The sequence below is a fragment of the Rhea pennata genome, chromosome 8 (genome assembly GCF_028389875.1).
Source record: "Rhea pennata isolate bPtePen1 chromosome 8, bPtePen1.pri, whole genome shotgun sequence".
Taxonomy (NCBI): Eukaryota; Metazoa; Chordata; class Aves; order Rheiformes; family Rheidae; genus Rhea; species Rhea pennata.
Genome location: NC_084670.1, coordinates 25,817,501 through 26,105,858, shown reverse-complemented (window position 1 = coordinate 26,105,858; position 288,358 = coordinate 25,817,501). Strand labels below are relative to the sequence as shown.

Sequence of the window (288,358 nt, the reverse complement as noted above, 5' to 3'; positions counted from 1 at the left end):
GTTGCAGGTTGCAAAGATAAAATCTAAGTCATCAAATCCCACAAATGTACATCTTCCAGGCCAAATTTGTCTGCATCCTTACATGGAAATAATTTGCAGCTTGAAATTTTCCTCTTTTCTAAATTCTCTAAATTTAGTGCTATTCAAGCCTAACAATGTTAAAATGTTCAAGATGTAAACAAACTTCATTTTAAACCAAAAACATTGCATGTCTCATCAGTAAAAATCTGTCCATTTCTGAAATGTTTATTAATGATTTTTTCCACTTTTTTTTATTTGTGACGTATTTATTTAAAAAGAAGCACCCTTTTCTACATCTGATACTGTAATTAAGTTTCTCAATGCACAGAAGTATTTATCTCATTATTGCCTTTGAAGAATATCTGGTTGTCCACATTTTTCAAGTTGAGATAAAACCAGAAAAACAGCCTATAGCATTCTTTGCTGCAAATGTTTGTGATTATACAAAATTATATTTCCAAAAATAAAGTGCCATTATGCCATAAGTCTTGTTCCTGCCTTGCATTACAAGTAGCTGAATCCAACTAATATTGTGTTTCCACTGAGATTAGCAGTGGAAAAACATCTTCAGTTTGCTCCAGGTTTCTCCTTTCCATCCGGATCTGCTTGTGAAACAAAAATTGTTTCTCAAGCTACGAAGCGCCAGCTACTTAGAAGCAGAGACAGCATTTGTTTTCTTGGGGAATTTCTAACTTTGTGGAGGAGGCTGGGACCTGACCTGGCAAGTTGCCGCTATGGCAGCTTAACTTAAGGACTTGATTCTCTCCACACGGAGAGGATCCTAGAAAGGAGCAGGTAGTAAAAAGCTGGGTTTTTGCATGAGCTTGCATGTTAGGCATTGATAAAAGATTATAAACTTGAATATAGAGTCTGGAGGAATGAAGACTTAGGAGAGAGGGGAGATTGGCATAAACTGAGAGGTGTGATCCACCTCATAGTCTTGTTTTGTGTGATACACGTGAAGATGTACTGACTCCTGCAAATAGTTCTACAAAAAGCAATAATGAAACAGAACTATGTTATGTTGATTCAGAGTAGTTGCCTCTCTGTACAGGCATCCAACAAAAATGACATATTCTATAAAAATGAACTCCCTTTCCTTATAAATACCACATTTGTTTTGAGAAGGGGAAACTAGAGATTTACTGCACCTCAAAAGCAATATTTTTGGTAATCCAGATAGTCAGTAACACACTGTTACCAAATTCACCTTGAGCAAGCGATTTTACCAGGTCTGTTTTTCATGTGGTAAGCACTGCCTATGGCAGATTAGTTGTCTACATCACCTTGTTTGTTGCTAATCATGATACTAATTCCCCAATGTTACGTACAGTTAAAGTGATTTCCATTTTGAATGTAACTGTGGGGTCTTGAAAGCTCTGCAAATAGCTGGATATTGCATCACCTAAACATAACAAATTTGGTTCACTAACAAATACGGTCCTAATACTCTTGTTAAAGTCAATCTTTTCAGTCAGGGAAGATACACTTAAATTAAGGCTTTGATCAGTTTCTCGTAGCTGTATTTTCCAGACAAGTGCGTTTGCAATTTGAATTTGCTCTATGGGAAGATTACTGTTGTCATTTTGGGATTTCTTTTTCTAAATGTTTAAAGCATCACTGTAACGGTTATTGTGTCCTGAAAAAGCAGGGATGATTTCCATTAGTATTAAGGCCAGTTAATTGCTTGCCTTAAAGGAGTTCCTTTAGCTGCTTTAGCAGTGTGACCACTAATATGCAAAGGCTCACTGAACTTTAAATTGTAGAAGCAAAACCATTTCAATACATAGACTATATTCTAAATGCGTTCTGCCAATGTCCTATTCGTTTCTTTAGCTGCAGCTGGAGGTGGCCTTACTGGGCTGTCGTATCTCTGCATCGTTGCGGTCGCAGATGTTTGTCTGAAAGAAGAGCAGCATGCGAGCGATACTGTGAGCTGCAGCACATCTTGTTTCACTAAAATCAAGATTGTTGGGTGAATTTGCAAGTTTGCGCACAAACTAGAGAACAAACTGCAGAGTCTAAGCAATCTGATCGTGTGATTTTAGAAGTGAATATGTCTGCTTTATTACCAGAGTGTTATACTCGTATGTATGAGCGAAAAGGGATGATAAAATGTGGGCTTTTCAACAGAGCGATGTGGTTGTTATTACATTTAAATTTATGACATGCTGACTGACCTCCATAAGAGAACATCAGAGCCAAAGCTGAGTAATTAAGGGATCCCATCTGTCAGTCTGCATTTCTGAGTGAGTAAATGAGTTGTTTCTACTATAGAGGTTTATCACATGTAGAATTATCTCAAGGATGTCCTGGATTTCTTTCAGAAAGTTTTGCTGCCATAAGTTAACAAGAGCTCTGGAGAACCGCAGTTCGTGCTAGTAATCCTTCACTGAGTTATGTTTTCAGTTATACTTACGTCAACTGGTTTTAACTGCTTTTATATTTGTGCTGACAGCTGTCCATTCCGGTGCCTGGAAAACCCAGGATTTGCACTTCTTCACTCACTAATGTCCGTTTATGGCCTCGCATGTGTCATGATCCGGTGCCACAAGTACCAGAGGGTTCTAATTGTAAATTTTAACCAAGAAATAAAAGCCATTTTCTGCAAACTTATACACACACAAAGAAAAGAAAATGAACTTAGCCTAGTGATTTTTAAAAATCTTTTTTTTTTTTTTTTTTAATGGTACTCTATTTTCCAGCTTCCTTCAGCAAGCCTTAATCTGTTCACTCTCCTATATTTTTGTGTTTGTTCTCTGCCCTTCAGAATCGTGATCCTTCTTGGCACTCTCAATTGCTAGAGAAAGTGTCTCACACTAGGTGCAGTGCTGAAACCCTCCACGGCCTTCAGCAGCTTTCCTGGCTTGGAGCAGGACAGACTACCGTACTATAGCTTTGCTAGTTCAGTTAGGAGAGAAAACATTTATTATGGGAGACGGTACTGCCTGGTAAAACAGATCTTACCAAGTAAAGGGAGGTGGTGGTTTCCAGCAGGCATGCTGCATGACCCTTATCGCCCTGGGTTTTAAGTTTATCTCGTCGTTTTATCTTGTCTGGAGTTTGTAAGGTTTTTAAGTCAGTGGCTTAGCTGTGCAAGCCGGCAGACCCAAGGGTTCTGAGCAGGACCGAGAGCGGGGCTGTTCTGTGCACAGGGCTATCTGCCACGTGAAAAACAGAAAAAGAGTGTTCTTCATGCTCTAGATCACATTCAGACCATGAACTGTTAGCAGTGGACTTCTTTTATTCTGCTTTGGGTCTGTGTACATTATATTTGATAATAGCATATATATATCCATTGTAAATGTGGTTTCTAGTGCTTCTGGTAATGAAAGATGTTACATGGCAACTCATTCATCTTCAGCTTAGAGGAATGAAGGACTTCACAGCTTGGCTCCTAGAATATACTGAGTTAAATTGGCTATAGTAGTAAGTTCTTCATATTCACATCTGCTCTCCCCATTCTGCTAACGAAAGCTTCTCCTCTGAACTTCGATGTTCATCTTGCGAAGCTGTCATTGTTCTAAATTACGAAAGCATTTCAGGATGTTTTTTTTTACCTCTTGCTATTTGAACTGGATGCTTTGGGTGATGGGTTGATAAGCTTTCTCCCACCTTGGAGGCTGAAGCCTTAGTTATGTCTTTGCCTTGCAAAGCACTCGTGGCACTTTACTAGGAAGTTGCTACATCATGGTAACATTTTCTTGTCAACTTCTTATTCCAACCTATAGCACATCTGCCCTTTTCAGACTATCACTTTCATTCCACCATCTTTTAAAATAAAATGCATAGTTAGATTGTGAGGGCCTCCAGTCCATCACATGAGACAAAGTAGCATAGCACAGTGGCACATTTTCACTCTGCAATCTGATGTGGGTTTGTAATTATGCATTATACAATATGGTAAATTGTAGAAACTATACCTAAATATTGCATGATCCGATGAAAAAAATAGTTTCCTCATAGATTGTAGCACTTCCCAAGAATGGATTCTCAAACATTATTTTCATTTCAGCAGATTTAAACAGGCTCTGAGGGCAGAAGTAACCCACTGCAGATTTTTATTTGCCAGGGAAAATAATACTATTTCACTTCTACATTTTGTAATTATACATGATGTCTGAGTTAATTATATTGAAATAACTAATGATGTGGCATTATTTTACAGATTTTATGTTAACCAAATTCAATATGCCCTAGATAAGTATTGCAAAAATTGGCTTTACTGAATATAGTTTTAGTTTACATCGTCTCCTTAGTCACTGTGAATTTTTCATGAAAGTGTGAGCTGGAAAGTGTACACGAAAATCATAAGCACTGTCATAAACAATTAATACTGTATACATATGTGCCTTCATGAACTACTAAATATATCACAAAGTTTTTAACTGTTCACCTTTTTATGTAAAACAATTGGGTTTGTCGGAAATTTGTTTTTCATATGGAAAAAAAAGAAGAGTTCACACAAAAAGCTGATTTTAAAGTGCTACTTTTGAAACTACCCGGTAGAACAGCAAATAAGGGTAATTCATTTAGATTTCAGTGACCTGGAAAGTTAGGCATTGGTTTGTATTTAAAAAGTATTTCTAATCTAAAAATTACCTACTACAATTTTTGCCTTCATGCCAGGGCTCTGTTTTTCAAGCCAAATCATTTTCATTTCCTTCTCTGATAATAAAAGTGAAGGACTGTGTTTTTGCTGTGTTAGTGTAGCAAAGCCAGTTGCAGCTGGAAGCTGCAAAGCAGTTGGAAGAAAAGTGAACTGGGGTCACTTTGGCCTGTCCTCAAAGGCTTTTCAATACTAGATCAAGGTCTGAAGGAAGCCTTCATCTTCAGTGTCTTGGTTCTTCCTTGATGTTCTTCAATTTTGTGGGGACTGATAATAAACAGATGTGGCTACAGTGATGACTCGTGAGCACAACTTGCTTGAGACCATGTAAAGTTGCAGGGCACAGATAAGGTCTGTCTTTGTTCGTTAAATGAAAAGAACTGCAAATAGAAGGACGAACTTCAGTTTCCAGCTTTGAATTTAAAGCTTGCAAGAATAACTTCTTTATGATGATGAATATTTCTGGTTAATTTTTTATAATGTTGTCACAGACTGGGTAAAGTCCCACAACTCCTTAGCAAAGTAGCAGAGAGTGCAATTTTTCTGTATAACTAAGCATGTGTTGGAGACGAGCACTAGGAAGGATAAAGTGTCATTCTGATGAAATCTATGCTGTATTATTCAGATCTCACTTTTCCACATCCTTTCTGGACATGCCCCCTAATCTTAAATGAAATTAGTCGTTATTTGTAGCAGGTGAGAGGCTAATGTAAACTCTAAACCAGGTTATTCTCTCCTTTTTCTAAACCTTTAATGCCTTCTTTCAAATAGAAATGTGTTTACTTAAAATGATTTTGTCAGCTGTTCAGAATTGGAATCTGCAGCAAAGAGATGAAAAGTTTCTTTCCACATATTTTATAGTCAAATTCATAAAAGAAGAACTAATTGTTCTTTTCTAATCCAAATGGATTGTACACCATGAGGAAGTGGAAAAGGTTTATCATGACCCCACTAAACCTACTTCCTATTGCTGCTATGAGTTGCACATTTGTTAGCACCAGCTTCTTAATGACAATATTTCATTAGCAACTTTCATCTGTGGATCTTGAAGAGTTTTAATTGTTTAGTAATAATGCTACATTAAACCTTATTATATACCTTTGTGAAAGACCCAAAACGTTTTTAATCTTGGATAATGAGAAAAAGAATCAGAGAGACGTTAAGGCTTGTCTTGTAAAGTGCATGTGATAAACTCAAGTGTGGAGGCTTCAGATGACTGACCTGATTTTCATGGACGTTGAATATGTGAAATCTAAATTGACTGTCTGATAAAATGAACATTAGAGAAGGTTGTGCTTTAATGACAGAGCATGCTTTGCTATCATGTGAAAAATGTCTTTTGTTACCGTTAAGACTTTTCTGCCACCTGATAAGTAACTGATACTACCAAAAAATTCACCAGAAATCTATATTCATATAAGACAATTTAGCAATGTTTGGATGGAAAATCCAGTCTAACATGGCTCACATGAAACTGAATAGAAGCAGGGAATAAATATTTTAGAAGTTAAAAAGGAGAAAGTACAGCTCTGCAATGCCAGAAGAGACATTGCTGGAAAAGGATTGACCAGATTGCTGGAAGATTGTTGGAAAATAGTGGAGTTCTGTGGTGCATAGGATAACCAAGAGAAGGCAGACACTGGCAGTGGCCTGTTGGTGTAATCTATTGCAGATCTGTCTCAGTTAAAGTATAGGTGAATTTAGCTGAGGCTATTCAAGCCAAATCTGCTTTAGAATAAAATCACTGCCACCAGAGCTAATGATAAAAAACCTCCCTGAAGTCAATGTGCTCTCTGTTTTAGCTATATTTTTTTGCACAAGATAAAGAGAAAGTTATGAAAATAAAGAAAAACAGAATAACAGTCATCAAGGGATCGTATAATGCCAATCAGAGGGAAAAATTGAGAGCCTGTAATGGCAGTAAGTGCAGGCAAATGCTCTTTCAGTTGTTTGGTGTATTTTTGGACTCTAAAGAGAGACGGAGTCTACTTGTGAGTAGATGGAGTAACTTAAAAATAGGAGTCATGTCTTTTACAATTAGCTTTGGATTCCTGAAGAGATCTGGGGCTGGGCTATTTTAAGGAAGGAAGACCTTTAAGGATACCTAAAAAATAAATACTTTACTCCTGTAAAATATGATAGAAAATACAGTAGATGACATAAAGAACTTTGGTCAATAGTGGCCCTAGCTTTTTGGGGTTTTTTTTTTCCACAAAATTCCATTTGAGTGTTCTTTTTTTCTTTTTTTTTAAAGTGCACTCCATATTCAAGGCACTTTTAACATGTTACTTATTTTGCCTCGCTTAATGGAGAAACTCGTTTATTGCATCTTGTGAGAGGCTTTTCAATAATACATAATGAATTAGATAGGAGAAGGTTAACAAAACAGTATGTATCAACACATAAACCTTTTCCATTAAACACGAACTGCATGAATTAACCACCTTGCTTTTCTGTTGGAGATAAGAATAGATTCATTAAAGTAAATCTAAATATTTTATCACCTTTAATGTACTTGTATAGACAAGACTTTGCAGTACAGCCTTAGACATAATTCCTAAATGAGTTCTTTCCTTCATAAAATCACTCATTAATCTGTCTAGAAAAAGATACATGACTGTCTGCTCAATATAAGCATTGTCAAACCTGTGATATGTTGTTTTATGTGTAATAAAATAAAGTAGCCTAAACTACATAGACATAAGCATTGATGACATAAAATTATAATTCCTGAAACTAACTGAGCATCTATCTTGTTCCATATGGAAAACTATGAGTCTTGTTTTCCAAGGTGGTGAATTCCTCTCAGCATTAAAATGAGTGTCAATAGTGTGTGTTCATCACCCTTCTAAAATGACAAGAAAGAATAGAGTGCAGTTCTCCTCCCATGTGGTGTTCTGCTGCACCTCATCAAAGCTATTCTGCATTTACTCTTCACTCCAAGGATATAATCGATTAGCTGTTCTCTTTGGCGTGACTAAAAAGGTATACAGATCACAGGTGCTCCCTTGACAGCTAAGAGTTCTCTTCTTCCCCGTAGACTTTGCGGCTGTGTGGCATATTATGGGGCAAATCACTCTTAATCTGCAGAAAAAGAGTGCTGTAATTCTGTTTTCTGATGGAACTTGAGACTGAGGTGGCTGGAAGGGGTGAGCATCTTCCTGAGTGTCACTTACTTGAGCTAGGAAGACTAGCAGTGGAGATTGCCTCACATTAGTAGCACTTTGCACTTCCTCTTTAACAGTCAAATGTCCTTGGGGATTCAAGGGGTATGAATCTCAGCTGGCTTTGAATGTTGTGAATCCATTTTTTCAGGATTGCATGGGTTTAATATGGGGGTCAAGAATTTATCTCATCTGTTGAAAGTGTGAACTGATGAAAATGAGAGAGTTGGTCTGCTAAGGTGCATGTATGATCCAACATTTTCATGATATCAGAATGAATATTTCCAGTAGAAATTCAGAACTCTCCATTGTGGTGTGGATAAATACTAGCATTCCCCTTCCTTTATAGAGAGTGGCCAGTGGCAGGGACAGTATAGGTGACTCAGAGCAGCAAACTGAACTAAGCCTAAAATTCTAGTCTTTTCTGATTGATTTCTCTTATTTACACCTAACTGCAGTCTCATTTGGAAAGTCTTTTGGATCTCAGTGGGGTTTGGATTAAGCCTCTCAAATGTTTCTCATTCAAAATAACAAACTGATTCATCTAAAATGTTGGGAGAACATGGCTCCCTTGGTTTCATAAACTTCTTAGTATAAATCTCTTCATCTTGAAGGAAGAGTCTAGTCAGGGCAGAATGCAGCCAAAGTGATTAGGTCTAAATGTCAGAACATTATAAATACCCAGCTTGTTTTGAAGGGCAGATAAATTAAGTTCCACTTTTCTTCATTTCCTAGTCCTCCTCAATAAGCAAGACTGCCTTTTCATAGTCAGTACACCCATCTATCTTCTGTTCTGCCTGCTTATATTCACCTGATACCCAATTAACAAGATACTAATTTTTCACACCTGCAAAACCTTTATCCTCAGGGCAATGCAATGTAAATGTTAATCCAGTGCTTCCCCTAGGCAAAGCTGCCAGGTCAGTAAGAATCTAATAAATAACTGACTTAGGTCACAGGCTGACTTATTCGTCCACTGTGAAACTGGACCAAGGAAAGTAACGGACATTAAGAACAAGGAAAACACCATTTTTATTATACAGCTGAACTGGACAATTAAGTATTCCTTTGCACGAAGTATACAAACCAGCTTCACTGTGACACCAAGGTAGCTGAAATGAAGATGCAGCCCCAGCTTTTCTCTTATTTTCCACATATTCCTTACCACAAAGGGCTTGAATTCAATTCCATGCTTGGCTGTGCTAAGTCATAGGCTTGATAATTCCACCATCTAATGGCCCTCTGGTACTTACTGGACATTAAAATGTAAGAATATTACATTCTTAATTTGAACTGTATGCCTTTTAGGCTGCCAACGGAAAATATAACCAAGGTCAACCCCTACCAAAAAGCTGTAGGAACAGTACAGTAACTACTTGTTAGTTGTAAAGAATACAACGATCTCCATCTGAACCACTGTTTTTGAAAGCGTGTAGAGTTACATCTGTCTCTTGTTTGTGTGGTCTTTCAGTCAACTCTACTGATCAGTTGGTCATATCGTCTGCCCAACAAATGGTGGCTGATTTCCGACAAAATATGGGAACACCATAGAGGGAATTTTTGGAAGCCCTGTTTCAAAAGGACAGCAGGAAGCCCCATTTTGGTAATATGATTCCAAATCTATGGTGTACATGTTATAACAGAGAACTTGCGAAGATCGCAGGTAGCTCAGGCGTAATGGAAATCTGCAAGGCAGCAGCCGAATGAAAGAGCATCTCCCATTTCTGAAGTGCTAGGCAGGTGTATGAAGAAAGGCAGATGAACAGATGGAGTGTGTTAGGGAGAAATAGCAATTTTCATGAGAAAAATTATTTCACTTCACCTTGGAAGAGCAGCTGAACGTAGAGTGTGCTACCCTGTGAATAGAGGTTGATTTTCCTGTAGGCTATCTGTACAAGCAAAGGATGGACATTTTGCCTTCAATCTCAGACAGTTGCTTCTCTCTCATACATGCCTCTAGGGTATTGTGGATAAAAAGGTAAACCTCTACTACCATAGAAAGCTTTGCCTTCATAGGCACTCTATTCACAATGTCTTTAGTGACACCTTATAAATCACTATTTGATAAGAAGGGTAATGAAGGAAAGAAAACTTTTCTTGTTTTATAGCAAAGCACTTCCAAGTATGTAGTATTTCAGTGATGGGTATGGGGCCATGAGGATTTTGCTCTGAGAGGCAGCGCAGCTGGTACTGACCCTTTTGAGAAAGCTAAATAATTAAGCTAGGTTGCATGTCGGTAATCCATGCATGACCAAGAGAGCAATAAAGCTAGAAATAGACCTGAAGGAAGATGCTTGAATTGCTACCCACCAATCTTACAAAGGTATGATTTGGTGGATGGCATTCAGAGGACGGTGATCTGTGGAATATTCATGTAAGCAGGTTGCAGAGTTAGTGAGCGATTGCTGGAAAAAGAAGGATGCTTAATCTTCATTTGGAAAAAGTTCTGTTTTTGTTTTGCTCCAAATTCATAACATTAAATCTCTCTTTTTTATATATAATTCTAGAGTAAATAGATGTATCTGTTAATTCACATTGCATCTGTTTAGTTTTCCTACCTTGTTCAATAAGGACTTGGACTGGTATATTTATTTGTCTGTAGAGAAACATGATGTGTTGAAAACAGTCCTTTTTGCTGGAGCTAATGGCTTTACAGAAGGTTTACAAGCAAATTAAAAGATTACGATATACCTGAATGCGGTGGTAATGGAACACATCAAACATGACATTGTATGCTACACCACTACCTGATGTTCCCAAATACTGGCCAAAGAACCCAAGATTTGTGTTTTGAAGGGGTAATAATAGATATAATAAGTACTTTATAGACAGGGACAGTTAAGTTCCACAAAAAAGGCTTTCATATTCACATCAGGTTCATCTATTCTTATCTTTGTGGTGATAACACTTCTCTGTTAAGTCTAAATGGGAATATAGTGGAGGGGGGAAAACTTGATGTCACTCAGAAGAGTATGTAGCTGTGGTGTTTAAAGCATGAATGAGTTGGAGTATTTTCAAAAGGACAAGAGGCCAGGAAAAAATAATGTAAGAATAGGATTGCAGGGTGTGGAAGAGAAGAACATTTTACCTGCCACACTGGCTACTTTAAAGTTTACACAATGATACTAGAGAAATATTTAAGAATAGTGTGGGAGAAATTACAGTTCCTCCATTCACGATATGCCTACTGGGCAGGTCCTAGAGTTTGTCCAAAGTGAAAGCTGCTCCAGAGAGCCTGTGAGTTCTTGCAGGGTCTCTGAATTCAGTCCAGATTTAGCCAAGAGATCTAGCTTATAGCAGGTTAGGTCAGGATACACTCAGACTTCCTGCAGGAACACTAGAAACATCCTCATAAGCTGGCGAACAGCATAAAGGCCCCGCTGCTGTGGCCCCGTCTGTGCACAGCAACCGAGATTAGCCTATTCCTTCTGTGTTAAAAAAATCATGGGTAGGGATTCTAGTTGAGGTGGTGAGAAGAAATAATGTAGCTAATTCTGTGAGAATGTACTGCTCAAATTATATCAAATTCATTGATAAAACCAGTGGTTTTATCCTTAGAACTTTGTTTCAGAAGAAAACCAGGAAAAAGTTCTGGCAATTTCAGGATATTCCATTTTAAAACTTAGGACAGTTTCAGTATCTTTTTTGGAATTATTTTTCATTTTCTTTTTTTTTTTAAGTTTTGTATTATAATACTAAGGAAAAAGGAAGTTTAAAAGCAAAATTTTTTTGGCGAAATGTTTTGTGTCCAGGTAAATATTTTTCATTTATGCAGTATTTTGTCATCTTTTGGTTTAGAATCAGAGCAAATCCATATTCTGAAATCTCAGAATCTTAGTAAAGTGGAAATCTTGTTTTCCACACAGCTCTACATTTTAAAATTAAGCCTGAGGAAAATCCTGGAAATAGATAATACAAGCAGCATTTAGGATACAGCTCTTAATGTAATTGTGAGAAAAAGAGGGATGCTTCTCTGAAAAAAGACTTGAAAGTTGTTAGTTGTTAGCAGTTGAAACCTCTTCTTAACTAAAACTGTGGGTTTGTTTTTTGCTTTGTTCTATCTTTATGTTAATTTGAAACTCTTATGTTTTCTGGTTTATAAATGAATAAATAAATTATTATTATTTGCACATGTGCAAATAAGTTTTGCACATGCATTTGACAGAAATGGCTGTTCCAGGGGCATATTTAAGACTGTAAGTAGTCTCACTACTAACGGGAAGAAATGTGGTTTTTTCGTAGCTTTCATTTTTTCTTCAGACTTTTAATATTAGAAAAAAGAACCCTCCAGAATTCATTATAGTATCTTTCTAGTGGAGGAGGTGGCTTGAAAGGACAGGGAAATGATTGTAGTCACCGCTGTGGGGATATTTTGCTTCTGAACTGAGTATGTATTTGAATAAATTCAAGTAAGAGAGATCCATGGAGAGCCTCAAAGTTGTTGTCTGGGTGTATTCATGAAAATACAACTTGTTGTTTACTCCTTCATTTTCCATTGCTCAGATGACTGCTGTGATAAAACACCTGTAATATCTCAATAATCTTGTTCTCTTAAAGACTTGCATGCTGTGGCTGTTGTGTAAAGTACAATTGTGCTCCGTCTTTCTTATCTGTCACCCTAGTTGCCAAGAGAAGACAAAACAAATCTGCTCTTCGAACAGCTTTGGTTAGATATTGACCTCAGTGATGTTTTCAGCCAGGTTACCTAGACTATAAATTTATTATCAAAAATCACTCCTTGTGTTTAATTGTTCAAAAAGACCTTTACAGTTACAGATACGTTCATATATCTAAATTGCTGGAAAGTAGGGGGTACATGTGGTGCGAATCTAGACTAACTCTTTGCCTAAAGTGTGTGTTGACTAAACAAATGTAAAGTAAGTGGCATGGTATTGCCCCCCTAGGTTTTTAAGACTTACATTTTATTTTGATATCAGAAAAAGACTTTAATTCTTATTTCTTGTTGTTTTCTTTTTCTTTTCCAGAAACCCAAGATAAATTTAAATTAGGGGGGAAAAGTCTCTTTGACAAATACATAGTAGTGATTAAAACATGCTTATGTCTGTTATGTCTAAGTGAAAAATTTAGTTGCTTAGGTACCATTCAGCCAATCATTTTGTTTGGTGAGTCACTTTCGAAGCTTCAGATCTTAAAGTATTTTTTAAAAATTAAACATAGGGTTGTGCAGGTAATATTGATGGATTTTTAAGATTTCTTTCAATTTTACATCTGTTACCAAATGAGAGCAAGTTTTTTTTTTTACTGTAACAAAAGTAGAAAATAAAAATCATTCAACTAAAAGACATTCTCTTGCACCTGTAACTAGAGCAGGACGGCAGCACAAGTTCCTCTTCTTAGGACTACACTCTCTTTCTAAATATTTACATATGTTATGCAGGAATTAGTAGCTCCCAAGAAGAGTAACTTAACTCCTCATACCTCGTAACATAACAATGAAAAGACCTGCCTGAGAGGTGAAAGAGCTGATCTAAATCAGTAGTTTGGTCCAAGGAAATGGAAGAGTAGGAGGCGACAGCCGCAATCGGTATCAGCCTTGAGGTGGCATTAATGCAGGAGTCTTCAGAGTAGCAGCTATCAAGCTTTTGGCACAGTTTACATAGTGGTCACTCTTCCACAGACTGAATAAATGTAAACCAGGCACTTACCAATTGATGTTTGTTAGTAAAGTAGATTGAAATCTATTTTGTAGTCTGTAGCAGGCCATAGAAGACGTTCCAGTTTTAAAGGATTGCTTGAGGAAAGAGTCCAGACTGCACCCTTTTTTCCTTGGCTGTGTTTCTTACAGTCACAGCTAGAAGTTATTACAGCCAGAAGTACTACTGAACTTACTTCCAGGGAATATTCCTGCCATCATTTCCCATAGCAGCTGGCTTCTGCCTTGTTTGCAGTAAAAAGAAGCTCTAATGTGCTGGGGAGACAAAGCCATCAACTGTTATGAACAGCAGCAACTTGCTTTAGTTTATTACAAGAACTAGTTCAAATGTTTATCTGCAAAATTAATATAAGCAAATGCAAAATTATTCCAAAATTAGGTCTTTTTGTGGCTAATTAACACATTAATTCATTATTTACTGCAAAGGTTAGGCATGTAATAGCTAGTCTAGAGTGTATATACTAGATGTTCACGCTGTTTACTCTTAGAATATGTAGTTTATTACATGGGTCCAATGTCATCCTTTTCAATTTCTGACTGGAGTATTAATATATAGAATGTGTTTTTACTGAGTTAAAAATGTAAAACTTAAATACTAATTTATGTTCAAAGTGCCAAAGTATCAGGGACTTAAAATTTACACCCGCACTCAGTGGATTTCTGAGTGTGATGGAGTCTGTGCAGCTTTTCCTTGACACTTGAAGTCTGCTAGGGAAAAATCAGTGAACTGTAGCTTTAAGATGATAGATACCAAAAGAAAATTAACCATTGAGCTGTAAAGCAGTTGAGACAAAAAAGGGAATGTTAATGATGACCTTTAAGGTGACTAGTCAAAACCAGCAAGCATGATCTGCTGGAGACTAATGATGATTGCATAAAATTAGGGCAAGAAAACTGATGATATATCTGAGTGGACAATCAGTTAGACACAGGGCCCAGAGATGACCAATATAAGCACAAGTTGGGGCAGGTCGAGTTTGAGGAAGTTCCCTTAGCAACTCCAGAGGAGACCCATCAGTCCACTAATGGGAGTGAGGACGACCTTACCTCTGCAGGTCCTCTACCTCCATGACGTACCCAAGGCTGCTAAGCTGCACGTGTGGCCCCTGGCTGGAGGAGTTCCCTCAAGGTCAGGGACAGTTTCTGTCACCCTCAGCATGCCAGGTGGTGTAAGGGAGCATGATGTCCTAGGCGCTGCCATGCTGAGCTGCTGGCAGCTGGAAAGGTCCTGTAGTAATGCAGTCAGTTAGTGTGTGGATGAGCAAATGTGGTTTGTATGTGCTGTCCTTGTAAGTGCTAGGTTAGATTATTTTGTGCATAAGTGATTCATAAATAGTGGGATTAATAATAATAGCTGGAATATCATAGGATGAAGGATAGTAGAACTCCATATTCCTTTTGTCTCTCTCAGCAAATTGATCTTTTATGTTCCGGAGCTTAGTTGCCCTGTGATGTTGACTGTGCAGATAAAGAATATTATGATTCTATTTGTTATGAAAAGCATCAGACAGTATTTGCATTTGCAAAATAATTTTCATATTAGCTCAGCCTGCTTTATACATTCTAAAGAAATTTTTACAAATAATTTTGTCCATATAACAGGAGAGCACAGATTGATGTATCTGAAGATTCAAAACATAATTTACAAGGAAATCTTTGGAGGATATTTAAGAGGAAAATTGAGTTAGTTAAAAAACTGCCTATAGAGCAATAATCTGTTTCTGTGAAAAAATGTTGAGATTTCAAAATTTAGTGAAATGTTTTGAAATGAAAATGAGAGAGACTGTATCTAATGAACTGCCAAATAATTAAGACCCTCACCAGGTGCCTGGGGAACTTAGTTCAAAGTCTTTGCTCTGCTTGATTGAGAAGAGGAACTTAACCACTTGTCTCCATGGCTTCCTCAAATCGCTGGCCAAAGACTAGTCTGGGGAGGTCTTTCTCCTTCTCTTCCCCCAGGTTCATTCCTGAAAACTTCTTTGACAAAGCTTGATCAAAACTGAGGAATGTTACAATGAGGCATTTACTATAGGATAAAAAAGAGAAAGAAAAAGTTTTGAAGATTCTCATTAGGTCTGGTCAGATGCCATCTCCTTGGTGATTAAAATAACATTTGACTACTCTCCTGTCTTTTTTGGCTTTATGAAATTTTTTTCCCATACTTGTGGACTTCTGAAGATTCATAATGGGTTAAAGTGATAAATTTCTTTCTTTTAAACCAGTAGTGAAGAGATTCAGGGCTGAACATTTTGTGGGCATGAGTATTACTTGAAAAAATGACAATAAATACTATTTATAACATACTAGTGCCACCTACATACTGCTGTTGACGTGCCTGGAGGAGTGCACTGTCTTGAAATGCTGGACTCTTCCAGTTATTCTATTCTCAATTTCAGAATTTCTGATGAGTCATAAAAAACAGCAGTCTTTCTATCTTCCATACATTTAACCAGCAATTGCAAGGTTTTACACCTGGTGAGTAAGTCCAGTTTTATTTAGGCATGATTTGTAATCAAAATTTACTCACATTTGCTAAGGCTAATTCAGGCTGGTCCGTATGGTTTTCATTGCTTTCAGTGAAACAGTGCTGTCAGTAAGTTACAAGAATTACTTATGGCAGAAACAGTTACTTTTATATACTTTGAGTGGTCAAAGCCAGTTGTATTTCTTGGGAAATTCTAGACTGTGGCTTATCTTTTGTAGTCTATTTATGCTCTGCATAATAGCTGCAATAATAATCCCCAAATATCTTAATAATAAGTTATAATAAGTGCTAGATTACCTGCACATTTTTGCATACTTAAAGCAATGTGCTTAAAGCTGTCTCTAAGAGCACTTGATTTTCTGTGTGCGCTGAATGCCCAACATCTGGCTGTAAGATCCATTTCTGGATCTCAAGTGAGCAAGAGAGTACTGCTCAGCAGACTCATGCTTGGCTGTTGGCTTATCCGCCAGAACAAGGAAGGCAGCAATATTGACTTTTGGGGCTTTGGGGGCTAGCGGTTGTGCCAACTACTCCATGTTTATAGGGGACCCTCCCATGTGACAACGTATGAACTAAGACACTGCAACTGGTGTGCCATGGTGCACCTTAGCCTCTCTTTTCCCCTTTTCCTCCATTCCTCAGCTTGTCCCATCTCCCTTGCCTCCCCCCACCACCTATCTCAGCAAGGATGAGGTTGAACCACATGACACGATGTGGTTTGGTATGAGATGCTTCTTAAATCATTTGTTAGGCAGAGCTCTGCGTATTTACATGTTCCTCTGTTTCTGAATTTCTCTCCTCTTTAAAAAAGGGCGTTTAAAAAAAGGAAAAGAAAAAAGAAAGAAAGAAAAAGCCACACATTGTTGGAAGAATCTGGTTGGCCACTCACCCGCTCACCTTCTTGAGAGTGAGGCTAAATTCAGGCTTGTGATAGGTGAAAGCCTGTGCACAGATCCTGACCCCCAGTGTAGCTGCGAAGGATTCAAGGAATCAGTGAGGAGGTAGGCAGAGACTCACTGGTATCCACAGCCTCAGGGAGCAGAATCAGAAGCCCAAGCAGGCACTGTTCAGCCAGGCTTCTAAGTCCTCCACTCAGAAACCTCCCTGATCCGACTTCAGAGGGATTGCTTTGCTGCTGCTGCAAAACTTTGCAAGCAAGCATTTCTCAGGAATGAGAATAAGATGGTTTCTTTTTTCCTCATTCTTAATGAAGCAGTGATGAAATGCCTTGAGCTGTTTCTCTTACTAGTGGATCTTTAAAACAGTTTTGTGTTCCCAAACCCAGCATCTTACAGTGCGAATTACATTTAAGGATTAATGATTCTGTAACGGGATTCATCATTTTCTGTCTTGAGAACAGGGAAAAAAAAATAAAATAAAAAAAAAGTTCCTCACAGAGAAAGTTAATCTCTATGGATTTTTCAAGAAAAAGATTCCTGTTGCATGAAATCTTCATCAGAGTGTGTCATCAGATGGCCCAGTGTAATGCTGAACAGTCTATAACCTTCTGCTGCACTAAGTGATCAACTAGTTGCAGAATTTCAAATGTTTTGCATAATCATGACTCATAATGATTGCTTAGGATGGAAGAGGGAAGGGGGGAGAGATGTTTATATTCTTTTCATTTCCTCTTTGAAATAGTTTCATCTGACGTTTCCTAAGTGACCCTCAGATTAGGTTCCTAATAACCACTAATTAATATTTTTTGCATAATATTCTACATCATGAAATCTGATGTCTGAATTCTAATACCCAGCAATTATCATATCTCATCACAGCTGGTCTATGAACTCGACTTCAGCATTTTCTGTGAGGTCTTCTAAATTTACTTTTGTAGAAGGTGCTATGTATGTGCAAAATACCATTGTAGAAAAAAAGGAAGGTCTAAATTGATGTTAAGTTTACAGAGTGTATTAAAAATGCTCTTTGCTATGACAGTAAGATTAATTTTTAACAGGTTTTTGCTTAAAGAGTATTAAAGATTATTATGAGTGAGTTGCAGTGCAAAATCTTTAGGGACTTGTGATAAATCTCATGCTATCTTTCATCATTGGTGCATGTTAACTAACAAAATGCACATTTATATTGGCGAAGCATTTATAATTTATCAGTAGCAACACTGCTTATTGCACAGTGTTTTAAAACTTTGGGGTTATAATTTGGGGAATTTGGGGACATCTGAAGGTAGACAACTCTGTAATAGCAAATTTCTTTTTCAAGATTTCAGAAAGAGACAAAGTTATATCTGGTTACAAAATAGTCTCTTTTCTTGTAAATTAAAGAGCAGAAGATATACCTGGTAGTCTCTCTACATTTTGGGAATGGCTGAATGGCTTGTCATATGGAAACATACTTCTTGTGAGTATCTGCCAGAAATACTGTCATAGCCATATATCTAAAAAATGTAATTCTTAAGTGATAACATCAATATTGGAGATTCCTTTAGGTTTGATAGAACTGGTCACTATAAACAAATTCAGTTCCAAATGATAATAAAAATAGCAAGTTTTTAGTTAAAGCTGTTTACAACATGTAGCTAAGCAGGTCATTTGCAAAATCAAATTACAAGCAAGAGGTAAAAGAAGTGTTGTTGGCTGTGGCTTACAGAAAAGATTGCTGGTAAATCTGTGACATTTGAAGTCCTCAATTACTTACTAGAACCTAAATTTTCACTCCTGAATTTCTTTACTGAGCTTACTTAAGAACTTATATCACTCCCTCAGCTAAAGGTCACAGAGTTGTGCTATGTTATCTGGGTTTTTATTATTTCCTCATAAACTATGACATTTATAAAATGTCAGCATCTAAGGAAATCAGCCCTAGATGGACATGAAGGCAGAATAAAAACTTTTTACTTTGGTAATTTCAGAAGTGGGTAGTTCAGAGGAATGAAAGTAATCACAATGAATAATACAGTGTTATATATTGTTTACATTAGTATTAGTAATTGTTCTGGATTGACATGCGTGTTAGTATGCTTAAGAACAAAAATTAAGACGTACCAGTTTGTTTAGAATGAGCATGCCATATTCAGAGACTCCAGAAAGGCCTTGCATGTCAGATCTAACAATAAATCTGATTCTTCGGTTTTCCTCTTTCTAATCCTAACCTGGGCTGATCCTTGGACAGGTAACTCATTTTGGCAGAAGAGCTCAGAGAAAAACAGGTCTGCCACTGCTTGCTCTTACCCCAGACTCAGCAGCAAGTGAAGCTCTGCACCTCTCCTTTTTCCAAAGTCTAACCTTAGTTTTCATCAATTTTTACCTTGTTTTGAAAACGGGTAAGTTTACTAAGGGTTACCAAGACCCTGCCAGCATTAGTCTTCATTTCTCAGCAAGGCTTATAGTACCCAGAATTCATCCTTCTTCATCCTCCCCTCCTTTTCTCTTCCTGAGCTCCTGTTCCTTGATTTGGCTTTAATCATAGGTGAGTGACAAAACAGAACATGCAAGTAGGTCTGTGTTAACATCTACTCTTGCATTAGTAGATTTGACCACAGTTATTTGAATTATCCTTTCAAAAAGGATAACATGAATACCAAGAACAGAATCACTTATCTTATTTGGGTGATACTCTCCAGTAAGAAAACTAACCATTATTTGTTGGCTTTGCCTTCTGCCCTCGGGACAGCAGTGCTGAATTCTCAGCGTCCAATAGGTAACGGGAGCCTCTTAACTGTTATTTTCCTGAAGCTTAACCTGAAAGTCAACACAAGTTCTTTAGTCAGTTTTCACCCTAACTCTATTAGCAATGTGGAATCCAGAGGTAAATTTGCTTTTTCGCCATTTTTCCCCTGATTTCTAACTCTATTCCCAGTCTTAACTGTATTTGCAAGAAATATGGACATTGACCTTGCCGACTCTAGCCATCTTCAAATACCAGAGTCATGAAGAATTGAAGTTTTCAAACCTTCCCCCAAAGTGCAAGCACAACAGAAACATTAAGGCTAGCTTTTCCTATACTCCAATGGCCCACAGATTATTTTGGAGGGGGAAAAAGAAGGATGGTTTTGATGGCAGAGAGAGATCAGAAAGTAGTAGACATGTTAGATAACACAGAAGAGGTAGCAGAGGAGCTAGAGGAAGCAACATCAGTGGCTGAGGCAAGCTCCTTCCTCTTGCTACTGCCTCTCCCTGCTGCCCTATCAGTCTTGATTACCAGTGACCCTCTGCCTGAAATTGCCATCTACATCTCTGTGAAGTGAAAATAAAATTCTAGTGTTTTTTAATCTGTATGCACAGGCATTAAGTGACAACACTCTGTGCAACCAAAGAGGCACTGGGCACCTGAGACCACACTTTGTGCCTGCACATAGCAATGAAAGTCCACTATCTTCGGTTTTCTTTTTTGGTTGATATGCAGTAAGTTTGGGATCTGAGAGAGTAAACATCAGCTGTAAGTGCTTTTCCAGCTTTGGTTGGCTAAGGGGTAACTCTTGATGGGAAAGATTAAAGTCTTCCTCAAACCTTTTCTTTTCTTTTTTTTTTTTCTGTCGGAGTTAAGAGTTAAACTCAGCAGCCCCACTGTGAGTGCAGATATTCTTTCAGATGTTTTTTGTGGCAGGCAGAAGCAGAGAGAAATTTTTGGACATCTGATTGAAATTTTAGAGAAGAATTTCATAATCTGAGTAAGATTGAAAAAGTTTCTAGTGGCATTTAACAGAGAGAGAAGCAGGGTAGAAATTAGGTGGTGGAGTGAAAAAATAGGGGGAAAAAAAGGTGATGGAAAGGATGAAGTGAAGTGAAAATAGGGGATTATAGTAGGTATCTTGTGGGGTGTTGCGACAGCTGTCTCAAAAGGAGTCAAGCAGCAAAGGTAATACTTAAGAAGAGCAGGATAAGGCTTGAGAGGCCATCTGGAGTCCAGTCACCATAGGGGCTTCTGATGAAACGGGAGACAGATCTGCATTGTGAAACCTGCTGCAGCAGTCCAGTTCTCACAGAATGATTTTAATCAAGAGAATAATGTCATAGGTTGGAAAGAAGCTTGGGAATTACAGTATGCTTTCAAACAAGAGTTCTGTCTAAGCTGCGCTACTCTTCTTGTCACAATGATGCAAGTACTGTCATTACTCGAAACAACTCTGATGATAGGCTTATCCTTCTGTCAGGGTTTGATGGCGGCTTGTGACCCGAACTACACAAAATTTTTATAATAATGCAAGTTCCTTATTGTAATTAATGTGTATGTAAAGGGTTTTTCCCTCTCTACATTCCTGGTGTTGGGTATAGTTTTCTGGCAAAAAACAAAACCAAAAAAGCCCAAGTCATCATTCATCCATTCTGAGCTAAAATTAAATCAGTGCTCTATACACAGCAGTTTAAGTAATGCTTTAGTTGCATTAATTCAAATTAAGATCTCTGGAGACATCTTTGTCTGTTTAAGTTCGAATGTTTCTGTTACATGTAATTAAATGAGTTTTCTTTGTCATTAAATAAAAGATAAAAAATATATGATCTACATTCTAGGGATTTAGAGTGCTTTCTTCCTAACTGCTGATCTGTTGAAACTTTGTTAAAGTACAAATATAAGCATAACTAATAAATGTTATGTGATCACAGTGTAAAGGAATGCTGAGCATAATGAGAGAAAGGAAGGAGAATGAGTAAGTAATCAGTGAAGGCAGGGCTAGACGGGGATGGGATGTGGCTCAAAAAATGTCAGGAGTATGAGATACATTTGCCAACATTTGAACGTGTTCTCTAGAATCCCTTTATTGTCAGTGGAGAGAAATAGGGACAGAGATTCCTCTTTTGGTATCTGAATTTGTTATCATCAATTGGTATCTGAACTAGGTTGGGTGCTCTTTTTCAAAGTTTTTTCTAGTTGTTCATAGTAGGTCCTAGTTTTTCCATTAGCTAGTTCTAATTTTGATACTTAAATAGATAAAGCAGGTTCAGCTGTTTAGCTAATACACACATAGGCACATAAAATAAAGAGGATTCAGCACTGATTGCCAGTGAAAGCAGCTGAATATTCTCCAAGAAACATAAGCTTCATCCGTCTTCACACCTTGCTAATTTGACAGATTTGTGATTGTAATTTGATGCCGCTTAAATTGCATGTCACAGCTTTAGTCACTTCCGATTATTATTCTAGGGAGGGTGATTCTGATCTCATTGCCATCAGTGTAAAACTCACTGCAGTTTGAGTTGCACAAGTAAGAAAATAGTGTATCAGCAGTCAGTATTAGCAATTAAGAATTGGACTGAATACCCAGTTACAGTGTCATTGTAATGAGATAATGAAAAATAAAAGATTTGCCTTAATCTGTATGCTAGAATATTTATTGTTGCTAAAATGTCACTGCTGCTAGGCTGACATAGGGAGTGTATGTACGCACAATAGGAATGTGCAAATTATTTTGAAGTAGTTAATTTTTGCAAAGTGTGTGGATTATGTAGTTGATATATGCTGAGACAATAACCATATTATGCTTGCCACATTGTAGAACTGCACAGCAAACAGCATATGTATGCTAAAATGAAATGTCCTCAGAGAAACCAATCTACTTCATCCTTCACTAGTTCCTCTGGCTTATGCTTCATATGTCCTTCTTGTTCACCTTGTTCTTCTGTTGCACTGCACGATATCATTAAATATTTTAATTTCAAACTTTTCTTTAGCCTTTCTCTTCCAACTCATAAGACTGACAGGTCTTCTATTTGACACTGAAAATTTGATTCTGCAGCTTCCTTTGAATATGAAATTTTTGTTTAAAAGTGGTGGGTATATAGGTATGTTTGAATAGTTTTTTGTGGTGCCACTAAATGCATTAGTTCTAATTACTACAGCATTATTACACAGTATTCATTAAGTGATTAGGCAACTTGATGTTCAGAGGAAGCAGGTCCTGTTAAAAGAGGCTTTATTTTTGAACATTGATTTGTAGCTATTTTCTTGCATTAGGAAGTGTATATAGGAAAGGAAATAACTCATTATTTTCCATACAATATCAAAGATTAGAAAAATTGTACTTACTAGAACTATTGATCTTTAGAGATGAAAATATTTGATATCACTAGTATCTATGATCATTTCAAGCCTTTTGTGGTTAATAACTAGGTCAGATTGTTCTTGAACTTCCTGTTCCAGGATCCTTTTTACATACAGAGGTTATATGCGACACTTGGACACTACAGGATAAAGTGTTGACTTTGTGTTCTGTAATTGATCACATAAATCATACCATGCTGTTTCTGCTTTCTGCTTCAGAACTTTTAAAATCAGAAAATAACATAATATTCAGCAAGTCCTCAGTACTATAATCTAAAAAAAAATGAAAGATATGTTTAGTGTTCTGGAAATGTTAGGAATTTGAACATTTTCCTGGATACGAAGGTATCATTTATGTCGCCAGATTTAGAGAGTCCTAATTTGGTTCTGTGAATTGCAATTGAAAGATTGGCTCGCTGGGTCAGCACTGGTCCGATGTCCTTTGAAATAGTTCTGCTGATTTCTTTGTGAAAGTGGTATCTGCATGGGTGTTACACAACCCACTGAAAATCAAGGAGAGTCTCCTCAGAAAGGCAAGTGCTTGGGTTTCCACAGGGACCTGTGTTCTCCCTAGTCTGTGAGACATCTCGCTCAGGTTTGCAGTTATGTGGATATACCTACTATTTCATATTCTTCTCCTTACTGAAGTAGCATATCCCTCCTCCTGCCACAGTTAATCCTGACCACACTACAGGTGCACAGCACCTCGGGTGCCTTAGCCTTTGCTATTTGCTCTGTAACTGGCAGTTTTGTAGCCCATTTCTGACTTGCAGCTCTGTAGCCTCTCACCTGAGCTGTTGTGACAGGGTTCTGCCAGAGCCTCTGTGGCAAAATCCCTTCCCTGAAAGGGAAAACCGTATAATTACTACTGGAAAAGTAGTATAGAGGGACCAACTGCTTCCCTGGAGAGAACACCCAGAGATAGGAATGCTCCCCCAAGGACCTCAACACTTCTCTTCCTGGTTGACCACTGGGAAAAGTTTTCCTTTTCTCTGTTTTCTCTCTCTCTCTCTCTCTCTCATTACTGTTGCTTTTGTTTTTCCTCAGAAATAACTTTCACTTTTAGACTTGATGTATCCCAATGGTTGCAGACCCCACTAATAAGTCTTGTGCATGCAAACCTGTTTCAACACCTTTTGTGCAGCCCTAAGTTAGTATTCATCTTGACTGCACCCTCCAAATCCCTGTTCCTCATGAGGAGCCAGGGGAATGCACCAGAATCAAGTCATGCCTCAGGCTCTTCCCTCACTACTATTTGTAAACAGGGCTAAGCATGGGAGTCCTGTGGTCAGAATGGTTAACTTCTGTAATGCAGGAGAATTCAAGATCCCCTAACTAGTCCCACGTGAACTTGGTAACTGCAGTGTCAGGCCAGAGAGAGACACCAGAAGAGATCCAAACAGCAGTAAGAAGGTGACCTCTTACTGCTCCCTAACAATTAATGTTGCCTCTTAGCAAAGACAGCTAGCTCAGGCCAATGCCTTGCTGACAGAGCTGCACTGCTCTTGTTTCTGAAGCTGCCTCAATCAGCTCCAGCTGGGATCTCTTTCCACTGCTCAGGACAGACTTTACCACCGCCCTCTCCCCTCTTCAGTTTGAGTGACCAAGTTTGGATTCTGGTGGGTGTTCTCCTGTTTGAAGTGGGCATGGAGAAAGGTCATGTACTCACAAAACTGTCCTTAACTCTTTGGTGTATTGATGTTCCAAGCCTTGATACTAAGTGGGCAATAGACATGGAAAGAGGGAAGGGCAAGTAGTTTGTGAGAGCATGCGATACTGTTACCAGAGAAGAGGAACGAAGGTAGAAGAGGGCAGAACAAAATCACTGGAGAGGTGGTGCACATCCCTCAGGTGCCCTCCAAACAGCTAGCTGTCCTCAGAGGGGAACTCTAGACAGGCGGTGTAGGAGACTGGCCTCCCGGGGGTCTCCACGTGTACGTAGCTGAGCTACGGCGAGGAAGGAGAAGTTCATTGTTATTCCAGCAGACGCTCAGAAAGTTCTGTAAGAAGAACATGGCAGAATTTAATGTTCCCAGTGTGGGATATTTCTACTGACAAGATGAAGCAGGTCCCTATGGGCTTGAACCAACATCTTACAAATTAATAGAAACATTTCAATTGCTCTCCAAACTGTCAGGTGCCTAGCAAAGCATAGCAAGGGGTACTGACATAGAAGAATTTCTCTTCTCATATTGCTGCATGTTTTTACATATTATTCCTTCTGCCTGCAACTTTTCTATCTACTCTTTCCTCTGTCTCCATATTAGCTTTTTAAAACATTGGAATATTAATGAGTAAATATGCATAGTAAAAGCAATATATGTATTATTTTCACATAAATATTTATATACTTGCATGAATTTTAAATATAAAATACTTATACAAATTTATATACTTATTTATCTACTTATGTCTATATGTTTTGAATTATTTTTCTAAATTCTTCCAAATTCATGTATGTCCCTAATCTGACCGTCAACCAATATTTCTTTCTCCAGTTTTCTCGGTTTTCAGATATACTAGTTAAAATTCCCTGTGCTTTCTAATGTTACTCAGTTAAATGCATCTTAAGCAATTTGCAACATGGACAGTAGGAAGCTTTTTGAGTTAACGCCTGCATAGGTGTGAAACTTCATGCAGCCATAGTTTGAAAATTATAGCTTATAACTTTAATCACCAATAGTAAGAGTGCTAAAGTTACCTTAATTATATATTGGTTGGACTACCAGCAGAGAGAAAAACTGTAGGTATTACTTGCAAAACAACACCTACAAAACCTTGTGAATATTCTTCCAAGTAGGTTAAATAAATAGCTTTGTACCTTCCTTTGTATACTTTCTCCATTAATATTGTAGCAGGTGAATTTATGCAAGTAATGCAGCATATTGACAAAAAGCACACTTCTAACTGAATATTACAACATTTACTCCAGAAACCTGACTCTAAATGAAACACAAACGCACAAAGAATAGATGGTAGACCTGGACTACTTGAATGTTGACTGCATCAGTTTGAGTAGTTGGAAAAACTCTGAGACAGGAATTGGTCATTCAAAATATTTGATAAACATTTTCACCAAAAAATTCAGAGAAGTTTGTGTACAACCTGTGAACATAAAGAAGGAAAATATTCATTCGCTACAAACTGCTGGTAGAATTTCCCAAAAGAAGAAGGACAGTACATTGTCAGAGAATATTGGGATCTTTAGCTAAAACTTCTCAGATTTGGTGCTTTTAAATAAACACTTGCAAATGTTGAATTTGAAGATGTAATTAAATAGTCAAGATGTCCTTGACCTGCTTTTCATACAAACATGTTTGCTAGTTTGGGTTATATGTGATTTAATTTTATAATAATCAAGGTTACTATTTAAATAAATTGCATGGCATTATAAAGTCTACCAGAAGTAAAGGGTTACAACAGTAAAACCTTCATGGCCTCACTGAGTGAGAAAAGAATTAATACTGGTTCTGCTCCTCCGGCTGCACAACCCCCTTCGTTATGTGGGAGAGAAGTTGGCGTACCTGCCATCTGTCAGCGCCTTTTTGTCTGGGTCCCATTCTTGCTCGTGCTACTTCACCTGTGAGATGAATGCTCAGAAACACAGTCCTCTGCATGACAGGGATCCTATAAGCTCCTATAGCAGGAGCTTTCTGAAGCTGTCTAGCTTCTTAAAACATGCAACTGATTTTCAGCTGCTCCCACAGTTTGCCAGGTCCTCTGAAATATTCTGTTCCTTCTTTGACTTAGTTTGAAGTTGCTGTAATGTAATAAAATACAAAAAATATCCCAGATAAACACTATGCCATAAAAGACCTGAAAATGACAACAAAATTGGATTGAGGTAGTAAGAACAAACCGTTCTGGCATGTAAGCTATTATCATGGGCAGAACCATTTTCTGAAGATAAGGAACACGACTTGTAAAGTAACAAGAGAGGAAGCAAGTCAGTACAAATGAAAGTGAAGACTTGATACAGATCCTTTTGTGTGGTTTAGATCAATTACTAACACAATATAAACCACTCAGCAAATCATATGCCTGTGTGTATGAGAAATTAGTGGGAGCTCTGAATCTTTTCGCTGAAGAGAATAAATGAACCCAAGGAAAAAAAAATCCTTTTTTCTTCAAAAAAAAAAATGATGCTTTGAGTACTTGTGATAAGCTTTTTGTTTGTTTTAAGAGGGTCTAAAGAAACTAACCTTCAGAGATCATCAGATATGTTCCCCTGCTCTGAAGCATGTTATCTTTCCTGAGAGAAGTTTGTCTAATTTGTTCTTAAAGCTCTTCAGTGACAGAGAGCCCAAACCTTCCTGTACAATCCAGTCTAATGGCAATGCTTCATGCCTTTGCTGGTAGAAAGTTTTCATCAAGTCTGCCCTAAATCTCCATGTGTATTTAGAATTTATTTATGAATAAAATATTCTTGTCATCTTTGTAGCCACTTTTAACACATGTGAATCTCAGCCAGTTTACCTTAATATGTCAGGCAGGAAATTGTAATAGTGCTGGAGCTGATTCCTGAGCAGATGGGGTTGAGAAGGATTAGATGATAATGGCTTCAGCTATGCAATCGTGAGCAGCCATCCACTGTGATGTGCCAGCCAGAGCCCTCAGTCTGGCAACTACAGCACAGAGAAGAAACGAAAAATAAGCAGATGATGATAAAACAAGATGCTGAAAGAGAGAGAGAGGAAGGAGGGAAAGGAAGGGGAGGCTGGACTAGGTGATCTCTAGAGAGGTCCCTTCCAGCCTCAACCGTTCTGTCGTTCCGTGATTCTGTGAAGGGAAGAAAAGGAAAACAGGAGGGAACTTCTTTGTCACGGACATATTGCAAAGCAGTGTGGTAGCAGAAAGTGCCTGGCTACCGGGCAGTGGCTTTTGCCTCCGCTAGCCAGGAGCTCTGGAGGAAGGCAGAGCACCTGCTGTCTCAGGGGAGGCTGGGGGAGATGGTCAGGGCAGTCGCACCAGGCACTCTCATGTGCATCACACCTGCACGAGCAATGAATTCCGCAGCGGACTGAAGAGCTGTTCGGCGCAGCAGGTAGACTAAATAAAAGAAAATCTATTAAAATGTTCTGGGATCGATGCTAAGCCATGGCTTTTGCTTGACCAGCTGAGCAAATATTAAAGGCATCAAGATTACTTCCTTTGAGATGTGCTTGCTGTGTTCATATTCAATTTGAGGGAATGTCTGTGTACATAAAGTGAGTTTAGTCCTAGTGCAACACCCAGTACTAATCAGCTGTAATGCAGCATAGACAAAATATGAAACAAGGTGTTTCAGATGGGGAAACACCTCATCTCTCTAGGCACTTCATGTTGTCAATCTTTTACTTATAGAGCCAGTGGAGACAGGATGACCCCTTATAGCAAGGTACAGGATTGCCTTTATCTATGATTCAAATATTTTAGTATTCTGATGAATCACTGAATTAGAAGATCACTACACCTAGTGCTACCTGTTTCATGGAAAGGTAGTTGTACTAGTTAAGCAAAGTGAGATGAGAGAAAAGACAGTTGTAGTTACGAATAACTGATCTTCTGGGTTTTTTTCTGCTTTTTCAGTGGGAGATTGGGGGTTATTAGTAGAGAAATATATAGCTTTGTGAGCAGTTTGCTGTCTCATCCAAAACACAAAAGCTATAGGCTTTTGTCATGGGGATAAATATTTTCTTACCCCATCATGGTTGATAAGGAATTGAACCCATCAGACTTTGAAAAGAGAAACCTGAAATGTCATAAAAACTCTTTTATGTAAATGTTTGAGATGGCTTTATAGCATGCACTTTGGGATTGCTCCTTGTGGAACGTAGTAACAAAAATACCATAACAGCAAAATCAGTATGAATTTGTTTTCTCAACTACGAGGGGAAAAATGAATCTGATTAGCAATAGTTGTGCAGTGAGTGTTCTGTTGTATTTTGGCTTTCCATAACCATTTTTCCAAGGCAGCAACAAAGCTGCAGATTTAGTAGAAGCTCTGCATTTTACGTAGAAAATGAATTAATTTGACGATGTGCAAAAGGAGAGTTTGAAGTTTATTTGGTTATGCTGTTCTGCGTCTGGCCTTCTCTTCTTTCCCATTCCCCCTACATTTTAATAGCTAGGTTGAATGTAAGGATTAAAATGTGAAGTTTCCTTGTTCCTGAAAAGAAGAAGTATTTAGTTTTTCACAGGGAAATTTTACAACCTACGCTGTTTTTATGCAGTCTTTTCACAGACAAAAGCCTTATTCTGTCCAGCTGGATTTTGGAGAGAATCTATGGATCTAATGGGGAGGTAATTCAGGCAGCAGGAATAAAAGTCTCCCATTTAGGTCTCCTCTGTACTTTCAAAGAAGAGGAAAGAAAAATGAGTGAAGTCCAAACCCCCAAAAAAGAAAAAAAATCTTTAATTTTAAGGAATTTCAGGACTGCATAGCTGCCAGGAAATACACTTGAAAACTTTAACAGAGGCACTTTACACAGAAAACAGAAAAAAAGATACTTTAAAACACTTGAAAATATGAAAAGAACCTTCTCTACATTAGTGAATTTTGATTAATGCTAAAGAATGGAAAAGCAAAAAAATAAAAAGTGCAATTCTCACTTCCCCCTTTTATTGTACTTTCTGATAGAAATAGATGAGAAGAACCTGTGGGGAGTGGGATGTCTTACTCTTGTGAGTTTGGGGGGGTTTATTAGTTTAGTAGTTCTAAGTTTCACATAGTCGTCATTAAATGCCTACCAGTTTATTCCCAAGTGAATGTCCAAATGTGTGAGTGTGGTTTACAGGTTCTCATGGCGTCACCTAACCGTGTTGCGTTCTCCCTTTCTCCCTCTCTCCCAGCCCAAGTGATTGTGCAAAAGCTTTGCATCTGAAATAATACTGATAGTAAATCTTTAGAGACAGAACCTTCTCCAATTCAGGACTATCCCAGTGTAAATTAGTAGCCACAGAGGCAAGCTGCTTCATACTAATGGCAATTTCAGAATAATCTCTTTTGTTTAATAGGTTTTTTTTGCTAACTTTGATTTTCATGAATGCTGGAGGTCCCTTTAATACTTCCTGAGCATGGAGAGTCAAACTGACAAATGCTATTTTTTAAGGATAAAAGCAAAACCAATGAAGAAATCCTAGGCAGTAGGAATGGGGAGCATAAGCTATGATCATGATAACCCAGTTGAGAAAAAACAAATATTGATTGATTTAAACCAAAAGAGGATGAAACTAAGAAGATGAAACATACAGTTAATATAAGTTAATCTCCATATGGTTAGAAGGTTTCTCTAATATGCAGCTTTATAATGAAAATGAGACTTTGGAAAAGGAAGTAGTAAATTTTCCTTCAGGAAAAGGAACCTGAGCTCTTTCAGTCAGACTCTTTCTCCTGTAAGATCAGAAGTATGATATGATTTAAGAAACCAAACAATGAGGTTTGGTTTTGCACTTTGTGCAAAAAGAGGAAAGGTACAAAATGCTATATTTCTTGAATTGATTCTCACCCTTCTGTTCTGAACTGAAGCTTTTACACAGTCTTGGACTTCTCTTTTTCTGTGAAAAAAAGTACATTAGGAATATTTTGTAGTTGACAAAAACATCATTTGCCCATTATTTTTGATCAGCACAGCAAGGACATGGTCATTTGTACATGTTTAATCCATATCTGTAATAGATTTTATTCAGAATATTTCTAGAGTATGGGTCAAGAAAACCCAATGTTTATCCATGACTTACTTAGTTCTCCATCCTAAATTTATGTTGATTCTTGTTTTCCAGGATGCGACTTGAATCATCCTATCTGCCTTGCATCGGTCAAACAGTGTTACCACAAGCTCAGAAGAGGTGTGGAGGCAACAAGTCCAACTCAAGGTATTTATAAGCTTGAATGTTCTCTACTGTTCTGCTTCATCATTCTTTGCAGCTTACCCTAAATCAGCACTTCGGTTCTTAGGGCACAGCCGCAGAGACCGCAATCTTTGATTTATAACCCTGCTCTCAGCCTCTTTGTTGCCTGTTTATCACAATGTTTTATGAATGATTCCAAATATGCCTGACCCTGCCTCCTTTCCTTTCCCCAGCTCCTCAGACAGGGGCAACTAGAGTGGTTGTTTGGGACACTGAAATTCCTCTTGATATCATTTTTTAGCTATAATCATGTACTAGCTCTGATACCTATAAAGTTTGCCTTATCTTGCTGCACAGTTATAACTCTAAAAAAGAATAAATAACGGCATAACACTGTCCACTGTCTCCACAGCAAGGGAAAAGTAAACAGCTGGGACAGCTTCAAAACCATGGATGTGAGTTCTGCTGAAATTGTTTTAGAGCTTGTGATCCTTCTGTCCTTAGGTGTTCAGAGAGGGATGCCTTTGATATATAGCACTGATAAGAGGCTTATTTCCATTAAGCTGTAGTGATTCTAACTTTCATGCATCATTTGACAGAGAAAATGAGAATTTGTAGAAGTAATAGCTAATGTAAAGTATATTAGGCTGCAATGCAGTTAGACAGGTAGGAAATAAAGTTTATGAATGATGTTAAAGGAACATGCAGATGTTGTATGTGTACAAAAGAGCTCTTTTTCTGTTGTTTTCATATTAAATTCAACAAAATGCAAAGACCACTATTTCTGGAGAAGGCTGTATCCTCTGTATTTCTTAAGCGATGTTAGCATTTCAAATAAATATTCCTACACAAGTCATAAAGGTTAAATTGAAATTGGAAAAAGAAAAGGAAAGTGATAAGTAGAAGCAAGAAAAAAAAAAGCAGTTGACTCAAATAATGGTTTTACTACATAATACCTTCATACGTACAACCAAAGGCACAGCCTTAATGCTTAAAAATGCTTATGTAAAATTTGTTTCTGGGCTATTCCAAGAGCCTTATCTAAGTACTTCTCTCCCTGCTTCCTGAAGCTTACTTACCCTCAGGAGGGCTTTCTTCACTATATGCTTCTGTTTTTGAGGAGATGAAGGGAACATATTGTAAATACTAAGAAAGTGCATACAATTGAAACTTAATGAATATCTTTGATACCTGAGAAAAGACTGGTAATAGTTAAATAATTTGCTGCACTGTGAGTTGTGAAAGTGACTTACAGTGACAAAATATATTACAGTCTATTAAAGTACCCAAGCTTTTTGGACACATCATGAGCAGCAAAGTGATAGATATTTCATTCCTGCTGCATTTTAATGCATCTATAACTTGATGGCACTTGTAAGCAATAATTTGAATTGCCTATCAGAAGAAACATTTCCCATTATTTACCAAAAAAATAAAATAAAAAGGGGGGAAATAAATAACTTAGGATGTCACCATCTCTGTAAGGAAGTAAAATGAGTATGGCAACTTCTGTAATGAAGGAAAGTATTACAGTACTTGAAATCATGTTCTTCTCATGGCTGTGCATAGGAAGTTGGTATTCATGTAGTAGTTTAGTGATATCCCACAGTTCAGAATCATAGTCTGAAGAAATAGAAGGCCCAAACCTGCATTCCTTCATGCCATACCTTTAGAGGAAACTTGGTGTAACAGGATTTTATGAATAGACCTCAATTATTTTTGTTGATGCTGAGAGTTTCCTGGAAACCTTACCCACTTTCAGAAAATATTTGCAACAGCAGTGATAAATGGCCGAAGCCTTTTAAGGTTCTACAATGAAAATTTTCCCTTCTGCAGCCTCAAAATAGAAATTGCAAAATTCTAGTGTTGGAGCTTTTTGTGTGTGTTTCCCTTTTTAGATGACTCGATCATTTAAAGCTAGGAGAGACAGTCATAAAAAGAATAAAAAAACCTTTTGATCGTGAGGGAAACATACAATAAAGTACTGGTGTGAATACTGTGGTAAAGTCTATATGCAGTGTTAATGAATTTTGCTTTCCACTGCTTTTTCTGCTGACCGTAGCATCTTTTTACTACCACATACATGCTACTTCTATTTTTGTGAAAAAATAACTATGACAGTTCACAACTATGTTCTCTTTATATATGATTGATTTACTTGCAGTAATATTTTGAAGTGCTGAACTGAATTGTAGATCCAATAAAAATGCTATGAGAGCTCTCTATGTGTAGTAGCAGTTGGAAGAACGTGAAAACTCAGTGAAAAAATTTATGCATGCCTAAATGTTTCTTTCTACACCTTCCTTGAAGAGGTGATTCCCATTAAATATTTCAATTACATTTTTTACAACTGCTTCACATTTGTTACAACAAAAATCAGTAACAGGAAAAGAGAAAGTATAATTTTAAAAGAATGCAAATAATTGAAAAAGTAATAGGTTATCATCCATTTGATTTCCTAATTTTACATCATGAAGATGTTATTGACTCACTAGTTCTTCTGCTCATGAATAGGAAGTGGTTAAGAATGTGATAGTGAACAACGGCTTTGTTTGCAGTAACCATGAGAGAGTTTAGGATGGAAGTGGGGAAATGTAATTAGCAGAAGTTCCAGAGATTTTAAAAATTTGAGTGATAAGGTCTCTGAGGAGCCCAATCCAATTTTGAAGCTAACGCTGCTTTGATTAGATGACCTCTGGAGAACCCTCCAAAGTGAAATTTTAAGTGAGGACTTACTTCTGCATCACCAAATTCAGTTCAGCAGGATTTTATTCCAATTGTACCATAGGTTTCAGCTCAGTCTTTTACGATCTCAAGGTATTTTCATCCAACAGTTCCAAAGTACCTTTGAAAAGATGCTTCAATATTAAATGCTTGCAGTATTAAATCAAGCATCCTTTCCTAATCTTGTAAATAGTACAGAATGACTACATATGAAGCTGATGCATTTCTGTGAAAGTGCAACAGTGTAACTACAGGTATTTATTTCTCAGGGCAATGGACAAATTTGAAAATGTCTAAGCAAATTGTTGTTTCTTTTTTTAATAAATAGTTTACCTTAGTCTAGTTCAATATATACAACATGTTCATTTATACTAGCATTAAACTAGCTATTATGTTGTAAAGTATGGTTTCTTTTCTCTTCCTGTAAATGTAGTATGTTGATATGCCCATGAAAACTGAATACTGTACGTATAAACCCTTTCAGAATTCATTTTTCCACAAACTTACGATTACTTTAAGATTACGATTTTGAAGATTGCTAACATAAATATGATGTTTGATGAAGGTGCCAGATTAAAATGACAACTTCAATTTTATTTTTAAAAGAAATATTGTAGAAGATTTCTTATTTTATTACAGCAGTTTTTTAATATGATCTGTGCTAGGGAAAAGTAGTATGGGCATTGGGGCCAGGAAGAACGTAAGTAGGATGGTGTTTTTCTAACAAAACCTGAACTGGAACTACTAGCTCTTTTCTTGGAGAGTGATAATGCATGGATTTTATGACTAATTATTAATATAAGCTGAATATTGGACCGTGACACAAGAGAAAGTGCTCACACCCCGTTGCAGCTCCTTCCTGACATTGTTGGTGGTATTACACTACCATCTAGAGGCCCAGCTGAGATTAAAGTACTACAAATGAATTCCTATTAGACCTATAGAAATGTTAATTCCCCTTTGAACTGCAGTCACATACACCTCCCCAATACTTCCAGAACATTTCAGTGAAGCATTTCCACATGAAGGAGAAAGGTCTGCAGTTCCGTGCAAGCGGCGTATAGGTGCAGGTGCCAGAACGTGGCTCCTGCTTACGCTTGGCCGTTACACCTACCGTCATTAGGAGCACCCCGGGCCTGCAAGCTCCTCATCCCTCGGGCGTCAGCGTGTGGGTAGACTTATATGGGTTTTAGCCTAATGGAGAATTTAAGGCATCTTAATGCAAAATCATGTTTCTCCTTGAATTATAAAATTTAAATAAAAAATAGAAAGTCTTCCTTCCTGACATTTTTTAAATAAATTAAGTCAGAGGGTACGTGGTTTTTAAGATTCATTGCAAGAGGTTGCTGTTTCTAAGTACCTTTTACATACCCAAATTTTGCCCTTTTAAGCCCCTATTTGCTGAAAGTTGTCAAGGCCTGGCAACTCAGCTGCTTGCGTATGCTACGGCAACTTGCTGAAAATCTTAGCAATCCTTCTTGAGTATCAGAGTTGAGAATAACTCCCTGGGGTCTGGCGGAAAGCTGAAAGGGTAGACAGAAAAGGCATAAGATATTCTTACTCAGGAAAGCAAAATAGTTTGGGTTGGTTTTTTTTACCCCTGCATTTCAAAATTTTCATCTTTTTGCATCTTCTCTTTATTTTAGAACTAAAGTTCAATGTAGTGGGTTTGAAACAGTTATGTCGAAGGGTAGATCCCCTAGCATCTTGTTTTACAGATGTCATTGGCCAAGTTAGATGATGAACAGTAAGTAGATCACTGTGCTGGTATTTGCTTGGAACTGCCTAAAAATTAGGGTTTCATCTGAGTGGAATACATGGCATAATTTCCTAGGCAGAATAAAATTCTTTATACCAGCTTATTAAAAAAAAATAACTTAAATGAAGGTGATTTTTCTCCAAATTTTATGAGACTTACATGTAAAGGCTTAAAACAGAAACACAAACCTGAAAATCTAGGTTGTAAAACTCGTGCTTGGATCACATAGTTCCTGCTTAACAATCCTCAGAGCTCCAGTGGTAACATTATCATCTACATGAAATGCTATTTGGTTTTATATGGTGAAAGTATTTTATCAAACACAAAAGGACATGGACAGCCTGATGTGAAATTAAGGCGAAATTCAGGCAAAAATTTCGAAAAGGGCAAATCTCAACTACACTTCAGTCTACCCCCTGACAGCTCTGCCTAGTGCCTCTGGAGCCTGGACGTGGTCACTGTCTGGGAACGGCATCCAGCTCCCATCCATCTCACCTCTAAGCTCACCTCTATCTAGGTCATACTAACCAAATGGGATAATGCCACTTTTTTTTTTTTTTTTTTTTTTTTTTCCTGAAGATAAAACTCCTTACTTCTGAGATGAAGGTAGCACTATATGCCTTGATTCAGTTCCTGTCTCAGCTGGAAGGGGTTCCAGATCTCCTCTCCTGTGACTTTGCTTGCTTTGACGGGCCTGTGCAGGAAAGAGCAAAGGCGCTTCCCTGCTGCCGGCATGCCTTGGGAATGGGAACAGAAACACTCCTAACTTCCCGTACGTGTGTCCCCTTGTCACTATGGCCCTAGGAGCCTGGGCATGTTCTAGCAAATAATGAAGCTTTATAACTGGTGTTTTTAGCTGAGTTAAATGATGCAAGTTCAGGATTAACAAGGAGAAGGAGGAAAGACTGAATATTCTGCCAATTTTACAGGAATCTGCATAATAACGCACTGGGAGAGACTAAGTCTGCATGCCAGTTGTTTATGAACTACCCCCACACAAAACCCCGTAATTAAATTTGTGTCAGTTTTTGTTGCACTTGATCTGAATAACTTATTATTGTGAGGACTTCCAATTATAAAATATAATTTAACCAAGATGTCTCTAATGTAAATTACTGCTTTACTCTTAACAGCCACATACTTGGTTTTCATTCAAGAATATCAGTTAGATGGAAAAGGAAAAATCACTTCCATTTTCCTTTTTCCTGCCTCTTTTAAATAATAGTCCAAATGAAGTTACTTGCAGAATAGAAAATGGTCTTTTCATCATGCGTATTTTGAAGTATTTAACTCAAAAAAAAGTGTAGGGATTTATGGTTAGAAAAATGAAGCTTTTTAAGCACCTTGAATCTTATTCTCATTTTCTATCTCTTTTTTAGTTGAGTTTCAGCAGTTAATAAAGAAAATTAATGAAGATTTGGGTCATGTACCCATGGTAAATGTAGCTCAGGAATCCAGTCACAATCACAACAAACTAGTGGAAAACTTGCACACGTCGATGAAGTTTTAGGCTAATGTGCTGTTCCTGGCTTGTGTCTAAGGCTTGCATTTTGTGAATTGTCCTGATACGTTTAAGCAAATGCTTTGTGTATGTGTGTGAGTATTTGTAGTATAAAATATCTGTCTAATACATAATGGGGCTGCGACTGGGTGGAGGATGAATAGAGTAAATATGTTCTGCAAATGACTCCCATTAAGCTGCTGTTAGTATCAACTGTTGAAAAATTCAGCCTTTCTCAGCTGATTTCTGTTTTTTGATTGAATTCTTCATGCTCCCTGTCCCCTGTCTTTTTGTTACATACACCAGTGAATTCAGACACTGAGCTGCTTGTGAGTAGTGAAGTGCTATCCTCACTGAGGCCCTCTTTCCCTAATGTTAAGATGGTTTCTTTAAATCATAATGCAAACTCTTTATGAGATACTGTTTTTAAAGAAAATTCTGTTTTACTAAAAACTGAGCACTTTAAGAAGTCTGCCAGTTCCACATAGAAAAATATGTGGTTTGTTGTGCTCAGAAACCACAGGGGACCGTGTTTGGCATGTCTGTCTGGAGTATCTGTCGGAGTCCTAACCACCTTATGGAAACCTGACCATGGGGAAATAATTTTAGGTCAAGCAAAGAAATGGGACAAAAACTGGTACCACCTGCCTATGTTTTGATCCTAGCATTGTTCATTCACTAGCTGACTGAGCCTAAAAATACATGGGAAAAATGAAATATCACTGTATTTAGAGACAGTGTTGTTTTCAATATGATCATGAGATGGCGTCACTGCAAAACCCTTACTGTAAAGTAAATAGGAAAAACAATTCCATATGTAGATTTTTTATTATTATTTTACCATTGTTTAGGCATGTGAGAGTATAGGTTTAATGTAAGATCTGCTTTATTTTGAGTTACTACATGAAATGATGTGTTCATATACACGTTTAAAGTATCAAATACCTGCTGTGACATATTTCTCGGTGTGCAAATGAGAAATAAACATTTTTGCCTAGAAGGGTGGGCCGCTGCTCTGTGTATAGCTGCAGTGGCGGGCACGGTGATTGCACAGCCAGGCTCAGGGAAGGGCCTAACTGACCATCGCGGAAACCAGAACGCTTCTGTGATCTATATAAAAGCATTGGGAGCTTATTGAAGATATTCTTGCTTTGTCAGAAACAAGGAGCAGCTATGCTGGTATGCCGTTTTTGAATAAATAACCAAAGATCTAATTATGGGATGTTTGTCATAGAATAGGGTTGGTGAGTGGGACAGAATCAGTGAATAAGGAGCAGGTGAAACTACCTTGAGGTGACTGAAAAATGGCTTGGGAAGACAGACACAAGAGACAGGGGCCGCCGGTGGGCTGGAAGTCCTGCTCAGGTCTCCCGCTGCCCAGTTTTCTGTGGATGTCTCTGCACAGACAGTCTGAGATTCCAGAGGAGCCATAAAACACGATGTGAGAAAATCTATAAAACCGTGAGTTTCAGGCTGAGCGCTTTAGCTTTCTAAAACGGTGGAGTGAGAGCGTAAAGGCACGTGGCGGTGTGAGGTGGTAAAACACAGCCTTGAATACGGAGGGTATGGCTCGAGCACGCCTTGTCCCCGGGACCATTTGTCACAGAGCCTACGGGAGCAACCCGTCACCCACCCTCCCGGCCTGTCCTCGTAAAACGCTGAATGTGACGCAGGAAGGAAACAAAGTCAAATAGCTGTGGAAAGTTTCATTTTTACTCACAGAGGGTTTGTTGTTGGCTTGGCCTTGCGTTGTATTGCTCTCCACCTTTCCGCTTCCCTTAGCAGTAATATTTTGCTGGTATGGCACACTGCTTGTTGCTGTGCTTATGTTGCACTTTTTTCTATTTCTTATCTCTTTACATAGGCTTTTTCCCCATGGAAGGGACTTGCGCTGGGGTTTTTTTTGTTTATCTGTTTTTTCAAACAAGGCACTGTTCTATTTTAGTCACTGATGCAATATCAAAACAAATGCAAATATTATTCTACAAAAAATGTGTAGAGCAATCTTATTTTTCCTGTTCTTAGAATCAGGGGAACAGCTAAGTAAATAGCTTGTCATTTAATTGTCATGGTGCTGATGTACCTACTTGTACCTCCCTCTGAAGGACGAAAAGCAAGTACAATTAAACATCCTGTATGGGGCTACATTTTAGTCTTATGCTTTTTTAAGAAGACCTAATTATTTAACCCTTAAAATTATGCATTACATCTCACAGCACACGAGGTAGCTGAAGTAGCTTTGACTTATCAGTCTATCAGGGATTTGGGGGATTTTTTTTTTTTTTTTTTTTTTTTTTTTTTTTTTGAATCTCTTCTCATATGTATTGCTGTTTTATCCGAGAGTAAAAATGTCTCTCCTTGGGTTATCCCTGCTTAGCTGTTTACCAAGAAGACCTCACTGATTTTCCAGTGAAAGAAAGAATCCTGCTAAAGCATTTTTTCGGATTGCTGGCGAAACAATATTTTAAGATAGAGCTGAAAAGAAATATGGAAATTTATTGATGGTTGTTTATGTTTGCAGGTCAGAATTTCAGAGTTCATGCTAATCTTAGTACCTTCCAATGAAGTAATGGTGCTCACCTCTTCTAAATCAATGGCATACTGGCTATCTTCATTTTTTGACCATTTTCATCACAGCAGTGTTGAATTTTACTGGGTGAACCAGAGCAGGACAGACAGCAAAACTGCTGCAGTGTTAGCAAGATCTTTCTTCACACCGTGCTCCCAGGCACACTCGTACAAGGGTAAGGTGTGTGCTGTTCCCTTCTCCAGGTCAGGCGCGCAGCGCTGCAGCCTGGCCGAAGGGCTGCTGCTAGTGCCTGTAACCGGCCGCCGGCTCCGTGGGAGCTCCGCGTGCCTCAGGACAGCAGCTGGCCCAGTCTGCGTGGCCTGGCCCTGCCTGCCTGGAGCAGTCATTGCTTCATTGGACAGTTAAGATTTGTCAGGCTAACAAAAAAATCTTGGCTCCATGTATGAAGTGGGTTTTTGCCCATGACAAGTTTTTGCATGCAATAGTTGAACTGCACTTGGGTAAAAGCAGCGAACTGTTCTGTTTATGTATGGTTAGATATTAAGCATCCACCTTTCCTTGAGAATGTTAAGAGAAATTAAGATAACAGTAACTAGAGACAATCAAACCTTGGGATAGCTATTGCTGTTCAATTCACCTTTAAGACAGTATTTGAAATCGTAGAGTTCGTACGTAAAGAAAGAGATAACCCAGAATATCTGTAGCCTTTCACATATTCCTGATTTTAAATGTTTTGCAAATGTCCCAGTATAAAATAAGAAAGTATTGTTGCTATGCAGAAAGAACATATCGTGGAGATTAACTGAATCTAGCCACAATTTACATGCGAAAAGTGCAAATATCAAGATTTTCATTAATAAAATTCTACAGACCTTTAGAAATACTTTACATGGCTGTTAAATCCACTCACTAGGTACTATTAGGTGTTATTAACATAGTTTTTCAGTATTTATATTTAAAGTATTTATTTTCCTGTATAGAACCACTTGTTAATGAAATTGTTTTCATTATTGTGAGAGAAAGTGATTTTAAAGAGAATACCAAGGCATTAATGCAAATTAAAACTTCTTCCATCTTTTGAAATAACTAAATGCAGATCTTTCCAGCAACATATACCAAGAAATGAAAAATGTTTGGTATTTGTCAATTGCTGAGACATATTAGCTTTTTCCTACCTGCTTCCTTCTTCCCGCTGAAAAATACTGAAGAATTGATAGAATTTGGGTTGTTTTATTTTGCAGGTCTTTCAAAAATCTAGGATGAGATAAGATAGTTATCAAATCCATTGTTTTTTTTTTAAACAAATGATAACATAAACAGAGCAGGCAATAAAAAGTACCACAGTCATTTTCTCTATTTCTCTTATTCCTTTTCTGTTCTCTATTCCTTTTTATTCCTTTTTTATTACTTTAATAAGGCCTAACTCTGGCTTCTTTGAGCATATGTGACATAAGGTTAAACTCTCAATGGAGATAAAGGTATGTGTATGTGAAAACATACAGTGAACAGGTCTGGTGGTATGAGCAGAAAGTGTCAGAGAAATTGAAAAGCTTCAAAGACTTGATAGAAAGAGAAATAACACATTTATTGCTCCAGAAAGTTTGAATATTATGTTTTGAAATTTTAACAATTCAAAACTTAAGAAATAACTGATCTTAGGTAAAACCATGAACCTTTTGGACTCAGCTGTGAGTTGACTAAGTTAAAAAAAAGTCAAAGCAGCTGAGTGAAACGAGCACATTAAAAGACTTCGCTCTTGTTGTCTGTAATCGTACCAGTCTCTTGAACTTCTGATTCAGTTTACTAAGTGAATTTATTTTGGGTTTTATTAGGCAATATCTTCTCCTTGCAAAAGCTCCAGCCCAGCAAGGGTGGATTTGTGGAGAGAAACTGTTGGTGCTAATGGCCTGACGTCCGTGTAACAGGCATTTTAGGAGTCTTGTTTAAAACTAGCTCTAGCCAGGGCCAATGCCTAAGTGCTTATAAGAGACTGGAGTGCATTCAGGGTGCTCCTGCAACACATCTTCTGGTTTAGTTTCAGCTGAAAAGAACCAGTTTATTTGCTCAGAGATAAGCAGTGATAAGGTGGCCTTCAAAAGTGCACTCCTGATCGGGATTAAAACACTGAAGTATATCACCTTCGAAGTCACCTTGTTGGAAATTCTATATAAGTTGTTGTGAATCCACTGCCCAAGTAAATTCATGAAAGATAAAGGGTGTTAAATCCCCTAGTTTTCATTTTTCTTGCTGATCATAAAATGATTTGCGCAGCAGATTGATTCACTTCTTTATGTTTCCCTGTTTCTAAATATTCAAAGATCAGGCTTTACTTTCAATCTATTTTACTCCACATGTATTGCACAGTGAGTTCAAAAGTAAATGGGTACCTTGTATATTATTTTATAACATGAATAAATAAGCATTAAGATGTATACTAATAATTTAGAGATCTGCTTTTGTTTTTTAAAAATATATTTTTAAATACTTTATAATATAACTACTGGACAAATTTCTCTGTCCTCTGTAGTTATTGGATTCTGTGCGTCTACACTAATGTTGCCAGGATGAATATATTAGCATTTCTGCTGTTTCCATTCTTTCCTATATCTTACTTATCACTAAAAAGTATGCAAATACAAATGAGGCCCTGAATACTCAGTACTGCCTTCTCCTCTAGCTTTGCAGGGTTTCTGTAGTGATGGTGCACATCCAGTCTCATCGCTAATGGAACATATTACAGAGACTGGTCAAGCCTAGGCCTTATTTTTTGCCTCATTAAGTTTTCTGACATGTTTGTAATGCACTGATCCCGCTTATGCTAGGAGTCGTTATGTCGGGGCGTGTCTGTCCAGCGTATTACCCAGCCGTGCCTGCTAAGGTATGCCTCAAGAATAGCCCTTCTTGTCTGTCTTCATGATTTTGTATTTTTTGGGGAAATAATTTTGTTTCTTGCTGCCTTAAGATTCAAATTCGTTGCCTTTATTTGTTTTGTTTTGTTTTAAGAGCACAGCATATTTTCCTTTGCGCAATTACTCATTGCTTAGAACATAAAATTGAGAGACAGGAGTTCCAGGTTTTATTCTCAAAATTTTGTAGATGTATCTGGTCAAATTTAGTTTCTCCTTTTCTGCTACTGATTTGCAAAATGAAGTTCAGGTAATAACTATCTACTTTGTCAATTAAACAGATTTTGTAATTTAAAGTTAATCAGCCAGTGCTCCAAAGAGCTAGAGGTCTCAGGATGTTAAACAAATGGAAGCAGATGGAGTAGCTGGTGTGTCACTGAGGCACCTTGACGTACATGTTGCTGTTAGTCCAATTTTGCTACCTGTCCTTTTTCAGAAAAATAACCTCTGTGAATGCTAATCGTTTTGATTAATAGCGTAACTAATCTTTGTGGGTAGGAAACTTCTTGCCTTCAAAATGTGTTTTGTTTCTTTCCATTTCTTGAAGGGAAGAATTTTGATAGAAGAGAAGATGGCTATTCTGAGAGCTTCTTAGCATTTTAGAAGTCGTAAGTCAATTAAATGACATTTTTTTCATATATATATTGTGCCTGCTCTTCTGCAATATGAATTCTCTGCTTCTTTTAGTAACTTTATCAAACTTGCAACAACAAACATTTTAGCTGCCTGTTAGAAAAGTCGTCTTAGAATTTCCTGTTCTTTCTACAGTAGAACCAGGATTTTATTTAATAGAATTGTCTCAAATCAAAAGAGATTTTGACAAAGCATTTTTCACTTAATCAAGAAAATCACCATACTAAAATACCTAAATAATAATTGCTTTTTCCTCTCAGGAAATATATAAAGACATTAAAATGTTTGCTGTGTAAAATAATTTTTTTTTTGCAAAAATGCATAAGGCATTAAGTGATCTTTAAAAAGGAATGTGTAATGCATGTTTATAAACGTGGAGTTAGAAGGATATTCCCACAAGGTGCAGATGATAAAAAGATGTCTAGATACTTCATTGCAAACATTTTTCTATCTGCACTGTTTTCTAAGATAATTTGTTTCTTAAAGAAGGCAGGTAGCCTGTTACCTAGTTTTTGACTGTACTTACATTCACTTTCAGATTAATCAACATATGTTTTATCCAGATTAGATTATATCTGAGCCTAAGAGAATGTTAGGGATTACATTTCTATTACACGTTCTAAAAGGGCTAAATCTAATCTCATTCTTTAGAATGTCATTTCATTGCTACAAGTGACAGAAAGTAATTTTTCCCTTTCAGATACAGCCACAGTGAATGTCCTGGTGCATTTTCCTTTGTATTAAATTGTATTTCCTCTGTAAAAAAAATAAAAATAAAAGAACTCAGGGACCACCTAGTCCTCAAGTTCTCTGTGGGAAGAGTAGTCACATCCCTGACTCTTTCAATCTATTTAAAATACCATAGTTGTGAGACGCGGATGAATCTCCCCTTTCAAAGATGATGGTAAGAAGACCCTTCAAGTCACGTAAGCAAAAAGTATGCATATTGAAAGTCCCTAGCAGGAATATTAGAACTTTGGCCTAAAATATGCACAAGTATGTGTCCCATAATCCATCTTACATGTGGTCCGGGCTTCCCCTCTAGTAGAACAAGACATTAGCCATGCATTAGTCAAGAATGGGTCCTTCTTGCGTCTGCTGTTGGAGAGAATCTGTCCTTGTTACTGATCTTTGGCTGGTCCCGCTGGGTGACAGCCACGTGCAATTCCAGCCTGTGTGCAAACAGAACACACCAGTAGGTTTTCTGCTCAGCACTAATGTATCTCATCTAAATTATGCTTCTGCAGCTCACTTTGGAGTGTGTGTAGAGATGCCTTCCGAGCCTCATCTGAAAAAAGTGGTTCAATACAGGTAACGTGAACTTTTTACAAACTGCATTCTTGGCTGTTTGTGGTGTGTTGAAAAGTGATACATGCGATTATCTCCCCTGTCCCTGCAAACTCTGGTGCATCTCCAAGTCTTAGATAAATTTCTGTGTCATTTAGTTGAAGGAAGCCATAATTTGAAGCTGGCTATTGTGCTAATAACAGAGAATTACCCAAAGCTTTAAAAATAGCTACAGTGTTTCCATTGTGCCAGTACCTTTTACCTGACCTTGCTGTCTGTAAGGAGGGATTCAACTTATTCAGTTGCAGCCATTTAGTATGTGTGGATCTGGCCTAAGCTAGTTGTTTTAAATGCTCTGTACAGTCAGCGAAGAGAGGTAGGCACTGCCAAAGGGCGCTTCATCTCACCTAAGACACCTGTCTTTGGATGTCTGAGTTACCCTCTGGAAATGTTCTCCCTCTCTCTGCATTAACGTTTGACGTAACCTGGACAGCCTCTGTCAACTGTGCATCTAACTTTTAAATTGCTAAAGATACTTGCTGTGTAATTCACCACAGTAGTCCCTAAGGTTGTGAATCCATAATCAATAGTAGTCTTCCATTAGCTTTGAATTCATTCAATTATATTTTGAAGAACTTGCATAAAGTTAAGCCATTTCCCTCCTCCCCCACTTTGTTTTAGCCCAGGAGTGGTATAGCGATTGGAATAGCAGTTACTTTATTGTAGATGTGTATGTTTTAACATGTTTTAATAAATGTATACATTTGAAGTAAGATATAGATTCTACAATATGTTATATATCCTTTACTATTTGGGCTTCATTTTTCAAAAAAGAACAAACTTTTATTACTTCCATATAGCCACTATTTCATTCTATGTAGCAGTTTACATAACTATGTAAATTTTCTGTGATTAGTGAGTTGTGTGTCAGTTTTTATTCATTTTTGAAACATGAATAATGAGGTAGACTTTCTGTGTTAAGACATGACAATACTGCTTGGTTGCTTAACACATTTTAAAATCTTGTTTTAAATTCTAAAAAGAGGTCATATCATCTAGTTACACTGAAGAAAAAGTAGTAAAGGTGCAGTGAAACTGTTAATTTTTCATTAACAGGGAATAATAATTTAATGTATCAGTCTAAGTAATATTACATCTATTCATATGGCATTTCAATGTGTTTGAAGAGTAAAGCATATGAGGTGCCCTATGCTAGAGCACCAATAGTGATACAAATAGACATGAAAAATGGAAGTGGTTCTTTTTCAGAAAATCTAATATCATCAAGTTTTGGAGAATGTCTGTTAGTGCATGCAAATGACTACTCTCTGCAGTTAAATATATGAAGAACACTTCACACACAAGGCACTCACTCAGTTTTTATTATGGAGATAAAATAAACAAGAGAAAAATTAAAATACTGATAGAGTATTTTGACAACAAGGTATTGCATTCCATTAAATGGAATTCAACCATGTATAAAATTTCCTCATAGGTAAGTGAAAAAAAAGATGACACTTGCAAGATAACCTTGCAAGGTTGAAAAAAAAAAGAGTAAAAATGTCTGTGCAAGTAAGTTACTTTCCAAATTTCTCTCCAACCAAAAGTATGAGCTAGCTGCTAGTACCACAAAGAATTGAGACCTTCAAAATAATTATTGGGTAGGCCAACTAGCTAGGTTAATTGAATAACTAGAATACCTGTAACTTTGCAGGAAGCTTATCAGATGCATTTAGATGCAAAATGTCAATCACATAAATAGGAAATGCTTAAGTTGGAGCTGAAGTGAGAAAGTGAGAAGGCAAGATATAAATCCCCACTGTCGTTTTGATGTTTGACAGAGACACCTGAATGAATTATCAGTCTTCCTGTAGAGAAATAACTCTTTTGTGCCATTGCTCAGAAGAATGCAAAATGTGCTTTCTTTAGGAAATGTACCTCTAGAAATCAAGATTATGGATTGAGTTTCCTTTCATAGAATCATATCTTGGTGAGCAGTTTTGTTATTCGATGCATTCACTGAATCCAAAGATTTGAATCGTATAGAGAGAGTCAAAAGGAGAAAAACATGAATTACTGGAAGTCTTGATCAGTAATGAAATATGACCAACAGAGAAAGCCTAAAGAAACCAGAGGTCTTTTCTCTATTGCATCTTGTACTTTAAGACTGGGTTACACTAACATGTCGGCAATAGCTTAGGTGATCTGGCCTGGAATTGGGGGGATTAGGAATAGATTGGACTTTCCATCCCTACTTTTTAAGACTCTATGACTACTAATCTTTATCCACACAAATAATTTATTGTCATAACGGAAAAACATCAGATACAGCAGTGAGATCATCTTTGGAAAAGAAGTAAAAGTTGAATATACAAAGAGAGAGATCAGAATTGTCTGTATGAATTGCATGATTTACATACATGATTTCCTTGTTTTGTTGAGTGAAGTTATCCAAAAATAATTGAACTCAGAGGAAACCGATGTTTCTATCTGTAATACAGGAAGTTTTAAATTACTGCATTAAGATTTCTCAGGTTGTGTCTTTGCTAACTGCTATTGCTTGTTTTTTTATTAAGTTGTAAAGAAAAATTGCATGTTAGAGAACACTGTCATTTATTTCAGCAGAAAATGTGATACAGTCATGGAAAACTGCTGCTAAAAACTTTTATTATTATAAAATTGGACAGCTCTAGTCATCATATTTCTAGTAATATATGTTCAATGAGAAAACATTATACAAACTTGGTGGAAACCTCCCTTGGATGAAAAATTTTCACTTTTTTACTTTCAGAGATTTCAACACCTAGATTTACTATACATTTTCACACTTACAATTTAGTAAGAAGAAAAAATATAGTTGGAAGGGAAAAAGATTTGTGTTTCATGACAGGGAAATAAATGAAACCCAGTTATTGATAGATTTTTAGTACAAGGCAAAAAATGTGTTGCTAGAATACCCAGCAACGTATATCATACAGAGTTTCAGAAAAGTAAAAAATAATGGGCTCCTCAAAGTCTCTCATGAAAAGCTAAATCTTTGTACAACTTTATTCACATCAGCACATATGTTAGGAAAAGCCTTCTCCCTGTGCGTGTTCTGTAATACCAATTTCTGTGCTCGTGACCGTGGAGGGACCTATTGAACTTTCTCTTCTCTAAAAATGATTTTAAACTTTTTATGATCCATAAATAAATCCTGTATAATACGAGTTTTAAATGGAGGACCTTTGTATTCTGTAGTACATTCTCAAGTTAATACAGCCCAAGATGCTGTTGGCCATTTTTTCCTGCCAGGGCACATTACCGGCTCATGCTGTGTTTGCTGTCTGCTAAGACACCCGCATCCTTTTCTGCAGAATTGTTCCCCAGCCAGTTAATCCCCAGGTTATATTGAAGCACAGGGTTATTCTTTCTTAGACTTAGCATTTTTCTGTTGAATTTCATGAGGTTTCTCTTGGCCCATTCCTCCAGCCAGTCTAGGTCCTTCTGAACGGCAGCCCTGCCCTCAGCCATATCAACTGTTCCCCTGAATTTGGTGTAGTTTGCAAACCTTTTGAATTCTACTGCAGATAATGTGCAAGCCATTAACCACCATCCTCATCCAATCAATTTTTACCCATCTAGTTTTCCACCCATCTAGGCCATAATATCCTAATTTGAATACAAAAGCTGTGGGAGCAGTATTGAAAGCCTTATTAAAGTTGAAGTAAATGACTGTCTACTCTCCTCCCCTTCTAGAAATCCTGTCATTTTATCACAGCAGACAGTCAGGTTGGTCAGGTATCATATAATCTTGGCAAATCCATGCTGACTGGGGATGTCACCACCTTCTCCTTCATGTACTCAGAAATATGTTCCCAGGCACACCATGACTTTCGCAGGGACTCAAATGAGGCTAACCAACCTGTTTTCCTAAACTGTCCTTTTTTTGAAGAAGGGTGCAACATTTACCTCTCTCCACTCATTGGAGACCTCCTTCGATTAAAGGAAATAGATCAAGAATACAGACTCAGGCTCTTCCCCGTGCTGCGTCATGGGTGGACAAGACACGAAGGGCAGGGATTGAAAGAAGAGAGGCTCAGACTGGATATACAGAACAATTTTTTCCCCATATGAACAGTCAAGCAGTGGAGCAGGTTGCCCAGAGAGATTGTGCCATCTCCGTCCTTAGAGGCTTCCAAGACCTGACTGGATAAGGCCCTGAGCAAGCTGGTCTGAGCTCACAGCTGACCAAGCTTTGAGCAGGAGCTTGGGCTAGAGGCCTCCTGAGCTTCCTTCCTCTGAGTCTGTGACATGACATGAGAATAGGAACTTACCTAGAGCATGCTGAAATTCTGGGTGATTGTGGTGGCATTTAGACCAGAATGCAGGGTACACTCAAGTAATATATATATGTATATATATATATGTATGTATATATTTACTGAAAAAGGACTTGATTCAGGATGCTGTACTAGCACTGACAATATTTGCTGATGCAAATTTTCCAGTTAAGTCAAAAAAAGAGTGCTTATTTGGAGAAGTTTAATGAGTGTGTCAGACTGCGACCTGTAATATGACTACACATTTAGAATATTGTGGGCTGTGTATTGGGCACTAGAAATAGAGAACAAGCCATTAAATACTGCTTTGTTTCTGTAACTTTTTTTCTTAAGGCATTTCAAAACATTTTTGTTTTGAAAATAAACAATAAAGACTCCTTTAAAAAGGGAGTGAGATTTGATGTGCCATTAGTCATGGTACAAAAGCACTGGGAATATTTTTGTATATGTTGTTGTGCTTGTGGGAAATCTGTAAATTTTACTTTGCAAACGCAGTTGCTGGGTCCTGTGTAAGAGATGGTGCTGGCACTTTAAGGCTGGCTGTAGACACAGGTGACTCTCATGATCAGAGTGGTTTAGGTACAAGATGAGGGGCTGGGAGCAGGGAGTTGTGGAGATATTTTAAGTGTTGTAGAGGAGGTGAGGGGCTTGCTGGAAAGGAGTAAAGTTGTAGTAATAGTAGGACAGTGATAATTTGAAATCTGAAAGGGCTCGGGTTGCGTGGTAGAAGTTTGTGGGTGTGAGCTGGGGCTCTTTCAAAATGCTAATGGAAAGATTTATGAAGACATTTCCTGAGGAAGAGTTTTTTGGCTATTGGTGAGATAGGGTTGAGTCTCCTGTCTCCTTTAGAGCCTGGGCAGGAGATCAGGAGCTCCCCTTTGCCTGTAGGAGCTGCTTCAGGCACAGCAGGCTGGGCTGGATCTGGGGGCTAAAGGGAGAGCTACTGGTCCTGCTGGCTGCACCCAGGCTGTGCTCCCTGCAGTGGAGGCGAGAGCTGGGCAGCCCTTGCACCTCCAGAAGCCTTCCTTTACAGGAAAGCCTTAATTACATCAGATGTGCTCTTACTGCCGTGGTCAGAAGGATACTGGAAAAGTAACTTGCGGGCACTCAGCAAATAGGCTCCTGTGCTAAGGTAAGGCTAACTTCAGGAAATACAAAACCAAGAAGATTGTTTACTAATTCTGATGTTGGCTGGTAAAAATGTTATGTGTTTTGTTTCTTAAAAATAACTAAGAACTGAACTAATCCAAAAAAGCTAATCAGCAAATAGATTTGGTAATTGGTCTTATGGCTATTGACAGGTTGTTTACTACTCTGCTTGCTACTATACAGATCTAGAAAAAGTTGTCTCAGAGTTTGTTCCCTTGATCTTTATCTTAGGGATGTCTGTACCCTAGAAGCTATGGGAGGAGGCTATAAAACCTCAGATAAAATTTGATCTGGAATGAGGAAAATTCCCTTCCTCATTGCCTATTCAGTGCATTTTTTTTTTTTCTTATGGAGGTATTCATCCAAAGTATAGAAAGAATGACTAGTGTAATCCAGTTAAAAAAGTAATCTCTTGCCTCAGATATTATAATGATTTGCACTCATAATCAGGATTGTTTTCCAAGTATTTGCATACCATCTTAAGGTACATGGAGAGAACTCATTATTTTAGCTGTTTTTATGCTGCAATGCATTCCTCTTCTTTCTAGACATATCAATAAATTATTTGAAGAGGTCAGCCTTAAAACTGAAATTTCTTGATATAGAATAGTATTTTATATGCTACAAACATTGCCAGGGCATGTAAAAAGTGTCAAGTATGCATAACAGCTTAAAAGCCTGTGGGTTGTTCTAATCTTGGGTCACTGATTCCATTTAATTAAGAAGTTTACAGTTAGCTTATCATAGTTGTGTGGTCTTAAGCTGTATTGAACTTTTAGTTTTCATGTTATATAAATTCACAAATTTCTTAAATACTTCTGGGAAATGTTTATTGCTCCTACCATAATGTGATGGAGGCTTGGCTGCGGGTAGCTCCTTGGGTGACAATAATGAAAAGATATGCTGGGGTGCAAGTGGTGCATTACCTGTAGTACTCAAATCCAGCTGTGGGATTGTTGCTGACAAAGCTCTTAGAAGTGCTAAATCTGTAACAGGAGGAAAGGTAGAGGAGTGTCTGTGTATGTCTGTAGCTGTCATTTGTCCTTGGATTTAGTGGAGTGTTGTGCTTTTGTTCTTGGGGGAAGAGGTGTTGCTTTTCTTTAGGACAGTAAGGAAAAAGTTGCACATGGCGGCAGGGCTTCCCCGCAGGAAGAATCCCTGTTACAATCAGTTACAGGAGCATCAGTCTGAATAATGCGAAAACAAATTAAACCTTACACAAGCTCACACCTGTCTTATTTTCTGGTTTCAGTCTGCTGGGATGGGTGTGATGCTTCTCCCCATGCGGTTCAGCTGGGCTGGACTGGCCAGCTGAAAGTCCAGAAAGAATTTCATTAGCCTGTTAGTGGGAATGCTTAGCACCTGAGCTGAATTGACAGGACAGACTTTTTTTTTTTCTTTTTTTAAGAAAAAAGCTCCATAGCTTGATAGAGGGACATGTCAGAAGCAGTTGAAAATGCTGCATATTCTATGTATCTTTTGACTTCTGTTAGAATAGCATGTCTATTCTAGACATAGAGGGGGAGGATTGGGAGTGGGGCAAAGCTAAGGTAATTGGGCAGCATTGCACAAGTTGCTTCCGTATCAATCTGCTTAGCTTAGAAGTGGCTCCTTGCACACAGATACAGCATTTACTTCGAAAGGACCTGGAACATGTCCTCAGGTGAGCCACATGCCTGCTGGTATGCAGAAGTTCCCTCTGGTGACATCAAGTTCTTGGGGCTTCCAACTACCCTTCTCTGGAAAAGCTCCTACACTTTGTCCCATCTGCCTCCTTTGCTCTCCGTTTTATTACTCTGCTGTAACTATGCAGAGCTAGCTCTCTGCAACTTATATAAATATTTACTTTTTGAACTTTTAACAGATGCCCGTATCTCACTAAAAATCTATTGATGCCTTATTCATTATTTTCCAGAACCGTCATGGTCACAGACTGCACCTCACTACACAGACTAGTTAGAGTACAGTGTTGCAGTAGCTTCTGGAACTGCAATATGATCATGTGTGAAATATTCCCCTTTGCCCCTATTGTGCACGAAGCCCCAGTGTACTGAATGAGGCTGGCAATCCTCTTCTGATACTGTTAATGGTTGAAATTCCATACTTGGTAGAGGACCTTTCTTAGGAGCTGGCCTCAGCTGGATCAAATGACAAAGATGATTCTACAACTGACTAATGTCCAAAGTCTCATCTTCCCTAACAGAAATATACTGAATACACACCGACTCTAGTCTACATACTTTTTCTTTGGAAATAAGTTAAGAAAATAGGCACATGACTTATGCTAGGCATCCCTCTCCATGACTGAAGATTTTTCCCGCTGTGAATCTCCCCTTCACACTGTCTGTTCAGCCTGGTCCTGATACGTTTGGAGAGATAATCCTATTTCTGCTCCAAGTTCTCACCAGCCGTAAGGTTCAACTGTCAACTGAATTAGGAAGTAGAAACATTTTCAAATCTGTACACTTACTCATCTAGCATAAGGCCTAGAATTCAACTATTCTGCGTCTTAGGAGAGCAGCAAGACCTACCTCTTGAGTGTTGTCTCTAGCTGGCAGCTGAGATATCTTGTATAAAGAACTGGCTCAGGGAAGGCTCTGTCTCCTGCCTCTCTTACATCCAAGGTATTTGGATGCTCAGCTACAGGGTATTGGTTCTGGTTGCAATCAAAAAAATTTTCCAGACCGTCTCATACAAGGCCTCATCCTGCATGTGTGGTTGGAGAATAGGCCTTAAGGTAACCTGTGGGGAAGGGATAGGGGGAAATCACCTGCTATGAGACTCACATCTGAACTCTGGTGGAATTTAGGTTTCAAGCAGCTTTGAATTATTAAAATTGTAGTGATTGTGCATGCACACACTGTAGGAAGACTTCAGAGTCCTTAGTGTTGCTCTGGGCTCTGCTTGACTGACTTAAATAAAAGTCTTCTAATGTACATAAAATTAGCAAGTTTGGTTTTCCTGAAATGGAATTTACTTTTTTAGGCTGTAGTTGACTCTGAGTTTGGATACAAATAACTGGTTAAATTTCTGGCTAAAATAGTGAAGTATGGATATATTTTAAAAATAGGCAATCTGCTAAGGTTTATTATTGCAACCTGTCTTCATTAGTGGCCTAAGTGTAGGGAGCATCTATGAATAATTTATTTCTGTATAGGTGCCTCAGATAACAGACTAGTATAAATACCAAAGCATAAGCAATATGTGTTCTTGATTAAAGCATCTATCTAGAGAACAACCGTATGCCCAGTAATTCAGCAACTGAAATTGGTATTGGGGGAAAAATTGTTGCAGTAGACCTTTTTATGATTCAATTACATTTGCGAGAAGTCCCTTCATTGGCACTGAATTTTTCCATCTGTCTGACTGGCAAAAAATGAAGCACTAAAGACATGTTTCCTGTCCCTTTCCTGTCCCCAGACAGGACGTTAAGCTTGTAATTGTGCCCACTGATATAGAAGGTAGTAACTACAGTACTGAGAGTTATTATATCAGCTTAATCACATTTCTGCAATTGAAGAACACTGTCATAGATGAGAACAAACAAAAACCTTGACTTAAATACTTCATCTGAGTTAACTGATTTGTCTGAGTGAACTGCATCTGCCTGTAGATTCTTATACTGCATATGTATAGAAATGATGGGTGTGGCTTTCTGAGTAAGTTTCAGTACTGGAATAACTAGTATGTCCAACATCAGTTGCGTATGATACCTCATCCTTTTCTCCATTGAGTCTGTTGCTTGGGAATTAACTTGAACTCTCTCTAGTATTTTTATGAGAACTTTTAAAGATATCTCTTTGAAATTCAATCATTTTTCTGGTTTGTGATAGGATTTGGTTCTTAGAGTTGTCTTGGGACTGGCTCACCTCCTACACATGCATTCCATCCTGATGGTTGAGAGTTTTGCTGCAACTTTCCTTGCTCGTCATTAGTTGATGTTCCAAATACTCAAATCCAAGTCACTGAGTATCCTGCAGATAAGAATTAAAACCTGAAGCTCGAAGAAGCTGATGTAGATGTCATCGACTTGATATATATCTTAGATACTGTTATTGAGAAAATGCATTGACTTGTGTCATGTCTTGAGACAAATGGCACTTCTATGGCAAAAACCGTCTTGGGCTATGCTGCTTTGCGTTGTTGAGTTCATCCAATCAATGACAAAAGCTCCCAATAGACAATAATCTTCTGAATGCACTTTATTCCTTTCAATGTATTCCCTTTATTTGTGTTAGATAGGGAAGAGCTGCTGCTCAGGAGAAAAATGGCTCTTTTTGACGAGTACAAAGAAAATGACAATTTTCACGTTTTCATTGGTGAAAATGTAAAACAACTGTTGAATGAGCTTATGGGAAGAAGGGAGTGAAAATAAGTATCTTGACCCTTTACTTTTTGCCCAATGGGACATAAATCCAAAGAAACTTATTTACCCCATTTTACAGTGTTAAAAAAGTATATAGTCTAGCATTTATAGAACAAATGGAAAATTTTGTAGAAACCTCTAATGCTTGTCTTCTCTTTATGAAGTAGAAATATACTTATTTTTAAGCTTCTTTACAGAAGAGTAAAGGGAGTTTTTACTCGTGATGAATTACTGTTCCTGGCAACATTCTTATGTTAGATAGTCAGGCACTAATGAATCTGTAATAAAATCACCGTTAATATAATCACCATTAATATTTTCAATTAACTTCCCAAGGTGCCCATCAGTGAGGTCTTCATCATCCTTCATAACATAATATGAATTCATAACACTCTCCAGTCACTTTCCTATCTTCTGCACCAAGCAAATGGAACAGTGGACGAAAACTTGAAGTGCAGTATTTAGACATAAATTCAATACGTGCCTCTTCCAAAGAGGGGTGGGCTGTTCCCAATTTATAATATCAACTATATGCAATAATATTTTATGCACATATGACTTATTTTATAATTCAGCAATCATATCACTGTCTTGAAAAGGGATTTTCTATAACCGTGTACATTTGATGTCACTACATAGTGTTGCCTGTAGGTTTTCATTAATTCATTTCTGGATTGTAATGATCAAATTCCTTCTGATAGCAAGTGAAATTGAATGAAGCAAAACCTCATGCATCAGTGCTCCAAAATTACAAAACAGTTCAGTCAGTGCTAGCAGCCTACAAACTACAGAATTGTTTGTTACTGCCAGCACTTCGTATCATTTCAAATTTTCTCCACTGCTGAAACCCTCTATCCATTTGTTCTTTAACATTTTATTGGAGTAATGGTAAACAAAGACTTACAAAAATGTTTAGTAATATACTTGTGCACTTTATAGTTGTTAAAGAGTAATTATAGTAGGAAGCTATTTGTGAGGGAGCAGGTATGCTGGGAAATAGCTGTTCTTTTACTTTTCAAGTCAAAATGATGCAGGAATGCTATCTCGTTCTGCTGCTGATGCTGAAAATGCAAGCTGTATGCTTTCTACTTTGTACATAAAGACTTGCTTTATTTGAGTTAATATTTGTTCTGGAGCTGGAGTGAAATAGTTAAGGAAATGCACTATGTTCAACTGTAAAATTTTGTGTGCATTTTTTTAATTGCAGACCAGATAACACACTTCTATAGGTAAATCTCCCTTTTCTAGAGAATTCTCATGTTTGATACTCACTTAGAAGGAAGTAATTATCATCTGCTATCACTTTCTTCACTGGGATTGTGTCTCCCAGCAGCAAATTACTTGGCCTGTCTTACAGAAGCAGGGTGTTGTCAATTTATAGGTAGAAGTGGGTTAGGAGGAAAAAAAAAAAAAATATATATATATATATATATATATAATGTAGTTAAATACAGGTTTAATCAGACATTTTCTTTGCTAGAAATAAATAAATTAGGTTATCTGGCCATTTGATTCTTGACAAATAGTTTAGGATTAAATCTTTTGCTTTTGTCAGTGATCATAACTCTTAGTTTCTGCATCCACTGAGTGAACTATCACCAGACAAAACTCCTCTGTTCAATTGCTATTTGGGCACACTGACTCCAGAATTTCAGCATACTCTCTCCAGCATAGCCTGGAGAGAACTGTTCCTCAGTCCGATGTTCAGGCAAGCTAGTCACGTATTGTGCTTCTGATATCACGATCAGAAGAAAGCATGTTAATACAAGACTACCTGCGGTGTGACCCTCAAAGAATGTCCTTCCTGGCCACAAAAGGAATGCCTCACTCGGTGTGAATGTAGATGCTTAGGATGGTTCTTGAAGGTTTGAAGTCCTGCTGGTTTGGAGTCTGTTTGTGAAGATATGCCAGTGGAAACAGAGCTGTTCTTCTCTCAACATCAAAGGCGATGTTTTTTGAACTGTGGTTCTTCATGGGTTATTAGAACTGCTGCTTCAAAAGATTTGTTCTTAGTTTTATGGTCTTGCTTATCTTCTGGCGGACTTTGAAGAAAATTGAATGTTGTATCTTATTCAAAACATTGCCTTCTGCTAATTCTGGAGAAGACTGCAGTCTGTCTCCAGTTGTCTTCCTGTTTGCTTTGAGCAAATCTTCTGGGGCTAATGTGCAATTTTCAATTCATTAAGCATGGGGAAGTATCAGGTGACATTAGGTCACTGTAGCTGAGCTAGGTGGAAAGATGGATTTACCTAACTGCTTGTTTCTGCTGGTTTGTAGGCTGTTAAATGGCAGGCACTGAATCCTAGCTGTAGATCTTGTAGCAGAGAGTCTTTAAATCTGTGGTAGGTACCTTATCCAGTTTACAAGGACCACTGGATGCCTGTAGACAGTATGTGTGGATCGCACCGAAAGCAGTCAGTCTGGCTTGCCAGCTGAAGGGTACCCTGTTTCTGAAATTCTGTCTGCCTGCTGCTGACTCTGTCAGAACAAGCCATCAGTATGAAACAAAGGATTCTTCTAACATTTTGGAAAAAACATTTTTTTTAAGAGCTCAAATGAAATTCTTTTATTTTGAGAAATCAACTAGAATTGAATTTTCTCACTAAAGGAATTAAAAATAGGTATTTTTTTCAACATAGTCCCTTCTGGGATAGCCAGGTCTTGTACACAATTCTGTTCCATGTACTGATTTTTTTAACTATAGACTGGATTCCAAGCAGCTGTGTAAATTTTATTTTTTCTCATGGTGCACTGAAGGGATGTGATATTTGAAATATTTCATCTTCAACTGTGAGTAACTCGACTAAATGACGAGTGTGCACAAAAAAAACCCACTGAATAATGGACTCTTAAGGAGAACTATTGAAACTATTCTGAAACATAGTACTGTGTTAATATGCTGATACAAAAAAAGTGCTGAGAAACTATGCTTTTCAGCTACCTTTTTTTTTCCCTCAAAGCTTCAACTTTTACTCTTCTGATGATCATAATGTGATGACTTCAGTCCACTCTGAGAATGCTGTAGGGTTCTTTGGGTGGTTTATTTTGTTTTTAATAAATGTGGCTTTAGGATTTCTGACTTAATAAAAAGTAGTTAAGTTTTAAAAGAATTGGGAAGAAGGGAGAGAGTAATAACAGATTTGGTGTCATTTCTAATGTGAGTGTGACTGGTTTGAACATCCTTCTACTGCTGATAAGCATACTCAGATCCACAAGTTGTTCGTCAGGCAATTTGGCATTTTATATTTTAGAACAAAAATAACAATGTAGCTGCATTTCCAAATAAAATAGAATGATTTTCAGACTCAAATTCTGTACATGTAGGACATCAAGAGAGTTCAAATCAACTTTGCAACTGTAGACTGGCAAATTTCTTGGAGCAGATGTGTATATATAGATGGTTGTAACAGTAGGGCTTTAAGTGTACTCTTTCCTCCTTCTGTAACAAATGGCAAATGAAGAATGTAATTTTGGAAGACCAGGTATAGGCATGCTTATTCTATGTAAATTCTGACCAAAACTTGTGGCATTCTGGTATCTGTAGGCTGGAGATCTTGTAGCAGCTTCAGATGTTTGACATTCTAGTAGATGCTTGTGTGCTAAATGCAAAAGCTGAGCAATTGAAATGACTGTGCCTCTTCATGTAACTTAGTATTCTATCCATTTTATGGAACGCGCAATAGCTTTCTTTAATTTTCAACATGACACAACTTCACATGAAAATGTATCAAATTTGTGGTAACAAACTGGGTGTGTATGTGCTTTGCTGGACAGCACTGGTTCTCCCATCTTGAGGAAGATGGGAAGGATCCGTAGTATGAAGTGTTTCCTAGAGGCATGCTCTCACTTTTTCATAATCTATACAAGCTTCTCACCAACAAATCACTCAGATTACAAGGGTTATATTCTACCTGAGCTACCACCGCATATGCAGAAGAGCTGCATTTACAGAATTCCTATATCCTTACAAAAGGAAGTCCTGCTTCTGTTGCTCTACAAACTACTATCATTTGAAATGCCTGTGTGAGATGATGGGACGTTTCCTCCAACTAGGCTCCTCTAAGTTGCATTCTCAGTGGACGTGCCTCAGATCAGAAAGTCTACAGTATGACTAGGCTGTGTTGTGCAACCTGATCCGTGTCCACAAAATTAACACCCAAGTCCCAGAAGCTACAATGGGACTGCTACTAGATTGTTCTAACATAAATGGATGACAAGCTAAGCTTGAAAATTATCTGAAAGGCTGGATTCTTGACACACAAAGCCTCATTGGCACAGACAGATATTAACATAATATTTACTACTAAAAGTTGTGCATGGTCTTTCTACAGGCATCAAGTGGCTTCAGGATGTAGGTCAGGAGCTTAGTCACTGACATGTTATCAATTTGATAAATGTACTTAGATTCTAAGTGAAACTTATTATGGAATCTGTCACTTCTGAAATCATTTGTTCATATTGGTTAAACAGCAATAGGTTTCATAACTCTATTAAGGTAACAAAGTTTGTTTACTGTATTGAGCAGGCTACAAGTCTGACAGTTTCTAAGATCAGAGTTTCTAGAGGCCATGTTTCTAAAGTTGGTCACTTACCACTGTCACTTTCTCTGGTTCCCAAATCCGAATGAAATGTACCATTCAAAATAGTTTTCAAAATGGTTACTGAAAACAACATAAGCATATAAAACTGTCTCAATTTTGTGATGAGCTACGTATCAAAGTTGTGTTTCTTCCCTGGTGTCTTGTCCCACCGCGTTGCAGAAGCTGTCCTTTCGGCTGGGTGCAGTATTTGGAACGTAAGCCAATGGATCAGGTCGGATCAAGTATCTGTTTTTTTAAAAAAAACAAATTAAAAATTAACTCTTAAGAAGACTTGGCATGAGCAAAGACAAAGTAATTTTCTACTGTTCCTGCTGTAGAAAAGATTTGAGGAAGAACTTAAGCCTTATTTTTGAAGATGCTTAGTCTAGTTCCTATTGGGTAACTTGGGTATAAACAGCTTTTTTTATTATTATTATTTGACATGAGTGGTATATGTTTTATCCATCTAAACATCATCTGCATATACTGGCCACATCCAAATCTTAATCTTTGGCTCCTGATACTGTTCCTACCTGACTGAGAGCAACTTTGATCTTTTAGGTATGTCTGCTCCATTCCTGGACATTGACTGCAGTTGTTGAACTCACAGTTTTGCCGGTAACCGTATTCTCTTATATATCCCCTCTCTTCATTATGCCTTGAAGAGCAGACAAGTGCTCCACAGACTTATTTCAAGAAGGATTTTTGTAAAGAAACCAGGGATACTTCTTGACACTATGCTCAATAAATAAAAAACCACAATGTTGGTAAGCTTAGTGTGGGCTGACTGTGTGGAGATGGACCCTTACTTTGAGAAAGAACTCCGTATTATTAAGGAAAATGCCTCATGAGTTAAATTTAAGTTCCTCAGTGAGTATTTCAGATCACTTTCCTTAGGATAAGGACGGAAGAGCTTCCCATTAATTTGTAAGTGTAAACTCTACTGTCTTGTCAGCTGTCTCCATTGACAAACTAAATCTAAAAAGTTCTTGGCACTGACTCAGTAGCTGTTTTGTACTACTGTGGACTAATACATTTCAATCTTCTGAACTGTCAGCCTGTGCCTTCCAAAGCTACTATGTTCATAAAAAGAAGACAAGTGACTAGATTCGATCCTAGTATTTTAAATTTGGCCAAAGATGTGCAGTAACATTGAAGGCAGTGAAAACTTTATTTTCAAATCCTGTTTTTGATCAGTTTTTGCAAAGAAAGAAATGCAAGAAAACAAAATGCGAAAGAATCTTCTCTCTCACATCCTGGAAAATGTTGGTGCCACATATGTTTCTGTCCTCCTCAGCCAAATGAAACTCCTAGCATTGATAATGCACATACAGAATGTAATCTGCATACTTTCTGGTTCTACAGTGAATGAGAAATTTTTCTGATTATCTGTAGGCTATGATAGAGAAACTAGAAGTCCATGTAGTGCTTGCGAAGTTTTGAAGTATTTTTTTCAGTAGCTCTGGAGAAGCAGCCGTTTAAAAAAAAGGCTATGAACTTCTGCCGTTTGGTATCCAAAGGTATCCAGACTGATAATCAGAATATTTAGAAGAATCCTCAAAAAAAGTGAATTGGGAAATATTGATTAACTGAAACTAACGTGGTCTAAAAGCGTGTGAGCAACTGTTGCCATCCGTCCCACAGGGCTGCCTTATTTCACCAGCTCGCCTCGTAACAGTGCAGCAGGCTGTTAGTGGCTCCTCAAAGCACGGGCCTCCAAGTCCATGGGCTTTTCTTTTCGGTACCCACCATAAAGTCAATTCTCATCTCCATGACCATGATTTAGAAAGACTACCTACCTGTATTACCTTGATATTATTTCAGTTTTTCTTGACTAAAACAGTGTTTTCTCTCTATAGGGCTTGTTGCTACAATCAAATAGCCTCACCTTTTTGTATAAACAACAAAAAAAGGCAGTTGTCTAAATCATGCTCTCATGCCATCTATTTGCTTAATGACAAAGATTTAGTACTCTTGCTTTATAACCTTTGACATCTAAGTTTATTCCGATTTCCCTAGCACTACTTAAATGAAACTGGTAAACTTCTGTTTGTGGGCCAGAAGCAATGAAACTGAGGAGTCATGGAAAAGTCTGCTCTCTCCTGTAAAAATACTATCATCAGTAAGGTTGGAAGGGACCTCTGGAGATCATCTAGTCCAACCTTCCCTGCTCAGCAGGGTCACCTAGGGCACGTTAGACAGGGTTGCATCCAGGCGGGCCTTGAATATCTCCAGAGAAGGAGACTCCACAACCTCTCTGGGCAACCTGTGCCAGTGCTCCGTCCCTCTCACAGGGAAGAAATTCCCCCTCACGGTCAGGCAGAACTTCCTGTGCTTCAATTTCTGCCCACTGCCTCTTGTCCTTTTGCGTGGTGCTACTGAAAAGAGTCTGTCCCCGTCCCCTTGACACCCTCCCTTCAGGTACTCGTACACACTGATAAGATCCCCCCTCAGCCTTTTCTTCCCCAGGCTGAAGAGGCCCAGCTCTCACAGCCGTTCCTCATAGGGCAGGAGCTCTGGCCCTCTCATCATCCTTGTAACCCTGCGCTGGACTATCTCCAGCAGCTCCGTGTCTCTCTTGTACTGGGGAGCCCAGACCTGGATGCAGTCCTCGAGATGAGGCCTCCCCAGGGCTGAGTAGAGGGGCAGGATCACCTCCCTCGACCTGCTGGCCACACTCTTCCTAATGCAGCCCAGGAGACCATTGGCCTTCCTGGCCACAAGGGCACATTGCTGGCTCATGGTGAACCTGTCATCCACCAGCACTCCCAGGTCCTTCTCTGCAGAGCTGCTCTCCAGAAGGTCAGCCCCCAGCTTGTACTCCAAATTAAGAATATTCTAAATGCATGAAAAATCTTATTTTTTTCCATGATTAATATTATTATCCTTTCTAGTGTAGAGAGGCAGGATAGTGAAATCTCTCGCTGTGCTAGCAAGTGGGTAAGATGGGGAGTACCAGTGCAATGGCTTGATTTAGCTGAATATGAGAACAGATGACTCAAATATGGACTGTCATTCCTGGTTCACATTTATAGCTCATTTAATACTGAGTTAGATTCAGGCATAGCTGAATATATACGGCTGTTATATAGTCTGCATGTATCTTTACTCACTTAAGGCATTGGAGCAAGTTTAAGGAAAAAAATTTGAAGGCCTAAGAAACTAAATTTCATTTCTGTTATATTTTGTTTTGGAGAAATAGTTTTTCTTAGACTCTGGCAAAAATTCAGATTTTTTTTTATTATTATTTCTTATTTAGACTAAGCTAAACCAAGGATTTGGTTTAGTAATTTTTAGTCTTTTTTTACTTTTAAAATTCAGGAAAAAATTACTTTTTTTACTTCTAGAATTTAGAAAAAAGGAATTTAGGCTCTGAATCACAAGTAACTCTGTAATAGGTAATCCATAGAAGTGCACAGTATTACCTTAGTCATAAGCCTTAATGAAACTGTCGAAGTTTGTCTATTTTGGTCAACAGCTGCTAGAGCTCTGAAGGTTTATGACTGGATTTCTTACTGCTGCCAAATCTCTGTGATCATCTTTGTCCCCGTCCCTATCATTGACGATGACACTTCTTTATATTGTGCTAGTTCAAATCTGTATGTTATTTAATATAACTGCAATAAACTAGAAGTATAATATCATACTGAATGCTAAGGACTTGTAAAAGGCATATAGGTTTGAGAAATCAGAGAATGAAAGTTAAATTTACAGCACTTAAAGTACATGCTTGTTTTATTTTATTTTATTTTTTAAATCATCAATATGCACAGAAGTGTGATTCAGATGGGGTTAGGTCATGCTGACCTAAAAATGCACTCTTCTGACAAGTTAGATGAATGACTGGAAGAAATCTGGAAAATATACTATGAGGTGGGAGGAGGTATAGGCATAGTCTGGCAAATGTGCCAGCTTATCAGCAGGAAGGATAAAAAAAAACAAAAAGCCTTTTACTTGCTCAGGACTGTTGTGGTTAAGGGAAAAGCTCTGTGGAAAGCGAACAATCTTTTCTTTGCCTTTCCACTAATAATTCTCCACTGCATGAGGGTGAACTGGCTGCCTAGTTGAGAGAACTATGATCAAGCAAAGTAATTATCTGGATAACTGAAGTATTAACTATTATCCAGATACCAATACCACCTTTTCTGTGCCAGTTTAAAAAATAAAGAAGTCTCAGCCTGAACGCACCAGCTGTGAAGTCAAGTCTCCTTAAACATTAAGGAGTGAATACACATCAAGCTCAGGTAATAGTATGCACATTTACAGGTTATTTCTTAGTACACATCATACTAGGGAGTTCCATAGCAATGAAAATATTATTTCAAGGCATTTCAGCAGGTTTTATGACAACTTCCTTTATATTTGATATAGTTATTATTTTGCTATGCTTTTCAAATACCACAGTGCTACACAGCACTGCTTTCCCTCCTTCCCCCCACTCCTCCCCCTACTGTTACACTACTCAGGTCAAACAGTTTTCCTCCTTGTGAATAGGAAGCCTGACAGGTCAGCACTAGTGTGGAGGTGCAGCCCTTGGTACAAATGGGCTGTGTGGTTTCCTTCCCGTGGAGCAGGTAGGGTATGGTAATACAGCAATGCAGAGGCAGGAGATAGAAATTGTATTTATAGGTTTAACCCTATATCACGAGGGTCGAGCTGTCAGGGCCTGAACATTGCAGTCACATCAGACTTCAGTATGTGAGAATGCCTGATAATCATCTGAAAGGCTTGACTAGTTCAGACTTTGTGTTCACCTATTTCTTTTTCATACATTCTGCGAAATTCCTTTTAAGTAAGGGAAAAGAAACCTTTTCTGTGTTAAGGTCTTGCTTAACACAGGTCTTGCTGAATTATCTTAGGCTATTAATTGCGTGTAGGTCTCCCACCATCTTTGCTGAGAAGACTGCTCTTTACTTTAAAGGTCTTTGAATCCATAAAGGACAATCTTACTTAAAAACATAAATCTGAAGGGTTGATCTTTCTCTTAAGACTAGCTGGCTAAATTAAAAGCAAGAATATTAATTCTGTGAAGCTATCCAGCAGACTTGTTTATACTTTCTTTAATACATAAAGAGAAGGAATCACCAGAGAATATGGAGACAAAGGATTATCAGAAAGAAGTTGTGTGTGTGTATACATATAATCTATGTATATACACACACATTGTGTGTGTATACACATGTAAACAATATATAAAACAAATTTCTGTTTACATAAAACCTCCATCTTAATTTTTATTGTTTTGCAGGTGCAGTTTTCTTCTAGCAGGAAGGTATTAAAGTAAAATTGAGGCAAAAGTGCAAACTTTGCAGTTTGTTTTTTTTATGTATTAACTTACACTATGTCATTAAGTTCCAGTCTTGTATCTGGAGAGGGATTGATCAGGATGTAAGAGAGGGTGTTCTGATGATCATTCATTTCATCTAAAGGACAAAAAAAAAGATACCAGATTAATTATCTTGTTTACAAAGAAATTGTCAAGAGTATTATTTATGGCAAACTAATTCAATAAAAGATCATCCTTGGTTCATAGAGCTGTCAAAGATAGTGTCAGATGTCAGTCAAAGTGATCTGATAAGTTTCATGTATTTCTTTCAAATATACTCAGTCTGGAAGGGACCTCAGGGAGGGGGGTTCATCTCCTGCTCGAAGCAGGATCATGTGTGTTTGCTTTCTAAAACCTCAGTACAGGTTTCTATTGCTTCATGTTGCTCTTCACGCCAGAATCAGTGGCGGCAGATAAGTTCTATGGAACAAATACTTCTGCAGGTGAAGAACATATTATCCTTATTTCACAGCAATTTATCTGTGCGATCAGTATAAACGTTCTTCAACTACACTTTTCATCTCTCTTTATAAGAGCATGCTGTGCTTCAGCAGATAGTCCTATGGGTTTGAAGGAATAGGGAGACTAAAGTTTCTACCTCACACTTAACGTGCAGCAGAACTTGTAAGGAGACGCTCGTTGTGAAGGTGAGTTAGAGAAGGATGCTGCTGCTGACAGAGGGAGAAGGAGCCGTGACAGTGTGACAGTCCAAGACAGAAGCTGTGTGTGTAGAACTGTGATGTTTTGGGGATGTTTCTGGCATGTGCCAGAGCTTCAGTTCTTCAATTCTGGTTTTCTTGCCTTATCCTTGCCTCAAGAATAATGAAATAAGGAATTAACTTAATAAGGTATAATAGTTCATGAAATGTACTTTCTTTTTGACTGTTCTAAAAACTTTGTTTTGCATTTTTTGCACTCACAGCAACTTTTAATGCAACACAATTTCATTTTAAGGTCTATCATGTATCTTTGGTTGGTATTTGGGAAGTAGGGATTTTCATCTTCTGTTGGAATTAAGTCTGAGTGATAGCCAATGCTAAACACAGTTGCATGGCATTTCCGTCTGCTTTACAAATTTATCAATGTGTTTTTCCACTTTCCATGTGTATCAAGTGATGTTACCTTTTTCCTTTTATGACTCATGCCAATTGGTTAAAAGCAGAAAACTATATAAATATAAATTGATATTTCTTGTTATTTTTAACCATTCTCCTAATGATACATTGCAAATGAAGTAGATCTTGTCATTGGTGTGTTGAAGGGGTTAAGGTTTTGTCTAGTAGTGTCTTACTATACTGTTGTAGCTGATATTTTAGTATATTTGTTTAGCTTTCTTTTTGGTACATTCCCTGGAGTGTTGCAAGGAGATGATCTTAATTTGGTCAGCCTTTAAAAAAAAATAAAAATAAAAATAAGTGAGAGGAGGCATTTCTTCTTTGCTAATTTCTCTTCAGCATCTTAGGGAAAATCATTTGAAACAAAACAATTCTAACTTAATTTTTTATGTAATTGAAGCACTCTTGATATTCTCTCTGTAGGCTGAGAATTACTATATTGGGTGTTTTCTAGTATGTGTGGTTTTTATACATTCTTGTATCATGTATTTTTGCACCAGTGTAAGTACATCTGCCTAGAAAACAATCAGGTAAACTCATACAGACTCTTAGTACGGATGCAATTAATGCAGCTGAAGTAATGTTTCAGATTACAGCCTATTGCTTTAAGGTTAACCTGATGCAAAGTATTGTAACAAGTACAAGCACACGTACCACTACACTGGCCTAATTATGCCTCTACTAGAGGTTTGTACTGCCAACAACATATTGTGTCTGGTTTGAATTAAACGATTTTGGCATTAACTGAACTTAAATTGGAGATCTTGGGGGTTGTTAGGCTCAACATGAAGAGTGCTGAAGACCAGGAGATTGACTTTAGACATCATGCCAGTATGAGCAGGTACATAAGGGGATGTGGTTCTTTCCCTAATTGTTTTTTCATTGCTCCTGGCACTTGCTAAGAGAGAATACTAAGGAGCGTCTGCAGCTCCTGCAGGGAACTGGCCTGGTGCCTGCTGTTTTGAAAGAACAGGGAGATTAAAAAGCTTCTACTATGTGCTTAAAATGTAGTGGAATGAGTGAGGATTGAGCTAGCTCTAAAGGTGAGTGAAAAGCTGATGTGATTTCTCACTGAGTGTGAGGGGGGCAGAAGGATAGCCGTGGGAATGTGACGGCCCAGGGCTGCGACTGGCTGTGTAAAACCAATCCGTGTGCAGACTGCAGGTGTTGCTGTGTTGATCAAAATAGCAGCTTTCTCTACAATGAGACATATCTGTAAAAACAGGGAAGGGATAACGAAAATTTCTAAATGAGATACATTGCAGGTAAATATCATTGGGTGAAGCAAGCCTATCAAGCTTTGGCTGTTCTGTGGGTGTTGTAGAAGTGAATTGAATTTGAAAAATGAAATTTACTGTTGGATCTTAACTGGGATTTTAAGAGAAAAGCAGGGATCCACTGAAGTTTTCTTGTGACTTATTAATATGAAGCAAGTTTACAGTACTTTCCTGTGGCTGATCAAATGTTTTGGGGATCTATATGGCTTTTGGAAAACATTTAGCTGTGATTCTTCCTGCAGAGAGCCATATAGTGGGGTTAGTAAGTGGGAATAGTAATTATCCAGTTAGGGTGCAGGAAAAAGATTGTTATATAATGCCAATCTACTCTGAAAACAGGTTACACGTTTATTTCCATATTTCTCTTATTCAGTAGAGTTCTGCCTAGTTACTTGATTGAGCCCTGTGGAGGCTAATGAATCTAAAGTGAAAATTAGGTGGAACTGTGTTCTGGCATGCACAGTCAGTGACAACAACTTTAATTGCATTTTGATTTGACTAAGCTAGACAGAACTGGGATAACTCCCAGGCCACACAACAATAAAGCTGTGGAATAAACCTCCACAGATGCTAAGAGCTGTCACAGAACTTGCATCTTTGTCTCTTCCTTTTGCTTCATAAAGCCGTTTCAGTGTTATATACCCATCAAATAGATATAAATAAAAATAAAAAATTATGGTTTATTTGCTAAAATAATTTATGCACCTCTTCTGAAAGCATGAAAGAGCAGAAAACAACCCAGAGTAGTGTTTAGTTTAGTGTTTCTTAATGCATAACTTGAAAATGTTTGCATGCTACTGTGAGGATGGTGGAGTATCAACCCAAGAAATATGTAAATATGAATTCAAATTATTTAAGTGGAAGTTTTCCTTATGAGATGTTATCCAAATGTAAACCATCTTTTAGCTCACAGAAGTCTGTTATTTGTAAAAATCTTGTACTAGTAAATTGTTAGCAAGTTACTTTTAATTTTGTATTTGACTTCTTCAGTAAACCAGTATTGCAAGACTGTCCTTCGGTTATGAATCCAAAATGGATGAAGCAGGCTTCATTCAGCTGGTGTCTGCCAAGTCTAACTGAACATTTTTTTTTTTTTTTTAATTCCTCTAGGAGTAACTAAGCCTGGTGCAGACTTTGCAACTATGTTAAGAAAATCCAGGTAACGGGTAAAATAGAAACTCCTTTTGGAAAAAGGATGCAGAATTTCAGGCGATGGCAATTTTTTTTCCATTCCTTGATTCACTTGTCAAATAATTCTAGAGAAATAACTATTCTCTCTAAAACTTCACATTAAGGATGGCTAAGAAAAGATGGATATTGCCACCAGTTCTCCGAAAGTATGACTTATGACTAAACAACAGACATGATAGGTTAACTCATGGCTTTTTGTGCTTTCTAGACTTAACTCTTTTGATCCAGTTGCCAAGCAGCTATGTTTGCATATATTAATAAAGATGTCACAGAACTCTATCAATAGCTTTAAAAAGACAGCATTGGCTTTGTTGGAAAAGGAGTTGTTGGACACAAACAGCACATACAGACTTAGTGAAACACTCTTCAATGACTAATGTGACACCTTTTCACTTCTTTTAAAAAAAAAATTAGGAGGAAAAAAAATCCTCACGTATGAGTGAACTTCACAACAGTTCCCTCTCCATTTATATTTCAGTGTGTGTTCAGTTGTTCATTGATGGGGAATGTTTATATATTCAGGTTATACATATCATATATGCAAAATATAACTGACTGACATGCAGTCTTCTGAGTTTTTCATCTGAAAACAGAAATTGACCATAATAGAATTGATTTTTTTTTTTTAAAAAAAATCCATCAGGTTTTCCTCAGTAAAAAACATAACATTACCATAAACTTTGTATCATTTATGGCAGCCTTAGTTTGTAGAAGATTAAAAATAAGTATGTCTGGTATAATACCAATATTTATTAATAAAAGTATTATAGTAATTATACCGTATCCTGCTGGAGAAAGGCCCAAATGCTTCATTCTGTTTTTCACAAGTTCAGCAAGTTCCTGTCTTTCTGACCTCTTGTAAAGGTTCATCCGCTGCTGGCTTATCTTCTCCGCTGTTTTACCAGAGTGTCTTGGGACTTTCCTGCTCAGCCGTCGGGCCCACTGCATGCTTTTTCGTCGTAACAAGGGATGATCTGACTGATCACTGGATGTTGAGTTACGATGATTACTACGATAATGAACTTGTTCTTTAGTGTCTTCCCATTCTTCCACACTGATAGAGATTTGAGACTTGAAAGAAAAATGATAGGAGGGTCAGGGCTTTAAGAAATGGAAACAGAAAAAGACATTGTCTCCTCTTGTCAATATGGCATTTGAACATGTGTTTTGGTTGTGGTGGAGCTGAGGGAATTTAACTGTTGATGCTTAGCAAGCATCGCTGAATTGGGCATCCTGTACTAGAAACTTTGACCTGTTATGTAAAATACTCACTTATAATGTAAATATATTTCTCAGTTGCCAAATCAGTTACACATTATTTAGCGCTTGATCTTCTTGATTCTGAAAATAAGGATTCTAGCTGCATTGTACTGCATTTCCTAAATCTAGATATCTGTTCTGGATCAATTGTCTGCATTCTTCCAAGTCTTTGCATATTTTGAGAAATCCAAGTTATGTAACTGCTTTTTAGAAATATATTGTGGATTCATTAAGTAACAGTTCAACTTTGCAAAATTGAGTGCCCTGTTTAAGACCACAGGTGAAATGTGACTCAGCTATTTCTCAAATTCCCAAGCGTTTCTGACTTCCCAGCTCTTGATTTATGGAACACCTGTGTGGTTCCAGGATGCTCCTACAGAGCATTGATAAGTCCTTGATGTGGTAGAGGAGCCAACAAGGCAAGGGGTGCTGCTGGACCTTATACTAATGAACAAAGAAGGACTGGTTGGTTGGAGATGTGAAGGATAGGGGCAGCCTTGGCTGCAGTGATCATGAGTTCAGGATCCTGCAGGAAGGAAGCAGGGCAGTAAGCACTATCACAACCCTGGACTTCAGGAGAGCGGACTTCGGGCTCTTCAGGAACCTACTTAGAGGAATCCTGTGGGTTAGGAAGGGGGAGTCCAAGAGAGCTGATTAATATTCAAGCATCACTTTCTCCAAACTCAAGAGCTGTGCATCCCTATGAGTAAGAAGCCCAGCAAAGAGGGTGGAAGACCTACATGGATAAGCAAGGAGCTCCTGGCAAAACTTGGACAGAAGAAGAAAGTACACAGAATGTAGAAGAGGGGACAGGCCACTTGGGAGGAATATAGGGACACTGTCAGAGTATGCAGGGATGTGATGAGGAAGGCTAAGGCCCATTTGGAATTAAACCTGGCAAGGAATGTCAAGGACAACAAGAAGGACTTCTTCAAATACGTCAGTAGCAAAAGGAAGATTGGGGAAACTGTGGGCCTATTGCTGAATGGGGGTGAGTGCCCTGGTGACAAAGGATACAGAGAAGGCAGAGTTACTGAATGCCTCCTTTGCTTCAGTCTTCACTGCTAAGGCCAGCCTTCAGGAATTCCAGACCCTGGAGATGAGAGCAAAAGTCTGGAGAAAGGAAGACTTTCTCTTGGCTGAAGAGGATCAGGTTAGAAACCGTTGAGGCAAACTTGACACCCACAAATCCATGGGCCCTGATGGGATGCACCCATGAGTACTGAGGGAGCTGGTGGGATGTCTTTGCCACTCTCCATCATTTTTGAAAGGTCATGGAGAACTGGAGAGGTGCCTGAGGACTGGAAGAAATCCAGCGTCACTCCAGTCTTCAAAAAGGGCAAGAAAGAGGACCCAGGAAACTACAGGCCAGTCACCTCCATCGCTTCCATCCCTGGAAAGGTGATGGAACAGCTCATTCTGGATGTCATCTCCAGGCCTATGGAGGACAAGAGGGTGATCAGGAGTAGCCAGCATGGATTCACCATGGGAAATCCTGCTAATCAATGTGATCACCTTCTATGACAGAATGACTGGCTGGGTAGAGGAGTGGAGAGCAGTGGATGTTGTGTACCTTGACTTCAGCGAGGCTTTTGACACTGCTCCCATAACATCCTCCTAGAGAAGCTCAGGAAGCGTGGGTTAGACGAGTGGACAGTGAGGTGGATTAAGAACTGGCTGATTATAATCAGTGGCACAGTCTAGTTGGAGGCCTGTAGTTAGCAGTGTCCCTCAGGACTCAATACTGGGTCCACTCTTGTTCAGCTTACTCATTCATCAATGACCTGGATGAGGGTCATTGCACCTTCAGCAAGTTTGCTGATGATACCAAGCTGGGAGGAGTGGCTGACACACCTGAGGACTGTGCTGCCATTCAGAGAGACCTGGACAGCCTGGAGAGTTGGGCAGAGAGGAACCTCATGAGGTTCAACAAGGACAAGTGCAGAGCCCTGCACCTGGGGAAAACTAGCCCTAGGCACCAGTACAAGCTGGGGGCTGACCTTCTGGAGAGCAGCTCTGCAGAGAAGGGCCTGGGAGTGCTGGTGGATGACAAATCGACCACGAGCCAGCAATGTGCCCTTGTGGCCAGGAAGGCCAATGGTCTCCTGGGCTGCATTAGGAAGACTTTGCCAGCAGGTGGAGGGAGATGATCCTGCCCCTCTACTCAGCCCTGGGGAGGCCTCATCTCGAGGACTGTGTCCAGGTCTGGGCTCCTCAGTACGAGACATGGAGCTGCTGGAGAGAGTCCAGCGTAGGGCTACGAAGGTGATTAAGGGACTGGAGCCCTCTGAGGAACGGCTGTGAGAGCTGGGCCTCTTCAGCCTGGGGAAGAGAAGACTGAGGGAGGATCTTATCAATGTTGAAAAATACCTTAAGAGAGAGTGTCAAGAGGATGGGACCAGTCTCTCTTCAGTTGTCCCATGTGACAGGACAAGACGCAATAGGCACAAACTGAAACACAGGAAATTCCACCTGAATATGAGGAAGAGCTTCTTTACCATGAGAGTGACAGAGCACTGGCACAGGTTGCCCAGAGAGGTTGTGAAGTCTCCTTCTTTGGAATATATTCAAAACCTGTCTGGACATGAACTTGTGCAATGTGCTGTAGGTGACCATGCTTGACCAGGGGAGTTGGACTAGATGATCTCCAGAGGTCCCTTCCAACTTGAACCATTCTGTGATTCTGTGTGTCTGATGACAGGGAGGTATGCCACAGCTTTCAGCATGACTTGGGGCACCCCTTGCAAAGGAGGAAATCCATAGTTCCTACATGCAAGCAAAGTTATGTTGTTTTTTCACCATGGTAGTAAGAACAACAAAAAAGACTTAGAAGGGCCAGTATCTGGCCAATATCTATTGCTGTAGCTTCCTCATGGTACCCAGTGCCCAAGTATGATGAATAGCATGTTTGTACAAACACATACAAAGGTACTGAAATAAATCAATGGGCTACAGACGCAGTTGTAACATACACCAAAAGAACATAGGGAATGTAACAGAAAACATTTCAACAGACAACTTTAAAATTCTTTTAATTTCATTGTCAAATTTAATTTTTTTCCAGAACTATTTTATAATGCTGAACTATCATTGTGATCTTTGGAAAGTAAGTCTTTTACTGATATTGAAGTAATACAAAATAGTGGAGTCCTCATTGGAATCAGTGCAATCATATTAGCAAGTTACTGATGAGTGATTTCAGGAGGTTGAATGTGTATGTATGGGGAAACAAGCCTGAATAAAATTGTATAAAACAAAGCTTACCTAAAGTGAAAAGTAAAGCTGGCTCTGTTAATATGAATTGAAAGAACAGAAAGAGTTCCTACAAGTGATTTGTGAACAAAGCAATTTTCTCTGAAGAACTACTGATTTCTTGATCTCTGAGGTTCTAAGGGCCATTCCCCTTTCAAAAAATAAACAAAATTCTGAAGGCAAGATTCTGTTGTCCACATCAGTGTTGGATATAATCTTTCTGTAAGAGGTCCATTTCTTTCTCTGTCCCCCCCAATCTGTAGAGTTCCTGGAGTCTATAATTTATAGTTCAACTTGAGCAAGTCTGACGGTGTGAGGAAGACTACCCCCTCCCTTGCATTGACTAACTCTTATTTACAGCAGACTAAAGACAATCTGTTCCCTCTAGAATTCCATAGGGACATGCCACCTAGCTCCACAGGGCCTCTCTGAAAGTCCCAGTTTGTCAGCTTTCAGATATTTAAGATGTTTGTGTGAAGAACAATGATGCTTTGAGCTTTATTTAATCAAAGATGATCCATTGCATAGTTTCATTTCCTACAAGTGCTATTGAAAAATGAGTACGTTGCTGTGTATGTAAAAACAGGTGGGCACTAATCAAATATGCTGTCACAAAATGCCTATATTAATCCAATTCTGTTTTTTTAAAACTAGTAAGGATTTTGTTGCCTGGCTTAAGCTTGGAAACAGGCAGATGGTAAACAAGTACTTGTGAAGCCATTTCTCCTGACTGACAAAGGAAGAGGAAAAGGAAAAAAAAAAGACAATTTAAGCAGAAGTGAATCTAAAGGAGCAAATGCGGATGGCTCAACAGCAAGCACAGAAAAAAATTACACAGTAACGAGGAAGATTTCTTATCTCCTTTTTTTATGAAATGGAAATAGTTTGAATCATATGACCATATCATTAAGTGGCATGGTAGATGTGCCTTGTTATTTAGCAACTAGACCAGTGGAAACGTCCTTTCTTTTTTAAGGAATAATAGCTATCCTCTTAGACTGACAAGGGCTTCTGATTTGGCTAATTGAAGCTTTTTTTTTCTTCTTTTCTTTCTCTTTTTTTTTTTTTTTTTTTTTTTTTAAGGAGAGCCTCTACATAAAGCAATACTAATACTTGCATTTTTGTATTCTTACTTGAGTTATCCATTATCTGATAGCTTTGGGGAAACTATAGTAGTCCAGTACGAATGGTTTGCTATGTCTGTTTCAACTCAAACTGAAATACATTTTGGAGGTTTACTGAGTTTAAACTACAGTTTGAAGCAATTCATTCATGAGAAAAATTAGCAACTCATTTCTCTCTTTCTCCACTCTCATCCTACAATACTTTAAAGCTTTTTTTTTTCTGGCTTAATATATATTGAAAAGCTTTAGCTTTTAATAGTTCAAATGATCGCTCATGCTAATATTGTTTTACTAGTTAAACTAGTTGTAAGTTCCTCTATCGCTGGCAGAATTACTCTGCAGAAAGATTACAGCTTTCACCATATGCGGGATCTACCTATAAAGATACCAGAAGAAGAGCTAGGTGTGATGGTTTCATAAGTGCCCACCCCTAAAAGCAAGAAGCTGCTGAAACGTCTAGGTAGGAAAATATCACATTCACAACCTTGAACTTTCTTTTTTTCTTCCTCTCCTTTTAAAAAAAAGAAAGTTACCAAATCTTTTGGGCTTCAATTAATAAACAAAGACAGTTCCACTCTTCCCCCTTTAATCCAATTTGAAAATTTAACTAGAGATTTTTTTTTTAACTCCAATTCTTCCTCTGATTTAATTAAAACTCTGCCTTTCAAATTACCTGTGAAACCTGGTAATAAGTAACAGCTGGACTTCTTATCTATTTTGTTCCAGGCTGGTTTCAGTGTCTATTTGAATGTTTTAAGAAATTGCTTCTTTGTGAAAGATAATTATTAGTTATCTTGAAATAAATCTGGGCCTAGTCTAATCAGGTATTTCAACACTTGAGCAGCTACACAATTACGGGCTCCAGAGGTTCCCAGTGTTACGGTAAAATTGTGAATTTTCAGTTAAGCACCATTTAACTTTTACAGGTGCCTGATGGTCCCAGGCCTTGTTCTCAGAAAAGCAGTTGAAAGGTATTTGTTTAACCATTTTTTAACTGAAAAATAACAAGCTTTGCCTCAGAGAGCTATCTGAGTGTGAGTTTATGTCAAAAAAGAAAATCACACAGAAAAGATGACTGCTAATCTTATAGCTACCTCTCCTGTATAAATGCTGTGTGCCAGTTAGTAGAAATTTCTTAAGAATATCTGAAAGCATGAGAAAATACAGAGGGGAAGAAAAGCCACCAAATGGGTTCTTTGCAATAGATTGTAAGCTTGTTTCTCTGGCTTCTAGGAGCTGCAGCTGTGAGCATGAGGATAAAGCATTAATATTACTTCTTATTTTACTCCTCTACACTTACTGAATTCTTAATCTGGCTTGTGCTCTGCTTTGGTGAGAGCTGTAGCTTTTTTTTTCTTTTCTTTTTTTTTTTTTTTTTTTTTTTTATGTTAGTAGTGATGCCTATATTCTCCAAGGGATGGTTTTGATGGATTATGCTAGTGCTGCTATGTTGAAAAATATCATCTGCCAGTGCTGTAGTGGCACAGATGACTGGCTGAGCTGTACAAGCCACCTGGAGAGCTATGGGTGCTCTACAAAGACTATAGGGAACTTGGTGGAGTCGTGCATAGACTTTTGTAATCCTTATTTTTAAATAAACCTTAACTGAATGTCTGTACTTGCTTCAAAATAAAACTTACAGGTAGTGGCTTAATGTTTTATAATTAATGCTTACATAAACAAATGGCTTGTAGATGGGGGGGGGAGCAATATAAATCAAATGTAAAAATCAGTAGTATAGTACAAAAAAAAACCATAGTTATATATTTGCATTGTGAAAAATGTCTGGGCTCTCAACAGGTATATTAAGAAAGGCAGTCCCTCCCCCTCCCTTCTAGATAGGTGAAGAGTTTGAGAATAAAAAGAATATTTTCAGGTGCATTTAAACAAAACAAGAAAAAAGCAGAGAGAAGTTGAGCTAGCTCCTGTTATTTAAGTAATAGTTATTTTATAGCTGAAAGTGCACTATTTCATTCACTAACCTTTCCAGTACAACTGAAATATTTCTTACCTGTACTTTAAGAATAAAATTCTATAGAAAGGTAAGGGTGCTCTGCATTTCTAAGTTTAGGTATGCTATGAAAACAAGCAACTTTGTTTTCACATTCTTAAAGTTCTTCTGGATACAAAAGGCTTGTGCTGTTTTAATATCACATGTTGGAATAGTTAAATTCCTTGTTTTACTGTAATGTCACTGTCTACTCAGAATCCTAGGTTTAAAATACACACAGAGACCTGGATTCATAACCACTGCTGATCTGCACAGTGTGGTTTGGGCAAGTCAGTTGTCACAATTATTATGTAATGCAGCTCAGACATTTCATCTGCAGTCATTTTGGCACCAAGGTATAGAAGCTATATGTGCTGTAGTTTTAGTAAAATGGTTAAACAAACATCCTCAAAGTTCTGTGTGTCATTTTGGAGCGTAAATAATTAGGAGCACAGTCAGTGGGAACAACCATTGTGCAGCAGAGAGGAGTATTATCTCTCATACCACTGCATAAAAACATTTTAGACAGGTGGTCGTTTTAAAAAAACCTACTTGTAGTGAGAAAATCATATGGAACCTGAAGAATGATATCTCAGGTAGAACATCTAGAAGAACATACCATTACTGCAAATGAATAAATAGTAAAACAAATTTAAAATCAATCCCAAATTCTTGAATTTCCATTAGCATAGAGGGCTGGAAAATGGAAATATACTTTCATGACAGGTTTTGCTTCCAGCTTTTGTCACAAATGTTTGATTCGCTTTTATTATAAACCTGTTTAGGACATATAACAGGAACCTGTAAAGTGTGGAAATTACTGATAATGGGATGGTGCCTTTCTAAACTGGTATAATGTATGGGTGCAAAAATCTGTTCTAAGTAACAAACTGATTGAAATGGTCATGTTATAATGTTGTGTTATCCTAAATGTTGGCATGGGGTTAATCTGCATCATATTTTAAGTTTGAATGTCGCTGAGTCTGTCACTACTGGTTTGGGAAAAAAAAAAAAAAAAAAAGCTGAATGGAAGGTACTTAGTCAGTAGCTGAGTAGCAGCCACTCCTGAAAACTCTGAATGGCTTAGCACCTTGAAAAAGCCAACTTTCAGTGTTTATAAAGGAACTGAAACTTCTTATGCAGAGTCTGGTAACTGTCACACACCTTATCAGAATCACTAAAATGGGACAGAACATTCTCAGCTAGCAGCTCCACTAAGACTCCAAATATTTTCATGAGTTTGGGTTTACTTTAGTGTTGTTTTGCTACAGTTGTTTGGTTCTACATCTCTGAAATTAGGCTTTTAAAGCCTATTGTTCAGTAAAGCAATTATAACTAAGGAAATACATACATAATATTGTTCCTATAAAGATAAAGGGAACTCACTGTGTATGTTATTGTTAAGATAGAACTATAAAAGGAATTATTCAGTTTGTAAAATGAATGTATGGGACAACTAAATTCATGCATCTATATAGAGAAATGACCTATTTTTTCAAAAGTGCTTAGGGCAGTTCTCATTAATGTCCTACCTCAGGACCATTAAAAATCACTTTAGTCATTTTTGGAGCTCTATTTTTATTTGTATTTTTAATGTATTAAGTTCTTGTTTAAACAGTCAATTTTTTAACAATTCAGAATTAGGTAGTGCTATGATGTCATATTAATTATGACTTCATAAGACATAATTAGTGAATTAATGACTTCAAAATATGCAGTGGCCATTGCATTTGAGCTGTTTTAGCCTAAAGCTTTGCATTTAGTTTTTAAATAATAATGCTTCTGCAGAAGCTTTCCAAAAGGAAAAAAAATCATAGGTCTGTAAGGGAGTAAGCATGAAAAAAATCAGGGGAAAAAATCAGAAGTGTGCATGTACTACTTGCAAGCCAATGTCCGAATGGCAGCAGTCAGTTTTGAAAGCATTTACAGAACCTCAAAGAACAGAGATTGGACATGTTTGAAGTGTTTAGTTTTGTTGACAACAGTTACCAAATATGGTTGAGAAGGGAATGTGAGAAAGATTAGAAACTCAGGGTACAAGTAAACCTTCTGATGATTAAAGAATAATTGAAAAAGAATGTGACAGAATGAAGATTATAAAACCATTTCAAGCAATTTGGGGTTTGAGATTTTGAAGTTCAAAATATCTTTATTTTTTCAGGCAAAATTAAGTGTAAGCTACAGTTGTATAATCTTAGTGTGTGGATTCTGGCAGAAGTTACCATCACCAGCATGTAGATTTAAATAGTCAAGAAACACGGTTGTTTTGTCATTCTGTCATGTATAGGTATTGAGAGACTCATAGAATCATAGAATCAGGAAGGTTGTAAGGAAACTCTGGAGATCATCTAGTCCAACCTCCCTGCTCAGCAGGGTCACCTAGAGCAAGTTAGACAGGGTTGCATCCAGGCAGGCCTTGAAGATCTCCAGAGAAGGAGACTCCACAACCTCTCTGGGCAACCTGTGCCAGTGCTCCGTCACTCTCACAGGGAAGAAATTCCCCCTCATGGTCAGGCAGAACTTCTGTGCTTCAATTTCTGCCCACTGCCTCTTGTCCTTTTGCGTGGTGCTACTGAAAAGAGTCTGCCCCCGTCCCCTTGACACCCTCCCTTCAGGTACTCGTACACACTGATAAGATCCCCCCTCAGCCTTCTCTTCCCCAGGCTAAACAGGCCCAGCTCTTGCAACTGTTCCTCATAGGGCAGGTGCTCCAGCCCTCTGATCATCCTTGTAGCCCTATTCTGGACTCTCTGCAGCAGCTCCATGTCTCTCTTGTACTGGGGAGCCCAGACCTGGACGCAGGACTCGAGAGGAGGCCTCCCCAGGGCTGAGTAGAGGGGCAGGATCACCTCCCTCGACCTGCTGGCAACAGTCTTCCTAATGCAGCCCAGGAGACCATTGGCCTTCCTGGCCACAAGGGCACATTGCTGGCTCATGGTGAACTTGTCATCCACCAGCACTCCCAGGTCCTTCTCTGCAGAGCTGCTCCCCAGAAGGTCAGCCCCCAGCTTGTACTGGTGCCTAGGTGGCAGACATATATACATACATGTATCCAAAAATTACCAGTTTGGCAGCTAAATGCAGAGAGATCCCATAATATTTTTAGTAACACTGATTTATTCTCTAGTTGCTGATTTCTAGTTAGAAATTCACATAAATACTGAAATGCCAGCTCTTGTGGTATAACATAACCCTCCTGTGGCATACCTGCTGCAAGATCTGGTCACACAGGTTGCTGGACATTGCCATTAGTCAGTATATGCAAGTTCAGACTAGAGCTAGCTATTACTTGTCTTACCTGTGCCTAAGCTGTCCTCTCTGATTAATCAGTTCCCTATACACAAGCACTAGAATAAAAGTCAGTATGTAGCCTGGGTCTGAGTATTCATGAAGTCTGAACTTGAATGCGAGTCCTGTGTACGTGATTATGTCCATGTAGCTAGAGGGATTGTAGGGAGACCTGGTGTGGGGTATTGGAATTCTCTGTGTTTGCAGATACTGCATTCCCAGTATCCTTTTATTAAGTATTTCATGTATCTGTAATCAAATCCAAAGAAAAAGTATAGTAAACTGACATACCTCAGATGTTGTAAGCTTTTGGGATTCTGTTCTATAGACCCCAATTGGTATGTCTCCTGTAGAAGAACAAAGTTTCTGATACAGTCTGGCGTATGTCCTAATCCATAGATCCTCTTCTGTTATTTTCATCTGAACAAATAATAATAGGAAGGAAGTTTTAATTTCATGAGAGCTCATCACTTGTTCACTCTACTACTGATCAAAAAATTTACACAGCAGCTAGTAGTTACCATTATTGTAGTATTGCCCCTTTAATACAGAAAAAAAAATCTGAAATTTCTATTAAATTTGTAGACACTGTCCCTTTTCTTTGTTCTCTACCTTATGGGGATTTATTTCTGTGAAATGGCTGCGTCTTATGAAATGACTTCTGTCTTTTTATAGTTTTAAAATTAAGTGAAAACTTACGTGGCATCTCTCATCCAATGTTCATATGTGAGTAAACTGAAAAGAAAAAAATGACCTAGGCACTGGTAGTAGTTTAAAAAAAAATGGTAATGCACAGACCAAAGAATGTAGGATTATTCTGAATGCTGTGAGCTATCTGTTCTTTAGACCAGAAGTTGAGCATTTGCAGAGAGGAAAGGGGGAAAGTAACTTGAGAATTATTGCCTATATCTTGTATATCTATATCCATGTATCTTGTATGTATAGTGGTGTTAATCTCAAATGCTCCATGACTATCGCACTAGTTTTATGGCAAGATACTCGTGTGTCTGCAGTGTGGGCCCCTTACCCGAGGTTCAACTGTCTTGTGTTTCACTATAACCACAGTTTAATGACTGAACAGAAAGTAAGTGTTGGGTATTTTTAAACACTTCTTAAATCAGCATTGGTTTAGCAATTTCAGGAAAATTTGCAGGAATAAGTTCATTTTTGAGAGCAACATCTTGCAACTCTTCAAACTTTGCCAGAAGGCAACTGGTAAATAACTTCTATTCATTTACTTGCCACTGAGGCGATGGGTGTGGGAGAAAATGAAAGGAGGGTAAATTCATCCACTTGAAAACGTATTTGACGATTACTGACATACATGACAAGATGACTTTCATACTTTGATTCCTAAATTAAATTCATCTAGGATATGCATCTTTATATAACATCCAGTCCTGTCCTTTATTACTTCTAGTAAAAATTAGTGCAGTGGAATAGCATAGGTAGTAAGTGCTAGCTGGCTTTATAATTTAGCTAATACTTGCTGCTTTCTAATACTTGAAATTTTTAAATTCAGTTGTCAAACTGCCATTGTTATTTCATATAAAATAATTTACTCTTTTCCAATTTTTCCTCTGTCTTTGCTATTTTCCTTTGCATCTTAAAGAATGTACTGGATTTTCTTCTTGGGATGGGAATAGGGATTTTTTTTTTTTTTTTTTTTTTTTGCTTTGGAAGTAATTAAAATGGGAAAGTCTTCTACCTAATTTTCGTGATTTCTTCTCTGATGAAAAAGGAAACAGATGGCCTTTCTTGGACTTTCATAAGAGAAACCACTCCACAAAGAAAGTAGTGGCATTTTGCAGATGGTAAAGAATCTTCTCTGGTACTTTTTATTAATCTGATTTTATTTATTTATTTTTAACTTACAGAACAAAGAAACCCAGATCCTGGTGTGGTATCAAGTCCCAGCAGAAGTCGTGTGATAGAGATCATATAATCTTTCACAAATGACTGCAACGTTTTTAAAAAGAGAGAAGAAAGAAAGAAAAAAGCTTTAATGAGCAGACAAGCAGGTAACCATGAGCAGCATGTGAATTTCAAAGAAATTGTACATATATATAATGTGTGTGTACGTATATAAAATTTTATATAAATATTATATATTTACAATCACTCTCTTATGTTAACAGCAATTTAGAAATAGCTATTTCTTTGAGTGTTGAATCTATTGACAGAGAATAAGGTTTCCTATTTGATTCTTGGTGTGCATGAATTGCACACACAGGATTTAGAGACTAAGGCATAATAAGGATTTTTTATAGCAATATGAAAACTAACAAAGATGAATCAATATAAATAAGGTGTTATTATAATTTCATACATAATAAGCCTATCTTCTGTGTAAAAGAAATGCTGTCTTATGGTTCTACGGAGCTGCAGCACTGAGTAGTGGATGATACTAAGGGAAGACTGCTATTATTTTAATCCAAACTGGAAAAGTTTGCCGCAGTCAATCCACCTGTTTTTTAGGGTAGATCTGCCTTATCTCAGGTCAGGCTTGTTGAGCTACTGACAGAAGGGTTTTGCTGATTGATTAGAAGGTAGAAATTAGAGATGACTAACCAAATTAAATGTAAGAGCATAGCCTAATGCCAGAGAGAAATATTGGATAAACATGTGAAAATCACAGATGTGCCTTCCTATCAGCTGGGCTACTGGAATGAGAGGGCCATATGCATGCTCTGCTAACTGTGGGAGGGCTGTTAACCTGCCTTAAATGCTGCCCCACTATATTTAAGAGGTGGCAATGATCAGTTGTCTCTGGACTACAACTTGACTTGCAGCTAGTGGCTTTGGCTCAATGCAAATATGGAGCTGGGAAATACCACTCAATAAAGGAATGTAACACCTTATGAAGGTGTTCTGTAAATCCTTTCTAAAGATTTATAATATCTGAATTAATTGAAACACTACGTATCAAATTTAATTGCTCAACTCTTGAGTTTAAACAATTTTAGTTAAACTAATGCAAAAAGCAATGTATTGCACTTCTTTCAGTTTAAACTTTACTTAGTCTGACAATGTGATCCAAAAAAGGAGGAGTTCAGCTGCAGTAACTAATTGAAGTTAGTAAAATGCATTAGTATAACCCTGTCCCTTGAAGACTTCACTCATGTGTTACTGCCTATCATTTTTTATGGGCTAAATACATGCATATCAACTTCTACAGCTCAGCTGGGCAGAACTGCAGTAAGTCGTGATTTTCTGAACCCTATGTTAAACAAAAAAATATGTACTGCCTGTATTTATGCTGCATTTCAGCCAACTAATTAGGGACAAACATGTCTCCAGAGCCAAACGTATAAAGTATTTAATTTTCCAGGACAGCATAGAATGAGGATAATTGTCACGTTCTTCATTATTTATTATCTTGGCTGCATCACTTATGCTACAAAACTATCATTAGGCTGCCAAGTATATTCGAAGGGATTTGCATGACAACTTTTCCTTTTTTTTCTTTTTTTCCCCCCTTTTTTTTCCTTTTTTTTCCTGTCGTAAAGATATTTTAAAGACTCTTTTTGGCCTAAGATAGGATTCATCAGATGGGAACCTCACTGGTTCTCGTGATGTTTACTTTGTTCCTTCTATGCAGGAGAAAGATGTTGTCTAGAAAAGTATGGGACCGAGAAGAAAAATGATAAGAATGTGCTGTCACAGCATTTGTGACTTGGAATAGAAAATGTAATTCTAGAAAAATGAGACTCCTGAGCAGCAGGAGTCCAAGAAAGGAAGAGTGGTATATAAGGAACAATGAGAGGTTTGATTTCTGTTTTAAACAAAACTTTTTTTTTTTCCTTAAACACTTCCTGGTAAATAGTTTCACTCTATTTAGTCATAGCATGACTGATCAAGGCTAGGAAGAAGTTATTTATGTGCTGGAAGGAGTTGATGATGATGACAAACTGCTTCTATCCTGATTTATTTACTGTTTTTAATAGTGTCATATTTAGTGTTGATATGTTTAAAACATGCTTCATAAGCAAATTTAATTATTTTTAAAATATCCAGAATTTGGTAAAGGGATTTCCATCTGTTAGCTAATGTTCATTTTCTGGTAGCCATTCACATTCATGCCTATTCTACAGATTAATGAATTTGTGAGAAAAGCTTAGCTCCAGGAATTTTTCTCTGTACCTTGAGATCTCCTTCAGGGAATTAATTTTTAAGTAGAATTGAACACTTTTAAAGCACCTAACATCCAAGTAAATGAGTTTCCCAGAAAGGATGTTTAACGTCTGACTACAAATGCATCCACAGGCTACGTCTTGGCATAGGCAGAGCAGGAACGTGGTTAGATGAGCAGAATACTGAGGTCCTGGTGCGGCTGCTTATTTTGTATATCCCGAGCCTTGAAGGTGAGCAGTGGGAGCTGCTGATTGGGAATCTGGATGTGTTGGGGTATGTGGTAAGGTGGCAAGTGCTGGGGGAGAGGGGTATTTTTCTTCTTTCCACCCCAAAACCAGCAATTGTTACCTTCATTTGTCCCAACCCTCTATTGTTGGATCAATCGTTTCCCCAGCGGTCTGGGAAGGGCAACAGCTCCTTATCCCCACTGACTTGCCATCACTTCTTTTTGTATGAGTAGCTCCGTCTTGGATTCTTGAGGCAGCAAAGTTTAATGCTGCCTTTCTTCACATTCACCTTTCTAACCACTGTCTATGTCACTTGTTCAGACCAGAATGGGGTTCCTTGAATTCTGGTGATCTGGAGGACTAGTCAACATGAGCAAGAGGATAGGGCTCAATGAAGTAATAGAGTCCTGTATCAGCAAATGCAGATGGCTGATAAATTACTCATGCAAACAGTTCTGTTGACTTATCCAGTGCATATCAGAAGTATTCCTGTTACCTTACTCTGGAGAGCTTCACAAACAGTATTGTTTAAAAACAGTGTTGTTAGTTACAGGAGATGGTGATTTGGGGGTGATGATTGACCTAGCACTGTCACGTGGAGTATGCTGTATGGTATTTTGCCCTTGTTTCTGGCACAGGCGTGCACATTAATGCCTTACATATAGGAGAACTGACAGGGTCATCTAACATCTAACTGCAGATAGGAAATAAGTGGTGGCAATGCACGTCTGTGTTGAGTTGAGCCACATTGTTATTCACAGTACCTGATAAAGCAGCGTGTCCAACATACTGATGCTGAAAACCCTGCCAGCAGCAAAGGGCAGTCGAAACATAAATGCCAGATTAGACCCCTTTTCCCGTTCTTTCTGTTCAGGAATTAAAAAACAAGAATAATTTTAGTACTGTTTTTGAAAGGATTATAGTAATAACATCAAATGGATATTGCATTAAAAGAAATCACAGGTATAAAATCCCTTTTCTCTGAATATAGTTACTTTGCACATGTATGTAGCATCTGTGTTCAGTACTTTGTTTTTCAAGTTAAAAGATTCTGATTAATGCACATTATTGGTTGAATCATCACATCTCTTGAATTGTATGGGTATATTCTACTAGATCATTTTAGATGGGTGAGGGATTTCAACTGTACTTAAGAAAAGCAAAGCTTGTATTACTGCAAATTTCTTGGTGTCGACTGTGGACTCTCATTCAGGCCCAGGGTATCTATCAGGATTATCTGAAACCTGAACAGAGTCTGATTTAAAAAGCAAGAAATGGTACTTCAGTGAGTAAGTGGCAGTGTGAGAGAAGATAAGATATGGACTGGGGTAGAAACTCCTTTCTCTGATGTTTCTGAGGAAGAAAAGCAGACTATAACTATAGTTAGGCTTCTTTCTTCTTACCACAGCTCACTTGCATAGAAATGGCACTACAATGTCCTTCCATTAACTACTGGAGAGTAAAACTATAGGTTGAAAGTGATTTTTGCTATTTCAAGGAGAGATGAAATATCAAACTTTCAGTTCATGATAATGAATGTCATGAAGAATAAGATGTGTTCATGAAGTACAGAAATGTTCCATGTCATGAAATTAGAGGCATTTATATGCAAATGAGCAGTCTGCACCAACTCGTGTATCATCCAAATGTGTTTTTGTTGAATTGCAGGACTCTGCCATGGTTGGATAGACTGGTGGTACATGTTGATTTCTATAGCTTTAGATGAGCAGAGTTGAAAAGGATGTCACAAAAAAAGAATTTCCTCTCCAGATAAAAAATACACCGTAAAATAACTCTAAAATGTGGCATTAATGCATCCTTTATAAAAATGCCACCTTTGTCAATCTCTTCAGACTAGGTGAAATTCAAAATATTATGGAAATAAAATCTAATTACCTCCATTTTTTAATTACAAACATTCTCTATATTGTTACCAAACACTATTAGCCTGTATTAGATTTTTCCCTCTACTTTCACTCTCTGCTGACCAATGACCTAACATTAAATTATAATAAGTAAGAGTATGTTGTTTTGAGGGCAAAAGTGGTTTGGAACAAGCATTCCCAAAATTAAAGGTATGCTTAGATGATGGATTTACTCTAGACAGAGACATATCTTACTCTTCCTCAGCTAGACATGGTACTCATGTGACAGCATGATGAACCAATGCAACACATTAACTCACCAGAGAATTGTCCACTTTTTCTCCCTGCTCCTATCAGTTTTCTGTCAGTTTAGCAAATTGAATCAGCTTGCCAAGAATTCAGGTTAAGTGCCAAAGTTGTGCGTAAAGAAAGAGGCAGGAATGTTTGGTCAGGAGCAAGAGAGGAGGAAGATGACTTTCTTCTGGCAGCGCTGTGTGGTGGTCTGGCACAAGCTGCCTGTGTGCACAGGGAAAGGTATTTGGCTGTCTGACCCCACTGTATAATACTTGCAGTATGCTGCAGCTATAACCTGATTTTGGAACCTCTAGACAAGAGGCTACTAAGACCACTTCTGAAAACCACAAACACTTTATGCTTAAAAAGACTGAATGTGTTTAGACTGAAGGAGATTAAATCTGGCCTTTAAGATTCAACTTCACTACTAACATTTGCTAATATTGCTTCTATGGAATATTACACCAAATATAAATACAAGTCTGAAATCACAACATAGGCAAAGGAAAGAAGATGAGTCTTGCATACACAAACAAATTTGGTTTTGGTCAAGGTTGATTTTTTTTACATATTTTTTTGTTTCTGTGTGGTTGGAGCAATACTCTTTTTTCTTTTTTCCTGTAACATTTTTCTGAATCTTTGGTTTATCCTTCCTCCAAGAAACATATGCACACTTATACACACACACACGTGCTCTGATATTTTGGCCCATAATAACAGCAAAGGGGTGTTTTTAGCTAGCTTTGTACTTCTAACAACAAAATAGGCAGGGAGTGATTTTACAAAGAAAATTGGAAAAAAAAAACTCAGGCAAACTGTATGAAGAGCACTCTTGCTTAGAAAAGCATATCATTGTGCTTATTGCTGTAAGCCACAGGAACAAGAACTTATGTATTTCTTTTGTAGCGCTTACGTGCTTTTCTTTTTAGTGTGGTTTGCGGATGGACAAAGTTGAAGATATTTTTCTTCAGTCACTATTTTGAATTAAAATTTGGGTGTGCATTATGGCAAATGTTGTAGGACTTGTTTTACATCAAATACTTTGAAATTAAAATTACATGCATATTTACCGCACCTTCCATTAAACTAAATCCTTTTAAATTCCTGCTATAAAGTATTTTATAGGGAACTGGCTGTGAATTGATTGTTTTCGCATCAAGTGACTAAAGGTATTATGTTTATCCTTCCATCTGTTTAGAATAATTTGCAGCCGATTCTGGTACTGTGCCAAGAAAGGTAGGGGGTAAGGCAAGCGATATTTTGGGACTAATTTGGTTCATATCCAAAGTTCTGAAGCTAGAGAGGAGGACATCACTATTTGGTTTGCTTTAAAATGGAAGCTTGCAGGCTTATATTTTTTTCTCTTTAATATAAACCTCTTATATTACTTCCCCTCTGTCTTTTATTATAGGCTTGCTTTTTCTTCACTCTTGCTTAAGAGTTTAGTGAGAAATACAATTTTTATTAAGGCATGCTGCATTGAATTTCTGTTTTATTACCTGCAATCTCATTGGTTTTCCAGAGAATACAGCAGCAGTAGAAGCCAGAAATGTGTCATAATGTCCTTAGCAATTTTATTTTACAGTAAGTATGAGCCCAACAGCTCTTTCCCTGACACTTCTTGGAATTCAGTGATCAGGAAGGGCATATAACTAGTTAGATAAAAAGTATAGATCATCTCCAGAAACATGAATAAAGAGCATGGCATAAGTGTGTCCTGTGGAACTGCAAATATATAAATTGCATTTTAAGATAAAGCCGTTAATAGATGGAGATATTTGTCATCCTCAGTTGTGTCTCTATGGTTGTGGCTTTGCTCAAAGTTATGAGGTTTTAAATTTTTATTGGCTTCTTCCTAAATAGCAACTACTGTACATTTGTGGTCTTGAGACAACGTTCTTAGCACGTACCACACCTCCTACGTACACTCTTTAATTTAAAATTAATTACTTTTTTCCTAAGTTTACATGTCATAAAAGGGAATATTAGAGAATTTCTGTCCACAAGATCAAGTTCATAAACTTTTCAGTTTATTTATGTCTTTTCTAGCTCCTCCTTGTATTTGTATCAAATACCTAAAACCCTGTTTTAGCCAGTCCGTCAATAGTTTAAAGAGATCTAGGGTACATCTTGATATTCTTCTCAATTTAGACAGTAATATGGGAACTGCTGTGGTATGCTCTAACTGTTGTGAATTGATAATGCAAAAATTTCCACAAGGAAGACACAGGGATATGGTGTGAGGCATAGTTTGGGAGTTGTGCTAGAGCGTATAAAGGTAACAGTGTCAGTAGTGTATTAGGGGAGAAGTGAATTGTGTTGTTAGCTTTGGTAAGCCTAGGGTGTTGCCCGTGTCAGATTTAAGACTGAAAGCCTCTTGTACAATTCCTCTACATACAGAATTTTGGATTGATATCATCTCACTTCCAGAATTGTTTATGCTATTTTGGGCTGTTTGTTCTTAATCTCTTCTGTTTTACTTTTTTTGGCAAGAAGAGATTCATTTTCTATAGCTAATTTGGAAGAGCTTTGTAAAGATCTATCAATTCAGCAGCCAAATGAATGGGCTAATTGTTTATACAGTTTTAGTCAGAACTGTGGCAGATCTAAATCATCAGAGATCCATTTAAAGTTACACCAATTAACAGATACTGATCTAACTATTTTTAAAAAATGTCATTGCTGCATGCTAACTGATGCTACATCAAATCTGCTTACAACCACAGCAATAGTAAATAATAAAGGAGACAACATGCCCTATTCTTAATTGAAGCTGACTTTCTGTGTATCACAGCAAAGGTATTTGGCTCTCTGAGATAGATTTCAGCTCACCTAACATATATGTGCTTATTTCCGTGAAGGATAAAAATTCAGAGATTAGTCAGTTTGATTAAAAGATATATATGTTTGTGCATATTTTTTAAATGACAATTCAAAGGCATAGTGTTTTCATCCTTCAATGGATACCCAGAATATTTACACACAAATTAATCAAAGAAAACTCGTGTGAATCTCTTCGAAGACACTATAAATCCTTTCTTTCAAGAAAGGTGGTGTGGTCGCTTCATTTTTCTTCTCATTTAAGGTCAATGGAGAAAATAAGTTTGAAGTTCAGGCTATAGGTTTTTTTCCCCTTTCTCCACTGTGTAAAAGGGTTGTTGCTTTCTTTTATGTCAGTGCTGAGTGGTTTTTGGCTTTATTTATTTTTAAAATAAGGAAACTTGCAGCTGTAACAGCAGATGGACTTCTCTGATTTGCATATCTTTATTCTGCAGCCCATTAGGTTGCAAAGTCAATTTTGCATGTGTATTTGACTGCTAGCTGAAGGCAACTTCCCTGGCTTTTGTAGTCTTTCTGAAAAAGGGTGCTTAATGCAGAAATAACAATCAACTGTACATTTGACTGCATTAGATAATTTTCACTCAAGTTTTTAATTGCCTTTCATTTTGCATGAGGGAGTTCTGAAGTCTAATGAACTACAGCACCACCTGTGAAGTGCTCCCTGCAAATGTTAAGATGAAATGAATGGGAAATATCAACAGCAGGCAACTTCAACTGCAATGAAGAAAATGTTCTTCCTTTAAGATAATTTATCTACCTCTATTTCACCATAGCATAATTTAGATAGGAAGTTAATTAACTCTTCAGTTTCCAACATATCTTCACAACCTAGCATTTGTACAATAAATAAATAAATATGTAGAAAAAGTTACAATCTTTACAATGCTATTCAGTGCCTATGCTATAAAAAGAAGGTGAGGAACCTGTATCAGGCAAAAAAGAAGACTGAGATTAGAAGTCCTGATTTCATGGCTTTGAAGTAGATAGATTTTCAACCTGTGAGGTATTCCAGAAGCAACTGTAGATATCACATACTGGGATGTGATTACTGTTCTTACCTCCCTTTATAGTTAAACTGTATGGATTAAGAGTGTATGCCAAAAACTTCTGCTGTAGGTGTAGTACAGCAAGGAACAAAGCTAGGTTGGAACATAGTCATGAAGGCCTTCCAACTGTTGGCACTATTGATCCCCTAAATAAATTGGCAATGCAGAATTCCAGTCAGTTCCAGTTTATTCTTCCTGCAGTGAAAATCTGAGGGAGTACTAAAATGCAGGAACTGCAGGTGCAAACCTTTATGGATAGTGGGTGTGGTGTAATCCAAATGAATTGTGTCTCCCACTACAAACTGCTTCTCTCATTGTATAAGTTTTTTTCCTCACTTCCTCACAGTTGTTTTCGATGTGCTCATGTGAGTAATACGTGAGTAAGGTTAAGCCCTCATTCTGTTTTAGACAAAGGGCAACAAATCACAAAAAATCACCCAAGTGATGTATAATCTTGTGGTTGAATGTAAGCATGATAGTCAACTAAGTAAAAGACTGGTTCTTCTAATGCTTATCCTGTACCATCAAAAAGGTGTGTTATTTTTTTTGTTTTTTTGTTTTTTTTTTTTCAGAATTCCATTCTTATGTAAGAAACTTGTAGTAGCCTGTAGGGGAAAACAGGCTTTTCACTAAATCTATATTAAAATCCGCTAGGTCAACATTATGCAAATAGTGAAAGTATTTGAAATGTCAAATTTACTCACAAATCTATGAAATACCACAAAATTTATTGTACAGCTAGGAAATGGAAAATACATGCCAGATCTGTCTAGCAAACTTGAATTCATGCTGAAATCATTTTTGTTAATGTATATAAGATATATGAGGTGAAGACTGGGGATGCTACATGAGAGAATCTAGCAATAATGTCTAGTTTGATAGCGGAGAAAGATTAGTGGAGTGAAAGATCTCTGTCCTTGAAGACTGGCTTCATGATAACATCTGTCTTTTTCTAATAAAGTAACTTGGAAAAAGGCCTGAAAGATGCTGGTGGAGATGCTGAAAGTTTCGGGGAGTCTGGAGGTATGTAGGTCAGATCTGTGAGAAAAAGACTGTTTTGAAATTTACTGAGTTGAGTAGGTGTTGCAAATCACTTCCCATCTTCTGTCTAATGTTTTAGCAACAGCGTTTTGAACAGGCCTGGGATCACATATTGGTCTGGCTATTGAACTACACATTCCTAAGCAAATTAAACTTACCTCCAGACAGCCTCCCTGTTCCCTAGCTTGAAAAAAATAACACATGCACTAAAATGTATAAAATATGAAGAGTTTATCTATCATTTTAGTAGTACTACTCCTTATCCTTGGTAGGGCAGTCCTGCAAAAGAGGACAACTGATGTTTGCAAACTGTCATGATAAAGCACATACCAGACAGATATTTGGAAGTGTTAACGTAATACATAATTATAGTACTTTTGAATTGAATTGGAATACAAAATGCAGTATGTTAAAATATATGTAATTTAAGTGTTCAGACAGTGAAATATTTTCCACATTCATGGTCTGGAAGCTTCTTGGAAAATTATATCAGCTCTAAATATACAGTTTTCCAAAAATACCAATTTCCATTATGTCAAATGTGTCCACCTATATTATCAAAATGGTTGGTAGATTAATTTTTATCTTGTAAAGTGGCAGAACTATAGAAACCAAATTTCATTCTTAAATAAGGGTAGAATTCAGGAAAAAAAACTATTACATTAGCCCTGCAATCAGAAAGTGATTTCACTGCTTCCACTTGTTTTAAAGAATTTTTCCAAAACCAGGAAGAGAGGAGAATGATTAGTTATTAAAAAAAAAAAAAAAAAAAAAGAAAGAGAGAAAGCAGGTTTTCTTACCTTTTCCAGTTTGGATAGAGCAAGAGAGTAACAGTCTTTGGCTCTAAACTGCATAAATCTCATATTGGCTGGATGAGTTAGTTCTGTGATAATGCTTAGGCTTGAAAACAACCTGTATTTTAAAAGAATGCTGCAGTTAGAGCTCTAAGTATAACAATTCACAATTGTAAGGCTCTACATTGATGCTGTGTTTTGTATTCATGTCTATGTTTTTAATTAAGTGCCTGAGAACTATGCCATGCAGCAAAATGAAATGCTGGTATAATAGTAGAGAAAATTGCACAAAAAATTCTCTGTAGATTAACAGCAGCAAACATATTCAAAGATTGAGTTTATAAGATATTTTAATGCTGGAAGGAACTGTGTATTTTCATTACTGTAGATTTTATTTGATAATTTCTAATATGACACATCTGTAGAAAGCAACAACAAAAAAACCCCAAACTATAGAGCCTTCACTAAGTATCTGGTTGCATGTAAACTACCATTACACTGAAACTGGCTATTGACTATTTACATTTTATTTTCACTTCTATTTATATGCTCTGTGTCCACAGGCTGAGAAACTTGGACTGAAACTGACGCTTCTTGGGAGACTGAGAATTTAAATTGCTGAGCAAATCAGATACATACTTGTATTCCCACTTGGCAGTATTTGTGTGTATAAAATGTTTCTAATTTTAAAAAGATACATTATTTAGCAGTTATTCAGACTTTCAGCAATAACAAAAAACAACAACAAAAAAAAAAAAAAGCAGTGAAAAAAGTTAATTCTGATCTGGCTGCATTACCCAGATATTCATGAAGCAGATTAAACAACCTGCCCACCCACAAATACAGTCCTCAGGGCTCTGAGAAGCAGAAAGATTTCTGATTTAGGCTACCCAAATACTAAACAATGTAGACGAGAACTCAGATTATTATTTGAGTATTCCCTTTCTAGACTAGTAGTGTCCTCAGAAAATGAGGCATGTACATTTGCACCCTGTTCCACTGATTCTGAAAGTATGTATTTACACATGACAATAGGTCATTATGCAATTAGTGATTAAAGCATCCTGACCTGTGGTTCATTCAGACAGAATAAATAAGAATTCCAGATTTAATATGTATAGTGCTCTTATAGGAAAGCTAGCAGTTTCTGACAAGTTTATTGCCTTGGGTATTTTTGAAACACGGAATATTCTCTCAGCTCCCTCCAGAGTTAGATTATTTGGCTACTCTGAATAGACAGATAGCAATTAGTAACTGTTTTTAGTAACTGTCTGGTTTCATAAGATAAATCAAGAGTACTACTTGAACAATCTGTTTGTGATTTTGCTCCTAATTCCACTTTTCAGAAGCTATAAAGCAATATCTTGTATTTTACTGGGCGCACCAGAGTGTACTTTCTAGGGCAGAAAGCCAAGCAGAGACACTGCCTAAATTGTCATACGCAAGGGAAAATCAGCATCCCAGTAAGAAAATGAGCGTCTCCAAAAGTTCACAAGAGCTCCACTGCACTCTAGCTGTAGCAGCAATATAAAAATAAGTAAGTGACAGGTGTGACATTTGCCTGAAAATACAGAGAGACTTTTTTGATGCAGAACATAGTATATAAAAGTGAAACAGGACTTCCTATATAAAGGCTCCTCTATTTTTAAAGAGAAGAACTGAAATAGAGGGAATGGCACACACTGTGGAGTGATGATTATAACTATCTCAAAAAATACGTAATTATTTATAGATTGCCTAAACCCATAAAGGCCAAAATGTCTGGCCTAAGCATTGAAAATTCATCTTAGAATCCAGATGGTCCTTTCCTTGAAGCATTTTTAGCTTCCATAGCTGTTTTACGGGAAGAAATCCTTAAACTTTATCAGTTCTGAAATGCTCTGCTCTTGTGGAACAGTCAGCAATCTGCATTGATATAGAAGACCTTTGTAAAAATAATGAATATGTTATGAAAATTTACTTATAAAATAAGCATTAGTATATACATTATCAGTTTGGACACATGGAAATGCCTTAGAAATCTGAAATAGCTTTTGGTAATTTCTTTTTTCTAAAAGTAGATAAAAAGGAGAGGTTGTAAACCATGGATAGAATACTGGGTTTTATGACATCAGGGTATTCAATTTAAAGGAATACTTCCCAGAAAGTACACAACACTTAACTGTTAAGGCCAAGTCTCTGTTCATTTACCCTGAAAAATGATGCTGGGAGACAGAAGCAAGAGCTGGTAATGCTTTACAACTGATGGAGATACGAATTGCTGTACACGTATGTTGAAGATTAGTAATAATCTTCAATTCTAACATTTCTGGTTACCCAAAGTGAGCCTCTTCTAAGCAGCCTGTTTTCATTTGGGAATAAATGTTGAGCACTTCTGATGATTTAGTTTCTCCACTGATGCCCTTTCTAAATAAGGGCATGTGGATTCATCAGTTGCTTTTTGAAAAACTTTGCTTTAACTTTCACATTGGCCAGTCTTCACCATCAATATCATCTGTTATTTTTCATGTATAAGACTTAAATGGAGCACAAAAACAGATCAAGTCTTCAAGATAAAGATGTATGGTTCTCAATTTTTGGAACTATTAACACATTTAATAAAATTTGCTGTGTTTTCTTGCTGTTCAAGGATGGAGGTGGCCTTTTTTGCAATCACATAAGCCCCTTATTTTCCTATCAGACCTTTCCAGAATGACTGGCATGTCTTCTTTTCCCCTTCGCTACACAAACAAACCTAGGAAATATTGTTTACATCAGGATAAAATGACTAGAGGACACTAATGGAGAGATTCTCATTAGGTGCTATCATGAGGAAAAAAGCCAATATGTTGTGCTACTGATTACAGCTTGGAGAACTGTGCGTGTCTTGAAATTACCTTCAGAATCAGCAAGTTCTAAATGGCAAACGCTGCCCGACTTTCCCTAGTACTCAGTGCCAGTGATTCACTATTATAAAGTATTTTCTCCCAAATGATTCAGTTGTAAAGGAAGGTTCTTGGTTAAAACCAAAACAAATGAATGTCACTGATGGGTGAATATGAACAGCTGGTCTAATTAGCAAAGATTTGCAAACATGATTGAGATTATTATAAAATCTAATGAATTCAAAGCTGATGCTGTTTACAGAAAAAGCATGAGATAAATCAGGTTGAAAGGAAGCTAGGAGGCCTCTAGTCCAACCCCCTTCTCAAAGCAGAGTCAGCTGTGAGCTCAAACCAAGTTGCTCAAGGCTTTATCCCATTGGGCCTGGAACTCTCTGAGGATGGAGGCTGCACAGCCTTCCTAGGCAACCTGCTGCACTGCTTCTTTGTCCTTAAGGGTAAAAGTTTTTTCTGTACTGGCTACTGACTGGATAGTCTGAGTTTCTCTTCTTCCAACTTTCTTCTACCCACCAACTCGCTTACACAGCACTGTGAGGAGCCTGACTCTCGATAACCTCCCTGCAGGCACTGGGGGGCTTCTGTTAGGTCCCCATGAAGTCATCTCTTCCATCCAGGCTGAGCAAGCTTCGTTCCCTCAGCCTCCCCTTGCAGGACAAGTGCTTCAGCCCCCGGACCATCTAGGTGGCCCTCTGCTGAACTCGCTCCAGATTACCTGTGTCCTTCCTGTACTGAGGGGGTGAAAACTGCATGCCCTATCTAAACACAGTTTAACTTGTGTGGAGTAGGAGAGGCACAATAACTTCCCTCCATCTACTGGCTGTGCCCCTCTTAATAAAGCCCAGGATAGTGTTGGCTGTCCTTGTTGCCAAGGCACATGGCTGGCCCATGTTGTGCTTGCTGTCTGCCAAGAACCTCGAGGTCCTTCCCAGCAGAGCTACTCTCCTGCCAGGTAGTCCTCAACCTGGATTGTTGCATGGGGTTATTCCTTCCCATGTTCAGGATGCATCCTTGTTAAATTTACTTTCCACAGATGTGACCTCAATGTGGTATGACCTTTGCTTTTTTTGCATGGTAGACCTTGAAACAAAGTTTTGGGAGCTTTGTCATATTGTAACAATGATAAATGCCACTCATCAACCATTTCTATGTGGGTTTTTTTTTTCGAAAACTGCACTTACTAAGTTGGTATCAAATGAAATCCATGATGCGTTTTGTCAAGTTTTTAGTCTTTTTCCTCAGTTTTGTAGAGAGGAACTTCACTGAAATGGCAATGCAAGCAGAGCCTAGGTGTGGGGAGATGACTGCCAAGGCTGCCTCCCAGTATTTATGTTACTGTCTCCTTATTGCTTATTGTAATACAGATTTTTAGGTTTGCTGATATACCAAAATACTATATGTCTAACAATTTATTTGTACAGTTGTAATGATAACTTGATCTCAAACGTGTTCTGAACAGGCTATGATAACAGGATGGTAGAAATGCTAGCAGTTATGTTAACAGTTATGTCTCTCTGAATAACTAAATATTAAATATGATCGTGTAAGGAAAAATGGAGTTGATAAACTTGGTGAGAATCTGAATCATTTAATGGTGACTATTTGTGTGCACTGTAGTTTAAAAAGCATTGTGCATATGCTCAGGATTTTCTGTAGCTTCCTAGCTCTTTTAATCAGACTTCGATGCAAACTCTGAGAGGTGCAGTGCTGTTATGCAAGATTTGCTTATGATCTATTACAGATTCAGCACCTAGGGAATTAATCCTACATGTATAGATTAAACACATGATAAACATAGCTATGAGATGCAACTGTGGTATCTCTTCACTTGTATGTCAAGTGTTATAAAAATCTGTAAAGCACTGATGTTTATCATATAAGTTCATACATACAATGTATCTGTTAGGTAGCTCAAGAAACTTGTTAAAGTTCTGAGGAAGAAGAAGGAATTTCCTCTTTATATTCTGCTTTCGTCTATGTTAATTCTGTATCTTGCAGTGTATAATTACTTAAGCTTTTCTGCTTGGAAAGCTTCTTGTATTACTGTACTAAGGAATAGGCATTTAGGTTTGAATATTAGTAATATAACACTCAGAACTAACAGTGATGGGAGATTCTAGTCAATCTAGTGATAAAGGTACATAATTTACAGAGAAATTCCAAGTTATTAGGTTTCTGTTAAAGCTGGACTTGGTCTATCACCAAGATATGAAAATAGATTTCTATTAGGAAATCAGTTTCAAAAGTGGCATCAGTAAAATTCATACTTTACTTAAAGAGTGCATTCTAGCAGAATTAGGGGAAATGATTGTCCAGGTACATAAGGCTAGATGGCCCCTTGGCTTGAGTGTAATGGACACTGCCTGAAGGCTTTGAGCACCAGGGCAGGTCACTTCCATGCTTAAGTCCCTCTTTTCTATCCTTTTCTGGTAAATAAGGAGCGGATGGGGAGCAGACAGCCCTAATCAGATGGATGGAAGACATGAGTTGCTGCTGAACTGGTGTTTGGCACGAGACAAGTGAGAAAGACACTAGGTTTTCCTGAATCAAGAAGATAAACCTAGAAAGCAAAGAGTGTCCTATCTGGTTTCTCTGCAAGTTGGAGCTGACTCAAACTACTAAGTTTTAGGTCTACTGCTATTAATAGATTTCTTAAGATACTTGAAACGTAGTGACCACAATGTTAGCAACTAAAAACTTAACTGCCAAGCACCAGCAGGTTACAACAAACAATAGAAAGCAAGAGGAAATAGAAAATGCTCTTTTTAGTCTGCCTGAGGAAACCCAATATTTCTCTGAGGTGGATTCTGGGGAGACTTGATGATTAGCTTCATATTTGATATCAGAAAGTGAAAACAATCTGTAGGACAAAATTAATAAATCTGCAGTGAACATATGGTATGTCTTAGTAAAGTAGTAAAATTAAAAAATTTATAAAATGCAATACTTGTGAAAGTTTACAGAGTTTTCTGAAAAGACAGTGTTAAGTCATAAAGCAAGATATTTGATTTCTTTGATATTTGTAAAAAGAACCTTGTAGTCTTAAAATTATCCTGAACATGAACATCCTGAAGATGTTTCCTTTATATTTGAGTTAAAGCTGCCATCTGGTGTAAGCATTGTGTAAGATAACTGAATGTTTAGATAGCAGTTCTAGTTGTACTGGTATGGTATGTATTGTAGCACTGATGCTTCTTCTCCCCCCACCTCACCCCCCCTTTTTTTTCTTTTTGGAATTTTAAAAGGTAGAACACAACTGTTTCTTCAATCAATTCCTCCATTTTATATCTGGGGGAAACTTATTGCTGGAAAATTCAGCTATATATGCAAAAGCCTCAGTGAGATAGCCTCATGAAATATGGTTAACAGTACACTTTAAGGACACACAGATTAAGTTAAATGATAGTTACTAAATTTAATATAGATGTAATTATGAAAAACATCACACACCTGTGCACAAAAGGTACATATTCAAAACTCAAAGTTTTTTTTTAAGGACAGAATTAGTTTCTTAGGTAACACTGATTTTGTTTCTTTTCAGCACATGCAGTAATACCAGCTGCATTTAACTACATTGTCACACACTATTGAATTAAAAAAAAAAAAAAAAAAAAAAAACTCTGTTGAAGTACTCTTGTTTCCATGAGTTTGTTAAAAAAAAAAAAAAAAAAAAGATTTGAAAGACTTACTGTGCATCTCTGTTTAAACCTAGAAGATTTGACATGGAAAAGGGCAATAATATTGAATTATATTTATCTCCAGCAAAAGACTAATCCTTGAGTCATCCTTGTCCAGGTGTGATTAGAATGAACCACAGAAAGTGCACGACTTGGGCCCCAAATCAGGGAAGCATTTCATACCTTAGTGGTAGTACGTTTTGTGTGTGTGCATGTGGTGGAGTTTTTGTTTTGCTTTAAACAAAGGCATTGTTAACTATTTCATGATTAGAGAAGGTGTGTGAGAGATTGCAAATATCTCTTACCTGAAGAGTGTTTGAACATTTACAATAGTCTTAGCATCTGCCATGTAGTCTTCCTCAGCACTCATTGTACTTTCTTTGTCCACCACTACCATATTAGCTGCAAAGGTGACCCCACATCTTAATAAGTCATCTAGGCTTTTGTGAAGAGAAAAAGGGAGAAAGACACAAGCAACTTAAATACGGAACACTCAAATGTTATGGACGGCTGAAATTGGTAAATTATATGTTGAATTGCTGGTTCCCTTCATTTTGTTACTCCATGTACATACCACAACTTCCAGTGTAATCTATATAAAGTAGATTGTTTAATTGAATTTATACATTAAAAATCAGTTTTCTTGACATCACATAGAATGCATTTCAGTGGGTTGCTATAGTCCCTCTGCCTTCATGAAAAAGAAATTTATTTCAACTTTTCAACAAGCCTTTAACAATTTTGTGGGAAGACTGTATGCTCTTGTGCTACAACAACTTATTTACCTCATGGTAGGTACTATTTCTGCAATAAGTAGGTTTAAAGTGATTACAGTTGTTTTTTTCCCCACAAACCCATTATATTTCAGTTTCAAAATGTTTAAAAAGTTGCTACCAGGAGATGTAACATATTTCTCTCTAAGCTTAGCCTGTGTGCTGGAAGTGTTCTCATGATGCTTTTGGGAGTAGCTGTACATCAGTAGAGCCCTTTACTCTCCTGGACAAGACCTCCTGTGAAGACCAACCACAGGAAATAACATCAGATAACTGTGTTACATTTCCCATTATGCCTCACAGCAGTAGTTCCAAACTGTTTTTCAGTTGTTTGGGGTTTTAACAGTAATATTTTGCAAATAAACCATGCACTTTTCATAAAGCTTAGAAAGGGATTTTTTGTAATGATAAACACTGCAAGCATGGGGAGGGGACCTAGGTATCTAGCAGTTTTTTAGTAAGTGGTAATAATAATAATGTGTGATATTTCCATGTCATCTCATAATTTTTCTATCATATAATAATACAACTGGTTTTTGATAACTATTAACTAAATCTACTAGAAATTTTCTGAATGAAATAGCCCCAAAATATAAAAAAATAATAATTTGATACCTTTGAGTACCTACTCTAATTTATTCTGGAGGAAGTGTACAAATCATAACTTATTATTTTTTTAACATTTAATGGCAATATTGTCAAGTTTTCTAAGAATTAATTCCTCGAAATGATTCATATTGTTTTTAATTTATAATTTTAATTGAGCTTTACGTTTCCTGATTACATTTTTCTTTTCAACAGTGATGTTTTCAGGTTCCTGAGTTTGTATATGCTATTTTACATATATGTGTGTGTGTGTGTGTGTATATATATATATATATATGTATGTATGTATTTAAATAAAATTTTGGATAGGAAATTCTACAAATTCTTGGAATCTACTCTATGTTTCATATTTTAACAAAAAGGAGGGGTAGATACAAAATTGAAGTTAATACTGAAATTCCCTCATGGTTTTATCTTTCAGAATATGCCAGTTCATAAAAGGTGACCAAACCACAAAGATACTAGATACCTAAAAGGTAGTATGTGGCACCTTTGATTACTCTGGGAATTTATTTCACAGCTACTGAATGAGAAATGAACTTCGGAAACTTCACATTGTATTTATTAGCTAAAGATGATAAATGATTAAGATCGACTTTTATTGATTCTGCGTAATTTCAAAAGTTTAAAAACATAGGAAGTAACTGTGAACTGCATTTCTCAAGGTCTTGTTGTTTATACAAACAGACGCTGAAAAAACAAACTACAGAATATGGCTGTTGGTTCTGCTTTTTTTTTGAATCTGAGATAAAGCGATTGTATTGCCAGAAATGATCCACATGTTTATTCTAGTGTAACTATAAACTGTAGAATTCTGTATTAGCACTTGTTTCAAAACACTTTATTCATTTGATTCTAAAATTGGTGTGAAAAATCAGCTAGAAAATTGAGAAGAAATCACTTTAACAAGGATTTAGTTCTTTCCTTTTTGAAAAAAATCAGTAAATTTTAGTAAAATTTAATTTTACTTATTGATAAAAACAAGTCAACGTTTTGGGGTTATGAATTATTTGGTATACTTTGAGCCAATTCAATTATTCTGCCAATATAAATTCTTTTTATAATTGTTGTGGAATTGAGAGAGAAACATTAGTAAATATTCACTAAAGACACCTTTCTGGACGAGAGGGAGGCAATCTAGAAAGTGAAAAATATTTCTATAGAATCATTACAAATCTCACGATGGCTATGATATCACCAAGGTAAATGAGTTTTTAAAGCCCATGTTGTAACAAATTGAGAATTAAATGTATTCAATATTCAGAATTTCTATTGAAAAATCGGATTCCAATAGCTCAGAACAGGGCAAAAATTACTTGATTTCCATCATGGAAACCCAATACAATATTAGCTATGTAGTAAAGCAAACCATTTTCTTGTTTGAATTAACATTCTAGACATAGGAACTTAAGAAAAAGCTAATGAGCCCATGTTCTTCTCTTGTTTCAGCCTGATTTTTACATTAAAGCTATGTTGCTAAACCTAGATTTGAAAATATGTTGTAGAAGAGATTAAGACAGAAATGTAGGAGTAGGTGACGTTTTAAGTAGTGGAAAGCAAAGACTGCTAGACACACTTTAAACTACCATTATTAGTACTGTCTACATCTTGTAGCTATCTTTACAAAACCTTAGTCAGTAAATCCAAGACAACAAATAAACTAAGTATAAAATGACACTGAAATCAGGCTATAATCTGGCAATTTCTAGAACCATATTAATGCATCTAAATAACTGTTATTTTAATCTTCTACTTTGAAGATACTAACCTGCGTTCTCTGTCATGTAGAGACGTAATGTCAAGTAAAGCTTTTGATAGTATTACCTGTAGTTATGTAAACTACAAATGAGAGATTTTTCACTAATCATTTCCTTTAGTAGTCTGAGATTTGGAATCCCAAATTATAGCGCAGTGACACAAACCATGCATGCAAAAAAGATCATCTTCAAATACGACACCAAACTTAAGCATGCAATCACAATACACAAAACAAACCACTGACACTACAATGTTAAGTTTTCTAACAGTTATTTCACCTACTTGTCGATAGAGCCCACCATGTAGTAAACCATTGGAAACCAACAGATTGCATCCAGAAAATGCATATCTGGCCTAAGCAGCAGATGGGATTACAAAATGAAATACATCACAAAAGCAGCATCTCTTCAAACGTATATCAATACACTGGTAGCTTGTTTAAAAAAAAATCTTTTTAAAACTTTGGCAGAATAATTTAATATTGTAAACAGGAAATAAGTTTGCAGAAAGCTGTGAATCAACAGTTTGTTCTGATCATAAAGAGTGATCAGAATTTATATTTATTAATAAATGCACTTCTTAAATCAGAAATTTTATGGCACAATTCAATTCCAAATATCTTTTAAGAATGATTGACTGATGACAAAGACAGTCTACAAGCATGATTCCAATGCATGACATAGGAATAATTAAAACAAGCAGTGAAAATTTTTAATAAAAATGTGAAGTGGAACCCAATCATTTTTGGTTTTAGAGACATTAGCTCCATTCAAGTCAATGGTACAATAATCTTAGATGAAACCTTATTTTTAAACAGGAAGTGGAAGGCAAGACACTATTTTATGGTATTGTTTTTTCAGTCATAAATTTTACTGGATGTCTTCTCACATACTGAAAAATAACTGAAATCTTAAAACCCATGAAATGTATAGATATTAGAATAAGCATGCCATAATAGTTTGCCTAGATAAAGAGAGAAAATAGGTATAGAACAGCAAGGAGGAGATATTTTTAATTGGAAATAACTGAAGTCCTAAGTCCAGTGGAGTTAAACTGAAACATTCCAATTGACTTGAATGGCAGCCCGGATCCCACCTTGGGCAGGTGTGAAAAGCACCACTGTGCCTTTCAGCTAGATTCCTATAGCCCTATAGTAAGCCCTATAGCCTTTCAGAGAGAAACAATGCTAAGAGTGTTAGTTTAATTAAAACACATGGCTTTTAGTTTATGCTGAGAAAAAGCATTTCTAGACTTAAAATGTGATAATAGCATAAAAATATGTATCAATATGCAAAGTCAGGCACTACCCTGAAAAAGAAAGTAATCACTAGAGGGCACTGTATACTTGCATGTCCTACCATCTAATATGGAATTTGCAAACCAGCAGTCTTTAAAATAATAATTTATACCTTTACTAATTTGTGTAATTCATTTTATGCCATATTATAAATTATAATTAAACCCTTTTCTATTTTGCAAACACAGGTATATACTGCTTGACTAAAGATCTAGACTTTTGTATAATAAATCACTTAAACTAGAATATATAAAGAAAAAGTGTGACTCTGGGATAAGAGCCTACATGCCACTTTTACTGTTGTCTTTTCTTCTCATCATAGTGTGATTTAATGTTCTGTACATGCCTAACCTTCATTTTTGTATCTTCCAAATTGAGATTGTAAGTATTTGAGCAGCACCAAAGTGTTTGAAAAAAGTTTTTAGTGTCTGATTATAAATGATTAGTCTTGCCATAAAAGAATTTGTCTGAAATTTTCAATATCTAATGTGAGGAAGTCTAAGAATTCCACAGATTTCCAGACAAATAGGATAGTGAAAACATTTTGATTAATCGGGAAGATTCAGGTACACTCTGAAGCTTCTTGCGCTCTGAGACCTACAGGCTTAACAAGATGAGGGATGTCTCCCTGCTTTTGAGCATTACCCCTCTCTGTTTTGATACTGTCTGTGGAAATACATGTTCACACTTCCTGATTTTTCTACCCGTGGTAAATACCTTTCTAACTGCAGTTTTGAGAAATGGGGAAAAAAAAAAAAAAAAAGGTGCAGTTGATGCCTTAAGATTGCTTTTCTTGTACTCATAGATATATGTAAAACTATATATGCCCTATATTAGTTTTCTGAATTCCGCCTCCCCCCTCCCCCCGGCAAATAGCACGGGAGAGACAACAACTTCTAGTACCCTGGTAGGCTCTAGTACTAGGTTGTGCCTGTGTCAGGGGACGTGCTGCCATTCTTTCCTTTCCCCCACTGTAGATCCACTGTAGGGATCGTCCTAACCAGGTACTCCAGACAGGCTTCCTGCTTGCTTTCTGCTCCTTGCGCATGCCCTTCCAGGTGCAAAACACCTCTGATTCAAAGACAACCTGATGGCAGACTCGAGAAGAGCATTTCCCAAAGATGTTTTAGGATGTTTGCTGTTTTATACAGACTGACAGATAGATGCATCTATCTATCATGTTATAAGTAAATTTTAAGGCTTTGTGGCAGATCTTATGTCAAGCATATTGACACTTAGTCCATTCTATAAATTCTGAGTCCCATAAAAAAACAATACAGGGAGTAGAGCTAAAACCCAGTGTGAGCTATAACCATTGCATTTCCAATGCTAGAAAAATCTGGATGAAAAGTAAATATTTCCTAACATGTCTTTGGGGTTGTGAGGAGGAGATTTGATCAAGTTTTTCAGGATTTTTCATTAGGACATGTTCTTACTAGGTGGGATTTTGGGTAAAAGTGGAAGAGAGAAAGTTCCTGGAGTAATTTTTAAAATGATTTGGTTTAGTGAGCAGCTCCTGTAAGGTAGTAGTTAGCCCATTTTAAGTTTTGCACCTGGTAATGTGTAACATTTTACATATCATTCACTTCAGTACAGCCATTTCTGAAAGTAAATGGAAAAGGTCTTTGGCTTTAGTAAGGCACAGAGAGAAGGAAAATGGTCTGTTTTACTATCTTCTTCATTTTTCAGAAATCTAAGTGTATTCTGTTCTACTCATCTTCTCATACCACGTTGTATGGCTGTGCTTTAAGCAACACTATCACATAACTCTCAAATTTGAGAAAAAAACTTGAATATGTTATCTCTTACAGCAAAGGCATGAAATGTATCTTTAGCCTGCAAAATAATGGAAATAAACATCAACATTTACCTCCTAAAGCAATCAATTTACTACCTTTGGATAATACAAAGAGAACTGAGAAATACCAATATGAGTGTAATGAAGAGATCAAACTTGAGAGAGGAGCTGCTTAATACTGAAAAGGAGAGTATTCTGCCAATTATGTCTATCCTGGTATACTAGCATTGATTATAACGCTATGAGTAATCAAGCATGATTTTATAAGAAAGAAGGGAGTATGGTTTCTTACCGTTTTTTTGTTTCAAGCCCCGAAGGTGAATAACGTACCACAGAGATTAGAAATTATAATTCTGCTTCAGTAATTTAGTGCATCTGCCTAACAAAGATCTTTTTGCAGGCATTACTATAGGGGGTAAATTGGCACAGGAGTGTAGGATGGTAACACCTGTAACTTTCATGTCTATTGTACAGCATCCAAGGGGAAAAGAAAACATTAAGGTAGCACAGGAACTGTTCCTCCAGCCACTTTATTTCTCTAATGATAGGAGAGGAGGTCATTGCTATGATACAGCTGCTAAGGCATGGTTTATTTTAGAGCTGCACAGATGGAGAGTGTAGGTTTAATAACAAATAAACTTTTCCATAATTTTATATAATTGTAGACAAAGGGATTTTCTTACTGGTTTATAGAACTGCTTGTCTTAGAGTAACCATAGAATCAGGAAGGTTGGAAGGGACCTCTGGAGATCATCTAGTCCAACCTTCCCTGCTCAGCAGGGTCACCTAGAGCATGTTAGACAGGGTTGCATCCAGGTGGGCCTTGAAGATCTATCTCCAGAGAAGGAGACTCCACAGCCTCTCTGGGCAACCTGGTCCAGTGCTCCGTCACTCTCACAGGGAAGACATTCCCCCTCACAGTCAGGCAGAACTTCCTGTGCTTCAGTTTCTGCCCACTGCCTCTTGTCCTGTCACACGGGACAACTGAAAAGAGTCTGTGTCCCCGTCCCCTTGACACCCTCCCTTCAGGTACTTGTAGACATTGATAAGATCCCCCCTCAGCCTTCTCTTCCCCAGGCTAAACAGGCCCAGCTCTCACAGCTGTTCCTCATAGGGCAGGAGCTCTGGCCCTCTGATCATCTTTGTAGCCCTACGCTGGACTCTCTCCAGCAGCTCCATGTCTCTCTTGTACTGGGGAGCCCAGACCTGGACACAGGACTCGAGATGAGGCCTCCCCAGGGCTGAGTAGAGGGGCAGGATCATCTTCCTCGACCTGCTGGCCACACTCTTCCTAATGCAGCCCAGGAGACCACTGGCCTTCCTGGCCACAAGGGCACATTGCTGGCTCATGGTGAACTTGTCATCCACCAGCACTCCCAGGTCCTTCTCTGCAGAGCTGCTCCCCAGAAGGTCTCCTAACAGGTCTAGGCCACTAAGTGTGTCATGTAAAGTAAGTTTTTGTTGTCTGAAGTACTGTTACATAGCTTGATTTTGTACAAAGTTTTTAGTTCTACCATGATCCAATAATATTGATGTAATTTGGGTTATTAAAAGGAATATTTAGCTTTAATATTGCCCACAAAGAACATAGATATTTAAATTCAAAATGGTTATTTGTAATCAGCAAGAAATCAATTTAGTAGATGACAGTTAACACATGGTATTATTTTTGTCACCAACCTTTCTCAAAGATATATGTGCCATAATGTTTTTGATTTTAAGCTGGCCATGTGAAGAGTTACTATCTATCACAATCATGATAAAATAATTTGAAAATGTATCATAAAATAAACCCAAATAAATAAATAAATTTAAAATGTACATACGGGTTATCCAGGAGTAATACAATGGGATTTAGTTCTTTCTTTGGTCTGTAATAAGCTCTGAGTGGAACGATAAAATTATATAAACCATTTCCAGCAGTTTCTGCTGCAACTATAATCAATTTATTTTTGAATCCATAGGCTTTCGCATCTTCATAGTAATTATGTTGACACCCCTAAAATCAGAATAGGAAGCAAGTTCAGTGAATTACAGATAAGGAGATGTAGCTCTGGCATTAAAGAATTTTACAATTAAAATCAGAAAATTATACCAGCTGAGATGATCTTAGACCTATACAAATATATATAATATTCAAAAATACAAATATTAGTGGATGAAAAGGGTGAGAAAACAGGCAGCTGAACAGTTGCTAAACAAATCTTACTTCTAAGTAGAAACCAGAATCTAAGTCTGTTGAATATAAAAGACAAATGTGAATGCAGTTTTACGTTGTAACAAAAACTCCCTTTACCTTATCTAGTCTTAGACAACAGAAGGGCACTTTTTCATGCAGAAGATGGCAAAATGTGGGAGAACTTCCAATATAAGGAGAGTAAGGAGGATATCCTTTGGCATACCTAGCAGAATAGAACAAAAGTTTTATAGTATAGTTAATTACTAAAACACAACTGGCTAATCAAATATTTTGAGATGTTTATTCCTATGCCTAAGTTTGATAGTTATTTGTAGACTAACAGAGTCAAGTACTGGAAACAAATTATATCCTTAATAATGATCAAAGGAATATATATTTTGTTGCTTAAGGTAATTCTATAAAGTTTACTGAAAGCTATCATATTTGTGGTTACCAAAGGAATTTTTGGGGAGGTTGTTTTGTTTGGTTTTGTTTTTTGCATACAGATATCTTTGCAAATGGCCTGATATGAAGTGCTGTCCTAGTATTTCTAACACGTATATTGGAACTTTCTGAAAAAAAGGAAAAGAAGAAAAATAGTGGGCCTTATACTCTTCCTCCTCCTCCTTTTTCTTTCAAAAACTCAAGAAGTGAGGTTACAAGCAAATATTAACTTCAAGTATTTTCTTGTTTGCTTTCTTGCTCTAATAATAGATTTTCAACATGGTTAGAATATGTTTTAGATAATCCTGGCTCTGATACATTATCTGAAAATGGCAGATTATCTTGCTGGCGTGATGCATCAGAAGAGATTTGCATCAGAATATCCACAGCTTTTTGGGGGAGACAGGGAAAATAGCAGGCCTTATAAATCCTGATCTTTCAATTTGAAGATAATTAATTCTATTATTTTTCTTATTGGAGTTTTATGATCTTCCCTGAGGCTTATCATATTTGCCACTGTTGGAGATGGAAGATGGTGCTAGGTGTGCCACAAGCTTTGTTGTGCATCTCAGTTTTAATATTCCTATTAGTAATTCCAATAAACATAATTGCTCATGTGTTTGAGAGCTTCAGGACTGAATCTTCTGTTTTTGTCTGAGTATCATGTAATGACGTAATGTATCATTACCTTCAGTAACACACTAACAAACACTGTAAATTAGAAATAATAATTTTGTCTCATGCTGTTTTTGTTGTTGTTGAAACTCTGACACCTTCCTCTGAGTGTTCAACAAGCCTGTTAAAGGGTAATCTGATTATCATTGCATTCTCAGGACAGAAGCGTTTATCTGTTTACAGATGAGTTCAGTCCTATCCTTAGAAGTATCAAATATAAGAAAACTATTCATGCATCTGTGCTATAAAATAAATTGCAATATACAATTAGGTCCTTATTACTAAGTGTAAAAAAAAACTCCACTAAATTGAGACATCAATTTGTTTTTCTCATTTCAAAACAGTCATAACAGTATTCTGCTAACAGATAATAGCATTTCTTGAACAGATAAAATTCTGCAACTGGCCTTTACACGTCCTGCTTGCTGCAGCTGCTTGGATTGAACTGCACATCCAAAAGTTAACGTGAACACTGCTAATCAAATGGTGTTTTATTTTCATTCCTATTGAAATCAGTGCTGTTTTCCACAATATTAGCTTTTCAGATAATGTCTGGTTCATATTAAGTATACATACTCTAAGCCTGCAGAGACTTCATCATCTGATGGGTTAGTTTCATCTTCTGACTGGTCACTTAGCAGGTCACATGTCTGAAGCGAGGATGAGTCTGCAACCTCCAAAACCGGTGCTATGCTGGGCCGTCTGCCCTCTTTACCTCCCTCAGAAGGAAGAGCTAGTGTAGGTCCGCCAGAAGTTCGACATCCTGTATCTTGCAAATCGATAGCCACCGTCCCTGAAGTAATGTTGAAAGTATTTTCTCAGTGTGGTTGCCAGAACACATGATTGAGATTCCTATATTTAGTGAGGATTGTCTGCATTTGCAGCCAAAGATCAAAAGGAAAACTATGTAGATTATTTGTGCTTACTATATTGAAATGTAACAAATAATCAAACTACACCTGAGGAAGCGTCTTTCCACAGAGTTGTATTTTTTATGTTAGGTTCCTGACTGTTAATATATACTATTGCCAATGTTAACTACATTTTTAAACCATACCTCTTAATTAATCCATGTTAGTATGTACAACATTTTTTTTTACTTACCCATGCTAGCTATTATACTGTGTACTGGCAACCTAGAAGTCCCATGATAAGATAATTTTGATTCATGTTTTTTTCTGTGCTTTTCTTGCTTCTTAAAAGCAGAATTCTCTTCTTTAGTGATATTTATATAAAAGCATATATCTGTAGAACTCATGATGTATCGAGGACCTGGATTCAGCAAAATGTTTTTGTTATCTTCCTTTCTAACACCAATGAGGCAGACTCCAAACCTTAATTAAAAAAAGGAAAGGCATAGTTCATTAAACAAAGTTCCATATATACCTGAATTTCCAGGGTCAAAAGTAAACCCCCATTTATTTTTATATTTTGCAGATTGTGAATATTTGCAGAGCTCTGGATGACAAATATGTTTTTAAAATGTTATCTCCTAAATAGACCACTTCTGATCAAACACTGTTTTCACAGTGATGAATCCCTAGGCATTTCAGTCCAATATTTCTCTTAATCCTCATAGTATTCTTCTACTGCTGTTCCAGTTAATTTATCAGCTGAATATTCTCTTCTGAGAATATATTAATAGAAAATGGATATATTATATGAGAAAGTATTCATCATGTTGAAGTGTTCCATTACTCATATGTAGCAGAAACCTTTTTCAGAATTCATTTTTGCTACTCACTTTTTGAAATCTACTTGATTGGTGATAAAAAATAAGGAATTAGCAATAATATCATCTTCTCACTTATGAAATATGAGAAAAAACTCAATATTTAAGGCTTGATATAGATTCATTGTGTTAAATATATATGAATATACAAGATTTATGTTTAGCTTGTTTGTTCACATCACACGCAGCAATGAATAAGCTCTGCATGATCGGAACCTAAAGAAGGAAGATATGTTAATGTTCTTAAGGTTCACTCTAACAGAAGAAATTGTTTTTATTTTGGACAATCACCAGGATATAGCATGTACCACTTTACAATTCAACATTTTGCATGAAATGAGCATGCAATGGTGTACCCATGAAGAAAGCTATTTTTCCAGCTGACTTCTAAGTAAAACAAACAAACAAAAAAACAACTTATATAGATTGTTTTGGACAAGGTCTGGTGTTTTAAAATACTCTGTCTCTACGGTATGGGTCTTTTTTGTTGTCTGATTTATCCTACATATCCTTTATATTCTATTCTATTCAGACTGAGTTGGGTTATACAAAATCAGCATAAGCTTTTACCTGACCACATGTAACTTACAGAAGAATATCCTTGAAATACATCAATGGCCATATATTTAAACCCAGAAACAGAGTATTGTATAATATTGCAATTTCAAATAGAGAGCTATGTTGTGGACAAAAGAATTTTTTTTTTTTTGTTCTTTTAATCCTTGAAAAGAAAATAAACATACTTTTTATGTGCATGGAAAGAAGCGTATGTGAAACTTTTCCCCTCGTACTCAGCAAAAAATGTACTTTCTTCCAGGTTAATGTGATATACTTCATTACCAGAGCATCTGCCATACATTTTCTGCCATTGTTCTGCTGATTGCTGACCCTCCCTGGAACATGTGCAGATAGAGAGAATAATTTAAAATTTAATATAAAATTCTCATTAATCAGAGCAATATCTCATGGCAATAAAAACTACAAATGCCTAGTAGAAATGTCCTCTGTGCTGAAATATTTGAGATCAACGTTTAGTAATACGGAAGCATGAAGATTAGTTTAATGCATTAAAGAGCATCTTCTGCTAAGTAATAGGCATTTTAAGATTATGTACTTCAGTATCAGGAGAAATATGGCTGAATTTGTTAAAAATCACATGATAATAAGTAGATTCACTGCAATTTCAAGATGAGAGGTGAAACCAACAATGTCTGCTTTCTGTTCGTAAAGGCATTCTCTCCAGATGGTCCATGACAGCTTGTTTGGTTTTTGTTAGAAGTAAGTAAAGAGTCATTCAAAATAATTTACGTGAAAAAGACCCATTTGACTTAGGTCACGTTATTGATAAGAAAGACTTTTCCACATCTGCTTGCCAGTTTCCTATTGTCAGTATACCCTAATCCTGCCCTAATCCTAAAAAATGTTTTTAGTTACTGTGCCTTGTACACTATGACAAGTAAATACCCTCTTTCCTCTAGTGTAAGAAAATAAATTATTACTTTAATCATATTAAGACTATCCTGATCTGTTACTACATGCAGCTATGTTCTTTGTCTACATGCAGTGCCAGTGAAAATGTTCCAAACCTTTAGTAACATCAAAACTTGCAGGCTTGCCTTTATGAACCTCTAGCTTTACTAAGTTTTATGTGGAAATAGAGTTCTGTTTGCAAGAACTTGATGGGATGTAATGGGTAGATAGATCTCAGATAGGACATAAAGCAGACAGATGTGTTCTGTTTTGCCTCCTAATGAACATTTCTTTTAATGTTGGCACCTGCTCCTTTGTATTGTATGAAATGTATTCATTTTCAGTTTCTTAAAACAAGTTCTGCTTTTCTTCAATTTACCATTTTTCTCCACCCTTAGCATAGAAATACTTTATTTCAAGATTAATGGAAATAACGATTTTTATTGCAACAATATTAACAGACAGTGCATTAGTTATAGAATAACAGAACTAGAAACGTAACTATAAAAGAAAATTGTTCCATATTTCACTTTTCTCTCCAAAATAAAATGTTCACCTGTTTAAAGTCTGCTTGGTTCCAGTTAGTTGTCTAAAAGCTTCCCATGGTGCTGTTCTGTAAAGATCACATGAAGTTTATCAAGTCAGAAATGTTATTTTCTTCTAATATTTTGTATCATAACACAAACCCTAATAGAATTCTATTACTAGATTAAAAATACTTAACAATAAGTATGAAAAATAGTAATGAAGATCAATAATAAAATTATGATTGTGATTAAAGGTAAAATTTTGCTATCTTACAAACTGGGGTCTTGGATTCTGTAAGCAATTGAGAAAACAATTAGATTATTTATATATAATATGTTTAATCTGAAAACTAGTATGAAAGACCACATTAACAGCAGAAAAACTGCCCTTAATGATGACTGGATCTGAGCAAAGCTGTTTAGAAAATAAGCATTTTCACAGTCTCCTCACATGTTAATTCCAGAAGATGTTTTTAATTTACATACATGTACTTCTTTTTGTTTACTGTTTACTGAATTATCCTTTTAATTAGGATAATACAGAACAATTATTTTTGTTATGTTCTGATGCTATTTATTGTCTTAATTTCTAGCAGTTTCCCAGTGTACTTACCTTCATGATGATCAGAAATGTATTTGTATTTATTAAACATGTCAAAACATTTGTTAATAAAAACACAACATAGAATCCTCGTACATATCTGTAGGTACAATAGCTGGCATTTCATTTGTAAGAATTTGGGACAATGTTTTAAATCTATGAATTGTCACTGAACTACTCCTTAATTCTGCTAAAATATAAGCTACTTCAGGTTAAGATTGTATCTCCACTAAATTAACAAATGAAATGAAGCTGAAATTTTGAAGTGCCTTAATGGCTGACTTTTCCCCAGAGAAATACCAAATAGCAAGAAATCTTCTGGCCAGTGCCTTGATAGTTGCATGCATCTAAAATACTATGGAAACAGAACAGCCATTTTTGTTGCAGAGAGAGAGAGATCTAGGACAGGGAAAGAAGCTTATGCGCCATGAGATTTCATTAGGAATGTGGACAACTGTTCATTTATTTGGGTTAAAAGTAGCATTTTTTTTCATGCTTCTACCTTATCAATCCAACTACCTACTTAATAAAGTCTTATCTGTGATACCAACTTGACCAAACATTCCTGGTCATGCATGCTCTAAAAGATATCTTATGTTTGCCATTTTTCCAGGAAACAATATTCTGGAAACCTATCTGATCTTAATACTCTAATGAGTGCAGAATAAAATAGAAGAAAAGCAACAGAACATTTTTACTTTTCAAATCTTTCTGAATTCTTCTGTAGCAAGTTTGTATGTATCTGTAGGTAGGATTCAAAGGATACTATTGATGGGATAGGATACTATTTGTATGAAAAATATTTTTCTTGCTCCAGTATACAATAACTAATTTTGAAGCGTAGATCCAGACTAGAAATCAGTTAGATTAACAACTCTGATTCTATCAATTAATTCCGATTACAGAAGAAATAGTGAGTGCTTTTGAATCATACTATGGCTACTTTATATCATAGTTGGGAATCTGTATCAGTGATGAATTTTCCCAAGTTAGAAATTAAATGCTAAAGTCTTCAAGTACAGCAGAAGACAGAATCCCTTTCACATGTCATTTGCTGATGTAAAACTCTCTGCCAGCTGTTAAGAATACTACTCTTCTTTCATGTACTTACAATAAGGTATAATTAGAAAGAGCTTCAATTTCTGTATATGCCATGTAATGAAAGGTAGGTATATGAAGAAAGTATTTCTTCATGATTCTCAGGAGACATGGAAATGTTTTTGTTGTCAACTTATTAACAGATTCTAGTACAGAGAGTGCCATTAAAATCTTTACATTTTCTGTTCTCAGTAGTAAAACTTCTAGCCATAATTTTGGTGTTCCCTCTCCTGAGTACAGTGAAATATTGCAAATGCCACATAAAAGGTTAAATAATTCTGTTTGTAAATATCAAGATATTCTTGGGCCTGTGGTTACTACAATAAAACATAGGTATTTTCACTAGACTCTCAAATGTACTGTCCGTATGCATGTACTCTACATCTACAGATACATTTACTCTTTAACACCTCTCTCTGACAGTGCTGCTTTAATAAGAATACCTTATTATTCCAAAAATGCAGCGTAACACAGCTTGTACTAGATACACTATACCTATCTTGGTAAATACAGAGAGGTCTTACTATGTAGTCTGTAGAGACTTGTAATCTCGTACGATTTCCAGCATCATGGTTACTGTTTTAAACCCTCTCTTCACATTTATGTTTGCTTACTTCTTAATATATATATATGCACTGAATAGAAAATTCTGTTTTATATCTTAGCATAAAAAAAAAATCTCTTAATTTCAGTCTTTAGGATTTTGATATATGTATATAAAAAATTTCCAAATTAATATAGTATTTTTTTCAGTTTTTTATGTTCCTAAGTAGAACTGAATGAAATACCCATAATTCAATCTACTGAATTGGAAATACCAATTTTCCCATTTTCTTTTGTGCAATTGGCACAATAGTGTGAAGTAAGTTGTTAAATATTTGGGAGGGTTCTCCTTGAAATTATATCTTAAGTAAAATATCTTGATGGGTTTTTCTTCAGAAAATTCCAATTTCTTTTTAAGAATTGTATTGTAGTAGCTGCCTGGGAATTCACAGTAAGATACTTTCTGAAGAATCTCAGCTATAACTTTTGCAAGAGTTTTTATGGTACTATATACTTACTGTCCCCTCGATGTATGAACCAGCAGTGTGATTAATGTAGAAGTGGCTGGACATATACAGTTTAGAGCTAGCATAGCATATTTGAATTCCTCTTCACACACAACATGATCTGTAAAAAAGTATATATAGATTTTCTTACAAAAATACTTTCCATTGAACAAAATTGTCACTTTCTCTCCTAATAAAACAGTGAAGAAAGATACAACAAGCCTTTGGATCTCCCTCTTCCAACTAGGACCTGGATTGTAGCTCTTTATGATTTGCCCCGTGTAGGCTACCTGTCAGATTTCATGACTAGAGTTAATTTTCCATCCAGTGCCTACTTTTGCCTGGCTGCTACACATGGAGAAGATGCAATGACTCTATTAATCCTGCATCCACTGTCTTGCTGCACTGCTGGTAAGAGTAGCCTCTGTAATGTAATCTAGTTTATATCTCTTGCGCCTTCTGCAGCTTTGCATGAACTGGTACAGAGACATCAAGCGTTGTACAGAGATACAGTTTTGTTTCCAGGACGCAGCATACCGAGGATATTGCAGTGGAGGAGTGCCTGGGCTAACTGGGTAGGCTGTGCTGGCTTGCAGATTGGTTATTTGGCAGTAGCTCTGGGATGTTTGCACGGCACTTGAGTGCACTTGAGTAGATTTGAATATCTCCTCCAGCAACTGCTGCCTCCTTCTCATCTAGGCAAATGGTTTTTGGTTTTTACATTTCCAATTTATTACAGCCTCATGTTCTTTTTATCCCAGTTCTTGTCTGGCTTCCATACATGATAAATTTGCATTTTTTATCTGAGAATCCATCTGAGATGGCAAGTATGTCTGCAGAATAGTACTTCCTCTGATGGAACAGTTCTGCAGATATACCTATTTTTTTCTGGGCTTTATGGTACTTAGCAGGAGGGCACTGAGAAGAGAAAGCAACAGCATCATTAGATTTAGTCCATAATATTGGGTTATACTTCAAAATGCAAAGTCTTCTGCACATGCTTACAGTATTGAATGAACTATTATTGAGTTTGTATGACTTATGCTTAAAATTCAGATCATGGTGCTGGTGATAGCATGAAAAGGAAAATAAAGCTACTCTTTAATGTCATTAAAGTATACCTGGCAATATTAAAGCAAGTATAAGAAAGGATAAGTGCAAACTTATAATTTAATTAATTCCCCATCGATGTACAAACTCAAAGTCATAAAGAAAGTTCTCAAAGGTAATAAAGGTATTTACTGCACGCTAAGTAAAATTATTTTTTCTGGATTTAGGGTTAGGCACTATTATTTGAATTCGAAACAAGAGATTTTGACAGGATAAGGCATAGTCTGCTGCTTGGATGGAATAGCTGTGTTCTATGAACATTAGTCCGATGCAAAGGTTTATGAAAATGAATACTGACTTCCTGAAATTGAATGAATATGAAATCCTTGTATTTTTGAATTTTTATGGGATTTTGCCTAATACCTTCCCCCTATTTTTTGTTTATAATGTTGTTGTGTTATATCTAATACTTAAACAAGAAAAAAATACAGAGAGAAATTATTTAATCCCCTGTTGTTTCAGATCTTGTACTTGAACCAAAAGGTGCATGCTGACCTAAATATATATAAATGAAACTGAATAAATCAGGGTTGGTGCAATGCAAATGAAAAGTATATCTCAGAGTTAAATCCAACATAAATTCTATACTATCTAATATATATCTGGTTTTATTTTCAATGGGTATGTAAAATATATTTTTATTACATTAGCAGAGAATAAAGCACCAGGCAAACAAGTTGCTGTGCCACAACTGTCATCTTAATATTGTGTGTTTCAGAGATTCAGCAGAGATCATGTCAGGTATTTAAATCAGGAGCCACAAAGCTGGGGATCCTAAGATTTGTTTCCACCTCTCTTGTAGTCTTGACCTTGTGTGAGCAATTTATGCCCTCTATGGCTATTTATCTATTCTGTAAAATGGAGATAGTAATAATATCCTAATTCCTTCAGAACTATTTTGAATCTTTTGAAATTCTCAGTGGTAGTTTGAGAACAGTAGGTTCCTCGGTGCCCTAATTTTCATCACTAGGTATATTGTTCTAATTCATTGTTAAAAACTAGAGTTTTCAGATTGTATAGAACAGCTCTAGTTGATTCCTGTTCAGGAATTAAATAAATAAATAAATAAAGGAAATGAAATGCTATGTAAAATATTAATTTGTAAAGAATAGCACCAGCTTTCAGGCTCAGTAAGTTCAAGATCAGTATTCAGATTTACTTCTAAATTTTATTTCTAAACTTTATCTGCTGTTTCATCACAGCCTATGTCAACGTCAGTCTCACAAACTTGCTTGGAAAACTAAGTTTTAGGAAATCTAATCCTACACGTTTTTGTGGATCCAAAATGATAAAGATTCAACAGTCTTATGGAATAGAATTGGATGTTAACTCTATTTATTTGGGACATGTTTTGTTCTTGGTTGGACCAATATAATCTTAAATAATTGGAATTAATTTTGACTTATTCCAGAAACATGCATATCTTTATTGTTAGAATGTGTCTGATTTTATTCTATTTCATTCCACTTCTGGAAATGAATTAGTTGAACACAGAATTTTGTGCTAAAATATTCATTTATCTGTTGCGGGTAAACACTGCTGTTGATTCCCAATCTTCAGGTCCTGTGGTATCAGGTACTACTTATCACCAAATTACCCATTCAGTATGGCATTGAACCAACAGAGGAAAACGCATGTTGTCTTGAATTGAATCTTAAAGATGTCAAGTCATTTTACCACACAGAATTATTTCTATTGCATTCATACTAAAGAAATACTCAATTTAGGATTTTCTGAAACTGTATTTTCTATTGAAAATATATATTGAGAGAAAATTTATTGCTAACTCTGTCACAAATGAATGTAGTAACGTGGTGCAGTAAGGTATGACTTCTGTAATGTTCCTGAAAAATCAAACATACTTGAAGTACTGATTTGTGCCTGCAGCATCAGCCCTGTGGTAAGAACATCCTAGAACTGGCAAAATTATTCTGAGAAACTTTACTTTTCATCAATTTGTAAGTTACCATGATAACTACCAGACCAGATAGAGAAAACTGCCCATCCATTAGCTTACTTTTATCTGTAATTGGATAAATTAGTCATCACATGCATTCAATATCCATTTCATTGAATCTGGGCTATGTTTCTTTGTAATAAACTACTATAGTATTAATGTCAGATTTCACCATTGTATTCTGAATGAACAGACAACGATAAAATATGTCCCCAGTTCCTGGAATTGTGTTTGTATGTAATTTTTAAATATTAAAGGTAAAAGTGATTAATATATTTTCTAGAAAATATATAGATGCTATAAATAAAACTCAGAAGTATGTAATTTTCTCCAGTATCTGTACTGCATAAACAGAACTGCTAAGGTGTGGATAATTTTCATTTTTCATGTTTGTCCTTAAATGCAGAGCCAGTTGGATGCATTAAGGATACACGGCCTTTTGTAGCCCTGTATGTATGAGTAAGAAAAATAAATGCAACTGCTAGTGAAGGAAAATGCAGTATTACTGAAAGAAAAAACAGGCATGTCAGTGCATTTGTATGTTGGAAATTACTAAGGGGTAATCATAGTATTTCAGCTCAAGACACAAGATTGTTAACGGTAGTGATAAAGTGTTTCCTTACCCATCTGGTAGCTGTTATGTTAGCGACTGTATATTTATAGAGTTTTCATACGCTGAATTTGAAAAAGAATTTGCTGGGGCAAACCCTTAGGAAATGTGTTTTTCAGATTCCATTGAAGTGTCATATCCAAGCATAAAAAAGTATTTCCACTGTATTAATGTAAGTTACCATTTTAAACAAAAATAATTAGATTTTAATGTAAAAAATAACAGATGCAAAGAGAAGACAGCATGCAAGGGTGTGTCTCTGGGTTCAGGTGGCAAGACCAAAGCATGCCTTCCTGACAGGCTATATTACCCAGTGCAAAAGTTAGACCTGGAGTCCCTGTCTCCATTCTCTTGCTGTGACAATGAGAGTAAGTTTTAGTACTCTAACTGAAGAGAGGAAGAGATTAATCATGAGATTTTCCATGTAGTTAAAGTTAGAATTTTGTTTAGGAAAACTTTCTCAAAGTCTTTTTTTCCCCCTAAATTCAGAAACTTTATTTTTGGCAGTTAGGATATTGAAACCCGTGTGTAAAAAAATAAAGAAATTGTATTCCTGAGTACTTCAGGTTTATAAAAATGCACAATATCAATCCAGTAAACCTTCAGAACAAAAGAGTCATTTTTCAAAGGAAAATCAAATTTAAAAGAAGGCTTTTGCATTAAGGCAGTAGTAAAGTAGTCCTGAATCATAATAAGAAAAGCACTTAGAAAAATGTTGCATATGTTTATGACAGATTTTCTTGGTAAGGTCTCTGCACAGGGCTATAGACTGCAGCCCCCACTGGGTACATATCTCAGAATGAAGCAGAGCTAGACTAGGTTAGTAACCAAAATAGAGCTCCCTTAGGAAAAGGTAAGTGAACAAATGTTGTGATGATTCAAACTGCTGGTGGCCTGACCATTTGCAGTAGGTAAACATCCAGTGATGCTGTTTATATAGTGTTGGTAACCTGGCCAATTTTAAAATTTCATTTAAAATTTCCTTTGTTGTGCATCAGTAAGACTAAATTAACTGTGTATGAAAGCTTGTAATTCTCTGGTCTTAACTGTTGTGCAATGAAAATATATTAAATTAAATGATACTGTTTGACATGAAGGAGCATGTGGAAATGGATGCTGTGATCTCTGATCAGCTCAAAAATTCTTTTTGGATGTAAGGTGCTATACAAATATTTAACACTACGATACTGTACTTCTATAATTAATATTAGAGGGAGGCTAATGAAGCTCAGACTACATAATGTCTCCTCAAACCCTTCAGGAACTACAGAACATAAATGAAGACAGTGAGATATCAGATTGGCTAAGCTCAATGGAAGAAAGTATTACAAAAAGAGGGGATGTTTTTGGCTTTTTGTTTTTACTATATAGTCCAAATTCTCAATTTGAGACTTAGAACAAATATGTGTAAGCTCCTACAAAGACAAGACATTAAGAATAATGGAATTCTATTAATAATACAATTAGAACTGATGATTTACCACAGTTATGGATAACGAAATGTCACTATAGCTAAGGAGAAGAGATTATCTTGGTGTTCTTTGTTTTAAAGGGGGAGAAGAAAAAAAAGCTTTAATTCTTGTCACAACACAAGTCATATTCCCTGCTGTTCCCTATCATAGTCTAAGACTACACATTTATGACTTTGGGACTGGTATTGATGCTTTTTGCCTTCTTTGCAATCTAATGGTAAATCTGGCAGATTTTAAAATTACAGCTTTAACTATTGCTCTGGAATTGCTCTGCACTGAAATTTGCTTTTTCATCACATTCTGGGATGATGAAGGAGCCTAATATTTCTCCATAGAGTTTTTTGAATTTTGCATGAATCAGCAATCTTTTCATGCTCAAAATATACTTCAGGAAAGCTGATTTTTCAAGTTACAGTTGAAATGGAAAGCTTTGCTTCTACTTATATTTTTGCAAAGATAGATAAAATGAGTTGTCATTAGGAACATAATTGCATGTTTTCACATAAGCATATATATATGTGTATGCATATGTGTGTATATATATATATATAAAACATACATATATATACACACATACACAAACATACACACAGGTATGAAGACAGAAAGCGAGACCCACTCACCTACTGCAAAAAATGATTTGCCAAATTAGAGCTAGTAATCTGTTCTTATGAAAGGGGATTTTACCTGCGTTTCTTAACATCATTTTACTTTTTATTCATAGTTTCTAAGATACTCAGTAAAATTACTGATGATACTCATGGATCTAAATGATATTTTTCTTTTTAAAATATTTGAAAGTAAATAAAATCTTTTTTTAATATCACTTAGGGAGAAAATCCACTGGAAATTTTCAATTTTTTTCAATTGTTTTCAACTATTTGTATGGATGAAATTTAGCCTTTTCTCACCTCTTCTCTTCATATGGCCCTTGGTAATAGTATGGTTTAAATGACAGAAATTGTTTAAAGACATGGATACAGCAAACTAATCTTGACAGAGCAGCCTGGATCTCTAATTACAGAGCAACAATGTATTATATATGAAATAATTCTAGATTATACATTATATAACACAACATATTAATAATCCTTTAAATGCTTATGAATAAGACTTTAATATAAAACATGATATTTTACTATTGATATGACATTTACAGTGCATGGACTTTTACAATATTTTGATCTTACATTTTTTAATCTGTTTCCAAGTAGTAAATATCTCTAGGGAATCTGACTTTGCTTATGTGTTTACAAAAACAAACTGCCAAAGAGTTAAATGGCTGAAATCTCACACTTACCTGCAAACTTGATGTGGAATTTATTTTCAGGTTTCAATATTTGGACATACAAAGGACAATTTGGAGCAAAGTCTTTAACTGCCCATGCTCTTAAAATGGTTTGATGATCCTAAAATGAAATAAAGAGTATGAGGTGATGACAATGAAATACAAATAATCATCATGTTAGAAAAAGAAAGAGCTTCCTCTGAAAAGATTGATGACTTTCCAATTGCTGATTGTACTAGTGAGGTAACTCACTACAGAAAGTGTGATAACTCACTTTAATACTGTACAACAGCAACTGATGTGTGCGTTTATGTACACATCCATATATATATTTATGCACACAGACAAATCCATAACTCTGCAGATACCGAAAAGGCTGAGGTACTCAATGCCTTCCTTGTCTCAGTGTTCACCAGCAAGGTCTCCCAGAACTCTTCAAGGTGGGTTTCAAGGAGCGGGAGAACGACCAGCAGTGGATGACTTCAGTCAGGGATTATGTGGGAGAACTTAACTGTTACAAGCCCACAAGATCAGAGAGGTGCAGAGAGAACTGGCCAGTGTCCTTGCAAGGATGCTGCCTGTCATCTCTGGAAGATGGGAAAATTGGGGGAGGTCCCCAACAACTGCAGAAAAATAAGTTGTTGCACCTATCTAATAGGATGGAGGAACAGGCCAACAGGAACCTCAAGAAATTCAACGGACAGAGAGTCCTGTCCCTGCGATGGAGTGACCCCCTGCACTGGCACATGCAGGAGACTAGCTGGGGAGTTGCTCTGCTGGGAAGGATCTGGGGGTCCTGGCAGCCAGCAAGCACAGCATGGGCCAGCCATGTGCCCTGGCAGCAAGGACAGCCAACACTATTCTGGGCTATATTAAGGAGCACAGCCAATAGATGTAGTCCATACAAGTTAGACTGCGTTTAGATACTGCATGCAGTTTTCAGCCTTATACTGAGGTACAGGAAAGACATGGGTAATCTGGAGTGAGTTCAGCAGAGGGCCACCTAGATGGTCCGGGGGCTGAAGCACTTGTCCTGCAAGGGGAGGCTGAGGGAATGAAGCTTGCTCAGCCTGGATGGAAGAGATGACTTCATGGGGACCTAACAGCAGCCCCCCAGTGCCTGCAGGGAGGTTATCGAGAAGACAGAGTCAGGCTTGTCAAAAGTGCTGTGTGGTAGGAGGACAAAAGATACGGAATGCAAGTTAAAGTAAGGTTGAGACTAGGTATAAGGAGAAACATTTTCCCTATTAGGACAGTCACACAGTGGAGCAAAGTTTCCCAGGGAGGCTGTGCAGCAGGTTTCCAAGACCTGACTGGATACAGCCTGGAGAAACCTGGTTGAGCACACAGCTGACCCTGCTTTGAGAAGGGTTGTTGGACTGAAGACGTCCTGAGCTCCCTTCCTACCTGTAGTATAGTATGATCCTATTATGATCTCCTATTTTATTTGTTGGAATGAGCAAGAGAGTGTTTGTTTCCAGATATCTTCTCCCAGTATTTTGTCTCTCTTTTATCCTTCTGCAAGTATCAGCAATAGCATAATTTAAAAGGGATGACATTTGGATGTGGAAGAACTGTGTGAAAACTCTTAGATGGTAGTGATAAGCCATGCATAATTAATCCAGAAGGATGTATTAGACAAGGTACTTCAAAAAAGCCTCCACATTTGAGTAACATAGAATGAAGACATCAGGATTTAAGATGTTAAGTTAATAAGTCTCACAAATTATCAGCTCAACACCAAGAATCCAAATCTATATTTTTGTGCAGCTAACACCTATGCATAACTGATGGCAGAATTTAGCCATCTACTGACCATAGGATTCCAACAGATTCACAGATTTAAGTTCTGTGCTTGTTACTATGTATGTCAAGTGAGAGTTAAACATAGGAAGAACTCTGCTATCCCATAAAAGTATTTGAGAACATACTCATATATTGAATTCCATGAAATACGGTTATTTTCAACATATATTAATCATCAGTTTTTACTTATTTCAGAAATAAACAGAAATAATTGAGAGCTGCACATAGGAAACAATATTTGGCTTGAAATGCCTTGCCTAGTCATGAAATTGGTGCTATTAAATGACAGAATATAAAGAATGATTCATTATGTTTGCAGCATCAGCAATAAGGAAAGCTTTCAGACTCACGAACACAAGGGAAAATCTCTGTCTCGAACAGCATGTAATTGACATTTTCAAACCATAATATTTTAATGTCTACTGAGATGGTACTGAGTAGCTTTTCCATTAGAAATACTGGAATGAAGTCATATGAGGAAGACCTTTTGAGGATGTAAAACAAATTAGTTTATATTCAATCGTATTAACACTTCTATGAAAGACAGTATGTAGGATTGCTATGCCTATCCAGCAGATTTCAGAACTTGCTATAAGCTTTCCTCTTATGCAGTCACTTTTTCAACCCTTTTTCTTCTGCATAGGACTTCTCATGAACCCCCCCCCCTTTTTTTTTCTGTCTCAAGGGAATGAAATGTCAATATACCTTAAAAGTAGCAAATGGCTGGGTAATGGGATAGATGGTGGTGATACAGCACTACAAGATGAGCAAGAAGTTTGGAGGCAGATTTGGGACAGATGTGAAAAACCTATGTCATTGCAGATATGTTATCTACTCTTTTTATGCAAATGGTATCAGGGAAACATAATCTTCAGTGTCATTTGCAGTGATGATGTGTGACATGAGCTAAGATTAAATTTGCTGTGATAAACCAACTGTACCACAAATATCATTTTGATAGTACATTTCAGTCCTTTTCCTTTTTCTCCCTATGTTATTCAGATATTTCTACAAATTTTAAAAAATTATTTTCTCTTGAAAGCATAACTGTTGTCAGAAGGTGAAAGAATGTTAGAATAAAGAATGCTTAATACATCCTCCATATGTGAAACAGATGTCTGCCCTGCTTACTGTAGCAGATAAGCAGCTTACATCTTGGCCTGGGATGTCAAAATGACATTTGAAAAAATAAAATTTAGCAGAGCTTTGTCTTGCCAGAGAAGAGAAAATGTATAGTAAGAGACTGTGAAAAGCTGGCAGATTCTTGGTCTGACTACTTATCCAGGGAGCAAAGGAAGAACTAACAATTTTTTGAAGTAACTGCCTGTCACCTGGTATTGTACTTTCCTTCTGAGCTATAATTGAGAGTCATGGATGAGAAGCAACAAATGCTAGTACTAAAATTTATTAAGAACAAAACAGCAAGCAATGAACAACCAGTGGCAGCTATGGCAAATGAGGAGATTCTGTGCTGAGGTCTGTAGCTGGGGAGAGAAAAATCCTCGTGGACTTTGAAAAATCCCCAGCTGTTCTGGATTGGGATCTCCTAAAGTATCTTTTAATTTTTATTTTGACAGGTGTCAGATGTAGGAGAGGATCCAAGGTACTCTTAACACTTTATCGATTTCTCAGGCAAACTAGGGTAAAAAATCAGCTGCAGTTATATTAACAGATACTGGGATAGACTTAAAATTGAACTTTCTTTAGCTCAGAGACAAACTATAACTTATATTAATATATTTCTTAGCAGTGACTAGAGGAAATTATTTCTATTTCATTTCAAAGCTCTAGAGGGCAGTAAGATAAAACAAAAATACAGATACAAAAAGCTGTCTTTATTTTCTACCTGAAGTATAAATTATTGCATTCCCTGTGAAAAAGATATCTGTAAAACAACAAAAAACTGAGAGGAGGAGGTGACATCTTGTATAAAAAGTTCAAACCAACTGACTCTCAGAGCCCAGCTTGACTGTTCCAGTTCAGATTCCTGATCTACGCTATTTGCTATGGAGCCACAGAATAAATGATATCTCTGAATCTTAAATATTCTAGGAGTGCCACGCTCCCAGCCTGAGACAGACTTGAGAGTTGAGACAGGACTAGAGCTAGCAGGACACTGCGTAAGAGGTTGAGTCTGGAAATCCTGAGGTTCCTAGCTCTGAGGAGCCCTAATGGCAAGCTTTTTGAAGGAACTTTTTAAGCATTCTTGGAGATCTCAAATCCCAAGGCAAGCTGACCTTATTCAGACATTTTTGAAAATGATAGACTTTCTGGACACATTCCAGTTCTCATCAGCTGGTATTTCCCAGCAAACATTTCTTGTTTGGAAAATTCCTAGCTCATTCAAATACTGATATTTACTGAAGCTGTAGTGGATACTTGACTTTGATAAATACGTAACATGAGCCTAGGATAATACCTTCTTTTGAACTATAAGCACCATTTGAATAGCTTATTCTTAGCTGCCATACTCCTGCTCCCCTGTGTTCTCTTATCATTTCTTTTTGCCATTTCTCTGAGAAATGCTGTTTTTTGCCAGAGTGAAAAAGAAATTGACAGATGGCACTTAGTGCGTACAGGATGAAATAAGGGACAGATAGTTTGGACATGCATAATCAATTCCTTTCAGCATTTGGCAAAGTGAACACCTGAACTAAGGGGTCAAAACAGTTATACTTTGCTTTACACAGATAGCTACAAAAGATGGAGACTTGTCACGCGAGGAGAAGATTTTTTACATTAAGCCTGGATAAGAAAACTTTCTGAAAGCACAATTCCTTATAAAGAGTGATTGTTGATTTCAATAGTAGACATTGATTTCTGGAGCACAGCAGGTCATGAGAAGAATATTATTTGTTTTATAGCAGATTGTTGAGAACCATATTGCAAAAGGGGGAAGTGTTGGTGCATGCAGTGCTGCCAAGACAAGGGCCTTCCCCATAAGCCTTGATTATAAGGGAGGAAAGTCCTTAAAATGGATAAAATTCAAATAAAAAGGAAAAGAAAAGCTTGATTCATATTATTTACTCTATCTGGGAAACAATCTGCTATCTGCTGCCACATTATGACTAGCCACCCAGAGGAGCATTCTGTCCCAGCAGAAAATAGCAGGACTGTCTCTTCAGTAAGATTTGCCTTTTTTGATAATGGTCTCTACCGGAAGAGACATGCCAAACTGTGCCAGGTCCCATTTTCCTATTCCCTGGGGCACGCTGGCCGTGAGGGCGGAAAGGCTGCATGGAGAGAGTTGTAGCTGGCTGTTAACTCTGAAACCAAAAATGAATAGGATTGGCCAGAATAGATGGAAAATATTTGGAGTCCACTGGCTGCCCTGTGGGAAAGCTTGGCAGAGCTGAAAATTGCCTTTTCTTGGTATAAGCTTTGAAGAGATTATGAGCGGAGTTGAGAAGCACAGCTTACATCTAAGTGAATCCTATGTCAGTGCAGGATGTCCTTACAACTGTGAAAAGGTATGAAGTACAAAATGGCCATGAATCACATCCTGTGATGGTATGGGACTTCTCATTTCTGAACTGTTTTATAACTGTCCAGTATATTCTGTGAAACAAGATGTTGTAGCTGAATCAGAATCAGATGATTCTGCCCTTCATGGCTAATTTAAGCAAGTCAGTTTAGTGTTTTTCTTCAGTGTCACAGAAGTAACTGATATTTTCATACATGTTTACAGAAACTAATATCTATTTTACTCTTAGATAGGTACATTAGTACCTCTGTAACTTCTAAATAGTAAATTCTGAGTATTTGCCTTGCTTGACTTTGTCTAGGACTACTTGTTGCCCATTCAGTGGCTTTCAGTACTGTGTTTTCATGAGTCTCTTGCTGATTAATTGAATTCAGTGCCATTAGTTCAAGAAAAGTCTGATATCATGGCGATATCACAGATTCAGTGGCTTTATGCAAGTGAAGAGTTTGGCCTAGGGTCTTTAGCTTTGAAATAAAATACTTTTTACAGCATTGTGAAATTCTACAAAAAATTAACAGTTACTTTTAACAAAATTTGCTTCTAGGGCTCATTTTTCTCCCAAGGAAACAATCCTTTCTTCTTGCTAACTACAGCTTTTGTTGCTTTTGTCATTCTTTCTCTAATAAGCTGTATGTATAGGTATGGTAATAAGTAGGCTTTGAGGGCAGAGGAAGTAATTTTGACAAGTTACAGGCAATATATTAAGAAACCCTACATATTTGATGCAGTCTTCATTTTCTATGTTTTTCTGTGCCTAATTTTGATTTTTAGAAAACTCGCTATTCCTTATAATCTATCAGTAAAACAGTAGGCTGAGGCAGATAATATATTAACAGGTATGAATTGAACTAAAATTCTTCATATAAGCACATTGCTTTGTTTCTGCATATTACTATCTTAACTTTTTTTAAAATTGAGATAAGCTGAAACTTACAATTACTGAATTGAAGAACACAAATTTGATCTTGTCAAGTAATTTACAACTATCTTAATTTAACCCTGTGCATACTTAAACCTATTTTGATCATTCTGCTTTGTAGTTCAAGATTGAACTGAATGAAGTCAGCTAGGCATGCAATAATTTAGTTTGTGAATCATAGTGAAAAAGGTGAAGTTGTGTTCATAAACACTTCTCTTTAGTGACTTTTTCCTGATTATTTGCAATCGGTAGGTAATTTCACTATTTTTATGAATTCTAATTGATACTAAAATACTTTTATTCTTTTATCAAAGATATGCTGAACAGTTGCATCAGCAGTCTTCCTTTGTAGAAAGTAAAATTTTTCACATCTGTAATTGGCAAATAGGAAAAACGGTCAGATGTTCTTAGAGGTATTGGTTATTTGGTATTAGTCATAAATTAATTTATAAAGTTGAATTCAATTCTTACTTTGTGCATAATAAGCATTTGATACTCTAAAGCTTCTGAATGGAAATACCAACCAACTGATATATTTCATTTCTGCTTTAATAAATATAACTTTCTGAATTAGACGTTGAGAGCAAATAGTGCTATAGTCCAGGTAAATTGAATAAAACTTTTGGTTTTGACTGAGTGCTGCTCTTTGGAGTGATTAATGACCAAGTGCCAACAAACCTGTAAGGTACCAGGTTATTGCTTATATATATAAATACAGTATCAGAAACGATACCTAAATGTTAAAATGATACTCTGCCATTCTTCCATGAAAAAAGAGAACGCATAAAAACATATTATTTATCATGTAAAATAAGCTTTTAAGAGTACTCTATTAGAAAATGTATACATATAAATTTTTAGGCTTTTTTACAACTTTTCCAAATATATAACTAATATACAGTGTAAAATCCTAACTTTATTCGTAGAGTTCATATAATGTAGTTTCTAAGAAAGCAGTAGTAGATATGTTATGTAAAATGAGACATTAAATATAATTTCCTGAATTTGTGAAATCCCAGCTATAGCAAATCCAGTAGAAAACTTTTCATTAACTTAATTGAGATCAGAAATTCATCCCACTCTTGCAAATTCTCTGTGCAAATCAGCTAACTGTAATCTTGAATACACAGAAGTCTTAGCCTATGGGATGGAATATGGGTAGTGAGAGTGTAAACAGCATGCACACTCATTCTTAGTTATTTATTCAAAACTTACAGCTGCTGTCCTGTCCACCTCACAGCGGCTACTCAGAATGAAACAAGCTTCAGCATCATCCATTCTAGAAGACGGGAGAAAAACCTGTTATATGCCAACAAAATACTTCAGTGGAGCGTGTTTCACAGTTCATAGTCTTACATATGCTTAGAAATAGAATACAGAGAAAGTTTAATCTGTTTTTATCCACTATCTGTCTATCTTGTGCACAAATGCACAGCTTCATACACATACTTCTTGATTAGGTTCTAGCAAGCTAACTTCTTCTGATGCCAGGGGAAGCTGTGCCAAAATAAGAACATCAGTGTGGCCTCAAACACACTTACTTTGTAAAATATTTATCTTGCATATTTATCTATGAGTTTAAAAAGTAGATAAGTAGCCCCAGTCTGTTTACCATGTAAAAGTACAATATTGAGGAGTTGTTATTGATAAGAATGAATATGAGAGGGCAGGTAATAGCCATAATACAGAATTGTCTTGTCTAGTGCTAGTGGAATGATGGATAGATGTAGTGGAATAATCTGTTGGGATAAATAAAAAACAACTTTGTATGCATGTATTGAATTAACTGTTTTCAGTTTTTAGTCTCTTTGAAAACTTTTAATGTGTAATTATTCTACAGTGGTAACAAAGGTCATGTAATCAAAAGAGTTGAGGTGGAAGCAGAAGTGAACAACTGCCCGACTGAAAGTCTCATGAAAGCTTGCTCTTGCGCTCTTGTGTCAGTTCTTAGTGTCTTCCTCCAGTGAATCCTACTTCAATTACTGGTGTAAGGAAGTAGAGGAACAGGGACTTGGTCAACCTGCTTGAGAAAACAGGACTTTCTGAGCAAAGAGTAACAGCAGGCTCTGAGTGGATTTCCTGGAGAGGGGAACAATGAGACAGAAGTTTGGGGAAAATGAGCAGGTAATTCACTGCCCTTTCGAGCAATTCCATTCTAGAGTCCGGAAAGGGACCTGAGATTCCCAAACCTTTTGTCTCTCTGTTAGTAGAAAATGGAAGTGATGGTTGCTAGTAATAGTCTAGCACACTGGGACCCTACGCTTAGACTAGGACTTGTTCTTTGGGGTACTTCACAAACACAGAACAAAACCAGTCTTGCTAAGCTCTAAAGTGATGTAACGATGGGTAACAAAAGCGCGTGCAAAAATGGGCAACGTAAGGAACCAGTGTGAGAGTTCCACAAAATTAGCATGAAAGAAAGTGGTCTCATTAGACATGAGAGCAGAAAACAGGCTGAAGAGAGCTTGTTATGGAAAACTGGGGTTCCATTGCAGTTGTTTCTGAGAAATTCCTTCTAGACTGAAGGGGGAGTGCAGGTGAAATCAGAATGAGAGTTGTCTGCTAATCTGTTCTGTGTGAGAGGAGTAGTATGCGCGCCTAAGAAGGTTACCTCTCCATAAGGACTGAGTTGCAAGTCATAAGTGCCTTGATGCAAAAAGGAGGGTAAGCCAGGGAAGGCCGGCAGTAGGAGGCAAAGTGATGCACTGTGAAAATAATATTTTCAAAGCATTCTGAAACAAGGGTTGAGAGATGTGAGACAATGTTTGTGAAGAACACAGGAGTAGTTTTAAGTGAGGCAAAAATGAGAGTTTGCATGAGAAAACACTTGCACTATGCAGGTATAGTCTGCATGGGATGCTCTGCAAGAGCATCCAAGGTTAGGATATTTGTTTTAGTTTGGTAGCAAAAATTAAGATCTATCTACAATTATCTTCAACTAAACTGAAGTTGATTAATAAATATCCACAAAGAGATGCCTGAGAGTGGCCAACATTTTAGTTTATCCTATAGAAATAGTGACTTAATGTATATGTTTTGTGTGAGGTCATTCTGAGAAAGCATAGAAAAAAGTGAAGGGTAAGGACAAATCCTTATAGATTTCCAGCTGCTAGCGGCCTAGGGGGAAGATAAGGGGAAGCCTCAAAAGAGTGAAGTACTTGAAAGGGAAAAATCATTGCAACAAAGGCAAATCAATATATAGGAATAGTAATGCCAAATGCAGCTGACGTAGAGGAGCGATGAGGGTGGAAAGTTAGTTCTGAGTTTTGATTAGGAAGAAATCACGGGAGGCTGTGTGAGTAGTTTTAGCCAAGCACAGGAGCAGAAGTGGGAAGGTAAGATCTTTAATTAAATTGTAGGGAAGAAGAAAATTCAGTGACATTAGTGAGGGAACAGATTTTGATGAGAGCTGATGAGGTGACTGGGATCAACATTATATTTGGATGGTTTCGTAAGGAAGTGAGGCTTGTGGGATCATAGTCACTCTTTTTCTTTTTTCTGCAATGTTTTTTGAAACTTCTTGAGTCATTTCAGCCACAGATGACAAGGATAATAGCCTGAGATTAACTTTCTATAAATGTCATGAATGTCGACAACAGAAATGCTAATAGCATCTCTGTTTAACACATTTATTAGAAGCCAGAGTATCTCTATGAAAGAACAGTGTTATTAATGTCCTAACAATTGGAAAAGATTTTTTTTGGCAGTTGCACTGTTTTTATATGCCAGAAAATCTGAATCTGAGACAAAAACCAACAGTTTCACTACTAGAAGATGCCAGAAATTAAAGGGACTTTGTATATTGAGGAGAAAATGTGAGAGCATAAAATACAAAGAAAGAGAGTGGATGTTAAGGGTATTACGATTTGTGACAGGATTACTAAAAGAAAGTGGAAGAGTGCAAGGAGAGAGAAAAAAAATATTTGAGTTCATGACAGAACATGGGAGAAAGCTGAAAAGGAAAGAAATCAAGCCATGGCAGTGTTACTCACTTTCTACTGCTGAATGGAGATTTAGAGCTATTTTATTCAGTTACTGTATTATTTCAAATGCTTAAGTAGAAACAAAGGTTCCAAAGTAGAAACAAAGGTTCCAGTCTTGCTGATGAACAATGTAAGCATCAGTGTGCTATCACAAGACAGAATTTATTCTGTTTATTAAACCTGGACACACAAAAACTGTTCAGAGAACACCAAAAGATCACAAAGTGAGGCTCTCAAAAGGTAGGAAGCAAGAACGGATATAGTATTTGTAAAGTCAAACTTTGTTCTAGAGCATATAAACTAAAATACAATTTTTAATTTTCTGATCATTTACTAACAATGCAGTCAGCTCACTTTGGTATTCCTTTACTTTTTCAGTGCAACTTTTCTCATCTTATTTTGACATTGCATTTCACGTAAAATACACTTTTTTGATAATAAGGCACTTCTTGATTTTTTTTGTTGGTAATCGTGACTTTATTTATTCAGAGAGTTTACTGTGTGCCTTGTTATCTTCTCAGTACATTATGTTCTCATTAAAAAGAAAAACAGCAAACACCTTAGGTACTGGGTTATATTTCATATTAAATATTCTATTAAATTCCCACTATGCTTCTTCCCTCAGGAGAGGTTAAAAATTATTCTGTGACAGGTACATTCAATTACATGTTCTGCAGGAAAAAGCACAGTTCCACAGTTGACTACCTCCAGGTTATTATAAGTGAAATTCATGATTATCTTTAGGGAACAGCATAATTTTTCTTCTCCTAGAGTGTAGAACAAATGCCAACTAAATCCCACCATTAAATCCTTCTTAATATCAGCAGGAAAGCAAAAATGGAAATCCTCTTACAACTTTCTTTTTTTAAAAAAATCTTAATCCTGAACAAAGCTTTATTGAATTTTCAAATTTTAAACAGATACAGAAGTAGCTGTATTTTCAATGTCAGAAAATTGAAAAGAAAAAAAAAAAAAAAACCTGCTCACTAGACTCCTCAGATTAATTTGATTCCTGGAAACAATTCTGCTGACTGTCACAAATTCTCAGGCAGGTATTGCCTTAATTTTAGATATCTGCATTAGTTGCTTAATTTAGGTGAAGATAGAGAAGTTATAAAGAGCAATGCGGATTACCTAAATCAGTTATTTGCTAAGAATCACCTTTATCTCCCTTTGGAGTTTGAAGAGACGATCCTCCTACATGAGTTCCATTGTGAATTCCTTCCCACCTTCAAGCAATTCAGCAATGGTGTTAGGTTTTTCTTTTTCTTTCTTTTTTTTTTTTTTTTAAGGAACTATGACTGATGTGTTTTGATTAATGTTATTGGATATTAACTAACAGAGAAGATTTTCTAGAAGTGGAAATGTATGGTAAGAGGAAGATCCTGAAGGAGGAGAATATGGTAACACAGTGGAATAGTTGCTTGCAGTTATCAGTCTGGACAGGGCAAGGAAACAAGACTGTGAGATGGGTTCAAAGGGTAATCGTTACTTTGTTTACTTTTTTCCCCTTCAGTTGATCAGGAGAACAAGCACTGACCTCTACTACATTTGCTCAAGGAACAGAAACAAATTCTAGCATTGCTGGCAGTTTTGTAATTTTCCATACTGTTTTTGGAATAAATTGTTTTGTTTATATGCACTCTGTTTTAACATCTTTAAAATTTGAGACAGAAAAGCCAGTGAAGAAAAACTTGGTAAAATGAAGTAGCTTACAAATACTTCTTTCTTGAAAATTTTCAGATATTAGGAAAAACAGACTATATAAGAGATCTCAACTGTCTAAATACACATGCTTTCCTTCTAACAAAGCTTGTGTTGTCTGTCAAACTTATTAAACAGTATGATGTGAAACAGAAGTAAAAAGTAAGTATTAGTCAATATTTGCCTACTTTGCTCTCAACAGGTCTTGATCTTTTAGTGCTGAGCCTTGCAGATAGATAACTCTTTGGGACCACATTGGGATTTGTAACACCCTTCGGACCTGAGCATCCATTTCAGTAGGACACAAAATAACGACATAATAGTCCTGTCAAAAACATAAGGGGGAATAGGCATGTTATTCTTTGATGTTACCATCTGTTGTTGCTAAATGATAAGTCAACAGAGGCTCAGAATGTTAAAAACATCTGTGATAATTCCCAAATTTCATTGACAAAAGCTATTTTATGAATACAAGTGTTTAAAATACTGAATTCTTCTTTAATAAAAATGGCCGAAAAATTGTCCACTGCTTGCAAAAGACTTCAAGGTGGCCGCTAAAGTACAGATATTTTCTTTTGACAACTCTGACATTTCCATATGAACATAGTTTTTTAAAACACAATTCACACTTCTGTCATTCTAGCTAGAAAGTGCAAGAAGTCTTCCATAATCCAAACAAAATTATCTTCCTCACCTCTTTAATACCCATTCAGTTTTTTCCTTTACATTAACAGGCAAATCCAAACCCTATTTCCTGTGCTACAGTCTCTGTGCAGAAAAAGTAATGTTGTTCTGAGATGTACGTGTGTGTATTTATGAAAAAGAGATAAATGGGAGGTGCAGGGAAGAGAAGGACCAAGAGCTTAGGAAAGGCTCAGTATAGAAGCCTTCCTTACTACACACAGACATTTTCGGAAAACAGTGCATTGGATCCAGTGCATCATTTGTACCCTTCAGCTTCCCATTCTGACCATAAAGGGAACATATACAAAGCTCTTTTAGGCTACAATAGTAGTATTAGGACCTTTTTGTTTCCAGCGTATCATAAGAGGTTGACTCATTATTTGCACTAGTTACTAAATTTTGGGCTTCAGTTTCTGCATACCTCTATAAAAAATTTGATTTCTTTGTACATTTGCCTATGCCTCTTACTAGCTAATTAATTGGGGGAGTATTTAAGATTTGTCAAACTGCTGCTCATCCACTTGAGGATTTTCTTTTTTGATTTTTTGCACTATTTAATGAAGTAAGGTACCACAGGTAACTTAGTAAAAGATATGGAAATAGAAGATGTAGTAAAAGAGATGGTCTATAGCAAAGCTAACGATACTGAATCAAAATCACTAATTAATATAAATAGGTTTTATATGATCAGATCTGACTATGGATTTTTGGATGGTACTTTTTGCATTAAGAGAATTAGGGAATACATACACTGAGAAAATCTTGTATGTAATCTATCTAGATCTTTGTAATTTAATGTATATCTATTTCTTAACTGCAAAGGATCTAATCTTCACAACATTGGTGAAAAATGAAACAAAATGCCCAAACTAAAAGACTCTCTGACTTGTGAGGAGTTCTGGATGCAGTCCCAAAACAACAGGAAAAATAATTTGAAAATAATTTTTTATTTATTATCTATTTTGAGATAGAATAAAATTAAGCTATGTGAAAATATTTGTTTCTAAACGGACTAGTATAATTCAATGAGATAGTAATTCTATCATCTGTTTAATCCATTTATCTCGATTTAAAATGAAGGTATGCATACTGTATCTCTGGGTCGTATTGCAATTACAGAGTCCCAAGCCAGTCAGCTATTCCCAAATGCAGTTTTACAAATTAAATGCCATTTAAGAAGGCTGTCTGCAAAGTAACAGTGTTTAACTGAGTTTTTTGGGGGTTTTTTATTGTAAAAATACCTGCAATCTGGGGTGAGCGTAGAATTCATTTAAGAAATCCATAAGTAAATCAATCTTCAGAGAGCTGACACACAGCACAACGTGTTTTTCCGTCTGAGCTCTGTGCCGACTGTAATTACCACCAGACTTTTGCCTCTCCATCCACAAATATGCCAGCTGTTCAAACTGCAATAGATGCCAAATGTCAGTGAAATACAGACAACCAGATGTGCAGTACAACTGGATCATGACTTAACAATATCTCTTTGTTCAGCTCATGTCTGTATTTAGCGCCTGATACCTTTTCTCTTAGTGAAAAATTTGCTAGTAAGTGGGTGAGATGAACGATAGGAAGGTGGACAAACCTAGCACTATGGCCATTCTCTAACATTCGGAAATTGGGGGGGGGGTGGGTTGGGGGTGGGGGACAGATAAGAGAGAAGGGAACATTAAAATATGATATGACAATAATTACAAAATTTTAGAAACATAATAAAGGCTGTACCTTATTTATTTTCTGTATTTCACGTATCTGAGCTGTTTTTTTCAGTGCCATGTGGCCTAAACACTGTCATAAACTCAGGTCACTGTAAGCATAGATACTCTGATAAAGGCACCGTTTTATTTATGGTCTGAGCAATGACTTTCATCACAGATTTTATAATATTCTGAAGGTGACAATGTCTGTATATTACCATCAAATCCGTATACTCTCTCCTACCTGTTCTACAACTACCACTTAAATACACGGCAGCTCTTAATAGAGCTATTTTATCTTTGCCAGCTTAACAACATAAGCAGACTAATAGTGAAATCTGTTTTGTGCTCTTATGAATGGGAGACCTAGTATGCAATATGTTGGGAAATACGAATCAGAATTAAGTATGTAAGAGCATTGCTTTAGCAGACTGAATTTTCCAGGCAAAAGAATATTTAAACAATCTGTACAACATATAATAAAACATATAAATACCATTTCAAAGCTTTATGGAAGTTATATATAGTTAATACTGAGTTCAATTTAACTATATGCCTGTGTGATAGCTGTTTTTCCTCATCCCCATTCAAATGATGGAGAGACTGAATCATGACTAATAACTGGTTTCATATCATAGCAGGACAAAAGCTCAGGAGAGAATGCCTCCCACGTTCTGTGTGGAACACTATATGAAGCCCCTTTATCACTACAAGACTATGAAGTAAAATAGCTAATCATAGTAAATTGGTGTAAAAAGGCATTAAATTCGAGGTCATAAACTGGTAATGCAGAGATCTTAGGTTTTACCAACCTGGTATCAGGTGCCTGAAGTGCATATTAGAATTACTTGAAAATTGAAATTTGTATTTCTTAGGAAGTTTAAGAGTTTTTCAAATTTCTTAAACAAAACATTTTATTTTTCAACAGAATATATATTCTACTAAATTTCCACTCCATTCAGTGGGAATATAATTGCGTTAGTGCGTATGTTTGTGTATGGTAGATATTAATTATTTAGATTTAAGTAAAATGTTCAAATAATTTCAAGGGGGTTTCATGCTGTGCTTACAGTGAGCTTTAATTCACTGCCAAAGAGGCAGAGTTTGGAAACCACAGCCATGTGAGAAACATTGGAGCTTTACACTCTAGCAGGGCTACTGCAGGTTTTGATAGCTGTGCACAATGTCTTCCCACATCCCTCTTTTTTGGCAGGAGGTCCAGGTCATCTGTGATGACCAAGTATGGGACAGTCAGTGTCTTGGCAGGGCTGCCCTGGAAGCCGCAGGGTTTCTGCCAGCCAACAATCAGACAGATGTTTGCTGCAAGTTTAATGAAACTGATAACGATTCAATTAAGTAATTGGATTTTAACAAATTAGCCTTTTACGCTTGAAAGTGTTATAAGTTCTGAACCTGTGCAGGAATTGCAAGATCCTGCATTGCTGGCAGGTTGTGTGTGTGCATGTGTGTGTGTATGTGTGTGTACCTACACATACATCTGTGAAAATAATTTGCTTGAGTTGCAAATTTATTAAGATTTTTTCAAGTTAACATTGGGCTGTAAGTATAACAGAGGAAGTGGAGAGAACCAAGATTAGAAACAGAGATAGCCTGGAGAGGAAATGCTACACTCATACAGAAAGTGCTGGCTACTGTTGTTTTTAAAACTGCTCCATTAATAACAAAACCAAATCTTAGGATGAAGAGAAGGGCTCTCTGGTACACAACAGGCACCAGAATCATTCAGCAGCACTTGAAAACTGTTGTTTGTGCTCCTTTTTTATTATTTTATTTTTTTTACTATAGTTATAAACTAAAAGAGGACAGACAGAGGGAAAAGAAGGGGGGGAAAGGGAAGAAAATTTCAGTTGTGTGTGCACAGAATAAGAGGTATAAAGACATCTCTTCTTATCTTCTTATCCTTTCTGACATTTTATATGCCATAGTAACGATAACAATAAATTATTTCAATTATTATTCATTTTAAAAGTAACTCTAAAGAGAAAAAAAAAATCCACATTTACCTGAATAGGCAACACCACAAGAGCAACACAGATCATAATGACAACAAGCAGCTTTGAAGGCCATATCTTGGGTGTAACATCCCCAAAGCCCACCGTGGAAAATGTCACTATGCAGAAATAAAGGGAGTCAAAGAGAGTCAACTTGTTTCCTGCTCGTTCCAGATGCTGAATTCCACAAATACTATGTAGAAAAGAATGAATAAAGACATGAAGAATAAAAACCGTACTTAGGGTCAATTCAAGTTCGATGATTATGTTATGTATGCAGAGAATTATTTATTTTAGAATGCATACATCAGCATTTCTTTCAAAGAAGAATCAGTATTAAATCACAAGAGTTATTAGTATAATTTTCATGTGTCATTTATGTTAAAAATATTCATTTCTTCATTATTTCAATATGACAGTCACAACTATGTTGCTAGGTTTTGCTTAGTGGTTGTTGTGAATAAGAGGTGATATGTAGAACACCATGGATCGATGCAATTTCTTTCTAAACCAGAACAGAACAGATGGTGTATAGCTGCCACCATTCAGAAATTTTTTAAAAACATCTTTTAAAAATTTCAGGGAGAGTTCACTGGTATGACCAAGCAACTGTATATAATATTTTCCTTAAATCTACCAGGTTTTATGTTGGTCTATATCCCTTTGTGTAGCAAGAGCTACTAGCATAAGCTGGGTACAAGAGTAACTGCTGCATACTAGAAGGATAATATTTGAACGAATGGGTACTGACTGTTCAGAATAAACTGAATGTAAGAATTGCAGGGTATCCAACTGCCAGAGAAATAAGTGCCCAGGGTCAGCCTTCAGGTATGAGATTCAAAGTATAAAGAATAGAAATATAAGCATAGTTGTCTTTTATAGCAGAAGAAGAAATGACGCAAGAAGACCTGCCAGTCATACACTCCTGTGAACAGGTAAATGGGAGCATGTCTTCTTTTGTTCATGCAACTGAATAGACAAAAATTTTATAGTTTGATTCTAAAGCGATTTTCACTAAACAATCCTCTCATTGGTAATTACTGCCCTTGAAACCAGCACGATTAACATAACTTAAAGCTCTTTTGGTTCTGAGAAGCAGTTACAGAATCCATCGCCAGGCCTTACCACTTTTAATTTTTTGTTTGTATTTTAATAAAGTATTTTACTTTGAAAAAACATACTATGATAAAGTGCTTCCCAAATTTAAAATACGATCTTCTCTAAGACAGTAGGATCACTTTATATCAGCTGAACTTTAAAACTGTATTTACTTATGTAAAGAAATTCTCTCAGTGTGTGAACTACTCTGTATAGTGGTACTGTTTTCCTTGGAGTTCGGCAAATGATTCCTCCTCAGACAGTCGGAGAGGTAATTGATAAACAATACTATATTTCTTAGTAAATATTCTAGAACATACCAAAGATGGTTTCTTCATGTATGTATCCAGATGGCAATAGTCATTAATATCTACCATGGTACGATTTTTGCATCACCAGGGAGACCCTGTGTTTATAACAGCAGTTGTTCTGCTGTTCTCTATTCTGTTCTCCAAAAATAATATAGCAGTGGGCAGTGGCATTTCCATAACATATGTATCAAATTCCCAGTTTCCTTTTCACAGCTCTAGCATTTGTAGTTTTCACACATCTCAAAATGTTCTAAAAAGGTTTTTTTGCTGTTGTTTGCACAAGTTTCAGCCTTCAGTCAGAACTGATACTTCTGTATTTCTACCCAATTTGTCCTACATTTTTTCACTGGAGTTGTAATTTAGATCTTGTATAATGTCACTCTGTTCCCAGTTTTTTATTTAGCTTTTTTTTTTAAGGGAAAGTTATATTTTTGGCTTAGAAAATATTAACAGAGGGACTATTTGGAAATATGTCAATAAAGAACACTTTCTTTTAGTATCAGTCATGGATGCTTTTCAGCTAGCTTCTTTTCCAGTGTTAATTTAAAAGAATGGAGTATATTGCAGAGACATCCAAGTATGCCTATTTTAATATTATTCCCATAATATATATCTTAAAAAACAAATTCTGATGGATTTTAATTTCTTAGTTGTTATTATTCCTGATCACTCTGGTACATTTTCTTATGCAGGTACATCTAGAGAACATGCAACCTTGACTTCAGGAATTGAAGTCACACAGGCCAGCAGTGTAGCAATTATACAGACAGTGATATATGGCTGTCCCTCGTAACAGTTAGGACTATCACACCACTCCACTAGTTGTATTAAATGTCTGTAGATGGATTTGTGTTGAAGCATAATGGATGATCTTATCATTAGTAAAAATGTATTTTCTCTGAAGCTTGTATCTCTGAAATTGCTTGGTGTTTGTGTAAGCAAAAGAGTCAGTTTTACCGTTTGTACTTCTGCCACCTGACATGATGATTAAAATGTAAGAATTCTGCTACAGAATTTTTGACATTTTCAAGAAATGAGAGAGGCATTGTTCTATTGCTTTAAAATCTTAAAAACATTCTTTAAGAACTTACTGGTAGGAAAACTCAAATCTTGATGAGGGAGAGATTTTCTTTGTTAGTATTATTCTTTATGAGTTTTCCCTACCCAGGCTACCCAGTCATACTTTAGCTTAACTGAAAATAACCAGTTCTGGATATAGCACAAATCCTTCTAGTCTCTTCTAAGTTAACAGCAAAATTTCAATTGAATTTGAGTATTTAGAAAGATTTAATCTTATCAGGTGTACTCCCGTATGATCCTGTATGTTCTTATTCCTTGAACCCATAAAAATCATGTTGTACCTGATAAATGTTGTGGATTCAAGCTGTCTTTCACTGAATGCAGTAGGTATTAGCCAGAGTTTCTCACATTTAGTTACAACTATTAAGGGCAAAGATATGTGGAGGCTATTTCTTTTTCATTGAAGAAGTTCATCTCTTCTAAGAACTTCTTGAAAAACTAACTTATTTTCTCAAACTTACACCTTATCATCTGCAGTTCTACCAAATTTTACACCAAGCCCTAACTCTGAAAACAAAGTAATGATAAAACCAAGACTACATGACCAAGTCTTAATTTTACTGTGTGTTTTGCTGCTCTGCTTTTTATTTTCACTAGAACCAGAGATCACAAAATTGCAGAAAAATGGTTTTGAAGAGACAGCTTTGCGGGAATCTAATTGCCAAATGAAATATTACCCCATTAACTTCCTCCCCTCCATTAGCATTACACTTCAATCTCAGTACAAGTACACTTGAAGAAAAGTTAGTCAACATCTGTAGTATGTTCCTGTCTATCTGGGCTGCCTGACTGCATTTCTCATGGTGTGCTGGGGAAAGTTATTGATTGGCCACAAAGCCAAGCTCGCATGGCTTAGTTACTCCATTCCCTACGACTTATTGACATATTTTGCTACAACCTGATTCTGTGTGTAAATAATTGTTTCATCATCTTCTTATTTTCCTTGTAAGTTGCTACATGTTAAGCATTATTTTAAAAGATGCATAAATACAATGTATGATATAGCAACACAGCAAGTTCTGCTTTCCCCTATTTCCTGACATAATTAAATATGCTGTAACACACACTTCATCTTTCCACTGTTTAGATATTTTATGTTGGTATTTGGAGCTATTTGTTCTTTTTTATTTCCTCCTCCTCTGTCATCTCACAAACTAAAAATAATATATTTTGTTATCCCTGGACAAACTTGATTTCAATCAGCTAAGGAATATTCAGATATTCACACCACCTTGTACTCCCAGAGGAAAAAACCCACTGTAGTAATAAAGACAAGATCTAATTAAAACATAGGGCCCAATTCAGCACCTTTGTATAACAATGTTAGTTTTCTGTAATTTCAACAAGGCTGTCATTTTATAGTGGATTTAAGTGAGTGATGGCACTAATCTGGTTTAATGGAAAAGAGATTTAGTATTATTTAAAAAAAAAAGTCTGCTAAAGAAAACGCAGATCTCAGCAAATTTATTACAAACGTATGGGGAACAGAAGTGTGATTTTAAACACTCTACTACAAATGCAACTGAAAATAAAGAGTAAATAATGTAATCTTTTTAGATTAGTCTTGTTTAGTTAGGTATTGTTTGAACTTTTGAGAGTTCAGTCTTCGTTTACTGGAAGTTTTTTGCTAATTCCAGGAATCTTTGTTTGCTTAAATACTGCATGTGCCAAAACTAACTACTATTTTGTAAATAGCCTATCTCTAAATGCAGTACTAAAGCCACCTCAAAAAAATTATGTGAATCACTTCTTAAGACATAGAAGAATTTAATACACAAAAGGATTGATTGTAACATGCTTACCAGACTACTACAGGAACCCACTGTTTTCCCCCAATCACATAATTGAATTTTCAGTTGTCTTGACACTCTGTACATTACCTTTATTTATAATCAATTTTCTATTAGCTTGTATTTCCATTTGTCAAGGGTGCCTGATTTTTACTTCCTTATTTTTACTTTGAAAGAAAATTATTTAGAGATATGACTTCTTGAGGTCTAAAATATTGCATCAGTGGCTGTACAAGAGATATACTAGGAGTAGGATCCTAATAGTATTTAAATAATTAAAGAAAAACTTTTATGTGTGGTTTATTCAGCAAAAATATTAACAGTTATCAAGTAAGATTCACCACAAGTAATCTGAACTAATCGATGTACAATAGCAAGAAAACATTATGTGCATTTTTTTCTTGCAGAGAAAGCAGCTGTGTCGGTTGCAAAACTGTACAATAATATAGTGGTATATGTGCCCTGAACTCTCCCCATCACCCTTTCTCTGTTTTGGATAGACACTAACACTTCAAGTTAATACCAATCTTTGTTACAGTCCTATTTAAAAAATTTCTGTACCTAACATGTACAACGGAAAACTCATTGACGTAAAAATACTCAAAAAGTTAAGTACAGCAAATAAAATAGCAACAAAGAATAGTTCTATGTTGAAGGAACTTGTTTACTTAAAATTACCTAAAGCAAGCAATAATGATTCAATAGATTCGATAATGAAAAATGCAACGGGCAAACTACAAAATTAAACAATATACTTCATTAGACATCTAAAAATTCCCTGTAAGAATGCCTGTGGAGGTTCCTGAGATCTAAGCAAGGTACTTTTGGTCCTAAATAATGACTTTAGGAGAGCTAATTAAACTTTTAAATAGCATTCTGAATCAGAGACCCATACCTACCAGTAAATGCTGGCCAGCTAACAGGAAATGCTTCACTTGGAAAGCCCTCCTTTATCTGAAATCCTTAATAATTTAGTTGATCTGCACTGCCAATTAGTGTTTCTGTTATTTTAAAATTATCTGATGGTTGGGTCATAGACAAGATAGATTTTTATTTATGAGAAAAACTGGAATTAACTCTCATCAGAAAAACTGTTGATAGACCAGATGTCTATGGGTAGAGTACAGAGTGTACTACTAAAATAAAAGAGTAGGTTAACTTTACAGGAAATACATGGGCCAGCATCTGAGAAGGAATGTGGAATCTACAAGAAATAAATGAATAAAGGTGAGAGATAGTCAGAAAATATTCCGCTAGTAAAGTGTATATCCTGTTTAGAACCCCGACAGCTGAAGTTTTGAGCTGCTGAAAACCAACTTCTTCCATTTTTTCCAAGCTTTGTGATGCTTTCACATCTTTTACAAAAACTGTTTTTTTCTAAGTATTTTTTTCTGAACAGCAGTTTTCCATAAACATTAAAATATAAAAAAAAAAGAATTAGTTTAAGCAGATGTGCAATTTCTGAAATGTTAAAATGACAGAATATGATACAATATAGCATGTATAATATAACAATTTTAAGAAATACAATGAAAATTCTCATTCTGGACTGTCATTCCATATAGGTAGGTTTTTAAATTGTAGGAATAATTGAATTACAGGACCTAGAAATGATTAATTTTATAAAAGATACTGAAAGGATTGAGGGAGAAATGCTGACAGAAATGTGGAAAGAAGATGAAGCTTATTATATTGTCTTTTGAAGTAAGTCAGTATGGAAATATTCTTAATTGGTAACAAATGTTCCCATGAGTGCAGTACAACATGCTGAAATATATTCAGAGTAAGGGCTGATTGGACAAAAAGGATATTGCTGGACGTTGTGACTTCCTAATTTTCAAGGAGAAAATCAGTGACTTGAGAAGTATCTCAGATTTTTTGCAGTTCTCTAATGCCACTACATTAGACAGCCAAATGCAAATCTTTAAATTTTTCCAGAATATTTACTTTTCAAATATAGGCAGATGTTTTTGTACAACACTCTTTTTCTCTTCTTTTTTTTCAGAATCACTGTAGTGGACAGAAAGGTTCAGGTTACTTCAACAGGCTGAATCAAGACCTCAGCTGATGTAAGGATACAGAACTCTCTGTAGCAATGCCACCATGTCAAAAACTAATTCTTAATTTCTCTTCAGCTCAGTAAGTCACCTTCTTCTGTTTCAGTTCTATCTTCATCAAAAATGATCGTTTTTGATGATATCATTATTGCCTATCCATGACCTCTAATATAATCATTTTCCTTCCCTAAGGACCAATGAATTATATACAGCTAATGGTCACGAAAGTTGAACTTATAAAAATAAACTTCTACTAACAAGCCATGTGATTTCCTGCAGCTGCAGAACAGCTTGTTAAGCAGAATAGGATATTATGAAATGAGTAACTCTATATAAATATTTGCTGAAGCTGAGTGAGAACCTTTCTACTCCTGCTGCTACATTTGGAGAAATGAAAAGTGGAGTTGCAATGAACGCTGGTCATTGGGATGGCATAAGTATAGTCCCACTATGGGCAGCACTGAGCCACTGTATTTCCAAAAAAAGATCTGTGCACTTTATTCAGTAAGTCCAAAGAACTATCTGGTTTTTGGTATGCTTTGAGTCTGCCCCATGCTTTTGATGGTAAACAAAGTAGAGGTTGGTATTCCAAATGCAGTGCATCAATACTGCTTCATCTAAGAGCCTGCTGGAGCCTGAGGTCTGTCTGCTCACACAAGGAGTCAATAGCTGTTCAGGAAAATAGAAACATGCAAGCAGTGCTGCATGCACCAGACACTATTCACCTGCAGGGAATTACACAATTAGGTAATATTGCATATATATATATACTTTCTCAGGAATAATAAATAGGTAATCTATTTATGATAAACAGAAACTGTATGCATGCTTAAAAATTCAAAGGCAAATTTTTGTAAGTGGTATAACTAGATTTACTGTGCTTTGGAAAATCATGCTTAATGTTTCTTTCTGTAGAGTTTTGAAACACTCTCAAAGTTGTAATAGTTGTTAGGCAAACCACCCACATTCCCTCTTCAAGAACATGGTGAAATTGAATTAACAGGTGAAAGATTCATTATCCAAATATTTGTTAAATGTGTGTAAGAAGAAACTAACCCAGCATGTAGATTCAGGATAGGAACTGGAAACAAAGATATTGATTAGAACCAGATACTCATATGTTTAACTTTCTAGTGATAGAGCACTCAGAACAGAGTCCACACTTGTCCTCTTAGCATAAACTGTTGCTGAAAGGAATAAAAATCCTAATCTTTATAGATACAGAAAAAAACCTAAAATAAGTGCAGACTACTTCTGTGACTGAAAACTGTCTGAACCTGAGTCTGGTTTTGGTAAATCATTAAAAACTATTTGCCATTTCTGAAGCTTTTTGGTATTGCTCCACTGCCACTGTAGAAGTTGTTTAATGATGTAATTGACAGATTTTAAACACGTTAAACTTGAATTTTAATTATCAGATTACTTTAAAAAATCTTAATCCATGAAAGCATTGAGGGGGGATCTTATCAATGTGTGTAAGTACCTGAAGGGAGGGTGTCAGGGGGACAAACTCTTTTCAGTTGTCCCGTGTGACAGGACAAGAGGCAGTGGGCAGAAACTGAACCACAGGAAGTTCTGCCTGACCGTGAGGGGGAATTTCTTCCCTGTGAGAGTGATGGAGCACTGGCACAGGTTGCCCAGAGAGGTTGTGGAGTCTCCTTCTCTGGAGATCTTCAAGGCCTGCCTGGATGCAACCCTGTCTAACATGCTCTAGGTGACCCTGCTGAGCAGGGGGGCTGGACTAGATGATCTCCAGAGGTCCCTTCCAACCTTACTGGTTCTATGATTCTATGACTTGGAGAAGCCAAGTCTGTCCTGCCTAGTTGGAAGACTGTGACTTGTGAATATTCTGTGCCCCAATATTTGATCTTTTGTTATCTGAAAAAAAACATAGTATAAAGTACCTTAATTTTTTGAACCTTTCTTTCTGGCTTTTTGCACAGTTCATGAAAAGTTTTCTGCCTTAGTATTTTCCCTTCTATGTAACTGGATTAAATCCAAATAAATTCTATCTTCCCTTTAAGGAGAAGGTAGGCTGGGCTCTCAAACTAAGTGAGAGAAAGTTAAATATTTCAAAAGTTTTTCCACATATAGTTTCAGAGAATCAAGATACTGTGCTACACCTGTTTTTCAGACATTCCCAGATGAAAAACTGCCAGTGATCTGCATCTACAGTTTATTTTGATGGCCTCTCTTCGGTATTTTTTTCAAGTTTTCATTGATTTTTGAGCACCACTAGCTCCAAGCCACAATTTTCACTTGAGAGTACGTGTTAAACAAACTGTATACATGCTATAAAAATTCTGCCTCAGCCTTGGCGAGGAAAACACTCCTACATGCACTATGTAGATCTGCTTCCTGTGCTCCAACTCTTCCTTCTTAATATGTTCTGGTCATGAATATATCTGCTTCCCAGACTTCTATAGTTGCATCTCTTGCAGCTTTGAGAAACTTAATATCTTCTGCATAAGTTCCACAAAATTGTTTTTCACTCGTATCAGGAATCAATTCATTGACATTTTCTGATCAAAGCCAGAGGTGTAGCCAAGTCTTCCACAGCTGGCACGCCTTTGGTTTGAGGAAGTCAAAGTTTGAAGAGTTTTTTGTGATCTCTCAAAACAGTAAAAAGCTCTTTAAATTCCATGAACTGCATGTTGCTATCCTGCAACTAATTATTGGAATTTATTTTGCTAAAATAATTCTACTCAGTGTTAGTCAGTGGTTTAAAGACCTGCAGAGTTGATCATGCTCCAAAACCTCTTGCGTTAGGTGACAAGTCTGCAACCCTATCTTCTGCAAGAGTCAAAAATGAAGAAAAGGTTTGGAGCACTTGCATAGGATTCAGGTCCCTTGAGGATCTTCAGCCTCCCCCTTTAGCGTTTTGTGGGGGGAAGGGTGGTAAGAAGACGGGGAAAAGATGTGATGTCCTGTTTCTACTGATAGGAGTAGCAGGTGTTTAGTGAAAGAATAAGCAACAGTATAGAATGATCCTCCCTGAGGATCATCCTCTCTGCCTGCATTAAAGAACTTGTAATACTAATTCAGCATACATACCTTAGTTACAGCTCAGCTGTGCTCCAAGAGTAGACCTTCTCTGATGGAGGGTGAATCAGCACTTTTCGATCCTAGCACTTTTTCAATCTCATTACATTGATTTGTTCTAAACAAGCCTGCAGCTCCTGTTCTTGAAGTATCCTCTCTAATGTTTATGTGTATTCCGCACGAAATTTGCCTGAGCATTTCCAGACCTGTGAAACTGGGACCAATCATAAAAACAGGCTAGAGTGGTCTACAATCTGCAGTTGATTCACAGCAGATACCACTTGTCATATCCACCTTAACAACAGGCATAAGAAGTGCAGACAATTCAGAACACTCACAGGTAGAACTTTGCTTTCCAGCTTAAATTTCAATAAAATATACACTCCATTGTAGAGTTATACCTAACTTCTGTCAGAAGAAGTAAATTTTAACTTCTGGATGTGGAAGAAGTGGATTCCTGTTTGCCTTATTTATTATCTCTCTCGCAATCTTTTCACAATCTGGCTGCTGTTGCAGCTAATCCTCCCTGTCTGCATTAAGCTCATCTATTTGCCAGAAACTTATCATTCTGATTTCTTTTCATCACCAGTTAGTAAAAGTACTGCTCAATATAATAATGATAATCTTCTCGTGGTACTACACAGAGAACTAGAATCGACCTCAGAAGGTGACTTTCCCTAAGCCAATAAGCAGGCCTTCTGAGGCCGTCTTGAAGCAGCTGGCCTTCCAAATTCTACCCTCCTCATTCCAGGTCCCATTTTTCTAAGGACAAGTCTAGCTTGTAAAGAGATTATTCCATAGAGCAATATTTCTGTTATAGCTTGCACTGATAAAAAAAGATATGAAATTTATTATTCTTGGTTTCCTTTCCAATATGATTTATAACTGAAACAACAGAAACTACTCATGGTGTGTCATTTACTAGAAACAGCTTTTCGTATGTTTCTGGGTTTATGAAATTTTTCACTGGACAGCCAAAAGGGAGAAAAGCACTTCTTAAGAAAAGCAATAGAATATGCGTTTGGAAGACTAAAGGGTGAATAAATGAAGCATAGAAACTGATGAGAAATATCTGTTTCTCATGACAGCTGCTTGCTTTGCTTTATATAATCTTTCTGGGAACAAAGGAGAGAGGTTTGCAGATGGATAGGAAGAGGCGATAGATGGAAGAGGACAGAATTTTATGAACATTTTTAGAACGGAGAATGAAGGGCACTATGAAATGCTGCAATTATGTAGGAACATAGAGATATAGATGTATTGTGCTCCTTCTATTACACAATGCTTATGCTCACACCTGGGAATTTATTGTACATATGAATTAATATGTATAGATCAGTGAATGCAAAAACTTTATACCTTATATGAGGATGTAATCTCTGCTCAGTTTTGAATTTAGTTATTGCATTATTATTTACTTTTGCACTATACATGCACAACTACTACTATTTTTAAGCACATCTCCTAGTATTTTTAATAAATAATAATTGAAAACATTAATGAAAATAACAGCATTGTATATTATTTAATTTGTAAAGTGGTGCTGTTCTCAAACCCAGTAAATTCCTTAAGTTTATAAATGTAGCAAGCAGACAAGTTTGTTTACAAGTCAGCAGTTATATTGATATGTCTGTTTTCTGCATCTCTGGATGCTGGACAACCACACTTTTAAGAGTGAGGAGTTCAGGTAATGGGAAACTCCCTGTTGTTTTCCCTTCTGGAAAACTTAGACTTAGAAAGAGTGTTTAAGGCAAATGGCTGTAGTCAGATCACATCAGGACAATGGCGTACATTTCTTGCATTCCAAGTTGTGCTGTGTAATCACTGACTCATCGACGGTCTTTCCTCTGTTATCATTATGCTTCATGAGCCTTTCCTTTCAATATTTTTGTTGCTGTTATCTGCACAAATATGGCATCATTTAAACTTCTTTCATATGCATAGGTGTTGCCAGAGTTGTTACCTCTGCCAGTGAGGTCAACTGCTGTAGAGAAAAGAATAAAGGCCACTAGTTACTGTCAAAGCTGTAGCCTCCTTGCCAACATCAATAAGAGTATTGCTTTATTTCTCTGACTCCTTTCAGTTCCTATCAGCTCATTCCAGTCTTGGGTTATTGTTATCATCTTCCGTATTTTTGTGGAGAACTCTTGAGATTGTGAAGGGTAGTGGCAAGGGATGGAGTGATTAATAAGTGCTAGGATGTCTGTTATCTAAAGAATAGCGAAGAATCTAATCAGTAATTGTGCAGACAACTGAAGGTTGCCACTGGGGTTTGCTGCATCTTGGCAACAGAATCAAATCCTGTGCATGTGCATTTCTGTAAGTTTGTTCTCAGTTTGGCTGTTACATTCAGTGACATCTTTAAAAGACAGAGAAAGATTGTTTACCTAGGCAGTGAGCAAAATGGAAAATATACTGTGCCATGGCATTACAAGGATAGTGTTCTCCAAGCTGGTTAAATGGAAGTCTGTATGGGCAGTATTGAGACAATTGCACTGCAGTGTAACTTAAAATATACTTTTTTTAAAAAAAATAATGGTATGGTACATTTAGACCTATTTATTTCATAACAACTCATATTATTAAAACCAAGAGCTAAGTGAAACTGTGTGCAAGATAAATTATTCTTCCTGTTTGTGTTCATATTGGAAAGGTACCTCTACTTCAAAGTTGTCTCCTTACTCATCTACAATCTTAGCTACAGAGAAATTGTTTGGCAATAATCAAGGTATAGCTGCCTATAATTAAAGCACCAGGCATCGAGGTATATACAAGGTGAAGTACAACAAGCTGAAGTCATGCTTAGGTTGCAGATATACCAAAAAGAGGGCAAACATTAAATATATGATGTCAGTGGAGCTAAAATTATAGGATATAATAGGATATAAGGATAGCTAAGATTATTGTTAATTACTAACAATTCCTTAGGGCACTTTAAACTCTTCTAATCCTCCTTTCTCTGGAATTAGGCAGCAATGTATTCTATCATACATTAGAGAAGTAGGCTCCCTTACAGTTTGTTTCTGCTTGTAATCCTAACAGTTCTAGCTATGAGTCAGAGGACTGTCTGCTCCTTGTTTCGTTTGATCAGTGAGCTCCATGATTTCATTATCATTCTTCTCCTTCTCCTCATCTTTGTATACACTAGTGGAGTCTTGGTGACACCATCAATTTCAATGAAATGTATTGGTTGAGTGACAGAGCTTGGACTTTAGAATAGCCAGATATTCCTAAAAAGTCCTAAGAGTTTTCAGTAAGTCCAATCGAATTTCTGTCTGTGGGATACCTGTTTTGATCTTGTTTTGCTTGGAGAACAACTTCCAAGTCTGATAATTTCACTGGCTAGAATTCAAATGGGTCTATGCACATAACTCTTCCTAAAGGTCAGTGAAATTCAAGATCTCACAGGACTGTTCTGAAGCATGAGGTATGACTGTTTAATAATCACAAGTATGTTTATGACAGGTATATGAACTCCCCACAAGACAGAGTCTTAAAATATAGTACTTGATTATACTCATCAATGGGGAGCTCAATCCTACCAGGATGATGAAAAACAGCAGACACAAGTGAAGAGAGAAGCTGATTCAGGTAGCCAGCAAAGCAAGATGGGATTAACAATGATACTCAGTAGATAAAGTCAGGGGAGAAAGAAAATAAAAGATCATTGTGGCTACCAGGAATACACCAGAGCAGCCTCTGCTATGTTTTTCCTGGTATAGTTTACCCTTAATTGCTTAGCCCACAGTGAATACTCAGTAAAGTTTTATTCTTACTGCATACTCACCACAGCTCTTAGATTCCTACTCTGAATATTCAAGATGAAGTATTTCATATTTGCCTTTAAAACTGGCAGAATTTTTGCTACTTTTTTTCTTTTTTATAGGTATATTAGGATATTTGCAGGATTAGGATTAGCAGGATTAGGATTTTTTTAGGATATTAGCAGAGTGAACAAGAAGAGATTCAGTGAAGGAATACAGCTGAAATATCATCCACAGTCATATTTTTGCAGCATTTATCCACTTCTAGTAAATGTATACGCCCACATGCATCTGTGCCCTCTCATCAAAGGGCAAAGAACAGTTTTATTTTGAGCTTCCTTGCATAAATTCTTCCCATTCACTTTGTTTTCACTGCTCGTCACTAATGGTAACAAACTTGCAAAATATAGGGCTGTGTTTAATTTGTTGATATCAACATACTGTAAACTGAAAAGCAAATTAATTACAAGCGCTCACTCTCTTCTTTATTTTCTGTCCAAATAAATAACAGTTGACTGAGTTTTATCCAAATGTAAGTCAATAATGATAGATATTGCAAAAATATGAAAAGGTAACTGAACCAAAAGTTGATTGGAATGTCATGAAGATTTTTGTTCTTGCACTCTAGAGTGAAGTAAAGCAGTAGAATATATGCAATTACAGGATACCATCCTGCAATAGATACTTCACATAGCCTTTTGTAATATATTAGTAAACGTACTGCTTTGGAATGCAATTAGGTATGGTACTGTACCCAGAGAAACTGACAATTTGACTTCATGCCTGTTGTTAAGTATTCAGTCTGCAAAGTCAATCCATGATTTGTACTTAAGTGTTTAGTAAATGGATGGCAATTATTTTTTCTTCCTTATTGCTGTGACTCAGGTACATCCACTATAATATATAGGATATATTTAATTTTCATACATCTTGCAAAAATGTACAACCAGTACAAACATAAAAGTATAGCTATGTTTTTGCAAAGAAGGGGAGCACGTATCCCAACTAGTTTACATTTGAATTCCTTTATAAGTATATACTTAAATACTTTACCAACGTTGAGTTTTAGACAGACATCAAAAGAGGTAATGAAACTCAGTATAATTATAGCTATTTTTAAATTTTCTTAGGAGAAGGATTTAGTTGCCAAAGGACACACAGAACTCTATTCAGAATGCTGTTAGGCAACAGTGGTCGTTATATGTGCGTTTTATGTATCACTGCCAATTATTTGTATTTGGGAGAGAAGAGGAGAAAGGAGAGTGGTATCTGTGAACAGTGCTAGAAATTCAAATTCATTGGAGCTGAGGTACCATTCAGAGATTTATCTTTAGCACATTTTGACATCAAGTTGGCATTTGATTGTCATAATTAGGTCAAATGGTTAACATATCTGTATGTGTTGTTAAAGATTTTTGTTGACGTCTACAAACAGATATCAAAGATTAAGATCACATGCAACAGTTTCGTAATGAATCATAATTTTAATTCTTTACTTGCCTTATTTAAGTTTAGTAAGTGATTTTGTCATGTGACAGCTCCAACATAGCTGATGGGGTCCCTATGGCTAATGGGAAGAATATCGCACAGAGGTAAGTTAGAGGAACCCATATGCCTTCACTGTGATCAATTTTAAATAACAATAATCTGATGCAGAATGAATGCAAAATGGTGATGGATGTCAAAGTGATCTTTGTCATGATATTATTCCTCTTTAGAGACACCAAGCCCAATGGACATATAATTTTCATCTATTTTTGTATCACCCAAATGTGATACTGTGTTTGGAAGACTGCTTACCCATCTAGTTTTCCCATTTGAAAAATATCTGTCTAAACATTATAGCAATTTCTAAGGGAACACCAAATATACAGAGGAGAAAGATGAGAATTCTTTCTTTCTTTCACTGTCCTAAATGCACTAAAATACATCTTTTTAGATCATCTCACATCACATCTCTAGCTCTGCCAAAGCCCGTGATAAATCTTTTCATCATTCAATAAAATTATTCCTTATACAAGTAGAATGAGAGCGAACAATTCCTGGTGGCTAATGCCAGCTTCTGTTGGTACGGTCAATGTTGCATCAACATCTTTTTTAACTCTTCCTTTCCTGATTTCAGAAATGTGAACTTTGCTAAGTTCTACACTCTGAATATGTACTTGGAATACGAAATAGATGATAAAAGCAATCAAATCACTACACATGAAGTGTTACTGCTCATCAGAGAACCAAAATAACTGATGGCATCTAATAATAAAGTTAAATGTGTTAGCATAAACCACCACAAAACTAAATCCTAGTAATGTAAAATAAATAATTTGTCAGCCTAATGAATCAGTCAATGAAAGATATATATATTTTTTAAAGTCTGCATGCTAATGACAACTTCATGTTTGAGCCAGGAATAGTGAGTGATGATGGTTTGATGCCAGGCATTGAATTTTAAATGGTGAAGCAGCATCTCCAACACAGCTAGTCATCCACTGTAACACATGGCAGTCTATTTGCTAATGTCTAAAGTGATACAATATTCTCAAAGAGAGCATCTGGATATCAGCTTTTTCTTTTTACTGCACACATAAAATGAAGCATGTGAAATGTAATGCCTTCATGCAATGAAAGAGATGAAAGATTTTAACACTTACATTAAATTGTTCCTTTAAGGGGATCTTTACTTGCTTTTGTTCAAGTCCCCCCAAATCATAGCAAAATCTAAGACTTTTTTACCAATATGATGATACACTATTTCACAATCTTCAGACTCCAGTTGTATTCCAGATCTATTTTTATTCCTAAATCTTATTTTACTAGCTATTTTTGTCACCCCTGTTCTGAAGGGAACACGCATATTTTGCAAATATAAACACTTCCGTCTTCACATACTATCTACTTAAAAATTTGTGATTTATCAGCAGGTGTGTGTGTGCATGTGTGTGTAAACCAATGGAAAGCTTACTAAAGAACCCTTTACCCAATAATATTCATGTCTTTGCATGCCTGCTGTGTTTACCTTATTGGTTCCCTGTATCTGATTCCCTAAAGCCTTCCCTCTGACTCTGCATGTTTTCTGAGGATTGTTTTCAAGTACTAACACTACTGAAGGCATACCTATCTAAAATGAGTGAGATTGTACACATTAAAATATGGTAATTGATTTTGATAACTGAATACACATTCTATATCTCTTTAACATTTCTTATTTGTCATTGCTCTTCAGACCAGGAATTCTATATTTTCACCAAATCTATTTTCACCCTTTATTACTTCACAGGGTTCATGTTACAGAATTATTTGTGGCTCTGATTCTGTTCTTATGTGCACCAGTGTGACACACAAAGTTACTCCAGAAGAAAATTAAAGTAGGCTTTACTAATTTAATTTTTAAATAAAATACATAAAATTCAAAGTATACTTAATAAAGAAAGGATGCTGTGGAGATGCAGTCTTTTAGAATCATGCTTCCAACACTGTAGACACTACTTGACTCAAAATCAGTTACCCTTTTTTTCTCTTTTGCTGCCAGAACAACCTTTTATTTTCATGATATCTGGCAATACTATTACTGTATTACAAAATGTCATTATAATAAAAGGCTATTTTAACAGCTGAAAATTTGTTTTCCCAATGGCATATTCAGACTGTATAATGTTTTGCAAAACACTGCATATTCCTCCCAAATACTCTCACAGCTCCTTTAAAAAAATAAAAAGTTGTATTAACTACTTTAATTATTAGCAGCTTTTGAGAGAGAATGCAGGTATAATTGTCTGTTCTAGACTTCAGCTAGAGTCAATCACAGTGAAATAACATGTATGCCTCAAGACTGGACTTTTAAGTCTCTAAATGAGAAATAATAAATCTGATATCTGGAATTAAGAAACATTTGGTATTTTCCTCTTTTAGTGAATCTGAAATTTACTCTCCCTGTGTAAGCTTTCTTGATAAGCACCACTTCCCCATCACAGCAATTTACTACTTGTCTTACTGAAAACCTTTTTGGATATGTGTACATATATTCAAGATGCTCACAATTACATTCCTTCGTACTTCCTGAATTTTAAAGAAAACAGCTACTCCTGTACTATCTTTTCATAAACATATCTCCTCATTAAAAGATTTAATTTTGAAATTGTCTCATGAATCAGAAGTTGTGAATGTGGTTCATAGCTATATTATGTCAGTCACAGAAAGGATTCATAAGAATAATTTATTCCTGTATTATATATAGCATTATATATATTACATATATATAGTTACCCATATCCATCTATCTATCTCTGTCTTTTATATATATTATAAAGGGAGATATCCAAAATTGTGTGTATCAGGGTAAAATGCCAGGATGAATTTGGGATATTTCATTAGGACTTCACTGGAGTAACCTTCCAATCTTTTGGCCTTTCCTGACACTCTAGGGAAGCCTTCACTACATAGGATATGGTGATGGACTTGCCATTATTTTACTTTTACTTTTATGTTTTGAGATGAATCCTTCAGCATATCTTTTCAGTTATGACTGAAAGATATGATCCAGTGTTCACTCAGATTATCTGATAAGAAATGTCTCAAGCATGCTTTCTCTACTGAAATGCAAAGAGTTTTTAAGCCATCTCTGGATAGGATCACACTTTATTTCTAAAATAGAATTCTCCATGAATTTCAGCAGGGAATTCCTTAATTTATTGCTCTACATTAAAAAAATAGTAGGATTTGCTTATAAATGATCTGTTGTTGACTATCTATTCATAGAGACATTGTAAAATGCAGCTCTCAGAGATACCATTTTGTCTTTCTGTTTTTTTTTTTAATTTTAGGAGAAACAAAGATGACTACAGATGTATCTCTTACTCTAGAAGATAACTTCGATTGAATTCTCTAAATAAGCTTTATTACTTTGTTTCACAGACCATACAAAATAGGGTATTATTGTTGTTGTTGTTGTTGATTTGACAGATCCCTGCATATCGTAACTTTAAACGTTCCATTACAGCTCTTGCACAAAAAATTCCCTGCACGTAGGTTAAGAAAGATGTTGACCTAATTATTTTAGAAATAACTATGTAGAAACATCTAAAAGCATTAACAAAGGAAATATTATGTCACTATCAAATTAATAATGAAAATAGCATGAAAATCACTGTATAACTACCTAGGTTTCCATAGAAACCATGTTTGACAGGTAGCCAATAAGACTGGGCTTCCGTAAATCAGTGGGACTGGGCTTCCATACTTCTGCCTTTAATAAACACTATTTCTAGTCTGCCTTTCATAAACAACTTCTCAGTTTTTCAGGAACATAACTCTTGATCCTATATTCTTAAATGGTGGTACTAATCACCTCTATGCTTTTTAAAGAGCTGAACTCTTGAATTTAAGTATGTAAAAACATCCAGGAAGTCCCTGTTCCTTTAAAAATAATAGGAATTTTATCTCTATTTGTTTCATTTAGATAAACTAGATTGTCAACTGTTTGTGGTAACAATTGGTTTTTCACACATCTTTTTGCAGTTTTTAGCAAAGCCATCTTAAAGATTTTTGTAGCTTACAGAAGAGAGATTCTAGAAGTATGTCTAGCAACTGCCTAGTTTCCAACTGGCAAAATCAGGTAATTTAGCTATTGATATGTATATATTGATTTATAATAGCTACAGCTATTCAGTTATCTTAGCAGCAAAAATATCTTTAAATGAGATGCTTTTTATGCAGCAGTGTAAATTAGCACTGCATTATAAGGCACCATTTTCGGTCGAATTCCAACCCAATAAAATAATTACAGCCAACATATTTGAAATGTTATATACATCTTAGTAACTAATTACCAGCATATTTTCAAAATCAATGAAGAAGTCAACAACATTAGACTATTTTGTCCATTCTGTTTTCTCTCTAGGATATAAAGTACCAAATAATATTTTTTGCAGTAAAATTGTGACTTGAAATACCACTTCTGGCTATAACCCTGTTGACTGCTTATATCTGTCATAAGAAAGTTGAGTGCTGCTCCTGCTAAAAGCTCAAAGTTAACTTGCATGTAAAAATGTGCTGATTCGTGTTCAATTGCCCTCAGCTATCCATGCCGTATTTTGGCCACAGACTGACCATCCTAGAAGGAGAAGGAGCCAAAGGAAAATGTGTATTTGTCGGTTGACTATGTTAATATGGTAGGATGCGAAGCATGGTATTGCAGTAGCATCAGCAAGTGTCCCTGCCGTATGCCTAACAATCTCTAAGAGGATGCACAGTAATTTTATAAGTTGTTCCAAGAACATAGTGTGTAGTTTGCCTTGCTACTTAAATGACTGTTTGATAGTTTGAATCTTAAAACACTTACTGATGGGTTATTTTTTAATGACAGAATTTATAGTTCAGGTATGTTCAGGTTTTTTTTTTCCATTTTTTCAAATGACAAATATTCTACCGTTAAATAAAAAATACTGTTACAGCTTTAATGATATCCAGACATATATAATTCTGGAAACATCTGACCAGATGATGACCAGAGATAAACAAAAATGTGACAGAGCCACAATGAAATCAATGTGGCTTTCACTGCTATTTTGATGCCGGAAATTGAGCTCTGAAGTCCTCCAGAGACAAACTTCTACTAAAATATAATTAACAATATATTGGTAAATAGATTTCTCTCCTGCTGAACTTGATGAAAATTTTGTCCTTGTGTTCATGTACACAGCTTTTTCCCAGAAAGTAATAGTTCAGATAAGCTTTAATTGCATTTAGAGAGTAAACTTGCAAATAACAAATGGATACTTTAAGAAATGTTTGTTATTGACCTTCCAAAGGCTACAGAACCTTCTACCATTCTATGCTTTAAGGTAGTGTTAGGGTAGTGTCTGAAACAGACATCACTCCTACTTGTTTACACTGACAGGAAGACTCCCCCTGCCCTGAATTCAGCAACAGAAAGCAGGACAAGGGCTTGGGAAGTTGATGTAATGGATTTGGGAGGCACTTGCCACTCTTGACAGCCTAAAGTAACTGGAGGTGTTCACAGCGTGCTACATGGCTTACTTGTAAGACTTAACGTTTGCTTTATGTTTGGAGAGCACTGCACAGATATATTTCAAAATAGACCTTTAATAAATAAAAACTTAGAAGAAAGCAATCCCCAACAGATCGCCTTCATTTCAGAGAAAAAAAGCACAATTTTCATATCTAATACTTTGTGGGATTCTTGTAATACTTGAATGATTTTTTTTTTTTTTTACTGTTTACAGTTACTTAAAAATTTCAATTTATATTCTAAAATGTTCTAGCATTTAAATTCTGCAACCCATGTATAGTCCTTCAGAATTTTTGTGGGCTTTATCAACTGAGAATCATTAGATTTGTTTATTTCTAACTCACAGAATTACACTTTAATTTTGTACTATTTTTGAATTAAAAACCATAAACTGAGTGCCTGAGTGCTGAGTAACAAAATGTAACAACATGGAAAGAACTGTAGACCCAAAAGTCCCATCTTATTCTATGTTGCCTAATCCATCAGTGCTGGGAGAATTCATCCTACTTAATGTTAGGCACCTTCACAGAAGAACAACCAGTGTTGGCTCCTGTGATAATTAACAGAGGAGGGCAAGAAGCACAGATGTAGGTGATTTATTGGTGATTTAGTTCACTTGAAATGTGTATCCTCTACCTTCTGAGGTATCTGTCTCTACTTATTAATAATAAAAGAAACTGGAAGATTGAGGTTCCTAATTTCTCTAAAATTAGATGGTAGTTGGATTAATCCTTTTTTTTGTTCGTTTGTCATGTTTGGAGTAGACCATTGTTTGGATTTGTTTTCATTCTTATAAGCAACTTATAAGCAACTGTTTCTCTGGCTGAGAATTTTGACTGTTTAACTGACACTGAGGCTACCATACTGGTATACTGTGAGTATTCTGTAAGTCAGTGTGTGGAAGCATCTGAATTTTCTGAAGTTGAAAACACTGAAGGATAAGGAATGTTATTAATTACCTCTGTGAGTTTTCAGTGAAGATATGAGCAAAGTTTGTAAAAGCTTCTTGAAGTCTTAATTACAAAAATAATAAACGTACATCTCAGTCTGTAGCCACCTTATTATAAACATATTCTACACTAGCGATATACAACTAATGCTGATTTTTAAAAAATAATAATTCTTAATAATGACTCACTGTGTCATAGAAAAATGTCTGAAATAGTCATTCAGTGTTATATGTCTAGTAGGGTTTACAAAATCATTAAGTGGTTAGTACTTCATTTGACAAACAAGTGCAAACATTCATTGACTAGATGACACAATAAACTGCTTGACTAGCTCTGTAACTTTTACTAAAACTCTATCAGTAGTAATTATTCAACAGTCTCTCACATAAAAGGATACTTCTTTTAGTGTGTATATATAATAGGAGGTGGTTAGGAGGCCACTGAGGTATTTTTAAAGATGAGAAATTATTGGGTGGTCTAGTCTATCTTCAAAATCAGAAGAAATGAGAAAAATTCCTTGTATGTAAACTGTAAAACTACAAATATGTGGAGTTGGGTTTATACATTTGTTGGTCTGCAAATCAGTTCTACCTCCAGATCTATGAACAATTCTCATCAAAAATCAAAGGGCAAAATATTGCAAAAGCAATACAACATAAATTTTGTTATGTGATTACTTTTTGTTTTGTAATAATGTAGAGAATTGCTAGCTGTTTATAAAAATATAGAAGGAGCTTCTTCCTGCTAAATTCAGAGTGCAAAAGGACAGCTTGAATAATGGTATTCTAAATATGGTGAGATTAGCCAAGTAGCTGTAAACATTTTTTTTTTTAACTTTCTATCTGCAGGCTTGCACTTAAGTTGTAAGGCATAAATTGGAATCTGCATGTGTTATCACCACATAACATTCTAGAGTGGAGACAACTGATGGTTTTGCTGATGGTGCATGAGGCAGAATTTAATTCATTTTCTGTGGGGTTTCTGTTAGCTATGGTAGAACTGCAGTTGTTTTGAAAGATGGAACGTATTATATGTAGATATTAGCAAAATTTAAAAAGAAATGCTTTTTTGTGCATTTATAAATTTATATAGTATTCTATAAATACTGTTGTTTCCTTGTAGCTAGTACATATATAATAGAGACCATTTAAGCTAGTCTTTAAGGTGAATTTCTGCTCAGAAAGATGACCAATCAAATGATAACAAATTTAATGCTATACTTGTCCACATACTAAAAGAACAAACCAAAACATAGCTTTTTGCTGCACTTATCCTTCTCCCCTGTTGTAAACCAGTGAGAGCCTGGGAAATCCAGGTTCTCCCCCAGCGCTCTGGGTGTGCTGAGGCACTTCTAGGAATCTGCAGACTGAACGGTTTCTACACACTTCAGAAAGCATAATTTCAGTTCTTCCTAGAAAAACATACGACCTTGCTGCTCACACAGCTTGCACACATGCAGAAGAACAGACATAAGTATCTTCTGATATAAATATCTTCTTACTCTGTAAACACATACTAGGCTTAAGCCGGGCTCCTTTTTTCTCTCGGAAAGAGGTTATAATACACTTTCTGCAGTAATGTTGTATCCTCAGAATTATCAGTGGAGTCATATGGACTCCAATAGACTTGTACTGATCCAGCTATTTTGTACTCAGTGTAGAATTACAGAGTTTGGTTGATGCAGAGTGGAAAAAAAAAAGCATCTCTTTCCCACCTCAGGCACCCAGCAAAAGCTTACTTTTAAATATGTTAAAATATATACAGAACTTTGAAAAATGGATTAAGGAGCATATGTGTTAGATATGAACTAATTGCTGAAAAACAGTTATGTTTCAGCATTAATTTGTTTTAGACTTTCTCATAAAAAGGACCAGTATAAGACTTACAGAAGCTTTCAGGTCTCGAAGCTGCAAGCGAGCACTTTTGCTGCATTTTCTCAGTGTGCTAGTCTAATTGAGCAGGTACAAAAATGGAAGTTAAAAAAGGTATCTTTTCAGACTCTCATTTTGTTTTGGACTTTTTATAAAATGGTATAACCCTCATAAGAAGCTATATGCCTGCTAAAGAAGCACAGTTTTGAACAGGACTCTGTGGTGTAAAGTTATACAGACTTTCAGAAGTGCTGAGAAGCCAGTGTTCCTATAGAGGCAGATGGTAAGGACAAGCCTGTCAGCCAGCCACTAAGAAGGGCGGCAGTGCTACAATGTAATGCAATGTGCCTATTATTGACTCTTAAGGTGGAGAGGGAGAGGCACCGGCAAGCGCAGTTATCTGTGCCAACAAAATGACACCCATGAGCATATCCCTGTGGCACTGAAGGTCTCCAAGGGGAAAGTGCCCAACTGCTGAGTGAAATTACTCTGGGACTACGAGCACTGTATTCAAGCTACTAAGGTAGGCTTACTACCTTTGCATTACTGCAGCTATGCTACGTTCTTGGACAAAAGTAGTATCTCTAAATGTTGCTGAACTGTAATTAGGAAAACAGACTGGTGGTACCTCAAAGAGTTCTTTGTATTCTGTTACACAGTATAGATATTTCCAATGCCAGCTCCCATACATGTTTGGGGAGTAATAGCCCAAACATGTTCTGTTCTTCCGTTACTGCTTGCTGCTGAGAAAGTATGAAAGAACAGCCTGATGAAAGCCATCCTCAAGTGGACAGATTACAGAAATGGATTATGTTTACCCTTTAGCATAAAGAAACATTTCTTACTCATGTCAACCCTAAATAATGTCTACTAAACTGAAGCACTGTCTCAAATTCACCAAACATGTAACATAACTGAAGATGCTGAACTAAGTGATTTTAGCTGTCTGTTAATAGAATATTTTAATGACGTTTTAAAAATATATTCTAGAATGTAAAATTACATAAAGGTGACTGAAAAAGTGTAAAAATTCTGTTATTGCTGTGCAAGTAAACAATAGTAACAATTGCCTGAACAGAACTCCCATATTAGGCAAATTGCAGACACTTCACCAACTATTTTTAGTCATTCCAAAAGTACTTCATTTCCTTAGTTACTGCATTACGTGCTGTTTTCATCGTATTTAGCTTATTTTGCAGTATTGCAGGGTCAATACTAGATCAGTATATAATGATCTATAATAAGCTGGTATCTGCAACTGTTGAGACCAGACATTATTACTGGAGCTCTGCTTGCCATTTTCTCCATATTTTACTGTCAGTTATCAAAATATCTGGTAATGAACATGATGTTCCATTCTAGCTGAAGCTTCTATACCATATCAATCAGGGATGTTCACAGTGAGTTCTTGGGAAACATTCTTGTTTCTAGTTTGCTTTGCTGAAAACTAAATGCACATTTTGTTCAGCAGTTTAGTAGAATATAGAAGTTGGCCAACAACAAAGACATATTTTACTCAAAAATGCTTTGTATTGTGAACATTAAAACAAAAAATAAAGCCAATTCAAAATGTCCAAGTGCTACAGTGACAGCATTTTATGCAGCCTAGGTCACGTATTATAGCCTTTATTTATATAAAATTTCCTTCTAAACAGCCAGAATATTCAATAGGAAATTTAATCTCACAAAGACCTGTTTCTTTATAACCAGCAGCATTTGTCATTATGCAATTCTATGGCCCTAAGACAAAGGGCAAAATTGGAACCATTATTTTAGCCACTGCCAAAATAGATTCTTCAATAAAGATGGACAGAACTTAGGAGGCCGTGTGCTATTTTACATTGTTATTACCAAAAACAGTTAGCCACACAAGTGTGGCTATCAGAAGAATAAGCTAGAGAAATAAAGTAAAGAGAAAATCAAATCACTGTCTACAAAATGACAGACCAAACCTCATCAGTGCTCTGACACAGAGGCACCCTGACTGGCAAGATAAATAGATTATGTAGCCTTTCCACACAGAATCATCACCACTGTTCACTGCCCCCTTGCACACAATCTTGTAACATGCACATTCTTCCTACAATTATTTTCTTTTTCTACATGCAACACTCATTTCTCAGGCACTACTGCTCTCAAAAAATTCCATATGTTAAGTAAGCTATCAGGCTGTATTAACATCTCTACACTTCTATAATACAATAAGAATGACCATATGTAGTGAGACCAAAGACCCATCTAGTGTACTTTATCTTTCTCAAGCCCTGTTCTACAGTAGATACCTCAAGAAAAATATAATAATTGGGCAATCAAGCAAAATTTCCTGTGAATGTTTTCCCAGTATCCAAAAATGTGCAGCTCATGAATTTCATGAACCAAAAGTATTATTTTTAATACCATCGTCAGATTTTTCTCCATGCTTCTTGAACCCTTGTAAACTTAAAAGATTTCAGTATCTTGTAGCAAAATGTTCCTCAGGTGAACACACTTTTGGTGTTTGAATCTATTATCTACTACTTTCTGGAATCCAGATTAATACCATCTATTGCTTTCTACAAACTGTATTATTACCAGCTGCCCCTGAATTTCTTAGGGTGGCAGGACTGCGTCATCTGGACAGGCTGGAGAGCCTGGTGGAGGGGAACCTCATGAGGTTCAGCAAGGGCAAGTGCAGCTAGGGAGAAATAACCCTAGGCACCAGTACAAGCTGGGGGCTGACCTGCTGGAGAGCAGCTCTGCAGAGAAGGACCTGGGAGTGCTGGTGGATGACAAGTTCACCATGAGCCAGCAATGTGCCCTTGTGGCCAGGAAGGCCAATGGTCTCCTGGGCTGCATTAGGAAGAGTGTGGCCAGCAGGTCGAGGGAGGTGATCCTGCCCGTCTACGCAGCCCTGGGGAGGCCTCATCTCGAGGACTGCATCCAGGTCTGGGCTCCCCAGTACAAGAGAAACATGGAGCTGCTGGAGAGAGTCCAGCACAGGGTTACAAAGATGGTGAGAGGGCCAGAGCTCCTGCCCTATGAGGAACAGCTGCAAGAGCTGCGCCTCTTCAGCCTGGGGAAGAAAAGGCTGAGGGGGGATCTTATCAATGTGTGTAAGTACCTGAAGGGAGGGTGTCAAGGGGACAGGGACAGACTCTTTTCAGCTGTCCCATGTGACAGGACAAGAGGCAATGAGCCCAAACTGAACCACAGGAAGTTCTGCCTGAACGTGAGGGGGAATGTCTTCCCTGTGAGAGGGACGGAGCACTGGAACAGGTTGCCCAGAGAGGCTGTGGAGTCTCCTTCTCTGGAGATCTTCAAGGCCCATCTGGATGCAACCCTGTCTAACTTGCTCTAGGTGACCCTGCTGAGCAGGGGGGTTGGACTAGATGATCTCCAGAGGTCCATTCCAACCTTACTGATTCTATGATTAGAGTGATAAAGCTGGGATCTTGTGGATTTTTCTCTGTCTTCCCCACAATCAGATTAAGATTAGGAGAGTCTAGGTACTTCTTTTCAGACTCTACATACTTGAGTGCCATCTTGGTGTGCATGTAAATCACCACCACCACCACCACTTTGTGTTTTTGAATAGTCTGTATTTCCTTTTTTATAGAGGGAATGATTTCCTCTCCCATGCATGCACAGACTGTTTCCAGCCCCAATGTATCAAGACTCCAGTAGCACTAGCTGTTAATTAACACTTTCATTGCAAATATGTTACTCTTTTTTATTTAAACACATGATTTCTACGAAACCTATTTTATCATCACGTAATAAAATGAGAAAAGGCAATAAATATAATAAAAATAGAGGGCATTTGGTCACTTACCAAGTGAAGATAAGACATAATAAGGTGGATATTAAAATAAGGACCTGGTTAAACATTGCAGACTGTGTGCGTTGGATGGCTCTGTGAAGATCATTCTGTATTAATGGAAAATAGGTGTTGGTGTTATTTTTGGCTTTGAATTAATAAAGCATGAGCTAATTCTATACAGGAATTATATAGTTCCCTTGTAAAATGCAGTCATTCAAATGCACTGAGAATTTGCTGATCACATAGAAAGGTGCAAAGGAGGCAGCTGTGATTCAGTGATTATTTAACAGGTTCTTCATTCATCCTGCCATAATTTTGATAACAATGCAAGCTGCCTGAAGGTTTGTCCGCTGATGTCTATCTTACAAATTATGTGGACTGCAAGGACCAATTAGGGCATAGCAATTTAGTTCCCTCTAAATGTATATGAGCAGAGGAATAGCAAAAGAACTAGCCATCCTGACTTGTTGGCAAAGTAACTATTTACACTAATTCAAGGTTTCAATTGATGTCTTAATTTTTTCTAATTTTGATGCAGCAAAGTTTTCGCAATGCTTGACCATTGCTATAATCTAACTACAAATCTGATGAGCTTCCTAATAAAGCTGGACAGTGGACTACCCTGCCAATATCCCACTAAAAACAATATCCTAACAATATCCTATCCAACAGAAACTCTAAAATACTTATTATTCTTTGTCATACTTACAATCATGTTTTCCAAAGCATGCTTTGCCAGCCAGCAATTTAAAAATACAGGAATAAACAGGTTTCTTAGAACAGGCCAGAAAATCTGAAGGAAGGATCAACACATACATATTAAAAGCTCTTTTTATTCAAGAAACTAGCAACAATGAAGCACTCAGGAAAAACATATTATTAATGTGTTTCTAGTGTCAGATGTGGCTTTACATTTTTTCTTACTATGTGATGAAATGTATACAAGATAATGTGATAAAATAAGTACAGTCAGTTTACAGTGCAGACACTAGAGATTCCTAAATTTTTATATCTAGCTGGATTATTTTATTTATTACGCTGTAATAAATACAGGGGTTTTTATTTGTCCCCTTTTTGCGAGGAAAGGGAAAGAGATTTATATTAATACTTTATTCAAGTAGCAAACCACTTTCTTGTTGTTGTCTAATTCTGTTCCCACAGGAACAAATACAGCATCCACACAAGACTTCCATTTACTTAAATAAAAATTAGAGTATTAATTTGTGCAGCTATAGGAGAACAGTGTACAAGAGTGTATTAATTCAAGTATGTTTACCGTGATGATGAAAGGGACAGCATTAATTATTTCCAGGAGGAAGGGTATTCTCAGAATTTGTTCCCAGATATTTCCCTTCGAAGAAAAGGAAAAAAGAAAATCACAGTAGGTTTAAATCATGAAAAATATACATAATATTCCAAAGCCACATGTGAAGTCTCTCCCAGCATCTGAATTTCAGGAGGATGATTTGTCACCAATTTAAACACGCATGTCAAACAGCGAGTAGACAGGCCACTCCAGACTAACTATGTTTTCTATTTCTCATAATGTACCTCATAGATTTAAAAAATATATTTTTAAATCTATATTTCTACTACAGCAGTTCTTTCTTTCCATATTACCATATATTTCCTTGCTATAACCTATTTAACAAGACAGCTCAAATGAATATTTCTAATTGCATTAACTACTCAGCTCATTCTCTCATCTAATGAAGAACATGAAATTAATTTTTCAAATTTTTCAAAAGATAATATATTCCTTTTTCCTCCTATTGCATTTTTAGGCATCTTGAAATCATATACAGCCACCTTCTCACTTTGCTTTTTCATTCTTCTAAGGTTAGCTGAGTTCTATTTTTAAACACTCACTTGCAGATAGATAAGGAGATGAAACGCCTGTCTTGAGGAATTTATATTCTTAGCAATACTAGTTTTTCAGTGATTCTTCATAAAAGCAATGGGCTAACCCGATGTCAAATTCTTCTATCTGCAACTCTTTCTAGTCCCTTTTTCTTAGAAACCTTTAGATCTCTAAAATCTTGCAAGACAGTGCTCTAGCTTTTCTTTCACAGCTGAGTTGTGATTGTGAATCGTTAGATATTAGGATGAAAATTCATTCATTAAAAAGGTTATTTAAAATTTAGTAATTTCTGGCTTTACTAATTCTGTATATCATGAATCCGTCATAGGTAATGCAGTAACAACGCAGCATAAACTACGGTAATATTGCAAGAATTTGCAGTACAGCACCGTAACTTCAGCTGCAATGATGAATTAATCCTTCTTGTTAAAATACCCTTATGATACAGGTCCTGAAATTAAACAGAAGCCACAATGTGTATAAAGTTATTCTATTTTTTCCTTTTCACATTTGGAAGCCATCATAGCTCCTGGGCAGGAGTAAATGTCTCCAATGTAATTGCAGGTGGCACACGTTAGACATACTTCAATAATCTTTAATATTTTGTATGACAAACATACAAAGCCCTTTAAACAGAAATGAAATTGTGAGACTATAGACTGAGATTTTATCAGTAGGAATAATAAAGTAGAAAGACTTCCAAATTTTTAATTTACTAGCAACTGACCCATTCCATGTAAATAAATAATCTCCTTATTTTTAATGTATGAGCCTTCTTTTCTGAGTTCTAGAAAAGAATGATCTTTGTTTCATGTTTCATTGGATTTGTAGTGTTCCTTTTCTAAAGAGAAAACAGAGCCAAGTTTAAGGAAAATAAATCAATTCTTTTGGCATATTCTACACTATAAATTTTATTGCTAAGCATGTTCACATACAAATTCAACTTCATCTGGAAGAATCCAGTCTTTCTGTTAGCAGAATAAAAGGATCTCCCTAAATGGAAAAAGCCCCAATAATTTATCTGTGCAGGCAAAATGCACGTGCCGATGTGCTTCAGTGACCTAGTGATGCTTGCAGCTGTTAATGTTCTGGCTCCCACACACAAGTACATCATGTCTTCTGCAAAACTGTCTCCTGCAGTGAGAACACATGGTACTGATTAAAGTAGATAAGAGTGGCTGTGCACTGGTAACACAGTAGCATTGCCAAAATCAGTTTTGGCAATGAAAATTTCTGATGTAGAACATAGTCTTTTTTCAGGATTTTGGCTATGTGCAAACTCTCGTGTTATGCTGTGGGAACACAGCTTGTAAAAGTTTTTTGGATCCAAGTGATGACCTGTGTGTGATAAGACAGTGCTGTATCTGCATCTCCCACCATATAAAAGCAATAAAAATTTCAAATTCATTTATGTGTATCCTAATACTATGATGTTCTATTATCTCACGCATGTTCTGCACATCAGATTATTTCTTATATCTCTTCAGCCAAGTATCGGAAAGGTAAATTCCTTGGAGCATTCTCTCAAATGACTATTTTATTTTCCCCTGAGGTTATCTGTAAAATCCTGGCAATGTTTGTGATAAACACAATCATCATCATCTTTGTGTTTTCATCCTGCTTGTCCTCTCACCTGTGTTGAAATCATAAAAGCTCTGGAAGTGTTGGCATAAAATAAGCAACCTGTCTCAATACTCCTTCAGTTACCCTGGCTGTGCAGAAAGACCTTACAGTGGGTGAAATAACTAGTCCTTCCAAGGACAGGTGTAAAACTGGAGGTAATGACTCTAACGTGATGTTGTTTGCAGACTGCGTGCAGGAACAGAGGGAGAGATGTGTTTGCATCAGGTGGATTGCCAAAGTGCATTTCAATACCATTATTCTTCCTTACGTTATTCTTATTCCCTTGAGAAGAGTAGAAATCACATTGCTTCAACAGCTTGGCTTCTGCTTTGATCCTGAATTTGCAAGATGCAAAGGCAGAGCAGAGGCAATTTTCTTCTCAGATGTCAAGGAAGCTGATAATTACATCATTTGTATTACTTGTATGAAAATTAACTCAAGCCAGTTCAGTAAGAATATTATATGTAAAAATAATTGCAAAGAGTGTTCAACTTTTGATTACATGTTATGGAATTTCCTGGACCCACAGCATTTGTAGTCATTTTCTTCTGTGAAAAGTATATGCAGCATATCAGGATAGGAGAGCTTTACACTCATTGTACACTAAAAATAACTAATCAAGGGAGCTTACTTGTTGATATTTCTTTCATCCTGTGTACTCCTGAAATTTGTGCAAGGTGCGAGTACATGAGATAGGCATAAAATGCTGTTCAACAAATTCAGGGACAATATAAATTATGATTTTTTTTTTAATGTAGGTTTTGGCACTAGATGTGTTAATTTTACGTGGATTATTTCTGCCTATAAATGATTTACGTATGTAAACCACAACACCTAAATAGTAAATGCTATTTATAAAGATTAAAAATAATTTTTAATTATTTTTTCAGTGGACAGTTTTAAGCCCCTTAGAATTGTTGAACACTAAGGAAAACATTCATGCTATAACAACTTTATAAGCACAATAAAGTACAATTCAATGCTGGCTGTCGTAACTACTGAATGTCAGTAATCCTGAATTTGTTAAAGAAATAATTTATGGTTTGATATATCTTCAGCTTTGGAAATCAACTTTTTTAATATTTACTTGGATAAATGAGGTTACTTTTTATTCTGAAGATACTCAGAATTCAGGCTGCCCAAAACGCACTAAGCTTAACAAAATGCATTATCTGAAGAAAATTCAGATAAAAATATTACAAAAATACAACCTTTTATGGAAAAATTAAATACAAAAATGTATTGTATTCACATAATTTTATCAGAGGATTTCAAGGCATTTTGCAAAGGTGTACCAGTACCATCCTAGATGGATTTGGGTACATAGAAAAAAAAGGCTGTGTTGGACTATTTTTTTGGTGTCCAGTTTTAGAGGCCTGAAACTTGAGTTATAGATATTGAGTAGCCATACCTTTGATGCCAATGATAACTGTGTGTCCATGGTTTAGTAACTCTATAGATATATGAAACTCTGCACTTGAAAAATCACTATCCAAAACCAAAGGTCAGTTTTGAGAGTGTGTTTTCAAATGACAGTATGCCAGTAAACAAAGGAAAAATGGAAACTGCACTTCTGACTTCCACTCTCTAAATATTTATTTACTATTTGCTCATAATTTAAGGAAAAAAGAACAGGGATGCCTGTGACAATACGCCATTCTCTATTTGTTTTTCTCAACTTCTGCTAGTACATCAGTGTGGACACAAATATAGTCATCTGAATTTTCATGCACCAAAACATTTATCTCAGTTACTTTCTGTGGTAAATTATGCATTATTTTTGGTGTTTTATTTTATATAAATTTCACTGGAGGTATTCCTTTTTTGCTACAGTTCTCTATGGTCTACTCTTAGAATGTGTATTCATATTATTAGGAGTATTTCAGAAAAGTGATGCTTTCTTACTATCTCTCTTTTGCTAGGTGCTGCTTCTGAGAAGATGTATGTTAGGGGCATTGTACTAATCTGAAAACAGGAAAAGCAGCCCAAAGAAGACCTGGGCTCACCTTACAGCTTTAGATATGGTAGAGATGCAAGTCAAGTAACTACAAGTGCTTACCTTGTAGCTTAGATAACTCAGCAGCATTGTTTCAAACAGACTTATTACAGCCACTGAAACCTTAAGAGAGATAATATGTATGTTAATACTGGCTTCTAAAGAATATATGACATTAAAAGTTACATTGAAAAGTTAAAGATAATAAAAAACAGCTTTTTCATGGTTTCTCTGAAACCATCTCAGGCTACAACATTTAGTTCCAAGCTTAAAAACTCTCATTTGTTTGAATAAAGCACAAGCTTTAATACAAGACTGTAACCATAAACTATTAAGTCTCTCAGTATTTTAGAAATAAATTGGATACAGTAATCTGGATGTCTAGATCAAACTTTATTTATTCAAACTGTGCAAATTTTAACCAAGGATTTGAAAGGTATTTTCATTAAGGGAGTTAGGGTAGGGTTAGGGTTAGGGTTAGGGTTTACCCTTTACTTCATTAGTAAAATAGTATATTTCACAGAAATAAAAATCATCACGATGGCATTGCATTAAGCACAGTGCAAGAATATAATGCTATAATTATTCTAGAAGCTTGAGGAAATCTTAATAGAAAAAATACAGGGAGAATTCCACAAATAGTTTTGAAGTATGGGAGAAATTGAGAACTTTATGTAAAACAGTATTATATTTACCATAAATAATTTAATTTTAGTAACTGTTAGATCACTTTTAAGAGACACCGAGCACTTAAAAGTCCCATTATTTTCAGTTAGCTGGTTAGTTGGATTTCTAAAAGCAGCAACAAGGTAGTTCTGCCTTTTTTTTTTTAAGAAAAAAACAAAACAAAAAAACAGTATTCCAGGAAATAAAATTACTAAAATAGCTTAGGTGTTGAAATCTCCTTCTCTTTACACTATATCCTTTGGGAAGTTTCCTTCTTTTTTTCAGAAGCCCATTAAAAACATGAATCTTTAAACATTCCTTTGAGATTAACAAATGTAGACTACTATGGACCAGGGTATGGAGCATTTATGAAACCAGTCTGCCTCTCCTTCAGTTCCCAACACAATAATCCCAAGAATATTCTTTCATTCCTTAATGAAATTAATTAATTAATTAATTATGAATTAATTTCTGCATTGGGCGGTAACCCTACTTGATCGCAGCACTGTCCATGGGTAAAAAAGAGGGTTTCCTAGATGAGCAGGCTTCATGACACTGAAAACTGAACCACATACTTCAAAAGCACTCAGAGACCCATAAAACATTTTATGTAATGCATCTAGTATAATATACACTAAACATGCAGGCATCTATATTATGAAGTAACTTTAATTTTCTAGTGAATTTAATATGAATGCACAGAAAACACATTACAAAAGCTAATCTTAGGCAACTGCAAAATTTAAACTAACTGTTATAGGAAATACTGATTACTAAACTCAACAGAGCTTGATAATTCTAAAAGAAAATTCTACCCTAATGCTACAATATTTTATTATAATGCTCAATACTTTATACTTTATATACTTTATTTGTAAAGCAAAATACTTTATTTGTAAAGCATTTAGCCTCATATAAATTCACATGAGTCAGCTCACATCAGTGCATCTTGTTTAGTTTATGCTTTCTTTGTACTCAGTCATCAAGTAGATTTCTTTGTTAGTATTACCTTCTCCATTTATCCTTTAACATCTCTACAATGCTATAAATCAATATTGCCTAGGGTTATTAAATGGAAATATTTAAAAGTGTCCATTCATACATTACCTGTAATCCCCATAAAGGCAAACTTCGATTCACCCAAATAACAGGAGACCTGTTCATTAAAATGAAAAAATAAATATGACATTAATCAAAATCTGGTTAATGTCCTGACCAAAGTCAAGGGAAAAATTTTTGTACATGTCAATGGAATTTAAAGCAGCTTTATTTTTTTAAATGGTTCTCAGTAATAAAATTTTTAAATCAGTAGTTATCTACTTAGTATTGACATTCTGTTTGTCTTTCTAATCCAGAGCCAATCACTGAGTTTCCTTCCGAACAATCTAATGCCCAATGATACCGAAGTCTTTTATTGGCTTCACGGGCTGCTAGTTCATCTCCCATGATTCTAGAAAGAAAGTAAAAACTCTCAGTTGGAGGTTTTGGTTCTAGAGTTGCAGAGGAATAATTATTTGTGGTAGGACATGCTTGACAGTTGAGGAGTCTTAAAATGTCACACTCCTGTTGGAAGATGATCTATCTTCCAGTTTCCCACCCTTCCCACTACTAAGTGGACTTTTAGTTTGTCTTTTTTAAATTAGGAACTCACCAATCAATCATTCCAGGTGTGAAGTTTTGACTGGAACAACCTCGGTTCAATTCCTTACTGATGGTTGCCAATAAATCCACGTAAAGTTTCCATTAGCAAATATGGGAACACCATCATAGAAGAATATGGAGGTGGGAATGGACATTAATTGGATTATTAAAACTGTTTATAAAATACATTTTAGATTCAGTATTTTGAAATACTTGTCAATGGATATAGACATTCATAAAAGTAATTTTAAGAAACTAGTTCTGTAAGTTTTAGATAAAGGATATAAAGCATTTCAGGTTACATTTTTAAAAGATTTATTTATAAACAAGATCCAATTTAAAAACAAAATAACTTGAATATATTTTTAAGCTGAAACAAGTACACAATAAATACTGAAGATCCAGAGATACTAGAAGTCCTATCACACAAGACAGGTTGGGATAGAAAGAGCACATATACCGGTAACTTCTTTACTCTCAACAGGAAAGCTTGCACCAAAGTAGTTTATATCCTCACATGAGGAGTGTCTGGGGATTCATGCAGCCTTAGCAGTTCAAGTGAGAAACTGCTAACATCTATGTAAAAAAATAGCTGCTATGTACATCTGATATAATCTTACCTTGAATTGCTGGTACATATCTTCCCTTTAAATGGTCACGTAAAGAGATGGAAATATGTTTGTGTAAATGACGGAAAATAACGTTGCTTTTCCCTGGCAAGCAGGATCGGGAGAAAGGGATTTCTGGACAACAGATTAGTAATAGTTGTATTTTTACCAACTACAAGAGTGGGACAGGCCTAAATAATATCCATTAATAAGGATACTTCATGTCTTAATCTCTCATCTATACTGCTGCTGCTGTGCCTGAAGGAATAAATAAAAGATACTAACTTGTGTAGTATTTCTGAAACACAGGCAATAAATCCATGGGGGTGAGTCTGTGATGAAAGACATCTCCCAGAACTGTCACTTTAAAAACAACCAGGTGATAACGTTTTCTGTGGCTACTTTATCAGTACCTCAAGTAGTTTTTCTTATTAGGGTGTGACACAGTGTCTAGAGAGGACCTTCTTGTAACACAGCTTTCGTAAGAATGCGTTACAGAGGTGGCTTAGTTCTCAAGCCCTCAGGATCTATATGGACAAAGCCATTGACATTAATGGGATACCATTTGGGCACAGGATTTGTTTCTCCAGCACAGCTGTTAAAATTGCAGTCTTTGGAAGCATGCAGACCTAACTTACTTGGAATTTCTCAGGCAGACATGTTATACACAGATGGAACAAACTAACTAGTCTATTAAATGTACTAAAACACAACATACTAGAGTAAAACATACAGAAAAGGTAACTATACTCTATGGCTGGTTAATTATTAAAAATTTAGTTTCCAGGAAAGGCCTGGAGAATTAAAAATCTTTATATGTGAATACAAAACTATCAAAGTACACCTGCCAGCAACTGAAGTGCTGATATTTTTTTATGCTTCTGACTTTTTAAGATGCTCTACCTATCCAGACGTAAGTTTGACTTATAATATGCTCATTTAGGTTAACTAACTTCTTTATTAAGAGTTCTCGTAACAAAACAATACCAGCAACTTCTTCATGCCAAAAACCATCATTAGCTACAAAAACACCTGAACTATATGTTTCTTTTCCACTAGAAAATTGCATTACTTTAAATTAGATCCATGAAGACCAATTTTACTTTCTGCTATGCAACTGTGCTGGAAGCTTTGACACCAAGTAGATCATTTATTCAAAAACAGAATAACAAGATAATCATTTTGATTTTTACAAAATCCCTTGGTGATGCTTTATTAGCCACATATTTTTAAAGATATATATCCTTTTCAGTTTTTGGATTTGAGGATTTTTTTTTTTTTTTTTTTGAAACAGCTCTACTTGTAATAAACAGTATGTGAATTAATACAGCTGGTTTTGTACTGTCACATGATTGTAAAGTATTGCTCCCTATGCACACTTCTGAATGTCTTAATACTTAAACATAGCCCTGGTTTTACATTACACAACTTTTGCAAGCCTGAATTTGTATGCTCCTTGCTGAGGCATGGCAAATAATGTCAGGTTTAAAACCTCGTATTGTCATTTTATTTTATGAAAATTTGTTTTTTTTTTTCTATTCAAAGTATTAAAGGTAGCAGCTTGAAGAAGCTTGTGGGAATTATTCCTGAAGGTCAAAAATCAATTTGTATCAGTCACTACAATCCCACTGACAGCATATATTCTGAAATAACACAGAGAGAGGATGACTGACTGACTACATTGCCCAACAGTGGACATACATACTACTCGCAAGAACAATCAGCAGGACGTGATCGGGACTGCACAGAACTGTTGAGACTATGTATCCGTGCCCCAGAATGTCCCTGTGACCTTTGAATTTTTCACTAACAAAAAGAGCCCCATTCAGTTGCTGTATTCTATTTAAAACTTAGAAAACTAGGTTTTGACAAATACGCACAACACTTGGACTGAACTGTAGTGGAAGATATAGGTAAACTAGAGCACTTGGGAAGTCTAGAAGAGGAAATACTCAAGTGTGGTTGTTTTATTTGCAACTATTATCTACTGACATCAATTTGAGAAAAAAAACAGTTAAAAAGTAAAAGATCTGCCAGAGGGTAAAAGTAAATAGTAGTAACAATGCAGATTATTATTAGCATGGCAACAGCTAAAGAGGATGGCAGTTAGAGATACTATTTTCTCTATGTTAGGGTTTCTAAGAATGTAATGAAATGAGTGTAACGTAACTTATGAAAGTAAGTTTACAAAATTTGTGATACTCATATAGAATCACAAATAAGTCCATACAGAATGGACTTTCAGTACATTTTGGGGTATACAATTTTTTCAATTTTCTTAGTCTTTGCAAAAGCTGTAAACGAAACAAGTAATTACGAATAGCTGCTTTTCCATCAGTATTGTGTTGACTCCACATAGAACCCATTGCTATTACATCAAATTCCTCCTGTTAGATCAAGCCATTTTAGATGTAAACTACAGTTGCCTTCTCTCTAAATTATACATTTTTTTTGTACTTTTCGTTTTTCTTTAAAAAGAAGACAGTAAATCTTCATGTAAAAATTCATACTCTATTCAGTAGCACCCAGTCATGTTGCCACTAAAGGAACTTTGTAAAAAGTAAAATTCAGATTGTCAGTAAAATGAACTTTGCTGTCAATAACAGGAAGATGCTGTTCACTCCACCTATTTAGCATTTATTTTGTGACCAGACTGAATTGAGAAATATTTTGGGATCTGTAGAATATGAGTAATTCTAGGAGTCATTATTTAGAGTATGACTGCTTCCTACCTCTTAGATTCCCAGACAAATCAATGATTACTTTAAAATGTCTCTCTCCTTCTCCCAATTCACTATAAAAGGCTTGTAGAAGTTGGTGCAAAAGTACTGGTATTTGTTCGGCTGGAATACTGAGTTTCAGCAAAATTATTATTTTTTGCAGTAACTTTCTTCTTAACAATATGATAAAAGAAATAAAAGATTGCTCACTTTTATGGCTTTAGTTTTTCAATAAGAACATAATTTGATGGGAACCCAATCTCTAAGCTGAAGGTAAGGAAGAGGTATCCTGGAAGCTTAAGAACGCTGTGCATTAGGAAAATACAGAGTCCCTGACTCACTTCATATAGCTTTCCAAAGAGAGGGTCCCTCTTAATCATTATTAAAGGTTTTGTGGTATCTTTCTTTTTCTTTGTTTCTTCCCCTTCCTCTTCTTGAAGAGTCATTCTGAAATATGTAGAGGGGGTATCAAAAAAAAGAAGTACATTTTCTTGCAGCTTTTGCTCTTCCAGGATGCTTTTTCTGACCCTTTTAAGATGTTCTGGTTTCTTACAATAAGTTTTGACATAAGGCTTCCCAAATGCATCTTCTGTACTTCCCATTCACACATCCATCTCTCATGCACTGCTCAGTAAAGCCTATCTTCTTTAACTCACTTCACTTTTGTAGTTGATTCTTATCCACATAATATATCTACTATGCAGTAACTTTTCTACAGTATTCTCCTTATTAGACTTTTAATTGATTTTCAAATTTTAGATGTCATACTTTATGTGCTTTGCCTAACAGTGTATTAAGAGTTCCAGTTCTATCACCTCAAGCTTAGTATTTTCATCCATGATTTGTTTCTCCCAGTATTCAAGGCTGCCAGAAGCAAATCATGTGAAAGCAATTAAGTTAATAAAAAGTAGTATTTATTAACATGTAGAAGATTTGAGAAGATTTAACATAGGACATTTTAGGCTAGACAGAAAATCAATTTAAAATTCTGTATATATTTATTTAGTTTCAACTAGGAAACAGAAAATGCAACCAAAGTAGAGCGTTGAATAAATCATAATCATTTTATCTACAATTGTTAGATGACAGTTGTTTATTTTTTGTTTTTATGTGGTTAGTTGTACAACACAAGAAAAAAAAACTGAGTATCCAGTGATCCACATAGAATATCTTTATTTCCAATTGTGGGTATGCAAAAGTCATGCATTAAGACCACAGAAAATGATGGGTATAGAGTGTATTTATTTTTGGTCTCCTTCTCTTCTAACTGTTTAGGGAAAGCAGGATGGCTAGAAAATTATCATCTCTGTCATCTTCATGAAAGCTCAGTTTCATGTATTCATCTGCTTGTCTCTAGGATCTAAGTAAAACTGCAGAAGTTCTAATATTTGGGGCACTGATAATTCAGAACCATATATGATACAGTATGTGCCAAATGCACTTCCAAATTACATTGCAAGGGTCATGTGTTATGCATCTGAAAAAAACAGCTCAGTAGCATACACCTTCGGTTAGAGCATGGTGCTGCTAATGCCAAGGTTGCGGGTTCAATCCCCATATGGGCTACGCTGAGGGTTGGACTAGATGATCTCCAGAGGTCCCTTCCAACCTTACCATTCTATGATTCTATGATTCTCTGGCAGGATGCTTGATAAAATACTACTCAGTGGAGGACTCAGCAGATACATTCTTTAGAGGCAGCAAAAAGAAGTGGCCACCTACAGCTATTTCATGCCCAAGAGGAACATTAATGCTCCTTAATAGCTTTGAGGCATTACAGCTGGTGTGGACATTAACTATGCATACCTCCTGTCAGTCACTTTACGACTACAAAATTTAGTACTGTGGTAGATATATTCTCTGGGATACTATTCATTATTACTTCCAAACACAACTTCTCTGTCCTTTTTTTCATGGCTGAGTTCCCCCTTCTTTTTACCTACCAGTCACTGTTCTGTTCAGCTCCTAAAATTACTGCTCCACAAACTGGCAACTAGATGTTTGTAATTTTATTTTTATAAATATAAGCATAAATATGACACAGGAATGATAATACAACTAAAAGATACACGTGTTTTTGCACAACTATATCAGATGCACAGTAGCTCAACAAATAGCCAAGATGATTTTAACAGTGAAGTAAAAAGAAATTGTTGTAAAACTTCTTCATTGCACAACTTTATGATTCCCATTCAAAATACAAGACTAGCTTTCTAATTCATTCAGAACATCTGTAAGACATAAAACTAAATCCCTGTTGGTGGAATATCAAACATTTATTTATATAGTTCATACATTTCAAATTAAACAATATTTTGAGAGGACAAATAGCAAGTAAAACATTACCATGCATGTCCTTGTGTAGGATCATCCAGGAGTACACGAATTATGTATAAGAAACAGCTTAGTAGCTTGAGAGAAAAATTGAATAATCGTATTCTTAGACCTATTTTAAAAAAGAAAGGAAAATACAAGAAGAAATTCAGGTTCTTTACAGTTTCACACATTTTTATTGTAAAACTATTTAACAGGAACTAGAAGAGCCATGCTGCAACATACTAAAGATCTTAGTCCGGTCTCTGATATGGGCCATTGGCATATCACAGGAAAGAACGCAAGAACAAACCTGTCAGCTAGACATTCAATACACCTTCCCAGGTTCCAGGAATCTCTGGATTAAGAGTCTGTCTGTGTTTTAACGTGAAGATCTACTCAGTCACTTGCTTAAAGGCAATTTTATGCCATTCATCTTTGCTGATGGCATTATTTGGACCTTTTGTAGTTTTATAAGTTCTTTTGTTCTTTTTGAAAGGGGAACCAAAACTACATATGGTTATTTGAGATGCAAGATACAACAACATGAAGAAGACACACTTTCATCATAGGCAGAGAATATACAATGACAAGTATTCCGATCGGTATCTGCAAGTCTTCATGCAGCTTTTCATATGGAATATATTAATACTATCCCAATTTATAAAATATTAAACTGTAATTATTTAATGTTAAAGTTGCATAATTAAGTGTCCAAGAATCGTGACATCTGAAAATCACACCAAATACACAATTTGAACACTGAGTAAACTATTCATTCCATGGACCATCGGAACATTGAAATATTCCAGTTAACAGACCTCAAATACTATCCCAAATTATAGTAGTTCTTTCAAATATAGATCTAAATCCTAAAAGTCTGCACAAAGACACGATGACTTCAAATGGATCCACATGGACACTTGGTTCTAAAACAGGCAATTTAATTCAGTGCTGATTGGAGTTAATGGAGCCATTGTCTACAGCAATGCAACTTAACTGTACTTTAATCAGGTTTTGGAGTCTTTACAGGATTAGTTTAAATCTTTAGTCTCATTATTAAATGCAATAGTCTTAACATTTCACCTGTGAAAATATCTGTATCTAACTCCAGGTTTTAAAAGCTTTCATTCAGGGTATACTTAGCTGACTAAGGTCAACTGGTGGAAAGCAACATCATTTTCAAGCATTATTATTCTTCAGACTTCTGAACCAAGAGGCCAGTTTTGTGCAGCTGAACCTTGTATCCAAAGCAGTGCACAAACAACTGAGCCTTGCAAAGCTATGATTTCATCTGCACCAGCCACAGAAAGATAGTATCTTTTATTATTGTGTCACAAGTATATTGGTAGGCTCAATACTAATTCAAATTGAATTGAATATAATTAGTTTTATGGTTTGAGGAACTAGAGCCTCAATATGCTTACCCAAAGCTCTGTGAATACGTTCACTTGTAAGGAAATAACCATCGTTATCTTAAGGTGCTACATACTTCTTCACCTTACTCACCCCTAAGCTTAAAATAACACAATATAGATAAAGCAGAAAATCACCCTTTATATCATCTAGCTCCCCTCTGATTAAAATGCAACCTACACCAATCATCATAGAAAAATATAGAACAGATCCTTAAACATTCTAACATGCAATCAGCGAACAAAAATTTAAAGTTTATTATACAATATGCTTTACTACTATTGTGAAGTTGAAGTTTTATGAGAACCGGAAGGACCTTTATAGCATCTTGTCACCTGTAAATTACAGGTTAAATCCTGCATTTAGATTCTAGCTATGAGAAGTTCCACAGCTGTTAGTAGCGATTAGCTTTGTGACCACTAACCTAGAGATTCCTGCTGCCTTATCAATCAAGCCTAATTAGCCACAGACTATCTATTCCCCAGAGCAGAGTGGAAGGGTTGAATTAATAAGTGTATCTGGAGGCTATGGAAGGTAGGTGCTGTAATACTATTATTTCAATAGGAAGAGTTCTACTGCTTTTCTTGGACTCTGCTATAATCCTTTGTACTGTCTTTTTTTTTTATTATTGTTACTGAAGAAAACATGAATTGCTTGTCTGTACTAACCCTTTTGTAGAAGCTTTCTGAAGTATGAATGATTGCCATACCAACTAAGCTATTATTATGAGAGGAACAGATGATTGGGGGGGAAGGGGAGGGAGGAAGAGTGCAGAAAAATAGGACTTCTTTTCCCCACCAATTTCATCTTGTCTAATTGTTAAGCAAGGACAAAAGTCCATCATCTGCAACTTCTCTTGATTTTTCTCTCTGTAAATGTCAATCTCAATCTGAAACACTTCTATATTGGTAACAGTCCAGCTTCTAATCATCTTTTGAAATTTTATGTTGGTTAAATGCCAATAGGAAATGGTGCCTTTCTGACAAAGCTAGATCAATACTGGGAAGCTGTATTTCTGACTCATGTATTAAGCTCTTAACTCTAAAGTCTCAGTCCTGAAAAATCTAGAACTACTGGAGCATTCAAAGTTCCCCAAATCTACTCCTGGCTATGCTTAAAAGTGCTTCAGGGCCTGCATACATCTGAATATGAATAGCTATGTACCACAGAAGTCCAAGCAGGTGTTTCACAGAGCTGTTATGTTATCTAGAGGACCTATTTAGGCAGCTATATTGTGTGTATCACAGATGGGATTATAGATATATAACAAAGTAATAAGATAGGCCTTTTACAACATGTGATTGTGTCAGGAGTTACACTATTCATGTGGGAGAAAGGAGATGCGCTTTTTCTAAAGGGGAATATAAAATGCCTATTTCCGTGTGTCTCGGCCATTAGAAATAAGATGTAATGTCACAGGGAGCATATTCAGTCACCCCTGCTAAGGGTGGAATAACTAACACAGGACCACTAAATAAGTATTCTCAATGGCTAAAATATTCCATAGCCTCATAGTTAGGGGTGTCATCTACAAGTTGGAAGAACTTCATTTCTTACACCACTGTGAAGTAGTAAGATTTCAAATTGGGGAAGAAGAGAATGCAGACAACAGAGAACACTGGAATTTATAATAGTTCTTTTTTCAAAAAAAAAATCTTACAAACAAAGTTGTTCATGTTTCTGTTTGCTAGTTAACTATTTTTGTCATTTATTTTACGTGCTGTCAGTGTACCAACATGGTCTGCTTGAATTGGTTTCTTTTTTCCCATACATAGGCAGTTTGTTCAAGTAGCACAGGCATTTGCACAGAATGTCTCTATCTATATTTTGACCTTGGTGCCTGAAACTTCTATTCAGTTACATCAATCATATACTGTTATCCAGTTATACACTGTTTAATGAGATTTAATTTCACTGTGCCCCTGTAACCATGGTATTACATGTTTTGTCTTCTTTAAAAGAAGAAATTGATATAAATGGTTCAAAGTCTGTTTGTTTCATGAAATAAATATAGCTACATCAAATGTTAATGTTTCCTTATCAGGTTTGAACAAGTGTCTGCTATTTTTTTTCAGGCAACTTTAGCTATAAAGTGATACATCAAACTTCATCAACACTGCTTGTGACCTTCACTTGTATTACAAACTCTTGCTGCTTCCTTTACAAGCATTTTAGAGATAAATCCTCCAATTTGGAGACATGATCTGATGCAAAGTGTGAGTGATAGGGATAGCAGAGGAAAACTTTACTATCACATTCTGTTATTCCTTTCAGTTGTATCTCTATCTATCTCAGCTGTGCTTTTCCCTCTTCTTTCCTTTCAACTCTATTCCAGGTGACTATAGTAGTTGTAATAGACCTGATAAAAGGTTCCTGGTAAGACTTTAACATGTTTTGGCCTTCAGCAAAATCATTTCAGTAGCAGCTGGCTGTAAAAGTTAGATCAAAATATATGATTAATAATTCATATCCTGGAGATGGTTATTTCATTTATTCCTTCTCCACTGAATTGGAACTTCACTTTTTTTAAGCTGTGGTAATACAGTGGCAACTTGGCAAGTACAAGCAAGTCATACTAATATGCCATCACTTCTCTGTAGCTGGCTGACACCTTTGTGAAATGTCTTTGATGCATTGTAAACTGTCTTGAATATATATTTGCTTTGCAAAAGACTGACTGGAAGTTTGGTTGACATTGGACCTAGATGGAGGCTTGTTTTCTCAATTTAAAGAACTACTTCAAAACAGGAAGAATGACCGAAATGGTTGATATTTCATGCTACAAGTCTGTATGTAATTTAGACTAGAATAATTTAATACTCTGCAAAAAACTTCTAAATGCTAGTTAGCTGTTCTGGTTGACAAGGTATCACTTCTGATTACTTAAACCCACTTATGAAGTCTTAAGAGTTGGTTTAAAAATTGTTTGGCAAACATCTGTAGTTTCATATGATGCACTGTCTGAAAGATTGAAGAAATAATTGAGAGTAGCATCAGCAATGATAAGAGGTAGGTAGGAGGACAGGTAGGAGGATTTGTAGTATGTGAAGGAAGTTTTTCAGCAGTCTCACTGAAGACCACCCAAGACTTAAATGGCAATCTCTTTACTTTCCTGTTGATAAGTACTTACTTGTTGAAACCTCAGTGTGACAGAATCCTCCAATTTCAATACAAAATACACTGGAATCAGTGGCAGGTACTATTCCACATGCAGGTTTTTGAGAAAGAGTATTTTGAACGCATTTTGGTTTCAAGTATTTGAATCAGAACCAAGATCTTCAGGAACAGTAAGGTGGTTTGGCTAAACTTCCTAATTCTGAATAATTTGTGGTGTGTGCATGTCTCAATTGTTTTAATTCAATAAAGTAGAAGTGTTGCTGTATTCCCCATTTGCTAGTTATACTTTGTATACCAGAAGACCCAGCAGTGCTTCTATAACTGTGAGAGCTGGTAAGGAATGGCATAGCTATGGCATGTGCTACTATACTATAGTAATCACCCTCATTCTCAAATTTGCTTTCCATGAACTAGCTGCTTAACATGCCTCATTTCAAAGTCTGCCTTCTGTGGATCTGGGAAGAAAAGGTACTCACAATTAAAGCATCTCTACTAACTAGCTACAGGAAGAGCTCAATATTGGGTTTTTGTTTGTTTTAATTACTAGCACAGTATACTTCTACAAAGCTTACCTCATTTCTACATGGTATTCTACATAGGAGGATTCATCAGAATTAATTTCTCCAGCAATCATCAAGCACGCTGAGTAAGAAAACTCTGGTGTATTTCTTCTTGTTTATAGTATTAATTCATATCCAGTAGGATGAATTAACAGTTGCTTCCCACTCTTGCCTACTTCAAACTTCCAAACTGTATTCCTGTCCCTTGGACCAATACATCACATTTACCCAATCATAACCTAATAAAAATGTCACAGTATAGTAACTTAGGATTGTCTTAATGTGCTTAGCCAGAAAGATAATCACTTTGCATAGGAATGGCCATGAATTCATGCTAACTAGCCAGCTTATGCTGCAATTTTTGTGCTAATAATCAGAAATGTATCTATTTCTAGATGTACAGAGTCTTCAGTTCTGCCACCAAAGTGTGTGTGTGTGCATATGTGTAGGATTATATGTACATATAGGAAGAGGCATATTTCCATACACGCACTTAAATTCAAGAATTTACTTTCTCTTCAGTTAAGATGCATCTCAAGCAATTAAGTATATACTATTCAGAACCTTTCCATCTTATCTATGAAAAGAGATTTGTAAGAAGTTGGGTCATAACATTGCTAATAAACATGATAATGTCATATCCATATAAATACTTCTGTGTGGTGATCAAATTGACTTAAAAACACATCACTAAATACTTGCTTCTCCAAAAGAAATACTTTAAATAATACAGAATTTCTGTAATACAATCAAAAAGCAAAATTGATTCCTACTGGGTTAGCTGAGAACGCTGCAATTGTTTTCAAAGGAATTGGATTCCACCCAAAGTATCAAAATTAAGCTTAACAGAAATTAACCCAATTGCTTACTTGATCTTTGGTTTTTGATGAAGAAGAGCTTCAGTCTCTCTTTAAATGTATTTTCATTCATATAGAATTCAACTTGCACCCTGAAATATAAAAGAAAGTATTAGAATTAAGCATGAAAGATAGTAAATGATAACTTTTCGAAATGGTTTTTCCCTAATAATTTGATTTTTACACAACTGAAGGAACGTATCAAGTGTTCAGCCAAAAGCTGACTCACATTTGAATGAGTAAAGTTGGTTTAACTTTTTATCATATCTAGTTCATCCTCCTTCCACATAGAATCCTTTTCATAATGCTTGGACACTCTGTATTCTAAAGTCAGAAGCATCTATGTTCTTGATATTTTCATTGGAAGATTATTCTAGTAGCTGTATCTTTGTTAAGAAAATCTTCTTGATATTGAGGTTAACAATCTTTCTCATTTTAATTCTCCTTCTGTGAAATTGCCATTTTAATGATTCTTCCTACCTTGTTTATGTCTCTCAATTAAGTGTTCACTTGTTGAGTTCACTTTCGATAGTCATACACTACATAAACATCACCTTCTCTCGAATTCATCATTTTTGTCACAATGAAATACTGATACTTGAAGGCAAAATTATAGTGCTGTGTTGTGCAAAAAATAACTACTATTCCCAATTACAGTAACGGAATAGTAATGACCCCCCACCCTTTTCCCTCAACTTCCCGGGATGCATTTCTTGTCTCTCTTCCTCCATTCAGTGTGAGTGTAACTTTTGCAGTTGTTCTCAAAGTGGAAGAGAGGAAACTGTTGCAGGGACTGCAGGTGGGTGTTAATTATACAGAATAAACTTAGTTCATTCCAGAGTTGTGAGGCTGCACTGCTTGCCTCAATATCTGAGTGCAACACTAGCTCCATTTCTGCTGAACTCCCTGCCACATCCAAATGACTGAATCTCACTGAGCAGTTACAATTCTCCTCCAGTAATGAACCACCTTTCACTTTATCCCAGCACACTTTCTGTACTTTGAGGGCTCAATTCCCAGCTTGAGAATTGCTATACTTTGCTAAAGAATGGTGGCATCATCATAAAACTGAATTCCTTCCTCAGTTTTCACTTTCTTTGCATACTATAACTGTTGCAGACTTTCATATATCTTTCTGTCCTTAAGTATATTTGACCTTTATTTGAGAATTTCTTCTCAATAGTCTTTTCTCTTTCACTGACTGCCTGGATTTGTTCTTAGATACATTGTTGTATATTCTTTCCAGCAGAATCCTGCCTTTAGTCAATTCCTTTTCACATGTGAAGCCATTGCTGAAAAATTCATATATAATTTAGTATTAACCATACACTCTCCCTTACCCTAATTAGCTGTCTAATATTGCATATTTCTGTACCTCTAAATAATTGTACAATTGTATTCTGGGTTCAGAAAGGGTGACATCTGAGAAGATATATGGCTTTTTCATGTTTGCTTATTTTTTACCTGAAGTTTAGATATTATCACATTAGGGTCAGTAGTTCATAAAAGAAGACCCTCTATGACTCGCTCACTGGGATCAGTTAATTTTAGTTAGTCACTTAGTTTTGGTGTGGTTTGCTGTAGTGTTTCTTGTAGAAAAGGAGTTACGTTGCTTTCTGATCAAAGAGCAAAAATATAACTTTATTTTTAAGAATTTATATTTATTACAGACAAGTTCTGTAACTTGTAGAAACTTGAATATCTTACCATGCCATAACCACATTACCAGTTCTAAATAGTTGGGAACTTTAAGGCATGTAAAGAAAGGATGTTCAGAAGCTAATTAGCAGGTAAGTAGGTTCAGGATGCAATAGCCTAAGTTCTGCCTTGGTTCTTCTCTGCCCATATTCCAAGGTACGTTAGCTCCATGACAGTTTTAGTAGGAAACACTTCCCATGATTTGGCAGCTGTCATATGCTAAGTGTATCTACTTAATCTTTAAGGACGTACTTTGGTAGGTAAACAAAGTGGCACAAGCTATGGAAGCGAGGGATGTTATTTAAGCACAGTATCTGGGGCTTTTACTGTTTTTACACATTTTAAACTAGTGTCTCAGATTTTAGGTAAGAAAATTACAGTAGTCACTTACCATGAAAGAACAACATGTTAACAGTAAGCCATGATTTAACGATAATGAGGGAAGAGGATATGGGAGCTAATCACCCTTCTATCACTACCATTACGAATTGCTCTGATAGCCTTCTAGCAGCTGTCTACTTCTACTTCCCTTGCCTTAGCAACCAATGCTCTCGAGCAGACTGGGATTCCACAGTGCAGCAGTTTCCATGGCAAAATGGATTACAAATGCTGCTAACACCACTTCTACGTTCAACTCCTCCTTCTTCTTCCCTTGACTCTTTAAAAAACTTAAGTAAAAACTGTATTTCAATTCCTCCTTCTCCTTCCCTTGACTCTTTAAAAATATTTGCGGGACATGTGCACACATGCACATATAATCAAGGTATGCTTTCATTGTACTCAGACTACCAGACAGAATATTTCACTGAGTGCATACTAACTAGGTGAACTAGTAGGTGAATATTAACCTTTAAGAAACACAAATGGCCTAAAAAGCCATTGGCAACAATTAGGACAGAGGCCTCCGGATGCAGTTTCTTTCCAAGTACTGTATTTTTTTAATTCTAGGGAGAATGCTTGCTCTGCTCAAATCTCTTTAACAGTTTCTTAAAGACTAAAATTTTACCTTATGTATTTGCTCTTTTCTAGCTTTTCCTTCTATAAAGTGTAGCCTAGAAAATGAATGTTTTGGGGAAGGGGCTTGAGTAAATTCTGACTTGCAATGTAAAAAAAAATCACTTAATTTTGTTAGAGAGGAGCTCAAATAAGCATTTTCTGCCCCCTCCCCGGCAGTAAACCCTGACTTTCTTGAATTTCTCTTACCTTCCTTGCATCTCTTATCTCTAATTAGCATAATTGATAGTATAGTGAATACTTGCTACAAGACGGACATTACTTTATGGAGAACACATTATAAAGCACCATGACAAATGTGGTGTGCATTGGAGGTTATTTTTTTTTCAGCATACTCTCAAAAGGAAGAAAATCATCTACTGAATCACTAGCAATTTCATATTTCTTGTTTCTCCCTAGAAATCTCCTATTCAGTTACATACTGGGCTGAAATTGTTTCAGGAGAAGTCTAATGACTATAGCCTTAAGGTGGCATGACTGTAAATACTGCGGCTGCTTACAATTTTTGAATAATGTTTAGAACATTTTGTTGTTTATTACACTGTCTAATGGTGTGGCAGATATTAACACACTCATTAAGCATTACTTAGTTAGACGTTTCAAATGAGTGAGTGAACACAGTATTTTCTGCTGCAACAGAGCAGTTATTTGAAATTTGGTTCCAAATAAAGGTAAATGTTTTGGTTTTGATGAAACGCCATACATGCAGATCAGTGAGATCAGGGTACATAAATCATCTGGACTATGAAATAAGATTTCTTTTTTAAAATTCTATTTACTTTTAGTGTAGGTGACTGAAACACAGCTTTTGCACTTCATGTTTTTCTTCTTCTTTTTTTTTTTTTTTTTTTTTTTTTTAAAAAAAAAAGAAAGAAAGTTGTAACTCAGTCCTTCCTGATCAGAAAAGGAAGCAAGCTGATGATTACTGCAAACATTCATCCTTGAGGCTGGATACCAGGACAGAAACATAGGAAAATATACAGGAATGTGGTCACTTAATCTCTTCCAACTTTTCTATGCAGTAGGTATTGAGTACTCCATGAAAAGGTCCTTTTGGAAGTTGAAGAAAGCTCTTATGCTTTATTGATTCTTCCTTAGCTGGAAAATGTACAAATATATGGTTGATATACCTCTGACAAAAACCAACTGTAGTCATCTGATTCTCTTTAAAAATATAGTGTTTGCTCTTTTTTAAAACTTCTTTTTAAAAATAACTACCATTTATAGAGGTCCTTCCTGTTTTAAACCTAACAGAACAATGATGGTGGAATCTTTCGAAGTCTAAGTGTCTTCAGGTACCCAAAATGCAAGTATACGTTACTCTACTAACTGGGTCAGGATCTAATTGGAGTAGTACACTTGAAAGTAATGTAAAAATAAGTATAGCAGGGAAAATACTGATTCATGTCAAGGACACTAATGCTAAGTATTTCTTCTCGTGACTGTAAACAACTGGGGCCAATCTGTCTGCTGTAAAAACTCCAGTTGCTTAACTAATTCTGCCTTCTCTTTTCCACTGCTATTTATGTCATTCTAACTCCAGAGTCACGTTTTACTATAGTAAGAATTTTATCTTGCACTTTCAAATCTACAAATTGCCTTTCCTTTGTAAGAAAGCAGCAGATTTGGCAGAAATAATGTCTTCGTAAACAAAAAATAAGTAGGATTTTTCACTTTGTGCATGCTGAGAGCTGCTAAACTGTCTATGCTATACTTCTTGACATTGGAATCCAGAAAAGGTGTCACCTATACAAATGGAGCCAACCGGAAGATAATTGAGCATTTATTTAAATATATTAAATCTCTTTAGGAAGTGGCATTCCATGCTCTTTTTTCTAGAAAGAGCCTTGTAATATAGACACAATATTCTCTGTTTGTTTGTTTTGTTTTTGAATTGGGATTTGCTGATCCAATATATGTGAAATCCTGTTAAGATTTCAAACCCCAAAAGACTGAAAGCTTCCTTATTATGTAGGGTACAGTGCCTAAATGGAAGCATTTGTGTTTTGTCTGAGCCTATTTTATCGTGGAAAAAAAGGAAACAGGCATTTTCTTCTTATAGCTCTCCTCTTTTCAGAGAACTCTGAATCAAAATTCTGATTTGTTTAGAGCTTCACGCAGGAATGGTCATGCTACCACGTTTGACTTTCCGGGCCTATTTATTCCATCAAAATCAATATGACAGAGCAACACTGCTTGTCAAATGATGCTTCTTCATCTTCTGCTGAAGGAAATGGCAATAAGTGCCATTACTGGCACTTAACTTCAGGAGACCTTCTATTTGATTCTGGTAGGGATTCAGTCTCTGGCTGCATAGGTCATGATGAACACGGAGCAAATAAAGTTCTGAAGTTTCTCATTTCCTTTCCATACTGAATGACACTAATCCAAAACAAATGGTAGTAATTTTTATCTGAGCTGTGTTTGCTCCCACTCATTGGAAAGACAGAAGAGATGCTATTCCTCTTGCAGCTGACAACCTCCTAATTTAGTAGTCCATCCTTACAGTATGAGCATAACACAATGGAATTCTGGGATCAAGACTATAATGTTTTTCTGAATAGGAAAATAGGACATAATTTTTAAGTTAATTTCTTACTGGACCTATTTGCCATGTGCTGTGCTGATGCAATCTAATATGTTTGCAATATAGTCATACATTCTCTTAAGATGATTTCTAATAAGTGGTGAATAATTAAAACTGATTTAAGGTTGTCTTAACAGTTTACTCATAATAAACAGGTATCATCCTTTTATAAGAAGTGTTTTCAAGAGCTCTGCAGAACTATGTCCATATTATACTATATTGTCCATATCTATTCATTGAACTGCAGAATATTGAGTTCCAAGATGTAGTGAAACACTTTCATTTTGGTTTTTGTCTTCCATGATGTCACTAAGCTCCTTGCACTCCACACTGCTCACTGTGCCACCATCAACCTGACATAGCTTATCATCTCAAGCACATTACCCCTATGGCTCTTGTTAAGTATGCTAAATAAAAATACAGTGTACTAAAATGACATCATTTGAAACTGCACAGGTTTTAAATTAAGATCTAATAGCTACATTTGCTTTATTATCCTTGATTCTTCCTCTCATTATAAAAGGAAACATTTTCTTGCAATGGTGAATCAAATCATTTTTCCTTTTAGGTTTGCAGGACACAAGGAAGATATTACCCAGGTGTTGCTGACTGACCTAACTATTCCAGATTTACTAGTTTTAGAACTGCAATTGTCTTCTGTCTCAAAAGTTTCATTTATCTGTACGATTAATATTTTGATCTGTATTTTGTTCCTTATTCCTGTCACCTAAAGATTCCAAAATTGCTGCCAACAATTGTCCTACTATTGCATTATTCAATTTTGTATTATTATTTACCAAAATACAAAATGATTATAACTTTAAAACTAGAATGACATTATGCAATGTCATTTAATTGTATCAAAGCTACACTTGATTATGCCTCCAAGTGGACTAAAGCCCCCCCATGCTCTCTGATCTTCATGCTGTACGTCCACAAAACTATAAGATAACATTTTTGTTTGCTAGTGAAGCAGTATGTCAGGTTGTCAGGGTAGCCCCCACGGAGGCTGCCAGTACTTTTCAGCTTTCCCTCAGGCTATGATGCTGCTGCCCTACTAAGGACCCTATGAGTGATTTGCTCGACACTGACGACATGATAGCACAAGACACTAGGTCTGGCTAACGCTCCATTACCATGTTCTAAAGTATTGCAAAGGTTGATGCTTTCTCCACCACTGTGTTCTGAAACTAAATTCCATGACTATGTGTCAGAGTTTGAAAACATAAAATGTAGATGCTCTATAATATTTAACATTGTGAATGTATAGAATACAGGTACCATGCCTTCTAATAACTGCTTTATAGTAAGCAGTATTACCTATTATCTTTTTATTTTCCCAAACTAATTCTTGCTGTACTACTCTAGAACAACTTACGCAGTCTAATGGTCCAGTTCAAATTTAAACTGTCCAAAAGCAAATTTGATCATCTTAATACTTAAAGACTATATGCTATATATATCTGCATTTGAGAATCTTTTCTTTTTACAGGAAGGTTGATTTGAAAATTAGTTTCTAAATCAGCAAATTGAATTAATCTATCCAGTGAAGCTTTTCTGGACATACCTATGCTTGATTACATAGCTGGAAAACATCATTACTCATAATTCATGGATCTGTAGAGATCAAGTGTCATCAGTGTCATAAGAATTCTGCCTGAATCAGTGTTAATAGAGACAGAAATAGCATGCATTGAATTTAGCTTAACTGCAAGTTATAGAATAAAGGATCAACTATGCATGAAAAATGCTGTGCTTTAGGAACCATATGTGCACTCTTACACATCTTATTGTATTTTTTTCAATGAGCAGTGTTTGTTCCAATTGAAACAAATTCCAGAGAGCACTAGAAAATAGGCCAAACAGATTTTCAGGTTGCACAAAGTAAAATTTTCAGGTTGCACAAAGTAAAATTTTGAACCACAAGAAAGTATTTCTTTTATATAAAAGCAAACTTCCTTACATAATTGTTCAACAGCCAAAATGCTAAAAATGCCAGCCATTAGGTGTTACAAGGAAGAAAAATCTAGCATTTTAATATATAAAAATATGTGTATATATTACATATTTATAAATATACACATGTATATTTAAAAAGAGAGCTGATCAGAGACGCTGACAGAGAAACTGACAACCTCATGCACCCTTTTAGTCATTTGGCCTGTTTTATAAAACTATCTTCATAAGACCTACATAGGTACATGGCAGCGATATAATAGTACAAAAGCAGCGATATGAAATGAATAATTATTTCTAGATTTTGCTGTACAAAGTATCCTTGTATGCATTTTTCCCATTTCATTTATAAGCTGAAATAAATTTTCTAGGCTAAGACTAATAACAACTGATAAAGACTTAGTGTTAAGTAGTATGCATGCTTTTCAATGAAATAAAAATACTCTTTTTTTTAATTCCCCATTATACACTCTTGCAATGGTCAGTCCTCTTGCAAATTTAAAAAGGAAATTATCCTCTCCATCGTGCACACATGAAAACTAGTAACAAAAAAAAAAAAAATCACCACTGCTGTGATAGTGCAGTAGCAATCACTGAATTTGCAGCTTGTATTACCCATCTTGAGAAACATTTAAATCTCAAAATTTTTTACAGAAAATATGATGTTACTACAGGGAAAAGAAATCTCAAAGCAATTTCTCTAGTCACATTTGACTTTCTATCAGTTCAAATACACTTTCTGTTGCAAATCTATTGCCTAAAGTGGAAAGTTAATACATCAAATCAAATATGAATGATCTATTAGGAATACTGTATTTGTAAGCTAAGTGTTGCAAGAAAATTATACAAGGAAAATACTTGACAAGTTTTACCCAACTATTTGGGGGGAGGAGGGGGTTTAAAACTGCACACACACACATGTGCACTTTTTGAAGTGAATTTACTACACAGGAAAATCACTTACTAACCTCTGGGCAGAAATGTTCCACCTGTAGGATATATACAGTATAGAGCTGTTGTTGCAATGTAAATCCAGTATGTGAGGCTTTAACTATGTAAGTCTGAATACCACGGAACACTCTGAATAATGAGCTATGCCTCAGGTGTTTAATTCAGATCCTATTCAGTTGTGTGTATCTATTAAATATAAGTGCATAAAAAGTTGTTGTTCTTTGAGATTTTGTGATGCTTTTTGGCTGTTTTTGGCTTGTGTTTTTTGGTTTTTAGGCTTTTTTGCTTCTGGGGAGATTGGGGGCTTGTGTATGTGTGTTTTTAATGCTAGTAACTGCTTGTCAAAAAGACACTCAAAAAATTTTTGAGTATCATCAAACATACCAACCACAGTCAACCTGGATTAACTATGTATTAGTTGGAGGAGTGCAAATTTCAGTAACTCATCACAAACTACCACATCTCTTTATATTTTGTTTCTCTTCAAAATGTATTTTCTATTCATCAGGACAATTTCTTTCTTGTTTTACTGAGATTATTTTTCTGTACCAACTTTTCTCTTTATCACTGAACAAACTTTTAATTTTTGTTTCAAGGGAAAGGTTGCCTTACTATGATAGGTGACAGGACAGCTGGTGATTCATGAGTAATGAACTGCCTTATGAGGAGGAGGATTCATGTGTCTAATGCTCTGTGCCTCTGTATCACAACTACATATCCCTATCACCTGTTGCTCTAAAGCAAGAGCAAGATGGCAGATCATTGTCATACAACAACACTGTTCCTGCTTGTTGACCCTATCCTCTTTGAGATAAGTAAGCATACATAGTACGATATAGCTTGCATGGGTACCCCTCATATATAGTATGAAGAAATTATAAAGGCTTGTTCTTAGAATATTAACTCAGCTTAAATTGTTGGCTTAAAATTTCACGTTAACAGAATTTTCTTCTGTAATGTTTTACTGTTACTCATCACAAACACTCAGTTTGTAGCTATGCATTAATGCTGACTTAACTTGTCAATTGTAATAATCCCATTGAAATGTTAGGCTAGTGAGACCAATAATGTATCCTCTGCCCCTCTCAAAAAAAATTCTAGTAAGCTTTCCCAACAGACTCATGTGCTAAACCATCATTTCGTGATCTTGAAAGATCTTAGCCTTTTGAGATGCCTGGCTTCCCTCTCTTCTTGAGTTATTACATAATTTTTCTGTCCATCTCCAGTATTATACTTTAGGATAGCCCACAATTAACAGGGCTTCAATGAACTCTGCACCTTTGCATTAATGTTATATGGGTGTTCTGGTGCCACACTGTTGGTGCTCTACTGCCCTTTAAAGAGATCTCTGCTTCAGGCAATCAGTAACTTAATAGAGGCAGTGTACTGTAATATCCATTTTATGTGCTACAAAACAGATGGATGACAAATACAGAATTGTATCATTGCTACTCCAACACTTCACATAGGATGTTATTTCACAGTAGATTTTATTCTGGTAAGTTTGGTTTAAGTTTCAATGCTCCCAATTTATTTATTTTTTTTTTCATTTCTTACATAGCTAGCAGTTGAACAGTATTAGGGACATTGTCATGGAGATTATCCAGACAAAGACAGGAACAGGTGTTCACAGAAATGATTATGCAGACGTGTTTAAGACAAAATTATGAATGGTTTGAATATAAATAAGTGGTTAAATTGAAGAAACAAATCTGGGGGGGGAAGGATGATTTAAGGATGCTTTAAATCATTTTATATATGATAATTGTGTGGTGAAAGACTATCAAATTCATTTAACAAGTGCTGATCATTAGTTATTGCATATCTAGGTACCTGATTAAAAACCACTTCAGAAAGGGAGTATCACTTCCTAATATTCAGCATACAAAAACATGTCTTTAATAGACTGTACTTATCTCTTGTTTGCTTCTAATATAATCTTTTTGTTTGCCCATAACTGATGATTTTGGAAATAGAAATCTCTTAGCACCACTCACTTTCAGTAACAGGAATTATTCTCTTGACTAGTGACATCAGTAGGTTTGTTAAAACCCCTTGGCAGTGCCTGCAGCACTGCCTAGAGACTTCATGAGAAAGAAAAAAAAACAATGATGTTTGAAATAGGTAATTGCTTCATTCAATTTTAGAGAAAAACCTGGCCTAGTACAATTACAAAAATATATTTCATGATGGATTAAATTATGAAAGCATAATGTATAATATCTTAAATATTTGTGGAGTTTGTATTATAGCATCATGTTTTGTAAACAGGAGGAAAATAATGTATAACTTAAGAGTGGAAGGCTTACTAAGCAAAATGCAACACTTGGAAATATAACAAAGCTTTTTGCTATAAAATCACATAGCAAAGCCTTGTTATTAGCTATTGGCATTACGCTTAATAAAAAGGCTACACTTTTCAGTACAATTTGGGGAGTTAAGTAAACATATTTCAGAGAAGGCTACTAGCAAGTATGTAATTTCTTCCATTTTCTTTGAAAATCAAAAAGAACACACTCAAAGAACAGCTAATGCTATATAGCCACTAGTTTTATCTTCAGCATCATTAAATGCTCAGACATCACTTATGTATCACTACTTAATTAAAAACAAAACAAAAACACTGTCAGTCCTAAACTAAGTTATCTTCCTCCCCTCAATTACAGAATAAATACTTTTCAGTATCTCCAATTAGGAACAAACATGCACCTGTTTTAGTTACACCCAATTTCAAAATGGGGAAAAAAATCCATTGGAACAAATGCCTATCATCATTTACAAACTCTTTTACCATTTATCGCTTTTACCATTTATCTCTTTTTGTTGGATCAGATACTAAAGATTCAAGTTCTGCAAAGGGCACAAATGTGGATTCTCAAGGTAGTAGCTTTGGGGACGTAACAGTTGTCTTCTCAGTATCTGCTGAAATGATTTCAGGTTGTTCCTTCAGTCTGAACATACACAAAATGTGACTACAACAGTTTTGTCCACGTTTTTACTATGCATACTGTTTGGAGGATGCTATTTTGACTTTACTTTATCTGTGCTCAGCACCTTAGAGTCAAGGCTACTTGACACTTGGAAAATGTCAATGAGACAGGAAGACCAATGTTCCAGTTAACATATTAACACCACGCTGCCCAATCACTACCAAATAACTTGTCACAACATCTTTCTCTTCTTCTTCTTTCACCTCTCACCTTTGGTTAAAATGTTTATGAACTGAGTTTTGTACTTTGCCTTTTCTCTGTATTTTGTGTTTCCTATTACAGTAGTTTTTTTAATGTCATATTTTGGTTGTAATGAATCACACAGTTGTTGAGAGACAGTTGCAACCAAACACATGCCAAATATTGCTTGTAACTGTGATTCATTAAAGGAGTTGCCTTTTATTGCAGCTATGGAGTATAGCATTTGGTTTCCTGTTAATTTCTAACTTTCGGACTAAAAGTGAATTGTCATCATTGATTATCCTGTATCATAAAACACACCTTTTTAAAATTGCTGAATGTTTTTCATTCTCAGAATGAAACTTTTTGAAGTGACTGGACAGCAATGTGGTCTGGTGATCTTAATTTACCTTTTAATCAGAAGCTTCAGGGCTTGCCCAGGTCATCTGTGTCAAGTTACTGAGTCTTTTTACTCAGTTTCACCAGTTGTAATATTGAGGTAGTGCTCACCTTTCTTATAAGGCTACTGTGTGGAATGAATAGATAACCTCTATAAAGAAGGGATAGTAATAAGAGCATGGAAAGTTGACTCATATACTAAACACCCATTTTTGCGTACTAAATTAATTCTTCCATTATTAGGCACTAAGTTGTCTTATGTGATAAGTTTAACTAGACTTATACAAAATATCCCCATTTTACAGATGGAAAAAATGAATATTCAAGATTAAACTTTTCCCAGAACATACAGTGAGCCCACAACAGAATCAGAAATGGAACCTCAGAATTTTGTACCTTCCTGTACAAAACTCTCTCCACTATCACTACTTAGAAAAATCATGCTTCTATAGATTACATATCTGGTGTAGTGTACTCTCTACACTCTGGAACACACTATACAGGTGATCCTTGATTAAATACAAGATTCAGGTTATTAAAAAAAAACAAAAAATATCAGCATGTCTCCTGATAAACTGCTTATCTTTTGCTTCAATAAAGAATTAGGGATTTTTAACAATTAGGAGAAAATTAGCAGGATGACAATGCCTTTTTTTTTTTTTTTTTTTTTTTAACAACTCTGGAAGAATTAAAGATTTTACTAGGCAAGGCATGAAAAGAAAGATCGTCGTTTTGGACCAACATATGTAGATGGAAAAGACAGAAAAGTTCGCAGACACAGACTTTGAGGAAGGCGTGAATACCAAGAGTAAGGATAAAATGGAGAGGACAATATGGGATAGGAGGAGTACTGATAAGAGAAAAGAGATGGGAAAGAGAGCATACTAGTATGAAGCTATATCAAGATAAGTATCAGTGTGTATTAGTTCTGCTCTTATGTACATCCTCTTACTGCTCGCTATGGTCTGCTGAACTGCCTAAAGAGACCAATTTAGAACACACTGTCTCAGTGTGGCCACTCTTCTGCTTTTAAAGGAAACCTAGATAAACAAAGCCAAATGTGACTGGCAAAATATGATGAGAGCTTTCACCTTTACTATGTGAGTTAGAAAGCTTAAAATCTTAATTTTCACCTGTGTAAATTTACAGTCAACTGAAACTGTAGTCTATTCTGTGCTTCATTAATAATATGAAGCATAATACAGCTCCCCATTTCCATTTGAGTTCATAAAATCAAAATTAATCCTTTTTACAGGCATAGAGTTGTTTGAGAGATGTACGAGTAAGGTGTATAAGAAAAGTATTCCCAAGATAAGAATTTATAGGTTATCTATTGCTTTGTTTGTGCCAAAATGATTCTGAAGAAGCAATGGTTACCCACAGCCAAGAGCTGAATCTCCCATTCTACTCTATCTGCACAAACAGATACATCCATATGAAGGCTATCAACCCACTGTCCTGTCAGGAAGGAGGCAGTTACCACTGTAACTATCTGTTTTTTCTTTCAATCTTGAATCTTCAACTTTGCTGCCTTTAATTTTTTTTTTTCTCTAAAAGTGTCTCTCTAGTATCAGTCTCTTGAATGTCTTCAGGACTAGGGCAGTTTAGTACACTGAATTCCTCACTGTTTGATTTATATTTGATCTGTATTTTCTGGCCCTCTATTCCATCTACTTACTGCATATTGCTTGACTTCTGTTCAATTCTTTCTGAAACGGGAATAATATGTTCCTATGTTTCCCTGCGGTGTTCAGACCTTGAGCAAGGTCTCTGGATTGTATCCAAATATAATATACAAGGTAGATGTATATGAGGTTCACAAGCAGATTTTTATATATCCCAGTGCCTTTCTGCCAATGCTCTTTCATTCCCATATTTTTTTCCCCTTTATGTACTCCTAAGAATGCTTTGTATTAAAAAAAACTCAAATATAGTAGTCTCTAGGGTCCAATTCTGTTGCCACTTAAATTGGAGAGAACCTTAATACTTTAAACTGACCGGAGATAGCCTTTAGTAAGGAATGCTCTCAGGTTTTTTTGGAGTTGTACAAACTATATTCTTAGCAAAAACATCTTTATGCATTTCCTAATTGGATGTGAACATGCATGGGGATAGCAGTCTCAGATGTGGAGCTAATTAATCTGCTTAATTTTATACATTCTAGTTATCATACTTGTAATATTGCTAAAAAGTTTCCAGGCATAGAGACCAGGTTACAATGCCGGACATCAAATTTGTGTTTTGTAACCACTATATTAGAGAATAAAGTAAAGATTTAAAAACGGTGGATAAATAGCGTCATGACAAATGGCTAACAAAAACTATCCTCCCTGTGTACATTAAGATTGATAAGAAGATAAATACAGGTTAGAATGTCAACAAGAGATGAAAAAAAAAAAAATGGCACCCAGGCCAAGACATAAAAGTTGGATTTAGCCTGGGAATAACTAGGAATGAAGCAAATGACAGATATAAATAGAGTATGAGCTGTAGCACTCTGCTCCATTATGAGATAATTGGAAAAGATAGATAAGGGGGAACTCTGAAGTGAACATCATGTACTTAAATTTTTATAAGGCATTTCAAAAGGTTCTCTGGAGATTGATACTGAAGGTACAAAATCAAATACTTGTAATGAGGAAAAGAAGTAAACAATCCAAAATGTAAATAAACAAGGTAGATATAATACAGAGCACCGATGCTTTCTCACTTTCTTTCACTTTCTTTAGGAAAGAATGTACAGTAACAATGCCACAGAAAACATCATACTTTTTTTGGTTTTTTGCATATTCACTATAATAAAAGTAAATTAGCTTTAGAGTCAAAGAGGAAAAAAATCTATTGAATAGGAAGATGATATAACTTGAAGAAATATAAAATAGTATAAAAGCCTTCTTTTTATAAAGGAATATAAAATGTTCCTGTAGCCAGAACAGAAAGAATCTTAATTGAATAAGCCAGATGATAACCTCTTATTGATGTAGCAAAGTAGAGGCTTGTTTCACCTATAAAGGAGAAGCAAACAAATCAAGATAAAATTAATATTTGCTTGCCTTGAGCCCAGACATAAGCATGCTATAATAACAACAATGACTTGCAACCATGAATAAGCATTTTGCAACCTATATACATATATTCTGTTGCAACACAAGGAACTAGAAATCCATATATTTTAACTCATTTCCTATTGTGTGAATATACTGAACATGTAAGTAAAAATGTGATCATCAGCATTTATTAACCAGATTGTGACTGCCATACATCTGGTCACAGAAGGGAGACATACTTCATAGTTACATGGGACAGACGTACTTCAGGTACAGGATAGGCTACTCTGGCACTAGTGAAAGGTAGAAGTGGGAAAAGTCTGTCAGAACTTTGCATATTCCTGGGTATGCATATTAGGTGTTCCGATAATGTAGCTGCACAACAAAATTGTTAGTGATTACCTCTTTTTTTTTTTTAATATCTGGTAAAATAACATAGCTGACATGCAAGTGATGATTGATAACAAATACATCTAGTCTGCTCGGTGAATTATGTTTTGTATCAGTAATGTGTATAAGAAGCAAAGTATTTGGTATGCTCATAGGTGGAGGTAAGAGCAATCAACAGATTGCTGCATAAATACTGTGGTTCGTCAGACGAAAAGCCAAGTTAACCATCCATTATTCAGTTGATTTGAATAAAGATTTCCTAAGGCTCTGATCCTGGAAAAACTTCTCAGCGGGCTTTATTATCATTTATTTTACCAGAACATTATGAATTCCAGTAGATGAGGACATCACTTTGCACTGAGAAATACAGAACAAAAGAATAATCTTTGCTATTAAAAATTTATGACTAAATACATAACAGAAGATACAGAATTTCATTATATTAGTTGTTATGATAAACAGTGGTCTTTTAGCATAATAAGTTTCAAGAAAGGTAGGATTAGGAATGAAGAAGTATTCCATTATTATAAGTTTTAAAAAGATTATTTCCACCCATATACTAACACATAAAGTGAAATCTTGCTCCATTGAATGAGATCTTTACTGTTTATCTCAGTAGGGGCTAAGATTTCATCCTCATAAGGCATAGAGTAGTTGCTACAACCCTGCTATGAGTTCTTTTTTCCACTCTCATTCTTTTATTACAGGAGAATTAGTCTATTTTGGTAACTTCTCAATGTCAGTTTTTCTCATATCCCTTTGCATTCACTCTTTTTTTTTTTTTTTTTTTTGCCATGAAATCCAAAGTTTATATATGTGTATTTTTTTAATAAAGAGAAGAAAAAGGGATATGAAGCTTCCAAGTTTGTGTGATTCAAAAATCCAAAGATTCCCGAGGCCTCTTTCTCCCTGCCCTCGGTAGCCCAGACAAACTGTGTGTACTTATCATCTCCTCCTGGTACCTTTGTGATTGATCATATATCCCTACAATATTTTTGTTTATTCTGAGAATCCACTTGACATATTGTAATTTTACCTTTTTTATACTTTTTTTTATACTTATCCTGGTCATTTTAAATCAAATCTCAGTTCAGCTTCAGAGTAAGATCTAATGCATTTCAGATATGGCTAGAGGACAATATAATAATTTGATTAGGGACCTTTCCTTGTAGCATTACAAGCAGAGAGCAAATCTTACCACCTAAACACCATCTCCTTTGAACACTAGCTAATCTCTAATGCCAGCTATTTACATTCAGTTATAAAGCTTTTTCCAAAAATCTTTGTTAGAAGTTTCAGTTTCTTATTTGACATGGTGATCTTCAGCCTGGGTTACTTTCCAAGCCCAGACTAATGATCAAGGGAAATTGTGGGAATGTCTTTGTTACATATCTGGATTTCAGACTCCTGCTACTTTGTATTAACCAGTTTACATTCTTCTAGCTAACAAGCAACACTGCTTGGAGTGGGAACAGGTGCCAAAGGTCCAAAACATCTCCATACTGAGTAACAACAAATTAATACATTAAACATTCTGACAGATGCACATGACTCTTCTTATGTCATGGCTTGTGAACTTCTCAATCTACTAAAATATTTCTAGATTTCATAAAATGACTGCTGGTTTCACAAACCCTGGCTGCTAAGATGTCACCCAAAATATTCCATTTATAACCTTACAGCATATATTGGTAGCACTGCCATTTTAAATATACCATTTAAATGCAAAAGAGGCAAGTTCTCATGCTCTGTGAACCTCAGTTTAGAGTAGCACAGAATGAGGCCAGTAATTATTAGTTGTATATTCCTCCCACTTATGTATGGGGTGCAAATATACATGTATTTATCAAATTCATACACTTAAAATAGCACAGTAAACCATTAGTTTACATTTTATAACAGAAAAAAAAAAGTGTGTGAATTCACAGGGCATTCCTTCAGCTTGATTGTTTGGGTTTTTTTAATCTATTGTGCCTATATTTATGATGATAGTGACAAGGGAAATAAAGCTAACCAATTTTTCCACACGAAATCCACAAAAAAATACTGTATGCGCAGTCATAGTAAATAGGGCACAAGTTGCTTCTAAAAGCACCTATATTGCCTGGTATATCCTCTGCAGAACAGAAAATAATCCCTTCTACTGATACCAAATTGAATACTGACCTATAGTTTCCATTGAAATAAACAGGATTAATTGTAGTAGGTGATATTTACTGCAAGAAGATGAAAATCTCTCTGCAATTTACTAGAAAAAAAAAAGGTGATTTTTTTCCCTCAATTTCTTATAGGCATCAGAACACTTTTAATGGTTAAAGTTCTTCATGTGGATTTAGTACTTTTACAGTATTTTGATGAGTCCTAAATGGCACACAAGGAATGAAACTCTGGCCAAGACAGCGGTGTTCTAGAATACTAATGTAATATTCTACAGTTTTGCTACACAGATCAGAATTCCTTATGAATCCACTTAATATATGGAAATCTAACAGATAAAATATTATTTCAATTCCACAACTATAGGCTCAACTCTAAATCTGTCAGAGGTGAAGGGGTGATTGTGGAAAGAAGGCAAAGAAGGAATGAAGTGAGTGTTTTCCATGTGCGCATAGGTTTTATAGGTTATCTATGTTAGCCTTCATAATAGGGAAGGCTAAAATTTCTTTTTTGCACTATGACCTAAAGTAAAAGTTGATACAAATCTCTTTGCAGTTAATCAATTACTTGACAAGAGAAATAAGAAAGTACTTGCAAAAGATTTTTCAACTTCAAAGAAATTATTTTCCAATTAAAATCAACCCTCTTGCCAATTCTCATCAAACCACTATTTAGTATAATAATAACATAGAATTTCTTTTAGTGTCTTTTGATGGAAAAATTAAAAGTCTCTTCACAGTTACTGAAAGACAATATGGAATTCTCTTCCCATCATAAAATAAATTTCCAGCTAATTCTCATCATTCTTCACCTTCATGTGAACTCCATTCAGGAGGAAAACAATTCAACACACAAAAATTCTGCTTTTTATAGTTCTTTCTTGACTGTAGTCATAGCCAGTAGTACTCATAAAGGAGAAATACTACTACTTTATAATAGTATTGTTAAGGCTACTAATACTAGATTTACTATTTTTTGAAATTTTAGAAACTAAAAATACTTTATGTCATTATCTTTTGGACTGTATTCCAAAAATTTGTACCCATCACTGTCACAAAACAGACTGAAGCACAGAAATAACATTTACATTAGACTGTTTAAACTACAATTTTCTTCTGCAAACACTTCTGCAAGCTGCATTTCTTCTATTAATAAGAGCAACATACTAGGTTAGGATGCCAAAACACAACATCTAAAGCAATATGATAAAAGTAGTTTACATGTTTCATTCATTTTTTTTCTCTGTACTCTGCTCAATTGCTCATTTGCTTAGTGCTTTATTTATTTCAGCAATACTTGTTTATTTCAGACTAAGAAATTACTGTAGGACCTGGGTCTGATTTGCAGAGGGAAAAAAAATCAAACTAAACGTATCTGGAACTTCCCACAGATACTTTAGCAGGCCTAGAAAGACATTCTCTGAGATTCCATATATAGCTGAAGTGTTAAAAAGTGAAAAGGGGAGGGAAGTGATATTGTGCATGCTTTTTACACATCACCATGACCAGTGCAGCCCTACAAAAAGATGTATCACTTCTTAAGTTACAAAGCCAAATAGTCAAGACTTACAATCTGTAAACACTTATACAATACACCAGAAGTTGCCATTAGCATGCCAGCAACTCTAAGAAGTAATGACTGAGCTGAATCTGAGATTATGACAGTTTCCCTGAAATTCTGGGAGGTGTGTATGCCGTCTCCCACAGTCACACTTAAAACAGTTATACAAAGCACAAAGATGATGATTTAACAGATATGTACAAAAAAAGAATATTTAGACAAGTTCAGAAAAAGGCCTAGAACAAAAGCCCCCAAAATGACGCAAGTATCTTGCCTAAAGTTCTCCACAGAGAAAAGTTTATGGGAGTTCATTTGTTCTATCAAATCAACAGGAGAAGAGTATGTTTAACACATGCTGATGCCAACTTCAAAAATAATTGTGAATTAATATGTATCTGTTTTTATATTCCAGCATTTAAAGGTCCTTTGGCATCAATATTACCATCCAAATGGAGAGTACAAAGGATTGTTAAACTATTACTTACAGCTTAACATAAGCATACTATGGTAATATATCTAACTGCAATGTGAAACTGCTTCCTTCCTTTCAAACACAGCTTTCTGTAATGTACAAGCATTGCATATGATTACTGTTTAACATTTTTTGTAATAAAAATGTTACATGTTTCACTAAGGAGTTGTAACGATTCAGAAATTTTGAATACATAATAGAACAAGTATTTTAAAAGTTCTTCTAGTATCTGAAATGTCACCTCTCCAGTACTGTGCTCTTTATGGCTAACAAGGTACATGTAACCGTGAATTTCATATACATCTCTGTCTTGTTAGTCAGTCAGCTATTACATTTCCTGATTAATCTGTCCTTCAGAAGACATAGGTTTAATTGGTTTTGCATTAGAAAATTTTGAATTATTTAACAAAATTTTAAAAGGCCAAACCAGTCATCATTTTTTATGTTAAGTAATACTGTACATCAGAGAGTACTGAGATGTTAAAGTACTACTCATCAGCAGTATGGTTGGTAGAACTGTGTGCCTGGTAGTCATTTTTCAAAATAATAATAGATAACTCCCATAATTGCCTTATGTATTTTTTTAAATGATTTAGCAGATGCCTTCACAAAATTAGCTTGTTCAATGCAAAAACTATTTTTTTTTCTAACTGTAACTTCCCAAAGGAACACAAGTTTGGAGTTTGCTGGCTTTGGCTTTGATGAGAGTCAAACTATTTAAGACCTGTTTAGCTAACAGTGTGTTGGTGAGGTGGGCTAGGAGATGTATTGTTCCATTATCTTGTTTTTGAAGCCTTATATATCTTTTATATATATATATATATGTATATATGTATATATATAAATATATATATATTAGGCTGATCAGTCTTAGGTGGACTATGAATACAATGAGGCGAGATCTCTGTTTACAAACAGGACTGGACTGGCTGTATTGATACTATGAATTCTAATAACTAATTGTCAAATGTCTAGGACACCACAAGGCACAGCAGTACTTCCAGCTTTAGCTCTTCACTATAGGACTTTTTCTGTCACTGTAAGGTGGCACTGCCGTCTTCGAAAGGAAAGGGATTTCTAAATCTTCAGCTCGCCTCAGCATGAAGTCCAATGACAGGAGGTTGCTCGACTGTCACCTCTGCCTAGGAGGAAGAGGTTTACCTCCTAATTTTGATAATGGCAATCTCATAACAGATCATTTCCATCTGGAATTGTTAAGAGCAAAATTTAAGGTCTGCCACAAAAGTCTCAGATTAGTCCACGCTGCACATCAGAAGGCTGCTTATTACAGGCACACCCAAGAGCCCCCACCCCTACCCTTCGGAAATATTCCCTCTGTACTCTGAAACACTTCTAGTAACCAGTCTTGTTCCCATCACAAGCAATGCTCTGCCAAGGTCATGGTAAAATCTCATTGCTAAGAAACACACTGAAGGAAGAATTCAGCTGGTCACATGCAAATCACATCGCCTGAGTTTTTGTAACCAGTAACTGCCACAATTCATTGTATTTAATGGGTTTATAATGTCAGCACAGATTTGATTTACTTTGTTGTTTTTTTCCTGGACTCTGGACTTTGATCCATAAACTGTCAAGTAAGAGGAAAAACGGGAAGCAGAAACTAATCAAATCTTAAAATTAATTCAATGCACTTTGAATGTAGTTTGTATCATTAAAATTGTTTTTTAGCTAAATTGTAACTTTCATGCAATCTATTGTCAGCCTCAATACAAAAAATAAATGATCATTTGGGTCACTATCTTAATTCAGTTTATAAAATTTGGATTCTTCAATGGCAATGAGATACTGGGTATCTGGCACTGCTCTAGTGCAATTAACTTCGTCCATATGATACTCTTAGGTGGGTGAAAAAGCTAGTTAGAGAGCTTGATAGCCTTTATAAAAACTATTTGATTAATCAGCGCCTGCACATTACAGAATATTTTGTTCCACTTTTTGCTGTGTTTGTGTTGTCTCTTTTGAAGGCCTACCCGAGAACAAAAAAGATCATTAAAAAATGGACTTCCATGGAAATGCATTTTGAAAAGTTGTTTGTCTGATTACACCATCTGAAGAAGGTAATCAAATACTGCATTGTTGTATGTAGTGAAAATATAGCTTGCTTACATTTCGTAACGGTATATTCACCTAAATACAGAGCTAAGCCTTTAGTCTATCATCTGTTTTAACTGTCTGTGCTTGATAGTGAGAATTACAGGGCAACAGTGATAACTGACCTGTACCCTTAGCTTCTTTTGAATTTGAGCAAAGATGGGAAATTAAATCTTTCCTTGTGGAGTCAGGGAATATTGGGGAGGATTAACAGGGGCTGTCAAATAAGGAACAAACATAACCCGTTTTTCATTTGCAACTCAGCTTGTTTTTTTTCCATTTGTATTTGTTTGGGATTTGGTAACACTGTGTTTTTATTCTGTGCTGCTGTTTTCTTTAGTCACAGGGGGAAAAGAAAATGAAGTGAGAAAAACATAAAACCCCCTAGAACATTTTACGCTGTTGAGAATGATAAAGGAGTGCTGCTCTTTTATAGTGTTCACTCCTTACCAAATATTTTAGCAACCCTTATACTTTGAAGAAGCTCTGTAACTGAAAACTACTTGAAGAAAGTCAACTGCTATTAACTACCTATATAGCTAAAGGGCAAAAACTCTTTTTTCTGCAGAACATCAAAGTGGCTTGACTTGGAGTACAGCATCTAGGAGAATGGGGAGGACTTGCCTGGCAGAGGTAGCCCATAGCTAGGACTGTTACTTAGATCTTGTAATTGCCTCTGCCAGGCATACAATCCTCGTACTAGCTGTTAGATATGCACAACTATTAACATCCAGAGCTAGCATGAAACTTGTACAGGCCCAGGCAGAGGAATAGGCAAAGTTTTCTCCTTTTTGCCAACTCAGTAAATAACTTTCCTCTGCACTGGTTTTAGCCTAATGCCTTCCTGCCCCATCTGCCACGGCTTGCTACCTGTTAAATCAAGCGCAATAATGTCAGACTTAGCAATCCACTTTCTACCACAAAATTACAGCAGTTCCTGGCAGATGTCTCAGTAAGGGGAGGTAGGATTTTTCCTTCAAGAGATACTTCTGGACAAATAATAGTATCACTGTTTTTATGTCTGTGAATATAAATGCTGTTTTTGTCTCTTAATGAGTGTTTCTGTTTTACTGCTACTTCCCACCAGGAAGTTGTCTGCTAACATAATTAGCAGATGATTGCATGGGGGAGGCTGAAACCTTTAACAGCTGTTTTACGGCATTCCGTACCAAATCTTCTGTGCTGCAGAACATGTAGAACAGCTGAATGGCATTCTCTCCAGTGACATTGAGATTGTGAGACCAGGCTTCTAGGAAGGACTTAGCTTGCTCATTTACTTGAAAAAAATATGAAGAATTCACCTTTGAAATATTTAGTGGATTAGAACAAGTTCTTGGATGTACTGTACGTATCACGTAATTCAGTAAAAACTATCACCTTTACAGGTGAGTCTAGAAACCTTTACAGGTGAGTCTAGAAACTGAATGTACAGCACTGAAATGGTTCATAAAATGATTATACAATAGAAGTGTTCTGAAGCCTCAGACGTTTCTGATGCTCCAAGTAACAGTATATCTATTTCCTTGTTACAGGATAAAAGTGAGACAATATCAATCAGTATTATCATTTGCTATAGAAAAGTCATTCTGAGAATAATGCAATTTAACACAGAAATAAGTAAGTTTACTGTTGTAAAAAAATCATAATCATTGGCTGTGATAGAATAATAATCATAAAATTAAGAGAGAAGCCATTTGGGACAGAATCGCTTCAGTTCCCCATGGAATATTATAGTGTCTGCCAGATGTAAAGTAGCATGTATCAAAGTCTAGATGGGAAAATAAGAGCTCCATAGTAGTAAGTGCATAATTAATTAGATAAAGACTGAAGTATAAAGTACACTTAAAAACCATGCACTATGCTGTCCCAAAGAAAGACTACTTGAGCTGTGGGAGTTTTGAACCTTAGTCATTTTAAACTTTTTCTGCACTAAAAAACTTTTGCTGGAGTACACTGTCAAAGTCTTCCTAAAATATAGATAAAACAGCACTGAAATGTTCCTCTTGTCCTTTCATGCCCTTTCCTCAATTCAAGTGTTTACTATGTTAAGTGCAATGTAGATACATTTTATTTTTGCTTCCATCGTCTTTGTGAGAATGATGCTAAAACAAAAATTATTATAAGGCTGACAGAGAGGCCTGCTACAAGGCATTACTTCCCTTCTTCCCTTCCACACAAGCAAATGGATTCCCCCTCTTTCATCTATAATAGCGACCTAATCCTAAGACAAACTTAGGAGGAAGATGAGTTCTGGGATATATTAACAGTTTATTTACATGGAACTGTGTTTCTCTGCCTTCCACAAAAGTCTAAACTCTGACCACTATCTGTAGTTAATGCAGTGGTTTCCCAAACAATATTTTTCTTCAATTCTTTTTTAAATTTAGGTGCCTTTATACAGTAAGAGAGAGCTTGGGCTTGTACATCCAGCTGCTTTTTCAGGTTTTAGGGCAATTAAAACTTTCCAGCTATTATCGTAGAGTCTTACTGCAGATGACATGAAAACACTTACTAAGTATCCTAGTGAATTAGGCTGTTTTGATCTTGAGAGATTTCAATCAAAATCAAGCTTTGAAAATAGAATTTAGGCTCCTTTATTAATTTTGAATATTTACTTATCAGGACAAATCAAATAAATTTGACAATATTTGCTTAAGTCCTTTTATTTTGTAGCCTCTGTTAAACAAATGGAAGAACTCATAGAAGTAAACACATTTTCTAAAATGAGGAGGCCAGATTGACTGAAGTATTTCTTGAAGGAAAGAGGAGAACTATTTTGAGGAAATAATAATAGAATTTTCTATTGAGGAAACTGTAATAGAATTTTTGTGCAAGTTGAATCTAAACTCAGATATTTTAAATAACTTGATTCAGAAATGTGTGGGCTTTTCATCCTCTTTTAGTTTAACAACCACAGGTGATTTCCAATTGGAAAGGCAAAGGGAGAGCTTTACTCAGTAATTCACACTGTGAGGAACGACTGTTAAAGTGCCTTCTGAGATTTAGAGCAGGGAGTTGCTCACTGAAAGCCAGCAGTCAACATGACAGCCAGCAGTGCAATTGTCCAAATGAGGTATGGTTGTGTTCCATATTATCTGAATCTCTTTCCTTTCCAAATAGGTAGTAATGTGCAGTTAAGTAGTAAGCACATCGGAAAGGAAACCTAATTTTAATTTAATCCTTCAAGCAGCCAATGTAAGCACAGTTCTCACACAAAGCTAATATACTTCCATGATAAAACTGTAGAGCTAAATGTATGTACTGCAGCAAAATGACTCAAATCTTTCATCTCAATATAGGAACAATATTTGGAATTTTTTCCCAGAACTAGCTAATATGCCTTGCTTTATATGTACAATAAAATAGAGAACTGGGAAAAGTAATTTTTTTTGTTTTGTGATTGTAAAACTGTAAACAATTATTGGAACAGCAAATTAGGAAGATATGAAATCTGAGATTTTGATTTGATTAGGATTTTGAAAAATGTATTGGGTTTTTTTCTAGATTTTTTGTTATTTTCAATTTTTTACATATGATGTTGAAGTGGTACAATTTATTAATCAGTAATACTGATTCATCTATAATATATTAGGTCTATATACAACCTAATGCTAAAATTTAACAGGCAATAGAATGAAATAGTAGTACAAAATAGATATGAATGATTGTACAATGACTCGTTCATATGACACTGTATTATTTCAGCAGTTTGACACAATAATGTGTACTTCATGGTCTCTTGATCTTGTTAGAAATATTCACAGCACATAAAATTCACCCTGGTGTGCAAGGTCCAAAAAAGCCTTAACCTACTGCTTAATTTTACTTAAACCCAAAGGGATTTAAGGAGTAAAAGGTATACAACGTTTTTGTAAGGTCATAAGAGTGAATCTCATTCTGCAAGTTTTAAAAACATCTATATATTTCTTTCTCTTTTTCCTTCTAAAATATTGTGGGAAAATAATTATTCCACTAAGTTCTTTAGCAGCAGGCCCCTCTTTTGTTTTCCACCCTTTTAAGGGGTCTAAGACAAAAAACCCTTATTGCCTATGTTTAAGGGCTACACTGTACATTTGAGAAAGGAAAACATAAAGCATAAACAAGTCTGTGCTTCACACAAGGATCCCTCTGCAATACATTCCACCATATATGCATAATCTGAATGTCTGACTGTGAGGTAAATACGGGAGACTAGGAGAGGAACTAGCAGCATCAATGGGAGAATGATCAGCACAATGTTAAAGCGTAGAGGTTATTTCTACAATAAATAGAACTTGACCCACTCTGGCTACATCTGCACCAGTATGTTGAATGTGCCTAGACACCGATATTAACTGTCACCAAAAAAAGCCTACATATATACCAGTAAGCTGTCTCAGGCTCCCAAACAGGGTGGCTATCTGCAACCTGACTGTGGGGAGCAGTTCCTGGGTCACTCAAGCTGCCAAATCATCCTTGGGAACTGTTAAGCAAAGTTTTAGCTAGCTGAAGGAACCAAGGAAAATTTGAAGAGTTTACTAGTATACATTGAGCCATGTTTCAATGGTGGGCAACATTCTTGGCTCACTTGAATTTACTGCTAAAACAGATGCAGTCTCTGTATCTTTATAAGCTTCTAAAGAATAGACTTGGAGTTAAATGTGTGCATAAAGGGTTTAAGAAATACAGGTTCTGCTCCACAAGATACTGAATTTATATGACTGACCTTAACAAAAAAGCACTAATATTCATAGCATATAAATGTTTTTTATTTTTAACTTAAAATTCTTTCTTTACACTTCTAGCATCCTCTGACTTGGCTTTTTTAAAGAAGGGGTGACAAAAGAAAACAGTTTTGTGAATAACCTCTTGATAGCATCTACTCAACGCTTACATGAGAATTTAAAATAAATATTCTCTTTTCCTTCTTCCTCTGAAGCTTTTAAACGTCATGTTTTTTAAACATGTCATGTTTTTTAAACTTGTCTTCATTTTAGTAGGAAGTTTTTGTGTTGCTCTGCAACATAGCTAGTAAGATTAAGAATTGATGATTAGTAGGCTTACAAAAACTAAAATTTTTATTACATAATTTACTGTTACAATAATGCTTGAATAAAATCTCACTGAATTAATAGGTGTTTGTTTCCTGGGAGAAGAGAGAGGGACTGAGTTCCCCCTTTCCATTCCCAGATAGATAAACTGAAAAACAAATTGTATCACGATGGTACAGACCAAGTATTTCAGAATTTTCAGCAAATCAAAACAGTGTGTTTCAATAATGAAAGTAAAATGTGAGATTCACAAAGGGATTTTGGTGAGTCACAAAATTAGTGAAAAAGAGGTTTGTTCTTCTTCCTTCTAGCTCAGTGTTTGGAAGATTCATGTGCCCACAAAAAAACTGGTACACTGCCCTTCTTGCTGCAAAAAATTACCCATATCACACACGTTCTAGCTACTGTGTTGATCTTTCTCATGCTCTCCTGCTGCTTTTTACATGAACCAGGACAATATTTAAATATTTTAAATAGTGACAAGAATATAGTTGTCTCACCTTGCAAAAGGAAGAACTACCCACAAAGATCTGAGTAAATATTTAATTATTCCCTATAAAATGTGACTAACCTAATGGTAAGTTTATGTGAAAAGATTGCCTCAGAATACCCCAGAAATCTAACTTATCAAGTTAACCTTATCTAATCTTATGAATTTAAAGGGTGATCTCTTGTAAATTTCAGCTATAAATCAGAGAAATAATTTTGGGATTCCTGTGTACTATAAGCATCAAGGTTCATCTCCACAGTTTTCAAAGAGGACTACGTCCTTTGAAAAATCTATTCTTTCAAAAGCCAAAACTGGTTTTAACATTTGATTTTCTTCAGGAAGAAGTCAGCAAATTCAGGAATGTCAATGAATTATATGAAATAATTTATTTATTGGAAAAAAATGTGTTTGCCAAAGATTCACCATGTTCTTGTGCACACAGCAACTTCTTTTATTAAAAATAATACCCAATCCAATTTGCTAGTTTGTGGAATATGACAGCCAGCCCAGAACCCATCTGTTACTGAGGCTAACTACAAGCCTGGTTAGGAAATTATCCTATATAAGTTATTTTACTGAGAAAGAAATGCAAAGGGGCAGGGAAATGGATGTTACTTTAACGAATAAGAAAACATAGGAAACAGACTGTGAAATACGCACTGAAAAAAAGTAAAGAAGCCTGACTGAAGTTCCATCGTAAGAGAAGTCCTGTAAGAAAATGAAGATGACTGATCTGCCCGCAAACAGGTATGGGGCTAGGAACAAAGGTTTCTTAATCAGAATCCTATTATATTCAGGTAAGCAGACCTCTGCATGTGCATTTTTTAAACGAAAAGGATGATTTAAAAGAAATAGCTGATCAAATGAACATAACGAGTAAGATCACAAAACTGAAGAAGTCAGAAATATATCTTTACTGCAAGCAAAAAAGAGGAAGTAGAGGTCTATAGTTTCAATCATATTTATTATTAAGTACTACCATAAGACTTGCTGGCAAACTAAGCCATTGAAACTGAGATTTGGTGGCATAGGACCTCAAATGGTATGTGGGTGATCAGAGGAATGACCACATCTCCTCTCCACCTTGAAGATAGTGGACTGATATCCTCTCTGTAATCTGAAAGAAGATGAAAAAAGTGTTTTAGTTTAGAGATTTCAAATTATGCAGCACTTTGCCAAGATGTCAACAGCCAGTCAGTTCCTACTGAGTTTACAACCCTTTGTTTCAAATCACTCATACTCTTTCGTAACTTTCAACTTTGTTTTGAAGCTTCCCTTTATGGTGGGAAAACGGAATGACTTTTTCATTATAGTGTTTTTTTCTGAATAGCAAATTGATAGTTAGAAAAACCCTGGAAGGTCATTCATGGGAGAGGATATGTGAGGTACATTAAAATACATCTAACTTAGGGTGTCTGTATTCTTAAATGTAGGAAGATGTGTCGATCTTCCTGAAGATGTACAAGAGTCAGGAGCCCAATACCTTGATATAGTTGATTTGGGCCCTCCTGTCCGATGAAGTGCATGGTCCACCCTCGCTGATAAGCCCTGGTAAAACCTTTCTGCCCTTTAGTACAAAAGCTTCTTCCAGACCTAGCTCCTTTAGATTAAGTAGGCAGGCTTTCTAAGTAAATCTTGCATTGCAGCAACTCCTGTGCACTGCTCTGCATATGGTACTGAGAGACAAGGAAGAGAGGCTTTAGATACTCCTCAGCTGCTATGCTCCCAGCTAGCAAGGAGCCAGCATCTTGCCAGAAAGGGCAGAGTGGAGGAAGAAAAGAGCTGTATCAGGAAACAGAAACCTCAAGGATGAACAGATTAGGAAGATTAAAAAGAGACTGAGGACTAGGAGTTCAGGTGGTAACAGACCTGAAACTGACAGACCATAAATGTTTCCATTTATGCCCTTAGTATAAATTGAACAGCAGGGAATTGAAAGCAACTTGAAGTTTCAATGAACTTGAAATATGCACAAAATTTGTTCCAGCATCTAAGTCAAGAGTCAGTAACCACTCAAATGCATTATCTTGATCACTTGCCACTGTGTGACCACACTATATGACCACTTCAACTGTGTTTTAGCGCTCAGGTATTTCATTCATAGCTAATGTCCATTCAATTGAATGCGGTACAAGCAATACTTTCGACAGTATCTGTATTACACAGTAATTAGAACACAAGAAACATGCTTCATCAAAATCATACTAGTTATGTAAAAGGAAAAATGCAAAACGGAAAAAGAATCTTAAAAATATGGTATACTTGTATAATATCACTCCTGTGACTAATCAGTACTACTAATAAGCAGTTTGTCTTTGAGTGCCCACAGGTCTGTAGTCTCTCTCATTAAATATTTCCTAAAATGATGTGTAATATTCTAAATATTGCCTTTGACAATATTTCTGTGCAGAATTTGTAAGCTTTTGACATAATCATGGAACTACCGAGAAAGCCCATCGTAGGGCCATGAAGATAATTAGGGGACTGGAGCATCTCCCCTATGAGGGAAGGCTGCGAGAGCTGGGCCTGTTTAGCCTGGAGAAGAGAAGAGAGGATCTTATCAATATCTACGATTACCTTAAGAGAGAGGGTCAAGAGGATGGGGCCAGACTCTTTTCAGTGGTGCCCAGTGACAGGACAAGAGGCAACAGGCACAAACTGAAACACAGGAAGTTCTGTCTGAACATGAGGAAGAACAACTTTACTGTGAGAGAGCACAGGCAGAGGTTGCCCAGAGAAGTTGTAGAATCTCCTTCCCTGGAGATATTCAAAACACACCAGGATGTGATCCTGTGCAACACGCTCTAGGTGACCATGCTTGAGTAGGAGGGTTGGACTAGATGATTGCCAGAGGTCCCTTCAAATCTCAACCATTCTGTGATTCTGTGATAATGGATAATAGCAAAATACCAGGGACACGGGATCAGATTAATGTTTTGGTATTAAAACTGTTACCTTCCAATACAGAAAAACAAGAACCCAGGCAAGACTCCATTATAAGGTAGGCAAACAAAAAGAAGCAATAACTCTTTGGTTTTTTTTTAAAAAAAAAAAAAAAAAAAAAAAAAAAAAAAAAAAAAAAAGGAAGGGGGGACTTTGTTCAGTTAATGGAAAGCTAGTAACAAACGAGACTGCTATGGTAACTTCCAGAGCTGCAGGAGAAGAGTGCTGCTATCACAGCTTTATGCAGAGCACAGTCCTGATTATATCATAAGGAAAAAAATACACAGCACTCCCAGCCACACCACAGCTGTGACCAGCGCCCGCAGAGGACAATACCTAAATATCTGAAAAGTCACTTGCACCAGCCATTTCCAGTCCTGAGTTCATATCTTATATACCAGTTGAAATAATTGAGTGGCCAGAGGTCAGTCTTGTAATACTTTTCCCAAGGAAGCTGTTTTGCATGCTTTTATTCAATATTAATGAAATAATGAAAAGTTTATTCATTTTTCACTAGTCCTTCGCTATAACTTTCCAATAATAATCATGCTCTATAATATTGTTATGCTATAATTCAGCTGCCAATATTTTCCAAAGATTATTTACATATATTTAGTGCACAGGGTCTTGAAACAGAGATATCTATAGCTGAATTGATGCCATAGTTCGCACAAGTTTTTACACACTATTTCCTATTTGAGACCATAAAAGCTAAATTTATGTTTAAGAAAGTCAAAGGGAAGCGCTTGACAAAAGTCTGAACTACAGCTGGCGAAAGTGCCAAGACATATAGCAGTTCAAAGGCCCGTATAAAGAATATTTTGTTTATTTTAGTTAGGGTTTTTATTGCTAACAGTTGATAAAACAAGAAAGCTTGGGGGTTTTTTTCCTGTTCCAGTAAAAAATAAAATGTAGGTGTAAAATACTAGGATTGGTTCATTCTAAAATCATGAAGAATACTGTGATCAGAAATTAGGAATACAGAAAATACTTCTTATGGCTTAAAAATATTTTAAATATAAAAATCATGCTTTGATAAACATATTCCTTAACTCTCCATTATGTTTAACTAGTAACTTATGCATAATGCTGTAATTTCCAACCAATAGTATTCATTTTTTGTTATTATTTGAATATTCCAGGATAATAATAATTTGCTTCAAGGCATATCATATTCTCCTACACTGAAGTAATAGTTGCATGTCTGTACGATCTCACGATTACCAATCAATGATTTAGTTCCTTTAGGAAAGTAATTAAAATCTTAATACCGACCAGCATTAAAATCAAAGTTTCTGATTACCAAGTTAAAACACGATTAATTCTGACAATATACATTGAATTAAAATCAATCCAACATGCTACTATGGATCAGCAATTTTATTTCTCTCTAGCATTTAATCAAAATGAGCCGTTACTACGAAGTGGATCTCACACATACTTTTGCGAGATGGAATCATACAATTACTTATTGGTAGATTAGGTTGTATGGCTAAACTGAGTGGCATGCTACTGGGGTTCTTGAGTACTGCTTGTTTAGCATTTTTTAATTAAGCACACATGGCTGCACACATGGATTTAAAACGTATTTTTTTCTTCTTTTAAAGGCATGTCTGACTTGAGATAAATTGAAATCCTCTTATTTTAAAAAAAGAAATCGTTTTGGAATTAAAAATGCTGGAAATTCTTCAAATAATTTATAAAGGAGTACTGAATGGTAGGTATCCTAGCAAGAAAAGAAAAAGCACGTAAAGAAGCACGCATATTAGACAATATACACGACCTCGGCAGCTAGCCTTTCTACGGGCACGCACGCCGCATTCCGTTTGGGGCTTCCCTTGCCCCACGGCAAGTTACCACCTGGGGACGGCTCCGTACTTTCCTGACCTTCCTCCCACGGGAGGGAAGAGGGAGGGAGGTCCTGCTCCCCGCGGCCCGGTTCCGGGACGGGGCCGCCGCCGCCGCCCCCCGGGGGCCTCGGCCCCGCTTCCCCGGGAAAGTTTTCGGCGGGGCTGCCCTCCGCGGGGCGATGCGTGCCTTCGCACCGTGCTCGCCCGCGGCCGCGGGGAGCGCCGCCGCCGCCGCCGCCACCGCCCCCTCAGGCAGGCGCGGGGCAGGCGGCGCCGCCCGCCGGGGCCGCCGCTGCGCGCCCGCGGCCCTCTCGCGCTCACCTGTCGTCGCTCTGCCAGCCCTGGTCGCCCAGCAGCAGGTCCCGGAACCGGTACCGCGGAGGCAGCGGGGGCACCTCGCTGTCCAGGTCCACCATCCTGCCCGCCGCCGCCGCTCCCCTGGGGGAGGGCAGCGACGCCCCCGCCACGATAAAATAGAATAATAAAAAATAAAATAATAAAATAGTAATAAATAATAAAATAGAGCCCAGGCACGCCGGGGGCGGGGAGGGGCGCGGAACAGGTGGCCCCCAGGCGAGCGCGGGGGTCGCGCACGCACAAAGGCGGCGGGAGGGCTGTCCCCCGGCGCCTGAGAGGAGGGACGGCGCCCCCTCCCACCCCGCTCCTCCCCGGGCTCTGGGGCTCTAACGGCGATTAACGGACCACGGCTTGAAAGTTCCGCCGCGCGCCGCGGTGGCTCCGCGCGACCCGCCCTCAGGGGCGGCAGGTGCAGAAGGGCGGCGGCAGCGCGCGCGCCCGCCCCCCACCCACCGCACCCCGCCGCGAGCGCGAGCGAGCGAGCGCGCGCGCGCGCACCGCCCGCCGCGGCTGACAACAAAGAGCCGTCCAGCGCCATGCAAATGTTGTTCGGAGCCGCCGCTGGCGGGCCAGCCAATGAGGGGGAAGCCGTCTGTTAGCATGCTCCAATGACCACACGGGAGCCTCTCCCTGCTGGCCAATGGGAGTGCCGGCATTAGCGTGGACGGCGGGGGGCTTCTCCGCTGCTGGGGGGCCGGGCCGGAGCGGACAGCTGCCGCGCGGACCGCGGAAGGGCCGTTGGGCTGAGGAGCGGCCTCGCGGCCGCCCTGCGCTCAGCGCCGTTAGTGGGGCTCGGTCGGAAGCCTCCCTCTCGCAGGTGGTACCGTCGTTCTGTGCCACGTGCGGCGTATTTGGAAAAATACCTTTCCTTAGGCCCTCGAAGTCTAAGCAGTGGTGTACTGCTGCTTCTTCTGGGGTGCTGAACTTCGGTGGGTTTTCCCCCTTCTCCCCCCCTTCAGATCAGGCTGAGGCTGCTGTATTTCTAGCTAGCCTCTGCACAGATTCTGGTCACTGCTAGGTGGTCACCTGGGCTTACTCAGGCCTTCTGTAACTTTGTCCCTTGTTTATCTCTGGTCAATGAGGTTTTTTCCTTGCTTGCAGAGGCTGCATCTGATACTGTGTACTGACAGCTGCTGTGAAACCTCAGGTGCATATGTGCTAAACCATTAGTCAAATTACACAATTACTAGGATTTTTAGTTTTACTGAGATTTAGGATTTTAGTGAATTTAGATTTTTTTTTAGTAGTGCAAGCCCTGTTTTTTTTAAAAAAAAAAAAACTCAGTGGAATTATTTTGATAGCTGCTTGTGGTGCTAATATTGCTAACTGCTGGCAGAGGAGATTTACCTCACCCCAAAATCTGAATTTCTACCCCATGAAGACTAAAAAGAGACCTCTGACTCTTGTAAAATAACTCTTAATACTTCCTGTGTAGTCTCTGCAAAGAGGTATTAATTAGTTACTGTACCACAGGAAGGGCTGAGGTTCCTGAGTAGTGCTGGATGCACTTCAAAGCATTTTAAAATGGTTTCCTTTTATTACTTAGACTGTAGCTTAATAAGCCTTTTGAGCAGGCCTTGTTTAACAGAGGTCATTGTACCCTTTCCCCTCTGCCCTCCCTTTCCCCCCTGCAAATCCTGGCTACTCACTCTGCAGAGCTCATGCAGTTGAAAAGTAACTTTTTATTTTTTCCTGTGTTAGTTTTAATTTCTATCAGTTTTCTGAACCTAGGTTCAGGGTTGCTGGCAATGGAGTTGGTGCAGCCATAGCTGAGCAGCATGGAGGCAGTAATGAGTAGTTAAAAGGTAGGGAAAACCTACTTCTTTGGACAGCAGTAGTTATTTATGCTATGTTGAAGTATTCATTAAACTACAGCTCTAGTTTGCTGCACAAATATCAGCAAAGTGCATTTTACTGTTATGTATCAACGTTCTCTTACACTCTCCTTTGCAGTTGTTTACTGCGTTTTTTAGTGTAAACTTCCATTTATAGTTTTATGATAGGGCTACATGTTGCATATATGAAATCTTATATAGACAATACTTTAGAAAATATAAAATTTACTTGTAAAAATATTTGTATATTTTGTATATATATGTATATAAGCAAAGATGTGTTTCAGTTATTTTGAGTTAAATGCAGATCTGACCATCAACTGAGGGCATGAAAACAGATACTGCAATGTTTTTCCTTTTGCATGGAAGCTACTAACTTGGTTTGTATTCGAGCTGTTCTAAGCATGAGAAGATTTTTAGCCTATAGCTCCTCCCTGAGTTGCCAGTCCACCTTTAACTATTATTTTTTCCTTTTTTGAATTAAAACCTGTAATTTTTAGCTGCAGTTTTATCAAAGACCAAAAATACAAGTCATTTTAATTGCAATTCTTCCAAACAAAACATTTTTTCCTGTAGTAACATCTCTGAGAAAGATCAGACAATAAGGTTTTTTTAGCAGTTATACTGCTAAACAAAACAAAGTCTGTGGATGATCATAGTTTCCAAATAGTAATAAATATAGCCTCACATCATGTTGTACCTGTTTAAAACCCCTGAATTGCACAGTGAAAACTAAAGCCAAAATATTGAATCTGACAATTACTGGAACTTGAGTGACACTCTAGGAAGGATTTTTTTTCTGTCGATTAAATAGCTATTACCAATATGATAATCATTTAGTTGAATACACTATCATGAAATTAAAATCTTGAGGAGCTTTTTATATGTACTCTTAAAGTTTCTTTATAATCTAGACTGTCATATGTATTATAGTTAGTATCTAAAGCCCTGGTTCTGGTAAATATAAATACTCATGGCTACATTTTTTTTTCTAGCTTGTCATTTTACCCTCACATACTAGATCTCTTAATCTCTTCAGTTTTAGTATTTCATTACTAGAATGACATTGATGCTCAATATAATTATACTGGCGTGATTTTTGAGTGTGGATGAGGTTTTTTATTCTTTGCTGATTCGGGAGCTAAGTGATAAATGAGAAGTTATTTCTTAAATGTTGTTTAAATACCACATATTTCATTAGGTGCATACATGCATACTCCGTATGGGAGAGTGGGCCTTTTATTTTCCATTCCGTTGTGTCTCTGAGTAGTAGTTAAGGTAGCTTAAAAACTGATCTGGCACAAATCAGCTTAAGTTATGGCAGCCTAGGGCATATTACATAATAACATACCCTGCTGAAAACCCAACTCAGAGCCTTATCCTGGTGCAGGATGGTTTCTACAGGTAACCAAGCTGACCAGCTTGGGAATCAGGTTACTGCTGCTCTGCATTACATATGATGTGCTGTTGTTGCTTTGGAGAATGGGATCTTGTATCCCAACTCCTGTAAGTCACCAGTATCACTGATGAATGATGCTTACTCTTTTTCAGGACGTTTTGCATTCTGAGTTTATGGTCTGCTTTTCAGAAGGGCTTATTAGATGGAGTAAAGCAGATGCACATGTGTAGTAAGAGTTCAAAGGTCATTCACTCTTTGCTTTGGCTGATAAATAAAATAATGAATCTTCCTGCCATCAGGTCCTTGCCAGTTCTATCGTGCTGCGTTCTGACGTCAGAGTTCTCTAAATATCCAGTTTAAAAAAAAAAAAAATCTTTCTTTCTTCTTTAGAATATTCTGTGCAACCGATTTCTTTTTTCCTCAGCTGCTTCTCCACTTAAACAGGCTGTCTCTTCCTTAAAATATTGTTTCCTCCCTCTGCGCTGATGTCTTTTTATCTTGCCCAAATGTCCTTGGTCTCTGTGCTTATCCAGTCATTTCAGGGGAGGAAGAGATAAGCCTGTATGTTACAATGATTTGTTGTAAAAGTTAAATAGAAGTTATACTAAGTGTTGTCCTGTTCTGAAGTCTATGAATCATAGGTTGGATGAGAAATTAGTGCTCTGTGTACTGTATCTTATAGTCTTACTAATTTTTCCATTTTAGTTGATCATTTTAACTTTTATTTTTGTACTGGAGGAGAGGAATAGCTGCAGAATGCTCTAGGATTTTTTTTCCACCACAGAGGTGAATTTCAAAATGGCATTATCTAAGTGGTAAACTGTCAACCTGGTAATCAATTGGGCAGAACAAACTCATAACTGAGACCATAGTGATGCATTTTATACAGAAAATTAATTTTATTCTCTTAAATGAAATAAACTCTTTGCATTTATAAAATTAACTGTGTTTTTGCATGTCTGACAGTATGAGGCATGGCAACTCTAAGAAGCTTTAAGTATATAAAATTGAAGAGAACTGGCGTTTTAGGTAGCTAAATTCAATACTGTGATTAGAGATTTTCAAGACACCTGGGAAATACAGCTTTGAATGTCTTCAAGCTGAGGAGACATTGAATCATCCACTTGGAGACAAATGCTATTATGTATGAGCTACTACACAAGGTCATTATGTTCAAGCTAGGCATTTCTTTTACCATGCTTGTATATTAAAGAAAAGCTGTGAGCCCTGCTCAGTTATTTCAAAGAACAAATGTAGATGCTCTCAGCAGACAATTCTGATCCTGGAGGCAGAGCAGGCGGAAGCATTTGCAGCCCTGACGTGGTGGCCAAAAATACACTTTAATGGATATAACTTTTTTTCCTCCCTAGTTCAATGTGGGTGAAGTTTTTCAAGTATTCCATGGAAGTTAACTCTGATTCTGAAGTTATAGTAGGAGAGATGGAGCAGTGATTAAGAACTGCATTACTGCTGGTGATTTTATGTAAATCTTGGGTCATGTTCATGTACAGAAAGAAGGACGAAAAATTTAGATTTTGAGTTAGTTACTCAATTTTGTTGAAATACAGACAAAACATAGGTTGGCACAATGCTAATGACTTTTGATTTTTTTGGATAGTTCCAGTTTATGTAGGATAAGTTAATAATACAGTTCTCTAAACTGTTCTACCCTTCTTTCTAAATCTGAATTATATACGCTGATGAATTAAATCATATTATCTGCTTAGTTTTCAGTTTTATTCTCAAAAGATTGTGGGGATGTTTAATGTTATTGTACGTAATTAGTGACGCTTCCTGGAATGTTCTTTCCTATTGGCATTGATAACTAAAGTTATTTATGAATATGAAAACCAACCTGGACCACAAAGAGTTAAAGAAGAATCCCACCCTTGATAAACTGGTAAATTTCAATATCTAGAAGCATTGATTGTCGTCTTTGTTGTAATGCTGAGATAGGACTATGAGACACAGTATTTGCCTGTGTTTCTTCCAGTTTTTATATGGTTTTTGTATGCGGTAACTCTGGGACTGTAAGAGGTGTCCTCCACAACTGATAAGCCTGTCATCCTAACCCTAGCTTTTATTCTTTTAAATAAAAGTATTAGGTTGTGGTTCTGGCAAGAAAGAATACTGGGAAAGGTAATCCTTTAAAACAAAAGTTAGAGAACTTTTGGGACCCGGCTTTCACATTTCAGCAAGGTGATCAAGTCTCACTTGAGTGTCTACATGTGTTTTTGGATTTAGAAATGGGGACTAGAGTCCTGATAATATCTGAAAGCATGCATGAGGCAGTCTTACACCTTTACCAGCTGAATGTAATGTTTAGAGAACTCTGAGTATTCACAGTTCACAAAGTAGTTTGGGGTTTAGAGTAGTAAATTGTATTTAAATAGTATTTCATTAACTTTATCAGCAATTTCACTTCCAAAATAGTTTGCAAAGGTATAGTCTTCAGTAGAAAAATGCATAATGATATTGTATATTAAATATGTCTGGGTGTAATTTGAAGTGAATTTTTTTTTCTGATAAATATTGTTTCAGATATCTGAAACAATATTCAAAGCTGAAACTCTTTTCTGTGACAGAAGTTATATTCTTCAGTAAGAGAATAGTATTTTTAAGAAATCTGGGTTTTTTGAACAGGAAAATAATAGGTGAAAAATTCAAAGGAGAAGAGGACTATGGCTATTCATTTCTCATATTCTGTACTTTGTCATTGCTTTCTATGATAACTTTGTTCTATAATCTACTTAAAGGTAAAGATTATAAGTGGTTTTTTTTTTTTTTTTTTTTTTTTTTTTTTTTTTTTGAATATTTGTATCTTGGACTCAAACACCCTAACCTTGATGAGGTACTATTGTGCATATGTCTATATAATCACACTGGGATTCTTATTTCCCTACTTGATTTATTGTAATTATTATTGACTAAAAAGAGATCAAAAAGAGAGAGAGTGCTATTCTTGCTGAACTCATCTGGAACTGATACAGAGAAGAAATCTCAGGCTCACAAGGGAACTTCAGGGAACTCCAGGGTGTTATTTTACCTGGCTTTCAGCCCATCAACTCACAAAAGCAGAGCTTCAAATCAGAAGTGTACATATAAATTCCTTATATGAGGAAAGTAGGCATGCTCTGCCGAGAGTTTCAGTATCCAGTAGACTGAGTGAAGCTGAGAGGCTAAATGAGACAATATCAAAAAAAAAAAAAAAAAAAAAAAAGAGAGAGAGAGAGAGAGAGATGTTTTTGAGGAACCTACTACTACATCAAACTAAGATGTCCACTTGCAGCCCTGCTGTAGGAAGCTGTGTAAACTAGGATCTCCAGCTTAAAATCTTCTGAAGTTTAGACATTTTACCCCTCTTCAGGGAGGGACCTATTTTATGAGTGGGAAGATGCATTAAACTTTGGCTTCTCAGCTCTGTGGCAGAAATAGCTTTACCATGATACCACACTGTTATTTAGTGATGTGGGGTGTATGACTAAAATGACATCAGCGTGGAATGATTATCTAGGGGATGCCCTCTTATATTTGAGTTGCTTGACTGGACTTTTGACATTGTAAAGTGCATATCTTAAAATATGTATATACATACATGTTTTATATATGGGTGTATTTAATCACCATTGTATACTAACATTGCTGGTAACGGACAATGCTCAAGCCAGGATGCATGCTCACTAAGGGTCTGCATATCAGCTTTGGCTTGGCCTTTTCTTTAGGTGAGTGTTGCATATTGAGTGGCAAGAGGGCAAAACAACCTTTGAGTGTGGGTTATAGCATTCTGTTCTACTTTTGTCTAATGCTTGTGCTTCTTGAGATTGATGGGAAGCAAAAGACGTATTGCCTGCTTTGTATCATTTACAGGGCCCGCAATATTTTGAGATCATTATTTTAGAACCTCACATTCACAATATTTAGTTTTTGCACATTTATTTCGTGTAATAGATTAGAGGACTGCATACAGTCCTCTATAGGTTATTAATTTTACGTCTTAGTTCTTACCTGGGTAAGGTAAGTAACAGCGATATTTGAGTGCAGTTGCACCAATTCTCCAAGCAACGAAATAGGTAAAATCTTTCTGCTTTGATAGGTAAAATCCATCTGCCTTTGGCTGCATGACTGCTTAGGTGTTTCTGCCTCTTTATGGATAGCAGGTAAGAGTACTCTAGATGATTTTACCTCTGCTTGCCTTAGATGTCCAGAGGCTTGCTTTTTTTTCCAGTAATGCCTCTTGGTTAGTCTGTTTTCTGATACATTCCATTTCCTTAGAGGCTGAAGATGCCTATGTCATCCAGATATATTTAAAAGAAAATCGGAGGATGTGAGTAGAGGAAGAAAGATTAAGTTCCTGATTTTATTTCCATTTTGTTAATGTAAGCTTTGTCACTGACTTAAGGTCAAGAACACAGGACTGGAAAGGGCTGAATTCAGTCCATGTTTTGCAACTGAAGGTGTTGTGTTTTTTTTTTTTTTTTTTTAATCTACATTATGTGCATAAAAAGATTACTTCTGAGCATCACTTCTCAGGTTATTCTTCTAATTTCCAGCTTAAATTTATTCTTAGGACACTTATAATTATCTGCTCTTGTGTGATGATACCTTCTGACTTAAATAGTTCTAACATATTTTATAGCTTAAATAGTTTTAACATTCATTATGTTCATGAAAAAAACAATCAGGAAATTTTTGGTAAATTTTTGGTTCCAGTTTGGATTCAGCTGTAGCTGAAACTACCTTTCTTTGACTACGGTTCAAGCCAGTAATGCTTTGATAAGTGGTTTAGTAACCCAAAGTCAGTTCAAGCCAGAACTGGTTAAGCCTCATGATGTCAGAAAATACAACACTTAAAATTAGAAAAAGTGATAGAATGAGGATGTACTTGCAGTGTGGATTTCTCCTGCTAGTTGATTCGAGCCGCTTTCTTTTGATTGGCAGCAGAGTGCCTGCCACCACTCCAGGCATTTCTCCAGCTCCCAGAGCTTGGCATGGTAGTTGAGGAATGGAAACCAATACTGTCGCTGCTACATTTGAAAAGCAGTTTGTACTTATGCTGTGACAGGAGAGGCCAAACCATCCTCAGTCGCTCTCTACTACAAGGAAACTCGATTTTGCACTCAGCAGCCTAGTGGCACAGAAGCATGTGCATGCACACACGTGCATGAGACTGCTTCATAAAAGCACAAACAAGCAAGATTGTCCTGATGAGCTTAGAGCACCACTGTATACCAGCACACGGTTCTCTACTGTGGCATGAAAGAGATCACAGACTTTGTCAGTTCTCTCCCATGAGCATTTTTCCAATAATTCAGCTTAGGCAGGTGCAAAAAGATCTCTGTTGCTTAGATACTCTTTACTGCCAGGAAACTCAAAATTGATGCAGACCAATCATCACAAGGTCATGGAGCAAGGCAGGAGTTCAGTCTGCACATATGAGTCATCTGGGAAGAGAAAAGTGAGGATGGGAAAGCTGAGACATGATGTGGTCTGGCAGATTTCTCACAGGTGTAAAAGCTGAATGTCAATTTTCACTAAGACCTGAATTACTCTGAACTGGTAATTGACAACATAGTCCAGGTACAGGAAAGACATTCAAGAAATAATTTAACTTCAGCTGTTTTGAGAAGAATAAAGTTAAGTGCTTTGGGATTGGGATTTGATTTTTGGATCTCCTGGACAAACTTTTATTTCAATAGGCTATGCCAATGGTTGTAAGGATATGTTTATGTAGTCTTTTGGGAACATACACAAGATTTAGGGGCCAGAGTAGCTCAGCTGGGAGAGCATTAGACTGAAGATCTAAAGGTCCCTGGTTCAAGACCAGGCTTCAGTAAGGGGGGAGGGTCCTTGTTGCTGCAACCCTGTCTAACATGCTCTAGGTGACCCTGCTTGAGCAGGTGAGTTGGACTAGATGATCTCCAGAGGTCCCTTCCAACCTTACTGATTCTGTGATTCTATGATTGATCTATGTGTGCTCCATGTTGGTCTGCAATTATAGCTATGGGGCATCTGGTCTGCAGCTGTTTTGTGTCTTGTCTCCTGAGAGCACTTCGCACTCTTACATTTCTCCCCAGGCCAATGTATCAAAGAATTTTCTTTGTGTAATCCACACTTCCACTGTGGCTCACTTCTACGAAAGCCTTGACCTTTAATGAAAACATTAATACAGTTGCTGCTAACATCAAACTATGGGGAGTTTCACTGTTACCCACCACCATGTTGGCATATAGTTCCTCTTCTAGTGCAATCTTTTTTTTTTAAGACAGTTCATTATCCACATTACAATTGTATTCAGTCCCATCTTCTCCATCCAATGGTTTCTAAGGTGAAACCAAAACAAATGGTTCAGCATAGCCTAGATTTATTTGATTTAGCACATTTCCTTTTTTTGGGTAGTTGGATATCTTATGCCAAAACAAAAGATTAGTAAATCACTTTGTAATTTTCAGCATATATCTTGAATGATATTCAAGCAGAGAAGTTCATTTTTATATAAAAACAATATTCTGTTAATTTTTTCAGCGGAGCATATGAAAACACAGGGAATCACAAAGTAACTGATTTGAGCAAATCCTTTTGAATAGGAAAAGAAATAAGCTTATCTGAGCTTGGAAGGCATTAATATGAAAAAAAAAAAGTATGATGTAAAAACTAGTTGAACACAGGAGGGGATGATATCAGCTGAAATCACCAGGCATTTATTTATTCATTTAGCAAAGTTTGCATAATGTGTCTATTCAAAAAAAAAAAAAAAAAAAAGAAACAGTTGTGTGTTGCAAGAGGATTAGAGGAAGTGACTGCTGAAATCAAAGTATAAATGCTTTGCAAGGTCTGTCCTAGGAGCAGTTACTGAGTAAAATAGAAGTGCATGTAACTGAAAGTAATCAAAAACAGTTAGCTGCTTTTATAAATGTGTCTACTGTGTTTCTGAGTCACTAGAATGTCACTCCTGGGTTATACTGTTCTGCTGTTGTTTTGGGTGTATTGTACTGCAGAAAGAGGTAAGTTTTTAATGTGAAAAAATCCACTTTCTTATACTGGGAAAATGTTATTACATTTTTTTAATGAAATGTTCAGATTGTATTTTATTTTAGTGAAGATCTGTCAACAATAATTGAGACTTGCTGTGGCAGTATGTAGAACTTTTAGTATGCTGCCGTAAGTATTTAACATATTTATTTGGATAAAGACTGTTGCATAACTTTTTAGTGATTGCTAACCCAATAAACTAGAGCTCGATGACTCATTTGCTATTATGTTTGTTTAATTATTTTAACATTTAAAACCTATAAATATCTATAGTTGGTAGACTAAAATAAAAGTACTCAATACCTGTGTATTTCTTGTCTGGAATAATCTATGAGATAATCTGTGAAAGAGAAATGATTACTAGATTAACTGAGTGTTTACAAGGTATCTGTTGAATGACATCTTTATTTTGTTCTATTTTGATCCATTAAATGAGACAAGTGTATACAGATGCACTTTTGTCCATGGTGAAAGAAGTAGCAAGTGTTCTGGCCACTTCGATATTTTCTGCTTCAGTGTTTAAGATTTTTTTTTTCCTTGACACACAGACTTACTTTTTATAAAACTGTGTTTATGTTATTTAACCTATATGTTTAATAATTCATTTGGTTTGCTTTTTGTCGGGGATTTTTACATAGACTGCTGGAGAACGGATGTTGTGTGTCTTTGAGGTTGTTTTTTATTCTTATACGAAGATCATGAAGACCTTATTAATCAATAATTTAAAAATGTGTTAGATTTTACTTCAGAATCCTGTAGAATTAGACACTTTAAGATATTTATTCTTTTAAAATTAGCTGATAAGAAAAAAAATTTTTGAAAAATCAAAGTTAATGAAATGTATTACATTTTTTATATATATTTACATATTGTTTCAAAGCACCATTACTAAAGTCTCCTTTTTTTTTTTTTGTAAAGTCTAAAAAAATATTAGAATTTATTTGAAAAGCAAGTTTGCTGAAATTTGCTCTCTATTCACAGTACTGTATTTAGAGCAGAGAAATTGCAAAGGAATGTGAATGTAGCAATATTTGATTCAGCTGGGACAACTATTGCCATCAGTCACACAGGGTTCTTAGTGCAAGCTTCATAGGAAAAGTCTTGTTTGAGAGCTAGGTTGTTGCACAAAGGCTGAAAAATTCTTCTTCCTGAATTTGTAGTTTGTGCTTAGCTTTGAATTTGCTATTGGTATAATGAGGCTGAAAAAGAAGCTTGAGGTATTTCTTACTGAGGTCAAATCATATATTAAGTATTAACTGATTAATTCTAGCTATCCTCATTTTCCACTAAGGAATGTGAAGGTATGCATTTAGACCATGCTTTCTAGTATAAAAATATCAAACTCCAAATTTTGGTGAGTATGGAGATCATACATGATGCAATAAGTATAGCTTTAAAACCCACTCTGTGAAAAGATTTGTTTCTCAAACTACTGAGAAACTGCATTAAAAAGGAAACAATTAGATGTAGTCAGAAATACGCATATACATACTGTGACACTTGACAGTAATGCTTGCTGTAGGGACATCACATAGTCTTACAAAAGTGAGCAGTGGTGAAGAACAAATGCAGAGTTAAAACCCAGAAGAAAATATGTCTTAGTAATGGTGAAGAGACTATTAGGAGACCATTTTTTTTTTTCTCTTTTTTTTTTCTTATGTAAACAAGGATAAGTTATGGGGCCCCATTCTGTACTACAGACAAGAAAAACAGTGCAGCTCAGAAGTAAAGGAGGAGTGGAGCAGAGGAACTCTCTCTCTCTTCTCAGTGACCTGTGTTCAGCTTTCCGGCTGTGACGCAAAATGTGTGCTGCTGCAGGTTTGAGTCATTGCAGAAGATAGGATCCAGAGCATATAAAACAGAACACAACATAAAGCAGAAAGCTCGATCTTAGCAAAGCGTCTTCTGTCACTAAATTTGCTGGTGTTTGGTACTTTAAATATTAGCTAATTCAAACCGAGCATCCAACATTAGCCTGTGTTATCCTCAGTTTAGGCTTGATTGGGTTGCTGTCATATGAAATCTCTTTAACTGTTTGAAGAAATCACAGGATCTTTAAATTCAAAGACTGAGAAATTAAAGTTTCATGGACCATGGCACACGGTGTCACAGTAAACTCTCCACAAACGACTTTTTAGTTGCATGGATTTTTTTTTTAAGCAACATATTACTGTGTGCAGAGTATTACTCTGTGTTACAGAGATCAATTCATAGACCGAATTCTTACATACAATTTGTTGTAGAGAAGAAATGAAATATAGGTTAAAAAGATCAAATAATGAGTTATGAAGCAGAAAAATTATTTGGTAACAAATGCAGCTGAAAGCAATAATAGTTCAGATTTTTTAATTACAGACACTAAAGCATAATATGTAGTGTCTCTCTCTCTCTCTCTCTCTCTCTTTTTTTTTTTTTTTTTTACAGATGGGATTAGAACATGGTGGTATGTTGTTGTAATTCCATTTTTAACATATTTGCATTCATTTTGCTCACTCCTGCATTTTGCGAAAATGGTATTTATGTGAATGTGTTTAATGAATCTTGCTAATAAAAGCGGAAGTCACTGCTACCTTTTTTATAGTATGGTAGTACCCTCTAGTGGAGAGAGAATAATTTTTACTCAAATGTAATCAGTAGGAGAAATGTAGTAGCTCTTTTTAGAATAGTTGAAGTAGTTGGAAAAAAGATGAACCTATGGGTACATCCTTCCTTTATCAGCTCATCAGGGTCCTCAAAAGCTTGCCTGCTTTTTCTGAATGCCATAGCCAGCCTAAAGAAAGATACCAGATCATCCTAGAAACCTTTCTTTCCTTATATTTTCAAAATGCTGTAGCTACAGAACGCTTACAGTTAAACAGATTTTGGGAAAAATAAATATTTTTCTCAATTTTTAAACAAATTTTCTAAAATTATGCCTTTGATTTAGGAGGCATTCCACTGAGTGAAATAAAAATAGTGAGTGTTCAAGAGTATGTCTTTGTACAAAGCTAAAGATTCACTTTCCACATTTTGATGTGGAAGGATTGAGCTTTATGCAGCTCAGGCACTGTGTATTAGAAAACTCATTAACTGGTTGTGAGTTCCTCATTTAAGCTCAGCAATCTATAACCCCACATTTCTCACATAAGGAAAGATCTTAAATATTTTTTTCTGTAGTTGCACCTTCAGGCACCGCCTGGACAGTCTTTAGGAAAGTAGCTGTGAGAATACTGATGCTTTTTCAAATGTCGATGACTTTAACTGATGAGAGGATTTTTGTACAAGCTCTCTACAGAGTAAAGTATCTCACTCAGCAAGAAATTGCCCTACCTGGTGAATATTTTCCCTCTTGTTTCTTTTGTATGCAGAAGTTTCATTTCTTTTCCAAGGCTTCATTTCCTACAGGTCTCACAGGTCCTTGTTTCTCACAGGTTATTTATTCTTGATGAATTCTCACCTTTCAAGTTCAGATGTAGAACAAGCTAAATAAGTAGAATGCCCAGAGTCTGTTATCGTAGGTAAATTTTTGACCTTTTAAATAAGTAAATTTCAGTCATAGATGCAGATAATTAGTCACTGAAATTAGGTCAAAGTTTATAAACAAACAAAAATCGTATGAAAGGTCACTTAGTCTTTCATTAAGAGCTTCCTGACTTTTGTTTCTTTTCCTGTTAGTCTGACTTTTCCAATTTTCAGGGAATTCACATTCATTCTGTGTAACTCATGTGGCCCTGGCTATACATTTGATGGACACTGAAGAAGCTCCAAGAAGGAGCTTTTGGAGAAAAGAACTCTGTAACATTGATCTAAAGAGTAATACCAGACGATCTCTTCATCAAACTGAGGCAACATGCTTTGAAGATAGTGAATGTCAATGTGAATACCAAGAGTAAATTGTAGCTTGTGACAATTATCTTATGATAAGTTATCTCCTAGACAGGAGGAAATAAGTTTAGGAAAACCAGGTAACCTTGGCCTGGAGAAAAAGTTTAGGGGATATAAAGGCTATGGGAGATTTGACAGAACTTGATCAAGTGCAACATAAACTCAATGTCAGTCAGATACTTTTGTGGCTGCAAAAGAAGATAGCTTGAAAAGAAATTTCTGGAGTGCATAGAGTTCTCCTGTGTGGTGATGGAAAGACCAAAATGGAGGAGCTTCTGCAGACGGAAGGGTAAGAGATGTCTGGAGTTAGAACTGGGCACTAATCTGATGCTGTTACTTTCTGTTTCATGGATGATGACTCTGCCCCATGTGCTTTTTTTTGTCATGTGCACGACCATTTTTATGACCTTCTAAGTGTATATTTCCATTCCTAGAGAGGGTGCAAACTTAGTAGTTGTCGTCTTTATGATTAAGTGGGAAAGATGCACTCATTTGATCACAACTGTCCTCAGGATTTCGTGTTACTTTTCTGTTGCTAAAAGTATTTTGGAGTATACAGTATATGCTTCAGTCACCAACATTTTACTTATTTAATTTCTAGCCTGTGAAGACCCTCCTCCTAGAAGAGTTAAAGAAGTACCTACTGAAACATGGGACAGACCTCCCTATCCACATGGTACTCAAGCAACATACAAGTGTCGGCCTGGATATATAAAACTTGGACGTATTGTGTTTCAGTGTGCTGATGGAGTGTGGGAACAAGCCTTCCCATGGACAGAATGCAGAAGTAAGTATTTATGCAAAACGTATGCAAATGTTTAACCTAGATTATCACATCTCTTGCCAATGACGTACATGTGAAATCACAATTGTGTCTTCACAACTGTAAAGATCTGTATCTGTAAATTATTTATTTTGGCATCCTTTAAAATGTCGTCCTAAAAGGCTTGTAAGCATAAGGAAACATTTCTAAAAAACCCCTTTCTCCAGACCGAAGACTTATTTTTTTCCCTTTTACATGGGAAAGTCATACACTAGGCCAGCTTTATTAATCTACTTTGTGTATTTGCTCTGAGAATAGAAATCTTTTTTAAGGATACCCAAGACAGTTCTGGTTCTAGCACCATTGTATCTATACGTGTGCAATTGTATTTCTGAATTAGGCTAGCTGATACAACTGTACGATAGTTGGGACATAAATTAACTCCCAGTAAGCTAAGAGACCACTACACAGAAGTGTATTAAAAAGATAAGAGACTTTTTTTTTTTTTTTTGCCTTTAAATTAAGTAAAAATTAATAAGTAGTCACTGTTTATCTCCTACAGATTGCAGGTTTGAAAAAGCATTCTTTTTTAGCATAATTTTAAAAATTCTGGCTGTAAATGGCCAGGAAATAACAGAACTGTTTTTCAGAATTTTTCTTAATATTGCAAATTATGTTAATGCCTACGTAAATTTAAATTATTAAGTTATTAGAGGTTTGCTTCCAAGATGGTAAAAAAAGGACCATTGCATGGATGAAATTTACAGTCTAAGCAGAATAAAGCACTATCAGCTTTTGAATGCAAAACAAGAGACAATGTTGTGTTTTCTTTAGTTAGTTCAATTAGTTCTATGCAAGATCTAATTTCTTGGAAGTAGAAAAATTCATTGGAGTTAAAAAGAGGTAGGACAGCATTTTTTCCCTCGTTATTTTATGATCCATGAGGGAAAATCTGTAATAAGGATGAGAGCTGCTGTTACTTTTTCTAGTATACTATGTTAACAATTTAGAAGTATTTCTCATGCTCATACAGATTTCACTAGTGAAGAAATTGAACTATATTATTGTTAGTTAGCAGATACCTCCTTTTGGTAGTAAATCAGTTTTAAACACAAAGCAAGTTTAGACACACTAGCTTTGATTTTTTTTTCTTACATATCTGATGTACAAAATTTTTACTAATAATACAGTAATGTTTGGTTCAGCAGTATAAAACAAGGTCCATGTTTCAGTCAAACAGCAATTAAAATAAATCATGAGTAAAAATCAGTTGTTACTATTTTCTACATAATCCTCTTTAACATAAATGCTATATATAAACTTATTTAACCTATTCATATTATTTAACCTTCAATAACTTACATTAACTTACTTACTAACTTATTAAATTTATTGTTTATTTAACTTAAAGTTATTTATTTAACTTTAAGAATATATTTGTTTTTACATGTATTTATATAACCAATCAGTGTACACAGATCCTTCCAATTATACAAAATTTGGTGCTGCTTTTTAGTAACAAGTTTTAGTAAATACTGCCGTGCAGCAAGCAGGTACTGACATTTGCAAGACTTAGATGAAAAGAGAAAAGAAATGATCTGCCATGGGCTAAGTGGCTTCATCTCCTTTTCAGGATAGGCCTGACAGCAGAATTGATTAGTGCACATGGGGTTGTCTGTTTTCTCAGTCACACTGAAACATGTTTACATGTTTAAAGCCTACTCACTCATCTCTTCCTAAAAAAAAAAAAAAAAAAAAAAGCTGTGGATGCTGTCATCCAGGATGTACAAATATTTGGTCTGACTGGGGTTAGGAAGGATTTATTCTGAGGAGGTCTAATACTTATTTTTTATATTTTTTACATTCATTTATTTTACAATCCTTATAAAAATGGTTGTAGTAGATGAATCAGAGAGTTGATGTGCTCATCTGTGCATTCTTTTGAGAATTCAGTGCAAATAGTTAGGGCCGGATAAGAAGAGCAATCACATGAGGAACTTTGAGCAAACAGGACTGAGGAACACAGGATTCCTGCAGCCTTTGATCTTCCCTTTTTGTTCAGCCCAGTCCCCATCAAACTAGGGGTATGTCATTTCCAGTCATGGATGACTTCTAAAGCGGAAACACTTGTACCTAGTTTATGTTGAAAGTTATATGAAAAGCTTAAGTTACATCCTGCCATTATATTTTTTTTATACAACTTAAGATCATTTTTTAAAGGAATAAAAGCTCCTAATTTGTTATTTAAATAACAAAAGAAAAAAAAATCCTTAATCCAAGTATATTCTTGCTGAAGATAGTGATTTAACAAAAAAGGAGTTAATCAAGCTTATGCTGAGAATACTGTCTCCGAATTACTAGAAAAATGCTACCTTTCACATCCTTATATATGCAGTAAGTAAATTTTTTTTTTTTTTGGACAGATAAGCCCTGTGGACATCCTGGAGATATTCAGTTTGGTTCATTTGAACTTACCAGTGGAAAGGAGTTTGTATTTGGTGCCCGAGTTGAATACAGATGTGATGATGGGTAATATTTATTTAAATATTCAGTATGTGGGTGTTAACTTGAGGTGTTAAGAAGTGTCAGTAATAGATTCATTGTCTGTAAAACAGATACAAATTACTAATATTTTAAAAATATTTGGTTATTGTTTAATTTTAAATTAGAAGAATAGGAAGAATTAAATTAGGAAGAATATTAAACAGAGCTCTTTCTCATGTCTGGTGCTATTGGAATAACTGAACTTTGTGCATATGATACTCTCCTCCAGAGTACCTGAGTGGATCAGGCTGTGGCTGACTTGGAATCGTGTCTGTATAGATAGAACGCAAAACCAGTGATCTGTCTGTAAAGCTGCCTCATGATTTGACCAGCCAGCCAGTTTAGGTAAAAATGCAGCTTTGCGTGCTAGAATCTGCTCCTAATAGACAGTCATGGTGTGGTTATGTTGGAGGACTCAATTAGGTCGTAATCCTGTTCAATAAAATCTGCAGCAAGTCAAATACATAATATTGTGTTTAGGTAAGTAAGCCTATGACTGGTTTCTTTCCTCTTGAAATGCAAATCAACCATAAGCATGATACTGTGGTCTAACCATATTTTTGCAGCCTTTGTGTTGCAAATATATTAATGAATCTAGTCTAGTATGAATTCAAGTTCCAAAACCAATATTCTTCCTAATCCCATAGGTACAATCAGTTTAAATATTTCTTCACTATCATTTCGGACTAGCTGTACTTACTCTGACTACATTCCAGGTCAATGGAAGCCATGTCAGTGTTGCTGTAATGCCCTCAAACCTAAGATAATACTAACTCATCAAAACCTGAGATACATCTGTCTTGAATTAAATTGTATTTCAATGCTGTCCCATAGCTTTCAGTCATACTGGAGCACAAGCAACATGACTTTTACTTCATTTGCCAACGTTTGTGTAAATTACCCCTAGGTTATTTGTTAAGTGGACTGATGAAACAAAGCTTTGTACCTCTAAAAAGGAAGGCACCTTTTTGATTACTTCCTACTTTCTGGGTTTTTTTCTTATTTTTGCCATATACAAATACCAAAAACAAAATAGGGTAAACACAGGTAGAAAAAGTATTGGTTTTTTGCTGTGTTTTGGGTTAGCCAATGCTAGAACATATGAAACCTACTTCCTTTGCTTCAATAACAGCAGCACTGCTATTTATATCACATAACGAGGCTGTATTTTAGAACTGTTTACTTCTTATGTGGTAAGGTACCAGATGCTCAGCCTAAATAACTACCGTGAGTGTCAGGCAGATGGATGGAGCAATGACGTCCCTCACTGTGAAGGTAAATGGAATTTGACATTTAATTCTTTATCAAACTGACTTTTTATCTGTCTAATACTGTCTAGAACTAGTCTGTGAATCTCACTACTGACGATGAGTAACACTACAAGCCACCATGACTGCTTGTGATGTAAATAACAAGCTCAGTTTCTGCTTCAATCAAGTAACATGGTAAAAAAGATATGAGATGAGGTGTTGAATGTGTATATGAATGTATGTGTGTTTATAGCACTTGTTTCCGCTTCACCTTTGTGACCTAACCATTAAGATTTCACTAAAGGTTCCTCTCTCTACTAGCATACAGTGGAACAACTTCAGTAAGAAAGAGTGAGAGTGAAAGAGACTAAGTCCCCAGACTGGGTAGTTAGGATACTGCCCTGAACTTGGAAACCTTTTTTACCACTTTCAAACTTGCATTATTATAAAAAGAGGCTTCCTTTCTTTCCAGAGGTCATTTAAAGCACTTGTCTATTTTAACATGTGTGTGTAGGTTTGAAATTTCTCCCTGTGTTTGGGCACCTAGGGAAAGATTCTCTAACGTAAGAAGCTCTAATGAAAGTAGGTGTCTTCCTCTTGTCTGGAGTTAGGTGTCTATGCTTTAGTGTTTCCTAGTGGCTGTTCTCAGATATTCCCCATTCAGCTTACTGGATTTTGAATGTCTTCAGTTTTAGGCATGCGGATATCTCTCTGCACAATATAGAACAATGATTCCCAACATTTTTGTCACATGTCACCAAGACATTGCAATTCTCATAAGATTTATCCTTCACAACTGAGGAGTTTTCTTTAGATTAAAAATACAGGATATGATATACATATCCTGTATAATATTGCAATTGTGAGGAGTCTAGTTGATAAGAGTTCGTAGAAAAGGCAGATGGCACGTAAGACTTGAGAACATTGTCAAGGAAAAGCGGGAGCTCTGGTAGAGAAAACACCAGGCACTTTCAGATGCTCTCAGTGATATTGATGTGAACATTTAAAAATTACCTGTGATCTCAGTTGCTTCCCACTTAATAACAAATATCTGACATATATTAATTCTTCCTTTTTCTGTGGTTACACAGTTACGAGATACAAGAGATCTAAATCCATATCTGACATACATTGTGTTCATTTACTTTAGTAATGCAATTTTTCTAATGTCTCTGACTAGGTTTTTTAGCTAATAAGTGAATTGTCAATCCATACAGCTCAGCACTTTCCCAGACCTGTAGTCTATAGCAAATTCAGTTTAGCATAACTCTAAGGCAAATAAGCCTGTTTTTCCAAGGTTTTATGACCTTGTATGTCAGTAAAGGTTTACCTACCATCCGTACAGTTCATGAGATCACAGGATAATTCAGTTTGGGAGGGACCTCAGGAGGTCATCTGGTTCTGTGGAATTCTCTCTTTAACCTGTAAGGGCAGAAAGCAGGATAATGAGATCCAGCATACTAGCATCCTCCTATTTCATACTAGCATTCCTCCTATGGTTTTATATTATGAGCATCGAAAATGCTATCTGAATACATAATAAAGCTTAATATTATTTTCAGAATTCAAGGTAATTACAGTGATTGTTTTCTGCATTTTAACTTTTTTGTGTGTCAATTCACTTAACAGTGTAGACATTAAAATGACTGAGGTTGTTTGTTTTACAGCGGCAAAATGTTTACCAATAAAAGCACCAGAAAATGGACGAATAATAATGACCGGTGTGTTTGAGCTAGACCAAGAATTTTCCTTTGGCCAGGTTGTAAAGTTTGAATGTGATGCAAATTATAAGCTTGTTGGATCTAAAGAAGTACATTGCTCTTCAAATGGAAAATGGAGTAGTGATGTACCTCAGTGCCAAGGTAAAAAGAAAATTATTACTGAGTTCATTATCTGTGATTAAAAAGCTTTATATTCACAGACTTCTAGGGAGTGGTTACTGTATGAGACACTACAAAGCTTTCATTTTATTCTGCAGAAATTAAGCATAGTTTGTCTGTAAACCATGTCCATTGCATATGTGCAGAAGTAGTAGGGTAAGCAAGAGAATTCAAAGTCTGTTGGTCATAACGGACCATCTGTTTGTTCCTCATTTTCATTAAAGGCTGTGTCCTTGCCAGACTGCAGTCAATTTCACTGAAACTTGCTTAGGTATGTCTGTGTAAGATTCAGTCGCTTCAATGCTGATTTAACCAAAGTAATTACAAACAGTTTTGAATCTTTGTGAAGCTAGTTTAAAAACACAAGTACAATTTTAATTCATTCATATTCTTAAGGTACATAAAATATAAGAAATCTCAATGGATTTTTCTTTGTTCAAACTAGTATGTCTGGACAAGTTAAAAGGTTAATTCATACTCTCATCCTGTCACTCAGCACCACTGAGAAGAGTCTGCTTCCGTCTTCTTTGCTCCACACCCCCCCCTCCCCCAATCACGTATTTATACACGTTGATAAGATCCACTCCCCTTTCCCCAGGCCTTCTCTTCTGGAGACTAAACAATCCCGACTCTCTCAGCCTCATCTGTCAGATTTTTCAATCCCTTAATCATCTTCATGGCCCTTTGCTGGGCTAGCTCTGATATGTCCGTGTCTCCCCTATACTGGGCAGCCCAGCACTGGACACAGCACTCCAAATGTGGTCTCGCCAGTGCTGAGCAGAGGGCAGGATCACTTCCCTCTACCTGTGGGCAACACTGCCTAATGCAGCTCAGGATGCTGCTGGCCCTTGCTGTAAGGGCTCATTGCTGGCTTGTGTTCAACTTCTTGTCCGTGAGGCACCTCAGGTCCTTTTCTGCAAAGCAGCTTTCCAGTCATTTGACCCCCAGCTTGTGCTGGTACAAGGGGTTATTTTTCCCATTTTGCAAATGGAGTTTGATGAGACTTGGATTGTCAGTATGTATGAGTGAGTTATCCCAGAAAGCGTATTACAACAATTACTCTGTTTAATTTTCAGTTGTTCAGGTTCCTTAGATTACCTATATGCTATCTGCTATCTGATAAGGAAGTACATGTTCTAAAGAGCAGACTACAGATGTCGGAATGTATATACACGTATAGTTTATTCACAGTTTCAGTTTTCAGTTTTGAAACTTCTTTTGAACTTGAACAACATGAAATGGGGTTAAACACATGTGCTTGTAAAATTTATAGAATAAATACAGAGAATTTCATTAAAGAATGCCATTTCTTCCAATTAAATATATTTAATCCAAAGCATGAGTAGTTTCAGCAAAGTAATTCTGGTTTAAAAATGGGGATTTTTGGAAACTGCAAGATCTGAATAATTTTATTGGTCTAGCCAGGAGCTGGGGATAGTGAGTTTCTTGAGAAGGTAGTCAGGCATTCTAGTGTGAATTTTCCAGTTACTCTAATTCTCTTATTGCTTATACCATAACTTTACTAATCCTGAACTGGTTCTGAGAGAGCTTTTAGTTGCTGGAAATTACAAGGAAATTAAAATTATCTGAAAAATGGAAAATACGCAATTTCAGCTAGCCTGTTTGATTAATTTGGAATGTCCTCTACCTTATGTTCTGATGCTGAGATCCATTTCAAAAAAAAAAAAAAAAAAAGGCCCTGAAGTCTATTTTATGAATTTTCTACTGTTGCTGTTGTTTTATACGTTCTTCCTGGCACCCACCATCAGGTCATTAGAGTTCTCATCTGAGTTCCAAACAGTTCCAAAATACAAATGTTTTGGTTGACATAATAAAATTTGTATGATATCAGATGAAAAAAAATATTCTTAAAGACATTTATTCTTAATGAATAAAAATATGCAAAAATCATGAATTTTGTCTTTGTCAACTTCAGAAATTACCTGTGATAGGCCAGAAATTCTGAATGGATATGTGCATTCTCCAAAGGCGTCTTACAAGGAGTCTGAAAGACTGCAGTATTCCTGTAATAAGGGTTACAGATATGGTGAAAGAGCAGACGCACAGTGTTCCGCATCAGGATGGACTCCGACCCCCTATTGCACCGGTCAGCCTTTGTTAAAGTTTTTTTCACGTTCTGTTGTATTTAGAAGTCATATTTTCAAAGATTAATAAAGCCAAGTTGAGTTTATTCATTAAAAAAAAAAAAAAAAAAGGAATTCCATACACATCAGAGTAGTATCCCATGAAAATACTAATCTGGAAGGATTGAGCATTAGAGGGAAGAAAGAACTGAATATGGACTTTCCATGTAGAACCATAGCAAAAATAAGCAATTCAGTCTTTAGTTTCTTGAGCATGTGAGTAGTTAGATGTAGGAAGATACAATTGCTGCTGTGTACTACATAAATGAGATGATTAATGCTAAAATGCATCATCCAGCATGAGTAGCTGTTGTGGTGTGTGTGTGTGTTGGGGGGGTTATTATTTTGTTTGTTTTTAATATTCTGAACTGGTGGGAGAATATAGAAAAACTATTAATGGTTTAGAAAAGGATCCCTATTTTGGACAAATAAGGAGGCTTATTTTGTACAAATAAGCTGACCCTCTTTACCTTCTACAAAGAAGAATAAAAATGTTTTAGCTAAGGAATGGAGATACCTGTTTGGAGATACTAAACAGAATGTTAAAGCATGCAGGAAAAAAAGCATTAAAACCATACAAATTCAAAATGCAGAAGGAATCAGAAATTTATAGTGACATGAAGAAATTAAGATTTGAAACCAGCTTCTTAAAGATAGGAGTTTTCTAAGTGCAAGGATCTTCACACCAAGGCTTGAAAACTTCTTTAAGCAAAGCGCAAGTCACTGGGTTTACCTGAGTATAACTGGTGAAAATCAATGGTGGTGCTATATCCAGTTGGAAAAATTTGATAATGTAAATTGTAACAGAATAAATAGAATGGGAGGAAGTAAATAGTTCTAACTCATTACCAAGATAATACATCTTCATAGATCTGAAGTAGCTGAAGACCGTAGTACTATCCGCTCAGTGAAATGCCACTCAGTGTCTTACTCTGTATGAACAGACTTTTGCATTTTGCCTCAGTGTCCTGATGAACCTTTCCATGGTGTTGGCAGACTGAGCAGCTACTTGCTAATCATTATCTCCTTTCTGGAAATTTTCAGACAACTTCTTCTGGTGAACCAAAAAGGAACAATTCACAAATGATCTGTTTCATTGACAGAATTTCAGTAAGAAATTGTAAGTTTACTGTGGAGCCTTACAAAAATAACTGGGAAATTATGAAAGTATCCCTAAGTTTTAAATTCTGATGTAAAGTAGTAAGCTGCTTCAAGAGTGTTTCTGAGATAGTAAAAGAGGGTTGTAGGAAGAACAGTCTGAGATTGAAGTGATTGTTTCCAAAGGAATATAAACAAACATGAAGTAGTCCAATTTCAGAAGGATAAGTGGTCCAGCAGTAGCCATAAGTGTTTAAAATGAAAATTACAATGGGATTATAGTGTTGGAGTGTGCATAAAGCTGAAAACTCTAGGATTATGTACATGGCCAATATATCGGGAATTGTGTGCAGCGTAGGTTTGAAATTCAGTAACTCTAAAAAGCCAGTCTGGAGATGAAGTGTTATATACCAAAGTACACAACATGCAGACTGTGCAGACCAAAGTTATGTGGTCTGCATGAATTCTGTCATTGTCTATTACAGCTTGTTCGAGGTTTCTTAGCCGAGGGTAAGGACAGCATCTTGTTTAACGTCATCCGAGTTGTAATTGCACAGCCACAGCATTCATGCTATTCAAACTTTTGATCAGGAGTTGTCTGAAGATATCTTACAGTGCTGGAACTTTCTTGTGCTTTCTAACTCTCAAACACCTTCTGTGCAGTTAAGATGACAAATCCATGACTTCTGTGGCTAGTGCTGTTTGACTCTGCCTATCCAGCATGCTGGGTCATGGATTTCACTTTGTTTTCATTCAGTTGCAGGCCTTAAATTAGAGGCCTATCTGCTATAATTAGAACTCCATATTTTACAAAAGAAGTATGAACATGTGTTCTAGCTGAAATAGGTTGATATAGATCTATGGGAAATCATTTATGCCTTGAAACATCTCCAAGTAATTGCCAAAGAACATTTGAAACTGAAAAAAATGTTGGCAGCAGGGCAACATTACAGCATGTGACATACCACTTACCATCCCAGAACCTCATCCAGAAGGACTGCTTTAGTAATAAGTAATAGTCAATCTTAGCACCCACTCAGTCCTTGAACTTCCTGTTTCAAGATTAGTATTGGTACTAATTAATATGCATTGCCTGTGGTTTTGCAACATAGTGCTATTGAGAAGTGCCAAACTAAAAATTCTTTCAACCACTGTTCTGCTGAGTTCTGTTAACAGGGACATGCTCAAACATATTAGTCCCCTCAAAGAATGTTCTTCTCTAGTAGAAAAATAAAAATATAGTTTCTCTTCTGCTCTGTTGCTATAGCTTTATCCCACCATTAAGTGGCTGTGGGTCCTGCTTGACTTCTCGCTTGAACTTGCATGATCCAGCAGTACATGCATACCACTTAGTCATCCACCTTCACTCCACGGGAGGACCAACCTATAGTGACCATGTAGTCATCCCTTTCCTGGCCTGAGTGTGTTGATGTGATTTTCTGAATTGGAAGTAGATAATAAAAGCAAAAGAAAGACTCCAGTCTTTAAAGGAATGTGCTTGCTTGGCTTCTCCAGGCATAAAGATGTTACGAGCTTTCAGAACAGCATTCTTCTACTTTCTCAGCTTTTCAGGTGAAATATTTCCAGTGCCAGTGCATCACCTTGATATCGGTCATACAGCCCTTGAATGATGAGTTGTAGTTAAGTATAGTTGTGTCTCCATTTAGGACCTGCCAATGAACCTAGCCTCCTTTGGGATGCTGTCTGTAACCAGCCCAAGAGAAATGTGGGTGAGCCCAGCATAAGGCATTTTGAGCCGCAGCTGTGGCCTGACCTACTGGGAAAGACTAGTCACGTTTGTTTTGATCTGCTGTAGTTCTTGCTCCAATCACTCCTTTTGCATTTAAGTTTTAACCTCCTTATAGCTCAGTAAAAGCTATCACTCTCTTCTGTTCTCCACCAATGAGAGAGTCTGTTCTTACAGACAAGTATATTTCCACAAATGGGAGAGAGTTGTAACCTTTTCTTTGGCCTAAGAAATCTCTTTTTGGCAATATTGTGCAGTTACTGTCTGTATACTGTAAAGATAAGAACTAATACAATAGAATCAGTTATAAAGACATTCTTCAGATCAGCATCTTGTTTTTCTCTTCACGTTTAGAAATTATATGCTCTCCTCCAAGAATTCCTAATGGGAACTTTGGACCTCAAGAACATATATACAAAGAAAGTGCTGTAATCACTGTACACTGCAATATTGGATATCATTTTAAAACAGTCACTGGACGAAACACAGCTGAATGCACCAAGAACGGCTGGGTGCCTTCTCCAGAATGTGTTGGTAAGTAGCTTTCATGAGTGAAGATAAAATATGCGGAGTTGTTGTTGTTGAAATATCTTCATAAAAAAAGAGACTAAGAGAAAAACTTCAGCAGCAGAGGAAATAGAAGATGTTTTATTCATTGTGTTTCTTGGTCTTACAAAGCTTAATTTGATGGTTTTGGAAAAATCAGCTATAAAATCAATGGCATGGTCTTTTATATCTACATCATGTTTATAAATTCAGGTATTTGTGAGTGTATTTGTGAGATCACATGTTAAAAACTGCTATAGTCAGCTCTCTGTCAGGAAGTCTTGTGGTGTTAGATCTGTCCAGCTAAGGAGTAACATGCCAGCCAAGGTAAGAGGACACAGTGAGTGGTAAAATAGCCAAACCAAAGCATAAAGGCTTTGAAGGCTGGAAGGGGTGTTTCGTTATAGTTTTTACTTTCAGTTGTGTTTTAGTATATAATAAATAATTGTGGGTTTATTCCACTTACTGTAATCTGTCAAATACCAAAGTAAGATATTCTTGATTGTTTATGAGTTTGGGTTAAATTTTCCAGAATGGCAGTAGTAGTTTTGCTGTGTGGGCACAATATAAAGCCAGAAATTAGTAATTAATTTCATAATCTGGTGGTCTTTGATCTTTCTTCACTGAAAATTTTTTTAAAAACTTAGAAAACAGAAGGAGGTGGGAGAAACTCTGAAGAAATCAGTCTTGTAAACAGACCTTTTGATAAGCTTATTTGAGCTGTTGAAGAAGAGTGCATTTTTAGCAGATTAATCTTTCCTCTGTGTATGTGTGGGTGCTGAAATTCAGGTACCTTCCTGAGACGGCTTCACTCAGTATAGTGGTCTGTTCAGTGGTTCATCCCTCTTCTACCTCCTTTCCCCCCTGGATATGGGCTCTGGATCAGGGTACTTCAGGAGTAACCTACCTGTCACAGCCAAGTGGGATGCTTTGGGAAAACTGTGAGTGAAAACCACTAGGAGTTGTCCCTTTCTGCCACTGGGTTTTCCCTGAAAAGGGTCAATTCTTTTGAGCAACTGAGAAAAAAATAACAGTACAGTTTTAAATTCTAAAGAAGTAGAAGAGCTAGGAAGAGCTTTCAGTGCAGGAACCCAAAAGTTACAAAATAAGGTTGTGACTGGAGTCATCTCCTTAATTTTAAGAGTCCACAGTATACAGTGTCTAAATCTGAGGTAGTTGTCTGGGCTTACATCAAGGTCATTATAGTCCATTTAGTCAAGGCACTCTAAAAAACAGAACTGTCTCATTGTAAAATAAATGCTTATGTGATCTCATGAATCAGCCATTGAGAATATTGATTGGATTTCAGTTTGCTGCAGTGGAAACGTAGGCAACCCGCATGGATATACAAATTGACAGAGACCCCAAAACCACAGAGAGATGATTCCTCCACTGCTTGGGACCTGCCAAGGTTTACAGTCCTGAATTCTGTCAGTCTGAGGAAACACTCAGATAACAAAACCAAATCTGAATGAATACTCAAATCTGAAATGAATATTCAAATCTGAATGAATATTCAGAGTTTTGTGTGTTGTGCCTTTTTTCAGTGCATGCGTTGATATTGTTGCTGTTGCATTCTATTTCAAGAGAAACCATGTGAATACCCAGTTATAAAAAATGGTGCGTTAAGCAGAGCCCTGGAGTACTACAAAAACTCTTATTTTCCCATGGGAATTGGGCAGCAAGCTGAATACTACTGTCGCAATGGTTACTCAACCCCGAGTGGAGAAAACTGGGTTCCAATTGTCTGTTCTGCAGGGGGCTGGTTTCCAGAGCCAAAATGCCTGAGTAAGTACATTTCCACCGTATGCTTAATTCTTTTATAATTGTGAAGGTGTATGCAGCAAAAGCTGTGCTGATGGAGTACAAGCTGGAGGGTAGAGCCCCCTGAAGGTGAATGCTGAAAATGACTCAGTGCAGGCATCAAGATTTTAGAGACATAGCAGACCAAACCAGAGCTGGTGTACGTGATGCTAAATACACTGATGCTAGCTGACCTTGAACACTATGTAAGGAATATGGTTTACCAGACTACTTACTAGCAACTTATGTAGTCATTTGCACGCCTGTTCCTTTGATTCATTAATCCTAGGGCAGTGAAAGAAAACATGCTTTGATTTAGCTTCGAGCATGAATTTCTTCTGGAGGAAGATGTTAGGAGGACTCTTTCTTCAGTAACTATTTTCCTAGCTTCCTAACTTGATTTTCCTCAATCTTAGTTGTATGAATTACAGTGGTTAAATGTGCTTACCTTTTTTCTTTAGAACTATGTCAAATTAGACGGCTGGAAAATGGTTATTTCCTACACGAACAGAGGAGTGTTTACAAGGAAGGTGAAAGAATTAGATATGCCTGCAAGAACTACTATAGTCCTGAAAATCAAGATGGTGAAATTACATGCACAGAGAATGATTGGTCACCTCTTCCAAGATGCATCCGTCAGAGTGAGTAGCGCTTAAGTTTTATCAGGGTTCCTAGCTAAAAGCAAAAAATCACTCATCACATCTGGCACGTTAATCCATCGCCACTGCTTAAGATAAGTCTAATTCCAGGTGCTCTACAACTCAAAACACAGTTCTGTGATTCTGGCAGCTGACTTGTCACATCCCCGCCTGCTTTTGAGGTCAGTGCTGTACAGCTTGCAGAATGTAACTGTAAAATATTCACACATGATTTATTCTGATCTCTAGAATGTAAGCTCTGGGATGGGAGTGATATCCTCTTTGTCTTCAGTAGTAAAATCCTGGCTAGCACAATAGGGCAAAAATATAGTAAATAGCAATCATTCTGTTTCTGCAGCCTATCCGTTTCATTTTAGTCTCTAGCTATGCCACGTGATCCCTATTTCTCTTGCTTCATTTCCAAGTGGCATTATTCCAAGGGAGAATAGGAAGATTACTGCTGCTAATTCTGTTTAGAGGTTTTGTACCGTACTTCTTCCAAGCCTGAAATTGCTAGAATTTCTTACAGAAACTTAACATACTTTAGATGATAATTCTGTATAGATAGAGGAAATAATTCAGCCTAACATCCTTCCCTGAAGCTGTAAAAAATACCTTTTTTAGAAAACTCTACCAGCCAGAGAGAGACACGTGTCAGAGAATGTTTTGGACAGCCACTGAGCATTTGACGTAGTCATGAGCAAGCAAAATAAAGTTGTATAATTTCGAGTGTTAGGCAGTAGTGGGCATCTCTGGTGTAGAGCTGTTGCACTGAAGTATCATTCCCTCCACCTCCAACATTCAAATGCATCTTTCAGTCTTCCTCAAAGTCTTAATTTTTCCATGTCTTTATTTATTTGACTCTCTAATACATAAATACTGCAATTTATTATAATGTTAATTCCCTGAAATGAAGCAACTCCTTCAAAAAATGACTTTAGAACACAGAACATACTGCAGAAGTTTTTTCCCAGAGTACAAGATGATAACCTCTAACCAAGGTGACTGATTTTCATCCTGTTAGATTAGCTTAAACAATATATCCCAAATGACTGTGACATCATGTGCAACACTGAGTGCATCTATAATAACAATTTAGTGTGCAAGAAGGGGTTTCTTCATACAAATTTGCTTTAGTCCTGTAGTACACCACTGGATTATTCTGAAAGATATCTCAATGATAGAACCGAGGTTTTATTTGAACACCATGAGGTGACCTCTGGAGTGGCTCACTTGCAATATGGTCACAAGCTCCTCCAGCGCTTAGGTCTCTATGCATGCACTGCATAGTACATGTCTAACATGAATTTCATGGCCAGTGGAGACCAGATGTGGACATACAGTCTTGGTAGCTTAAAAGATTGCTGTGGATCAAACCCTGGCCCTGGTCTGTTCCTGTATGTGCTGTACCAGTTGATAAATGAACTCTTCCCTTTTGCAGTTTTCCCTCAGGAAGAGAGCTCAATGCAGAGGCAGAAAATGTGCTCTTAAATATGTTCTAAACCTTACTGCTGTTTTCATTTGTACTCCTTCTTATGTGTATTGTAAGCATATAGTTTAGCAATGTTTATCTGGAAGAAATTCTGTCTTTCTGTTTTAGAAATATGCCAGCGTATTGATTTTGCCAATGGTTATTTCATCGTGAGAAAGACAACATTTCATTTACAGGAGAAGATAAAATATAGGTGTCATACGAACTATGTAACTGCAGAAGGACAAGAAGAAGGACAGATACAGTGTCAAGAGAGTGGCTGGACACCTCCTCCAAAGTGCAATAGTGAGTAGCATAAAGGCTTCAGAGTTCACTGTCATTGTCAGTGGCACAGATAAGATGTCCTATGTATTCTGGTTTTTGTCATCTAGATCAGTACAGTTTCTCCCTCTGCTTGGGAGAGGGAAACTCAAGTAGATGACTGAGCCTCTGGAGACAGGTCTTTCTGGGGCTCAAAGAAATAAATAGCGAAAAGAAAAAGAGAATTGAGTAACCAGGGAAGATGTCTACTGTCTTCTTCAAACTTAGTGCTGGTTCTCCCTTCTTGTGGACTAGTAGATGAGCACCTTTCACACTAGTGAGGAGAAGGCTTTGGAAGAAATGGCCATGAGCCTGGGGATTATATCAGTCCAATCACTGCCAGTTTCAGTTGCTATTTTATATTGTCCTTTTAATTCAGACTGCCTTTAGCTGAATTTTATGTTTTGGTTTTCTTTCTCGACCCCCCTTTCAAATGGCCATGGGGAACATGGGTACAATGTGTATGAAGTGACACCAATAGCAGTATTACATAGTATAGCAAAAGAAGGAAAGGAATAAAATCTAGGGAATAAACGTTTATGTCAGACATTACTTCTCGACACATATTTCTGAAACTTAGCGCAATAGATTTAATGTGAATGCACTCCTTAACATATTCTATACCCACGTTCTTCAATGTAGAATTTTTACTGTTTTAAATACGCTGAATAGTTCACTAGACTAACACACAGTAAAATACGTAGAGTAATGAAGATTCAAAGGGCATTATTTCTGGTTCACAAAATGTACTAACTTTGTTTAATTCTACAGAACTATGTAAAATACCTCATCATGAGACTTTGAATTATCACACAAATAAAACTGTGTTCCTGCCGGGAGATACACTTGAGTATACATGCTCAGATGGATATCAAACTGCAAATAATATGACAACTGGTACTGCAAAATGTGGCATAAGTGGTGAATGGATTCCAGAGCCCAAGTGTCTTGGTAAAAATTTTTGTGTGTTTGCTAATCAGTGTAACTGTTTAAACTTTGAGAAGCTTTTTTAAGACTTTTTATGGCTTTGCTCTAGTCAGTAGTATTTTGTATAGTTCTTGTAGTTTTAAGCTGTATGTTAAAATGTTTTTTCTTTCTTCATAGCAATAGAATGTGAAATGCTGGTACTGCCCAATGGAATTGTTTCCCCCAGGGAGAGTAAATATCACAACGGAAAAGTTGTGAGATTTATTTGTGCAAGAAATTACGTAAGAGTGGGACCTTCCTCTGCTCAGTGCTATTACTTTGGATGGTTTCCATCACCACCAATATGTAAAGGTAATTCTTCTATTAACTTTATTTTAGTAGGAAATGTATTAAAATATCAGGGTCCCCAACACTTCTGTGAGCAGCTTCTGTACACTAGTCTTGCTCCCAAAAACAATTACCCCAACCTCCTTTCTAAAAGGATAGGAACTGGTCGTCTTCAGATCCATAGTATTTTGCTGTTTCTTCTGAAAGGTTCTGAACATCTCAACTTCCAGTATTCACTTTTCAGTGTCTCAAAACATTGAATGTCTGTAACATTTTTCCTGGAAGTCAGCTCAACTATTTTTCTATTTGATTTTATTATGTTAGCTTTAGTTATGCCAGTTAGAGTTCTCTGATAACTGACAGTGAACTGGTAAATGGCTTGTACAAAATTCTACTCAGACAGTTGACTGTAATATAAAAAATCTGTTATTCACAGAGGAATAAAAAGTGTAGAATCTAGCAAGCAGGAGTGACTCATCTGAGTAATAGCCTCTCTTACTCTATTCTAAATAATTTCTGCCACTGCCTAGGGTTGACACCTGTCAGATATTTTACCCTATGTTCCTTTTTCTGATAATAAAGTGTTTAAGAGAAGAACTGTTTTGGAGATAATACAGAGCTGGACCCAAGCAAAACTCAGTGAAGGGTTTTCCTTGTGAAATTCCTCAGTTTCATTCATAGGATGAACAAACCCTTGCAGAATTTTCATTTTTGAAAAATACTGTATCACAAGCTATGAGAGTCACAATGCGTGTAACACTTCTCTTAAAACTAGGTTAGTTTCATATACCACTTTTTTATCATAGTAAGTAGTAGTGCATGGAAATAAGATAGTAGACTGAGGCAGGGTTATTCATGTCTGTCTGTGATCTCCAGCTGAACATGAATCTGGATTTTCGGAGGCATAAACCAATGACCTGTTCAACCAGTTTTAAGGATTTTTATAACATTAAACAACAAATTCAGGGCTTTTTTGTTGCAGTTTACATATAATTGTTCTGAAAGTACTGACTTCAGAGCATAGGTTTGAGCTCTTGATTTCAGTGGACCCCAGAGGTAGTGCACCTCCACCCGAGATTACCAATGGAAGTGTTATCGATGACTTTGTGAAACAGTATCAGCATGGGGATAGAGCAGAATATGAATGCAACAACAAATTTAAAATGAGTGTATCAAAGGAGATAGAATCTGTTGATGAACAATGGTCATCTCTTCCCTCTTGCACTGGCAATTTATAGAACTCTCTTATTTGTGAGAAATTTGTAATTCGATGTAGATTGAAAGTAGATTGAAATATTATAAATGAAAATCTGTGAAGAAAAATTGGGAATGTTCTTATGGAGCAAGATACAGCAGAACAAGAAAGAAAGAAAAAGAAAAAGAGAAAAGAAAAAAAAGAAGGAAGGAAGGAAAGGAGGAAGGAAAAAGAAAAAAGAAGGAAGAAAGAAAGAGGGAGAGAAAGAAAGAAAAAGAAGGAAGCAAGCAAGCAAGCAATACTATTTTTCTTATGAACTGGTTTGTCCTGTCCATATACAAGCCCCACTGCTGGCGTCTTTTCAATACTTTACTGACTTTGATCCACAAAGCCTAGTTTAAAACAAGAGTGGCCCAAATTTGAATGGAAAGTTGCTCAATTCCAATTTTTTCCTTTATCATGTGTCTTCTCTCTCCCCTACAGAGAGCAGCCCACACCTCCTTCTCCCCACTTTGTCCTCCCTCAAATGAACTACTGCCATGCTGCTCTCGTATATCCAGTGCAAGCCACTACCCTTTGCCATCACTATCACAGCAACAGTGACAGCCCAAACCAAGAACTACAATTATCACAAGAGGTGACAGCCATGCAGCCCTCTAAGTGATGTTGCAGTGATTTTCAGTCCTTGTAATAATGGTACTAATTGAAAGCATGTTACAGATGTGTGTGTATATAATCAAATATGCTGACTGGTAACTGTAAGAACTCAAGAATACTGCATTAATTGAAGATTTTCTTACATTTTAGAGTTTATGTACCTGTGAAAATCACAGTTTGTGAAATTACTTTAGTTAAATTTGAGTTCTGGAGCATGCTGTGTGGTTGCCACAGTGAGAGAGAAGGAAAGGAGCAGAGAGGTGAGGGACTCAGTAATATGACTAAAATATATTTGTATCCTCCAGCTCTGTAGGAGTTCAATTTTTACAAATAATAGGAGTAGGTGTGACTCACCAAATGCAAATATAATTATTTTTATTTAAGTTCTTTCAAATAATCATATATGGCACCAATATTATTGTGGAATACTTCTGCTTTCTTCCACAGAGGGTAATAGGACATGTGTATCGCCTTCCTATATTCCAAATGTGGTTCTTCATCAGCAAAACCAAACTCAGTTTTCTCATGGTGATGAAATACATTATGGATGTAAACGAGGCTCAACAGTTCGTGCGAGAAAGAAAATAAAATGTCTTAATGGAGAGTGGAAACCTTTACCTTATTGTGGAGGAGGTAGTCTATTTCTATAACATTTTTATAAAATTTCAGATGGGGGAATAACATAATTCTGTTCAAAGTTGAAAGGAATTCACTAGTCAATATGTAGCCAGAAACACTTGTGTCAGACGTTTCAACTAATTTTTCTATTTACTCCCCTTTAAATATGATCATGTCCTTGATCCTGGAAAGACTCTACACCTACCAATTTCTAAACACTGTAGGTAGTTTTATAGAAGGAAGTGGACCTTTTAATGGTGGGTAGAATCAAATATGGAGTTATCTTTGGTGTACTGTGGCCTTTCAGCAGTAAGTTTCTGTCCATTTGCCCAATAAAGACCCTTTAGATGCCTTGGAACATACAAGCAATAATGTAGCATGCCAGTTTTGTTATTTAGTTGTAATTTTATGTCTTCAAGTACCACTTTGCTATTTTAAAATCATAACGGAAATTAAAAGCCATAGTAATAGCCACAATGTGCTAGACTAATCCCATGCTCTGCTGCTATTTTTGCATGGATTGTGTTTTTTCATTTCTGATGTGTGGTTTTCTCTCCTTTTTCTAATCTTCTCATTTAGTTTCACAGTATATATTATTGAAACTATAATTTAAAAAAAAAACAAAATGTAAAACAAACCCTCTGCCCAAGTAGAAAGAAATAACTGCATTAGAGTCAATGGTAAAAAGGTGATACTGTTCAGGAAGAAGTCTCGGGTGGGATAAACTACTCCAGCACTTTCCTTAGGTGTAACAGAATACAGTTTACAGTTTTATGATGTGCCCTACTTTCATTTCCCCTTTCTTCAGAAGTGCTTTTATATTCATCGGTGATTTGAATACATCGTTCCTTTATTTACAGTTACGTTGAGGATTGAATCTAGCATAGAACACAGTTTGCTGACCTTTCACAAGTAGTTTGTGTTATGACTCTCAGAAGCACAAGTCAAGGACACAAGACCCTGTTATGACTTAGAAAAAGAGTGCTTAGTTTTTCTATTACTGAACATAACAAAAGGAATCCGGTCAACTTAAAAATAATTACTTTGTGAGTGTGCTTTAAATAGTGGGAACAGAGAATCATTCTGTCATCTAGGAATCTTTGGAGTTATTTAAGACTACAGTAAATAAAACATTTTCACATGGACATGCATCATAAAACTGATGGCCTCTTTAGCAGTAAATGCATACTTAAGTATTAGCCTCACTAAGTCTATTTTTTAACTGTTTGTGTTGGGTTTTATTTAGATCTATCTCAAAACTGTGCACCTCCAGTGGATATTGAGATAGAGAATACTGAATATGTTACCAAGTCAAATAAGGAGACTGGAGTTCACAAAGTTATATATTATATATGTAAATCAAATGGCAACAGTATTAAAAACGCAACTTGTATGTTTGGAAAATGGTCGCCTGAGATTGAATGCATTGGTATGTCTTTATATTGACGTACAGTTTTTTCTTTTTCTCCAGGAATGCTAAATGCTAATTGTTAAATCTTCTCAGCATAAATGTGCCACTAGTTTGAAATGGAAATGCTTTTATATATATATATTTATATATATATTTTTATATATATATATATATATATAAGCATATATATATGCTTAGCCAGTTATATGCTAAAGGGTAGTCATGTAATAATGGGAATCATCTGAAATTTGAACAGTTAACTGGAGTTCGAGACATACTATTTTAGTGAGGCAGACTTTTATTGATCTCTAACAACTGGAGCAGAAAAATCAACTACTTCTAATGTGAAAAATGGGTGCAGTGATAAATTTAAGCATAGTTCTTTGAAAGAGATTTACGCGAGTGCAGATGAGTAGCCCATAGCTCATGCTTCAGACAGAGTTCCTTTTATTTCCTATAAAAGTTCAAAGCTTTTCTATTCCTGATTGTTCTTTTTCCTTCTTTTTTTACACTTACTTCCTAGTGAAACAATAAGAAAGAAGTTGAGTTGGCCAATGCAAAGCACAGACCTAGAGGACATTGCCCTTATCCAATACATACCAAAAGTCAGATGCCTGTGGAGCTAGCTTTACGTGTAGGCAAAACAGGATATATTGCCTTTGATAGTGGAGTACTAGGACTGTGAAAACAGTCATGGCCTCACTGACTGCTTTGATTTCACCACATCACGGGTGATGATGCACAGAAGTGAGAGAAGTACACAGAGCCGCAGCTGCTTGAAGGAACATGCCCCAAATGTCCCTACTTTCCCAGTTTGCTGGGACCACTAGAAGCAAGAAATCCGGCTCTCCAAGTCTCCTCCTTCTTTGAGGAACTCTGTCTCTTTCCTCTCCGTTTTTGTTTCCAGTGGCAGGAACAGTCCCTTGTTCCTGGAGTGGCAAAATTCAGTTTTGTTTCTTTGCTCCCTTTACTGGTGCTTATTTAGCTCTACTGTGCAATAAGGTTGCCAAAAAACAAAACTAACCAAGCAAACAAACTGAAAACCCCAAAGAACCCCAGAAACCCTGTCATTTTTTCCTGTAGTAGCTCACTATACAGAGAAAGCCAGGGCAAGCACACAAGATAGGTAAAAGTATGCAGCTGTGGGTTAGGGAAAGGAGGCACTACAGTTGTCACACACAAAAATATATTGATCATGTATTTTTCTGACTCTTTTTTATGGAGTTTACAGTATCTGAGCATCTGTAGGCAACTCAGGTGTTTTGGGTGCAATACAAAATGATTATGATATTACTTAAAGCTTGAGATAGCTGCTGAAGAATTACATAATGCTGGTGTTTTCTTGGTTATCAATATTGTAATCTGTGATGAACTGTTTCTACTCTGTCTTATGTTCTGTTATAAAATGAAGATGTGTCCTTAGCTGAGAATTCATGCCCACCTCCACCTCAGCTGCCTGGTGCTCAACAGATAGCAGCTGAAACAAATTACAAGAATGGGAGTAAAGTAATATTTTCATGTCTGAAGAATTTCCAGCTTGATGGTGTGAATGAAATAACATGTATACATGGGAAATGGCAATCACCACCGCGCTGTATTGGTCAGTAGTGCATTTTTTTTCTGTTTATATTGTTACAAATTTATGTTACTATAGCTTAACAGTCACCATTAGCAAGAAAATAAAGTTATATTTGCTAACAGTGTGAAGAACAAATAACTGCAGAAAAGCAATAGTATCTAAATTTCTAAAAAAAAAAAAAAAAAAAAAAAAAAAGTACCAACTGTTGGGCAGGAAGTCTTCTTAATTAAACAGACTTATCTAAGGTGGCATGTAAAACTTTCAGGTAGTTCCTCAGGGAACTATGTCTTGAGTTATTCCTTTAGTGTATTGCAAAATGGAGTCTCAATTTTGACTGGGGGTCTTTAATAGTATCCTGGTGAAAATCTTTTTTTTATTATTTATTTTATTTTATTTTAGCACTAGCAGTAGCAGACTGTAGTTCTTTTTATCTTTATTCTTTCCTAGACAATTTCTGGATTTCTCGCCTTCTTCTGGCCTTTCCCTCTTATATAAACAATATATCCCTCACAGTATAAATAATAAGGCATAAATCTGGCCACCTGTTCTAAACCATGCTGAGAATCCCTTCTGTGAACCAACTGATTAAAATATTACTGCTGCAGATAATATCTCATTGGCAAAACTTCATTAAGAGGTGATGGAAAGATTTTGAGAAATGAGTAGTAGAGAGATAAGCACAGGACCGGCACCAGGTGCCAGCTGGTAACTGATGTGCATGATATGCCATGCCTGTCTGTATTTTTAAGCTGGAAAATTCTGATGCCACACAGTTTCTCTTCTCTTTCATTGCTTTTGGAGCCTCCATCTCTGCTGATAAGGGAGGAAAGTAGTTTCAGAAATTTAAATTTGTTTGAACTCTTCATAAAATAAATTTTAGTGAAATAAAATTCCCAATTCCAGCTGCTGTTCTTGCTGAACAAGGACAATTTTGACATTAATGAGATCTTTTGTCTTGTGGAATTCAATGCAAAGATACATTTTCTACTTGACGAGTCAGATGATAAAACCTGATGTACAGATAACAAAAAACGCACACTATATGGAATAACATAAATCCCCCCACTCCACTGTAATATAAGAGAAGAAAGTATTGAGAGAGACAGCTAGATAGGGATTTAAAACACTGTAAGTGTCAGGAAGTATGTTATAATGCTTCATAAGCCCTCTCCTGTGGTGTTTTCATCATGTCAGCAGAAAACCCCTCAGTCTTGGTGGAAAAACACCACCCTGTCTGGTGGCGGAAAGAAGTAGCTTAGTTACAATTCTAGAAACTGTCTTTCAGTATCCTGCAACAAGATAATGTCTTCTCTGCTTCTCTGCCTATGAAAATTCCCCTGTTTGTCTCTCAAAGGTTGTAATCCTGTCTTCTTGGTATGAGTGGGAAAATCGCTCTAAAGTAGGTGACAAAAAAAAAAAGACAGCCTATATAGGAAGCAGAGGGGGCTGGAGCTCTGTTGTTATTCTGTATCTTAAATATTTCTTCATCTTACTTTCAAGTGACTTAAATTTTGTTTATTTGGGTTTTCTTTTTTTAGATTTATACTGCATATATCTTTGGAATATTAATTGCCTTTGTTCTTTCCTCTTTCTTTTTTGGATGTGAAGAAAAGCCATGTTTGCCACCACAACCCGTAGAATGTGCTGAAGTTTCCAGGCTGGAAAATGAAAATTCAAGGGTGGAAAAAGAAGGGAGAACAACTTATCTGGCTGGTGCTAAATTTAAGTACGTTTCTCGTTCTGGATTCATATTAGATGGACAATCGGAGATAACTTGTTCTATGGGAAACTGGACTTCTACTCCTACATGCATTGGTAATATCAAACAACTTTTTTTGAAGTGCACTTAGCAGTGAATTTGAAATTATTTTATATTGGAGCCTGAATAGTAAAAGATGATAATTGCAGATCTTGGTTCAGTTTCTGTCTCTGCCATATGAGTCACAGGCAAGTGCCTACAATCCAAGGATCTGTTTCGCACAAAGTCTGTTAGTGACTAGCAATGGCTTTGGTGCTTCTGTGATGGAAATCACTTCTGTAAGATTAGGGATAGAAGCCTCTACCGGAATTTCTTAACAGCAAGGAATGACATGCATGTCTAGAGACAGGATTAGAATCTTCTTAGTGGTTGAAGTCCTTGTCTATTTTGAGTAATGACTTAATTTTCTGTATGCTACCTTTTATATTCCATGTGCTGCCTTTATCCACTGTCAGTGGGTGACCATCCCAGTGTTAGAGAAGGCTCTGTTAAGCATGTCTTTGGGGGGTCATTACACCTGTTCTACGAATACCACATTATCAAAGTATCAAATGTGCGTTATCTTTTCAGAAGTGTCATGTGGAAGTATTCCAAAAGTTGCCAATGCCCAAATTGAAGGAAGAAACAAGAAAATATATGAGCCTGGTGAAACTGTTCGCTACCTGTGTGATCCAGGGTTCCTGACTGTTGGCTCTCCAGAAATTATTTGCAGAGCAGGAAACTGGACAGCACCACCCTTCTGTGAAGGTATAGGCTCTACTTGTAAATAGTTGATGATCCTCCTTGGTCTTTGATGAAGTTAACTAAAATAACATTGACCCATGCACGCAGGCGGGTGAGGCCAGCAGGGTCAACAGGTGACTGCTACAAGTCTTTGTGTCTGGCTCCTGAGAAGCAGCAAGCAAGAGAGTTCAGCAATGGTATCTACTCCCCTTCTGGGTCTGGGCGGAACCTTGTAGCTGCCCAGCTACGCTGCTAAGACAAGCAGAGAGAGGGTTATAGAAGAATGGGCACTGGCTACAAAGAATGAGATAACTGTTAGAACAGTGGATTGTATTTTCATTTCATGGAGAAGATCAATTTTTGAAAGTAACTTCACATAGTAAACAAACCACCTTCAGTCTCCAGCCCTTTGACACACCATGCAGTACAGCGTCAGTCCGTTCATTCAGCCAACCTCTGCAAGTCCTTGTCTCCTTTTAGTTACTACAGGGAAAAAGAATTTTGTCTGGTGAAACATTGCAGGTTAAAAATCCTAGTATCTTGAATTAGGCAAACAGTTGTTGCTCATGAAGAATAATGGTGTTCCATAAGGCAGTATTCTGTGACAAAAATACTGCTGTGCTCCTATTCTTAAATGCACTTCTCTTTTCAGATGTTAGCTGTGGAGCCCCACCTGAAGTTCCCAGGGCTTCTATTGCGAGCAGTCAACAGGAGAGATATCTGCCTGGTGCCACAGTGCAGTATGAATGTGAAACCAATTTTCAGCTTATGGGTGTAAATTATATCACTTGTACAAATGGAAAATGGTCACAAGAACCAACTTGCAGAGGTAGGAGGTCTTACTTTCATGCTTCCTGTTAGCCTACAGGGGATTGTATTTTTGCTTGAATACATCAGTGATGTTATCTTTTATACTGCTGCTTCCTTTGTGTACCACAACCTTGTACTGGCTGTTCCTCTCTTGCACAGCAGCACAGAACTTGAATTTGGCTTAGCCAGACTGTTTCATCAACAACACACACACCGAAAAAAAAAAAAAGAAGAAGAAGAAGAAGAAGAAACTGGGCCTAAATTTTGCCCATTTGGCATGCTTCTACGCGATACTGTATTTCCCCGGAGGATGCCATTGTTTGGAACTTCAGCAGAATGATGCATAAGGGCTCTTGTCTCTGGGAGTATGGACACGGGAGGATGTAGTTGGGGACAGAAATCGCTACTCCACTCCAAAGCTCCACTCTGACTGATGCAGATCCCAGCAGAGACTCCAGAGCGAAAGCGTGTAGATGTCCTAGGGCTATGAAATGAGACGAGCATTTTTCCCTGTGAAGAGGAATTGTGCTGTGCTCCTATCCCCTGTCCCACGCCGTGGCTGCAGGGTGAGCAGCTTTCTCGCGCCCCCACAGAGCCGAACCCACTTGCCCGTCCGTGAGCGACGCAGGCTGACAAGCTCCTCCAGCGCTGCTGGTGCTCCAGAGTGCTGCTGTTCAGCAGAGTGCCAGCTCTGCTGCTACCTCCGTGATTTTCAGGAATGCCAGCATTTCCCGCGGAAGGATGTGGGCTCGCAAGAAGACTCATGTGGCTTCTTGTGCCGTAAGGTGGAGCTGCAGAAACACTAGGTTTTTCTAGTAGCTCTCGTTGATCCTGCTGTGCCATGAGAGACCCAGAAAGAGTGTTCTGCTGCCGTTGTCGCCCCACCACCCCTTGCTCTCTCCATTGCGAACTCTTGGAGCTGTGACCCACTGGGGACAGCCCTCCCCACAGCAGGAGTGCAGTGGCCCTGGTGCCAGCAGAAGTCGCAGCGTGCTGACGGTAGAGCATGTTGCAATATAGGCAGTCGTGGCTGTGGAAATTGCTGTTTCCACTGCTTTCCAGGCTGAGCTTCTTCAGACTTGTGGCTGGGGGAAAAAAAGGATGAGGCAATAGAAGGTCTCGACAGAAATTGCAGGGCTTGAGGAGTAACGAGACTGATTCCTCTCACTGCAGGTTATATATATGGGAACACCTCAGTGCCTGCAAAAGTGGTTTTGTCGTCTCTTTTCAGATGTGACGTGTGAACCACCTGCCGAAATTGTTGGTGGTAAAATTCAAGGTGTTAAAAAGTCCAGGTATTTGCCTGGGGAGCGAGCTCAGTATCAATGCTGGCGAGGTTTTCAGATGACTGGGGATTCCACGGTAGCCTGTCAGAACGGGACCTGGACAAAGCTGCCAACATGCACAGGTACTCCCTGCCTCCTTCTCTCTACCCCTCCCTCTCCCTCCCCACCTCCCTCCTTCTCTTTAGCCCTCCCTCTCTCTCCCTCCCGCTCCTTCCCCCTCCCCACCTTTATACCAAGCCTATGAAAATTTGCCTGTTCTTATTACCAGACTGTCATTACAGCTTGGGTCTGAAGGGGAGAGTGGTGCTCTTTGGGGCCAAAACCTTGTTGGTGACACTGTCACGAGGCTGGCTCGGTGGCACTGATTTCTCCAAATCTCAGTCTGCCTACTGCGCAGAAGTGCCTCATCCCTGGCACACTCAGAGACAAGCAGGGAGGAGGAACTATTGCTGTCTGCCTTTGAGAACAAGGCCCACAGCTTCCCTGCTGGTTGGCATCGAGAGGAGCGAACTGTGCAGTCGGTGCGGAGATGCATTGCTCTATTGAAGGCCATAGAATGACGTCAAGTGACAGCAGGATTTGGGGTGTGAGCTAACAGCGTGCCCAGATGCCGTGTTGAAACTGGCTGTGAAAATCTGGTGCCTAAGACTTTCCGAAGGCGTTGGATACTCCCATGAGTTTTCCTCGGACAGGCAGAAAGTTTCAGCACCTGAACCAACGCGGCAGCGTTGCACTGAAACAGCACCCTGCTGAGAGCTGAGAAGGGTGCAGAAAGGGCAGGTGAATTAAGGCCATGTTGTGGTTCCTGAACGTGGCGCCCAGTGTAAGGAGCGTCGTTAGTGGTACTGAAGGGTCTGAGTCTTCTCTGAATTTTTCCCATTGGAAGGCCAGGCTTTGCAGCAGTGTGCTGTTTGAGTGGGTTAAAAAATCTGTGAAGAAAAGATGCCTAACTTTCAAAAGTGGTTAAAAACGCAGGCGTGCTGGATCGATGCTTGCACGCGTGGCGTTGCCGAGGGCGGTAAGCACGCGCAGAGCCCAAGGGCTATCCCATTACAGAGCGCAGCAGTCACCTTGCTTAGTTCGGATCAGATCAGATCGGAGCTAACGTTTGGAAGCGCAAGCAAGTTGGCCACAAATGCACGCACGTAGTCTTCTCGGGCATCCACAAAGGACGGCGTGCAGCTGGTGACAGCTGAGCGAGTGCAGGGTATTGAGGACTGCGCTGCAGCCAGGATACCGCGTGGAGGCAGAAATGCCCCACAGCTGGGAATCTGTAGCAAGCGTGTTCCTGCTAGGGCAGGTGACAGGCGGTGCAGGCATTTGTCCTTGGGAGAAGAGGCCTTGTGAAAGGACCCAGAAGAGCAGGCTGTCCTTCCTCTTCACCTTTCCCTTCCCTGCAGTGCTATGTCCCAGCCACAGGCTATAGCCAGAGCTCAGAGCAAGTCTTGTGGCAAGGGTGAGCACACGAGGAATCTGGAGCTCTGCCACGGGCAGAAAGGAGCACACAGCCCCGAGAGCTCTGGTACCGCGAGGGTACCCTGGTCTGCTCCCTGTCAAGTTGCGAGGGCTTCCCATGATAGAGGGGCCTTGACACGAAAAGCGCCAGCATTTCTCAAGAGAGGTAAGGATTTAGGACGCGCTTGGTCGGAGCAGCGGACTCTTGGCCAAGGAGTGTGTGTCAAGCAGGAGAACGTGGGAGAGCTGCTTAGGGAGAGCCCCTGAGCCTCCTGGCTGCTTGCTGAGGTGCATTCCTGCTGTGCTGTCCCAGCAGCCACAACTGGGACTGGGACTGGGCCAGGGATGTTGGAGGCTTCAGGGCTGCCTAATCTGTTCAGGATTCCTTTGTGGAGCTCTTGTGCCTGGCTTTCTCTAATGCCTCTCTGAACCTGCTGCCTCGACAGCAGCCTGTGGCTGGAAGTTCCCCAATTTCACAGCTTGCTGCAGAAAGAAGTACTTCCCTTTCTCTGCTTCTCACTGATGAATCCCCAGTGGTGCAGTCTGTTCCTCTGGCTGGTGTCCTAGTACCCCCGCTATCTGCTGAATTTCCTTCCTTACCCAGTTTCCTGTGCTATTTCTCTCCCTTCCCGCACTGCTCAGGCAGCGGAGGAAGGAGGTGGGTGTCAGGCTCTTCAGCAGAAAGAGCTCTGCCAAACACGCTGTGCCATTGCGTAGTACTGGAGAAAGCCCTGCTGGAAGCTGCAAACACTTCAGCGATGCCAGCTGGATGAGCTGGTAGTTGTGCGTGCCAGCAGAGGAGAAACGAGACGCTCGCTCTTGCTCTTTCTTGCGTGTCAGCTCTCTGGTGTCAAGGAGACAGTTTTTCTCGCTGCTTTCCTCCTGGTCTCTCAGAGCACTACCAAGGTGTTGCCCGCCAGTATTGGTGGCCGGGCTTCCGTTGCAGTTAAATACTGATGGCTTTCTCTCTGCTTCGAAATTTCCTTCCAGGGAGAGGTGATAAATGCGGCCCACCTCCAGCTATCGAGAACGGTGACTTTCTTTCATTCCCACTGCGAGAGTATGCACCAGGTTCCACTCTGGAGTACAAGTGTGCAAGTTTCTACACCCTAGAAGGACCTCAATACATTACATGTGCTATGGGGCAGTGGACAAATCCCCCAGTCTGTTTAGGTATGCTAAGGCGTGTGCTGCGCGGCAGAAATCGGTGTGACCTCTCCTGTTGCCTTTTTCCCGGCCTCCGAGGGCCCTTGCAGTGCCGCTGGTGAAGCAGCAGTCGTGCTGGGACTGCGATGCTGACGGGGGGAGAACAGCGGTGGGTTCTTCCGTTGTCCAGGACAAAATTCCTCTTGATGTCTGCCAGCGGAGTCCCCTCTGGCACGCGCTCTCTGCCCTCCCGAGATGGATTCAGGAGGAGGAGGAGAGTTTGGCTCAAGCGTGAGCCTGTGGGTGGGGGTCTCCATTGCTGTGCAGGGCTCTGAAGCTGGGGACGTGGCTGTGGTCAGTGGGGTCAGTGTGAGAGGGGAGGATGCGTCCGCGTGCCTGGCGGTCCCGGGAAACCGGAGCGGGGGCAAGTTCCCTGCTGCCTGGCGATTTTCCCCACCCCTCAGCGGTGGATGGATCGCCTCCTGTGTGACTGTCAGAGCGGAAGGGCCTCTCCATGGTTCTGCCCGCTGTCTTAGGCGTAGTCTTTTCTCCCTTAGGCTTTGATGCGAATAACTTTCCTGCCTGAAGCATCAGAGGGCCAGAGCAAAGAGCTGAAAGCATTTTGCCCCACGAAGAATGCGTGATTAGGCTGGGCTTCTGTAGGCTCTAGGGAAACAATTACCAGCGGTGCCTCTCTGTGGACTGACAATGTGCTCTTCCCTTTTTCAAGTGGCATGTACGGCATCTGAAGAGGATATGGACAGAAATAATATTGAGCTGAAATGGATCTCAGGAAACAAGCTGTATTCAAGATCTGGTGATTTTATTGAGTTTCAGTGTAAAATAGGATATGTGCCGGACCCAGCATCTTCTCCATTCAGAGCACAGTGCATAGAGGGGACGCTGGAGTATCCACACTGCAAGCCGGGTCGTAAGTCATCTCGCGGTCGGCAGCTGCTTCTCTGTTGCTTTGTTGCGTGTTTACTGTGGCAGCTGAGAGGAAAGCCCTTAGGAAGGGTGGCTGGGGAAACAGGGCGAGAGCCCCAGGCTGTGCAAAGCCGTGGGCCGTGATGGGAGGTGTCCCGCCAAAGCCACCCTCTGGAACACGTGAGCTGGCTGAACTGCTTGGAAAGGGACCCGGGGCCTGCCCAGCTGTTGTTAGCTATCAATCAGGGTTGCTTGTGCCGTGATGAAGGTCCCCCGCTGCTGCTTCAGTGGTTTTGCAGAATCTCCTCGCCTTCTTGCAGGTTTTTTTGTGCCCGCACCCTCCCTGGCCACTCGTGTGTCTTGCAGGCGACTTGTGCCACCGTGGTGCACCGCAAAATAGTCTGAGCCTGAGTGATCTCAGAAGAAGGTGGGCCTTGGGAGGCCTGAGGTGTGGCTTTGGCCTGGAGGGCTGTGTAGTGTGAGGCGGAAGCCCGTCCTGGCTTTGGGAGAGGTCCAGAGGGATAACTGGGCGCAGTATTTCTTGGATGCAGTCCATATTCTTTACAAAAACAGTCCTGTTTCCCTTACCGTGGTGGCACTGAAGAGGAGGACGCCATTTCCTCCGAAGCCGTTCTCCCAGGCCTGCTTCTTTGCACAGCACTCTTCCCCAGCGTGCCTCTGTCCGGCCGTGGCTCTCTTCTGCAGCCATGGCTGTGCCTCCTTTGCCCCATCTGACCTTCCCAGGCCTTCATGGGCTTCTCTGCAAGGAAGCTCACGCTTGCCTCACGCTCAGATTTCCCCAAACCCAACAGCTGCACAGCGCTGAAGAGCGGGAGCCGAGCAGTAGCCCTTCATCGCCTGCACTGCGTGTTAGTGGAGGTGGGGGCAGTTGTGGAAGGGCCACCCACGTCTTTCGGGGGGTCAGCGGGTACCTGTAGCATCAGAGGATCATTTGTCCGGTCTACAGGCAAATAATCAAAGCGCTTTTGTTTTCCAGGGAGGTGTACGGTGCTTGAGAGTGATATGGAGGACAACAATATTAAGCTACAGCCAAGAATGTCAAGGAGGTCCAGCTATCTCTCCGGGGAATATATTTACTTTGAATGCAGATCGTGGTGGCACCGAAGAACTTCGAACTATGAAGAATTTAGCGTACAGTGCATGGACGGAGTTTTCAAGTATCCTAGATGTGACAGTAAGTCCTCCGGGGCAAGAACGCTGTTGCGCTCAGTTGCCTGCCTGCCAGGCTGTGGGCTTTTTTCTTAGGCAGAAGGGCAAAGTCCAGCTGAGAGAGCAGCACTGTGCCCCTTCAGAGGCAGAAGCCTGTTGCATCCCAGTAAAAAACACCAGACAGCACTTGGAGACGCGGGGTGTCTGAGAAGGGCTCAGCGCCTCGCTAACGCAGCAGCAGCAGAAGTGGGCAATACGGTCGTGCTCTTTGCAGCCTGGCCAGGTCTGTGTGTGGAGAAGCAGAAGCTCAGCTGAGCTTTGAGCTGCTGTGCTTCCACAGAGAGAAGCTTGGCTCCCGTTCTCACCCCCGCCGCAGCACCCGCAGGGCTGTGGGGCGTTGGGCCGGTCCCTCCCGTAGCGGCAGGCAGAGGGGGCGGCTCTGCCCCTCCAGCCGTCACCAGGGACTCACTAGCTGCCCGCGGGCCGCTCAGCACAGCGGCATGTGGCGTATGCACCAACCGCTGCCGCTGAAGAAGCGGTCGCTTGGGTTACTTGCCACTGGTGCTCCCAGGAAGGGCTCTTGTCACCGACTTTGCCCCCGCGCTGCGGTGGCTCTGAGCTGTTGCGTTGGTTTGCTCCGTGGCTGCCCCTCAGGCCTTTGGGGAGCGAGGCTTTGGTTTGGCCGTGGGAGGAGAGGACGGCAGCATTACTGGGAATTGTGGCAGGAGACCTACTGGCGGCGGCGGCGGCAGCAGCAGCAACGGGTCCCCAGAGGGGCAGGTCTGCGGTCCTTTTTGGCACAAGTGCAGGTCTGTGTCTGCCACTGAGCTGCTCCTGTGTTCAGAGGGCCCTGGGGGACTGGGCCCTGCCCTTCCCTTTTCAATCTGGCTGAAACTCGCACAACGCGAATGGTTGGCGGCTTTGCCGAGATCCGTGGTGGAGCACTGTGAGGAAGCACTGCTGTGTGCCAGGCGTAGTGTTCACGCCTCCTCCCATTCTCTCTCTTCACTCCGCAGGTCCCTGGGGATAAACGGAAACGGCATGAAGGCACCTGGCTGCAGAAGTGAAACATGCCTCAACCAACCCGGTTACTAGAATCCAGGCTTACACGGGATTTTCTGGTTCGCTGTGCTTTGTCAGTAGCTTAGGCAGTGCTCTGTGTTTGAATTCCTGATACAGTGCTTTCTTTTTAATGATGTTGGCTGATTGCGTTTCTATTTCCTTTTTAACCGTTCTGTACTGATTTCACTGCCACTTCTACTAACAAAAACAATCGCGTCCTGAAACAGGCCGTCTTTGGTGTCCTACCGAGACAAGAATTAAAGCCTGCAGGTAATTTGATCTTCAGCAAGCTGGCTGTGTTTGGCCTCGTCTGTTCCGACAACAGCTGCTTCTGCGTGCAGCTCCCTGGAAAGTAACCTTGCGTGGTGGCCGAGGTGAGCGCCCTGACCACCTAACGAGGATGAGAAGTGAGTGGCGTTTCCTTTAAACAACTCCAGGCAGCCTCTGGATGGCAGGTGCCCATGGGTGTGGGGGCCTGTGAGCACCCTGGCACTCGGTGGAAAGGCAAGGTGTGGGCTGGCAAGTGATTGGGATTTCTGGGAGGTGGCGGGGTGGCAGGGATAAGTGAGTTCTTGGTCCTGGTTCTGGGCGGGCCAAGCTGGGGCAACGCACAGCTGCACGTCTTGCTCGCTGTCCAGAAGGAAGCGGCTGGGGGCGCAGTACTCAGTGGCAGCCTTGGCTGTAGTGACCGTGACGTGGTGGAGCTTGAAGCCCAAGAGGGAGTGGGGAAGGCAAGCAGCAGAGTGGAGAGCCGGGGTTGTGGGAGGACGGGCTTCGGCTCATCCAGGAAACGAGTAGGTGGGATCACGCGGGAGGCGGCTCTGCAGGGTAAAGGAGCTCGGGAGAGCTGGCAGGTCTTTAAGGGCAGCGTCTTCCAAGCGCAAGACCATCCCGTGGTGATGCTCAGGAAGGCGGGCAGATGCATCTGGAGACCAGCACTACCAGGGAACGCGTGCCAGGCCTCCAGGGCAGAAAAGGGGCGGGCTGCCAGGATGAATTGTCAGTGGCGCTGGCCTGGCGTGTAGGGGTCGTGCTAGGAAAGCCACAGCTCACCTTGCGCTGACCGCTTGCAAAGGATGTCAAAGGCAACAAGAAGCTCCTCTGCCACTGCCCTAGTGGTAAAAAAGAGCAGACCTGAAAGACGTCGCCTCTGACTGACTGGGGCAGGTGATCAGTGGCAGCAGGCACGGCTGAGGCTGAGGGAGTTTCTGCCTCCTTGGCCTCACTCAGCTTTCACTGCCAGTGTCTCGCAGACCTCTCTGCTTAGTGGCTGGATTGTAGGGGGAGGAGGAGGAGGATTCGTAGTTGATGAGGCTTGAGTCAGAGCTTACCTGAGAGAACTGAGCCCTTGTAACCCTAAGTAAGTGGGCCATCAGTCTGCATTTGAGTGTGATGCTGGTCCCTGTCATCTGTAAGTGGTCGTGGCAATCTGAGGAAGGCCGTGGTGACTGGGTTAGGGCAAGTGTTGCATCCGTCTTCAAACATGGCCAAAAGATCAACGTGGGAGATCTACAGATGAGGCAACTTCCCTTGGGTCCCTGGGAAAACGCATGGTTGCAAGTCCCCTGGGATCTGCTTTCTGGGCATATGAAGGTCACAGTCAGCGGAAGGACTGGTCAGAAGATGGGAACATTCAGCTTGGATTTGCCACGGTAAGTCAGTCAGTCAGTCCTGCCTGACCAGCCTGCTTGCTAAAATGATATTGATGGGATTTGTTGGCAAGGGGAGAGCGGGGCGGGGGGGGCGGGGGGGTGCCATATGCCTTGACTTTAGCAGGGCTTTTGACACTGCCTTCTCCCAGTATAGGCTGCTGGGGCTGGGGGGGGGGGGGGGTCTCTCCTGGTGCCTGTCCTGTTTAACATCATCCTCAGCACGTAGCGGGGGGCAAAGGAGTGGAGGAAGGGACTGACAGGACCCTGATGCAGAGCACCATGGCAGACACAGCGAAGCTCCTTTGCAGGGTCTGAGCAGCCCATACTTTTCTGATAGCATCTCTGGGAGGCAGGGAAGGATGGGCTGGGCATGTGGCTGCTGGTGAGGTTACACCTGAGGAAAGCCCAGCACCAAGTAAGGAGTAGGCTGGAGTTGGCACCTTCTCAGAGGGCTGAGGAGCTTTCTTCAGCCCTGAGGCTACAGCCCTGGCTCTGGGCAGAGCCCTGGCAGGGCAGGTCTGCAGGGAGCGCAGCGCTGGGCGGCCTCCTTCAGCAGCAGGGAGAGACTCCTGGGAGGCTGGGCTGCTGCCCCTGGGCTTTCCTGTAATCGCCCCAGGCTCTGCTCTGGCTGCTCACAGAGCAACACTGGAGCTGGGCACATGTCCAGAGGGAGGGCAGGGGCTGAAGGGGCTAAGGGACTTGTCCCAGTTCGTGGGGAGCTGGTGGGGCTGGTTTGCTAGGTCACTGCCTTTGTTCCTACTGGCACGTTGCGTTCGTAGGGGAAGCACAGCATGAGCTTGTGTCCCCAGTAATCATCACGTTCATTTACCACCTTTGAAATTTGCACAAGCTCTATGGGCTTTTTTTTCTCCATAACTTCTGAGGATGAATTTCAAACCAGTAGTGAGAAAAATAAATAAAATGTTTTTTATAGTAATTGTTCTGCAAATGTGGTAGAATTATGACTTGGATTCCAAGTCATAATCCAAACAGTTCCTGTTCTTCACTAATTTTGCGTTAATGCGTGACAGAATTCCTTCCTTCTGAGGAAAAAAAGCAAAATAAATATGACCATTTTTGCTCATATTTTTAAATAAATGAAGCCAACAGAAATTTTGATAATGAATGAAATTTTAATGGCTTTCTAAAAACAGACTATATAGGATTAATCACAGTTATTCATTGTCAGTAATGAATGTTGAAGAAAGAAGGAGGTGAAATTTCTGAGGATTTAAAATCAATGACCAGAATTCTTGTGCAGAGCCAACTAGCATTTGGCTTTCACATTTCATTGTGATGGTAGGAGGACAGGAGAGGCAGGAGTCTATTTCAAGGATGTTTCTATATAAGAAAGATGTTCTAATAGCTCCAAATCACAAAGTGAGAGTGTATTTTCAGATAACTTTTTTTACAAGAAAAGTTTAAGAGGTGCCTTATGTTTCAGTGCTAATGCTAACCAGGTGCATTGGGATTTACCCAGAAGGGAGGGATGGCAGGGGTTTTGTTTGTTTGTTTCGGCATAAATAAAACTCTGTTCTCCCTAGGCTATTTATAAAACTGGAAGGTAAAGTACCTTTGAATTCTGGTGGCTGTGACCACTCTCCATACCTACAAATTATTATCCTTGACCTATTAAATCCAGATCTTTCTGGAATTTTTAACACTTTGTTTCTCCAGAAAAAGTACTTCTTTTTTTTTTAGAGCCTGTGATCATGCCAAAAGTAACTGCAATACTTCATAATTGAAAGGATACGGGCAGCTATTTTGACTTTTCTTTTTTGATGGAAAAAGATGATAAATCGTCACTGACTTACGACTATTGAGCTGTAACCAGTCCTTGTGCTTTGGGGCAGAACTGTGTGGCCCATCATTTGTCTACCTGTGCATAAGCTCAAGCAGCCTGTTCAGAGTGGCTTTCGCAGACAAGCATAGCATTCTAATTTTTATAAATGTTATTATAAGAGTTTGTTCACTAAACCATATTCTGTCTCATTCTTGTAAACAGCTGGAACAAATTCGTCACAATATCTACCGTAAGTGCAAGTCACCCTTGTACTATTTGTCTGGTTGGTGTTTCCCAATGCCCTTCTTATTTTTATGGAAAATGAAATACAGTTTCTAAAATGAAAGTAAATCATAGCCTGTACCATCCCATTTAGGTGATGTGGTGCCCTTCCCTGCTTCTCCTGTGACTGGTAACAAGAAAATAAGGTTCTGACAATAACCAGCATCGTAACTATTCCTCCCTTTTCCTTTAGTGACACAGAGGGATGCTGGAACCCTTCACATGCTATTTCTTAAAATGACCAGAAAGCAGATGTAAATAAGCATAGCTTTTGTTTACCTAACTGAGCAGGGAAGAAAAAAAAGAAGGAAAGAAAAAGGAAGGAAATGGAAGGAAGGAAGGAAACAGAAGAGAAGATGACACTAAGCTATTTGGGCTTTCTTTTTCTTTTATAATGTAGGGTTTTTTAAAACTGAATTACTGAGCAGGGATCCCTCTTCTCATGTGCTCTCACTACTGATTTCCAGCCAGGATGCAGCAGCCGGTTGCCAATGAGACAAGCGGCAGTGGGGCAGAGCTCTGCTCTCCCTCCAGGCCAGGAGGGCTCATTTTAAAAGCATGAGGATTCCCAGCAAAGGCTCTTCAGTGCACCTGTGCAGGAGATGCCAAGATAATCCTTGCTTTTGTATAACTTGAAGTTTTTTCTTGCAGTTTGCAGCAGGGGTCATAAGTAGTTTAATTCAGATCATTACTGCTGTATCCATAATAGTGACCGATACTGGTTCTCATTCTTCTGCTGTCGTTCCGAACAGCTTTGTGCATTTCTATTTCCACCAGACCTCCGGTTCTGGGCCCTGGCACTAGGCTGGCACAGATGTCTCTGCTGTCAGCAGCAGACGGCAGACCACACATTCTTAACACTGCTAAACTGAACGCAAAATAAGCGTACTACAGTAGCCTATTCTTTTCCATTGAAAGTATGGCAGTATTTTCCCTATCACTGGGTGAGACTTTGTAACCTGAAGCTTCACTGATTTTTTTTTTAAAGAAAACCACAGAAAACCCCAATTCTTTTCACAATGAACATTTAAATATGCTATCTACTGCTCTCCCACTTCCCCAGACAGCTAAACCAATCACCTGCTCCTCTGACAAGATGGCAAGAGGAACACATATAGTAAATCTTTAGCTACAGAAGTAATGCTTCACTGAAAGGTTTATTTGTTCACAGATTCAGGCTCAAGATGACTTGAAGCTGGGCTACGCTGTCTGCCTTGTGATAGCGTATGCTAATACTACTTTCAAACACTGCAGACTGTAGACTAACGTAACAGTTCTCAAGGGAAACCATCATGTTTGCATTCTCTAACTTGGATTTTCACCTCGATTTATCACGAGGAGGAGGAAGGAATATCAAACTGCATGACTGCCACACTCAATCTACTGTGTGGACCAAGAAAGGGAGAAGCTGTGTCAGGGAGAGCTGCAAGCATGTGTATGCACTCACACATGCATACGCACACATGCACGCACGCGCACTTTCACTCTCTCTCACTCAGAGCTGAGACCTGCCCGAGTCTCCACACCAGTGTGACAGCCCCACTCGGGCTCTCTGCAATGTCATAGGGCACATATGTTTCCACAGCTCCTCTGTGGAAAACTGAATACAGAGAAACACATAACGAGTTCAGGAAACAAACGGTGCTTTTGAGAAGCCAGTCAGCCCACACGCAGCGCTGAATATTGGCAGTCGCTCTATTTCTCAGCGTAACTGGAATGTGTGAATCACCCTTGCGCCAGCCAGGCCCAGCTCGGACATTGCTGCTCACACAGGTTCCCTCTGGCCATCAATGGGAAGCTTACTAAAGTGTAGGTCTCGTCCCAGTACAAAGCCAAGGGTCTGCAAGCCAAATTTTGGCAGGCTCTCTGGGGCTCAGCAAACCAGCCTCGTTCAGCAACGACCTGCCCAGGGGGCATGGGAGAGGGCTGCCTCGCAAATCTCAAATATTGCTCCTCATGCAGGGACGCACCTGCATCCCTTATTCCAGAGGCCATCTAACTTACATGCCCACTCTGGTTCCCTTGCTGAATGATGCCAGTATCTTCCTGTAGCTCCCCAACATCGAGTCCATCAGTCTTTAGCTGGAGGACTCCTTCCTCTCCAGCCCCCCGGCACAAGAGGTTCTCTGCAGGAGTCAGCTGGCCTTCGCTCACTTGAGAGACAGCAGCTGGGGGGGGGGTGGTCACATGTTTTGCCATTGCCCAGCCCAGGCAGAGCACTGTTTTCCCACTAAAAAAAATGCAGCATTGCAAAGTGTTGGGGTGCTTCCATGGAAAAAAAAGGAGGGGAGGAGATGATGATATAACCCCCCCCCCCCCCCCCCCGCCGACATGACCCAGGGACAAGTAGTAGCATACCTTCCCCAACTCACTATGTACTGGTTTGAAATTAAGACATGCTTCAGACTCTAGCAGTGGTCTCTTAGGAGAGAGAGGAAAAAAAGAAAAGATACAGATGTTCTGACATAAGCCAAGAAAATTCTAACAAATGGCTATGTTGTGAAGCATGGGGCAAGGGAGAGGCAGTAACAGGAAAAGAAATGAGAATCATCCCTTAGCTGCAATGTTTTGTGCTCCGCTTCCAACACCTGCTCTCACCTTCCTCCACCTGCAACAACCTCCAAAGAATTCATGCTGCACAGAGGTGGGAAAGCAATCAGTAAGAAAAAAAACAAAAACAAAAACAAAAAAACAACCCCACCAGCTCATAGCTTATTCTAAGAGGATATGCCCAATTACTTAGTTAATGGGCTGCTAAAGCAAAGCTTTAGCTGTCCTGAAATCTTCCTTACAGCCAACAAAAGCAACACAGAACAAGAAATACTTCTTGGTCTTTTCTTTAGGGAACTACCAACCCACCTTAATACCCTGCATAAATATTGACATAGGCTCCTGTGATTGCATATAAATGCAGCATGTTGCAGCATTTTCAAGAGCGTAGGGGAGGTTAACTAGGTGAGGCTTAAAAAACAAACAAACCTATATGATGAAGGTACCATGAGGCTAAAGAAAAATTGCTCCATGCTGCACAGTGCTAGTGGGCTGCCCACAGTAGCTTTCAGACCTCTCAGACAAGTAAAGAAACATCAAAAAAAAAAAAAAAAAAGAAAGAAAGAAACTGCCCACCTGTGAAGCCCAATAGCTACACAATGACCATACCTGAGCTGCAATATTTCATCACTGAGTGAGTCAACCACCAAAAAAACCCAACAACAAAAAAAACCAACCAAACAAACATGGAAAATATTTCTATTGCACATGTGGAAGTACTTGTTTCATGAGGCAAAAGGGACAAGCACATATCAAGGAAACAAGCCTCTCCCCCACACTTTTAATATTTTTTTCAAGTGAAACCTAGCATACAGGAAGGAAACATAACTGTAATTGGAAGCAGGCCGTGCCTGCTGCCACTGATCACCTGCCCCAGTCAGTCAGAGGCGACATCTTTCAGGTCTGCTCTTTTTTACCACTAGGGCAGTGGCAGAGGAGCTTCTTGTTGCCTTTGACATCCTTTGCAAGCGGTCAGCGCAAGGTGAGCTGTGGCTTTCCTAGCACGACCCCTACACGCCAGGCCAGCACCACTGACAATTCATCCTGGCAGCCCGCCCCTTTTCTGCCCTGGAGGCCTGGCACGCGTTCCCTGGTAGTGCTGGTCTCCAGATGCATCTGCCCGCCTTCCTGAGCATCACCACGGGATGGTCTTGCGCTTGGAAGACGCTGCCCTTAAAGACCTGCCAGCTCTCCCGAGCTCCTTTACCCTGCAGAGCCACATCCCGCGTGATCCCACCTACTCGTTTCCTGGATGAGCCGAAGCCCGTCCTCCCACAACCCCGGCTCTCCACTCTGCTGCTTGCCTTCCCCACTCCCTCTTGGGCTTCAAGCTCCACCACGTCACGGTCACTACAGCCAAGGCTGCCACTGAGTACTGCGCCCCCAGCCGCTTCCTTCTGGACAGCGAGCAAGACGTGCAGCTGTGCGTTGCCCCAGCTTGGCCCGCCCAGAACCAGGACCAAGAACTCACTTATCCCTGCCACCCCGCCACCTCCCAGAAATCCCAATCACTTGCCAGCCCACACCTTGCCTTTCCACCGAGTGCCAGGGTGCTCACAGGCCCCCACACCCATGGGCGCCTGCCATCCAGAGGCTGCCTGGAGTTGTTTAAAGGAAACGCCACTCACTTCTCATCCTCGTTAGGTGGTCAGGGCGCTCACCTCGGCCACCACGCAAGGTTACTTTCCAGGGAGCTGCACGCAGAAGCAGCTGTTGTCGGAACAGACGAGGCCAAACACAGCCAGCTTGCTGAATATCAAATTACCTGCAGGCTTTAATTCTTGTCTCGGTAGGACACCAAAGACGGCCTGTTTCAGGACGCGATTGTTTTTGTTAGTAGAAGTGGCAGTGAAATCAGTACAGAACGGTTAAAAAGGAAATAGAAACGCAATCAGCCAACATCATTAAAAAGAAAGCACTGTATCAGGAATTCAAACACAGAGCACTGCCTAAGCTACTGACAAAGCACAGCGAACCAGAAAATCCCGTGTAAGCCTGGATTCTAGTAACCGGGTTGGTTGAGGCATGTTTCACTTCTGCAACCAGGTGCCTTCATGCCGTTTCCGTTTATCCCCAGGGACCTGCGGAGTGAAGAGAGAGAATGGGAGGAGGCGTGAACACTACGCCTGGCACACAGCAGTGCTTCCTCACAGTGCTCCACCACGGATCTCGGCAAAGCCGCCAACCATTCGCGTTGTGCGAGTTCAGCCAGATTGAAAAGGGAAGGGCAGGGCCCAGTCCCCCAGGGCCCTCTGAACACAGGAGCAGCTCAGTGGCAGACACAGACCTGCACTTGTGCCAAAAAGGACCGCAGACCTGCCCCTCTGGGGACCCGTTGCTGCTGCTGCCGCCGCCGCCGCCAGTAGGTCTCCTGCCACAATTCCCAGTAATGCTGCCGTCCTCTCCTCCCACAGCCAAACCAAAGCCTCGCTCCCCAAAGGCCTGAGGGGCAGCCACGGAGCAAACCAACGCAACAGCTCAGAGCCACCGCAGCGCGGGGGCAAAGTCGGTGACAAGAGCCCTTCCTGGGAGCACCAGTGGCAAGTAACCCAAGCGACCGCTTCTTCAGCGGCAGCGGTTGGTGCATACGCCACATGCCGCTGTGCTGAGCGGCCCGCGGGCAGCTAGTGAGTCCCTGGTGACGGCTGGAGGGGCAGAGCCGCCCCCTCTGCCTGCCGCTACGGGAGGGACCGGCCCAACGCCCCACAGCCCTGCGGGTGCTGCGGCGGGGGTGAGAACGGGAGCCAAGCTTCTCTCTGTGGAAGCACAGCAGCTCAAAGCTCAGCTGAGCTTCTGCTTCTCCACACACAGACCTGGCCAGGCTGCAAAGAGCACGACCGTATTGCCCACTTCTGCTGCTGCTGCGTTAGCGAGGCGCTGAGCCCTTCTCAGACACCCCGCGTCTCCAAGCGCTGTCTGGTGTTTTTTACTGGGATGCAACAGGCTTCTGCCTCTGAAGGGGCACAGTGCTGCTCTCTCAGCTGGACTTTGCCCTTCTGCCTAAGAAAAAAGCCCACAGCCTGGCAGGCAGGCAACTGAGCGCAACAGCATTCTTGCCCCGGAGGACTTACTGTCACATCTAGGATACTTGAAAACTCCGTCCAAGCACCGTACGCTAAATTCTTCATAGTTCGAAGTTCTTCGGTGCCACCACGATCTGCATTCAAAGTAAATATATTCCCCAGAGAGATAGCTGGACCTCCTTGACATTCTTGGCTGTAGCTTAATATTGTTGTCCTCCATATCACTCTCAAGCACCGTACACCTCCCTGGAAAACAAAAGCGCTTTGATGATTTGCCTGTAGACCGGACAAATGATCCTCTGATGCTACAGGTACCCGCTGACCCCCCGAAAGACGCGGGTGGCCCTTCCACAACTGCCCCCACCTCCACTAACACGCAGTGCCGGCGATGAAGGGCTACTGCTCGGCTCCCGCTCTTCAGCGCTGTGCAGCTGTTGGGTTTGGGGAAATCTGAGCGTGAGGCAAGCGTGAGCTTCCTTGCAGAGAAGCCCATGAAGGCCTGGGAAGGTCAGATGGGGCAAAGGAGGCACAGCCATGGCTGCAGAAGAGAGCCACGGCCGGACAGAGGCACGCTGGGGAAGAGTGCTGTGCAAAGAGGCAGGCCTGGGAGAATGGCTTCGGAGGAAATGGCGTCCTCCTCTTCAGTGCCACCACGGTAAGGGAAACAGGACTGTTTTTGTAAAGAATATGGACTGCATCCAAGAAATACTGCGCCCAGTTATCCCTCTGGACCTCTCCCAAAGCCAGGACGGGCTTCCGCCTCACACTACACAGCCCTCCAGGCCAAAGCCACACCTCAGGCCTCCCAAGGCCCACCTTCTTCTGAGATCACTCAGGCTCAGACTATTTTGCGGTGCACCACGGTGGCACAAGTCGCCTGCAAGACACACGAGTGGCCAGGGAGGGTGCGGGCACAAAAAACCTGCAAGAAGGCGAGGAGATTCTGCAAAACCACTGAAGCAGCAGCGGGGGACCTTCATCACGGCACAAGCAACCCTGATTGATAGCTAACAACAGCTGGGCAGGCCCCGGGTCCCTTTCCAAGCAGTTCAGCCAGCTCACGTGTTCCAGAGGGTGGCTTTGGCGGGACACCTCCCATCACGGCCCACGGCTTTGCACAGCCTGGGGCTCTCGCCCTGTTTCCCCAGCCACCCTTCCTAAGGGCTTTCCTCTCAGCTGCCACAGTAAACACGCAACAAAGCAACAGAGAAGCAGCTGCCGACCGCGAGATGACTTACGACCCGGCTTGCAGTGTGGATACTCCAGCGTCCCCTCTATGCACTGTGCTCTGAATGGAGAAGATGCTGGGTCCGGCACATATCCTATTTTACACTGAAACTCAATAAAATCACCAGATCTTGAATACAGCTTGTTTCCTGAGATCCATTTCAGCTCAATATTATTTCTGTCCATATCCTCTTCAGATGCCGTACATGCCACTTGAAAAAGGGAAGAGCACATTGTCAGTCCACAGAGAGGCACCGCTGGTAATTGTTTCCCTAGAGCCTACAGAAGCCCAGCCTAATCACGCATTCTTCGTGGGGCAAAATGCTTTCAGCTCTTTGCTCTGGCCCTCTGATGCTTCAGGCAGGAAAGTTATTCGCATCAAAGCCTAAGGGAGAAAAGACTACGCCTAAGACAGCGGGCAGAACCATGGAGAGGCCCTTCCGCTCTGACAGTCACACAGGAGGCGATCCATCCACCGCTGAGGGGTGGGGAAAATCGCCAGGCAGCAGGGAACTTGCCCCCGCTCCGGTTTCCCGGGACCGCCAGGCACGCGGACGCATCCTCCCCTCTCACACTGACCCCACTGACCACAGCCACGTCCCCAGCTTCAGAGCCCTGCACAGCAATGGAGACCCCCACCCACAGGCTCACGCTTGAGCCAAACTCTCCTCCTCCTCCTGAATCCATCTCGGGAGGGCAGAGAGCGCGTGCCAGAGGGGACTCCGCTGGCAGACATCAAGAGGAATTTTGTCCTGGACAACGGAAGAACCCACCGCTGTTCTCCCCCCGTCAGCATCGCAGTCCCAGCACGACTGCTGCTTCACCAGCGGCACTGCAAGGGCCCTCGGAGGCCGGGAAAAAGGCAACAGGAGAGGTCACACCGATTTCTGCCGCGCAGCACACGCCTTAGCATACCTAAACAGACTGGGGGATTTGTCCACTGCCCCATAGCACATGTAATGTATCGAGGTCCTTCTAGGGTGTAGAAACTTGCACACTTGTACTCCAGAGTGGAACCTGGTGCATACTCTCGCAGTGGGAATGAAAGAAAGTCGCCGTTCTCGATAGCTGGAGGTGGGCCGCATTTATCACCTCTCCCTGGAAGGAAATTTCCAAGCAGAGAGAAAGCCATCAGTATTTAACTGCAACGGAAGCCCGGCCACCAATACCGGCGGGCAACACCTTGGTAGTGCTCTGAGAGACCAGGAGGAAAGCAGCGAGAAAAACTGTCCCCTTGACACCAGAGAGCTGACACGCAAGAAAGAGCAAGAGCGAGCGTCTCGTTTCTCCTCTGCTGGCACGCACAACTACCAGCTCATCCAGCTGGCATCGCTGAAGTGTTTGCAGCTTCCAGCAGGGCTTTCTCCAGTACTACGCAATGGCACAGCGTGTTTGGCAGAGCTCTTTCTGCTGAAGAGCCTGACACCCACCTCCTTCCTCCGCTGCCTGAGCAGTGCGGGAAGGGAGAGAAATAGCACAGGAAACTGGGTGAGGAAGGAAATTCAGCGGATAGCGGGGGTACTAGGACACCAGCCAGAGGAACAGACTGCACCACTGGGGATTCATCAGTGAGAAGCAGAGAAAGGGAAGTACTTCTTTCTGCAGCAAGCTGTGAAATTGGGGAACTTCCAGCCACAGGCTGCTGTCGAGGCAGCAGGTTCAGAGAGGCATTAGAGAAAGCCAGGCACAAGAGCTCCACAAAGGAATCCTGAACAGATTAGGCAGCCCTGAAGCCTCCAACATCCCTGGCCCAGTCCCAGTCCCAGTTGTGGCTGCTGGGACAGCACAGCAGGAATGCACCTCAGCAAGCAGCCAGGAGGCTCAGGGGCTCTCCCTAAGCAGCTCTCCCATGTTCTCCTGCTTGACACACACTCCTTGGCCAAGAGTCCGCTGCTCCGACCAAGCGCGTCCTAAATCCCTACCTCTCTTGAGAAATGCTGGCGCTTTTCGTGTCAAGGCCCCTCTATCATGGGAAGCCCTCGCAACTTGACAGGGAGCAGACCAGGGTACCCTCGCGGTACCAGAGCTCTCGGGGCTGTGTGCTCCTTTCTGCCCGTGGCAGAGCTCCAGATTCCTCGTGTGCTCACCCTTGCCACAAGACTTGCTCTGAGCTCTGGCTATAGCCTGTGGCTGGGACATAGCACTGCAGGGAAGGGAAAGGTGAAGAGGAAGGACAGCCTGCTCTTCTGGGTCCTTTCACAAGGCCTCTTCTCCCAAGGACAAATGCCTGCACCGCCTGTCACCTGCCCTAGCAGGAACACGCTTGCTACAGATTCCCAGCTGTGGGGCATTTCTGCCTCCACGCGGTATCCTGGCTGCAGCGCAGTCCTCAATACCCTGCACTCGCTCAGCTGTCACCAGCTGCACGCCGTCCTTTGTGGATGCCCGAGAAGACTACGTGCGTGCATTTGTGGCCAACTTGCTTGCGCTTCCAAACGTTAGCTCCGATCTGATCTGATCCGAACTAAGCAAGGTGACTGCTGCGCTCTGTAATGGGATAGTCCTTGGGCTCTGCGCGTGCTTACCGCCCTCGGCAACGCCACGCGTGCAAGCATCGATCCAGCACGCCTGCGTTTTTAACCACTTTTGAAAGTTAGGCATCTTTGCTTCACAGATTTTTTAACCCACTCAAACACCACACTGCTGCAAAGCCTGGCCTTCCAATGGACCTTGCATTGGGAAAAATTCAGAGAAGACTCAGACCCTTCAGTACCACTAACGACGCTCCTTACACTGGGCGCCACGTTCAGGAACCACAACATGGCCTTAATTCACCTGCCCTTTCTGCACCCTTCTCAGCTCTCAGCAGGGTGCTGTTTCAGTGCAACGCTGCCGCGTTGGTTCAGGTGCTGAAACTTTCTGCCTGTCCGAGGAAAACTCATGGGAGTATCCAACGCCTTCGGAAAGTCTTAGGCACCAGATTTTCACAGCCAGTTTCAACACGGCATCTGGGCACGCTGTTAGCTCACACCCCAAATCCTGCTGTCACTTGACGTCATTCTATGGCCTTCAATAGAGCAACGCATCTCCGCACCGACTGCACAGTTCGCTCCTCTCGATGCCAACCAGCAGGGAAGCTGTGGGCCTTGTTCTCAAAGGCAGACAGCAATAGTTCCTCCTCCCTGCTTGTCTCTGAGTGTGCCAGGGATGAGGCACTTCTGCGCAGTAGGCAGACTGAGATTTGGAGAAATCAGTGCCACCGAGCCAGCCTCGTGACAGTGTCACCAACAAGGTTTTGGCCCCAAAGAGCACCACTCTCCCCTTCAGACCCAAGCTGTAATGACAGTCTGGTAATAAGAACAGGCAAGTTTTCATAGGCTTGGTATAAAGGTGGGGAGGGGGAAAGAGCGGGAGGGAGAGAGAGGGAGGGCTAGAGAGAAGAAGGGAGGGAGGGAGCGAGAGGGAGGGGTAGAGAGAAGGAGGCAGGGAGTACCTGTGCATGTTGGCAGCTTTGTCCAGGTCCCGTTCTGACAGGCTACCGTGGAATCCCCAGTCATCTGAAAACCTCGCCAGCATTGATACTGAGCTCGCTCCCCAGGCAAATACCTGGACTTTTTAACACCTTGAATTTTACCACCAACAATTTCGGCAGGTGGTTCACACGTCACATCTGAAAAGAGACGACAAAACCACTTTTGCAGGCACTGAGGTGTTCCCATATATATAACCTGCAGTGAGAGGAATCAGTCTCGTTACTCCTCAAGCCCTGCAATTTCTGTCGAGACCTTCTATTGCCTCCTCCTTTTTTTCCCCCAGCCACAAGTCTGAAGAAGCTCAGCCTGGAAAGCAGTGGAAACAGCAATTTCCACAGCCACGACTGCCTATATTGCAACATGCTCTACCGTCAGCACGCTGCGACTTCTGCTGGCACCAGGGCCACTGCACTCCTGCTGTGGGGAGGGCTGTCCCCAGTGGGTCACAGCTCCAAGAGTTCGCAATGGAGAGAGCAAGGGGTGGTGGGGCGACAACGGCAGCAGAACACTCTTTCTGGGTCTCTCATGGCACAGCAGGATCAACGAGAGCTACTAGAAAAACCTAGTGTTTCTGCAGCTCCATCTTACGGCACAAGAAGCCACATGAGTCTTCTTGCGAGCCCGCATCCTTCCGCGGGAAATGCTGGCATTCCTGAAAATCACGGAGGTAGCAGCAGAGCTGGCACTCTGCTGAACGGCAGCACTCTGGAGCACCAGCAGCGCTGGAGGAGCTTGTCAGCCTGCGCCGCTCACGGACGGGCAAGTGGGTTCGGCTCTGCGGGGGCGCGAGAAAGCTGCTCACCCTGCAGCCACGGCGTGGGACAGGGGATAGGAGCACAGCACAATTCCTCTTCACAGGGAAAAATGCTCGTCTCATTTCATAGCCCTAGGACACCTACACGCTTTTGCTCTGGAGTCTCTGCTGGGATCTGCATCAGTCAGAGTGGAGCTTTGGGGGAGAAAAGCGATTTCTGTCCCCTACTACATCCTCCCACGTCCATATTTCCAGACAGCTTTGAACAGAACAGGAGAGCCCTTATGCATCAATTGTCCTCACTGAAGTGCTTGCAGCTTCCAGCAGGGATTTCTCCAGTACTCCGCAATGGCATAGCGGGTTTGGCACAGCTATTTGCGCAGCAGAGCATGACACCCTCTTTGTTTCTCAGGATGGGGCAGATCTATGGACACCATATTGTAGAACTGATCCCTAGGCAGTGCATATTTTTCTTGATTTGGAGCTGTGTCTTTCACCCCAGTTGAGACTGTGATTTAAAACTTTCCATATGTCAGCAACTTAAGCCAGAGTCAACTGGCCAGTATTTTGTTATGATACAGCTTGTTGTTTGGTGGAGCTGCATAGAAACAGCAAATCAAGGGCTGCAAAAAGTTTCTTCCATTAAGTATTAAGGAAGAGCAACCATAGAAGACGCTTATGGCTATAGGCAGCAATGGCATAAACACCTAAATAGCAAGCAGTCAGCCCATAGGAAATACAATAATGTATAATCTTTTCTCCTTACTTCCTGATACCCAAGTCATGTCTTTTTATGTCTTAGAACAGTACTATAATTGTACACTGCGCACAGCACAGTCTTTACATGGCCACACAGCAACTTTCCTCAGCCTCATTCATTGCATAGGAGGGACAGAGTATTCCTTTCACCCACACCATTCAGAGTAGAGTCTACATCACACACACAGGGCAAAGGCAAGAGGAGGCATGAAACTGCAAACTTTCTTTATAAAGAGCGCTGTTTGAAGCTGCACAGGGTTTTCCATTAAGAGAAACAATCCTACACTGAGAGGTTTCTTGACAGTTGCCAGTCGTGGCCAAGACACTTTGTTATTGCTGTTGATCCTAAGAATGCTTTTCACTTTGCAACTAACATGAACATTAAGTAGCTTTCCACCTATAAGGTCTTCATAAAACAAATTTTATGAAGAGATTACGTCTGAAACAATCTTCTGAATCCAGGTGGCCTGTATTCAACTCATTAACTTCAGACATCTCAGACATCTGCAACTTAGCTAAGTAGGAAAGATTCCTTTAATAATCATTGGAGAGAAATAAGTATCGCAGAACATACTCTTCTCCTCAAATACAGATATCTAACACTGGCAGATGAACTGAACTTCAGAAATGGCAGTTTTCCTTCCTTGATTTAAGAAGTAAAGAGCTAGAGAGAGATTCTCCCACATTATGCACCTCTAATTTTGGTGACTTCTCACAAGATCTATATTTGCTGATGGCAAGGTGTGTGGAGGGAATTAATTACCCATTGATAAAACAGTTTCTGATAGTACAGGCAGATACAGATTATGTGCATAGCCAACTGTAAACTAAGCAAGAAAGTATCTAAGCAATTAAAGTTATTCAAACATGCTGTATACTTACCAGAGACACATGAAGGAAAATCCATGTGCCCATTAACACAGTTCCCCACAGAACTGCCTGTGAGTTTATATCCTGTCACGCACATAAATTCCAGCTTCTGACCACTTTGAATCAAAAACGTGCGTATGCGGCTGTGGGAGAGAAGTAGTTTTCTGGCTTCCAGTTGCTGTTTTGTAATGGTACATGGTGCTACAGGAAACAAGAAAAATTGAAAATGATGCTGAATTAATCTTTAGTGGCTTTTAGCTCATATAGCACCTCCTGAGCAATTTTAAAAACAAAATGCACAGATCACTTACACACTTGATCTCTTTAACAATAAATTCAGGATGTTTAGTATGAGACAGATAATCAATGATATGGCACAGCTTAAAAATGTATACTGGTTCATATGTATAAAAGACAACTTCACAGACTGCAAACATCAGTGATGATCTCAAGATGCACCAATTTCAAGAGACTACGATCATCTAAATAATTAACTGATGACTGAGTGGGAGTAAATATGTATCTCCATTACCCAGGATTAAAAATTAGCTTTATAGGACTCTAATAAGAGATTTAAGGAGTAAAATGGTGCAAGACAGCAAAGCAGCTTACCACACAGTGCTCCTCCCACATACGAGGGACAGCTGGAAAACTACTGGAAAGGATATCTTAGTACGCTAACGATTGCATTACAGACATAGCCATTAACCAGCAAATGTAAACCTAATTCTGAAACTTCTACTTTAAGAACAATTAGAATTATCTACTGTTAAGAAGTCAATCAGCAATAAAAGCTGTCCTTACCCAAACACTGTGGTGGTCCAGGTGTCCAGACTTTTTCATGGCACGTCACCCATTCTGAGCCTGACAGAGTGTACCCAGGGTTGCACATGTACTGCACTCTGTCATTTTCCTCATATCCTGATTTATCCCCACTAGCAATTTCACCAAAATCAATGACAGGCGGGTCTTCACAAGCTGCTCCGGCAGAAGCTGCACACAGATCGTGGTTATTTAACTATACTCTGTTATTTTCCTTGTATCCTGATTTATCCCCCCTACCAGTTTCTTCAAAACCAGTAACAGGTGGGTGCTTGCATGCTGCTCCTGCAAAAATTCTGCACATGTTCTTGTTATTTGGTAGATATGGAACAGTCTTGCGAGCTGCGATCAATGGCGTTACACAAGTTTTTAATAATATTCAGGTGACCAATATCCCTACATTTTCACACCATTTGCATTGAAAAGATTTACTAAACTAAAAACATTTGCATTGAATGTGTTAATAAACTTCTGAATTTCTGAAAAGGGTATAGGGAAGAAGGTTTTAGTTTTCCAGCATTAAACTAAAATAGTAAGTTCCACACATGCAGTCACTATTCTTAATTTTTTAATGCTTTGAACAAACCACTTTGTCACAGATTCCTAAAACAAAGTCAACCATTTTAAAATCGGACAAGTTGGATATCTGTTTGAAAGCAAGTGTTATATGCCAGAAAGAACTTTTGAAGGTGAGGGGAGGGGAGAGCAGTTTTGAGATGATGAACAGAGTAAATAGATAGATTACAGAATTTGAGTTATTTTAACATATATTCAGCTAAGACCTACATAAGGCAACATTAAATTATTTTGTATCACAGAACTGATTTAAATAACAAAATTTTTGTATGAGTTTTTGTAGCGCTGTATAATGCCTTAAAAGCAAATCAGGATTCTGCATTTTTGTTAGCATGCATTCAGAATAAAAAAGGTAAAAATGAATACAAATGAATTTATATCTACTCACATATTTGGAGTGCATTATTCCTTATAAACAATTAGGTTCATTACCAACTACCATTAAGTTCAAGTACAAAGCAAAAAAAGAAGCTCATATGAGAAAAAAGAAAGCAAATATTCTCAAACACACTGTTTTTAATTATATTTCTTATGAACTTCTGAAAGGAATTTATTACGAGTGATATAGTTTGAGTAAATTTTTTGCAATCCATTTTTCTTGATGGTCACCTACCATACCAGTTAAAAGCATGGATTTCCAGTTGGTAAATTACCTGTAGGTGTAGTACAACACATCCACAGCAGAAACACTGTCAAGAGCCTCAGCAGTATCATTTCCAAGCTTTAGAAATAAAACAGGACCTCCGCAATAAATTTTCTATTTTCTGTACTCCAAATTGCATTTACTTGCATTCACTCCAAAATCTCCTGAGGCTGCCCTTGCAAAGGTTATGTACTCAGAATTCAGCAATTTCCGCCCCTATTTTTCTTACAACACAGCAGTCTCTATGTACAAATTATGCAATTGTTGCGGAAATGTTTTTTTTTCCTCCCCCCACCCCGCAACACTTTTCAGACTGAACTTGACACAGGAGTATTGAGATAAGTCCATAAACAAAAACTCGTGGTGCATTTGTAAACCACAGTATGGTGCACTTAGCTCTTCAAGGATTATCACCTCTAGTCTTGTTGTTTTACAGTCTTGGACCCCTGCTATCATCCTATATATGCCCTTTGCCACACTGCATTTTATTCCAGAGTCATAGCTAGCTCAATAAATGCTTGTTACCAGTATAAATTAAAGCAATATGTATTAATTAAAGCAATTAAAACAAATATAGGCACCCACTAGGGTGATTGCTAAACACCTGCTATCACAGCTAAAGAAGTTAAAATCAGCTCAAGCCATGCCAAGCGAAGCAATCCTGGAGACCCTGCATTGTCAAGTCAGTACAGAGCCTGTATGCTATTCCTTGTAATGGCAAAAGTCGTGTTTATGGGGCTACGTTAGCAGGACAAATTTGGCTGCACTGAGATCCACCCTCCCACAATAATCCTGCACTCAACATTACTTTCTGTAAAGTCTCCTACATATTCTTCTTTCTTGTGACTTTATCATTTCTTCTTCTGAAGCACTCCCTGCTAGGAACTATTGTAAGATACAAGAGCAATGAGCATAGCAATCCACTTTGAGGTGTTTTCTACCCCTGCAAAGAAGCATGGCATTGCTTCTGCTTGCTGAATGACAACATCCACCTGAGAAACAAAAGATACGGTTACTACTACATATACTATCTGAATTTCATTATCATTGATGTTTTGATTCATAAAGAACTTAAAAATGTTTTCACAGAAATACTTTTTTCTAAATGTAAATTAACAAATGTCCAAGCATCTGTATTAACCAATTCTTTAAGCAACAATGGCATGTTCCTTAGAGAAACACAGCAATCTAAACACATGAATAATATTTCTAAAAGCATGTTGCATTTATTTGTATTTTAAGTTCTTACATACTTGTCTAACCTGACTCTAAGCACTAACTGTTATTTATGGAGTTCAGACAGGCTTACAACATAGAAAGTCCCACATCCAACAAATGGTATATAACAAGCAGGGTGGATTTCCCTCTGAGTCCATCTGTCTGCCTGCCAGCTCCTCCTCACCTTCTAAATCTCCTGTGCTTCAGAAAGACTGGTCTTGCACAGACAAATTTGTTCTGTTTTTAGTACAGCACTCAGAGGAACAAAGCAGGTGAACTAAAAGAAAATAAATGCCTACATTATCTGAGAACGTTCCCATCCCTCTGAGTAGGAAAAGGCTACTAAATTTGGGCTGTATTTGTAACTCAGTCACTGGAAAACACTGAGTTATATTTTCTAAAATAGCTATTGTTGATCAGGCAACAGTTTTCAAGTAGTCAGCTCCAAAACACTTGCGTAATTTCTGTTACTCGTGAGCCTTAGATTTCTTCACTTGTTTCTTTGTTTGCATAGAAAGAAGACAAACAAAGTGATCTTCCTCTTCAAGATCATGTTCCTTATATTTTTCTGACAAAATACATAGAAAGTCTGATCTCCATGCAAAGGTAGGAGAGGACTTCACTCAATGCATACAATTACTTTCGCGTGGCCTTACTGCAGGAGAACACTCTGCAAGGCCAGCCTTGTTTACTAGTGCCATGGGCTGATGCCTACCTGAAAGCATTGCTCAGATAAGTGAGAGTTCAGCTGCTCTGACTAGGCTAATCTGATATGGGCTGAGAAACATAGAAGTGCTAGATGAACATTGCTACATAACTCAGCTTCACAGTTTGACAACACAGTTGGGGTGGGAGACCAGAGGTTGGTGGTGATTCTGGTGTCAATCATTAATTGGCCTTTATATTAAGCGAATCTAAGAGAAAGTCAGGGACAGTCACTTGGAGCTACGTGATTAATGAGGCCATTGGCAGCTTATACTGACAATCAAATTTAGATGGAAAACAATAGCTTCTTTAGCCAGGGGAAGGGGAACTCCATATGCAAATATCCAACACCATGTAGAAGTGTAAGTCTACAGTATGCAGTGGCCAGGCCAGCACCTCACACGTCAGGAGTGACTGGCCGGTTCTCCTGGGTCCATGGTGTCAGTTTAACGTGAATCAGAGGAGGGGGGACCTTGACTCGAATGTGTGAGAGCGTGAGCATGCACGAGAGAGAGAGAGAGAGAGAGAGAGAGAAGAAAGCTTACAACAGGAATTGCTATTCTCCTGCTCTATCCTACCTACTTAGTAAATACATTTTAGATTATACATCAGAGTGGTGGCACTGTTCTTGCATCCACTTCATCCAGAATTCCCCTGAGACAACTAGGTTCACACTTTGTGCTATGAGATATTTTAGTCAAGGCCCACGATACCTGACTGACATTACAACCTAGCAATTTCATGTCAGGATTTCAGAAAGTAGATCGCCACCTCTTAAAGCTTAGCAAATTGCTCTGAACTCCATTCCCAACATGTTCTGTAGGCTAATTTTAATCTCCTTCCCAGAGTTTCCCCCTATTTTGCTCTTTAAATAGAAGAATCCTTTTACATTTACATTCCGTGCCTCACTCAGAGCTCCTTGGAAGCAAGGGATCTGCCTTCATACTAGATCCACCAGCTTCACTGCATGGAACATTTTGAAGCCGATATAAGCTGTTGAAACCTGAGGATGCACTAGTATACAGGTTTACGATTAAAATGTGCCATTCTAAATCAGCACACGCAACACTCATGTTAGAACCTTGATGATTACAGGGATTTCTCTGATCAGCGAGTTCACATCTGGACCAAAGGCTCACTTAGTTATGTAACAGCCAGGCAAGGACTTAACTGGAGGACAGATATTACAGTCTGGTAAGAGAATACCTCTCTAGCCGATGCTTGCAGAAAGCTTGCAAAAACACCATCTTTAAAATATGATGCAAGCCAAAACTGGCAGAGAAATGTTATCACATCATCTGCTTACTCCCAGACTTGCATTTTTGCCATGAAATGACACAGCTGAGATACACTGCCACTCTTATGCTTTTGGAAGGCTCTGCTGCATTGGGGAAGGCATTAATTGAAATGCGGAAGCATTATTACCATGCCTCACACAATAAGAAAATATCCTTTCCTGAAGAAAGTTCTTGCCAGCAGGTTGAGGTAAGTGATTATCCCTCTCTTTTCAGTACTTGTGATACTGTGCAGTCTAGTTTTGTGGTTCCCTGTATGAAAAAAGTCATTGAGTTAGTGGAGCAAGACCAGCAAAAGGCCATCAAGATGGCTGGGAGACCTGAACACAGGACATAAGAGAAGAGGCCAAGTGAAATGTTTTTTTCCTCTTGGCTGAGGGAAGGTTTAATTTCTGTCTTCAGCTTCCTAATAGAAGAATACATAGGAGTTGGAGCCAGACTCTCCTGAGGTGTACTTTGATAGGACATGGGGCAACAGACACAAAGATACTGCGAAAAAAATTCCAATTAGATATCAGAGGGAAAAAAAATTGACTATGAGGGTAGTCAGACATTGGAATGAGTTAGTCAGAGTGGTTAGAGGATATCCTCAAAGATATTTGAAACTCAACCAGACAAGGTCCTGAGCAACCTGTTGTAGACTGGCCCTCCTCTGACCAGGATGTTGTACCAGATAACCTCGAGAGGCCCCTTCCAACTGAAATTATTCTAGGATTCATATTCTACAACTCTATGCTTAACTATGTAGAACACCTTAAGCCAGCAAAAGTTCAGGATTGTTAAAAGGTGAAATCAAGATCTTCAGTAGGCCAATGATTATTTTGAAAGTTATTCTAGCACCATAGTTTGGTAAGTCTAAGGAAATAATGTCAAAGATATAGTTAGGAGCTCAGAAACACATTTTGGCTTGCATTTTACTGAGCCCCATTTGCACTACGCTTCATGTATACTAAAAAGCCTTTTGACAGACATGCCTTCAGCATCACACCCACACTAGTGCAACAGCGTGCCTGAGCTTGGTGCCTGCGGCAGCTTCTCCACTACCACAGCAGCGTGTGTAGCTTCCCACACCACTAAGCCACATTTGCATTTGTATATTCCAAAAAAATCAAGGCAGTGAGATAGAGTCATTAACAAAGTTTCTGTACCTTCCAAACAGCACTTGATTAAATCCTGTCCACATTAACTTCTGTAAGAATTCAGTGTTCAGTTGTTTTTGTATTATTCCCATTGTAAAACTTTCTTTTTCCAGATTTCACACACTATTTATTTCTGATCTTTTTCAAACCTCACAAACCAAAATGCAGCACTCTCATATTTTCTTTCACTTAATTCTGACCTGCTGGCAGAAATAACATAGTCACAGATTCCAGATTGCAAGCAGTATTTGTTTTCAAAGAGTTCAAGCAAACAAACTGAAAATAGGAAGATAAAATAAATCCATGTTCTTTTTATCAGAGAAAATACCAGGATGCTGTTTTAAATCTACTGGGGAAAAAAAAAAAAAAAGAAAAAGAAAAAAAGAAAAGAAAAAAAGAGAAAAAAGAACAAATGACTTACGTACTCTGACAGAGGCTGGTGTTAGGAAGTGACTGGGAAGATGCTGACACCATCAGGCACCAACACAGTGATGCCAGGATGCTCTGTCTGTATCAAGTGTTCCCCTGCTATTGGGGAAAGTGCCCTCCGTTCCTTCCTGGTCACCTCCTCCAGACCATGGCAGCAGGTTTCACTTGTGTTGTGTAGTCAAAACTACAGATGTAGGGGTTTGTCCTGATTTAGACTGTGAAGATCAAGTGCAGAGCTGCTTGATAGGCACTCCTAGAGAGACTCAATTATAGTATTTGCATTCCATATACCCCTTTCCTGTTCCTTTTTGCCATGCTATTCTTCATGCTATTTCCCTTCAAAATAAACATTCTGCCCTTAGTTGTTTTTTTCCCATTAGTTCCAGTTTTGCTACATCCGTACCTAGGTTTGGCACTTCTGATGCCACTACCCAGCTAATCTTGACCATGAATGATATTACTGAAATGATTACGTAGGCAATTGCTGGCCATAGAAGATTTTGCTCCCCAAAAGGTCCCCAGTGATCCCCCTCAGTTTTCTGTGAATTCCAGCTCTCATATAACTCTTAAACACCTGTGAAATCCAGCCATTCCTTGCAACACTATCAGTAACTTTTGTCAGCTTCTTGCATTTTTTTCTGTAATATCCAGCAATACTCCTTTTTTACCAGGTAAGATCTGAAGGCTGCTTGTATAACTGTAGCGGCTTTGCTTAGTTTGCTTAATTGTCTCCTCACAGTCATCCCACGGTAAGCAGGCTGCAAGACTAACACAGCAGCCTTTCTTTTTAGATAAAGCACACGTTGGGTTTTTTTCCTACAGTAAGATCTGAAGTACCTCTGAATCACTACAGTTGCTTGTCTTAGTTTCTTGAATCTTTGTTGATTTAAATGCATTCTGTAATAGGACTGAATAATTGTTGCAAGATTATGCTTCTTTTGAATTTGCCTTCTCTCAGTTTTCCCTCTCCATAGGGCCTGGAGACATACTACACAGTTACGCAGCTCAACATACTCTTGCCGTTGTTTCCGTCCCGTAACTCTGGCTCTGTAATGCTGCTGGAGAGTTAGCGCAGCATGGCGGGTAAGTCTGAATCTTTTCCGAGCCATAAATCTTCTGAAGGCAGACTGTAATGCAGTCGCAGCAACGTGCTGCCTTTGAATCTCTTTTCGTACTTTCCAACCACGAAAAGCTGCCTGTAAAGAAAGCACGGCTGCTCTAGTGGTTAAGAAGCTGAGTCGTTGCCTGTTACCAATCTTGCCGATTCTGTACCACCTCTGAATCACAACGGAGGCTTGAATCATTGCCTGAAATTTCATTCTCGCAGCATGAGCCCTAAAAGCAGTCTGAACTGTAATAGCAGCTATGTATTTAAGTTTAAAAGCTTTGCAATAGGAAATAGACAATAGCAGCAAGACGTATCCTCTGGAAGGAGGAAGCTGCTTTTCTAGAAGCGACATATGCCTTATAGCATGCCTTACAGATGCAGCATATTTAATCTCTTTGCTTCTCTTTACTTGTTGTTATCTCATGTGACTGCAATGTAATAACAGATTGTTTAATGCATAGAAATCTTAGTTTCTCTGGTTTCATTCTCTGAACATCACAAGCTGCTTTTGTCTGGCTGTGTTGTGTACACATTTTCATGCCTTTAAAAGCAGCTTCGAGAACTATTAAAATTATTAAAATTGGGTTTGACCTTTGCTAACATATTTCCAACTCCATGGTTGAGCAGCAGCAGATACTGAAAGCTTACAGGTGAATCTATTAATAGGAATAAAGAAAATAATACTAAATGTGACTATTCAGTTCATGTCATTTGCTGACTTGCACATTAGTTACTTTGCATAGAAAGAATATTTGAAACATCTGGCAAACAACAGAATCTCTCTTTCAGATATTTCTCCTAAAAACTAATGCCTGCAGCAGGAAACAGTGTTGGTCACAGAAAAAGGCAGAGTAAATTCACATACCTCCAAGACATCTGTGCCACAAAAACTGTGAATGACAACATTAGTTCAATTAGTCATGGTCTTAGAAAAAGAACTTGTAAGGCCCATGGGATCAATACTTTCAAGCAACTTCCCCCATAGCAGTGCTGTACCTAGTAATAGCCTGTTGTGAGTGGCTTGACAGTAGGCTATTCCTGCTGCAGTCTGTTGGGGATATTGAGGACGTGCTGACTTAGTTACTCAACTAATATCCTCTCATGATGACTCATCATATCTGAAGTGCTTTAAGTGTCTTTTGAGTCCAGAAGAAAATTCTCAACATATGCTCACCACCATTGCTGGCTGCAATCAAACACACTGCCATTGACGTTATTTAGAGATCCATTCCAGCATCTAATAAACACTCTTCACATTTCAGGGAAAGAATTTTATCTTATCTCTTTCACAGACACAGGGATAATTAGGAAGTAAAAACTCAGATACTGAGACAAATTTCTACATGTTTTAACTTCAGAACAAACAGTTTACAGATATATAGCAAGCTTAGATGGCAACTATGAAGGTTACAATGCTCAATAGACCACAATTTACTGGTTAAAATCTTAACAAATATCATTTTGCTTAACTAAGTTCTTACATTAGTTAATTGAGCAAGATTTACCGGTTCACATTCTAAATATCATTGTTCATTCAATGACCTAAAAATAAATACTATACTAAACACAAAGTTGACATCTACTTGTCACAAATAAGTTCATTATACTAAATTGTTTTATCTCACTGCTATTCATCTTCATTATTTTACATACCACCTTACAAAGCTGTGCTTGATCATATCTTATAAAAGTATGCTGGAATGCTACTGTAAATAACTTTTACATCAATCTTTTTTCCCCCAAATGATCAACTGGGTTTTGATTAAAGAAGGAAATGTCTATTTCTTGAATGCCTTAATTTCTTTGTTCTTTCATTTATTCACATAGCACTCAAAAAAGCACTGTAAAATCATCAAAAGAGCATACATGCAACAATGTCACTGAAAATGATATTTAGAGATAAAAAACAGGAGAGAGACTTTAGAGTGACTCTTTTATTGTTCATAGTCAATGAATGAATGTGACGCAAACATTCTCCATATTCCTGGGATTTTCTTCAGATCTTCAGCCACACAATGCGTTCACTGGCAGAGCCCCAACAGTACTAATATTTTAGGGTCATAGAAAGTTATATAAAGTAACTGGACTGGGCACTTTTTAACAGCTGAAATGCTCTCAATTAGCAAAACCAAGATGTTTGCTTATTTTGTTTAAGAATAATAAACAATTTAATTATTGAGAGCAATTTGCATATCTGGGGGTTTAAAATGTCTTAAGAGATCCAGTAAATGCAATCTTTTCTTTAATATTTTATCTTTTTCCTGTCCCTTGAGTCATTTCCTTTGGAAACTTCTTACCTGTGAAAGGAGACATGGCTGCTGTTAAGATGTACAACAAAAATAGGCCTCTCTCTCATAAAATTAGACTTTACATTCCCTTTGAAGGGCATGAAATTACCTAACTTTTAATGTAGCTATATGTTCTAATTG

At 37.8% G+C, this 288,358-nt stretch overlaps 3 protein-coding genes across 7 annotated transcripts; 1 reads left to right on the top strand and 2 right to left on the bottom strand.

Annotated features, from left to right (window-relative positions):
- Positions 1-58,670: 58,670 nt before the first annotated feature.
- KCNT2 (potassium sodium-activated channel subfamily T member 2) lies at positions 58,671-214,495 on the bottom strand. 3 transcript variants are annotated; one of them, XM_062581257.1, is made up of 28 exons: positions 214,202-214,495; positions 182,067-182,146; positions 176,138-176,237; positions 169,930-169,978; positions 168,220-168,279; positions 163,953-164,027; positions 163,386-163,469; positions 162,689-162,783; positions 135,903-136,083; positions 133,423-133,587; positions 131,686-131,822; positions 127,026-127,089; positions 119,614-119,722; positions 113,177-113,285; positions 109,163-109,312; positions 107,792-108,021; positions 107,264-107,480; positions 105,686-105,791; positions 105,216-105,388; positions 100,577-100,648; positions 97,463-97,597; positions 90,608-90,719; positions 83,485-83,586; positions 80,235-80,318; positions 78,651-78,779; positions 68,225-68,516; positions 63,875-63,959; positions 58,671-58,782 (listed from the first exon to the last, which is right to left on the bottom strand). In XM_062581257.1, the coding sequence occupies exons 1-28, from the start codon at positions 214,294-214,296 to the stop codon at positions 58,671-58,673; spliced, it is 3,402 nt and encodes a 1,133-aa protein (XP_062437241.1). In that variant the 5' UTR covers positions 214,297-214,495. The 3 variants fall into 3 exon arrangements, with proteins under 3 accessions (XP_062437241.1, XP_062437242.1, XP_062437243.1); XM_062581258.1 differs by lacking the exon at positions 100,577-100,648; XM_062581259.1 differs by lacking the exons at positions 100,577-100,648; positions 109,163-109,312 and adding an exon at positions 72,667-72,687.
- Positions 214,496-224,360: 9,865 nt separating this feature from the next.
- CFH (complement factor H) lies at positions 224,361-261,910 on the top strand. 3 transcript variants are annotated; one of them, XM_062581298.1, is made up of 23 exons: positions 224,361-224,472; positions 228,966-229,151; positions 231,551-231,656; positions 232,870-232,946; positions 234,589-234,783; positions 236,738-236,908; positions 240,145-240,324; positions 241,924-242,124; positions 242,601-242,780; positions 244,378-244,554; positions 245,341-245,520; positions 245,674-245,847; positions 248,123-248,308; positions 249,540-249,722; positions 251,116-251,304; positions 252,892-253,098; positions 253,616-253,789; positions 254,418-254,594; positions 255,807-255,983; positions 258,307-258,489; positions 259,193-259,393; positions 260,387-260,584; positions 261,576-261,910. In XM_062581298.1, the coding sequence occupies exons 1-23, from the start codon at positions 224,412-224,414 to the stop codon at positions 261,587-261,589; spliced, it is 3,777 nt and encodes a 1,258-aa protein (XP_062437282.1). In that variant the 5' UTR covers positions 224,361-224,411; the 3' UTR covers positions 261,590-261,910. The 3 variants fall into 3 exon arrangements, with proteins under 3 accessions (XP_062437282.1, XP_062437281.1, XP_062437283.1); XM_062581297.1 differs by having other exon boundaries at positions 253,613-253,789; XM_062581299.1 differs by lacking the exon at positions 249,540-249,722 and having other exon boundaries at positions 253,613-253,789.
- Positions 261,911-269,642: 7,732 nt separating this feature from the next.
- Positions 269,643-280,179, bottom strand: LOC134143406 (complement factor H-like). Its single transcript, XM_062581460.1, has 8 exons — positions 280,046-280,179; positions 278,799-278,987; positions 278,007-278,195; positions 275,572-275,748; positions 273,054-273,236; positions 272,150-272,350; positions 270,960-271,157; positions 269,643-269,969 (listed from the first exon to the last, which is right to left on the bottom strand). The coding sequence occupies exons 1-8, from the start codon at positions 280,104-280,106 to the stop codon at positions 269,956-269,958; spliced, it is 1,212 nt and encodes a 403-aa protein (XP_062437444.1). The 5' UTR covers positions 280,107-280,179; the 3' UTR covers positions 269,643-269,955.
- Between the last annotated feature and the right edge of the window lie 8,179 nt (positions 280,180-288,358).

What these genes read in the sequence shown, in the direction of transcription:
- KCNT2 (XM_062581257.1), bottom strand. Translation starts at nt 214,296, where the DNA reads ATGGTGGACCTGGACAGCGAGGTGCCCCCGCTGCCTCCGCGGTACCGG. An exon ending in ACGCTCACCCCAGATTGCAG is followed by an intron (nt 131,823 to 133,422) that starts GTATTTTTACAA and finishes TGTTTTTGACAG; the next exon opens with GACTATTATGTCGTTATTTT. An exon ending in ATTCCACATCAAGTTTGCAG is followed by an intron (nt 113,286 to 119,613) that starts GTAAGTGTGAGA and finishes ACTTTTTTACAG; the next exon opens with ATCATGTTGTGTGTGAAGAG.
- CFH (XM_062581297.1), top strand. Translation starts at nt 224,412, where the DNA reads ATGTCACTCCTGGGTTATACTGTTCTGCTGTTGTTTTGGGTGTATTGT. An exon ending in TCCGACCCCCTATTGCACCG is followed by an intron (nt 236,909 to 240,144) that starts GTCAGCCTTTGT and finishes CTTCACGTTTAG; the next exon opens with AAATTATATGCTCTCCTCCA. An exon ending in TCCAGAGCCAAAATGCCTGA is followed by an intron (nt 242,125 to 242,600) that starts GTAAGTACATTT and finishes TTTTTTCTTTAG; the next exon opens with AACTATGTCAAATTAGACGG.
- LOC134143406 (XM_062581460.1), bottom strand. Translation starts at nt 280,106, where the DNA reads ATGATACTGCTGAGGCTCTTGACAGTGTTTCTGCTGTGGATGTGTTGT. An exon ending in GTGTTGTACTACACCTACAG is followed by an intron (nt 278,988 to 280,045) that starts GTAATTTACCAA and finishes ATCTGTGTGCAG; the next exon opens with CTTCTGCCGGAGCAGCTTGT. An exon ending in TCCACACTGCAAGCCGGGTC is followed by an intron (nt 271,158 to 272,149) that starts GTAAGTCATCTC and finishes TTTGTTTTCCAG; the next exon opens with GGAGGTGTACGGTGCTTGAG.